The 288358-nt window shown below is 35.4% G+C and overlaps 2 protein-coding genes across 4 annotated transcripts; one reads left to right on the top strand and one right to left on the bottom strand.

The window, feature by feature from the left end:
- Window positions 1-72475: 72475 nt before the first annotated feature.
- On the top strand, window positions 72476-219199 carry TMPRSS15 (transmembrane serine protease 15; the record flags this gene model as incomplete). Its single annotated transcript, XM_079705404.1, has 25 exons — window positions 72476-72620; window positions 75520-75650; window positions 75921-75988; window positions 81819-81970; window positions 84843-84887; window positions 100584-100715; window positions 106713-106821; window positions 122051-122157; window positions 129107-129247; window positions 129947-130096; window positions 139239-139344; window positions 139655-139805; window positions 142132-142267; window positions 149683-149772; window positions 152767-152889; window positions 154862-155002; window positions 171997-172107; window positions 173453-173582; window positions 191685-191780; window positions 195660-195709; window positions 196434-196608; window positions 209887-210068; window positions 211324-211419; window positions 214600-214739; window positions 219032-219199. The coding sequence occupies 25 exons, from the start codon at window positions 72476-72478 to the stop codon at window positions 219197-219199; spliced, it is 3075 nt and encodes a 1024-aa protein (XP_079561530.1).
- A 3779-nt stretch (window positions 219200-222978) lies between these two features.
- On the bottom strand, window positions 222979-242269 carry CHODL (chondrolectin; the record flags this gene model as incomplete). Of its 3 annotated transcripts, none has more annotated exons than XM_079704792.1 (6): window positions 223013-223097; window positions 225665-225767; window positions 227617-227703; window positions 231321-231478; window positions 231618-231927; window positions 242191-242269. In XM_079704792.1, 6 exons carry the CDS (start codon window positions 242267-242269, stop codon window positions 223013-223015), a joined length of 822 nt encoding a protein of 273 aa, XP_079560918.1. The 3 variants fall into 3 exon arrangements, with proteins under 3 accessions (XP_079560920.1, XP_079560918.1, XP_079560919.1); XM_079704793.1 differs by having other exon boundaries at window positions 227617-227688; XM_079704794.1 differs by lacking the exons at window positions 225665-225767; window positions 242191-242269 and having other exon boundaries at window positions 222979-223097; window positions 231618-231883.
- Window positions 242270-288358: the final 46089 nt, after the last annotated feature.

Here is a 288358-nt window from a genome sequence, read left to right as displayed (position 1 = left end):
GACTTCCCTGGTGGTGCAGTGGTTGAGAGTCTGCCTGTTGATGCAGGGGACACAGGTTCGTGCCCCGGTCCCGGAAGATCCCAAATGCCGCAGAGCAGCTCGGTCCGTGAGCCATTGCCACTGAGCCTGCGTGTCTGGAGCCTGTGCTCTGCAACGGGAGAGGCCACAACAGTGAGAGGCCCGCGTATCGCAAAATATATATATATATATTGGAACACTCAATATTATAAAAGAGTCAATTCTTCCTAATCTGATATGCAAGCCCAATTAAAAATCTCTCATTTATGAGGAAAATGAAAATTGATTCTAAAATTTATAAATTAATGTAAAGTGCTGAAAATAGGAAAGATAATCTTGAAGAATAAGAACAAAAACAGAAACATGCACACTTGCATATATTTTACAAACTAATAGTAATTAAGACTGCATGATCATGGTGCTAGATAATTATGGTAGAAATAGATAATAAAAACAGAATATAGAATATGGAAACAGACTAACACATATATGATCACCTTACTTATGTCAACAACCTGCAGTATAGTGGGGAAAGGTAATTCTTTTCAATAAATAGTGCTGAGTCAATTGGAAATACAATTGGAAAAATATTATATCTTGATGTCTATATATATCATATTATGCATAAAAATATACCAGGTGGTTTCCATATCTAAATATATAAACCTTATGTATGTATGAATGAATGAAGAGATAAATAGACAAATATAAACATTTTTCTGCATGAGGGTAGGGTTAAAATTAAAAGCAGGTTTGTAACCTATTTTCTTGCTTCACTGGGACACTTGAGAAATGAAGAAATAATCTGATCAAATCCCCTTGCAATTATGCCATTAAACAGGTGTACTTGTAAAGTCATTGCATAAACATATCATGTTAAATCCAAACCAGAGCATGTCTAAATGCAAGAGATGAAGAGCCTTTGGGGAGTAGCACTTACAATTTTGGACCTCCCCAAAGCCTAGTCATGTCTTTTGCTACTGCCTGTATCCTCTGAATTATTAGTAATTTGGTACTGGGTAAATTTTTAAAAAAATTATATTGCATCTGATATGACAATTTGACCTTTATTGTAGGTAAAGACTTCTTAGTTCACCAAGTAGCAAATCCCTTCTAAGAATAGATAAATATGCTATGTATAGTCACACAATGGTATACTACACAGAACATGAATAAATAAGCTACAACCATATGCAACAATATAGATAAATATTACAAAGATAATTTTTTAGGAAAAAAAGAAAAGGTAAAAAGTCATATATACTATGATTCCAATTATATAAAATTCTAAATCAAGGATTAGTTAAGAAGATTAATCTTTGGGGTTAGATGTCAGAATATTGTTTATAACTGAAGATTAGCTACTGGATGTGGACACAGGAGAAGTTTTTGGCATGCTGGTAGCAGTTTCTCTATTGGATTCTGGTTACTTGGGTGTGGTCACCTTGTGAAAATCCATCAAGGTATACGTGTACGTGATGATTTGTGCATTTGGGGGGGTATAAATGTCATGCTCCAATTAAAAAAAAAAGACTTAAAAAAAACAAGATCTAGAAAAGTGAGGTGGGTTGTTAATAACCACACAATTGCTTTAAGAAAACAGGCTGAAATAATATCAGCCTGGTCTTGTCCTACCATTTTAATAATGAATAAATATGAATAACACACACCTACTATATAAATTCACAAATCTTCAAAGAAAATTTGTATATACAACTTTCTAATAATTTTGATAGGCTTGCTAACAAAAAAATATTGTGCTATATAAACACTACTAAAAGGGAAAATTTACATAGAGCACCTTAAAAGACTTGCCCAGGGTTTCAAAAATACCATGATGTAGCAAATGTTAAAACAAAAACTCTGACATTAGAACCAAAGGACTGGATCACAAGCAGTTGCTAAACATCAGAGTACAATCTATTTTAGTTGAGAAATAGCCCAAGGTACAAAGAACCTAACTGCTAACTTTGGAAAAGTAATAAATAGCAGTGACAAGTAAAGACTACCTATGCTTTCCCCTGCTTGAAAATCACATTTCATCTGGACTCTAGTGTGCTTTGAGCAAAATTATTTTTAAGAATTACAAAGGAAATTAAATGTTACAAATAAAATACTAATAAATTTGGAAGGGAATGTAGAAATTTTATGGTAACAACTCTAATGAGGTAAATCAGGAATTTCTATGATTAAAGCCTATCTGGTACTATAGATGCTAATAGTACTAACCATGGTTGTTTGGAAAGAATGAACTTTCTGCTATTTAAGTCCCAAGACTTTAGAGATAATCTAAAGGTATGGAGAAAAAAAAAAGAGATAGAAGAACATTAGGATAAAATAAATTATTAATGAGAAAGTATTTAAGTTGAATCTAGGAAAGAATTACTCCTTATAGAAAAATATTGTATATTGAGATGCCAAATTGGAATAAAGGTGTAAGTATTCTTGAAAGAAAATAAATATAATTCATAAAATTACAGGACAGATTTCAAATATTTTTTTAATATTTAAATGGGTTTGGAAATGCTTACCTAGTTTATTTATTTATTTAGCATTTGGACTTCAGAAGGATAGTAAGAGAAATGAGAAAGAAATACACTGAGGCACAAAACTTTAAACAATCTTCATTCTAGACCTTTTAAAAGAATCACATAAAATATTTTCCTCGGAGTTTAAAATTATATCCTTTGTCTTATACACATTCCAACCAAAATTGCAATTACCAAAAAAAAAAAAAAAAGGAATAAATATAAAACTGAATAAAATTAGGAGATCTGATTTGCAAATATATTCTCTCATTAGGTAGGTTATCTATTTGTTTTGCTGATGTTTTGTTTTGGGGTTTTTTTTCAGTACAGAAACTTTTTTGTTTGATGTAGTCCCATTTGTTTATTTTTGCTTTTGTATCCCTTGTCTGAAGAGACATATCCAGAAAGACATTGCTAAGACCCACGTCAAAGAGCATACTGCCTATGTTTTCTTCTAGGAGTTTTATGGTTTCAGGTCTTAACATTCAAGTCTTTAATCCATTTTGAGTTGATTTTTGTGTATGGTGTGAGATAGTGGTCTCATTTCATTCTTTTGTTTGTGGCTGTCCAGTTTCCCAGTACCATTTATTGAAGAGACTATCCTTTATTCATTGTATATTCTTTGTTATTTGCAAATCATATATCTGATAAGGGGTTAATATCCAAAATATGTAAAGAACTCATACAACTCTATAACAAAAGAGCAAACAACCCAATTAAAAAATGGAGAGAGGAGCCTAAGAGACATTTTTCCAAAGAAAACATAGAGTTAGAATGGCTATTATCAAAAAGGCAAGAAATATCAAGTGTTGAGGAAGATGTGGAGAAAAGGAAACCATTATATACTATTGGTGGGAGTGTAAATTAGTGAAGCCGCTATGGAAAGCAATATGGAGATTCCTCAAAAAATTAGGACTAGAGCTACCATATGATCCTGCTATTACACTTCTGGATATTTATCTTAAGATTACAAAAACACTGATGCAAAAAGATATATGCACCCCTATGTTGATCACAGCATTATTTACAATAGCCAAGATATAGAAACAACCTAAGTGCCCATGGACAGATGAAACGATAAAAAACAGATGTGATATATATATCTCACATATATATGTGTGTGTGTGTGTATATATATATATATATATATCTCACGTACGTGTGTGTGTGTGTGTGTATACACACACACACACACACACACAATGTAATACTACTTAGACATAAGAAAAGATGAAATCTTGCCATTTGGGACAATACAGACAGAACCTGAAGGTATTATGCTAAGTGAAATAAGTTAGGTAGAAAAAGACAAATACCATATGATTTCATTCATTTGTAGAATAGAAGAAAGAAAAAGAAAGAAAAAGAAATAAATTAACAAATCAAACCAAACAAATACAAACATAGATACAGGGAACAGAGTAGTGGTTACTAGAGGGGAAGAGTGAGGGAAGGGTCAAATGAGTAAAGGGGTCAACTGTATGGTGATGGATGGAAACTATATTTTGGTGGTGAGCATGTTGTAGTATATACAGAGGTCAAAATGTAACATTGTACATGTGAAACTTATATAATGCTATAAACCAATGTTACCTCAATAAATAAAATTAGGAGAAAACTTATGTTTTTAAGAATATATGCTTATTTGAAAACACTTTGAGATATACTGTTCTTAGAAGTGTGAAATATTGATTTAAATACATACTTTCTGAAATCAAATTTATAAGGGTGTCATCAAAATCAGTGTTCAAACTGGATAATTGTTAGTTAAACTCAGTTTATCAATTATTTACATTATGATTCAAATTCATTAATATTAATAAAAGTGAATAAATAAATTAAAATAATATCGTTTTAGTTGAAATACATTCACAAGTGTTTATATATAAAATTATTGAAATCATAGCTATCATTCATAAAATTACAACATTAATATAATTTCCAAAGCAAAATAAAATAATAATTAATTGTATTACACAAAAATTATTAGTATTCAATTATATCTGAAGAAAAACGTGTTTAACTTATGAAACAAGTTTTTTCTCAGAGTTCGCTTTCATGATTTCTCTTTTTCCCCCACTGCATTTGATTAGATATATTAAGGTTAATTCCTACTGAAACCAGATCTGCCTTGTGGTTATAAAGTCTTGAAATAGGCCCTTGATTAAATGATATTTGTATTGTTTTGTCTGCCTGTTGTTGCTATACAGGCTATACAGGCAACTTGTTGCATACAAGTTTGTGGACGGTTGTTTTAAGTTAAAATAGGAAAAAAGAATAAAAAATAATTAAGAGATTATAAAGACAGAACTGTATATAGGCCTGGAAAAATGTCAATGATTAAGGCTTGACTTTTTATTTTATCTCAAGATAAAATTTTTTATTTTCTGATCTATCTTCCTTAGTTTTGCTTTTCACAGGTTGATAATTTGAGTACAAAGTTCATGAGACAATACCCCTCACCTTGACGTCAAGCAGGAATCAGCAAAAGAAAACATCAAGGGGCAACATAGATTATCCTACAAATGAAAATTATGTGTAGCTTAATAAACTAGATCTTTCTTCTTTGATTTATTAGGATAAAACAGATTATACATAACACCTGTATAACCTAGTGAGTTCGACTAGGGACTTTATATACTTTATTTTATTTTATCCTCACAAATATAAATTGAGGATATCAAAGCCAGTATTTCATAAATGAGCAAAAGGAAGCTCAGAGCAGTCAAGAAAACAGACTGAAGTTATCTAACTGATGATCAAACAAGAGACGAACTGTTAACAATACTACTTTATACATAAAAAAACAAAGACTCAGAAAGGTGAAGTAACTTTCCAAAGGTCACAGTTATCAAATGGTAGAGCCAGGATTCAAATCCTGATATGTAATTGAGTTGGCCCTCAGTATCTGCAGATTCTGCATCCTTGGATTCAACCAACCACAGATGACGTACCATGTTTAGGTTCTGTGTTGGCTGAATCCAAGGATACAAAAGGCCAACCATGAGGCTTGAGTATCTGCAGATTTTGGTATCTGAGGATCCTGGAACCAATCCCCAGTGGATACCCAGAGACAACTGTATATCAGGTGTTACTCTGTGCTTCTTCCCATTATAGTTCTCTTGGGATTGACATGTACACACTGCTATACAGATACACGCACCCCAATGTTCATTGCAGCACTATTTACAATAGGCAGGACATGGAAGCAACCTAAATGTCCATCAACAGAGGAATGGTTAAAGAATATGTGGTACATATACACAATGGAATATTACTCAGCCATAAAAGAAGAATGAAATAATGCCATTTGCAGCAACATGAATGGTCCTAGAGATTGTCATACTGAGTGAAGTAAGTCAGACAGAGAAAGAGAAATGTATGATATTGCTTATATGTGGAATCAAAAAAAAGGTACAAATGAACTTATCTATAAAACAGAAATAGAGTTACAGATGTTGAAAATAAACTTACAGTTACCAGGGTGTAAGAGGTGGGGAGAGGGATAAATTGGAAGATTGGGATTGAAATATACACACTACTATATATAAAACAGATAACTAATAAGGACCTACTGCATAGCAAAGGGAACTCTACTCAATACTCTGTAATGGCATATATGGGGAAAAAATCTAAAAAAAAGAGTGGATATATGTATATGTATAGCAGATTCACTTTGCTGTACACCTGAAACTAACACAGCATTGTAAATCAACTATACTCCAATAAATTTTTTTTTAAATAAAATAAAATAGCTAATTAACAAGGACCTACTGTATAACACAGGAAACTCTGCTCAATACTCTGTAATAACCTAAATGGGAAAAGAATTTGAAAAAGAATAGATACATGCATATGTATAACTAAATCATTCTGCTGTACACCTGAAGCTAACACAACCTTGTTAATCAACTATACTCCAATATAAAATAAAATATTTTTTTAAATTTTTGATTCCAAGACTATAATATTCAGACCTGATTAAATTCTATTAATGGGACTATTGATGACTCATAATGTTAATTAGAATTAGTCATGTTAACTATTGTTCTTTCATTATGGTATCTTGTTAAGAGTCAGTCATTTTAGGAATAATGACTGGAAAAGTAACCTCCAACAACCCTTAATAATATAACAAGAGCGCGTGAAAATGAGGTAAGAGTTAATATTCTTTATCTTGTTCACTTGCTTTGTGTTTAGTGTTAATGAAGCAGAGTCATGAATTTAAATCCCATTTTAGTCACATAAATTTTCTAGACTTGATAGCTATCTATTGCCTCTCAGATCCAAGCTAGTCATTTTTTTCTGACAAATAAGTAAGGCTGGTCACAAAAGAGGCAAGATAAGAGCTTATAGGTGAGACCTCATCATCACACTGGCCAAAGAACTAAAGTCCATCCATCGATGTTGTTCAGTCATTTCATTTTAACTTAAAAACTAAACTTGTAGGTATCGGTAAAATTCAATTCTACTTTAAGAATATGCCATATATGCATTCAAATTTTTTATATGCATAGTTGACATGACATAACCTGGCCTGGTTAGACTGTAGAAAGCTTACTAAAATCTCCTGGAGAAGCTATTGTAAAAAGCTGTTATCAACGTAAAACGTCACTCAAAAGAGAGTCAGAAAGACAAGTAAACACCCAAGATGAACTGGACTGAGAAGTTTCTCAGGGTGTGAGAATTCCAGTGTTAAAAGCAGCATAGTCCAGCACTGACTGGGATGGCTGGCCACCATATTATTATGACGAGCAGTTGAAAGAATTGGAGAAATTTAATGTGAAATAATTCAGAAAAAAAATGATGCTGGATTAGTTTTCTCTGGTCGCCATAAAAAATTACCACAGACTGGGTGACCTAACAGAAATTTATTTTCTCACAGGTCTGGAGGCTAGAAGTCTGTGATCAAGGACTTGGAAGGTTTGTTTTTCTCTGAGGTCTCTCTCCTTGGCTTGCAGATGGCTGACTTCTCCCTGTGTCTTCACATGGCCATCTCTTTGTGAATGGTTGTCCCCCTTGTGTTCAAATTTCCTCTTATAAGGACACCAGTCATACTGGATTAGGGCCCAATGTAAAGGCCTCATTTTAACTTGATCATCTGTTTAAAAACCCTATCTTCAAGTACAGTCACATACCGAAATAATGAGGTTAAGGATTTCAATATACGAATTTGTGAGGAACACAAGTCAGCTCATAATAAAAACCTTCAAGTATTTGAAAGACTCTCATTTTAGATAGGTTTTTAAATGTTCTTTTAGGCCTCAAAAGTGAGAACTGACCATGAGAAAAAATTAGCATAAATGTATTTGTGACTCAAAATTATACAACTTAATATGCTTCCCTGTCAGTTAGTTAACAAATTTTAATCACCAGATACTTGGCAACCTGTCACAGAGCTGTCTTCTCTAAAAGGAAATTTTGACTTATTTACCAGTACTGTCATTACTTAAGAGTTAGTGAATTCTGAATAGACCACATCTGACATTAAAAGTCAGGGTATACATGTTTTGGGGTTTTTTGTATAAATGTATGTATATGCATGTGTTCAGTCATACAGAAACTTCAAATTTAAGGGCCATTGATATATGAAAGCATTATACAAAAAGAAATTATAGCTTAAGATTGAAGCTGATAAATGTAAAGATAGAGATATAGAGATAGCCATACTTTCAGAGAAGGGAGTACTGAAAGGGAAAAATAGTAATTTTACAGTGAAGAAACCTGAAAAAATTACCTTAACCAAATGAAGAAGGTTAACATCGCCAATAACTTTATGACAAAATCCTGCATTCCCTGATATTACATAATGAGATCACTTCGTATCTGTGTCATTCTTTCCAAAAACCCATAACCCCAAGTTAACCATGAGGAAAACATAAGAAAAAATGCAAATCTGGGGATATTCTATACCATCCCTGGGCAGTATTCCTCAAATCTGACAAGGAAACGAAGGAAGACTGAGAAATTCACACAGACCAGAGGAGGTTGGAGATATATAACAACTAGATGCCATGCGGTATCCTGGAGTAGATTCTGAAAGAGAAAGAAGGCATTTGTGGGAAAAGTGGTGAAACTCAAATAAAGCCTAGAGTTTAGATAAAGTCATGTACCAATGTTGATTTCTTATTTGGTAAAATGTACCATGACCAGGTAAGATGACACGGGAGGAAACTAGTTGAGGGGTACACAGTGATTTTCTATATTACCTTAGTCATTTTTCTGTTAAGTTAAAATTATCCCAAAATAAAGAGCTATTTTTAAAAATCTGATAGCCTATAAAATAGATAATGAAGGATTAAGCTTAATGAGGGGAGGGCATAGCAAAACCCAGATGAGAGATCATGGAATTGGTTTGGGGCAGTGTGGAGGGAGGGATGAAAATAATTCATTTGAAAGTTAAATGTTACAAAGGACATAACTCAGTGACACTGTGGTTTTTCTGTTTTTTGGTTGTTGTTTTTTTTAATATTTTCAAAAGCCTCATTACTTTTTCTAGCTAATATATCACATGGTTAATGTATATGGAATTTACTTTGGAAATAAATCATTAGCCTTTCCACAATCATAAATAAGAAATTTCAACATCCTCTATAGCTACAGCTGCATTTATGAACTCAAGTATAGGATCAGATATTACCCTTATGAATTCAATTCCTCATGGATAACTTTACAGATTTGAATGGATATTACTTACTTTTGCCACTCAAATCCATTCACTGTTGTCCTGGAAAGAGGACCTCTCCCAAATTATGGGTGGTTACCACATCTCCCCCATTCTTAAGCGTGGAACTAGAGTATAAATCCAGTCTAAGAATGGGCATGTAATTTAGACCTGAGCCAAGCCATCTAAAACAATACCATGGTAAAGATGATTAACTCAGAAAGGATAAGTGACCCACCTATGGCATACAATTTTAATCATACTCTTAGGAAAAGGAAAGTAAACCTTGTATTTTCTCTAGACCTGCACTTTAATAAATGAAGTCCTGGAGTTGATAGAAACCAAATGTCATGATTGAAGTCTACATGGAAAAGAACAAGTCAAGAGAGACCATCTTCAACTGTATCAGTCACGCTTCTCAAATCCTACAAGACCTGATTTACGTGATTCACTTTTCTTTCCCTTTTCTGCCCATACCAGTTCAATCTTCATGTTTGTTACTTGTGACCAAAAGCCCTAAAGGATAAATGATATCTATGATAAAGAACTCTATCATTTTTATGCACTTCGTATCTGTAGATTTGATGGCCTTTTATGACTCCTAATTGTTTATTTAGATCATGAGAAAAATGTAGAAGAGCCCAGAGATCAGTGAGAATTCTGAGATGAATGATGAGAAACCTCACTCATTCATATACAGCCTCTGAGAATGAATCATGACTGGTTTAAGTCAGTTATTTTCAGACATCAGAATACATCAAAGCTACCTAAAGATCTTGGTTACCCTCTGCAGACTCCAATGCCAGAGTCTCTGGCAGAGGATTGGTTTGGGACATGAGAATTTGGATTTGTAACAAGTTCCTAGAGATGGCACTTTGAGAACCACTGGTATAGGCATATAATTTTCATGTTGGGACTTCACTACTCTCTGTAACTCAACTAGGGGCTTTCCAGGAACTCTTTTCACTGTTTTAAGAAAGACATAGGGTAATAGAGCCCTCATTTTCAAGTTGTTTTCTTCCAGTGTTGGACCCTGTGATGAGAGAGGTAGTGCTGGGAGTTGACACAGTCACATGGGAATCAAGAGAAAAAGCCAAGGGAATTACATCTATGCAATGCCCTGACCAGCCCTGGGACTAATGTCTTTCAGAGTTCTTGTTAGGACAAGCAAATCAATGTCATTATTATTATCCAACCATTAGTCAGGCACTGTGTTACTTCTAGCTGAATGTTCTGTTTGAGATGCTTATAATGGCCTATTTGTAGGGCAAGAATAGAGATATAGACGTAGAGAATGGACATGTGGCCACAGGGGGCAAAGGGGACGAATTAGGAGATTAGGTTTGACATAAATACACAACTATGTGTAAAATAGATAGCTAGTGGGAACCTGCTGCACAGGGAGTGCAGCTCGGTGCCCTGCGATGACCTAGATGGATGGGATGTGGGATGGGAGGGAGGTCCAAGAGGGAGGGGATATAGGTATACATATAGCTGATTCACTTCATTGTACAGCAGAAACTAACACACCATTGCAAAGCAATTTTACTCCAATAAAAAAATTAAAAATAAAAAAAATTAAAAAAGGAAAGCATTCTTCTGGTTGTAAGTTATTTTAGTGCAGCAATGTTTTGCTTTAGATTCTATAAACCCACAACACACAGCACAATTTCTTTTTTTATTTTCATTTTTTTTATTAAAGTAATGCATGTTCATGGTTTGAAAAGCCAGTTAATATTGTAAGGCTCTAAGGAAACTCAGCAGGCTCTGCCTCTCTCCTCACTGCAGAGCACAATTTCTTGAACACAATAGAAGCTCAATAAATATTTGCTAATTTAATGATAAATGATAACAATAGTTTGGCTTCGGTCTAAAATAGTTTGGGGTTTTAAGCATGAAATTTCTTTATGTATTTTTTTTTCTATCCCTCCCATTAGTTACACAAACATTGCAAAAATCATTTATGTGTTTCTGATATTGTAGTTCATTCTCCCTTTTGAGAGTATTTCTCTCCCACAAAGATTTGAAATACATTTTCGTACCACATATCTAAAAATAACTTAATATGGGGAAGAATCTGGGGTTGTAGTTTGAAGTCATAAAATATTACATGCTAAAAACGTGGAGTATATGTATCTTTTCTTGTCATGGAATATTTATAAGTGTCACCTACAAAGACATCATTTCTCAGGATGTTCTAAGGCCCTAAGTCAGCTATTTAATGGAGAAGAATACTAAGAAATATGATTCAGATAAAATAGTTTTATGGTATATAATTCTTTTTTCATACATAATTTCTTAATGTTGTGTGAATGTTCCTATAATTCAGACTTACACATGTTACATCAAACTTTTTTTGGCTTCTTTGCAGCAGAGTAAGATACAATTCTCATTAATACTTAACTTACTATAATCTGCATCACCAAGCCTTTTGTAATTAATGTAGCATTTCTAGAATTCTGTCAATAAAATTAAATCTTATATTTAATAGAAGTAGATAAGGATCATAATTTTATGTGAGGAAATAAAATCTATACAAAGTCCACAAGTGATCTTGTTTTTAAAAAAAGCCAGAAGTTCAAACTAATACAAGCTACAAGTCAAAACAATTGCTCCCTTGTTTGTAGTACATGTGCTTTATCTTAAAAGTTATAGCACTTGCTGGTAGTGCCTGATAAAGTTAACAGTTTTCAGCCTAATAGCACTGCTATCATTATTCAATATAATTTATAATTTATTATCATTTATTCAAAATCAGAAGAAAAATCAGCATTTTTAAAATTAAACCTCTCCCCTTTTCCCTTCATTTTGAAGTGATTGGGAGGACAATTATATATTAAGCATAAAAAAATTGATACTAATTCACTGTTTTTACCTCTTTTTGTTTAATAATAGCAAACATTCTAAAGACAGACTTTTTTTTTTTTTTTTTGCAGTACGCGGGCCTCACGGTCCCAGCCGCTCTGCGGCATGTGGGATCTTCCCGGACCGGGGCATGAACCAGCATCCCCTGCATGGGCAGGTGGACTCTCAAACACTGCGCCACCAGGGAAGCCCCTAAAGACAGACTTTTATTTTAGCTTCCAGTTTGGAATTTTTTTAACATTTGTGTGAACAAAAATAATAATTTGGAATTGGCATTTATACATAGTTCAAATCAAATTTAAAAATGACTAATTTTTCTACTTGGCTATTACATGAGTCCATAATAATTTACAGCCTCTATTGGAAAATAAAGCAAAGCAATACATTTAGGTTTCAGCTCCCTTAGAAATAATGTTGCTATTTTAAGGGTCATTATGAGTGGGATGCTTACATGGAGACACTCTACACCATTGTCTCAGATCTTTCTAGTCCAGGTAACTGCATGGTCTCATCCTGCTCACATGAAGCAGGTATCTCTGGGGAAGCTGCTGAATTCATCATGATTTTGATTCTGTGACAGGGCATACTTGTGCCTGTGTTTGTGCCCCATGACCTTTGCTCCTCTACCACGGAAGATGAAGGTACATTTGTGTCTTAGATTAGGTTAATCTGCTTCTCCCCCCTCCATCCCATGAAATAGACAATTGGAATGGAGAATCATGGACCCAAGTAGTGCTAAAACCTAATAACATCTTTTGTTGACACTATGAAGTGTCTGTGAAAAGTTGTTTTTGGTACCTCTGGAACTTCCTTCATCCCTGACCTTTCTAGAGCTTGGCTAATTAGCTCTTCCTAGCTTCTCTGCAAAATTCCTTTCTGTTGATCACAATAGCCAGTTCACATATCACATGTCCTATCCATAGCAAAAATGTGTATCTTTCTTTATATTGTTGCCTACATACTTATCCATGTACCTCTGTTGATATATGGATAGATGGCTAGATGATAGATAGGTGATAGTTGATAGGTGACATATGGATATCTTTATATCTCTGTATATATGATATATATTGATATATATGACATTTTATATATTTCATAATACACATAGGGTTACACTGGACTTAAAAGCTGCCCCTTTAAAAGTAAAATGTCCCTGATCACATTGAATAACTTAATGGTCACTGGCTTATGACCTCTGTTTAATACCATCTATCTGTACCAAAAGACTCAATGACATGCCAATGAGGCTTTGACCAAGATAGCACAAATTGTTGATAACAACCTAGCTGGAATAGTCTAGAAAAAGTAGATAGAAAATTATATCAATAAAATCAATTTTCCTGTTCATTAATGAAAAAAAGTACATTAACAAGAAGATTGCCATTTACAAAAAATTGCCTTACTCAATAATTAGTTATAATATGCAGTCAATAAGATGGAAGAGAAAAATTAGGAATGGATATTCTCAGGGTGTGAAATGGGTGGTATAATCAGTTGTATAACCAATTTGCTTTATTAGAAAGAGTAGTTGTCTTGTCCAATTCCCTGCAGCTGCTATAAGAATCTTTCCTAGATAAAGATTGATTTATTCAAAATATTTATGTGAAGAACAGATAACTAAAAATGGATTAAAACACACAGACACACATATCCATTTATAACAGATATGAGGAAAGAAAAGATAGTGAAAAGAATACAAGATTGTTGTAAAAAAAAAAAAGTCAAAGTTGTGCCTGTATGGATACAGCCTTCAGACTTTATCAATTAATGCAAGGACAAATTTAAGGATCATAATCACAAAATGCACATTTTATAAAATAACATTCTACTAACCAACCTGACCTGAATTTTCAAATAAGCATAATATTCCTTCCGTAGTCAATGAACTCTCTTATCTTTTGCACAAAGTAACTACTCAAAGGCAGAGAGAAACGTGTGCTTTGATAAAACTGCTCAATTTTTTATTTTATTTATTTATTTTTTTTGTGGTATGTGGGCCTCTCACTGTTGTGGCCTCTCCCATTGTGGAGCACAGGCTCCGGACGCGCAGGCTCAGTGGCCATGGCTCACGGGCCTAGCCGCTCCGTGGCATGTGGGATCTTCCCGGACCAGGGCACAAACCCGTGTCCCCTGCATCAGCAGGCGGACTCTCTACCACTGCGCCACCAGGGAAGCCCAAAACTGTTCATTCTTAAAGAGCTTCTGATTTTTATGCTGCACCAAAAACTCAGCTTTAGATAAGAGTGTTTTATTTCCATTTAACTCATTTATTACCTCTCTCCCTTGGGACTTGAAAAATTAGGCTAGAACTACAACTTGGACAGATTCCTTACCTAGCCCTTAAAAGTGATTTCGATAGAATTTTATTTAGATACAAACAACATCCATCTCATAGTACTTATTACTATAATCACATGCTTTATTAAAATAGTCTTACCAAACTTATATGTTATCGTGCCCTCTTATTGAACTGCCTCTAGAATTCACATTTTCAGTGAGGTCATTCATATTCTACAGTACTTTTAGTGTAGTTTTTCTTATTGCCCCAACCTCACATATTCCCATTTATTGATCTAAATATTTATGCAATTTCTTTTTCTTTCCCCATGGAATTACTGTATGTAAAATTTTGTGTATTATTCCTATTGAATCTCTGGGCATATTTCCCCTTCCTAACTCCTACTGCTTGTCATGAGCTGCTTTATTATTGGTTTCATTTCTTGGTTGTTTTGTGAGTGTGTATGTGTGTGTGTGCTTGTGCCATTCATTTAAATTCATCTAATACTTTATTTCGGTGCTTTGTGACATAATTTTGAGCTACTTTGCTATTATGAAGCTAATAGAAACCTAGCCAATTAGATGATTAGATATGTATCACTCATTTAACTTTAAATTTTTCACATTACCCTGTTTTCTATGCTATGAGAAATATCACGCAAATAATTGACTGAGTTGAGTTCCACATATGAAAAGAAATAAGTTCACCTCTAGAACATAACCCATTTATTCATTTTCAGGCTAGTTTCTGTTAGAATATGATATATAAACTGTGAGACTTATTCATTACTTCTACCTCCAGATTTCTTTTCACTGAGAGAAAATGTTTGTTTAGTGATATGAAAATAAAATTGCAGGCAATCCCACAAAGGGCAAGCATCACTCATTCAACAATTATGTCTTAATATTTAATCTAAATTTTCTATCTTGATAGTTATTTCTCTATTGAGTGATACCCACTTCCAAGGCAACTTCTGACTGAAGCAACAATATCTTCAGAAAAAGATGAATTGTGCTGTCTCTCCCTAGGAGTTTTATTTTACTTCCCATTTTATCAGTTTGTTTCAGCCACGGTTACACAAAGGACAACTGCCCGTATTGTCTGCCCTTTGCTCTCACCCCAGCAGGCCGACCACAGTGATTGTGTTGTCTTGACCCCCATAATATTACTGGATGTATTTAATTCTCCTGTCTGTCACATGGAAAAACCTCCTTGGCTTCTGCCTTGCAGAGCGAGACCTCAAAAATCTACCCTAGCTGAAAATAGCAGCATAAATACTACAGATAGAAAAAAAGGTATAGTTAATTCATAGACATGAGATTACAAAACCACAAATAGAATACTAAATTCTTTTTTTTTTAAATATCAAAACAGCCTAACTTCTTTTAGGAGACAATGTATAAACTTGATACAGTTCTATTGAACTTCAGACTACTGAAACCCAACATTTCTTCCCTTGACAGTGAGAAAAACTGAGTTCCATCTCTTCTAGTTCACTCTGTAGTGTGTTCCACTATAGACAATCTTGTCTGGGTACCTTCTTTGGTATATCAATCATCCCTGGAAAGAGAGATTTAAGAAGTCTGAAAAACAATGACGCTAACTTTTACAAACTTTGTGACTCCTCTACTTCCAGACTAATCTTTTTAAAGATACAAAGATTGGTTTCCCAGAAAAGCATTTTGTGGGTATTTAGCACTAAAATATCTATTAGTGGAAAAGGCTTATCTTATACCAGTACATTTCAAGTTTTTGAAATAGAGGAAATAAAGCCTCTCTGGCTTTAATTTTTACAATGTTAAATACTTGAGATAAGATTATTTACCCTTTGTTTCCCCCATTCTTTCATATTCCTTTTCCTCTCTTCCAAAAGCTTACATATTAATACAATAAAGTTTATCACTATCGGTAACTGCTTCAAAAAAAAAAAAAGATAAAGAAAATAATCTGTGCAACTCAAGTGAGCCGTATGTGAAATCAATGAGTAGACCTTATCAATATAAATTTACATTATAGATGAACTTTAAGACTTTAATCTCTTCTTTTTCTGCTTGTTTTATACACGTTGATCACCTTCACAAAGAGATATAAGTCAGTATAGTCTAGGCCTAGAAGCACCACATGGTAATATTGAAATGTGTAATTCTTAGCCACTTTCTACAATATTCTTAAAATTTTACAAGAACAAGGAAGCTCTTAAAAAAGCATTCTCATTTTTGTTTTGTATATGGGAAGGGAATATATGAGACCAAGTATTGGGATCTGGAATTGTATGCAAGAAAATCATAACTAAGGATGACTTGGAGCCACAAAGAAAAGTTGGAGGGAAATAAAAGAAATAGACAGTGAGTAATACGTGTGCTTTAGTGTCACTTACTCTGGGAGAGGACAAAGGATATTCCCCAATTAATCCTCACTTGTTCCACAAAGTAGAACTATGACTCTAGTAGATTTGTTCACCTGAAAATTTACTAAAACACTCAGCTACCCTTCCTTTGTTTCAGACCCAAGTAAATAACAAAATATATTTAGGACAATTTACCCAATTTACTAAAAGCTAACAATGTTTCTAGTTCAATTTTAGTTTTCACGGTAATTGAAAATTCAGAATCATTTTATTTACTGTAACATGAAAAAAACCAAAGTTATCTTTAACTTTAATAAAGATACAGGACTATACTGCATTTGCAGAGATAGTATACAGTACTGAGTCTGAGTTAGTCCTGTGACTAAAAGAAATAAGACTGATTACTTAAAATTTTACGGCATACTTGTGTTGCCATTCCCACAGGATTACAGAACAGAGTTTATAGGAGACTCTCCAAATTAATTCTGCCCATTAATAACATTAAATTCCCACCAAAATCGGTTACAATATGTGGCTCTTGCACTATATACTTCCTCCCTTCCTTATATCAAGGTTTTAATTATTATAAAGAATATTATAATAATAATTTATGAGGAACAAAAAACAAAGACCCAGATGGAATTACACGGTGATTTACTACACAGGATCCAAGATTTTCACAAAATTTTTAAAATGCTAAGTACAAAATTTAATTTTAGTATCTCCTGACAAATAACAAATATTAATAATTTATCCAAGTGATTTTTTTTTTATGGTAAAAATGCTGCTTCAAGGCCCAGGAAGGCAAACTGAATTCCGGGGAAATTCCAGAACTTAAGGTATCAAATTAGGTAGTTAAATTGAGGTAAGAAATTATAAACAATAACCTCTCAATATATGAAGGCTATATTTAGGCATTCAAACACTTAAGAAGAAAGTGACCTCCTTCTTTTATTACAAACATTTATTTACATCCAGAAGAATTCTATAATCACCCATGTCCTCCTCCTGCCTCCGAACTGTAGTCAACAAATAAAAGGAAACTGCTGGAAATGCAACTGTAGTGAAGGCTATGTTCATTAGTCAGGTGGACCCGAGAGCCAAGGTTTTCAACAGCCAGCTGCAATTGCTTTTTCCTCTGACGTTTATGTTAAAGCATGTGATTTTCTACTTTATATACATGCAAATGTTATTAGCACCAGAATGATTTCTTTTCCATTCAGAGGAAGTCATAACTTAAGACATGCCTGAATACTCCATATTTTGTTTTGCTTTTCCAAAATGGAAGTTATTACTAGAACACATTTACTGAACCTAACAGGGTGCAGCTTGCTCTGTGAAAGGTAGAATTACATATGGTACCAACTGGAGGTCTTGAGAGGGTAAATTAAAAGGCAGGGAGCTAAGTATACATACAAAGCATATGAAATACAGTTACTCATTTATTGTAAATGAAATAAAATGAAACACTGACTGTGGGTAAAGGAAACAGTTATCCACTTATGAAGCAGGTCTTATATTTTTCAAGCTTTGCCTCATTTCTCAATGTGTAACTTAAATATGACTCATAAAAGTATATAATGAAAAAGTTCTTAGAAATAATTGATGAAGTGGGTAAAAAGTATGCAAAACTCTCATTGATTACATTTTTGATAGAAGGACTGTATGTTTCCCTGGTTTGTTCTGTTCTATATATGCACCAAAATTAAAGGTTCCAGAGAGCTTTGGAAAGGAAGCCAGTAAGAGACATTGCAGCACAATGAACAAGAGTAATATCTCCTTCATTAACCAGCAATTACATAGCAATTATATATCAATCTGAATTAGCTGGAGTATTCCCATAATGAAAATAAAGCAATTGTTTATTGTTTACAGCTTCATTGAGGTATGATTGGCAAATGATAATCATATATATTTAGGCTGTGTAACATGATGTTTTGGGGTTCTGTTAGTGTATAATGTGATGATTTCATATACCTTCCCATTGTGAAATGATTACCACAATCAAGTTAACACATCCATTAACTCACATAGTTAACTTATGTAGTGTATGTGTGTGTGTGGTGAGAATAATTGAGATTTACTCTCCTAACAAATTTCAAGTATGCAATACAGTATGATTAACTATAATCACCATGCTGAACATTATATCCCTAGAACTTACTCATCTCATAACTGAAAATTTGTACACTTTGACCAACATCTCCTAATCTCTCCCACCACCCAGCCCCTCACAACCACCATTCTAATCTCTGGTTCTAAGTTTCACTTTTTTACCTTCTATATGGAAATGACATATGAGGATATTTGTCTTTCTTTCTCTGGCTTGTTTCACTTAGCATCATGTCCTCCAGGTTCATCCGTGTTGTTACAAATGGCAGGATTTCTTTCTTTTTATGTTTGAATAATATTCAGTTGTGTGTATATATACCACAAAATGGCCAATGGGTCCATGGTAAGGTGCTCAACATCACTAATCATCAGGGAAATACAAATCAAAACTACAATGAGATATTACTTCACACCTGTAAAGATGCCTAGTGTCAGCAAGACAAGGGGTAACAAATGTTGGCAAGGGTGTGGAGAGGAGGGAATGTAAATTGGTATAGCCATTATGGAAAACAATATAGAGGTTCCTCAAGAAATTAAAAATATAAATACTATGTAATCCAGCAGTCCCACTTCTAGGTGTATATCCAAAGAAAATGAAATCCATGTGACCAAGAGTGATCTGCACTCCCACGTTCAATGCAGCATCATTCATAGTAGTCAAGATATGGAAACAACCAAGTATGGGTACCTGAATGGATAAAGTAATTGTGTATTTTGCCAATGAGTGTGATAGCCTGAAAAGAGCATAGAGGAAAAAAGCTATATCACTAAGGCTAAATCACCCACTGAAGGGATTCTGTTTTTTCATTGTTTGTAAATGAATGGGTTCGAAAAGAGAACGTCAATTATCCATATAAGCTTTCTAAATCTCTAAAGAGCTAAAAATGAAAACAAAATCTCAACGTTGTAACCACTCTGAAAATAGAAATCTGTAGAACTTGTTTGAATTACTCAAGTGTATATTCTATAATTTTGTTATTTTTATGTAAATATGGTCTCATTGTAATTCACACAATTGGCCTGAACTTTCCAATGAAACTCTAACCAGTTCCTTTTCTCTTTTTCTCCTTCCCCATCATCTCTCTCTCTCTCTCTCTCTCTCTCATCTCTTTCTCTTCTGTTTTAAGAAAACTAAAATTACAGAAACTCTGGATTCTGAAATATTTTCCTTTTTTCTGGGATTATCCAACCATAATCTTCCTTTTCTATTTACTCCCTTATCTTTTTAGCTTCATTTATTGGTAGCATCCACAGGGCAATATTATGAAATAATATCTTCATCATATTGTCATCCTTGAAACATAAATCTTACATCACGGTCTCCTGGTCCTGGTTGACCCCCATCCTCCTCTTCATACAGACACAGGACTTCTCCCTCATGATTAAACCTGTATTTCTCAGATTCAAGAACTCTACTCTGTTCCTCCTCTTTTCAACTCTACTCTAAAACATTTTCCAAGAAGAAAAAAAAAAAGACTTTTTTCAAACCCTGGTACATTAATTATTTTGTATTAAAGTAATTAAAAGTAAATTACTCTGTGTCATATTTGTATCTCAACATTGGATTCATCAAGGTTTATTACTCAACAGATTCATTGTTGTTCTCACATTTTAGCTCCACGATAGGAAAGTAGGAATTTATTTTCCTTTAACCTGAGATTTTAAGCTGTGATATTGAGGCAAGCATTGCTCTTTAACTGAAAGCTATTTCTACAATCAATTTTTCTTCTTGTTGTCACCTCTCATTTTTATTTTCCTTAGGCCAAGTTCAAGTTTGCAACATCTTAAAAGGTAATTTTTAAGTATATTCTACCTAAGTGTTTCAAAATTTTTATTTTATTTTAATAATGTGTGAGACAACAAGCAAAGACTATGGTGTTCTTTCTGTTCTTTCCTCATATGTGACCATTTACAAATACAATAGTTACTTGATTGTGTCTAACAGTGATTTTCCTCACAAAATGCATTCCTTTCTAGGTATAACATACCCCCTCAGGTGAGAGACCTGCACTAGAGACGTCATGGATAAAACAGCAATTCCAAGCAGAAATTGTGAGACTATATCATACTCTCATAGAGCAAATGTTTGTGGAAACAAACTATTAGAATTTATTGCAATTCACCACATTGTGTTTTATACTGCTATTGTACATAATCATGAATAACATTTTAATGCAACTTTTAATCTTTTAAGACTCCATTTCTCAAAAACTCAATTAACTGCAGCATTCTAAGACCTTGAGTGCTAGCAGTTTTGGCTATTTTTAGGATGGAAATGTACTTTCTTTGTGTTATCAATGCTGTAATAACATTAGTTGTGACTCTTTCCCTATCACTTGAATGTGTACAATTGCATTAGGAAGAATAAATCCAAGTCATATCAGAATTATAACCAAACACAGAACAAAACATAATGACTCTCATAAAAACTTAACTTTTAAAAACTTAATATTTGACCAAGGCAATTTTGCATAGAAAGTTTATAAAATTTTGCAAATAATTTTAATAAACAAAAATATAGAATGAAATTCCTCTTCCCAGAAAGGAAGTTTATGCCTATTTTAGAACACATGGAAGTAAATTCCAGACAACCCCAGTAGCCAAAGATAATTGATAACTTTAAAAGGGCACTGAAAATAATTCATTTTAAGTTATGACCAACATTCCATAGTAAATAGTTAAAATGAGGGGAGGGATGTCTGAAAGAAACATTATTGTAAAAGAAGAAGCTAAAAATTATGAGACAAATTTTATTTCATAAGCTATTTCATAAAATTTTGCTTAAAACAGAAAATATGTATTATTTCTGAGAGTGGAAACAGCATTAATGAAATGTTGATTTTTCCTTCCTATAAAAAGGGAAATGTTGGAGATTTTAGTTTTTCATGATGCTTAGCTATTATTAATGATACAAGCTACATAAGGTATATTAATATTCTTTTTTCTTAATTGAGGTAACATTTATAACATTATATAAGTTTCATGTGTATACAGTACAGCATGCCCACTACTGAAAGTTTAGTTTCCATCCAACTCCATACAGTTGACCCTCCTTTACCTACTTCACCCTCCCCCCCACCCTCCTTCCCCCTGGTAACCACTACTCTAGCTTGGTTTTGTTTGGTTTGATTTGTTCATTTACCTTGGGTTTTTTTTTTGTTTGTTTGCTTATATTTCACATGTGAGTGTAATAATACAGTATTTGTCTTTCTCCCTCTGACTCATTTCACTTAGGGTCATCCATGTTGCAAATGACAAGATTTCATCTTTTAATGGCTGAATATTATTCCACTGTATATATATACCACATCCTCTTTATTGATTCATCTATTCATGAACACTTAGGTTGCTTCCATATCTCAGCTAGTATAAATAATGCTGCAATGAACATATGGGTACACATATCTTTTCTAATTAATGTTTCTGTATTCTTCAGAATAATGCTCAGAGTGGAATAAACACATCATATGGTAGTTCTATTCTTAACTTTTTGAGAAATTGCCATACAGTTTTCCATAGCAGTGCAGCTATTTTGAGTTGATTTTTGTGTATGACGTGATATAGTGGTCTAGTTTCATTCTTCTGTATGTGGCTCTCCAGTTCTCCCAGCACCACTTACTGAAGAGACACTTCTTTCTTCATTGTAAGTTCTTTGCTCCTTTGTCATAAAATAATTTTCCATATACGAGTGGGTTTATTTCTGGGCTCTCAGTTCTCTCCCATTAATCGATGTTTCTGTTTTTCTGCCAATACCATGATTACTATAGCTTTGTAATATAGTTTGAAATCAGGGTGCAAGATACCTCCTGCTTTGTTCTTTTTTTCTCAAGATTGCTTTGGGTATTCAGGTCTTTTTTGGCTCTATATAAATTTTAGGATTTTTTGTTCTATTCCTGTGAAAAATGTTATTGGGATTTTGACAGGGATTGTATTGAATCTGTACATTGCTTTAGGTAATATAGAAATTTTAACAATGTTAATTCTTCCAATTCATGAGCACGGAATAGATTTCCATTTCTTTATGTCTTCTTCAATTTCTTTCAACAATGTCTTATTGTTTTCAGTGTACAGACCTTTCACTTCCTTGGTTAAATTTATTCCTAGGTATTTTATTATTTGTATTGCTATTGTAAATGGAATTGTTTTTTCTGATTTCTCTTTCTGCTAGTTCATTGTTAGTTTATAGAAATGCAACAGATTTTTGTATATTGACTTTTACCCTGCAACTTAACTGTACTCATTTATTACTTCCAAAAGTATTTTGGTGGAGTCTTTAGGATTTTCTATATATAAAATTATGTGATCAGCAAATAGTGACAGTTTTACTCCTTCTTTTCCAAGTTGAATGCCTTTTATTTCTTCTTCTTGCTTAATTGCTCTGACTAAAACTTCCAACAAAATTTTGAATAGGAGTGGCAAGAGTGAGCATCCTTGTCTTGCTGATCTTAGAGGGACAGTTTTCAGTTTTTCACCATTGTATATGATGTTAGCTGTGGGTTTGTCATATATGACCCTTATTATGCTGAGCTATGTTCATTCTATACATATTTTATTGAGAGTTTTTATAATAAATGGGTGTTGAATCTTGTCAAATGCTTTATCTGCATCTATTGAGGTAATCATGTGATTTTTTTATCCTTCATTTTGTTAATGTGGTGTATCACATTTGTTGATTTGCAGATGTTGAACCATCCTGGTATCCCTGGAATAAATCTTAATTTATCATGGCATATGATCTTTTTAGTGTTTTGTTGTATTTGGTTTGCTAATATTTCATTGAGGATTTTTGTGTCTATGTTCATCAGAGATATTGGTCAATAATATTCGTTTTTTGTGCTCTCCTTGTCTGGTTTTTGTATCAGGATAATGTTGGCCTTGTAAAATGACTTTGGAAGCATTCTCTCCTTTTCAATTTTTTGGAAGAGTTTGAGAAGGATAGGTATTAAATCTCTTTTTTTTTTTGAATGTTTGGTAGAACTTCACCTGTGAAGTCATCTGGTCCCGGACTTTTGTTTTGGGAGAGTTTTTAATTACTGTTTCAATATCCTTCCTAGTGATTAATCTATTCAAGTTTTCTATGATCCAGTCTTGGAAGTTTGTATGATCCTAAGCATTTGCCTGTTTCTTCTAGATTGTCCAATTTGTTGGCATATGATTGTTCATAATATTATCTGATAATTCTTTGTATTTCCTGGTACTCCTTGTCATTTCTCCTATTTCTTTCTGATTTTATTTATCAAAGCCTTCCTTCTTTATCTGTTAGTGAGTCTAGCTAAAGGCTTGTCAATTGTTTTTTTCCTTTGAAAGAACTAGCTCTTGGTTTCATTGACCTTTACTTTTGTCCTTTTAGTTTCCATTTATTTCCACTCTGCTCTTTATTATTTCTTTTCTTCTACTGATTTTGAGCTTCATTTGTTCTTCTCTAGTTCCTTTAGGTGTAAGATCAGATAGTTTATTTGAGATTTTTCTTGTATCTTTATATATACCTGTATTGCTATAAACTTCTCTCTTAGGATCACTTTTGATGTATCCCACAGAATTTGGAATGTGATATTTTCATTTTCATTTGTCTCCAGGGAATTTTTGCTTTCTCCTTTGATTTCTTTGTTGACCCAATAATTGTTTATTAGCATGTTGTTCATTCTCCACATATTTGTGATTTTTCCAGCTTTCTTCTTGTAGTTGAAGTCTAGTCTCATATCATTGTGATCAGAAAAATGCTTGATATGATTTCAATCTTCTTAAATTTAATGAGACTTGTTTTGTGTCCCAACATATGGTCTATCATTGAGACTATTCCATGTACAGTTGAGAAGAATACGCATTTTGCTGCATTTAGTGGAATGGTCTAAATAAATCTAACAAGTCCATCTGTCCTAATGTTTCATTTAAGGTTGCTGCTTCCTTGCTTACTTCCTGTCCAGATGATCTATTGATTGATGTAAGTGGGATGTTAAAGCCCCCTACTATTATTGTGCTGCTGTCAGTTTCTCGTGTTTGATCTGTTAATAATTGCTTTATATATATTAGATCCCCAATGTTAGGTGCATATTTATTAATAACTGATTCTGTGAGTTTGTTATCAAATTGAAGACCTCTGTTAAGCAAGAAGGCATTCTGTAGTACATAGCCTTCAGACTTGAACTGCAACATAGACTCTCTTTTGAGTTGCCAACCTGGTATCTCACCTTGCAGGTTTGGGACTTGCTGGTCTCCATAATTATGTGAACATATTCCTTAAAATAAATCTCTCAATCTCTCTCTCTCTCCTATACACACACACACACACACACACACACACACACACACACACACACACATTCTATTGGTTCCATTTTTCTGGAGAAGATGATGAATACATAGTGTAAATAAATAGTTTAATAATTTAAGTAAAATGTTATGATGCTATTACAGGGTCTTATTCAAAGTACCATTGAATTCATCATCTAAACAGAATAAAAAACAAAAATCATACATTCCTGTTGATAGAGGAAAAAATATGTAGCAAAATTCAACAATTTATTTTAAAAAAATTTAGTGAATTTAATTTGATAAATGGTATCTATGAGAAGCCTACTGTTATACCATATTTACTGGTGAAGTATTGAACTCATCATTGTTATGACTGAGAACAAAGCAAGGGTATCTTTTCTTAGAATATATTTTTCAACATTTTGTTGGTGATCAAATCCAATGCAATGAGGTAAGAAAAAGAAATATAAAACATAAATATCAGAAAGTAGTAAAACTCCTTTTGTATAGTGCATTCATAGCCATTCAGTTCTACAAGTGTTTTAATTTCTATTATGATTTTATCTATGGTCCATAGAGTTATTTAGGAGTACTTTATTTTTTCTTTCCAAACATTTTATTCTTGAATTATAATCTTTTATCCTGGACAGAGAACATGTTTTATGCATTAGCTGTTCTTTGAAGTCATTGAACTCTCTTTGGTGATATAATATGTGGTCATTAAAAGGAAAAAGAAATGTGCACTTGAAAAAAAATGTAATAAAACTATCTCTGTCCCAGATCACATGATAAAAAAAGAAATCTATCAAGAAACTACAGCAATAATAAGTAAATTTTTAAGAGTCACAGAAGAAAATGTCAAACTTTAAAAATCAATTATATTTCTTTATGCTATCAATAATGTAACTTTTAAAAATTCACATATAAATAGCATCAAACAAAATTCTTAGAAATCAATTTAACTTATTATGTGTAAGCCATCCGAACTAAAAATTACAAAACATCTCTGGGCTAATTTATGACAAATTAAATAGATGGAGAGATGCACAATATTTATAGATTAGAAAAATCAGTATGTTTAGTTGTTAATTCTCCCCTGATTGATCGATATAGTCTCACCAGAATTCCAGCAATTTTTAAATAGAAATAGGAAAGCTGATTGTAAAATTTACATAGAAATTAAAAAGACCAAAAATATTGAAAACAGAGCAATACATGGGCAGGATTTACACTATTTGATAAATATTTACTTTAAAGCTATAGTAATCAAGAGATGAGATATTAGCTTAAGGATAGACATATAGATAACTAGAACAGATTGGAATGTCCAGAAATAGATGGATACTTATAAGATACAATTGAATACAATTTTTGATAATGTACCAAATTCATCAGGAAAAAAATGCATTTCAACAAATCATACTGCAAAATGTATACCCATGTAGAAAAAAGCAAACCTGACTTTATACACACTATGTACTTCATACCACACACACATTAAAAAAAAACATATTATTGACACAAACATAAATGATAAACTGTAAAGGTACTAGAACAAAACATAGGAGACCATCCTCACCATCTGAGTTAGACAAAGAAATAAGACAAAAATTCAACAACAAAAGAAAAAAATGATGAATTTGATTTCATGAAATTTTAAATGGTACAATTTTCCATTATAAGATGTTTTCCACTACAGAAAGCTAGCATGATCAATAGGAATACTGCTCATGGTATTTTTGGCACCTGTTTCAGCCTTTATATTTCTCAGCTAAGAATTTTATTTTGAGAAAAAAATGTCATGGTCTGGTAGGATTGAGTCCCTTTTATAGATATTACAGAGATGACATTCAGAGATCACCCTTAATCCCTCCTTTGGCTATGAAATGTATAGATTTTGCAGTAGGATTTTAATTTTGAGGCTTCCTATTCTTAGAGACAGGTTCACTTCTCACCAGTTTATCTGCTGCCACATGTCAGAAATTTCCTGAACGGAAATTTTGTCCAACCACTTTCTAAAAACAGCCCCAACTCTTCTGAGTGCTACTCTGACATTTATTAAAAGATATCCAGCTACCGTTATTCAATTCCATCTATTTAGTAAGTGCCTGCGATTTTTATTTTGAAATCTCAAAGTTCTAACAGCTCTGGCTCAGTGTGCATTCAATATTCCTGAGTCAAATGTCTAAAATTTCTCAGCCTGAACATGGATGCCAAAAGTAGACTTTGTCATGCCTTCACCATGGTACCACTCTCAATTTTTGCTGGGGAATGCCCGAGCACTTCAATACCTCTAATTCTTTTTTTTTCCTCATGCAAAGATTCCAATAGCCATATCCAAATAGTGTCTGAATTAGCTAAATGACAAAATAAGAGTGGGGGAATAGCTTAATCTCAATCCTCCTTATCCTGTCATTCTAAGTGAACTACTTTAATAATATAAGGCTATTAAAAATAGGTTTATTTGCTTCTGATTAGTGAACAAAGAAAGAGGTAGCTGCACCAGCTATACTTCCATTAAACTCCTGGCTTTGGTCTCAAAGCAGTATCCTCTTTCAGTCTGAATTAAATCATTTTTAACAAAGGATATTACTTACAATATAAGGACATACTAACAATGTAAGTGGTCACTCAAACATTATAATTTCGGGGCTCCCAAACTAATTTGGTTGTTCAAAGTTTATCCAAGTGTTCAGGCTACAAAATGGTAAACAAAAAAATGGCTATATCAGTTATGGCCCCATCCATTGATAAGGATTCTTAAAAGTTGTCACCTGCTTCTTTAATATCTATCATCACTAGAAATGGAAAGCATAACCTTGTTGCCTGCTTACTATCAAGTTCTTCACATTAGAAGTGAGATCCTACTTCTTTTTAGCCCAAATGTTTTACCTTCCTTGCTGAAACTAAGTTTTGTACTTCAGGATTTTAAACTCTTGCATTATTAATGACTAGTATAAGATTTTTAGTTTCAAATATAAAACAATGCTAAGCACTGTTTTATACTCCTAAACCTCCAGGGCGAGATAATCACACAGAGAAAGTGAAGCAATCTCCTGTGCATAGAAGATACTATACCACCTAAGGTTCTTAATCAGCACCCATTCCAAATTAAGTGGAGGCATAAAAAGTTGCTTACGTGTGCATGCTCTGAGACAGAACTTTATTCCTCCCAAGGAAGTTGGGGTAAGAGAGAAACATATGTGTCTCCAATAGTGGCCTAGTTAAGGAGAAAACACTCAAATATTCTAAAGCTGACACCATCCACATTCTAACTTTCCTTCTTCATGCGTAATCCTGTACGAAAAATCATTGTGATAGTAGACCACACAGATTGAGGCACTTGGTATAAACACAGTGCTCAGCAAGTTACATGTAATTTTCCCAATGCTTTCAACAATCCTATGAAATAGTTACAATTACTTTCTACAATTCACAGTGAGGAAACTGAGGCTTAAATGAGTCAGGTGCTTTACTGAAAGGGTCACACAGTAAGGAACACAGAACAAATTCATGTGCAAATCTATCTGATTCCAGAGCCCACTTTCTTAATCACAACATGATATTTCCTAAAAGTGATGGGCTAAAATATAGAAAATTTTATTGCCTAATTCAGGCTACTTAAACATCTTATTGTGAGGAGCAATATATCTTACACTAAAGAATGTTACTTATCTTTTGTAATAACTGCGCACACCTTTTTTAAAGAGAAAAATACAAATCTCTGGGGAAATCTCTTTTAATTTTGAAGTGTGTGTATCAAGGATAATATGTTTATTCCAAGTATAAACTTTGCTGACTCTTATAAGCAGCAGTAACACTACTTACATATTAAATTATTCATTTATGATTTATATTCATGAACAATATCCAGCTCTAATTAACAATTCTAAACAGCTCTGCAGTAGGAATCTTGCTAAATATTTGTACTGTTTCTCCATGCTATTTTAAATAAAGATGATCTTAATTTAGTGATTTGAGTATCATATTGGAATTTAGAAAACTATATAGCTCTCTTCAGTTCCATTACTAAATTTCTCCTAAAATATGCAGTTGTTCAGTTTAAAAGTCCTAAACACTGAAAGATGTAGCTGGCAGAATAAGTGGACTTTATGTGCTCTATATGTTTTATTAAACTGAATTCTAAATGACATAATTTTAATTGTTAACTTTTTAAACCCTATTTGACTAATAATTTCAAGATAAAAATAAATTTGCCTAAATAGTTGCTCAATGAAACTGAGTTTGCACAATCATTCCATTTTAAGATTTGGAAGGGCTTTCCTGGTGGCACAGTGGTTGAGAGTCCGCCTGCTAATGCAGGGGACGCGGGTTCGTGCCCTGGTCCAGGAAGATTCCACATGCCATGGAGCAGCTGGGCCCGTGAGCCATGGCCACTGAGCCTGTGCGTCCAGAGCCTGTGCTGTGCAACTGGAGAGGCCACAGCAGTGAGAGGCCCGCATACCACACAAAAAAAATAAAATAAAACAAAAGATTTGGAAATAAATGCTGAAGTTCTAAGGAATCTCCTGTAAGAGAGAGTTAATCCCTGAATGCCCTGTACATATTTTACTGACTAGTTAAATTTCCTTCTGTAGGCTCTTTAAACTTATCTGTTAAATAATTCTGTAGTATCTGTTCAAAAAGTAATTGCTGTAATTTTATTACTTTGAAGAAAAATAATTATTTGACTTTTCTAATTAAAGGATTTATTTCCCATGTTAATTATATTCATTTGATTGTATTCAAGAAATTCATTTTACGTTAAATAATTTGCAAAAAGATTGGTTTATTCATTTTAGTGATCTACAAGTAGCCAGAACTTAATGCTTCTGAGGAAACCAAATCAAATTGTGTCTAGATTGTTATACAAAACTATACAAGAGGAGACATTTTACTTTTACTCCCCTTTGGTCCTGATTTCATCCTCTCAATTGCTAAAATTAGTAACAGTTATTTGTTATCTCTTGTCTCCTAAAATATTTTATTGAGTTAAATAACTATACTTCTTTCCCCCAAACTCACTGATTTTCACTGTTAATATCTGACATAAAGCCAGAGTCTCTTGCTGAGGAATTTACGGAAGTCTTCTCTCCCTGAGCACAGGACGAACGGATGAGCAGCCATTCCCTTGCAATGAGAAAATGTTCAAAAGTGAATTTTGATAAATGAATAATTTCAAGGTATAGGAAGTTTAATAGGGATTTAGAAACTGAAGTTCTGATATTTCTGGCAATTAGAGGTGATGACTTCACCAGATCAATTATTTCCTAATAGCAGATATATTTTTAAGAAACTCACATTTTGATGAGGAAATATCTAGAACATATCTAAATAGCTTTCCATGAAGGACTACAATTACACAATTCCATTGGCAATAGTGAAGCCTTATCAAAACATTAAAATTAATCTCACATGCTCCTAAGAAGAGCCATGTATTTTTATATTAAAATGGCTTTGGGGGCAAAAGAGAATATTCTACCCTAATTGAAGAATTTAATCACTTTTAATTCCAATTGAAGGAAAAAATCCCATCAGGATAAAATGGTACTACACCAACAAGGGGGAAAAAATGATGCATTCAACATCTAACCAGTTTTTCTAGAAAATGATTTTCAGAATGCCCAAATTTCAAATTAGAGTTTATTTCATAATTACGAGTATCCTCTTTGAAACTTTGTAAATTGAGTTCTTTATATGAAATTGTCTCCATTATAGAATAAAAGGCTTCAGATATTCCAATATTAAATTTCCAATACTCACATTTCTACCTTTGATAACTAAGTCTCAAGGAACAAAGGATAAGTTTGAAAATGCTTTCTGCTGGCTTAGAATATCAACTCTGTATTGAAATTTTTATCAATTAGTTCACATTTACCTGTATTCCTATTCAATAATACAGCACTCAAAATATCCTACTGAATCATAATGTTGCATAATATGCACCTTTTGTGTGTGTGTGTGTCTGTGTGTGTGTGTGTATTTGAATTGTGAGCAGAGAATAACCTAAACAAGTTATTGCTACTCCTCATACCTATGTGTGCTAATTTCAACAAACCATGCTTAGGAAATTGTAAACCCCAAAAAAAAGAATCCCGATGTATGGGGAAAGGCTTAACTAAGTTTCTAACTCATTCAGTCTCTATGTATTTGGAGCTGGCCTCACATTAATATTAGCTCATTTATGGCCAGCTGATTTCTTTCCAAGAGCCACAAAGTAGGAGATAGTTTTGCCATCCTGCACTTGTTTCCAGAAGCCCAGAGACAATTTTTTGTCTCAAGTAAAAATCATAACAAATGTTTTTTTTTTAATTCAATTGCCTCAGTTGGAAGCAAAATTCACAATGAAAGAATAAAATCACAACTAGGAGAGTAATTGCTCTGTGCATGTCATGTGTGTGAACCTTGACATTGGATTGACAGTAATGATTGCCTCTAAATTCACCTGAGCCAAAACTTATAGCCTGCTATTCTGTTTTCATCTTGAACTGCCATATGAAAACTGAACCTCTTCCTCCAGGAGAGTATACAAAACAGACTGGAAATAAAAAACAAAAGTAAATTTAATAACAAGTAAAATATGTTAGTGTCTAGAAAAGCACAAGCTCTGCTGCAAAGATTTTTTTGTAATTGCAGAAAACTGTTGCAAGGAAGACAAACCAGAGCCTAGATAGGTATATAGGACTCTGTTTGTTTGTTTGTTTAGGAGCTTTTTTTAAATTTTTATTGGAGTATAGTTGATTTACAATGTTGTATTATTTTCTGCTGTACAACAAAGTTTATCAGTTATACATATACATATTCACTCTTTTTTTTAAGATTATTTTCCCATATAGGTCATTACAGAGTACTATGTAGAGTTCCCTGTGCTATACAGCAGGTTCTTATTAGTTATCTATTTTACAAAAAGCAGTGTTGTATATTTCAATCCCAATCTCCCAATTTATCCCTACCCCTACCCCTTATCCCCTGGTAACAACATTTGTTTTCTACATCTGTGACTCTACTTCTGTTTTGTTAATAATTTCATTTGTCCCCTTTATTTTAGATTCCACATATAAGAGATATCATATATTTGTCTTTCTGTGTCTGACTTACTTCACTCGGTATGACAATCTCTAGGTCCATCCATGTTGCTGCAAATGGCATCTTTTGTTCTTTTTTATGGCTGAATAATATTCCATTGTATATATGTACCACATCTTCTTTATCCAGTCCTCTGTTGATGGACATTTAGGTTCCTTCTATGTCCTGACCATTGCAAACAGTGCTGCAATGAATATTGGGATGCATGTATCTTTTCAAATTATGGTTTTCTCCAGGTATATGCCCAGGAGTGGGATTTCTGGGTTATATGGTAGCTCCATTTTTACTTTTTTTATGGAACCTCCATACTGTTCTCCATAGTGGCTGTATCAATTTACATTGTCACCAACAGCGTAAGAGGGTTCCTTTTTCTCCGCACCTTTTCCAGCATTTACTAATTGTAGATTTTTGGACTCTTCTATACTGGAGTCCCAAGTTAGCTTGAAGACCTCAGTGTGGCATATTGGGAAACCAAGATTTATCCATCCTAATTAGAATATTGGTTTTCATTTTGAGGAGTTTACATCTAAACAAGATTATACATTTGCAGTTTTGTACAATATCATGACTTAACATCTTATAAAAGACATGTGGCAGAGAAATCCATGACCAATCCACTAAGATTAAAAATAGACATTTAATTCAGTAGGTTTTTTGGTGAACTGCTTGCAGTTAAAATAACTTCATAACTATCGGTAACCTGATAGTAGTGTTTGACACATTATTTCATCTTACCTTTTTCATTTTCATCATGGACCTTTCATTAAGAAATGCCCTTTTACATAGGTCCAAACTCCCAGGAAACGGAAGAACTGTATTATAATAAAATTCCTAACAAAATCACTGCATCAGAAATGAAAAAGAAGCATTCAGTGTTTTTTGAAAAGTAGGTCAATCATCTGCATAAATTTTATAGAACATTGCATTGTAATGTTGTGCCAGTGATTAATTGTGGATTATCTTGAAATGAGTAGGATAGAAATAATCAGCCAATTTGTAATGAATTTCACACATAACTATAGAATTTATTATACAGGTTCAAATATTAGAATGTCTCCCTGGATTTGTTATTGTTTACTGTGTATACATGGACTAAATATTTATAATCCAGGTCTGTATTTACTTCTATTTCACCTGACAGATGTAATAACTTCCAGTATTTTATTTGAAAAGGCTGGAATTTATATATACACATGACAATCGAACCCCTGAGGCTGATGCCAGAGTGTGCCAGGAGAATACTGACATTCAAGGCTGCGTGGATTTTTTTCCCAGCAGAAGGAGCATTTAAGTGGGTCATGGCCCAAAGGTATTGAACTTCCTCCCTGGCTGACAGTTATTTACCAGAGCACAGTAAAGTAAAGGAAGAGGATTAAAGAACTCCAATTGATCAGAAAATAGCATTCAAAATTGAAATCTGTCTCTACTCCCAGGACTCAGCTTTTGAAAATCTTTTAGTGAAACCATTGTCAAGGGATGGCATAATCACAGAATGAAGTAAGAAGATTTAAAATTCTTAAGCAGACAAAAATGCATCGAGAGTCTCAGTTTTAAGGGCTCGTAAGAAATAGCCTTGTGAAACTGAATCACAGGGAATAGTCATTGATCCTTTCAAGCTATGACAAAAGATTTCAGGAGAAAATAGATCCTTCCATTCCACAAACACAAATGGAATAGAATGTTAGAGAAACATGTGAAATAATGGAATATGCATTTTATTTAAGTTGAAATAATTCATACAAGCTATAAAAAAACATAAGGTTATTTTCATTATCTTGAAAATGAATATGCATTGTATATAAAAGAATGCAAAAAGTGTATATAATGAACTATGTTCTGTGGCTGTATATTCCCGTGGAGTTTCCATTCAACCAATTTCTGCCACAAGTTGAAAATGAAAGACTTAAGCGAAATGTAAGTGATGGAAACCTGAAAAGTACATGTTTTAAGAAAAAATTGGGTGGAATCTTATAAATGATATATTTCTTATTTTGTATTTTCTAAGGGTTATCATTCAATTTTGTGTGGATTTGTCTTTGTGAAGAGAAGATTGGTGAATTTCCTGGGTCACCTCAGAGTAAGATATTTCCCATTGAAGCCTGTGTAAAAAAAAAATCTGAGAGTCATTCAAAGATTTCAGTGAAAGTCTGGACATTTCTCATTGCTAAGATACTCATAATTTTGAAAGTTTGGTTTAAAAACTGAAATGACAATAATAAGTGGGAGGCATTGAGTGCTAGTCATGTACCAGGGACTTTTCTAAACACTTTACATAAACTGACTCAATTACAGTCACAAAGACCTATGGAAGGAAGTTCAATGAGTATCCCGATCTTATTCAGGAGGATACTGAAGTACATAAAAGTTCAATAATTTGACCAAAGTCAACAGTCAGTAAGTGATAATATCAGGAATTGAACTCAAGAATGTTAATTCTTGTTTATACAAGGGAAAAGGATATTGGTAGAACTTGTAGAGTGATCCTGATGTAAGAAGACACACATGCATGTAGTACTTTGACAAGTCACCCCAACTCAGAGCTACTTTTCACCTGTGAGATTGTAACTGAGTAGGGCCCTATGGGGCCTTCCTGAGACAGACCCATCCCCCATATCTTCTGCTTTAGCTTCCCTCTGAAGTACTTAGATAACAGTATCTGACGTACATTTCCTGAGCTGTTTTACAGATGCTAAAACCACCACCAAATGGAAGAAATTAACTACTTGATGACGAAGAGCACATAGAGCCCCCCTCCAGACCTACTGATGCCTAAGGATTGATAATGCTAACCCCTGTGACATCACCCTAGTACCTCACCATCAACCAATCAGAGAATTGTGCAGGGGCTGATCACACACCCTGGGACTCTCCTATCTCACCTTTCCTCTAAGAATGTTTTGCTGAAACCCATTCGGGAGTTCGGGTTTTTAGAGCATTAGCTGTCCTGCCCACACTCCTTGCTTGGTGCCTTACAATAAATGCTGCACTTTCCTTCACAACAATCTGGTATCAGTAGATTGGTTTTACTGCACGGGGGTGAGAGGACGCGCTTTGGTTCATTAACAAAATGGATTAGCAGTCTCCATCTCACAGCATTACTACATGCATGAAATAGAACCAAATACATGAAAGGTTGTTTTTTTGTGAACTGTTAAATTTTGTATTTTATATAGAAATCCTATTTTTCATATAAAAGTACATTTTCAAAAGCTCTTTGAATAAGGTCATAATTCATCTGATAAATATTAGTCTCTTCCCTTCCTTTTCCCAAATGAAGGAACAAAAGGAGCAGCAACTCCTTTCAGTGTGGCCTTTAGGTCAGAAAAGCAAATTATGTTTATATATTTTAATTACTCAAACATCTATTTTTCATTTACCAAATAGGCTCATATAACTCACCTATACAAACAGCATAATTATCAAATATATTTTGAGCCAGTTTTGTTTCAAAAAAAAAGAACAAGACATGGTTCATATATTGTAAAATATCAGGCAACTTTCAAATCATTGATAGAAATATTTTATTTATGTTAATATATGGTAGTTAATTATTATTACTATTTTTTTTTGGTTACTAAACCTAACAGCAGAAACTGTAAAGAATAGCTTATCTAAACAATAGTTTTTGACATTTATAAATAAAAATTGTAAAGCAAATTCAAATATAATGGATTCTGGGACTCTGAATATCATAATGGGACAACATTACTACATGATATTTAAAATTATATAAATATATCATGTTGTCATTATAAGGCATATACTAATAAATTTAAGTTTTATCATATTCTATGCTTAGAATTTTTATATTTTTTTCAAAAAACAACCAAGCAAAAAGAACAAAACTTTACTGATTCCTCAAAATGCATCACGAATCTTCTTAGTGTGTTGCATCTATTGCCTTATTCAAACAGCAAACAGCCTTATGCAGAAGGTGCTATTATTACCTCCATGGTGAATATGGTGGAAGTGTGGCAGGAAATTTACCTAATCCCCCAAGTTCCCAGAGCTTGTGTCAAATAAACTGAGCTGGGCAATGAGGAAATCTGGCTCCAGACTCAGCATTCTTAGTGACCCTCCTGTAGTAAAGTATATTAAGATCTAAGATCAGTTAGACACAATGTCATAATCCTTTTTGCAGATGCATAGACCACTATTCTCAAAATATACTAAGAAAACCAAAAGACTGTGGACCATGTTGGCAGACTGTGTTATAAAACATCTTCTTGGATCGCCCAGGGCCAATGGAATCAGAATCCTTGGTGATGAGTCTAGAAATATTTTTTTAACCTAACTTTAACAAAATCCCAAAATGATTCTCAAATCCATGAAACTTGAAGAAAACTGTGTGCTTTTCAAATAGGATGCAGTCTGTGTTCTCAGCCCCTAAAACAGACACAGTAGGCAAGCTCAATAAATATGTTAAATAAAATAAATTATAAAAGAATAAATGTGTATCAACAAATCCTTTTCTGCACAAATCAATAATAAATGAAAGCAAACATATTTGTCAGAGCAGACACTCCATGCATATACGTTCAAACGAGTCTTCTTGGTTTCTTTCTTCTCTCATTTTGCTTCACCTGTTCCACCACTATGACAATCACTCCAGGACACCATTCTAGGGTTGATGAAATATAAATATGAAAGACTTTGGAATTTTCTTAAATGTTGGTAACTGCCTTGAAAAACAAAAGAGAATCTCCTGTGGAGATTATATATGTCCAAAGCACCAAACTTAGTGTTTTTTAGAATTAAACATAGAGAGGGAAAATATAAATATTCTCATTTTTAAAGATAAAAATACTATAATTTTCACTGCCAACTTTCTCAAGCAACTAACTGTGTTCCTCATTTTCTTTTCATTTATCCAATAATTCCCAAAGTTGCATTTACATATACAACTAAGAATCCTGATACAAAAATGTCACATGACCATAGGTGGTAGCTCTAGGCTTCTGTGATAAAAGAACTGTTCCCTTTCCCATTAGATATTTATGTCTGTTTTATATGGATGTTTATTATGCTATATTGAAGGCCACATGTTTAAGGTTATCTGTAGCTTTCCCTAAAAGTGATTTGCTTAATCATATGTTAGATGTTGTGTGAAGACAAAGAAATACAGATTTGAAATGCCAACCATAGAAAAACTGTTTCCCTAGATAATGGGTTTGAGTATCAAAGATGATTCTGCTTGTGCCCAGATGGTATTGATTAATGACAGCCTCTGCTTACCTGGCCATGAAGATTTTCCTTTCTTGAACTGTAAGTTTAAAATAGTTGACGTAGACTGTTCAGGCTGCTACAAATAGTAAAAGACCATAGTCTGGGTGGGCTTATAAACAACAGAAACTTATTTCTCATAGTCTGCAGGCTGGACAGTTCAAGATCAAGGCACGTGCAGATTGTGTCTGGTGAGACTCCCTTCCTGGTTCAGGGATGGCTGTCTTCTCCCTGTGTTCTCACATGACAGAAGGAATCAGGGAGCTCTCTGTGATCCCTTTTACAAGGGCACTCATCCTATTCATAAGGGCTCTACCCTTATGACCTAATCACTTTCCAAAATCCCCACCTCCAAATACTGTCATGTTAGGGAATAGGTCTCAACATACGAATTTTGCGTGGACACAGCATTCAGTCTATAGCAGTAAGTTATTTAAACCAGATAATTCTCTTTGAGAAATTTTGTGTTAAGCTGCTGTTAGTGGCTATTAACTGTTATTTACAAGTTCTAGACAAGTTGTGAAATACAGTGTTAAAGAGCTGCTCCCCTTGAGGCCAGGTTTGACGATAAGAGCAGCAATTAATATTCAGAGGAAATTAGCCAAGGGAGAAGGGGACTCATGGGACAAATTGAGAATCTTCCCGCATTTTTAATAGAAGCTTTAGAACTTTATTTTAGAAAGACAGCAGTCTTGTATGTTTTTTCCCCTCTAGCTTTAGTTCTTCCTTTTGTATCTTCTCTTGTTCTGTTTCCTCATTTCTTATTTTTCTACACTTATTTAATTAGAGTTAGCTTGATGATTTATTCTTAATTGTAAATACACACAAGCAAAATGTTCATGGATAGTCTTCGGGTAATGGTCGGGGATACACAAGGCCAACATATTTGAACTTAATTCTTACCAACACACAGAGTCACCTGTTTCTCCTAACCTGTTCAATAAATTCCTTCATAATATCTTGTGGTGGCTAACTACATTTATCATCTCCAAAGTTGATTTTTTTCGGCTAAATAGAATTTATAAATTAGAAACATAATAAAATATATTCTACTTTTGCACTTATTTTATTCACTCAGAACACTGTCTTTGTGAACCCCAGAAAGAAATAGTCACAATAAACTTTTTGATGAACACTTTGATTTTAGCTTAGGAGGAATTACCATTGACCACCTGGATAGGAAAATAAACAGTAATATTTTGTATTCTTGCTCAGCTAGCTGAATAACTAGAGAGCCTCATAAGCTGTCCCAAACTCACTCTAATAAGAAATGTTATTTTCAAGGTTGTGGGTATTTGGCCTTGTGTGATGGAGGTGAGTTTCCTCTCCCAACGATGCCTAGAGAAATTGTGTCATTAAAGAAAACCTAGTACTAATGAATTTAATAATTTCTTTAAAAATTTAACTATGTTATAGCTTCATTTCCATTTGGAATAAAAGTTTGAAAGAGTGAATGAAAAATACATATGAGGAGAAAAAAGCACAGAAACATTTGTTTGTTCACATAAACAGTCATGTGATGCCAGAATGTTTTATTACTTATAGCAGATAATCTGCTAGAAAACACATCAACTGTGTCCATGCCAAGAGCTAATGATAGGGAAAGTAGGATAAATATAATTATGGGAAAGAGTTGTATTTGATGGAAATGAGGCAGGAGACAGATGGGCCCTCAGGGCAAATGGTTTAAGTTCGTCCCCTGTGGACCGAAACTCCGAGAGGAGAATAACAGGACAGTTGAGAGAGGAGGCTGAACTCTGCCCAGATAGAAGATAAGTGACCACATATTCTCGAAGTCAGGAGACCTCCCCAACTACACATGTGCAGAAAGACTCCTTGGAGGTCAAAAGGGGAGTGATGCCATATGATGCTCTCTACTCATAGGCCTCTTCGGTAGAATCCATCTTGGCTAACAGTTGCATGCGCACACATGGGAAAATCCTGATATACACCAAATATGGACTCTGAACCAGGCAAATCAAAATGATTGGTCAAAGGAAACACGGAAGAAATGCCCCATAAAAGTGATTCAAACTGCCACGAGGGCACAACTACTCTCTGAGCTCACCCATGTGTCTATCCACACGTACGGTACTTCTTTTTTCCTAATAAATACTTTACTTGTTTCACTACTTTCCATCTTTGTGGGAATTCTTCTTCTGCAAAGTCATAGGGACAGGGCCTAGTCACTGACCACTGGACTAGTGGCCAGGATTCAGTGCTCTCACCGCCTCGACCCAACCTCAATCACTGGCCAGGAACTGAAAACCTGCTTGAAGGCGCTACAGGCCGAGGCCACCCAAGATCAGAGAGAGCAGAGAAGGTGTGGGAATAATTTTTTAAATGAAATTAATGAAAATAACACTCAAGATAACTAAGAAAGAATGCTCATTGATATTAAAATTTAAGCTGTAACATTGGAGAGATAGGAATTTTAATAACAGAAAAGAAAATTGTAGTGAAGTAAGAATACAGGAAGAGGAGGATAAAATGAATAGGAGATTGGGTTAAATTAAGGAAGAATTTGCTCACTGGAGGAGGGAATTTAGTAAAATCAAGGTGTCCTAAAGCTGACAACTTCTATAATCTCACTTTTCTGCAAGTCTCCTGAATGTTCAATTGCTCAAATACTTCATCTTAACTCTTGCTTTTGGACAGTGCCCTGACCATTTTGCAACATAGAAACAGTTACCATTTAAGCAGAAAAGAGCCATATTATTATCAATCATAATAGTACACTGATTTCCTTCCTAATCAGGTCTTTAAAGAATGGAAGAGTGGCTTCCCTGGTGGTGCAGTGGTTGAGAGTCCACCTGCCGATGCAGGGGACACGGGTTCGTGCCCCGGTCCAGGAAGATCCCACATGCCGCGGAGCGGCTGGGCCCATGAGCCATGGCCGCTGAGCCTGTGCATCCGGAGCCTGTGTTCCACAACAGGAGAGGTCACAACGGTGAGAGGCCCGTGTACCGCAAAAAAAAAAAAAAAAAAAAAAGAAAGAAAAAAAAAGAATGGAAGAAAAGATATTACATGAATGCCTAGCTAACATTCATATGAACAGGTCATGACAAGAATTTAGCAAAACATTATTTGAAATTTTAAAATACACAATTATTCAAAATGCATGAATATTGGCTAATTGTTTAAAAAAAAACGAAGTGTTTTTATTACTTAACTTCAAATTTTAAAATTTTAGAATTTAAAAAATATACGCCCAGAATTCTGATATACACCAGATCTGTGAAGTTGGCAAGGAAAGGCAGGTTCCAAGTGCTCATAATCTCAATTCTTTCTCTTATCAGATTATACAAATTATTTGTATTGACCCCCATAGAAAGAAGTATCACCACAGTTTTGTCTAAGTAAATCCACATAGGTAAGATTTGTCTATAACTTTCCCTAAGCACTTTCCCTGATAACCTAGCAACCCCATGCTTTTTAATTACAGGACTTCATGATAACTCCCTGCCCCCTTCACAACTATCCTACATGCAAATATTCTGTGCCATTTAAGTCATTATCTCAGACCTCAACTCTCAGTTCTTAAGTGATTTCTGGCTTCAGATAAGCATCTCTGAAACGGGTTGCACTGCTATCCACTAAGAATATTTTACACTCTAATAGGAGATTTAAAGATGATATCGCTTCTCCCCATGCTATAATTTTCTGCCTTTAAACCTAACTAATCTGTTCTTGTCCACCTATAAATCCTACTTAATATATACTTCTCCTTAACCTGCCTTCCCGTTATTGATTGTTGCTACTTTGATCATGATGCTTTTATAACTCACCTCCTTTCAAAACCCTATTTCTCTAAGAAAATGTGATAAATACTATTTGAATTGGAAAAAATAATGCAGTAGGTGTGAAAATTCTCAGCTATATATTTTATACTCTGGTAAATCTAATACTTTAAAATTTTTTATTAAAATAAAAAATGCATTCACTCTTTTTGTCCAAAATTCTTTCAAAACTTTATTGAACATACTGAAAAAAATACTGCTTCAAAGAAAGAATGAAGACTGCTGAAAAATAAGTGTTCCTGCCTTGTTATCATCAACTAAACTATTCCCTTGCTGACTATCTCTTGGTACATCTTTTAAACCCTCCGAACTACAGTTTCTCCATCAATAACATGATCACAGAAGTCATTGCTTCCTTTTGGAGATATTAGCAGAATTACATTAATTTTTAAATGTAATGAACTATTTAAATGCAAAGCATTACAACAAAAAAAGACCATTTGCCATGGGTAAATTTGTAAAATGAAATTCAGAGATGAATATGTGTAAACCTCAAATGGCCAGCAGTAATTCCTGAAGAGCATATGAGAAATTTTATCTGGAATTGGATATAAAGGGAGAATTGACTTTTTAGAGCACATTACTTTCAACATTAACCATAAGAAAAAAGATTTATGAGAAAGAATGCAGAGCAAATTAATTAAAAGATTTCAGAGAAAACCATATGGATTTAAGGGCTTCGTGACTCTAAGAAAGAACAAATGAATGATCTACAGCATTCTTCATTAAAGCATTCTTTCGTGATGATTTGAAGTTGTTAATTAAATCTAGTTCAGTGTTCTTCTAGCGAAATTTCAACTTCCTTTAAATGGTGGCTGCAAAAAGAAACATAAGTTGATGTGCATCTATGCCTGACACAGAGGTTTTCTGCTTTAGATTTATTTTCTAGGCCAATGCTCACAGTGTGTCAGTTTTCAATACCACACCACCCAACCAAATTTCTACAAAAAAAAATGCATACATGCACGCACACTTTTTTGCATATAATTAGAGTGTGATTTGTTATTATTGTTGTTTCTGTTAAAATCCCTACTGTGACTCAGAGCTATGTTTATAGTGTTGGCAGTAATTTTTAGTATTCAGTGATATGAAGGTCCTTGAAAAAAAATAGCATAAAGCACCATACAAATGTAAAGAAATGTTTATGGTTGTTGCTTAACCACTTTTGTATCCTATAGCTTACCATGTGCTGGTATAAAGATAATCTGACAAGGAATTAGCAATTATGTTCACATTTCCTTGAATAACTGTAAGTTTTGGATTTTATTTGAGGAAAGTGGGATAAAATGATGGACAGATGTTTTCAACTGTTCAAAAGGAGAGAAAAGTTCATTACAAAATTTCTGCAAGATGCCAGAACAAATTATTAAATCACAAGGTTTTATGCAAATGTATAAAGTTAATGTCAGTGACAAGAAGGCATATCCGAATGTATTTGGCCCTTATCAAAATCAGAGGTAACTATCTTTTGGGGGAGATAGGCTAAATCTTTGTTACTTTTAAGAGAAATGATGTGGCAGAAATTCCAGAACATTAATCAAAGAGTTTCTCTTGCTCCTTTAGTTTCAACACGAGAGTGTGCAGCATTTGGATAGCATCAAACTGGTTTCATTCCACTGTTCCTGAAATCTCTTTCTGTTTTATCAGTTGGGGTGGATCAGACCACTCGTCCCCATGAGTTAGGTTATTGGACAGCACTAAAATTAAAAGGACAGATATTCCTGGCAGTGGTAAGGTCAGACAATATCTCCATTGCCCCACTGAAGGCCGGTCTAGTGGGCAAGGCACTCTTTATTATTTAATATTAATATTTTAAAGAGTAAATTTATATCCTTTATGAATTGAGGTTTTCACCAGGTTATTTTAAGTTTCATATCTTCAATTTCTTTCCAAATAAGAACTTTGTCTTCCTAAGAAAAGTACACAGAAATTTTTGTGTGACTTACTTGATAAAAATAAAGACATAAATAATTATTCCCAACTTTTTTTTAAGATAAAAACTTTTGTGATAATTGATGGGTATAAAACAATAAAAGAATCTGACTATTTCCATAATACCTAAGATATCCAGATGTATCAGTTTCCTAGAGCTGCCATAACAAAGTACCACAAAGTAGGTGGCTTAAAACAACAGAAATTGACTTTTTTTAAAATTCCATATATATGTGTTAGCATACAGTATTTGTCTTTCTCTTTCTGACTTACTTCACTCTGTATGACAGACTCTAGGTCCATCCACCTCATTACAAATAGCTCAATTTCATTTCTTTTTATGGCTGAGTAATATTCCATTGTATATATGTGCCACATCTTCTTTACCCATTCATCCGATGAAGAACCTAGGGGTAAAACGGGAATAAAGACACAGACCTACTTGAAAATGGACTTGAGGATATGGGGAGGGGGAAGGGTAAGCTGTGACAAAGCGAAAGAGAGGCATGGACATATATACACTACCAAACGTAAGGTAGATAGATAGTGGGAAGCAGCCGCAGAGCACAGCGAGATCAGCTCGGTGCTTTGTGACCGCCTGGAGGGGTGGGATGGGGAGGGTGGGAGGGAGGGAGATGCATGAGGGAAGGGATGTGGGAACAGATGTATATGTATGACTGATTCACTTTGTTATAAAGCAGAAACTAATAAAAAAAATCTTTAAAAAAAAAAACCAGAAATTTATTCTCTTCTTCTGAAGGCTAGAAGTCCAAAATCAAAGTGACAACTAAGGCTGTGCTCTCTCCAACACCTCTGAGGGGAGGATCCCTCCTTGCTTTTTCCAGCTTCTGATAGCCTCAGGCATTACTTGGCTTGTGGCAGCATAACTCCAATCTTTTTCTCTGTCTTCACATCACATCTTCCCTGTATCAGTGTCTTCGTATGTCCATCTTTCTTATAAAGACACCAGTCATATTGGATTAGGGGTCCGCCACCTCCAGCATTATCTCATTATAACTTTGCAATTTACATCTGCGATGACCTTATTTGCAAATAAGGTCAAATTCTGAGGTATTGGTGGTTAAGATTTCATATATTTTTAGAGGTGAGACAATTCAATCCAAAACATGGCACAAAACTAAGCTTACATCATTTTTATAAGGTTATTTAATATTAGATAATTAGATCAGAAGATTGATGAAGACATAATGTCTCCAACTAATAAAAGAGTTCAGAGAATTCTTATCAGAGGAGAAAATTATTGAAATATGTCTTAAATAATATATGGAGGGCTCTAGTAAGGAAAGAGGAGTGTGTCATGGTCCAACCTCTGAAAATCCATATTTCTAAATGCACTTTCAGGCGACTCCCATTGCATAGATCCATGGTTGGGCATTTGGGAGTCACTGGATCAGACTATTCCAAGATCATTCCCTAGTCTAAGCTTCCATAGCACAGGATGACAAGTGATGACTACATCCAAGTAGCAAGCACTTTGCTCAGTGCTGGGGTTCCAAAAGAAATACAGTATAACCCTGCCCTTCAGAACCTACAGATGGTGGGAAAACCAGAATATATCAATAACTTTTCTTTGAGGTAAGGGGAACTATTCAAAACTATTATTACAATGAGGGGAGGAAGACTACTGCAAAAGGAGAGTGCTCTGTTAACAGGCTGTAAGATCTGTGAGTACCTCCTAAACTGATAACTTTAATACAGTGTGAGAAGTACTGTAATAGCACATGCATAAGAAAGAGGCCTAGGACAGAGACGAGGGGGTGGTTAATTCTGCAGGTACAGAAAGGTATAGAGCAATGGGAACAAGTGAACTGGGTCTTGAGAAGTGAGAAGTCATCCTCAGAATTAACAGTGGCTTAGCATTTAATTTTTGAGAGCTTACCACACGCCCATTATGCTAATTGCTTTCCATGCATGATCTCAATTATTCCTCACCAAACTCTCGAGTCAGGTATCAATATATTTCTGCTGAATTTTGACTAAAGGATCTTCCCAGTAAAGCACAAAGATGCTGAGGCAGGAAGGTGGTAGCTTTGGGAGTAGGCAGAGGAACAGGGAGTGGGAAATGCTGAAGCTGCAGCGCAGAGGTTTCCTCATCAAGCTCTTCTTTAGCCGAGGCTTCCTGAGGAATCGGGGGCACGCTGTCAATTCATTCATGTATCTATTTGATCTTCTTCTATGTGCCAGGCATTGAACTAGGTGCAGAGACTACAACTGGTGGGCAAGAGAACATGGTTCCTACCACTGTGGAGTTTACATTTTGGTAGGGGAGACACACAGGCCAATTCAAACCCAATGTGATAAAGAGGAAAGAAAGGGTGCTGAGAGCAACTCCTGGTCTTGCAGGAGGAAGTGGGGCTTACAGGAGGACCTCGAGCTCAGGGTAGCTGAGCACCACCAGGGAGGCACAGGAGCTGACATTGTCGCCCTTCACAAAGGACACATCCACGACCCTGACCCTCTGCAGATCCGAAAAAGCGGGGTCCCATTGCCATGCTTCCATGTCCCTGTCCACAACAAGTGTCTTCAACAGGGCTTGCTCCCTGAGGGAAGAAACAGGTTCAGTGGGCTTTCCAGCCCAGATCTCCCCAACCCATGGTCCAGCTGCAGCCACCCACACATTGAGAGTCCAGGCCCGGGGGTTGGGGATCTACCTGTGGACCCTCCCGTTCTCACACCCTCCTTTCCCTGGGACCTAGATGTGTTGCCAAGAAATATCTTAAATAAACAAACTAACCTTACACCTAAAGCAATTAGAGAAAGAAGAACAAAAAAACAAAAACAAAAACAAAAGTTAGCAGAAGGAAAGAACTTATAAAGATCAGAGCAGAAATAAATAAAATAGGAACAAAGAAAACAATAGCAAAGATCAATAAAACTAAAAGCTCATTCTTTGAGAAGATAAACAAAATTGATAAACCAGACTTCATTAGCCAGACTTATGAAGAAAATAAAGAAGTCTCAAATCAATAGAATTAGAACTGAAAAAGAAGTAACAACTGACACTGCAGAAATACAAAGGATCATGAGAGATTACTACAAGAAACTCTATGCCAATAAAATGGACAACCTGGAAGAAATGGACAAATTCTTAGAAAAGCACAACCTTCTGAGACTGAAGCAGGAAGAAATAGAAAATATAAACAAGCCAATCACAAGCACTGAAATTGAGACTGTGATTTAAAATCTACCAACAAACAAAAGCCCAGGACCAGATGGCTTCACAGGTGAATTCTATCAAACATTTAGAGAAGAGCTAACACCTATCCTTCTCAAACTCTTCCAAAATATAGCAGAACACTCCCAAACTCAATCTACGAGGCCACCACCACCCTGATATCAAAACCAGACAAAGATGTCACAAAAAAAGAAAACTGCAGGCTAATACCAATGATGAACATAGATGAAAAATTCCTCAACAGAATACTAGAAAACAGAATCAAAGAGCATATTAATAGGATCATACACCATGATCAAATGGGGTTTATCCCAGGAATACAAGGATTCTTCAATATATGCAAATCAATCAAGTGATAAACCATATTAAAAAACTGAAGGAGAAAAACCATATGATCATCTCTACAGATGCAGAAAAACTTTTGACAAAATTCAACACCCATTTATGATAAAAACCCTCCAGAAAACAGGCATAGAGGGAACTTACCTCAACATAATAAAGGCCATATATGACAAACCCACAGCCAATATCGTTTGAAATAGTGTAAAACTGAAACCATTTCCTCTAACATCAGGAACAAGACAAGGTTGTCCACTCTCACCACTATTATTCAACATAGTTTTGGAAGTTTTAGCCACAGCAATCAGAGAAGAAAAGGAAATAAAAGGAATCCAAATTGGAAAAGAAGAAGTAAAGCTGTCACTGTTTGCAGCTGACATGATACTATACATAGAGAATCCTAAAAATGCTACCAGAAAACTACTAGAGCTAATCAATGAATTCGGGAAAGTAGCAGGATATAAAATTAATGCACAGAAATCTCTGGCATTCCTGTACACTAATGATGAATAATCTGAAAAAGAAATCAAGGAAACACTCCCATTTACCATTGCAACAAAATGATAAAATACCTAGGAATAAACCTACCTAAGGAAACAAAAAGACATGTATGCAGAAATCTATAAGACACTGATGAAAGATATTAAAGATGATACAAACAGATGGAGAAATATAACATGTTCTTGGATTGGAAGAATCAACATTGTGAAAATGACTCTACTACCCAAAGCAATCTGCAGATTCAAGGCAATCCCTATCAAACTACCACTGGCATTTTTCACAGAACTAGAACAAAAAATTTCACAATTTGTATGGAAACACAAAAGACCCCAAAAAGCCAAAGAAATCTTGAGAAAGAAAAATGGAGCTGGAGGAATCAGGCTCCTGGACTTCAGAATATAATACAAAGCTATAGTAATCAAGACAGTATGGTACTGGCACTAAAACAGCAATGTAGATCAATGGAACAGGATAGAAAGCCCAGAGATAAACCCATGCACATAAGGTCACCTTATTTTTGATAAATGAGGCAAGAATATACAACGAAGAAAAGACAGCCTCTTCAGTAAGTGGTGCTGGGAAAACTGGACAGGTACATGTAAAAGTATGAAATTAGAACATTCCCTAACACCATACACAAAAATAAACTCAAAATGGATTAAAGACCTAAATGGAAGGCCAGACACTATAAAACTATTAGAGGAAATCATAGGCAGAACACTCTGTGACATAAATCACAGCTATATCCTTTTTGACCCACCTCCTAGAGAAATGGAAATAAAAACAAAAATACACAAATTGGACCTAATGAAACTTAAAAGCTTTGACACAGCAAAGGAAACCATAAACAAGAAAAAAGACAACCCTCAGAATGGGAAAATACATATGCAAATGAAACAACGGACAAAGGATTAATCTCGAAAATGTACAAGCAGCTCATGATGCTCAATATCAAAAAAGAAACAACTCAGTCTAAAAGTGAGTGGAAGACCTAAATAGACATTTCTCCAAAGAAGATATACAGATTGCCAACAAACACATGAAAGTATGCTCAACATCATTAATCATTAGAGAAATGCAAATCAAAACTACAATGAGATATCATCTCACACCAGTCAGAATGGCCATCATCAAGAAATCTAGAAACAATAAATGCTGGAGAGGGTGTGGAGAAAAGGGAACCTTCTTGCACTGTTGGTAGGAATGTAAATTGATACAGCCACTATGGAGAACAGTATGGAGGTTCCTTAAAAAAATAAAAATAGAACTACCATATGACCCAGCCATCCCACTACTGGGCATATACCCTGAGAAAACCATAATTCAAAAAGAGTCATGTACCACAATGTTCATTGCAGCTCTATTTACAATACACAGGACATGGAAGCAACCTAAGTGTCCATCAACAGATGAATGGATAAAGAAGATGTGGCACATATAGACAATGGAATATCACTCAGCCATAAAAGGAAATGAAATTGAGTTATTTGTAGTGAGGTGGATCGACCTAGAGTCTGTCATACAGAGTTAAGTAAGTCAGAAAGAGAAAAACAAATACCATATGCTAACACATATATATGGAATCAAAAACAAATGGTCATGAAGAACCTAGGGGCAAGACGGGAACAAAGACACAGACCTACTAGAGAATGGACTAGAAGATATGGGGAGGGGGAAGGGTAAGCTGGGACAAAGTGAGAGAATGGCATGGATATGTATACACTACTAAACATAAAATAGATAGCTAGTGGGAAGCAGCCGCATAGCACAGGGAGGTCAGCTCAGTGCTTTGTGACCACCTAGAGGGGTGGGATAGGGAGGGTTGGAGGGAGGGAGATGCAAGAGGGAGGAGAATGGGGATGTATGTATAGGTATAGCTGATTCACTTTGTTATAAGGCAGAAACTAACACACCATTGTGAAACAATTATACTCCAATAAAGATGTTAAAATATAAATAAATAAGAGCAATAAAAAAATTTTAAAAAGAAATGGTTTGAGCAAAAAAAAAGTCTTTAAAATTCTTAATGAATATGAGAGATATCAAGAGGTTCAATGATAGTAAAGCATGTTGGATGATTTTAGGAACAAAACTGTGAAGCTGCTAGTACAGTGCAAGTGATCCCAACTCTCCAAAACTAGATTTGAAACTTGGTTCATTTAAGCAGGACCTCAACAGGGGACACACCAGTCATTTAAAAACAAGACAAAGAATTGTTACACTGGAGGAATCAATACAAATCTCCCACTACAAGATACAAGGGAAAATATTTTAAGCAGAAGATAAGAATGAGATCCCCCCTCTCCTTGACCAGTAACAGTAGTCTTGAAAAGACTCATGAGACACAGTAAATGTCTCCCAGTATCAAGTTGACTTACCTTTAAGAAAGGATCCAGGACGGGTCACACAGCATGCAGTGTGGAAGTCATGTGACTCCCAGGCACAGGTTGCAACATTTCTAAATCACTCTGCATTTGGGACATGCGTGTGCTAATAAGAGAAAAGGCTGACTGAGTACCACCTCAGCACAGGTAGGTTGTCAGCTCTGGAATCCCTTCCATCTTTATACTTTCCTCAGCACATAGCTTCCTTGGGCTGTCTAGTGCCATTCTCCAGTGTGGCTGCATCTTATCCATTACTAGTTACTCAGTGCTTACAGAGTTCTCAGTAAGAATTTTGTTGACACAAGACAGGCCCTGAATTGGCACAGATTATATTCTGCAATTTTTTCCACAGTTCATTTTGATTCTGTGAGCATTGCTTAAGTAAGTGTTGCAAGAGGCATTTCACCAGAGGAAATGTCACAGATCAAAGAGTAATTCTTTCTTTCTGGAGAAATATTGCATCATGATTTTCAATTGGATTAAATGAAAGAAAATTTTGAGACAATTAAACACTGTTTTCAGCTGAGCAACATCAGTTCCAAATTGAAAAGTTCAAAGAAGTGTATTAAATATTGAAGTCGTATAAATCAAGGACATAAAAGACCAACTGAAGAAATTGGGACATCAGAAGAAAAAGCCTGTGTGTGTGTTTACATATGAATACCTATTAAGTACTAAACATTATACGTATGAAAATACTTAAAATTTAAGAGGCATGGATACTAAAGCCAGAAGTTTTCCTATATGTGAACTGGGAATTCTAACAAGAATTACATGGATGAAGAAAAGGGAAAAATTAAATAAATGATAGACGAACAATTTCCTGATTTGAAGAACGATTTGAGCAAACACGTTTATTAGGCCAATTTCATGATAAAATGTAAATCCCCAGACACATTTTGGTGAAACTTTTTGTATTTTAAAGATCTGAGAGGGCTTCTCTGGTGGCGCAGTGGTTGAGAGTCCACCTGCCGATGCAGGGGACATGGGTTCATGCCCCGGTCCGGGAAGACCCCACATGTCGCGGAGTGGCTGGGCCCGTGAGCCATGGCCGCTGAGCCTGTGCGTCCAGAGCCTGTGCTCCACAACGGGAGAGGCCACAACAGGGAGAGGCCCGTGTACTGAAAAAAAAAAAAAAAAAGATCTGAGAGGAGAGGACGTAACCGATTAGCCATGGAAGAAGCACAGGTACAGGGAACAGTGCTTTTGTCTTGAATGTTGCCAAAATCTCCTGGATAAGACAAAGGGGTTAAATCGAGAACAGTTAGGACCTCGCATCTATGACATTTTCTTGAGGGAAAATAAGCTAGTGAATGAAAATGTGATGGGACAGCCTTTGGGGAAATAGAGCACCACTGAGTAGTTCTGCTTCTGGTAGTGAACTAGTAATAAATGACGTGACTGTAACTAAGGTCCTCTACCAGCTGTGACTAAAACAAATAGCTTTTATTCACATAGCAACATCCAAAAGGAGGGTCTGCCTGCATCAAAACAACTGCTTAATGATATAAAAAGGTAAGAATTTTCTTTTGAATCTTTAGCATATTGACTTTATTTTCTTAAATATAACAGCAAGTGAGTTGGGGAAAATAGGTAGGTTGAAGGTTAGACTAATCGCGACGCTTTGTCGAGGCGAGGTCTGCACACATTGACACCCTCATCAAACTTGGGGTTCTGTTAACAAAGAAGAAAGGAAGCAGAATTTTGGTTATGCAGCTAACACTGTCTGCCAGAGACACACACAAATGAGCAAGTGTCAGGCGGGGAGCTGAATCCAGTCTCAGAGGACTGCTGCTAGATACACCTTACCTGCTAATTTGATGCTTAGAGCCAATCACTCTCTGTAAGAACCAACTAACCAACCAGCAAAACTAAGTTACAGTGAAAGCGGTTCCAGTGGCATCATATTTTATCAAAACCTCCAGATAGGATTAATTGACTCTAAACCAGGCATGGTGGAGGATGGGAATGAGGAGGGGAGACTTTTTAAAAATTTTTATTTCATAACATTTAAGTAAACAGTTTTTTTGTTGTTCTTTTAATTCCTGTGGTAAAAAGAACTCATATTATGACAAGTGGGTAAGCTAGGAAAAACTGAAAAATATTATCGTTATACTATTAGTATAATTGGTAAACCATTTGGCAACACATTTTCCCGCCTCTTTATTTTTCAATTTTTTTTTTTTTTTTTGGCCGCACCCTTAGTTCTCCCTCCAGGGATCAAACCTGGGCCTACGGCAGTGAAAGTGCAGAGTCCTAACCACTGGACTGCCAGGGAATTCCCTATTTTTCAAATTTTATCAAGGAAAATGTACAGTGTTATAATGATAGAAATCTTTGGTAAGAAGGAAATAATATAAGCTGAGTTCAACAGACCTTAATAATGGAACACATTTTATTGAGATGGCCAATTTATCAGGAAGGATGTTTTAATAAAACCAAGAAATAGAAAGTCTTCTAATCAGAGAGCAGAAGTCATTGAATTCAACGCCTCATGGAGCACCTTGCTACACATCACAACATTGCACAATCGAGCACCTCTCTGCGGCCAGATCATCTGAATTCTGAATCTGCCACTTACTTGCTAAGCGACAATGGAAGAGTGAATTAACTTCTCTATTCCTTGGTATCTCCCTCCGTATAAAGGGAATTATATTAATTCCTACCTTATAGACTATATATGAAGATTAAATGAAGTTGTATCTGTGAAGTACAAGTACTTAGGTTATCTGTATACATAGTAGCTAAACAAGAGTTTGTAAAATAAAGCAATTGTGTGTCCTTGAAGCTAGAAAAGAAAACAAAGACCATTACAGAAAAAGGTATGCAGAGTTAAAAAAGGTTTCCTGAAAATATTTAGGGAGGGAATAAATATGCGAATGAAAAGAGATATTTTGTTAACATTTGTCACATTCATAGCATTGAGTCTGGTGCATAGCCAAAAGTCAATGTTACTGTCTTTCTCTTTTCCCACCCCAAAATATTATGCTTCATTGTTATGTTTCATTCAGGTTACTAAAGGCTTTTGACACCAAGCCTGCTTGAAGATCAGAATACTGATGTATCTGAATCATCAAAATATGTAAGAGAATTGGGAACAAGTATATTTGGAAGATATTTTTAAGCTTTTTTTCCCTGAATGTGGTATAAAGCAAAACAGTTTTCCAGTAAGATAATATTATCACAACATTTGAAACTTTGAGAAGTTTCTTCTCAAAGTTGAAGAAGTTCTTATCTGTGTATATATTTAAATTTCTTAAATGATTTACATATGTAACTACATAAGTAGTTGCTAAAGATTAAGATATATCTTATGATTCACATACCATGGAAGACAATGACAGAAACAGACACACCCCAGGAGAAACTGAAAGAAACATAGCTTCTCTAACAGCAGAAATATTTTAGGTTACTGGTGGAAGCCTTTTGCTCAATAAAGACTTACATTATGGGACTTCCTTTCTTACTATCTCTTGATTTTTAAATTAATTTTTTTAAGTGTAAGAAATATTACAATCTATGCAGATTTCCTTTAAGCTGCACTCAAAGGAAAGACAGCAGATAAGTTTTGAAAACCTACTAGCCCTAATTTTAAATTCAGATTTGACTGTGGAGTCCTAACAGGCAGATTTTCTGATTACAACAAAACGCAGATAGCTAAATCAATATGAATGAAAATTTTAATAAGAATACTTTTCTGCTGGCATGCAGCTACTTTACTGGTTTTTCTTGAAGCGATTTTAGTGTCCACATTCCAAAAATGTCTTCCTCTATTTTTGGCTTCTTTGTGAACAGATACTATTCTGTATTGTATTAGTCATGCATTGCTAGGGATTTCTTTGCCTTTAAAATCTTTGGCATCTTACTTTTTTGACATTCTATTAAGACTCATTGTTTAATTTCTTCATCCTTTCTAATGCTGTATTTACATCAAGAAAACATAAACAGCGTGCAACTTAGTAAGTGACTCTTGCTTTTCTGTACATTTTTTGTCTAGCTGTTGTATCCACAGCCCTTTTGTACCTTGTTTATAGCTTATGGGCTTAGAGCTCGTAACTTTTCACAAAGCATAATGCACTCATGTGCACAGTCCTTTGCATGAATCTGCAGAGTTGGCATTACTTAGGTCTGACTCTGAATTAAACCTATCAGGGACTTGCTTATTTTGTGCTTCTTATTTTAAGCAAAACAGCACCATGGGTTTTATGAATCAAAGGACTAATGAGCCCATCTGTCATATTTTGCAGGAATGCCTCAGTGAAGCACTTTTCTGACTTTAACTGGCACTGGGAAATTACTACATGTAAATAGACTCACTGAGATGTCAAACCAGGAGTGTAGAGTAAAGGAATAGCTGTATAGTTTCTCCACAGTGTTTGGCTGGGTTTACAGCTTTGTTAGACAATTTGGAGAAGTCTGGGCACTAGAGGATAAGTAAGAAGTTCAGTATGTGAAAGGGGTGAAAAGGAGTATGAAAGGGCTGGAAAATAGAATCTTCTCTCAAGTTAGCAGAAGTTATGAGGTTTGGAAATTATTGCTGAGCTAAAAGGAAGCCTAAAGAATCAACATGCCTCAGATAACACTATTGGTGAAGAACATTTAAAATACTTGCTTTAGAGGTCGAAAACATAATGGCTTTCCATTTGAGAACTTGTGAAGGAACACGCTTTCTATTAAAATATTTAGGCATTTCTCCAAAGAAGATATACAGATTGCCAACAAACACATGAAAGGATGCTCAACATCACTAATCATTAGAGAAATGCAAATCAAAACTACAATGAGGTATCACCACACACCGGTCCAAATGGCCATCATCAATAAATCTACAAACAATAAATGCTGGAGAGGATGTGGAGAAAAGGGAACCCTCCTACACTGTTGGTGGGAATGTAAATTGATACAGCCACTATGGTGAACAGTATGGAGGTTCCTTAAGATTACTACAAATAGAACTACCATATGACCCAGCCATCCCACTACTGGGCATATACCCTGAGAAAACTATAATTCAAAAAGAGTCATGTACCACAATGTTCATTGCAGCTCCAATTACAATAGGCAGGACATGAAAGCAACCTAAGTATCCATCAACAGATGAATGGATAAAGAAGATGTGACACATATAGACAGTGGAATATTACTTAGCCATAAAAAGATATGAAATTGAGTTATTTGTAGTGAGGTGGATAGACCTAGAGTCTGTCATACAGAATGAAGTAAGTCAGAAGGAGAAAAACAAATACCATACGCTAACACATATATATGAAAACTAAAAACAAAACAAAACAAAACAAAAGGTCTGAAGAACCTAAGGGCACGAGAAGAATAAAGATGCAGACGTAGAGAATGGACTTGAGGACATGGGGAGGGGGAAGGGTAAGCTGAGATGAAGTGAGAGAGTGACATGGACATATATACACCACCAAATGTAAAATAGGTAGCTAGTGGGAAGCAGCTGCATAGCACAGGGAGATCAGCTTGGTGCTTTGTGACCACCTAGAGGGGTAGGATAGGGAGAGTGGGAGGGAGTGAGACGCAAGAGGGAAGAGATATGGGGATATATGTATACATATAGCTGATTCACTTTGTTATACAGCAGAAACTAACACACCATTGTAAAGCAATTATACTCCAATAAAGATGTTTAAAAAAATATTTAAGCAAACTCTTGATGCCTGGTTGAAACGATTTCTTCCTTAACTGAAGGACACTTGAATCTCCCCTTTTTGATTAGCCTTGTGATAATGCTTCCATGAATTTTTAAGGAGGAAGAGGATGAAGACGAAGATGAGGATGATATGGAACATCACTAAGTGATCATAATGTCTCTGGCATTATGCTAAACACATTGAGCCATAATCGGTTAATATCAGGAAAGGCTTTCTTTTATAGATAATCAGCATTTTTGTTTTATAGAGATATGTACCAGTGATGGTTCTATTAGAGAAGGAGAACCATTGAGAAATATAGAGTAAGAAATTCATTTTGGAGATTAGATTCTCTACAATTATGAAAGAACGCACAAAAGGAAAGATTAGGGAATGTATGGTTGGAGCATCAGAGAAAAGCCACTAACAAGGAATCACAGTCCAGAGTTAGTGAAAGCTATAGAAGACTGTTGCCTCTGCATTCAGGAGGGGAAAGGCTATAGATCAGCAGGATAGGTAATTTTGAATAAAATCTGTATCTAAAATGAGAAAAATGAAAAATAAATAAGAAACCATGAGGACAAACCGAAACCCACGAGGATAAACTAAAACCCATACCTGTCATTCATTGTTTTTCTTACTGTTTCTAATGCAACATGTAACCTTAAGTGACCTGCAGAAGAAGCAGGGGTCCTTCACCTTGGCTCTGCAGAGGAGCTTGGCCCACAGCTTAAAGAACCAGAAGGAACTCTGTGCTGGCTGCAGCCCCATGCTGAGATGAGCTAGCCAATCAGCAACAATGTGAAACCCACAGTGATGCCTGGAGCCATGGCACCAGCCTCCTAGCTTACTAGCTACTGTTTCACATCCACCTTCCAAATCTCATTCATTTCTTTTGGGGCCAGCCTGGCCTAGAACCCTACAGAGAAAGGCATTTGAAAAATCAAGTTAATTTACCTAAATTGACACATGTGAAACCACTGAGTTTACTGTTTAGACCTAGACTACTTGAATCTATTTCCTGAATCTGGTGTTTATTGGCTTTAATAACTTAGGCTAGTTACTCAAATGTTCTGTGCCTCAGTTTCCACATCTCTCAAGTGGGAATAATAGTAACACCTAACCCACAATGTTATTGTAAGAATTAAATAAAATATACATGTAAAGTTCCTAGAATGACACATAGTGTAATGAATGACCATTAAATGTAAGAAATTTTCTTTATGTGTTTTATCTCATTTTACTCTATTTAAAAAATAATCACATGAAATAAAGATCTGTTCCCAAATGACATGTTTCTTCTCTGAGTTAGACCATACTGTGATTTTTAAAAATCATAATACAACAAAATATCAAGACTCCAAGGGTTTCATCTTCCCTTTATTGTCTATTAAGGGTAATACGTTGCTTTCAGCCCTCTGCCTGAAGGCAGAAACACCAATAGTGTGAGAAGTCTTTTGCTCAAAGCTGGCATTGTAATTTTCAGTGGACATAACCGAAGAGATGTGTCAACAATAATTTTTCTTAGGGCAGTGAAGGTTGAACTTAAAACATACGATGAAATGTACTTACAGTCTCCATGAGACTTAATCCATTATCTTTCTGGGCAAAATTTGATATCAGAAAAATGTTATTCAGACCTTAAATAAAGGAGCAAACTATTCCATAAATAGATTAAGGAGAAATACATTCAATAGAGTGAGAGCACAATCCCCAAAGTATGGAAATTGCACAAGTTATCTATTTTTCTTTAATGAAATTGTGTAGTTATCTTACAAGAAACGTGCTGACCTCTGGCATCCCTAAATTAAAACACTAGGTAGAATTTGATTAGAACCCTACAAAAGGGAAAATTGTTATCTGACCAGGCATAAGAATATCTGGTCTGAAAGGAGAACTTTTTCTGAAGTTTTCTCTTAATAGTTAGACAATTATTATACCCATTATATTGATGAGGAAACTGACAGGGAAATTAAGTGAAAACTATCCACAGTTTTACAGTTAGTAACAAGAAGCCAATATTTGAACTAAAGAAGGAGGACTCAAAGTCAATGTTTTTTACAAAGCAATGCCTTCCCTTCACAATCAGGATGGAGCAATGAAAACTGTGACCAAGGTCTTGGAACATAAAATTCCAGATTCTTCTACACAAAGACCAAAAGCCTATTTGAAACGTTTAATATACGGTACATTTTTATATCATTGTAGGTCACATTAATCCTACGTTAGTGCTGTTTCCCCAAATTGCTATTTATTAGTATTAATAGTCTCAATGTTCACAAGTATTAGTACGTAGCATTTCCCAATATTAGTGGTATGGTATTCAATGGTATAGTGGTCCCAAGTCAGACGTTTAAAATAACAGTTAAAAAGAGAATTTCTGAGTTTCTCACTAAGCTTATTCTTTGAAAAGTCTGTGCTTTTAGAACTTCAATGTGCATATAAGTCACCTGGGCATCTTGTTAAATTAGAGATTCTTGGTAAATTATCCTGGTGAGATTCTGCATTTCTAACAAGCTTCCAGATATTTTTCAGAGATTAAACTTTGAATGGTAAAGATATAACCTCTTCACACCCTCTCTATATACCTCTTTGGGGAGAAAGAAAGCCCACACACCAGGAAACTCTTTGATTATATATTGCTGGGACTCACTGCAGTGATGTCTCTAATGTAACTAAGACCCAGAGTGACATCTACATGGTGCATCCCACTGGCACTATCTTCCTCACTGCCCAAGCCTGGCCATGCTATTTGTACTTAACAGGAAATCAGAGATCAAAAGCTGGTTTCATACAGCAGCAAGATCAAGTGTGCTTGTTATATATTACACAGTTTAATCCAGTATGGTGTCATAAAGGATAACAATATCACTAAATCAAGTTACTAGTTGTTTTAGGTGATATATGAGTTTCAATATGTGCAAGCTACTGATAGTGATTGAGTTAGTATTCTATGCAACCACAAAGTGCCTTCCAATTACCTAATAAAAAAATAAAGAAAGGAAAGAGTTTACAGCAAAGCTAGATAATGGTATTAAGGACTAAATGTCTGTGTTCCTCCAAAATTAATATGTTGAAATCCTAGCTCCCAATGTGATATTATTAGGAGGTGGGGAGTCTTTGGGAGATGATTAGGTCATGAGGTGAAGCTCTCATGAATGGGATTAGTGCACTTAAAAAAGAGAACCCAGATTGCTCTCTTGCCTCTTCTGCCACATGAGGATACAATGAGAAAATGGCCATCTGCAACCAGAAGGGGGTCCTTAACATAACCTGATCATGCTGACACCCTGAGCTCAGACTTCAGACTCCAGAACTGTCAGAAATACATTTCTATTGTTTATAAGCCACCCAGTCTATGGTATTCTGTTGTAGCAGCCTGAAATAAGACAAATGGTGACTTTAGCAATGCTGTTTAAGGTTACTCTTACCATAGACTCAGGGATGCTAAAGCTGGCTAACATTGTCTCGTCTAAACCATTCATTGTATAAATGCAGAAGCTAAAACTCAAACAACTTACTTAAGTTGTTTAAGATAACGTTATTAGCAAAATCAAGAAGGAAACTTTAGATTTTGACTTCTAGTCTGGTGTTTAGGAAAGAAAAGCCTCCTATTTGCATGTACATACCTCCACTATTACTGTATCAGTCAGTATAGGCTAAGTTATGCTGCATTAGAAAATGACTCTCAGGTCTCAGTGACACAAAACAACCATCCATTTCTTGCCCACGTTGCATGACCATTGTTGGTCAGAGGTTGACAGAGCAGCCCTATCTGGGCACTTGCTTTTCTCATTGCACAGGGGAAAAATAATGACTTGTTTTTACTTACATTTCATTAGTCCAAAAAATCATAATGTGACAACATGTATTTTCTACTTGCAGGGAGGAGTGCAGCAAAGGTCATGGTCAATCTTGATGTCAGTGGAGCAGAGAAGGATACTTTCCTACTAGGGTAGTATAAATAATATTTTTTAAATGATACAATCCTCTACAATTACAAATGATGTGAATTCTGTTGCTTTGGCATAGATCTAGTGTTTATAGTATACACTCAATAAACAGCCTATAGTCAGTCTATTTTCTTTCCCTGGTGGTTCCAATTTCAACAATGTTTTCTAGCAGAGATTGGTCAGGTTTATTTTGAAGTACTTAAATGAGAGTATTCTCTCCTGTGAACAAGAATACAACTATATGTATTTTTTATAATTATTGAGAGGGTTCCTTTTTCTCTGTATTAACAAGAGGTCACACATATGGCAACCCCCAAGCACAGGAAGGTCGACTCGAGCTTAAAGTTATAGCATAGCCGTCTGATGTATATAGGCAGATAATTTCACTCTCACAAAGTTGTGACCACTGTCATTTCTACCTATGTGACTATAAAATCATTGAGTCTACCTCACTGGCTGCAAAATGACATCATTCCAACTGGTCACAGCAGATAAAAATAAGAGATGCAGGAAAGAGCACAGGAGGACACTTTTCAGAATAATGGACTTAACTCCCTCATGCATAATTCATAGAAGCAGGGTATCCTTTAGACCCTCTCTTTTGGATATTGTCTGCCAGCTGGTACCAAATATTAAAGAAATTAATGGATGAAATGAAACCAGAGAGGACGGTGTGTTTGGGAGAGATGGAGAGAAGGTATCATGTCTTTCCTGTTAATTGGTCATAATTGGGAGAACAAATGAATAACATGTGTAGTTACCTTTTAGCTGAATAGAGAGACCAGGATGCAAAGTGACTGTTTTTCTTAAATTGCTAGGCAAGCTCAACTTCTCCCAACAACTCTGCTAGGGTAAGGTTGGCTCTTCAATATTTTCTAATAGGTTCCTTGTGAAACGGATATAGCATTTTTGGCAATTATATTCCAATTATGTTTGTGTGTGTGGGAATATATGTGTGCTTGTTTTTGTATGAATGCGTATGCAATTCTGAGTATGTGTATGTATGTATGTGTGTATGATTGTGTGCAGGTGCATGTGTATATGTGCTTATGTGTGTGCTGTCATGTGAGTCTGGATGCACGTGTGTTTATATGTGTGTAGGCTGCAGTTCTGACTGATACATAAAGCTGCTTATGATGACAACATTCTCTTCATTATTTTCTTTTTTTAATTTTCATTGGAGTGTAGTTGATTTACAATATTGTGTTAGTTTCAGGTGTACAGCAAAGTGATTCAGTTATACATATACATCTATTCACTCTTTTTTTTTTTTTAGGTTCTTTTCTCATATAGGCCATTACAGAGTATTGAGCAGAGTTCCCTGTGCTATATGGCAGGTTCTTATTAGTTATCTATTTTATATATAGTACTGTGTATATGTCAATCCCAACCTCACAATTTATCCCTCCTCCCCCTTATCCCCTGGTAACCATAAGTTTGTTTTCTACATCTGTGACTCTATTTCTGTTTTGTAAATAGATTCATTTGTACCATTTTTTAGATTCCACATATAAATGATATCATATGATAATTTGTCTTTCTGTATCTGACTTACTTCACTCAGTATGGCAGTCTCTAGGTCCATCCATGTTGCTGTCATTATTTTCATAACATGGATCAATTCACATTGAGCAAGATTAGTTCCTGACAGTCTATTTGGATCATTACACTGAAAAGTTTATTTTATTTTCTAGATCAGAAACACCTAGAGGATACAGACATCTGAGAGGGTTGTGGTCTTTTTTTTATCACAGGGTTATTGAGTTTGAATTTAATTGAAGTGTGAACATAACAAATCTTTTTCAATGTAGATACTAATTTAGTAGTAGGAATCTTAAAATGTTTCTAAACTAACATTTTTTTTAGTAGTCGTCTCTTGAAAAGAAATGTGGTAGCTATTTTAATTGCATTCCATGCTTTAATTGCACATTTTAACTACATAACTATGTTTGGGAATCTCTCTGTAACATCTCTGTTTATTCTTTATCTTCAGAGACCTCCGTCAAGCTGTCATTGTACTTACTTATTTGCTCTGGCAGAATTTTTATATAAGGGAGACGATAGTAGGATTATGTGAGCTGTTGGAATGGTTTATTTTTCCCTTCTTATCTTCACAAAGTGGAGACTTTTTGATTGAATCTTTAATACCGTATTTTTGGTGAAAAGAGGTAAAAAATTTTAAAGCAGAAGTGTCAAATAAATGGTAATTAGGTTTACATGTCCAAAATCTTGAAACTATTTTTCAAGGCATTTTATGTAAAATTTGTCTGAAATGTTACAATCAACATGATTTTTTGATTATGGTTTATTCTACATACACTCACTTCAAACTGCTACCTCACACAAAAACATTAATCTTATAATTAATCAAAATGTAAATTGATATGATCATTTTACCATTATCTTCAAAGAGATAGAAAGTTGACTGGCATGGCTTATTTCAAATTAACCTGTTATGAGCAGGCTTTGTCTTCAGAACTAACATCTTAAAACCTCATTAAAGCAAAATAAAGATCACAGAAAATGTGTCCACAGTAGATAAGTACATTCAAGGTATCAGCAGGATATAAATGTGTATATTCTTGAATGAATGAGTTTATCATGTCCAATAGAAAGAGATAAAGTCAAAAGCTCTGGATATTTTAAAGTCAAAACTAACAAGAAGACATTTTTTAAATGCTTTAGAATATGTTGCAAATTGTTTGTGACTTTATCAAAGGATTTCACATTTTGGCTAAATATTAGAACTTCACAAACTAAAGAATACCATCTCGACTTTGTTAATGGTATAGATAAATCATAGGGATCTAATGTCCTTTAGACACCATTGCAAACCAGGGAGATGGCAAACTGAGCTCTCAAAACAAATGCCTTATGTTAACAGTACATCCACACATGTCCATTGTCCAAAAGATGTTTAGGATGATCTGAATTTTAATCTAGGATATCCTGGAAAATTGAAGGTTACAATGGAGTATAAATACTGTAAAATCATAAGAATTTAAAAAAATTTTAAAGAAACTAAGAAAAAATAGACGATATAATAATTAATATTTTAATGGCAGTCTATTAAGTTCAGAACTAATACATTCCTACACTGGAACACTTACTCATCGAAAAGAAAAATGTTATTAAAATATAGCAATTAAAGAATTTCTACTTTCAAATAAACAAGTGAGCACTTTCTAAGGATATTTTTTTAAAATCTTTTAAAAGTACATCATGAATTATATTTAAGTTCCTCATAAAAACCCATAGTTAAAGTTTACTGTAAAAGTGAAGTAAAGAAGTAATAGGTTGATTAAATAACACAGATGTTTGTTTTCCTCTCACATATTAGCACAGATATAAAGGGCCAGGGCATTCGTCTGGCTCTGCCATTCACAAGTAGCTTCCAAGACCACTACTTTTCCCCATTTTATAGACTTCAGGAAGAAAGAAAAAAATTATAACAAGGCTCCTTAAAAAGATGATCCAGAAGTTGCACATATAACTTTCTCTCATACCCCATTTTCCGTAAATTAATCACAAGACCACATCTAAACTGAAAGAAAGCTGTTGCTCATGGCTCACAGGTAAAACTCAGGGAGTTCCATCACTAAAAGGATGAGGGAGAATGAAAAGAGGGGAAGAGTGATCTCCACCTCAGTATGTCTATATAAAATTTTTCTTAGTTTTATGTAATCTCTCCAATGACTTAGTGTAAGAAATCTCAATTAATATATATGTACCCTACTTAATTCCTAATGTCTAACCAACTTCACCAAACTCATGCCTCTGTCATTCATTGAATTTGTCACCTTAAAATAATGATTTAACAACAACTTGCAGTAGCAAGTTATTTTATTTTATTTTTAAGGTCAGTAGTCCCAACTCAGCAGTAGCAGCAAGAAACATTCATTAAACACATAATTCTGGATACAGTACATTATTTAAGTAAAAGCTCACTACATACCTGGCCACTTTCATCTAGGAACTGACACTCAATAATAAAGGTGAAGTAAACAAAATTCATGTAAAGAAGCTATGCATTTACCTAGTAAACAATATTACCAAAAGGGTTTATTTGGGTGATATCTAAAAAGGCATAGGCATAAAACAAAGTGCAATATTTTATGTGGGAATTTTGACGTCTGAATCAAAGCTGAAAACTTTAGTTTCCTTAACTAGATGGTCTCTTAATCTGATCTTATCTTTATTCTTTCAGTTAGAAAAGAAAAGAGGATGAGCTTTCTGGAACTGTTTTAATGACATGACAGTGAAAACTGCTTTAGCAAGTTAATGTGGAAAATTTGTTCTGTGGAAAAAGTACATCTTGACCAAAGACTTTGGTGATGATAACAAGGCAATTAGATAAAAAAGCACTGAGAAAACTTGACAAGTAGGCTGACTCCCTTTCAATATCAAAAAATCTTTTGACCTCCAGGCACTAAGATGATTAAAGTTCAAAAGCAACATGGTGAGATGATAAATCCAGCCTGAGCTACACATGTGGCCACCACAATAATATAAAATCATGGGGGTGTGAATTGGTTAGGGTTCTGGATACATAGGGGGTTTCTTTGAAAATGACCTAAACTAGCAGGTGACAAGGAAGAACATACTGATATTTTTTCAAAGCTCCCTACGAACCAACTAAGATGCTATAAAAGGTGTGGTAACCCCTATGAGAAAAAACCAATCTCTCCCAGCCTAGCTCATTTTTCTTTCCTGAAATACAGGTCTATTTTTGAATACTGCCATGAATAGAGCTCTCTTTGGGAACAGTTAAGTGCTATGCAGTTCAGCATGTCCAGGTATAATACCCTTGATTCAAAAGTTTCATAATCCACTTTACAGACAAAAGTAGATTGGGGAGATATGCTTGGTGAGAGTGACTTTCATATGGCAAGGTAAGAAGCCACGTGTAGAGCAGGAACAAAGGATGAAGAAGGGGAAGCAGAATTTGCATTAGCAAAGGGAAAGTAAATATGATTCCACTGTAGTCAGACAAGAGAAGGATAAAAAAAAGCTGCAATGAGACTGAAAGGTCAGTGGGAGAGATGAAGGAAAAGATCTTAAGAAAATGTTTGAAAAGAACTTGTCTCGCACAGGTGATTTTTAGGTGAATCTCTGAAAGCAATCTGGGAAACAAAGACTTTTTAGTGTGAAGAGACATAAATTGTATACTTTCCTTTAGAAGGGACCATAAAAATCATAAACTCAGGAAATTTTAGAAATGAAAGTGATTTTAAGATCAATAACTTTGTCCTCCAGATGAGAAAACTGCAGCTCAATAAGAGGTTTAGTGAAATATCCCAGGTTGCATAGTCAAGGTCCATGTCTATATGTAAAGGTGGGTGTACTGTCTATAGGACTAATGCGTTTTTCATGTCACACCACCTTCTTTGAAGGACAAATACATTTTTTACTAATTCAAGAGATGCAGTTTTGCAATTTAAACAGAATATTTCAGTGTGTAACAACTATAAAGGATTTCTTTTTACTGTCAACTTAAAAGTAGTACAGGAATCCAACCCCTGTTTGATTGGACTGTTAAACGATGCAAGAGATTACTGTAAATTGAAAGGATTTTTATTCTCTTCATTTTGTTTTCATGTACGTATCCGTTAGTAAACTAGTATTCACCTGAAAACATTGTCCCTAAATGAACTAAGTAATATTGTTTACTCAAATTTTTTCAGAGCCAGGAAGCTTTGATATGACATCTAAACTAATTTTTAGGTATAGTTTAGTTGAATAAAATTGAAATAGCCTTTAGGTCAGAAATTACATTGGATGGACTTTTGGGTAAAGTCTGAATTGAAGCTGAAGTTTAAATCACCCTTCTCAAGAATCTAATTGAATGAGTTATAAACTAGGAAAAATTCACCAGCAGGGGCAAAAAAACCCAGAAACAAAACAAAGAAAAAACAACAAAGTTCATGGCAAAAACTATATTCAATAGCAAGAATATTATGAAGCTCAACATGGTTCTTTTTTCTATCAGTCATCTATAAACCCTATCCTCTCCACCAGTATTGCTGAAAAGAACTCCAAAAAAGTTCTAATTTTCATTAATATCCTGCAATTTGTAGAAAAGCAGGTCAAATTGGTGAGTCAGCAGCCTGAGAAAAGAGAAAATATCTCAGGACTAGCGACCCCTAGTAGCTAATGACGCTAGGGCATCTAAGTGGAGACAGGCAGAAAACCACAGGACCTTGTGATCTCTCAGTGCTATTCATCAATTTGTAGGAAAGAGTATGCAGCACAGTTGTACCTCACACACATTCACAAACAGAAAAAAACCCACGTTAATACAAAGGAACCTTTTGACAGGGTGTTTGGTAAAATTGCAGAAGAGAGAAAGGGATATGAGCCATCATACAAAGGGGGTATATAGCCTCCTATGGGTTTCTTCTCCTCTCTCAACACCTTCCCCCAACCCCTCAGTTTATAAAAAGTAAAAAAGCAGATCATATGCATTCCTCAAACTGTTGTTCATACAAAAGCAAAGAGAATTCACCCACTCTATGGGAAAGCCATGGGAAAGAGCCTAAGAGAACTAAGTAAAGCAGGAACCAAACAAAAAGTAATATCAAGGCAGCCATGCAAATACACCTCAGAAGGAAAGAAGGAAGGAGGGAAAGGAGAGGGGAAGAGACTAGTTTATAAAATGTTTCCCTAAACTTTGATTCTAGAAGCAAATTCAACAAAAGGAAAGTTTTCTACAGTACTATTTATTATAAAATAAGTTAATAAGAAAATAAGTTCAGGGCAATAATAAGATAATAAAACACAGAAGTGGTTAAAAGAGAAAGATTATGATTTAAAAAAAACAATTGCAATCTGAATCAGCAGCATTATACAAACTAACAATTACTTACAAACAACAGAGAACAAAAAACCCAGAGTTGAACATCGTATATAATTAAAATGTATGAGGGAGTTACAGATATGGTAACAATTAGGAGAAATGTATAAATGATATAAAGAAATAACTAAGAGAATCCAACCTAAAAAAATTGGACTCCAACCCCCAGTAAGACATCTAGTAAATTGAACAGCAAACAATTTCAAAATTTTAATAAAGGAAGGTTAATTTTTAAATGAAGTGGAAACTGAAAAAGGTACACAACATTCCAAGAAAACTCAATTCAGAATAATCAATGCCAACTTATTTTCTATTGAACCTCATGTATGAAACAAGAATTCTCTAGGCAATCAAGGAGATATAAAACATGGCACATACAGAAGTAAGATATGGAGTTAGCTTTAGACATTTTCCCAATTATGTTCTGTGTCAGAAAGACAATATTAGAAAAATATCATCAGAATTCCAAGGAAAAAAATAAACTTGTCATTTTCCCATGCATATACTCCCCAGAAAATTATCATTCAAGTATAAAAGAAAGAAGAAGTTTTCTCACATATGAATAAACTCAAGGAATATATAGAATCCATCAGCCCTAAAAATAACACACACACATAAAGAAAAACTGGCTGACAATGATGATGCACATGCAATCAGAAGATGAAAGAAAGTCATAAAAGAAGGCTAGTTCAATACTTGGTGTCAGAGAATAGCAGAGGAATACCTACAAGCTTCTGAGGGAAAAGATGATATGGCACCACAATTTTACATCCCGTCAAATTTTTCTTCAAGTGTCAAAACTATAAAAAAATAATACCTAGTGATCTGGAATTACAGTATCTAAGGATCCTCACTGACAAAGATGTCTAACAATATTTAAAGACCTACTCTTTTTTTCACCCCATAAGATGTTTATCAAAGTCCTCAGATATTTCACAAAGAATGATTACTGTCCCTTGTAACATCTAAAATATAAAGAGATTTATCAATTAGGTTTTAGAATACTGTGTCAAAATTATATGACAAGTCAAAGAAAAACACACCAGCCTTGCAGACAGGAAGATGTGTATTTCATACAGCTCTGTCATCCTTGAACCAGGAATCATAGGAGTCACCTAAGTGTTAATTGACTGACTACACTGGAGTATTTGGACACATTTTCAGAGAAAAAATCATCTGTAGAATATCCAAAAGTATTACTGATGAGTAATATTGATTTTCTTGTTTTATATTAGTTTTTTTAAAATTTAATCTTTATTCAAGAAATGTGTCCAATAACAACCCAGTCACAGGAATTTATTTAAAGATGAAAGCTATTGGGAGTTTCTCACATTTTGCTGAATAGTGGAAGAAATGTTTTATAAATGCTCAGGGCCTTAATCTTTAGAGACTGTTTGCAATTACTACAGCTACATAGAGCAGTCAGAGTATAAAATCACACTGAGCAAATGAATGGACTATGTTATGGATCATGATTCTTAACTCTCTGGTCCTTATGCTTCAATAATATCAACAAGAGCTTATACACTCTTAATTTTCTTAGTTTCCAATTCTTATCCTTTCATTCATTATAGGCTAAAATACATATAATCTCCCCTAGGAGTCTCCAAAAGTTCAATATTGGCTCTACCTATGCAATTTTTCACTATCTTCAAGTATCTTCCTACTTCATTATTCACTTAACTGGAATGTGTCATTCCCATCACTGAACTGGTCATGATTTTGATTTCCTCACTGAAAGCTTCATTAAGAGTATTAATAATGCTGAGCTATCCAGAGCTACATATTCTCTTCATTGACCATACCAGATATTTGTTCTTACTTAGTTTCTACTTTATCTAGATCATTTTAACTTATATGGTTAAGTTTTTAAATATATGTTTAAAATAAATATTTTACCCTCCTATAAATATTCAATGACTGACTTAAGGGGGGTGGTTCTGTGACTTCCACATTTCTCAAAGTAGAAAGTTCTATGCATAAAGATTTTTAAAATTTAGTTGTTATTTAATAAAGATGAAAATAATACACAGAGACATCAATCACATGCTCTCCCTTTCACTTTGTATGTATATATATATATACATACTTATAAAGTGAAGAATATATATATATATAATAGAAGAATGCAGAAAACTATTAACTCATATGTCTTAATCATCTAACTCTGTCAAGTTAACATGGTTCACTAAGTTATTTCAAAAATTTTAAGAGAACTGACACAATTCAAATACAGTTGAAGTCCCCTTGGTTGGTATTCCACTCCCATACTATCCAATCCCATCCCTACCTAGAAGTAATCATGATACTGAAGTTTTTATTTACCATTCCCATGTAATCTTTTATTACATATAACTGCATTACTCAACAAATTATTTTCTATTTTGACTTTAAATAGTGTAACACTGCATATATTCTTCTGCAACTTGTTTCTTGTTTTTTATTGAAATATAATTGACTTACAATAGTATGTTAGTTTCAGGTGTACAACACAGTAGTTGATTTCCAGTCTCATAGTACTGTGGTCAGAAAAGGTGCTTGATATGATTTCAATCTTCCTAAATTTAATGAGACTTGTTTTGTGGCCTAGCATGTGATCTATCCTGGGGAATGTTCTGTGTCACTTGAAAAGAATGTGTATTCTGCTGCTTTTGGACAGAATGCTCTATGTATCTATCCATCTATCTATCATCTATCTATCAACTATCTGATGATGGGCAGGGCCAGATCCTGGGGTACAGCTTGTTTCTTTGTGTAAAAGTTTTTTTATTATTTCCAAGCTGCTACATAGAGTTCCAGTTTGTACACTTTTAACTTGTGTATAATATTTTATTATTTAAAAAGTACAATTCATTTTCCTATTGATGGACACAAGTTTTCTCTCTATTTTGTGGGGCTTAAAATAGTGTTGTAATGAATATCATCTCATTGCATGCAAGTGTTAGAGTTTCTCTAGGATGTATAGTTAGTAGACTAATTCGGGGGTCAAATTGTATATGCATATTTAGTTTTGATAGATATTACCAAATTGCTCTTCTATATGATTATTAGAATTTTCTTTCTCACAAGCAATGAATGCCACTGCTTAGTAATGCTAATGATGTTAATTGTTGCTAGTATATTTGAGGTCAGTAATATTTCTTTTTTATTTTAATTGGAATTCCATAATTACTACTGAAGTTGACCATCTACTAAAAGTGAGAACTTATAGAAATTTGTGTGGTCATGTTTTATTTCCTTATTGTTTGTTTGGTTTGTGTTTTTGTTAATTGCCTGCTGTTTGTCTTTTATGTGTTAATTAGTAGAAATTCTCCGTGAATTATGGAAAATATTTTTCAGTTGTAAACTATAAGGGTACTTCCCACATAGGCTCTCTTCATCTCTGCAAGCTGAGGGCAGCTTTTCATGAATGTTCTACACACACACAGGGTAAGCTGAAAGTAGGACAGTTAAAGCCCCATAAGCTACTCTGTACCAGTGAGCAAAGCTTTTTGGTTAGTAAACATCCCTGCTTCCTTGCCCATTAATTGTGGTAGTCCTGAGGACTTTCCTCTCTGTCTCACGCAGTTCCCAGCAGGATTATGTTCCTGAGCCTATGGTAGTTTCCAGCTCGATTACATAATTGCATTGGCTTTATTTTCCCCACTTTTCACTTCCCAACTCATTTCACGGACTTTCCATGGATTACCTTCCAAATAAATTTCAGAAACTCATACAAAGATCTTTGCTGCACTTCTGTTTTGTTGTAGCCAAACAAAAACATACATAGTAAAAAAAGAAAAGAAAAACAAGGAAACAATCTGTTTTGTGTCTTGTTTTTACTTTCTTTTTATATATTTTGTTTAAAAATCAGTCAGTGTTATTATTGGCTAAATTTATCAGTATTTTTCTACTTAGTTCATCCTTTTATTTTTTAATAAAATAAAAAATGTTTATTCTTTTTTAAAAACTCCTTTAGTATCCCACATCAGGAGGACATCTTCCTACATTTTCTTCAAACATTTTTCTGTAGTTTTTCTGTATATTTAACCCACCTGGAATTTATTTTTCTTCATGATGTGAGATAAGGGTCTAATTTTATTTATCCTGAGATGAATAACCTGCTGATCAAGCATCATTTCTTGAATAGCCATCCTTATCTCATGTATTGGTAAGGCTATCATCTTTTTGACATGTGAAGTTTCCACATATGAATCAGGATGTTTGTGGGATCTTTACTCTATTCCACTGAGATATTTTTCTACCCCTGGACCAATACCACTCACTCCTTATCATTACAACTGTCTAATGAGTTTTGTTATATGATATGCCAAGTTCCAGTTTATTTTAGTAAATTTTTCAATTTCTGGACATATGATTTGTCATTTTTCACATTAACCTCTTTGTTTTATTTCATTCTGTCCTTTATAAATTAATGCCTTTTTAAAGGAAAGCTATTCTTCCACTCATTTATTTGAACATATTAAGTATAATCACTTAAATCATATAATTTAAGGAAATTTTTTTTTTTTTTTTTTTTTTTGCGGTACGCGGGCCTCTCACTGTTGTGGCCTCTCCCGTTGCGGAGCACAGGCTCCAGACGCACAGGCTCAGTGGCCATGGCTCACGAGCCTAGCCGCTCCGCGGCATGTGGGATCTTCCCGGACCGGGGCACGAACCCATGTCCCCTGCATCGGCAGGCAGACTCTCTACCACTGCGCCACCAGGGAAGCCCTTAAGGAAAATTTATAGTATGAATGCTGATTTCATTTCTGAACATAAGTATATAATTTTTTATTTTCAATCTTATGTTTAATATAGTATTGTCCTGTGCTTGGAGCATAGTATGTGAACTCATTTTGTTATCTTCTCCCTCCCTTATATAAAGTCAAAATAAAAATAAAAAAAGTTCTACTTGATTTTCTGAAAGCAAATATGCTGCACCTGCATCAGCTATAATGAAGAAAACAGTCATTGTACTTCCATATTCTTGGCTCCCCAAATTCAAGTGTCATTTTCCAGGCTCCCATTGTAAGGGTCTCACCTATTACTAGAACATAAGTAAGATAAAGCTCTCCCAACTCCAACAGTGGTGTCTCTCATTTCATGTGTATTTTAAAGGGATTAAGAATACAGTTAGTATTAATTCAGTTAAATAAAAAATATAAATACATCCCATGACATACCTTTATTTATTTATATTCCACTTTTTACCAGCAAGGCTTTCAGAGAGCAACATGTGGTTCTTTTCCTTCAAGAGTGAAGAAGAAACAAACGTGGCTCTTGCTTATTTTAGCCAATTATAAAATGCCACAATTCCAGCACATTAACCCCTGAGCTAGTACTTCCTTATCTCTGGCCAGTTTTACTTTCCAGAACAAGAGGTAAATTAGCTTACTTCAGAACAGGTTTGGTTTTATTTATTAATTTTTAATTCTAAACTTATTGTTATTCAAAGTGTGGAAGTTCCCATGATAAACTGTACTTTAATTATCAGAGAACAGTCCTGGTTTTCCCATAACCACAGTTATGAGTGTGGAATTCTCAACATGTCCTCTTGTTATTATTGGCATTTTTAAAAAGATAAAGTCCTGGGCAAGTGAGTAATGTCTTCCCCACCCAGAATATTTTCTTAAAATAGAAAAAAAAATGCTTAATTCCTCTCACAGCTGCTATTCCTGTTCATTGATAACTACATGAGGCCATAAAAAGTGGGCATATAAAGCCATGTTTCAGTGGACTTTCCTTTAGGTTAGATCAATACTCCCTTACACTGCATAACTTCACATGGGTGACATAATGAAGATTACAAAATTTGTGATTGTTTCAATAAGAAATATATATATATATATATATGTATACAGAGATACAGAAAAAGAGAGAGAAAGTGGGATAGAGGGAGGGTGGGAAGAGAGATTAAGTATTAATATATATGTTAGTCTATATATATATATATATATATATATATATATATATATATATACACACACACACATATATGCTTAAAATTTATCTTTAGAATGTCTGCACCTACATAAAACAGGAAAAAATGCCTTAATAATGACTTGAGTCAGAGGGTGGAAGGTTGATCTGTTAGGGACTCTTTACAAATGTCATGTGCATGTGCCCAATGATTAATTTGACTTCCATGAATTTCATATTTCTTCTACCAGTTCTCAAAATGATAAAGTATCATTTTTGTTTACAACATGCAGTTAATATCATTCACACTGACAGCTGGCCTGTTCAGGTGATTAACATTTACAACTCTAAGCTTCTCTGTACTCACTAATATCTTTTTAAACATTAACTGCACTTTTAAAGCTACTTAATGTATAGAGATATAATGTTGCCAAAGAGACATACACAACTCATTTACACTGACTAGTCAGACTAGTGTAGACTTTTTTGACAAGCCTTCTTGGAAAACTTGAGAGCTTGTGCTCTCCAGTTGGTGAAGCTTCTATGCTCTCTCAGAGCCCTTAGAGTAGCAAACCTTCAAAAACCAAACATGGGCTCAAAGCGAAGTGTACCCTCAAGGCGCCATTCTCTCAGCACCTATGAAGTTATGTTTGCAGCTCTCTTTGCCATATTGGTGGTGATCTGTGCTGGATTAATTGCAGTGACCTGGCTGTCAATCGAGGGATCAGAAAGAGGTAAGTCACATAGACTTGGCTACAGAAAAGTGCTCTCAGATGAATGTATACACTTCAATCTCCAGAATCCTGCCAGCATATTGTATGCATTGATGTGCTTTCATGGCAAGGTATTTATATTGCATCCAGATGCTTCACCGTAGTTTACTTCATAGAATTTTTTAACATGGTATATAATTTGGATTTTAATTCAGAATTCAAACATGAGACTAAGTTTTTAAAAGAAAAAATGATAATTTTCTCAGTTCCAACATATAACAAAGTAGGTTCAGAGCCTGTGGGTCTGTTCTGATAGAATTTAAGTCATAAACCTATTCAAACACTGTTGACCATAGAAGCGGATAAATAGGCCAAGTTAAAGAAAAAATATTGTTATTTCTAGATAATTATATCTTTATTCTCTTATTAGTACAACAATTTGAATTGCAACAGTATAAGGCCACTTGAATGTAATTGTGGATTTATAAAGATCTCAAGTTGCCTGAGTAGCAATCTGTCATTGACAGAAAAAGAAAAAGAAAAGGTAATTCTTATTTAGAGCTAAATTACCTGTAACAACTGCTTTTAAAAACTCTCCAATTGTATTATCTTGTTACAACAAACCTATGAGTTATTTGTTATTGTTACCCTCATTTTATAGGTGAAAAATCAGAGACAGAGAATTTAGGTAACTTACTTAAATTTGCAACACTGCCAGGTGGTGCAAACTAGACAGTCCAACTTTAGAACTTGTGCTCTTCTTTACCATTTATTCATTTCTAAGATAATTTTTTTTTAATGGCAGCATAGCAGAAACTTGAGTATTGGATTTATTTTTTCTGAGAACATTTTCACATTTTTTAAATGATGAATTATATACAGGCATATTAATTCCTTCTGAAAACTCTCAGAGCAAAACCTTTTATATGTGAGTGATTTTAGTTTTACCAAGAAAATAAAATTCTCAGCCTTTGAGTTAGTTCTTTTCCCTTAGTAAATAAGTAAATTAGAATGTAATAAATATGATTTATAGTTTTATAAAATAATTCCAGTATAATTTTTGGCTTATTTAACTACTATAGCTACATACAGGAATATACTTTAAAGAGAAAGAAGGCTTGTGATATTTTATATAATTATAAGAACAATTTAATATATTATAGAAATTCACTGAGACTTTTAGAAAAGAGACTGCTTTGGTTTTACTTAAATTCTGTGAATAACTTCAAGGATATGTAATTATTTGGAAGTCTATTGGAAGCCTTGATGCTCAATAAAAATACAAAAGTTAGTTATTTTACCAGAAAAATAAAAAATAAATATATATAAATGTTAATATGATTTAATTGTGAACAACTGAATATAAGAAGGGATTTGAGATAAGGCAATAATAGAACACTAGAGGATATAAGACATTCTACTTTCAGTACATACTTTTACTTTAATATACTTTTAACATTTTTTATTGGAAACCATTGTAGACTTTTAAAAAGTTGCAAAAATTGTGACATTCATTCAGCTTCCCCTAATGTCAATATCTAGTACACACATAGTACAATTGTCACAACCAAGAAATTAACATTGTTACAATGTTATTAACTGAACCAAACACTTTATTCAACTTTCACCAGTTTTCCCATTAATGTCTTTACCTGTTCAGGATCCAGTGCAGATTCCAACACTGGGTTTAGTTATCATGTTTCCTTAGTCTCCTCCAATCCATGACAGTTCCTCAGTCTTTCCTTGCTTTTCACTTTTAAATATGCAAATCTAAATGTTATTTTGAATGTTTAAAAAACAAATGAAATAGTATTAATAATATATTACATCAATTATGCAATGATAACTGTATAGACGAAGTGCAAGTTTATTGTTTAAAGTATTAATTCTACAGTTCCTTCTGGACTAGGAGATTTGTGTCAATATATGACAGATCTTGGGTTCTGAAGTTAGTCAATCCTTTGTCTAAATTCCAGATCTGTCACTTTTATCACATTAAGAAATTTTCTAGTAAATCTAAGCCCAAATTTCCCCATCTGGGGAAAGAAGAAATAACATCTTCTCATACCAGGTCAATGTATCATTATTATTACATTTACTAATGATTTCATCATTGTGTGAGTTTCACCTGTAGCGATTCATTTCAAATATAAATATATATGCAAAGAAAATAATCTCATAATGGGATTGTACTGGCCTTAGTGGCACATTTTATTTCCCATGTTTGTATTCAGTTTGTTAGCTTTTTTCTTATATTTTTTCATATTGAGATAATAAATTTTCTGCAGCATTCTCAATAACTTCTCCAGTAATGACAGTCTCCATCTAATGACAAAAGGTCATACATGCCAATTTTATAATTATTAGAATGAAAAAAGTAGTTTCAAAACTATGCTACAAAGTAATACACACACTGAAATCTTCACAGCAATCTACATGTAGTAAATGAGCAGTGTCCCTTGATGCTAGGTGTTCAAGAAGTATCTGAAGGCAACTACAAAACTTTTAATGGTCCACTTCTCACTATGTTTCCCTGAATCAGTTCCCATAATTGGTGGAAGGTGATCATCCCTGTATCTTCCAACAGAAATCTCAATGACAAACAAACAAAAACCAAACAAAACTTGGAAGCTTGGAGAGTTGGTTAGACTTCATAGAAAAGAAAAAAAAAACAATAATAGGATAGAGAAGAAGAAGTTTAATTTTCAATCTTTTAAAACAACTAGGTAGCTAAAAATATAAGTTAAAAAATAGCAAACAGCTGATGATGAAACACGAAGACTGCAAAGAAAAAAAGCAAGAACTCCAGGGCCAGCACATTAAGCAAGAACTTTACTTCTATGTCTTAACTGGAATGTGCATATTTTCTCTTATTCATTATTCACATTTTCAGCGTTTTGTTTCTTATTAATTTATCTAGATGCAGCATTTGGAGAAAGTCATGAAGCCAGAGGGACATTGACAATAACATCCGGAGTTACATATAATCCTAATTTGCAAGACAAACTCTCAGTGGATTTCAAAGTTCTTGCTTTTGACATTCAGCAAATGGTAGGAGACCTTCTCTCCTCAACTAGTTTAAAATTTCATAACATAGTTTCGCTAACCACTTGTCAAAAGATACATAGATCTTGTTCTCTTTGAAAAAAATTATTCAATAAATGTAATATGCTCAGGATACTTAAATGTATGAGACCCAGCATCACAGAGAAGGAAATCACCCCAATACAGTTCTAAGTAGAATATAAAGATTACTTTGTTTAAAATTTTAAACAAAATCTTAAATTTAATATGTCTTTTCTTAACCTTTTCTTTTTTTAGATAGATGATATCTTCCAATCAAGTAATCTGAAAAATGAATATAAAAACTCAAGAGTTTTACAATTTGAGTAAGTATAGCTCAAAATTTTTCTATAGATAGAAAGCACAGGATCACAAAATAGTGATCTTTTTGCTAATATTTGTAAAAGATTGTCACTATTTTTAGGAGAAAATGGAACATTTTAAATTTTCAACATTTTCCAGGAGGATTGAGAAAAGTGGCATAGTATAAACTTTTATATTTGTAACAAATAATAATAATGCTAGATAATTTATCTCATATTAACATGTTTCTCTCTCCTAAGTGCAAAATCTTTCAGAGACACATGGAGAAGGCTGAGGTTGACTTTATGCAGATGCCTAGGAGTCTTGACATTTAACCTATATCAAATAGAAGGCATATGGTACTCCAAGTCATTGGAGAATGCAGTGAGCCTCACATTATAGAAAGACTATTCTCCTATCTCAGATCAGAAATAATTGAACCTGAAAGCCTGGCACCAAAGATACTTGGTACATGGTTTTCACAAAAGTCCTGACATTAGTAAAAGAGTTCTTAGTTCTCAATAACCGAATAGAGGTAGGGAGGTCAAGTCAAAGGAAAAGAGATTATGTTTAGAAAAACAATGACAGAATTAGTTAATGGGCAGAAGGAAACTTTAGGCCTTGCCATTTCTTGTTGGAACAAAATGTATCCACTTAGTGGAAGCCATCATGAAAAAAAGCACAAAGCTTCATTTTATACCAAAAAAAAAAAAATTAGAACTCCGTTTCTTTCTTTCTCACCTACTTATCTATCTATATTTATTATTCTTTATCCCACTGCATATTCATGAAATCTTAGTCTCAGTAGCCAGTCAACCCTACCTCCATCTACTGGCTTCATTCCTATCCACAACACAGAGGTTTTGACTCCTGTTTTCCAGGGCTTATGATCTCTGATAGCCTCTTTCATGGCTTAATTTCAGGGCTATAATGACACAGGTGGACTCTCAGGAAAGGTTATTATTTTTGTTTGTTTGTTTGTGTGCTTTCCTCAAAGCGCTCTTTTAAAATATTTATTCAGTATTTATCTGTGAAGGTAAAACAATTCATGAAAGATTTTATTTCACTTTATTTCTCTGCTTTGGAATGAGTGGAACCAATTTCTCTTTTCCAGTTTTGGAGAGGATTGAGTTTGGAGATCTGCATTAAATTTTCAATTCAAATTTAGTTCTTAAAGGTTTTAGAACTAAAGCATTGCTTAAGGAGAGGTAACCCTCGTCCTTCCTCGCCTTCCTCAGGCTCTAACCAGTGAAATCCATGCAAAGCACGGTATCTAGTGCAGAGATTATTAGGATAATTTTGCAAATGGAACCCTTTGTCTTCTCTTGTTTACAACATGCTGGATAACTTTGTTTTTACTAGATTGGGAAAATTTGCTGAATATAGACTTTTATATAAGGTCTGGGGGTTTATCAAAACCCAACCATTTTCTTTGATATTTATTAAGTAAACTTATGTTTCTTTAGACAGTAAAATCACTATATGTGAAACTGTAAATTATTTGAGCTAAGGAATTATTTATTTCCCTTCCTTTAAACTACCTAGGAGACTAATATAGTTCCTAAACCTTGATACATATTTTATAACAATTCTCAAATAATACATTTCATCAGTGTAAAGAGACTTTCACCTCGTTGTAGCTGAACTACTTTTAAATCAGAAGTGAGTTTTTAAAAGATGCAATGCAAAGGAATTTCATGAAAATGTCTGTAAGATAAATTACAGGTAGGTACTTTGGGAGACAGAGAAAAAAAAGGATGAGAAAAGAAATTCAGAAGCAGGAAAGAAAGTAACAAGCAAACATTTAGGTTTACTTTAAATAATCACACTTAAAATGACATATTCCACTTATAGAAAAAATTGACAGACTCCTAATTACCTTTGTAAATTATTTTCACCTTAAACTCCAATTGATAAAATCAAGACACAGAAATAACTGACTTCTCAACTAACTAACAATAGCCACACCAACTGTTAAAAATACATCTAAAAATCCTTTAAAATGCCTATTTCCTTTTTTGTTACTGATTTTACTGAAATACACACCCCATGTATGTGTACATGGTCAAGTTATAGCACTCAGAATACTAAACTTAGTCATTAATCTATCACTTCTTCCTTTTAAAAATATTATTTAATGTCAAATCTTGCTCACCCTGCTAAGTTGTGTATGTGTGTGTGTGTGTGTGTGTGTGTGTGTGTGTGCAGAGTCACTCTACAGGACAAGCAAATGGTTTACCCTCATCTGGGAACACTTTCTATTATTCTGCTTTGTGGAAAGCGCTTTGACTCAAAGAGCATTCAGGGGTTGATTCTTCTAATAAAGTGCTGTTTACACTTTATGGCAATATGAAGCTTATTTTGCCCTTTGAGCACAGATAAGTCATTAAGTTAGGAAAGGAAAGACTTTTGTTTACTCAGCAACCCTAGAGGTTATCAGTATCATTAAGGAAAATAAGAGATAAGAAACATTTGATTTATTGCACACAGGCTCTCTGTATAATGACAGGATTTATCTGTTTAAAAAAAAAAACAGACTCAGATATTCTACTGGAACAGTACTTTGAAATGAAAATGGTCATTGTTTCTTTTTTTTTTTTTCCTAAAGGAAGAATTCGCATTACCTTAATAAATAAATTCAATTTCACAGCAGTGATAGAGATCATTACTAAACTACTAACATAACAGTTTTAGCTTTCTTATTACATGAAACACAAATGTTTATTATGGTTTTCCTGATTTCTACTGTATATCTCTCTTATCTCAACATTTACTCTGAATAAGAAACAAATTTTAAAGAATACAACTGTATGTGGATATAGGATCGGTCACTCCTGTCCTTACAAAGTATAAATTATTAAATGAAATGTATAATTCACAACTAAGAAAACACATCTTTCATACGAAGATGTTTTATGCCTAAGGATGAACTTATCAAGTTACTTTCAACTCGGTGAAAGAAAATTCCAGATTTGTATGTACTCTACCAAAATTACCTTACCTCTTTTACTCCCTAACTCAAATAAAATAAAAGCAAGTGGTCAGTCAAACTTAATATGTGAAAGTTACACAAAGAGAAAAATCCGATTTAATCAGAATTAAAGCTATCTGCTGTGCAACCAAGGAGGTAAAGATTAGAAATTGAAGACAGAGAAACTAATGGACTTTGTTCACGCTCACTTTATTTTTACCATATTGAACTCTGTCCATTTAAAAATTTTGGGGGGTGAGGTTGGTTAAGGAGACAATGAAAAGGAGGAGGCAGGGGAGGAAAAAGAGATGGAGGATGAGGGAAAACGAGAAGAAAAAGAAGAACAGGTGGCAGAGGAGGAAGAGGGAGAAAGGGAAAGGGGCAGGAAGAGGGAAGCTTCTATCTCTCAAAGTGTGGCGGCAATAAAATATCCATTCTCCCCCCAAATTCCAACTAGCTATTTTCTGCATCTTTTTAGGTATAAAGTTCTGGTAACAATGCAAGATAATAAAAACCTGGATCTGCATCTAGGCAAATGTGTTGTATTGTCTTTCCTATTGACAAATAGTTCATAATGGTGTTGATAGCAGTGGTATGTGGGGTGGGGATGGGAACTAGAGCAAAACATATCTGGGAAACAGAGGTTCTGAGTTTTATTACTCTCTCTCTCTGATATTAATAAGCTGTATAACTCTAGGCAAGGTTACCTATATTACTCTGAGTCTCATTCTCCCTATTTATAAAATTGCAATGTTGGCCAGCATCAGATGCAAAAATAGAGTCATCTCCCTTTTCTTGAGCATCTGTTTAAATAAATACAGATGAGGCCTGAGAGTTGTATGCCAGTTAAGATTTTTTTAATTGCAATTAACCAAACACGTGACTAAAAGTGCCTTAAACAACAAGAATTTATCATCTGACATCACAAGAAATTTGGAGGTTTCAGCAGAGGTTAATTCAGTGGAACAATGACAGAGACATAATCAAGAATTTAGGTGGTTTCATTGTTTTATTGTACTATCTTTAGCTTGTCAGTCATAGCTTGCCTCATGGTCCCAAGATAGATGTGACAGTTCCAGCAATCACATATAGATATAATAACATTCAACAAAGAAGAGTAGTAGTCCACTATGAACCTTTATCTGATGAAATATAGAGAAGTTTTCAAGAAGTTTACGATCAGCATCCCCTCATGTTTCATTGACCAGGGCCTCGTCATATGCCCATGAATAAAACTATCATTGACATGAGGAATGGTTGGAGAAGCCATGAGAAAATGGAGAGTTATTCTCAAACAAAATTAGAGACCAGCCAGCATGGAAAAATTAACAAGTGTGGAAGAATAGATAAAAACAGTGTCTGTGATGAAATCTATTTTTATCAAGGACAGCAGTGATTCCATGTGTGGGTAAATTTGGGGAACCTGGATCTAAATAGTTACTAAGGAGCCTTGCCATTTACAAGATTTGGATACTCTGATTTAATCAGATGATTGGAAAGTTAAACATTCTAACATTTTTAAAATAATATATTTAATAGAGGTGAAATGTGCAATTATTGATCAGAGTATCTTATTCACGTCAATCATGAAAAGCTAGCTACATAGAAAGGAATCACTTCTGCTAAACAATGAACCTGAATAATAGCACAGAAACCAAAAAGGAATATCCTACCGAGAGGAAATGCTGATCTGCTGTGATCTTTCAGGAACATTTTTATCCTGTATATAGTCTTGGAGAAAAAAAAAACTTTTATTATAGGTTTTATCAAGACATATATACATACAGATACATAAAGAACTCTTCAGGAGTTGATGAAGTCCTTCAAGAAACTCATTAACTTAAAGATATCACAAGGATATGAATGTAAATGTGTAAATTTCAGAACCAGCAAACATATCATGCAAAATTTGGTTCTCCTTAGTCTGCCTCTTAAGGGTCCAAGTAAACCCTGTGTAACCCCAGCTTACTGAGGGAGACAGAATGAAGACCAGAGCTAGAGTTTGTTTCCCTAGCAGTTGTATCCTAAAAGCACAGTAGCAAAGTAGAAATGTAGACAGAAGAGCAAAAATCTCTCCAGTATTTCTAGTGGGTCCAAAATTTATTCATTTTTATGATTCTTTAAACTGTAAACAAATCGTCAGTGAAGAAAACTTTGAAAATGCATGTTTCAGAGAAGGCAATGAAGTAAAAGAGAAGATGACTTGGGTCATGTAATTGAACTCTAATGTTATGGTCAGAGACGAGTAGGCAAGATAATCCCAACCCTTGACCATGAGACAGAAAATCCCACAAATTCTCAATAATCCACTTATGCTTGTCTTCTTTCTACCCTTCTAAATCAGGGCATATTTCATTTATTTTATATTAAGAATGTAGAAGAAAAAGTAGATATAAATTAGTTGCTATAAGCTTGCTATCAAGCCTTCATAAACTATTTAGAAAATTTTTCTCTGAAATCAGTGAAACTACTTTAGACCTATTCCTACTTAGAAGTCATCTATGAAAAATTACAAATTCACATTCTTCATTCTTTCAAACAGAAAAATGAGAATAAATGTCATGATACCATGTGATTTGGTTTAATTTGACACAAGTATCTGTGGTCTAGCCTAAGGATTAGCGTGCTAATGTGGGACTCAGAAAAATCAGATTCTAATTCTGGATATATCTTTGTGTTCTTGGAGAAACATTGTCTTTTAATTTCTCTTTCTTCCACCTGTGAAATAAAGATAATATTTGACATGACCTACTTTGTATAGGTGTAATAAGGATTAACAAGGGGATAACTGTGGAGAATTTCAAAGACACCTTACATAAATTGAACACAAATAATTTGAAGAAGGCTAACTTTTTTCTCTTATGTCATTTTTTGCTTTGCAGAAATGGCAGCATTATAGTCATATTTGACCTTCTCTTTGCCCAGTGGGTGTCAGATGAAAAGGTAAAAGAAGAAATGATTCAAGGCATTGAAGCAAATAAATCCAGCCAACTGGTCACTTTCCATATTGATGTGAACAGCATTAATATTACAGGTATCTGTATTTGATTCCTTTGAATTGTTAAGCTATGAAATTAAAATTCTAGCTATGTACCAGGGGAGCAGTGGGATGACCCTGGACTTTAGAAACCTGTCTTATTGCCTGAGATAACACATTTACATAAGAAAAATAAAATATGGAGAAACTGTTTTGGAGAAAAATATGAGTGAGAAAATATTTGTAAAATATCAAACATCAAAAAAGTTCTGAAAATATTGGCATGCCTAAATGTTTGTGGGTCTGATCACACTTTTGCCATTGGTCAAACACACCCTGACTTTCCAGGAACCCTGCATTGGAAAGTGACACATTACTTTGTGATAGTCATATAGATATTATTAGATTACATAGTCAAGTGGCAAGTCCAGTCTCTGACTGAGGACTTAAAAGAAGGAAAGGAAGTAAAAAGAGGGGATTATGAGTTTGATTCATCCCAGTTACTTATAAAAAATAAAACTTTATTTTAAAATGATAAATAATTTTAAGATAAAAATAAATCAAAGGGGAAGAGATATAGAGCATCAAAAATAATATCAAGACAATAATGTCTATCAATGTTAAGTTATTCTAAATTTTCCATTTCAGTTGTTTCCCATTCAATTTAATTCAACAAACATGTATACAGAGTCCTATTTTGGTTGAAAACAATAGTAAGTTGCCAGGCCCATCCAGATCCACAATCTCTTATCTGTAAACCTTCAGGTTAAATATGTTTTAGAATTCAGAAATTTTTAGATGTTAGAAAGCTCATCAATATATAAATATCTGGGTTTCCCTGGTGGCGCAGTGGTTCAGAGTCCGCCTGCTGATGCAGGGGACATGGGTTCGTGCCCCGGTCGGGGAAGATCCCACATGCCGCGGAGCAGCTGGGCCCGTGAGCCACGGCTGCTGAGCCTGCGTGTCCGGAGCCTGTGCTCCACAATGGGAGAGGCCACAACAGTGAGAGGCCCGCATACCGCACACACACACACACACACTATATATATATATATATATATATATATATATCCACATCAAGTGGAATAAAGGCAAACAGCCTATTGCCAGTTCAAATAGTTTTGCTTCAGAATGAGATATCAGTATAGATTTGCTCTTAAAGGAAACATAAAAAAACATGCATTTTAAAAAATTTGTTATAGTGGATACAAAATCGCAGACCTCTAGTTGCTTTTCTTTACAGCCTGGGTTCATCAAGCACAGTACTCTTCCACTAATCCCCTTACTATATCCTGCCGTGCCTGTTCAGTGAGAAGACAGCTCAAGCTCTTAAGTGCTTCTTCTACTGATGGTTTGGTCCCCTCTGGCACAGCTGCTGAAGCAGAGACTGTTTTGGATTTTTGTCTGATTCAAATGAGCTGAAAACTACTACTAACTATTATTAACTACAACAGGTGGTTTTTCTATCAACACATTAACTCCTCATACCAATCTTATTGCACAGTATCTTTACTACCCCCATTTTACAGATGAGACAACTAACATACAGAAAATTTAGCTATTTCGAGATGGATTGAGGATTCTGACCCACGGGGTCTTAGCCTAATATCTGTGCTCTTAGAGCTTATATTAGAGTTTCTTTGTAATAGTTTTGCATTTAAACAATGTTGATTATTTTTCAATAGTCAATTTTCTTCTAGAAAGGTGGTATGTTACTATCTTTATTTGAATAGACATAAGTTTCTGGAGGTCTGCTGAGGCAAATGAATTGACAGGTGTGCTGAAACTTATTTTCATGACTTCCTATGGTGGGGCTATTTAGGAGAGGGGAGTTTGTGGTTTTAAAAAATTTATTTATTCAATAAAACCATATCCTTTGAATTAACTTAGAATAAGGATCATAAATGCAATAAACTATATCACAACATCAACTCAAGAATATGATCCAGAAGTTGGAGTTACATTTAACTTGTTGAACTATATTAAAACACATTTATAAACATAATATGAAGCTTAATTTTAGGTATTTAAGTTTAATATTCACTTGCATCATGTGAATTTTCAAATTTATTACATTTTTAATTGGTTAATAATTTCACAGATACCTTTGATTTTTATATAGTATACTGTCAAACCAAACAATGAAAATTAAAATATCATCTTCTTTATGAAAATATCTTATAAAATTTATTTTATCTTCTTCACCAATAATCTACCATATATCATTTATGAAACTGCTATAGATCTTTTAGAGAGAAGACAGTGCAGTAATGAAGAAATAATGTAATAAACAATCTAGTTAGTAGAAGAGGACATACCTCTTAACCCACTTACCATAAATATTGTTTTGAATGAAAACAAATTCATTAGATCATAAGATATGCTTTGGTTTTCTTTATTTTTAATATAGTTGTCATTATATCTTTAAAAATATTAAACATGTTAATGGGTGAAGAAAATAGCTAGTTTTTATCTTTTATGTGAAAAACACTTTATACTTAAACAGTACTTTGTTCCCTGTAGGTATTATCATGTGTAAGATTATTTTTGCATCCATTTGTTTCAGTGCAAAACCATTGATTCTAGGTCTGACAAGATATGGTGTGTTATATTGTCTCTCTTAAATATAAATTTTTCTATATAATTATGATGAATAAATAGATATCTTTCTTAAATGGGTAAAATAAAGCAAATATTTTGCATAGGTAAATTTATAGAGAGAATGCATAGAGATTCTGGAAATTCATCAAATGTATCACAATCAAATTATAATTAAATAAATAAATAAGAACATTCAGGATGAGAAAGGATGAAATGGAAACTCTGGTAGATCAGATGCCCTTTGAATGAATATTCAAACTGCACTCGATGTTTTGTAATATATTTATACTCTAATCCCTAACTTAAAACCAACTTTACTTTATTCCAGCGTCTTTGGAGAATTTCTCTACGATAAGTCCTGCAACAACTTCAGGTCAGTACTTATAGCATTGCAAAATGTATAATTTGGTGATCATAAAACTTTATGACATTAGGCAAGGATTCCATTTTTTTTCTGGTGGCTCTTTCTAAATGAGATATTTAGTCTTCATATCAAAATGTATAAAGCATACATTTGGTTAGGAATAACATAGTTCATAATATTACAAAGTTCATAGTGCCTAGTTATATATACAAGGATATGAATTTCCAATGCCCCTTTCATATTTTAAATTCTATATATGTATGTATGCACATATTATGGGTGAGAGTGTGTTTGTGTGTGTGCATGTGTGTGATCTCAAAATATGGCTCTGATCATGCAGCCTTGGAAATGAAACCCTGACATTTGTAAGGTCACTATAAATGAAGGAAAGGAGTTTAAAATATAATGAAATGATAACTTTCAAAATGTATCATACTCTTTGGAAAGGACAATCTAAAGTTTAAAGTTAACTTTGCTCTATTCCAGCATTTTCTCCACCCTATGTTTCTAACTACAATTGGTCACTACCTCTTAACTTTGTCTTATCAAGATCATACTGACTATCAAAAGAGTGCTTTGAGAAATTATCAATCATTTAAAAACTAACCTGAGTTATCTTAAAATGGAAAATCATTCTGTTGTAGAAAAATTATTCAAATTGAAGTCAAAAGAATTGAACACTAATCCTGTCTGTCAACTACCAGAATCACTGGGCATTTCACCTTCTCAAAATCTGCTTCCCATAAATTGTAAATAATAAAATTTTCTAAATATTTTAGAAGTCATCACAAGTATCGAATTCATATAAAAATGATATTTAAAGTGTAAGTTGTTATAAAACTCTAACCACATTACTTTTAGTGTTATCCATAATCATGACCAATTTTATAATATTTGAAAAATCTATTTGTTTGAATTATCTACTTGGACCAGGTACCATATTTTACAAACATTATCTCATTTAATTCTCTGAATGATTCTGTAGAGAGTAATATTTTTTCTACTTAAAAATACATAAGTAATAAAGAATGTGCCCAGAGTCACACAGCTATTAATTATCAAAGTCAGGAATTCCTCTGGACTCCAGAGCCCATGTTCTAAGCATAACTCAAGCTCCTATTTCAAACAATAGCAGATTAATCTAGAACATTTTAGTCTACAGCCATTAATGAATTCTTATGTTTAGTTATTGATAATTAAAAAAACATCATCTTCATTATTTAAAAAGTAAGAACATCTAAAAACCTCTGCTCTACAGCTCTAAAAGTCAACGAAAACATAAAAGATTTATTTTTAGCTCCAGATACAAATGATATATTCTTAAGTTAATAAATATTAATAATTCATAGTAATTTTTAAAACTCTCAAGTAAAATATTAAACAGAAGGAATTCCTAATAATCAGTTTTAAAATGTAATTGTTATTTTTATGTCATTTATTTTTACTGACAAGCTAACTACCAGCAGTCCTCTGGCAACTACAGGTCAGTTTTAATATTATTTCTCTTATTTAAAAAAAAAACTTTTTGTTAATATTTTATTTTGACTCCTGAGAATTCTCTGATAACACAGCAGTTAACAGTACCCTTATTTAATAGATAAGAAAACTAGAGCATCAAACTTTATACTTTTAGCCTAATATTTTACCAAAACATAGCAATATATTTGAGGCAATCAAGGCCTGGATTATCTGATCTCACTTCAGTCCTTCGTCTATTAGAACCATGGTTAGTACCTTTTGCTAAGAATGCCACCAATAGGATCAAAATGTCTGCCAAAAAGGATGTAGGTTTCATAGGATGTGAGGGAATTTTTTCTCTAATTATTCTCTCTGCATGCAAGGGAGACGTGCTTGCTCTCTCCTCTTAACACGGTATGGTTGCCAAACCAGTACCAAAGTTGCCTTGGATTCATTCATTCAGCAATTTTTCATTAAATGCCTACCTTGTGCCAACTCCTGGTATGTATCTGTAATGTGACAATTTTTCTGGATTCCTAGTAATTGTCTACTGTGCCTTTGTCTATGTGCTGGTTAACCAAAATGTCTTCTCTTGCCCTAACTTAATCTTCATGTTAAGTGGTCTGGATGTGAACCTAATCTCTTTAGGTTAAACTCCATAAAGGCAATAATGTGTGGATCATCAGCTCCAAAAATAATACTGCCATTTTTATGTTATTAGAATTTATATCAAATGTTATATACATACAAGGAGAGAACATTTGTGAAATTATAAATGATCTCTGAGTAACACAATAATTCTTGGATAAAATGGTTGGTGTGATGTTTGAAAAGCAGAATGATATATGAATCATTAATCAAAATGCTTTATGAAACAAGTCATCCCACCTCTAAACTATAGAGGTCTTTTGTGGTAGGATAAGCCTGCCTGGAGTTGTATGTAGGTATTAACCATATAGTAGCACAACATATTAAAAAATAAAACTGCTCTTCAGCCCATAGTCCCTTATCCAATGTAGAAAACTATTTACAGCCTCTAAAATCACCTTTCAACACACTTTCAAAAAATGATTTTAGGATCTATAGTGACTAATTCCTTTAATCTAAAAATAAACTGAAAAAATAATTTTAATATATTTTGAGAAATTTGTTTCTAAAACTTTAAAAGTCAGCAACAAATATCTACTGATTTACTGATTCACTGAGTGATTCATATAACCCACAGTTATTGAGGACCTCTTAGGTATATAAAATGCCCTAAGAGAAATATGTGGAATGACTTAGGGGTGGGGGGAAAGTGTTAAAGCAAGAAATCCTTGGACTTAAATTTTCCCCCTTACTCTCCTAAAGACAAACCCACTAAAATTATAAAAAGTGGCTGAACCATATGACCAGTTCCTTGCAGGACTATGTCTTGTCCAAAAGGTCCATAAGAAATTTGTCCACACCAAAAAGGTCCTTGATAATTTGGTCCTGTCCAGAATTATTTGGCATGGACCAAATATGCTCATGGACATTTTATATAATACCAAATTTTAAGGACCTTTTGGAATGGACCAAATGTCTTATGGACCAAAATATCTCACAGGTCAAAGGTCTTGTGACATATTGGTCAGTATCAAAAGTTGGCTAACAGCCCAGTTTCTTCTGGCCAAAGGAGATGGAGAATGGGGAACAGAGAGCAAGAGGGTAATACTCAACCTGTACTTTTCTCTCCTATGGAGTGGAATAGAAATCTCCTTTCTTACATGTAAACTATAAGAATGGGATCAGTACATATTTAGTCCTATCTTTCACTCTTTATGTAAGCATTTGATAATCAAAATGAAGACCAAAAACTAACATACAATTTTCAAACATTGAAAGTGTGTGGGTGAATCCACTATAACCATTTCCACCAATTGCTGTACACGTCACTTTTGATAAGTTACCTAGTCTGCGTGAACTTTGTAGTTATTATCTGAAAGACAAAGATTTAGGTATATTTCTTAGAGTGGTCGTGAAGAAGAGAAATAATACAGATACAAATTAATGACTAGCATAAAGAGGGACACATGTTAGATCCTTTCTCCTTTCCCCCTTCAGACTTAGACCAAAAAAAAAAGCAGCTGGATACTTTTTTAAAAACACTTTTCAAAAACTAAACTAAGGTTAGGACAAGATTACTGTATTCAGTAATGCTCATTTTAATCTGATCATTTATTTGACCAAAAAAACTCCATATCCAAAGCATTCCTATTATTGGAGACTGTACTGAATTATTTTACTCAATCCTCAAAAAATTATAATAAGGTAAGTAGGTGGCAAAATATCACATTCCCTCTTTTACTGGATCCATGAGTCCCCAGTCATCCTTTCTATTTATTCCTCTCATATGTCAAGATACTATAAATCTATAGAAGGGAGAGAGACAATTAAACTTGAAAACCGCAGTTTCCAAGCAATAATTTATTATGAATATGCCTTTCAGGGATGTTAACTTTATTCTCATTTTTTATATGCCTGGAAGACAGAGTGTGAGAAAAATCAGCAAATGCATGCATCATATACCTGAGCGTTAGTAATATTATAAATTCTGCCACAGATAATTTTTATATGATAGCTGGTACAAAGTCCATGAGGATTATGTTCTATTGCTCAACTGTCTTTGTTGCCAATTACTGTAAAGTTCTACTAACCCATTTGGAAGAGTAAAGGAAGAGATGGGAACCAAGGTTGCATTATACCGATTTGATTTCTGGCTGCTACAGTGTGCCTGAGAGGGGCCCTTTTGGGCAATTGTTCATATGCTTGAAGGGTTTCTAGAATACGGCTTGTTCTAGTCTTCTGTTGCTTCCTGTGTAGGCAATGACTGCAAAAAAACAAAAGTTTCACTATCATGGGCTTTCTCAATCTCCAACAAAATGCAATTTGCCACAATTCCACTATGTGGAGGGGTTTGGGGACTGAAGAAAAGGAACTGGCTGATTAGGTGAAGAGCATAAAGTTGGGTCAAGAGAAGGTAAGGCAGAATTATACTCCTCAAATGAATTAATTGCCCCAGGACGAAGACACAGGCACTGTAACCAACACCAAATGTATTTTGACTTTAAGTATTTTTTTCTCTGCATTTGAGGAAAAAATATGCATATATTGCTAAGCACTCTCCTCTAATTTAAGACATTCCTATGCACATGATAACAGAATTAAAGTAACTTTCCACTATAATTTCATTTGAATTGACCAGTCATAGTCTTGCTAAATAGATTAAATTTGTTCTTTTAAAGTAGATGAGAATTTCTGTAAGGTGATATCTCTTTTTCTAATACAGTACAGTGAAATGAACTTGGTCTCTCAAGGCAGGCATTCATGGATTCAGGTTCTGATCCCATTACTAAGTAAGCTATTAAAGGAGACAATTACCAGGAATTGGGTTTAATTTGTTTCATCTTTGGCCACCAAGCGTTATTACCCCTATTTAAGTAACAGAGAAAATAAAAATCAAAGATTTCCAAAATGTGATATTCAAATTACTGTCTTGTGTGTAATACTTCTTATAACTGGTTTGGAAGAAAACAAATAATGGATTTCAGTCTTCTTATCCTCCACAATGCTTAGCACAGAGTCTGCACAAAGTAGGCACAAGAGATTCCTCACCCCAAATCACTGGACATTGATACGGCTGTGAATCACTCTGAAGTAAACATATTTCAGTGTGTACTGACTCCTTCATAATATAAATATAAACAGTTACTTAAAACCTTCCATTTGCAGAATTCCAAATAATACTAATTTATTGGTGGGTTTTCATAGTTTGCCAAAAAATTAATATCCAGAAGATAAAATATCATATAGATATAACAATATGTCAATCTTTTTCCCACTCAAGAAAACAGCAACTAATATTCAGACAATTTGAACAGCTTTTAATAAGTAGAACCAATTATTATTCTCTTTGTGCACATTTCCTTAAATAGAACTTCTTAACTCCTTTGCTAAAAATTCCCTCTTGAGAAGTACACTACAGATTTCCTAGAAAAGAAGAAATACTAGAACAAAAATTAAGGAATGAAATGGCAAGCTAAGGAGTACAAAAATCAAAGGACTCTAGCTTTAAGAATGGAAGGTCATTTAAAAAAACTGGCATCTGGGTAATTTCTGTAATAGTTAATGTGTTAACCAATTGTTTTCTTGGGAATTGAAATCATATATGTGTACATAAGGAGATGAGATGGAGACAGCAGACTAGGTAAAAATAAAATCTGATAAAATTCCAAAACACACTTCTTTATATAACAAAACTATATTCATATTTTCCATATTGGTTTTTATTTTTTAACATCTTTATTGGAGTATAATTACCTTACAATGTTGTGTTAGTTTCTGCTGTATAACAAAGTGAATCAGCTATATGTATACATATATCCCCATACCTCTTCCCTCTTGCATCTCCCTCCCTTCCACCCTCTCTATCCCACCCCTCTAGATGGGCAAAAAGCACCGAGCTGATTCCCCTGTGCTATGAGGCTGCTTCCCACTAGCTATCTATTTTACATTTGATAGTGTATATATATCCATGCCACACTCTCACTTCATCCCAGCTTACCCTTCGCTCTCCCCTAGTCCTCAAGTCCATTCTCTATGTCTGCATCTTTATTCCTCTCCTGCCCCTAGGTTCTTCAGAACCATTATTATTATATTTTTTAGATTCCATATACATGCGTTAGCATACAATATTTGTTTTTCTCTTTCTGACTTTCTTCATTCTGTATGACAGGCTCTTAGTACATCCACCTCACTACAAAGAACTCAATTTCATTTCTTTTTATGGCTGAGTAATATTCCATTGTATATATGTGCCACATCTTCTTTATCCATTCATCTGTCGATGGAAATTCAGGTTGCTTCCATGCCCTGGCTATTGTAAATAGAGCTGCAATGAACATTGTGGTACTTGACTATTTTTTAACTATGGTTTTCTCAGGGTATATGCCCAAGAGTGGGATTGCTGAGTTGTATGACAGTTCTATTTTTAGTTTTTTAAGGAACCTCCATGCTATTCTCCACAGTGGCTGTATCAATTTACATTCCCACCAACAGTGCAAGAGGGTCCCCTTTTCACCACACCCTCTCCAGCATTTATTGTTTGTAGATTTTTTGATGATGGCCATTCTGACTGCTGTGAGCTGATACCTCATTGTAGTTTTAATTTGCATTTCTCTAAAGATTAGTGATGTTGAGCATCCTTTCATGTGTTTGCTGGCGATCTATATATCTTCTTTGGAGAAATGTCTATTTAGGTTTTCTGCCCATTTTTGGACTGGGTTGTTTGTTTTTTGGATATTGAGCTGCATAAGCTGCTTGTAAGTTTTGGAGATTAATCCTTTGTCAGTTGCTTCAATTGCAAATATTTTTTCGCATTCTGAGAGTTGTCTTTCCATCTTGTTTATGGTTTCCTTTGCTGTGCAAAAGCTTTTTAGTTTCATTAGGTCCCATTTGTTTATTTTTTATTTTATTTCCATTTGTCTAGAGGGTGGGTCAAAGAGATTCTTGCTGTGATTTATGCCATAGAACGTTCTGCCTATGATTTCCTCTAAGAGTTTTATAGTGTCTGGCCTTACATTTGGGTCTTCAATCCATTTTGAGTTAATTTTTGTGTACAGGGTTAGGGAGTGTTCTAATTTCATTCTTCTACATGTGGCTGTCCAGTTTTCCCAGCATCACTTATTGAAGAGGCTGTCGTTTCTCCATTGTATATTCTTGCCTCATTTATCAAAAATAATGTGACCATATGTGCATGGGTTTATCTCTGGGCTTTCTATCCTGTTCCATTGATCTATATTTCTGTTTTTGTGCCAGTACCATATTGTCTTGATTACTGTAGCTTTGTAGTATTGTCTGAAGTCCAGGAGCCTGATTCCTCAAGCTTGGGTTTCCTTTCTCAAGATTGCTTTGGCTATTCGTGGTCTTTTGTGTCTCCATACACATTGTGAAATTTTTTGTTCTAGTTTGGTGGAAAATGGCATTGGTAGTTTGATAGTGATTGCATTGAATATGTAGATTGCTTTGGGTAGTAGAGTCATTTTCACAATATTGATTCTTCCAATCCAGGAACATGGTATATCTCTCCATCTATTTGTATCATCTTTAATTTCTTTCATCAGTGTCTTGTATTTTTCTGCATACAGGTCTTTTGTCTCCTTAGGTAGGTTTATTTCTAGGTATTTTATTCTTTTGGTTGCAATGGTAAATAGGAGTGCTTCCTTAATTTCTCTTTCAGAATTTTCATCATTAGTGTATAGGAATGCAAGAGATTTCTGTGCATTCATTTTGTATCCTGCTACTTTACCAAATTCATTGATTAGCTCTCGTAGTTTTCTGGTAGCATCTTTAGGATTCTTTATGTATAGTATCATGTCGTCTGCAAACAGTGACAGTTTTACTTCTTCTTTTCTGATTTGGATTCCTTTTATTTCTTTTTCTTCTCTGATTTCTGTGGCAAAACTTCCAAAACTATGTTGAATAATATTGGTGAGAGTGGCAACCTTGTCTTGTTCCTGATCTTAGAGGAAATGCTTTCAGTTTTTCACCATTGAAAATGATGTTGACTGTGGGTTTGTTATATATGGCCTTTATTATGTTGAGGTAAGTTCCCTCTATGCCTACTTTCTGGAGAGTTTTTATCATAAATGTGTGTTGAATTTTGTTGAAAGCTTTTTCTAAATCTGTAGAGATGATCATATGGTTTTTATCCTTTAGTTTATTAATCTGGTTTATCACATTGATTGATTTGCATATAATGAAGAATCCTTGCATTCCTGGGATAAACCCCACCTGATCATGGTGTATGATCCTTTTAATATGCTGTTGGAGTCTGTTTGCTAGTATTTTGTTGAGGATTTTTGCATCTATGTTCATCAGTGATATTGGCCTGTAGTTTTCTTTCTTTGTGACATTTTTATCTGGTTTTGGTATCAGGTTGATGGTGGCCTTGTAGAATGAGTTTGGGAGTGTTCCTCCCTCTGCTATATTTTGAAAGAGTTGAGAAGGATAGGTGTTAGTGCTTCCTTAAATGTTTGATAGAATTCGCCTGTGAAGCCATCTGGTCCTGGGCTTTTGTTTGTTGGAAGATATTTAATCACAGTCTCAATTTCAGTGCTTGTGATTGGTTTGTTTATATATTCTATTTCTTCCTGATTCAGTCTCGGAAGGTTGTGCTTTTCTAAGAATTTGTCCATTTCTTCCAGGTTGTCCATTTTATTGGCATATAATTCCTTGTAGTAATCTCTCATGATCCTTTGTATTTCTGCAGTGTCAGTTGTTACTTCTCCTTTTTCATTTCTAATTCTATTAATTTGAGTCTTCTCCCTCTCTTTCTTGATGAGTCTGGCTAAAGGTTTATCAATTTTGTTTATCTTTTCAAAGAACCAGCTTTCAGTTGTACTGATCTTTGATATTGTTTTCTTCATTTGTTTTTCATTTATTTCTGATCTGGTCTTTATGATTTCTTTCCTTCTGCTAACTTTGGGTTTTTTTTTTTGTTGTTGTTGTTATTTCTCTAATTTCTTTAAGTGTAAGGTTAGGTTGTTTCTTTGAGATGTTTCTTGTTTCTTGAGATAGGATTGTATTGCTATAAACTTCCCTCTTAGATCTGTTTTGCTGCATTCCATAGGTATTGGGTCATCGTGTTTTCTTTGTCATTTGTTTCTAGGTATTCTTTGATTTCCTCTTTGATTTCTTCAGTGATCTCTTGGTCATTAAGTAGTGTATTGTTTAGCCTCCTTGTGTTAGTATTTTTTACACGTTTTCCTGTAATTGATATCTTGTCTCATAGTGTTCTGGTTGGAAAAGATACTTGTTATGATTTCAAATTTCTTAAATCTACCAAAGCGTGATTTGTGACCCAAGATATGATCTATCCTGGAGAATGCTCCATGAGTACTTGGGAAGAAAGTGTATAATTTTATTTTTGGTTGGAATATCCTATAAATATGAATTAAGTCCACCTTGTTTAATGTATCATTTAAAGCTTGTGTTTCCTTATTTATTTTCATTTTGGATGATCTGTCCATTTGTGAAAGTGGGGTGTTAATGTCCCCTATAATTATTGTGTTACTGTTGATTTCCCCTTTTATGGCTGTTAGCATTTTCCGTATGTATAGAGGTGCTCCTATGTTGAGTGAATAAATATTTATAATTGTTATAGTTTCTTCTTGGATTGATCCCTTGATCATTATGTAGTTTCTTTCTTGGTCTCTTGTAATAGTCTTTATTTTAAAGTCTATTTTGTCTGATATGAGAATTGTTATCCCAGCTTTTTTTGATTTCCATTTGCATTGAATATCTTTTTCCATCCACTCACTTTCAGTCTGTATGTGTTCCTAGGTCTGAAGTGGGGGTCTTATAGACAGCATATATACAGGTCTTGTTTTTGTATCCATTCAGGCAGTCTATGTCTTTTGGTTGGAGCATTTAGTCCATTTACATGTAAGGTAGTTATCAATATGTATGTTCCTGTTACTATATTCTTAATTGTTTGGGGTTTGTTATTGTAGGTCTTTTCCTGCCTAGAGAAGTTCCTTTAGCATTTGTTGTAAAGCTGGTTTGGTGGTGCTGAATTCTCTTAGCTTTTACTTGTCTGTAAAGGTTTTAATTTTTCCATCAAATTTGAATGAGCTCCTTGCTGGGGAGAGTAATCTTTGTTGTAGGTTTTTCTCTTTCATTACTTTAAATATGTCTTGCCACTCCCTTCTGGCTTGCAGAGTTTCTCCTGAAAGTTCAGCTGTTAACCTTATGGGGATTCCCTTATATGTTATTTCTTGTCTTTCCCTTGCTGCTTTTAATATTTTTTCTTTGTATTTACTTTTTCATAGTTTGATTAATATGTGTCTTGGCATGTTTCCCCTTGGGTTTATACTGTAAAGGACTCTCTGCGCTTCCTGGACTTGATTGACTATATCCTTTCCCAAGCTAGGGAAGTTTTCAACTATAATCTCTTCAAATATTTTCTCAGTCCCTTTCTTTTTTTCTTCCTGTTCTGGGACCCCTATAATTTGAATGTTGGTGCATTTAATATTGTCTCAGATGTCTCTAAGACTGTCCTCAATTCTTTTCATTCTTTTTTCTTTATTCTGTTCTGCTGTAGTTATTTCCACTATTTTATCTTTCAGGTCACTTATCCGTTTTTGTGCCTGTTATTCTGCTATTGATCACTCCTAGAGAATTTTAAATTTCATTTATTGTGTTGTTCATCACGTTTGTTTGCTCTTTAATTCTTCTAGGTCCTTGTTAAACATTTCTTATATTTTCTCCATTCTATTTCCAAGATTTTGGATCACCTTTACTATCATTACTCTGGATTCTTTTTCAGATAAACTGCCTATTTCCTCTTCATTTGTTTGGCCTGGTGAGTTTTCACCTTGCCCCTTCATTTTCTGTGTGTTTTCCTGTCTTCTCATTTTACTTAACTTACTGTGTTTGGGGTCTCCTTTTAGTAGGCTGCAGGTTCATAGTTCCTGTTGTTTTTGGTGTCTGCCCCCAGTAGCTAAGGTTGATTCAATGGGTTGGGTAGGTTTACTGGTGGAGGGGACTGGTGCCTGTGTTCTGGTGGATGAGACTGGATCTTGTCTTTCTGGTGGGTAGGACCATGTCAGGTGGTGTGTTTTGTGGTGTCTGTGACCTTTTTATGATTTTAGGCAGCCTCTCTGCTAATAGGTGTGATTGTGTTCTTGTCTTGCTAGTTGTTTGGCATAGGGTGTCCAGCACTGTAGCTTTCTGGTCGTTGAGTGGAGCTGGGTCTTAGCCTTGACCAGGAGATCTCTGGAAGAGCTTTCACCATTTTATTTTATGTGGAATCAGGAGGTCCCTTGTGGACCAGTGCCCTGAACTTGGCTCTCCCACCTCAGAGGCACTGGCCTGACACCCGTCCAGAGCACCAAGACCCTGTCAGCCACACGGCTCAGAAGAAAAGGGAGAAAAGAAGAAAAAATGAAAGAAAAAAATAAAATAAAGTTATTAAAATAAAAAAATTGTTAAAAATAAAAAAATTAAAAAGTAATAAAAATAAAGGAAAGAAATAAAGACGAGAGCAATCAAACCAAAAAACAAATTCACTAATGATAACAAGCGTTAAAAACTAAAAGAAAAACAATATGTGGACAGACAGAACCCTAGGATAAAGGTAAAAGCAAAGCTATACAGACAAAATCACCCAAAGAAGCATACAGATGCACACTCACAAAATGAGAAAAAAGAAATATATAGATATATATAAAGGAAGAGAGCTACCAAATCAATAAACAAATCTACCAATGATAATAAACTCTAAATACTAAACTAAGACAAACATAAAACCAGAAACAAATTAGATGCAGAAAGCAAACCCCAAGTCTACAGTTGCTCCCAAAGTCCACTGCCTCAATTTTGGGATGATTCGTTGTCTATTCAGGTATTCCAGAGATGCAGGGTACATCAAGTTGATTGTGGAGATTTAATCCGCTGCTCCTGAGGCTGCTGGGAGAAATTTCCTTTTCTCTTCTTTGTTCACACATTTCCTGGGGTTCAGCTTTGGATTTGTCTCCACCTCTGCCTGTAGGTTGTCTGAGGGCATCTGTTCTTTGCCCAGACAGGATGGGGTTAAAGGAGGAGCTGATTCGGGGGCTCTGGCTCACTCAGGTTGGGGGGAGGGATGGGTACGGATGCGGGGCGAGCCTGCGGCGGAGGGTGACCTGATGTTGCAACAGCCTGAGGCGCGCCATGTGTTCTCCTGGGAAAGTTGTCCCTGGATCACGGGACCCTGGCAGTGGCGGGCTGCACAGGCTCCCGGTAGGGGAGGTGTGCATAGTGACCTGTGTTTGCACACAGTCTTCTTGGTGGCTGGAGCAGCAGCCTTCGCATCTCATGCCCGTCTCTGGGGTCCACACTGATGGCTGCAGCTCGCGCCCGTCTCTGGAGCTCCTTTAAGCAGCGCTCTGAATCCCCTCTTCTCTCGCACCAGGAAACAAAGAGGCAAGAAAAAGTCTCTTGCCTCTTCGGCAGCTCCAGACTTTTTCCCGGACTCCCTCCCGGCCAGCCGTGGTGCACTAACCCCTTCAGGCTGTGTTCACTCCGCCAACCCCAGTCCTCTCCCTGCGCTCCGACCGAAGCCCGAGTCTCAGCTCCCAGCCCCGCCCGCCCCGGCGGGTGAGCAGACAAGCCTCTCGGGCTGGTGAGTGCTGGTCGGCACCGATCCTCTGCGCTGGAATCTCTCCGCTTTGCCCTTTGCACCCCTGTTGCTGCGCTGTCCTCTGTGGCTCTGGTGCTTCCCCCCTACCCACCCACCATCTTTGCCAGTAAAGGGGCTTCCTAGTGTGTGGAAACCTTTCTTCCTTCACAGCTCCTTCCCAGAGGTGCAGGTCACTTCCCTAGTCTTTGTCTCTGTTTATTCCTGTTTCTTTTGCCCTACCCAGGTACGTGGGGAGTTTCTTGCCTTTTGGGAGGTCTGAGGTCTTCTGCCAGCGTTCTGTAGGTGTTCTGTAGGAGCTGTTCCACATGTACTTGTATTTCTGATGTGTTTGTGGGGAGGAAGGTGATCTCCACGTCCTACTCCTCTGCTATCTTGAAGGTCTCCCCCCCATATTGGTTTTGATATGAGGAACTTCTCTTTATTCATGGACCAAGACAGCTGAAGAGTGTTTATACACTGGAATCTGGAGATATACAGAGTACAGTCTTCACATAATATCATATTTCCACTTTCAAATCAAAATATTTCAAACTAGAGTCATTTTCTAATCCCACCAGCTGTTTCTCTTATAATCACTAACTTGACTAATGACCGTTGGTAATTCAACTGGCCACTCCAGAAGTGTACGTACCATCCTTAACATCCCCTTAGCCACTGCTCTCTGGTCAGGGGCACATCTGGTTGCTAAAGCTCATCAATTCTACTTGTAAAATAACAATTGGAATGTGCCCCATCTCTTCTGTGAGTGCAAGAGTTGAGTTCCAAACCTCATCAACTTTCACCTTGACCATTGAAACAGTTTCTCAATTGCTCTCTGAAGAGATTCCTTACTTGGCCCTGGAATTGTCTTTATGAAATATGGACTGGTCATATCACATATATATGTAAACATTTTCAATTCCATTGCTTATAGAAAAATATTTTAATATGTTAAAAGATTTTTTAAAAGTCCCCCAGAATTTGGCACTAAACTCCCTTCCTGACATGGCTTCAATTAACATCCCAACATCTAGATACAGTCCTCTGTTCTGCATATATTAATATGCTCTTTTCATATCACTATGTATACATTTCACATACCTCTCTTCCTTGTGCATTTCTAAGCATCCTCCAAAATTTAGTTTATGTGAAGATGCTTTCAATCCCTGCCTCAGAAGGAAAATAATCCATGATTTATCCCAGTCTTTGATGTTCCCATATCACTTTTTTCTGCATCATTTAAAAAATTTATTAGTTAATGAACCAGTCCCCAACTAAACTCCAAGCTCCATGAGAATAGTCTCTGCCTTACTCATCCTTTTATCTCTATCCCTTAAAAATCCATGACACAAATAAGTAGAAATAAATACTTGTAGAGTGAATGAGTGATCATTAATGAGATCAAAAGATCCCAAGGGGTGTCACTTGCCAGTGTAGTTTTGAAATTCACTCTATAAAGTTCAATAAGCAACAGACAAAATATGAAACATCAGGAAGTGAAGTTCCCATGAGAAGCATTAGATCAGACAAAATTATAATTTTCCTAGTTATATCCCCAAATCTAATTTTATAGATGCTGAACACTTAGAATTCTATTAACTACTGTTAAAGTGAGACATAGAATTTATAGAATAATGCCCTTTTTCTCATTTATTTATTTATCAAGCATTTATGGAATACTATCAACACTATGCCTTTCATGGATTAGGGACTCAACAATTAAGGACTCTCTTGATGAGTATCTCATATATATCTCATAATATGCATATGTGTTTATTCAATACCATTTTTATCATTTTTTTATTCCCTTAAGTGGGAGTATTTTGTCATTTGGGAATGGCTCTGGTTTTTATCCTTTCCTATTTTAGATGTTAGGTGATCCTTGAATTTCCCAATAGTTTATATCCACGTTAACTACAGACAATTACAAAAGTTCAATTTAGTTGTATATATACTCAGCAACCCTGTCCATAATGTTCCTAATTAAGTATTACCTTAACAGATTTATTGACAGAAACACTTTTCTTTCTCCAATTAATTTCTTGGAGTATAAGGAGAAATTTCAGAATCAAATATATGTTTAAAGCCCAGCAGATGGCAGGGCAATGCTGGTTTTAAGATTAAGAACAATAACAAAAAAATGTTATTGAGCTTAAAGATTTTCCAAAAACTTTAAACTGTCGTTGTTATTCTAATCATAGACAAAAAATATTCAAATTCTCACATTGCTTAGAAAAATAAAAACATATGTGTTTATCTAGTGGGCATGCAAATATATTTTTAGAATTACACCTAAAATTTCCAAGTCAATTTCTAGAAGTAAAATGTGTTTCTCAGTCCACCTTTATATCTAGAAATGTGGAAGAGGAGAAGGGGAAGGAAAGGACAGGTTGAGAGGTGCAAATTGATCAGATCATGGCCAGAGTATGGCATGGAGTCCTTCAGGGCCATGTTTGCACCTTTCCCCCTAAGAACCTCTGATCCAAGAAGCAAGGAGATATTGCAAAGAAATAACCTTTGGGTTTCTCATGCTCAATGCGCTGGGAATTTTAAGCGTTTTATTTTACTATAAAATAGCTTTCTTTGACAAATTTTGCTCTGCAGGATGCAAACCTTGTCTTCAGCCACTATATTTTCAAATGATAAGTTTATAAGTAAACGAAGTGGCTACTAGATACTGCAGATGATGTGATACATATTCCAATAAATTGCTCCACATTACACATTACAATCCTAGGAGGTGTAAATATTGGTGACTAAATGTTCAAACTGTAGTACTGATTTGTCGAGGTTAAAAACCAACAAAATAAACATCATATTTGACATCTATGAAGAAATATGTATCATTTCTTCAAAATTTAAAACTCTAAGTTTTTACAAAGGATCAATTCATTAAATGAAATAAATATTTCTTTTGGAAATTGAAATACATGCTTATAAATAAGCATATACTTACCCAAATGACAAAAAATACATAATAACCATCCAGACATTGTACATATCTCATTAGTTTGAAATTAAATCTACTATGTGGGAGACTTATAAATCCAATCTTTTTTTAAAAGGAAATGTCTCAGTAGAGTGCCCACCTGATTCAAGGTTGTGTGCTGATGCTCTAAAGTGTATAGCAATTGATTTATTTTGTGATGGAGAATTGAACTGTCCAGATGGCTCTGATGAAGACAATAAAATTTGTGGTAAGTGATGACCTTCCCTCCCTCTTCCCCCTTCTTTTCCATCCTCCCTCACTATGTACTCACACACATACACACACACCCTTCAAGTACCAAAAACTACTGGAGAATGAGGTATCCCAATAGCCATGTTTATAATTTACTACAAAAATCTAAAAAAAATAATTATATTAATATTTCTTAAACTTTATTTCAACTTTATGACATTAAGCATATTAATTAAACAGAATTCGATTTGACAAGTGTAGAAAGAATGCTGTGGTTAATGTCTGGGGGAGGAGATTGGCATTATTTTTCATCCCAGATTAAGCTACTACAAACTATAATGAATTTGAACACTTTTTCACCATCTTATCATAATATTGGTCATTTTATTTTTGCCATTTTAACAGTTTCTAACTCTGTAATCACTACCCCTTAATTTTGATTGTTGCCTTTATTTACCTTTTGGTAAAGAAACAAAATATATATTAAAAACTGTACTTGAGTTGTAGTTCTGTGAATAAGGGAAATCAGCTACAAATAAGATCTTCATGTTTGATCAATAAAATATCTGTGTTTCTTTTGGTAAATTTTGGCATTTGTTTTGAGTGCTAATAATTTTTTAAATCATTATTATTATTATTATTATTATTATTATTATTATTATTATTATTATTATTTAACATTTAAGTAGTACTTACTAAATGCCAAACATGGCTCTAAGTGATATAAACAGATTTCTTCTTTGGCTTATTTCATCATTTTATCACTGGGTAATATACACATGAAAGATTAGCACATAAATGTACATACAGATTGGTAAAGAATGTGAGGAACTATCTAAACGATTCTAACCTATAATTTGTTCTTGAAAAATTAAACGTCAGGAATTGGACAATTTTTTGGTGTGGTTTACAATCAGTTTAAAAATTGACCATGAGCACCATTAGTTCCCGAAATGTGAAGAGGCTTTAGTTACAATTTGCTACCCTGTGTTCTTCTATTATTTGTTACACTTTGCTCTTCTTGCTTGATGTTAATTGAAGATGAATGCTCCATTGCCAACTCAAGTTCTAAAAATTACCTATACCCTCAATATATACTTGAAAAGACAGGCAGTTTTTCTGTTTCCCAGAACCAACTCAAAAACTGGCAACTGAAGAGTCTTCTACTGAGCAATCCTAATTCAAATGTTCTTGGATAAAATTCAAACTTCAGAGTTTAGCTACATACTTTGAAGTGCACTCAGAGCATATTGGAAGAAAGTGTAGGCTACAAAATATTTTTTAATCTATTTTATATAACTAAGTTACTCAAAGAAAAAGAAAGCAACATCCTATTTTGCTATGGTTTTCAGGTAGTTTTCAAAGCCTTTCCACAGAGAATGTGATACAAGTGTGCCATCATGAGGTAATAAAGGTGATGCTGATTTATATTTCAAAAATAATGTGTATCAAAGTGAGATACATACCGTTAAGCCTGTATAATGATGATCGATAAATTTAAATGGGGAAAAATATATAAGATGAATAAGCAGAAAATGAACTACACCTATTATGTGCTCTTTACTGTCATGGAGGTTATAATTTTCATAATAAATTAGTATCCATGCTTATCTAGAAATATCCGATGTGTGGCAACTTGTCCTAAAACAAGTTATAAGGCCATGAATTATTTTTCTTAGTCATTCTAAACTCATGACATGAACCTCACTATTAGAACTGAATTATCTAAATTTGCCTGAAAGACATCATCAAACTTTATTATTATTTTTCAATATCATGGAGGTTTTATGTTAATTTAAACAGTATCAATTCACCATCGATGTCACTAACTTTCTTAAGCCTCTGAATCCTCGTTTGCCATTTTTTCTCGATTATCTTATTTATTTGTGTTTTAAAGTTAGCATTATATCTATTTTTGAAAAACAATTTAAAGTTTTTATGGAAAAAGTGGACAGATCAATTACTCTACCCATCTAGGATTTTCAAGCATATATAAGTTGTTTTATTTATTATTTAATCATGAATGATTGTGAGTTCTTCACCTCAGCACCACCTCGAACTTCTATAGCATAATTTCTACATGAAAGCCCCGTCCATCAATCTACGTTCACTGAAAGATTATTTTAAGAGAATTCTCTATGTGAAACTGACCTTTGCTCTATCTCTTTTTTCTCCTCCAGCTGTGGGCTCTAATTCTAGTTTGTGTTATTAATAGAGTCATAATAATGTTGACTTGCTAAACAGCTTCTTTTTTAGTCTTTAGTTGTTTAGGTTTTCACAACTTATAGCTGACTATAGCAGAACCAAGATTTATTTAAATTGTTTTTTCTTCTGATGAAAATTGCATCAGCAGGGAAGTTCACTTTTTAGCTGACCTATGAGAAGAAGAGGTGCTGACTCACAGTGTTTAGGCTAATGTTCAGGCCTGTTTGGAATTTGGCAAGTGTCTCCATAGATTGTTTGCATGCACAATGTACGTGCATGCCTTATAGTTATGTGCACAATAGATGGGCAGAGACCATGTTTGATTTACGTTCCTGGAGAATTCAAAGCCCTGAGAAAACACACAACTAATAAACATTGAGCCAGCAGAGGGCGCTCTCCGTGGGTCCTAAGAACACACCCATAGGAATCCCATTCCATTACAGGCAATTTCAGATAGTGCAATAGAATAGCTGATATTATTTGACAGGCTCATTGATCTCTCACTGAGAATTTTTTCTGATGCTACACTTAAAAGCACTTCGTAGTCAAAAATTATAATCCTGAATACCCAGTAGTCCTACTCAGCCATGGCTGGGTTATATCTGTTTTGCCAAAAGTCTGTCCTGCTTCATAACGTGTAACATTAGGTTCTCCAGAAATATCCTGAAATTAAATGAAAGAATGTATGAGAAAGTCCTTAGCACAAGCCCATATCTTGAAATGATCATATTTTGGCATTCTGAATTTTGCTATGATAAGTAGTTCAATATTATTGTAATTTTATTTTAAATGTGTTCAGGAATATTCTTAATCTTTACTTAAGTGCAGGAATTCTCAGAGGCCCTTTAGAGCAGAACTAGACCTGTAGATTATCCATTTCCACAAAAACTCAGCAACTTCATAAAAAAGTGAACAGGCAAACTGATCATATTCTTAAGGGCAAGCTAAATATTATGATAAACAATCTTAGCAATGTAAGACAATTACAGTTTATTTATCACTTACGTTATATTCCAAGAAAGATGGCAAGAGGCTGTGCTCTGCAGACATTCAAGATGCCGGTTCCTCCACCATCCCTTCTGTGCCAAGTTCTCCCCTGGATCCTTTGCAACCTGCTGAGAGAAAATGGAAAAATGTTATAGAAGATCTTTTTAGAAATCATATCTGGAGATAAACACAATTACTTTCACTATAGTTTATTAACCGGACTCTGTCACGTGACCCATTTTAGGGTATACAGTCTAGTCACGTACCTAGAAAGGGATTGAATAAGGGTATGGCAAACATACAACAATCTCTGCCACCAGGGTCATCACTCAGCTTTTTGGAAATTTACGACCCCCATTGTACAGCCCAAAGCTGTGGATATCTTCCTCCCGAATATATAGTGAGTGGACGTGAAGAATTACTAAAGTGTTACCAGCTTTGCAAATAGATTTTACAAATTCTAAAACCCGTCTTGTTTTTTTTCCTTTTTCACTCTATCTTTTTTTCCTCCCTCTTGTTTGTTGTGAAGTGCTGTTGCAAACGTGATCTATATTCTAATTTTAAAAACACTGGACATGACGAAATTCTTTTAATTTTCTGTTTTTTCTTTCATTTAAAATTTCTCTCTCTCTCTCTCTCTCTCTCTCTCTCTCTCTCTCTCTCTCTCTCTCTCACACACACACACACACACACACACATCCTGCTTTTCAACGACTGAGTTATGTCACCCTGATAGCTCTATATATTGCAGTATTAGGCTAATATCAGATATTGCCTGGCTTTGAATCAACCCTTGTAAGCTGGAAGAACTTATGTTAGTTAACTTAGACGCTCTGTACCTCAGCTTCCCCACCTAAAACTTCATAAATTTGTGATGAAGGGGACATTAATACTTATATAATGACCTTAGAGCAATGCTGGCACATAATAAACATTCCACCAATGCTAACAGTTGTATTTTAGGGTTGGTAGGCTTGATTGCTCTTCCTTACTGTGTTCCTAAGTGTCATAGTTTAAATATAAACTATTTATAATAGTAGTGGATTTTCTTGCACTGCCTATACTCTTGGAGCCCACATGTTTCTTGACAAACTGTGACTAAAAAGCTCCATATATCACTAAAAATACAAGCAGACACTATTCTTACTTTTATGGTCATTGAAGCTAAGGGATTAATTGTCTCATTTATTTGGCATGGTTTGTGATGTGCAGAGAGTTAAGAGTTAAGAAGGAGACTTTTTTTTACAACTAGAAAATGATTTAGCTCTGCATTAAACAGATATATATTTTACTGTTTATCTTCAAATCATACAAATTAGCCTTAATTGTTCTTTTTGCTCCAGCAAGTATGACACATAAAGTGATTCAGTTCTCTCAACAAGTCACAATTTTTTCTCTTTAATTTCTTGAAGTCTATGAGATTGGGTTATTATCTTTTCTGTTCTTAATTTGTTCTTTTTTTTCTTGGGAATTAGGCTATAATAATTCAATGCATAATCCAATGCAATTAATTCCTAGGACATTATTCTTAAACAGATTCTGAATCTTAAAATTTATTAACTTTTTCTTATGCCTCTACCATATATGCCTTTTAAAAATATACACCAAAAGTAGCAAAAAGCCAACCAAAACGTGAGATTTTTACCAAGATTTCTATGTGCTTTTCAATTTCTTTCTTCTGTTCATATAAAATATTTGATGTCATATAATAGCTTGTGTTTTATAACTTGGCAGAATTACTGTGTAATGTTACAGTGGGTTTTTCCATTTATCAATTTAGGATTACTTTATTCTGCACTCAGATTCCAAGGGCAGCAATTTAATTTTGATAAATTTCCTTGATTTCCCTTCCCTCTATCAACACTTCTGACATACGAGGAATAAACAAAATACCAAAAGAAAAAGGACACATTCCAGGAGTCATTATTTTAGAATTATGGTGTCAACAGTAGTAAGAATATAGAAAATAACCTAAGAAAAACTAAAGATTGTGAAAATCAAATCAGTTTTATTTTTAATGCATACTATACATAACAAGTATAAAATAAAAAGCTACAAATTATGACTCCTGGTTCATGCTTTCAAGATTTTAATCTAGTAGGAAATGACTCAGATATAAATTAAGACAACTAGTAATTCATGACATTAAGATGTAAGATGTAAGAGAAGTACATGAAGTAAACGTGCTACAAGAATTGAAAGAGGAAAATGAGTTGTCATGGGAAAGAAAAACACACTCAGGAATATTGAATGAAAATACTGAGCTAGATTGTGAGTCCATACAAAAGGAGCAAAAGTGATGAAGGTTAAAAGTTGTGTGCAGTAGATTGAATGGAAGAATCTCTTCAGGCCCCTTGCACCATATGTATCATTTGCCTGACCATTTTCTGATCATTCTCAGGAAGACGTATCACTTAGTGAGCATAGATGAAGTTCACCCTAGCTCCAATTTAATAGGGAAAATAAAACAAAAAATAGTATTTGCTTCTTTAAAATGGAAGTTTACAATTCAGATATATTTGTTTTCTTACAAATATAAAAGAATATACTAAAAATGCAACTTAACTCTGGGTATTTAGAAATAGAATGGTTTTCTAAAGGATCTATAATGGGGTGTGTAAAAGTATTTGAAAATAGCTAATAGATTTAAAACACAAAATCTGATCTATTACTATTCGATCATTTTAGTTTTGTGAAATGGCCTCGTATAGATTTAGTCATGAATATTCTATGAAAGTTCGTTAGGCAATTTGAATCCCATTTCGTTTGAGAAACCCTTCCAAGATTGTTTTGTCTAACATTAATTGCCATTTTTTCACAGCCACAGCTTGTGATGGAAGATTTTTGTTGACTGGATCTTCTGGGTCCTTTGAAGCTGCCCATTATCCAAAGCCTTCTAATCCAAGTGTTGTTTGTCGGTGGATTATACGGTAATATACCTTCTTATATTCCCTGTTCTTAAGTCATAAAGTCTCTCTCTGATGCAGTTAGTCTTACCATCTTTAGTAATGTATTTATTTTTTGGACAATTTTTTTCATTAACTACGAAGCAAAACCTTCCCAACTGATATCCTGTCCAAGAAATTTCTCTCTCATTCTTAAACTTTTAAAAAGGATTTTTGCCCTATGAACAATAAATGGGGCCATCTCATTGGGCTTTGTAGAAAGTTTTATTCCATATAGTTGGCACAAATCAAAGGCTGCCAAAATTAACAGCATGCCTGTATGTCTGTGTACTGCAAGAAAATGTATTTCACTTAGCTGCATCTTAGCTACAGAGTAGTTCCTTTGCTATTAGGCTTGCATCCATGTGAAATCTCCGATAGTGTGATTTGGTCATGGCAGATCAAGAGCTGGGAAACCCATTATACTCATCCTTTTTGTTGTATCTTGAATAACACTTAGTTCACTTACTATATATTTGACCTCCAAGTCTTAATTCAATTGACGAATCCAATCATTATGAAGATCAAAATAATCAAACTGCTGATAGCTGGTCTACTTTAATATTTGCCTAAACATTTTTCACAGAGGAGTAGTACCTAATGTTTCTCTCAGATATTTCAAGGTAAAATCATTTGTACTAGAATAAATATAAGGAGCTCTGAAATAAACTCATTACAATTTTTTTAAGTACAAGACTTCTCATAGCCTTAAATAAGTTAAGATGCAAGTAAATTTCCCCCAAAATATACAGTTGACCCTTGACAACAGAAGGCTTAGGAGCGGCAACAGCCCATGCAGTCAAAATCTCCATATAACATTACAGTTGACCCTCTGTTCTATGGTCCCCCATGGTTTGTGTAGTGTTGTAGTATGCATTTATTGAAAAAATCCACATATAAGTGGACCCACACACTTCAAGCCAGTATTGTTCAAGAGTCAACTGTATATATATTTTCTATTAAGCCACTGAACATTTTTCCCCACAGAGCATTCAGCACAAGTCCTCTGTAGAATTCACTTTGAGAAATGCATTCTAGTTCGTTCATTTCTCTGAACAGCTGGATGGGATTATGGTTTCCCAATCCGAGCTACTATATATTTATTTTAATCATTGTGATAACTCACTAGAAAATGGGAAATCAAGATAACAGCTGGTTAAAGAAGGCTAAAAGACAGAGCTTTGGGTTCTTGCCAAACAAATGATAGGAAATGACCCCATAAAGACTCACAAGAGTTGTTTTCCTGAGTAGACATATTCCAGAGATGAGATGAGGTATGAAGGCAAGATTGTTCTAAACACATTTACTTGGCATTATTCAGGAAACCAATAACATCTTGTTCTGCTTAAATAATTTCTATTTTGGAGCTCAGCCTCACGTAAGTCATGTGATATAACTAAGAACACAATTTCCTTTTTTTCATGCTCTAAACAACATGTTGCTTGTGTGCCAAAGATAAGATTTTGTATTTAAAATGGCAGTTCTAGGTAATTCTTGTCAAGTGAAAACTTAAAAATTTAGAGGACATCGTTTCTAATATAATCACATCATATTTAAAGAGAAGCATTTATAAATGGCTATTAGCATTGTTCATAAAAAAATGAAAAATATTCAATTCTTTACCTAAAATGTCAGCAGAAAAGCTTAGAAAAATCTTAAATTACTTCCTTTGAAAATGGAAAGAAAATGAATTCTAACTGATCTACATTCCTAACTACACAGTGATTTCTTCATGTGATCTTTGGAATTTTATTAATACTAAATAATGATAATTTAATTGTTCAATCCACTTCTTAGTAGAGCTAGGTCAAAACTACAGGGAGGCCTTATAAGCAGATCACAATAAACTTTTGCTATAATAGTACATAATATCATTTATGTAATAATACACTATGTTTATTTTTTCCTTTTTTTTTTTTATTAGTTTCTGCTTTATAACAAAGTGAATCAGTCATACATACACATCTGTTCCCACATCCCTTCCCTATTGCGTCTCCCTCCCTCCCACCCTCCCTATCCCACCCCTCCAGGCGGTCACAAAGCACCGAGCTGATCTCCCTGTGCTCTGCGGCTGCTTCCCACTATCTATCTACCTTACGTTTGGTAGTGTATATATGTCCATGCCTCTCTTTCGCTTTGTCACAGCTTACCCTTCACACTCCCCATATCCTCAAGTCCGTTCTCAAGTAGGTCTGTGTCTTTATTCCAGTTTTACCCCTAGGTTCTTCATGACATTTTTTTTTTTTTAATTCCATATATATGTGTTAGCATACGGTATTTGTCTTTCTCTTTCTGACTTACTTCACTCTGTATGACAGACTCTAGGTCTATCCACCTCATTACAAATAGCTCAGTTTCGTTCCTTTTTATGGCTGAGTAATATTCCATTGTATATATGTGCCACATCTTCTTTATCCATTCATCCGATGATGGACACTTAGGTTGTTTCCAGCTCCGGGCTATTGTGAATAGAGCTGCAATGAACATTTTGGTACATGTCTCTTTTTGAATTATGGTTTTCTCAGGGTATATGCCTAGTAGTGGTATTGCTGGGTCATATGGTAGTTCTATTTTTAGTTTTTTAAGGAACCTCCATACTGTTCTCCATAGTGGCTGTACCAATTCACATTCCCACCAGCAGTGCAAGAGTGTTCCCTTTTCTCCACACCCTCTCCAGCATTTATTGTTTCTAGATTTCTTGATGATGGCCATTCTGACTGGTGTGAGATGATATCTCATTGTAGTTTTGATTTGCATTTCTCTAATGATTAATGATGTTGAGCATTCTTTCATGTGTTTGTTGGCAGTCTGTATATCTTCTTTGGAGAAATGCCTATTTAAGTCTTATGCCCATTTTTGGATTGGGTTGTTTGTTTTTTTGCTATTGAGCTGCATGAGCTGTTTATAAATTTTGGAGATTAATCCTTTGTCAGTTGCTTCATTTGCAAATATTTTCTCCCATTCTGAGGGTTGTCTTTTGGTCTTGTTTATGGTTTCCTTTGCTGTGCAAAAGCTTTGAAGTTTCATTAGGTCCCATTTGTTTATCTTTGTTTTTAGTTCCATTTCTCTAGGAGGTGGGTCCAAAAGGATCTTGCTGTGATTTATGTCATAGAGTGTTCTACCTATGTTTTCCTCTAAGAGTTTGATAGTTTCTGGCCTTACATTTAGGTCTTTAATCCATTTTGAGCTTATTTTTGTGTATGGTGTTAGGGAATGATCTAATCTCATACTTTTACATGTCCCTGTCCAGTTTTCCCAGCACCACTTATTGAAGAGGCTGTCCTTTCTCCACTGTACATTCCTGCCTCCTTTATCAAAGATAAGTTGGCCATATGTGCGTGGGTTTATCTCTGGGCTTTCTATCCTGATCCACTGATCTATCTTTCTGTTTTTATGCCAGTACCACACTGTCTTAATTACTGTAGCTTTGTAGTATAGTCTGAAGTCAGGCAGCCTGATTCCTCCAGCTCCGTTTTTCGTTCTCAAGATTGCTTTGGCTATTCGGGGTCTTTTGTTTTTCCAAACAAATTTTGAAATTTTTTGTTCTAGTTCTGTGAAAAATGCCAGTGGTAGTTTGATAGGGATTGCATTGAATCTGTAGATTGCTTTGGGTAGTAGAGTCATTTTCACAATATTGATTCTTCCAATCCAGGAGCATGGTATATCTCTCCATCTATTTGTATCCTCTTTAATTTCTTTCATCAGTGTCTTATAATTTTCTGCATACAGGTCTTTTGTCTCCTTAGGTAGGTTTATTCCTAGATATTTTATTCTTTTTGTTGCAATGGTAAATGGGAGTGTTTTCTTGATTTCATTTTCAGATTTTTCATCATTAGTGTACAGGAATGCCAGAGATTTCTGTGCATTAATTTTGTATCCTGCTACTTTACCAAATTCACTGATTAGATCTAGTAGTTTTTCGGTAGCATCTTTAGGATTCTCTATGTATAGTATCATGTCATCTGCAAACAGTGACAGCTTTACTTCTTCTTTTCCAATTTGGATTCCTTTTATTTACTTTTCTTCTCTGATTGCTGTGGCTAAAGCTTCCAAAACTAGGTTGAATAAGAGTGGTGAGAGTGGGCAGCCTTGTCTTGTTCCTGATCTTAGTGGAAATGGTTTCAGTTTTTCACCATTGAGAACAATGTTGGCTGTGGGTTTGTCATATATGGCCTTTATTATGTTGAGGAAAGTTCCCTCTATGCCTACTTTCTGCAGGGTTTTTATCATAAATGGGTGTTGAATTTTGTCGAAAGTTTTCTCTGCATCTATTGAGATGATCATATGGTTTTTCTCCTTCAACTTGTTAATATGGTGTATCACATTGATTGATTTGCGTATATTGAAAAATCCTTGCATTCCTGGAATAAACCCCACTTGATCATGGTGTATGATCCTTTTAATGTGCTGTTGGATTCTGTTTGCTAGTATTTTGTTAAGGATTTTTGCATCTATGTTCATCAGTGATATTGGCCTGTAGTTTTCTTTCTTTGTGACATCCTTGCCTGGTTTTGGTATCAAGGTGATGGTGGCCTCGTAGAATGAGTTTGGGAGTGTTCCTTCCTCTGATATTGTTTGGAAGAGTTTGAGAAGGATGGGTGTTAGCTCTTCTCTAAATGTTTGATAGAATTCGCCTGTGAAGCCATCTGGTCCTGGGCTTTTGTTTGATGGAAGATTTCTAATCACAGTTTCAATTTCAGTGCTTGTGATTGGTCTGTTCATATTTTCTATTTCTTCCTGAGTCAGTCTTGGTAGGTTGTGCATTTCTAAGAATTTGTCCATTTCTTCCAGGTTGTCCATTTTATTGGCATAGAGTTACTTATAGTAATCTCTCATGATCTTTTGTATTTCTGCAGTGTCAGTTGTTACTTCTCCTTTTTCATTTCTAATTCTATTGATTTGAGTCTTCTCCCTTCTTTTCTTGATGAGTCTGGCTAATGGTTTGTCAATTTTGTTTATCTTCTCAAAGAACCAGCTTTTAGTTTTATTGATCTTTGCTATTGTTTCCTTCATTTCTTTTTCATTTATTTCTGAACTGATCTTTATGATTTCTTTCCTTCTGCTAACTTTGGGGGTTTTTTGTTCTTCTTTCTCTAATTGCTTTAGGTGCAGTGTCAGGTTGTTTATTCGAAATGTTTCCTGTTTCTTAAGGTGGGATTGTATTGCTATAAACTTCCCCCTTAGAACTGCTTTTGCTGCGTCCCATAGGTTTTGGGTCATCGTGTCTCCATTGTCATTTGTTTCTAGGTATTTTTTAATTTCCTCTTTGATTTCTTCAGTGATCACTTCGTTATTGAGTAGTGTATTGTTTAGCCTCCATGTGTTTGTATTTTTTACAGATCTTTTCCTGTAATTGATGTCTAGTCTCATAGCATTGTGGTCGGAAAAGATACTTGATACAATTTCAATTTTCTTAAATTTACCAAGGCTTGATTTGTGACCCAAGATATGATCTATCCTGGAGAATGTTCCATGAGCACTTGAGAAAAATGTGTATTCTGTTGTTTTTGGATGGAATGTCCTATAAATATCAATTAAGTCCATCTTGTTTAATGTATCATTTAAAGCTTGTGTTTCCTTATTTATTTTCATTTTGGATGATCTGTCCATAGGTGAAAGTGGGGTGTTAAAGTCCCCTACTATGAGTGTGTTACTGTCGATTTCCCCTTTTATGGCTGTTAGTATTTGCCTTATGTATTGTGGTGCTCCTTTCTTGGGTGCATAAATATTTACAATTGTTATATCTTCTTCTTGGATCGATCCCTTTATCGTTATGTAGTGTCCTTCTTTGTCTCTTCTAATAGTCTTTATTTTAAAGTCTATTTTTTCTGATATAAGAATTGCTACTCCAGCTTTCTTTTGATTTCCATTTGCATGGAATATCTTTTTCCATCCCCTTACTTTCAATCTGTATGTGTCTCTAGGTCTGAAGTGGGTCTCTTGTAGGCAGCATATATATGGGTCTTGTTTTTGTATCCATTCAGCCACTCTGTGTCTTTTGGTGGGAGCATTTAGTCCATTTACATTTAAGGTAATTATTGATATGTATGTTTCTATTCCCATTTCCTTAATTGCTTTGGGTTCGTTATTGTAGGTATATTCCTTCTGTTGTGTTTCTTGCCTAGAGAAGTTCCTTTAGCATTTGTTGTAAAGCTGGTTTGGTGGTGCTGAACTCTCTCAGCTTTTGCTTGTCTGTAAAGGTTTTAATTTCTCCATCAAATCTGAATGAGATCCTTGCTGGGTAGAGTAATCTTGGTTGCAGGTTTCTCTCCTTCATCACTTTAATTATGTCCTGCCACTCCCTTCTGGCTTGTAGAGTTTCTGCTGAGAGATCAGCTGTTAACCTGATGGGGATTCCCTTGTGTGTTATTTGTTGTTTTTCCCTTGCTGCTTTTAATATGATTTCTTTGTGTTTAATTTTTGACAATTTGATTAATATGTGTCTTGGCGTATTTCTCCTTGGATTTATTCTGTATGGGACTCTCTGTGCCTCCTGGACTTGATTAACTATTTCCTTTCCCATATTAGGGAAGTTTTCAACTATAATCTCTTCAAATATTTTCTCAGTCCCTTTCTTTTTCTCTTCTTCTTCTGGAACCCCTATAATTCGAATGTTGGTGGGTTTAATGTTGTCCCAGAGGTCTCTGAGACTGTCCTCTATTCTTTTCATTCTTTTTTCTTTATTTTGCTCTGCATCTGTTATTTCCACTATTTTATCTTCCACCTCACTTATCCGTTCTTCTGCCTCAGTTATTCTGCTATTGATCCCATCTAGAGTATTTTTCATTTCATTTATTGTGTTTTTAATCGATGCTTGATTCATCTTTAGTTCTTCTAGGTCCTTGTTAACTGTTTCTTGCATTTTGTGTATCCTATTTCCAAGATTTTGGATCATCTTTACTATCATTATTCTGAATTCTTTTTCAGGTAGACTGCCTATTACCTCTTCATTTGTTAGGTCTGGTACGTTTTTATCTTGCTCCTTCACCTGCTGTGTGTTTTTCTGCTTTCTCATTTTGCTTATGTTACTGTGTTTGGGGTCTCCTTTTTGCAGGCTGCAGATTCGTAGTTCCCGTTGTTTTTGGTGTCTGTCCCCCGTGGCTAAGGTTGTTTCAGTAGGTTGTGTAGGCTTCCTGGTGGGGGGGACTAATGCCTGTGCTCTGGTGGTTGAGGCTCGATCTTGTCTTTCTGGTGGACAGGTCCACGTCTGGTGGTGTGTTTTGGGGTGCCTCTGGCCTTATTATGTTTTTAGGTAGCCTCTCTGCTAATGGGTGGGGTTGTGTTCCTGCCTTGGTAGTTGCTTGGCATAGGGTGACCAGCACTGTAGCTTGCTGGTCGTTGACTGAAGCTGGGTGCTGGTGTTGAGATGGAGATCCCTGGGAGATTTTCGCTGCTTCATATTATGTGGAGCTGGGAGGTCTCTTGTGGACCCGTGTCCTGAGGTTTGCTCTCCCACTTCAGAGGCACAGCACTGACTCCTGGCTGCAGCACCAAGAGCCTTTCATCCACCCGGCTCAGAATAATAGTGAGAAAAAGTAGAAAGAAATAATTAGTAGAAGAAACAAAGAGAGAGGGAAAGAAAGGAAGAAGGGAAGAAAGGAAGGAAGGAAGGAAGAAAGAAAGAAAGGAGGGAGGGAGGGAGGGAGGATGGAAAGAAAGAAGGAAAGAAAGGAGGGAGGGAGGGAGGAATGAAAGCAAAAGGAAGAGTGAATGGAAGAAGGGAGGGAGGGAGGGAGGAAGGAAAGAAAGAAAGAAAGACAGGAGGGAGGGAGGGAGGAAGGAAATAAAAAGAAAGTGGAAAGAAGAAGGGTGGGAGGGAGGGAGGGAGGAAAGAAAAAGAAAGAAGGAAAGGAGGAGCGGAGGGAGGGAGGGAGGAAGGGAAGGTAGGAAAAAAAGAAAGAGCAGGTAAAGTAAAATAGAATAAAGTATGAAATATAGTAGCGTTATTAAAATTAAAAAGTAATTATTGAAAAAAAAAAAAACACGGACCGATAGAACCCTGGGACATATGGTGGAAGCAAAGCTATACAGAGAGAATCTTACACAGAAGATTACACACACACATTCACAAAAAGAGAGCAGAGGGAAAAATCAAAAATCTTGCTCTCCAAGTCCACCTCCTCGATTTGGGATAATTCGTTGTAAAAAGAGGAAAAGGGCGAGAAGTCTGAAATCTTGCTAAGTCCACCTCCTTAATTTGGGATAATTCGTTGTAAAAAGGGGGGAAAGTCTTAAATCTTGTCCTCAAAGTCCACTTCCTCAATTTGGGATGATTCGCTGTCTATTCATACACTCCACAGACGCAGGGCACATCAAATGGACCGTGGAGCTTTAATCCACTGCCTCCGAGGCTGCACAGAGAGATTTCCCTGCCTCTGCTCTCACAACTCCCGGGTCTCAGCCTTGGACCTGGCCCCGCCTCTGCGCGTAGGTCGCCGGAGGGCGTCCGTTCTTCGCTCAGACAGGACGGGTTTAAAGGAGCCGCTGATTCGGGGGCTCTGGCTCACTCAGGCAGAGAGGAGGGAGGGGAATGCCCTCTCCTCGCGCACCAGGCAACAAAAGGGAAAAAAGTCTCTTGCCTCTCCAGTAGCTCCAGACCCTTTCCCCGGACTCCCTCCGGGCTAGCACTAACCCCTTCAGGGTCTCTTCCTGCCGCCAGCCCCAGTCCTCTCCCTGCACTCCGACTGAAAGCCGATACCCGAGCCTCAGCTCCCAGCCCCGCCCGCCCCGGTGGCCGAGCAGACAAGCCTCTCGGGCTGGTGTGTGCCTGAGGGCACCGATCCTCTGTGCCAAAATCTCTCCGCTTTGCCCTCCGCACCCCTGTTGCTGTGCTCTCCTCCGCTACTCCGAAGCTTTCCCCCTCCGCCACCTGCAGTCTCCGCCCACGAAGGGGCTTGTAGTGTGTAGAAACCTTCCCTCCTTCACGGCTCCCTCCCACTGGTGTAGGTCCCGTCCATATCCTATTGTCTCTGTTTATTCTTTTTTTCTTTTGACCTACCCAGGTATGTGGGGAGTCTCTTGCCTTTTGGGGGGTCTGAGGTCTTCTGTCAGCCTTCAGTAGGTGTTCTGTTGGAGTTGTTCCACGTGTAGATGAATTTCTGATGTATCTGTGGGGAGGAAGGTGATCTTCGCGTCTTACTCTTCCGCCATCTTCCTCCGGCTCCCTACACTATGTTAATTAAAGATTTGTATGGTTCTATTCTTTTTACTTCCTTTTCCATCACTTAATTTTTAAAACTATTTTAAGAAATCCACCATTAATCTAGGCATGATTTTTAAAACCTATAGAATCTAAAATAAGTAAATACTGTACTTCATGACAAAATTATGATTTGAAATTATATAAATAATGTAAGTGTATTTTCTTCTCAAAACTGATTACTACATTATAGGTGCATTAGACCTGATGGTTTGTTTTTCCTAATGGTGATCAAAATGGGGTAAAGGCAATAATGTTTCTTACAAGCTTGGAAGACCAAATAACTAGTGGAGAAATGGTTAAGATGCAATTAAGCTATATTTGGGGATTATATTAAGACCACATGTAGCAGAGTGTCAGTGTTGGAGAATGTGAGCACTGGAGACTGTCTGCATGGGTTTCAAATCTGGCTTCTTCAGATTCAAGATATTTGATCTCAGACAAATAACTAAATTTCTTAGACTCAAAATCTCTACATCTATAGAGTTCAATATCTCTAACTACAGGGGTCAAAGTCATTATGAAAAGCGATATTGAATGTAAAACACTTAGCACTCTATTATATGCTCAGTAAAAATGGGCTCTAAAAAGCTTAGCTATTGATACAAAAATGTAAAATATAAAAATTAAGTTTAGGAAATTATCCCTTCCTTCAAAAATCCAGAAGGTAACTGTGGTTAATATTATAAAAACATCAGATATGATATTCTCCAATTAATCTCACCTTTATAAATGCCTTTGTTTTATTGCAAATAAGTTGGCTTTTCTGAAACAGAAGAAAGTAGAAAACAGTATGCACTCATTTCTCTCCTCTACCTTCAGTTATCTACTTTGAAAAAGTAAACAGCTTCTGAACACAAAGTTTCCTAAGAAGCTCCTCTTGAATCCTTAATTTCTTGAAAACAACATCACTTGTTTAAAAAATGAACAAACAAAACAAACAAGGAAACAACAACAACCAGAAAAACCTCACTGTTTTCTTGCCTGGAGACACTAAAACTTTCATTAAAATAAGAGAAATCATCCCTGAAGGCAGCTTATTTCTTCTTCCTCTGTCTTCTTCAGTTTTGATGCTGGATTTCCTAAAGTTCTCACTAGCAGGCTCACTTTCTGCATGGCTGAAGAGAATTAACAGAGGTAGAATTTTTTTAAACAGCTGCCATCATCTGCTTTTCTCTCCTTCTCTCAGTCTGGGCTGGGAGTATCTCCTGCTCCCTTACATTGATCTCCTTCCACCCCTGTCAACCTCCTGTGGTTACTAAATACATCTGAGGGTAGCCCATGAGCGTGGCATCTTCTGCATCTGCCTATCTTCCTCAAGTGACCCTCAAACCTGAGAGTACATCACAATTGTTCCTGGTGTATTTAAAACTGTACATCCCCAAATCCATTCCAGAACCATGGAATCTGATATCCAGGGTTGAGGTCCCTGTGTCAGTATTTTTTAAAAACAACCCACCATTGTTCTAACCTCACCTTCCTGGCAGCAAACACTGGTCAGATCCAAAAACCTGGGTTACTGCTTACATGTCTTTTAATCCCCCCCTGTTAGTCGCTGCCATTGCAGTGTTGTCAACCTCACTCCTTGAAGACTAAACCTTAGCCCTGCCTCCAGCCCCTCATCAGGAATCTAATACGTTTGCCAAACCTCAGGTCTTGCCCCAAATGGACATTTCACAGCCATGAAACTTAGATTTTCAAAATTAACTACATTTGTGATCAATGTCCCCAGTTTACCAACTGATCAAGGTACTACTGATAACTTACCAAAAATCCAAACTTGCCATGCCCCTGGGCAGGAGCCATGATTCAATCAGCAGCCTCTACAGTCAGCCTCTGAAGCCAAGTATCTTCTCAGTCTCCTTCTTGGCTTTGGAGACTAGATCGATCCCTATTATCCACCCTTTAAATATTCAGCCAGCTTCAACATTATCCATACTCTGCTTTAATTGTTTGACCTTCCTCCTTTTTGCAGAGTTCGGGGGAAGCTTGTACCTCCAAAACACTAAAGGATTATTCCCATTTCTGATCCTACACTTCAGGGAGACAGTAGAGTTATAAATAGGCATTGCCCTAGACACCTTTTCCCCAAACTAAAAATTAAAATTTGAACATTTTTCCCCACAGAGCATTCAGCATAAGGTAGATCGGCCATTGGCAATTTGATTATTTTCATCATCATAATGATTGGATTAGTCAACCAAATTGAGAGCTTGGAGATCAAATATATAGTGACTGATCCAAATTTTATTCAAGATTTAGCACAAAGGATGTATATAGAAGGTATTCTCAGCTTTTAATCTGCCGTGACTAAGCCACACCGTAGGAGATTTTCATACAGATGCTGGCATAATGAGATGGGAATTATTCTGTAGCCAAGAAGCCTCAGTTTTTGTTCCCCCACAGATATGTCGATTTAACAGTGAAATGTGAACCAAAAGTCGTTTATGAGAATTCCAGAATTCAGTTAAGAAGTTTCATACCTCAGGTGAACACAAAGCCAAGGACAGCTGCACTGAAATGGACATGAAGGTCAAGTTCATTTTATCCTCCATCAACTCCTTCCCCAACACAGCACAGCTCAGCACAAATCTTGACTCACTACTTCTTCCTTGGAAGGAAAAAGAAGGATGAAACATGCATCCAGTGTCCCAGCTTTTCCAAGAGCTGCTTAAGGGACTAGTTTCTGTCTCACTTCATGTGGATAAGTGATGGAACTGGTATTGTTTGGATGCCTGAGAGATACTGAGGACAAAGAGAATTGGATAAAGCTTGTTATGGCCAGCAGGGCTTGATACAATTGGGAGAAAGTGCGCAATTCAAAGCTTCTCCCTAAAGATGGAAAGAAAGAAGTGCAGCATGCTTCCAACATTCTGTTTCAAGAGTTTCCCCAGCAACGGGTATATGTCTTGCATGAATGAGGAGCTGGTGAGCCAGCACAATTTGCATGGTCTGTGGCTGCAGAGAACAAGGTATAGTTGGGTGACTTGCTTTGGTAGGATCAGAGAATGTGCAGCGCCACATACAGAAACCAGAGAGAGCAAAAAATTAGACACCACTGAAAAAGAAACTTGCAAGGTTCTAATTGCTCTTGAACAGTCAATGAATCTCATACTAAATCAAAAAGGAAATTAAAAAATATCTTGAAACAAATGAAAAAAAAACACAACAGCAACATACCAAATCTTATGGGATAGAGAAAAAGAAGTGCTAAGTGGAATAACCTAGAAGAAAAGGATAAATCCCTAGAAACTTACAATCTACTAAGACTGAATCATAAAGAAATACAATCTGAACAGATCATTTACTAGTAAGAAGATTGAATCAGTAACCAAAGACCTCCCAACAAAAGAACCATGACTCACTGGTTTTACTGGTGAATTCTACCAAATATTTACAGATGAGTTAATACTAATCTTTTTCAGACTCTTCCAAAAATTGGAAAAGAAGGAACACTCACTTTGATACCAAAGCCAGACAAAGTCACCACAAGAAAAGAAAACTACAGTCCTGATAATATAACACTGATAATATAAATGCCCAAATCCTTAAGCAAAATACTAGCAAACCAAATTCGATGGAAAATTAAAAGGATTATACACCATCACCAAGTGAGATTCATCTCTGGGATGCAAGTATGTTTCAATACATAAAAATCAATCAATTTGATACACCACATTAATGGAATGAAGGCTAAAAACAACAGAATCTTCTCAACAGATTCAGAAAAAGTTTTTGACAAAATTCAACACTCTTTCATCATAAAAAAAAACACTCATCAAAATAGGGATAGAAGGAAATTACCTAAATCTAATAAAGGTCATACAAGAAAAGTCCAGAGTAAATATCATACTCAATGATGAAAAAGTAAACGCTTTTCCTCTAAGATCAGGAACAAGCAAGGATGCCCCCTCTCACCACTCTTATTCAACTTAGTACTGGAAGTCCTAGCCAGAGCAATTAAGCAAGAAAAAAAATACAATGTATCCAAACAAGAAAGGAAGAAGTAAAATTATCTGTTCACAGGTGGCAATATCTTATATATAGAAAACTGTAAATTCCACAAAAAAAACCTGTTGGAAATAATAAAATAATTCAACAAAGTTACAGGATACAAAATCCACATAGAAAGATCACTTGTGTTTCAATACACTAATCATCCAGAAAGGAAATTAAGAAAACAGTCCCATTTACAACAGCAGTAAAAAGAATAAAGTACTTAGGAATAAACTTAATCAAGGAGGTAAAAGACACAGTGAAAATAATAAAACATTACTGACTGAATTTAAAGACAAATAAATGGAAAGACATCTCATGTTCATGGATTTGAAGACTTAATATTGTTAAAATATAATAATGTAATATAATAATGTCCATACTACTGAAAATGATCTATAGATTCATCACAATCTATCAAAATCCCAATGATTTTAAAAGAAAAAACAATCCTAAAATTCATATGGAACCACAAAGGACCCCAAATAGCCAAAACAATCTTGAGAAAGAGAACAAAGCCTCATGCTTCCTGATTTAAAAATATATTACAAAGCTACAGCAATCAGTACCAGTATAGTACCAGCATAAAAATAGACATACAGACCAATGAAACAGAATAGAAAGGTCACAAATAAGCCCACACATATATGGTCAAATTATCTTTGACAAGGATGTCAAAACTACACAACGGGGAAACAATATAGTCTCTTCAACAAATGGTGTTGGTAAAACTAGATATTCAGATGCAGAGCAAAATTGGACCTTTACGTTACACCATACACAAGAAATAAACTCAAAATGAATTAAAGACTTAAACATAAGACCTGAAATCATAAAACCCCTAGAATAAAACATAAAAGGAAAGCTTCATAACATTGGTCTTCACAATGATTTCCTGGATTTGAAAACAAAAGCACAGGCAACAGAAGCCAAAATCAACAAGTGGCAGTATATCTCATTAAAAACTTTCTATACAACAAAGGAAACAACAGAAAACAACAGAATGAAAAGGCAACCTAAGGAATGGAAGCAAATATTTGCAAACCATATACCTAATAAGGGGTTAATATCCAAAATATATAAGGAGCTCCTACAAAACTCAATAGCAAAATAAACCGAATAAAGAGTGGGCAAAAGACTCAAATAGATATTGCTCAAAAAAAAAAAAAAAAAAGGCATACAAATGGCTAAAGGGCATCGCTCAACACAGTAATCATCAGGGAAATGCAAATCAAAATCATAATTGCCATTACCAAAAAAACAGAACATTATAAATGTTGGTGAGGATGTGGGGAAATTGGAGCCCTTGTGTGCTGTTGTTTGGAATGCAAAATGGTGTAGTCAGTACGGAAAACAGTATGAAAGCTCCCTAAAGGCATAAGAAATAGAACTACCATATGATCTAGCAATCCAATTTCTTGGTATTTATCCCAAAGAATTGAAGTCAAGATCTCTAAAAGATACACACTCCTATGTTCGTTGCAGCATTATTCACAATAGCTAAGAGGTGGAAACAAACTAAATGTTCATTGACAGATGAATAGATAAAGAAAGTGTGGTGTATATATGCAGTGGAATATTATTCAGTCATTAAAAAAGGAAATCCTATCATAGGCAACAACATGGTTGCACCTTGAGGACATTATGCTAAATGAAATAAGCCAGTCATAGGAGGACAACTCCTGCATGATTTCACTTATATGAAGCATGTAAAATATTCAAACTCGGAGTCAAAAAGTACAATGGTTGTCAGAGGCTGGGAGAGAAAAAAATGGGGAGTTACTGTTCAGTGGGTATAGAGTTTCAGTCATGCAACTTGAAAGAGGTCAAGAGAGCTGCAGTACAATACTGTGCTTATAGTTAAAAATACTGTTCCATATATTTAAAAAATTGTTAAGGGAGTCTATCCCATGTTACATATTCTTTATCACAATTAGAAAAGTACATTCAAATTCTGGAATACATTGAGTTGTGCCAACTGTTAAGAGTGTAACAGTCTATTTTTTGCTTTTAATTTAGTGTAAACCAAGGACTTTCCATTCAACTGAACTTTGATTATTTTAATACATATTATACAGCTGTATTAAATATTTATGAAGGTTTGGGTTCAAGCAAGATTTTAAGAGGTAAGTTAAAACAAATATACAGTCCATTATCAAAATGAAAATATGTGGAAAACTTTTTGGAGTGATGCACTTTCCCTTTGATTTTTTTTTTTTTGAGGTTGTATATCTGGCTTTATTTTCTTCCAGATATGTAGCAATATGATTTGTGAAATAACCCATTTTCTTATCGATGCAAGAGGATTTTTTTTTATTGGAGTGTAATAGCTTTACAATGTTGTGTTAGTTTCTGCTGTACAACAAAGTAAATCAGCTATATGTATGCATATATCCCCTCCTTCTTGGACCTCCCTCCCATCCACCACCAACCCACCTATCTAGGTGATCACAGAGAACTGAGCTGAGCTCCCTGTGCTATACTGAAGGTTCCCACTAGCTATCTATTTTACACATGGTAGTGTATTTAGGTCAAACCTAATCTCCCAATTCATCCTGCCCTCTCCTTCCCCTCCATGTCCACACATCTGTTCTGTACATCTGTGTCTCTATTCCTGTCCTGGAAGTAAGCTCATCTGTACTATTTTTTTAGATTCCACATATATGTATTAATATATGATATTTGTTTTTCTCTTTCTGACTTACTTCACTCTATATGACAGACTGTAAGTCCATCCACATCTCTGCAAATGACCTAATTTTGTTCCTTTATATGGCTGAGTAATATTCCACTGTATATATGTACCACATCTTCTTTATCCATTCATCTGTCGATGGACACATCTAGGTTGTTTCCATGACCTGGCTATTGCAAATAGTGCTGCAAGGAACACTGGGGTCCATGTGTCATTTTGAATTATGTTTTTCTCAGGGTATATGCCCAGTAGTGGGATTGCTGTGTCATATGGTAGCTCTAATTTTAGTTTTTTAAGGAACCTCCATACTATTCTCCACAGTGGTTGTATCAATTTACATTCCCACAAACAGTGTAATAGGGTTCCCTTTTCTCCACACCCTCTCCAGCATTTATTGTTTGTAGATTTTTTGATGATGGCCATTCTGACCACTGGGCGTTGATACTTCATTGTAGTTTTGATTTGCGTTTCTCTAATATTTAGTGATGTTGAGCATCTTTTCATGTGCCTCTTGACAATCTGTATGTCTTCTTTGGAGAAATGTCTATTTAGGTCTTACACCCATTTTTTGATTTTGAACTGAATATGAGCTTGTACTTTAAGTTACTGAAAGAAAAAAGAAAAACTGGTCCTGATTATAAAAATTAATAATTTAGTGATCTGTGTAATCAAACTTCTTAGTAATAAAGGATGTACTATTTCACATGATTCTCTTCTAATTGCTGTTTTAAAAATCATGTGGAATTCTACTGTACTGTAAGTGTTGCTCCCCATTCAGCAAAATTCAAACAAACCCTAAAAACAGCTATTTTTTCTTCAACAATGAATCTCTCTTTTTTTCTATTTTTATTATGCACTCTGCTTCTCAGTCTCTTGAAGGACTATTACTAATAAAGTTGGTAAAACAATGAGTAGATCAGGATGTAGTCTCACTAAATGGAAAGTGTGGATGGTATTGTTATTATGTAGCCGTTTGTCATTATGGACATAGACACTGATGGGAGCTGAGAAAGGGCAGGGAATGCTCTAATAATACGTGTATGACCACCCCACTTTATTCCATCTGGTCCCCAAATGAATGGACCTATTCATGGTAGCCAACAAAAGTAGGAGTGAAATTCCAGGAGGAAATAAAATAAGGATGAAGAAAAGAATGTGGCAGCGGAGTCCAGGGAATAACTAGTTTTCCTCACACTTTTGAGGAATAGTCAATAGTCATCTTAGCAGAGTTAAGATAATGTTACAAGTGATATCTCTTATTAACATGTATATAAAGCTGCATTTATTTTAATAATTTTGGATTTTAAATTGCACTTGTGAATAATGAAAAATAGATCCTATAGAATAAATATTTTGATTGACTCATTGATTTGAGAAATATTTAAGCATATGATAATAATAAGTCCTTTTTATTGGGTGCTTTTAATATGACACACATCATACTGAGTGCTCTATGTGGATATCCTTATTTAATATTTTCAACAAATCTACAAAGTATGCATTACAGGAGAAGAAAATGAGATCTAAGAAGTTAAATGACCACAAGTCCACAAAGCTAGTTAGTGTTGGAGATAGAAACCAGACCCAGACCCTCCGACTTCAAACACAATGCATTTATTCATTGTGCTTTAAAAGCCCCAAGTACAAGTATAATCATGAGTATACATAAAACAGAAGAACTCATGGTAAGTCACATTTGGCTTAAATAAATGGACCAGCCATTTCATAATCTACTTATTTCTGTAGTTGATAAATCTAGTTCCTTAAAATTATGTCAACATAAATATTTACAAAGGTGGACAAATAAGCCAGTTCATATAAATTTCTCCAAGGGCTAATGTGATATTAATAATAAATTTTAGCATACTTTGATCACTTGCAATATGCAAAGTAGTGTTCTCAGCACTTTAACTCAAAAAAAAAAAAATTCTCCCCTAAACCATATTACATAGGTGCTATTACAATCTTTATTTTACAGATAAAAACTAAATTCATAGAGGTTAACTGCCCAAAAATGATAGGTGTAAATTACCCTCATGTTCCCTTCTCTTCAGATACCATTTGCCTGAATGCTATTTTTACGTATTTTCACATGCTTAGATCATCAGAAATACATAACTAAATCTTAGAATCATTATATATAGTGATGTCAATAATGAATACATAATTATCATAAAAATGCAATAAACTAAATATACAAATAGAAAAACATCTAAGAAAATAAATTTAAATTATAACAAATAGGTAGTTGTTTAATTTTTAAGGTCTTTTTGAAATATAAATGTATTTCAAAGTTTTTTAAATTAAATATTTTAATTTAACTTGAAAAATATGAGAAATGGCATTAGCTGTTAAAATTACATTTTAAATTTAAAAATAATACCTTTTTTAAAGATATGTAAAAATGTCTTAACTCCAGCATCTAACCCATGCCTGATATATTGTAAAAATTTAGTATTTGTTGATTTAAATTTAAACCAGCAAGTTTATATATCATGGTATCATAGTAGTTAATTAATGGAGATCAATAACATTTCTTATAACTCTAAAGTTATTTTGTTTTGTAACAATGTTGATACTTTCTTGATTCAAAATCCTATCTTTTTTTCTAAATATTTTATCGTTTCTTATTGTGAGAGATGTATACACAATTACTTTTATTAAATTACATTTCAGAATAAAGATAATTATCTTTATCACGTGGAAAATATATAGATATTTTAATTAAATCAAGGAAAATAAGATTATGTAAAGGAATTATAAGAAAATAAAAGTATCCAGTACCATAAAATAGCTCTTATATACTTGATTAGGGGTAAGTTAGTATGAACAAATTTTAAAGGCAATTTTCAGTCATTTTTATATACAGTCATGATGTAAAAGTTCTCTGACTGGTAAAAAATTTCAGAGGAAGATGAGAATTTCATACAGATAGATGATATAGAATGCAATAGAGTCTTTTCCAAATAAGTGTGGAAATCAGGGTAAATCAGAATAGATTAACAGAATAGTAGTCAAAAATGTTTTCTTTAAACTGAGTGATGATGGTAAAATATTCAATTCATTGGTGGTAATAATTAACAGTACTGGGTATGGAAGTGGCTCCATTAATGCTTTATTCAAAAAATACATAGATATATTTATGTATCCTCAAAGAAAGACAACAAAAACAGCCTGTATGAGCATGCTGAAACCAATTTCAAGTTGACAAGCCAGGAAAATTCATTTCTGTGTGTGTAGTTGTTAACACCATTCTTTATATCCGAAGTGCTTAGCTGTTCTTCTGTTCCCAAAGGACTGTTAATAGCATATCCCCAATATTGGAGCTTAGTAGTTTAAGGACATGTTTTTAAAACTGAATCACACAAAAGTGGGCATAGATATAGATAAAGTTATGTAATAAACATAGTGGGTTTTCCTGAATTGTCAACTTATCCTACAACAAAAATAATTGTATTGTGGACACAGAATTAAATAATATATACAAACATTTTTCACAGTAAAGCGCTTTTATTAAAATGTCTGCTTTTATTAGAACACTTTCATGTAGTGTTAGAAGTACCCACTCATTCACTTCTGTTGATAGGGGTATGTTATATGGAAAAGTTTAACAAGCACTGGCTTAAGGTGTTGGTCTTCCCAGAGGCTTTTGAAGATTCCTCAGTGATAGTGCCTGGAAAAATTAAGAACTACTTCCTCAGTATTCCCATGGAGTTTCTCTCATATCTATCAATTCCAAAGTAATTTTTTTATAATTCATTAACCTGAACTTTTCTAATAGACTAAGAGGGGAACTTGGTTATTTCTTCTCCAGCATTTAGCACCATACCAAATTCATAGTGAGCACTCAATACAATGTGTTGTCTATATTAGAAATCCTTTATAACACACAAAGAAGCTAATCTAATTGCAGAATTTCTTCTCTTATGAATAGGATAAAATAAACAGTTTTGAGCTAAATCTGTTGAATTATATACTCTGTAGAAAGTCTGTTATCCTTGCCCATTGCCCTCATCCCAAATTCCTCTGAATTTTAATTATGCTTCCCAGCTTTCCTCTTTTGCAAAACTTATTCACCAGAGCCTTTATTGTTAGAAGACAAATGAGTTAATTCACACAAGTGTGGCTGCTTGGTAAGTTTAATATCCATAGCAATATTGTTTTTCAGTAAAAGATACTGGATTTTCTTAAGGAATTATTGCCTAAAAGTTTCTTGTGTCAGGTAGAGAAAAATCCAGGCTTTAGAAATTATTAGGAAATTGTTTTTTTCTTTCAACTCCTGCCCTGATTCTTTTATGTAGGCAAACTCTATTGCTATATTTACTCACATCTTAATTCATGCATGCAAAAATTGATTAAAAGTTTCCCATGCTCTGACACAATGGCAGAGGCTCAGAAAGCGTTAAGTATAGTCTCTGCGTTTTCAGGGCTTACAATCCAGTTGAGCAGATCAAGGAATAATAGCTAGCATTCACTGAGCACTTACTATATACCAGTCACTCTATCATGTGGAAATTACTTATTTACTCACAAATGTTTATGGAAGGTGTTATACCACAACAGAGGAAACTGAAGCACTGAGAAGTCTCATAATACATGGAGCCAGAAATGAATCTCATGCTGACTCTGGAGCCTCTGTTTTTAACCACTGTTTTCTACTACCTTTGTGGATGCATAAGCTAATATTCTCTCCGCTGCATCTGTGGCTCTGGGACTCTTTCTAGTCACAACTTTAAGAATCTTATAAAAGATTTACAAAGCCTCGATAGATAAAAATGTTCTACACCATTTCTAGAAATTTATATGTAACTCTGAAGCGTATTAGTGAATCTCAGGACATAAACCCCAGACTAGCTAGACTAGTGCAATAACATTAGACAACATGGGAATCCAACACATCACAACAATGAAGGGTGCCATTGAACCAGTAGCCACATTCAGGTCCTACCAGAAGCCATGCACCCCCACAAAAAAACTCCATTGCTATAGAAAAGAAAGAAAGAAAGAGAGGCAGATAGGTTTGAAACAAAGTTTCTAGAATATTCACATGCTTTAAGCAACTAGACAGTTATGGACTACAAAGATTTTAAATATGACAACCATTTGGGTTACACAGTTACATATGCTTGTAGAAGGAATCTAAATAACCAATGTAGTCCTTTATGAGAAAATACTGAAAGAATGAAATACAACTTTATTGGGGAAAAGAGTAAGATATAAATCAATGCTTATTCATGGTTTTCTTTCCATTAGATTTTACTGAAATTATCATGCATGTAATCACATTTTTTCACTAATTTCTACATGATAAACACAGAATTTTTCAATAGTTTATGAAAGTATCTTTCTTCAGAACTCAATAATTAACAGTGGTGCTTTGTCTTCAATCTGCAAGCGTGATACCTTTCATAAACTTGAATCTGATACCCAGTTCAAACTGTCGAACTAAAATGCTAAGCCATTGCTTCTTATCCTTTTTTTCATTATCACCCCCAGTAAGAAACTTTTAGACCTTTACTCCCCTAATTTCTCCCCATGAAATTTTAATATTTCAGATATTCTCTATACTTGTTTATGTACTGTATGGCTATCTTGGGCTTTATAAATTTAAAAACTAAGAATTTTTCTGTCCCTGAAAACAAATTTTTACCATGTAGGGGGCAATATCACCCCTTTGAGAATGTATGTGCTACATAATAAATTTCTATAAAAGTAAATTTTATATAACAATGCTTTTTTTGTAAAGCATCATGTGAGTACTTCTTATTTCTCAAGCACTATATTAACCCTTGAAAATAAAAAATCTAGAAAGATAATATCTTTTGTAGCTAGAATTAAAATGGAAAAGAGATAAGATCAATATCTGTAGAAACAATCCTTAAATTGTCTAGGAATATTTTGAGGCCCTACAGCTATATGGGTAGAAAGCCAAAGAAATACCCTTATTTCTACTATTGTGATCGAGTTTAGCCTCTGTTAGTGTGGCATGGGAAATACCTGATAGAATCAAACTCATGTTTTGTTTTATAACTGTTTAACTTGTATGTTTCTTAGAGGAATTTTTTCCATAAAAGAATGGATCTTTTTTTATATGTGTTTACAGTGTATGTAACTAACAATTAAAAATGAAAATATAATATATCAAACCACATATATGTAATAATTTGAAACATTATTATTATAGGACAAGAGATATTTATTTTAAATAAATTAATTATAGGACTAATGCTTTTAGTTAACAGTAGGATCAGATAAAAAGATTGATAGATCAATTGATAGATCAATAGATTGATGAATGGATAGATGGATGGATGGACAAATCAATAGATAAGTGAATAGATATATATGTACATATAACAGTCATTCATTTTCTTTTGTAGCTTCTCTCTGGTCAAATAATCCTGGCACAATTAGGATTTTTTCCAATCAAGTTACTGCCACTTTTCTTATACAATCTGCTGAAAATGATTATATTGGCTTTAATGCAACATACACTGCATTTAACAGCAAAATGCTTAATAGTAAGTACTGTTTATTCCTTAGCTTTTGAATCTTCAGGTGCTTTAATACTGTAATGGAATTTTAAAAGTAGCAGGACCTAATATTTTAGAACAGGGTCATTATCTGTTTCATTATGCAAGTTATTTAATGAGTATCTCTTAAGTATACTTTTCTCCATTTGATACTTGCAAAGAAATGAGAAATTAGAAAATAGCTCACATTCTTCAAAACAATCAAATAATCAATTTGAAAAAAAATTATAAATCAATAGGAAAATTAAACTTTTATATACTGCAAGTATTCAAAGCTTAAAAAATTAGCATAAAACTAATTCTGAGAATGTTCCACATCAACCTAATTTTGACCAGAGTATTAAATTTAGTAAATAAATAAGGGGAGCAAAAAATTTGAGACAAAGTTTATGTGGGTAAGCCAACAGAGGTAAGATATAAAAATTAAAGAACAATAAGAACAAGATGCTTGTCTTTGCTGAAGCCCTAATGGGGTATAAGAAACATAAGAACACAGTTGGCAACAAAATGATGTGGGTTTTTTTAACTAAATGGAATTAAACAGTTAAAATGAATTTAAAAAATGATTTTGTGCATGCAACTTAATTATAAACTGTGTGAGTTTATGTTATTTTCAATTCAATCTATTATAATTAATCATATTGTTGACTACATTTGAAATATTTTATTATTTTTTTAAATTTACAGATTATGAGAAAATCAACTGTAATTTTGAAGATGGCTTTTGTTTCTGGATCCAGGATCTAAATGATGACAATGAATGGGAAAGGATTCAGGGAAGCACCTTTCCTCCCTCTACTGGTCCAAATTTTGACCACACTTTTGGCAATGATTCAGGTATAATTCATATTTAATTCATAAACTAAAAGAAAAGTGTCATGTGCTGTTCTATAGTTCAAAGTGAGCAGTATTAAATGTAAGACAGTCTTTTCAGATTTTCTTTTTTTTTGATCATGGACTAATAAATGAATTTAAATGAAAATGGTAATCAAGTAGGCAAGTAAGAGTATTTCAAGAAATATATTTTTTACCCTATATATTCATGAAATATTGAAAAGTACACAGAGGCCGTTAGAGACAAAGAAACTTGGGTTGTCACCCTAGATTTGCCACTTATTATTAACTAAGGGAACTTGTGGGAGGTAAATAACTGTTCTGAACTTTGGTCTACTCTGCCTTAATTTCCATTTTCTGATTGTTCATTGCTAGTGTATAGAAATACAATTGATTTTGTATGTTGATCTTGTACCCTGCAGCCTTGCTGAAACTGTTTATTAACTCTATTAGTTTTTTAAGAATTCTTTAGAATTTTTAATAGGTCAAGATCATACCATTTTGAAATACAGATAAAAAGGCAGGTTTACTTCTTCTGATAAACTTTCTTAGTCCGTCAGCGCTGCCATAACTAAATACCACAGACTGGTTATCCTAAACAATCAATATTTATTTTTCACAGTTCTGGAGACTAGAAGTCTGAGGTCAGGGTGAGAGCACGGTATGATACCGATGAGAGCCCTCCTTTGGTTCACGGACACCAGCCTCCTTACTGTACCCTCACATAACAGAGAGAGAGAACATAAGAGAGAGCTCTCTCCTGTCTCTTCTTATAAGATCACTTATATTGACACTCTCATAAGGGCTCCACATTCATGACCTAATTACATCCCAAAGGACCTATCTCCAATATCATCACATTGGGGTTTATGATTTCAGTGGGGGTGGGGTGGGGGGACAACCATTCAGTCCATAGCAGAAAAACTATGGAAGTGCTGATTCTAAAGCATGGTCCCAAGGGAAAAGTGGTGTTTTGTAGGTATATTTTTCACATGAGTGAGATATTAGAACTGGATTTCAGGTGGAGACATTAATATTGAGGCAATAAAATTTGAGAAGACCAGAAATTATTGGGAATTATCAGGAGATAAGGAACTCATAGTGAGAAGACCAACCATGTAAACCTTGGAAGCATGTATTCATCATACTAAATACAATCTAATTACAAATCTAGAAGTAATATGGATCTTACAAAGTAAGGAAAAGGACAGAATAGAAATTCATGCATGTAGATAATTTTCTTAGACAAAATCTATCCTTTAGTATCTCTTTTTACCAATGAGAATTCAATTCAATTCAAAGAACACATATTAAAACCTCTTTCTAACCAGGTATGGGTCTAGGCATTGAGGACACAGATCACACATCACCATTTCTACAAAGTCTTCTGGAACCTCCAAGTTAAAATCTTCCTTTCCGTTAAACACTAAAGCACCTCTTTTGTTTTTCCTATCACATGGCCTTATATCTGCTTACTTATTTGTTTCTTTCCAACACAGTGTCCTCTTCAGAAACAAGAACCTTGTCTTTTTCATCTTTGAATTGCTAGTGTATTCTCAGTGCCTGAATCTAACTAACATGTAAAATTATTTTTAAATACATGAATGAATGTCTACAACTTTTACTCAGTAAGTCATTTCTAAATAAGTGATTGACTACATGAAATTGCTTATAACATAGTAATAGCCTGAGCACATGTGCATTGTAACTTATTATTAATAGCCCCTTATATTACAAAGATCAATATCCTTGTTTTTATAACCTGAAAAGTAAATGGCTTGAGTTAATGTCAATTGTGAATGACATCTAGTAAGAGTACATTAAAAAGTTATTTTTTTCATGGTAGAAATGTATCTGAGTAATCCTGATTCCTTAGAAAATACATCCCCAGAATAATAAAATACAGTTCATCATACTACTTCAAATTGAAAGTATTTCTTAATAAAATGTGAATAATTTTAATCTATTTCCCTACGAAATCATTGAAAGTTCCTCTCAATGTGTTTATTCACTCCTTTATTTAAGAAGTATTTTTTGAATGCAGGCCTTATTCAAGGCCTCAGAATGTATCTGTGAATATAAAAGAGATTTTCTCCTCTCGTGGAACACATATTTTAGCAAAGAAAAACAGAAAATAAGCAATATGCATGACAAGTCATTACATTTTGGGGGTCTGTTTAATGTGAATGAGTACTCTGGGAAAATACAGAGCTTAGTAAGTTCAGTGAGGAGGGCAGGTGTTAAGGTGCTTTTGCAAATTAAAATAGAGTCATCAGTTCAGGTCTCATTGAAACAATAAGTGACATTTGAATCAAAACTTCCAAGAAATGGAAGGAATTAGCCATATAGATTATTTCAGACAGAGGAAACAAGCAGAGTAAAGGCTCTAAAGGGAGCATGCCTGACCTGCTTGAAGAAAGGCCAGGAAACCAGCATGGCTGAAATGGAATCAATAGGGACAGTAGCGCCTAGATAATAACAGGTCTTCCATGGTTTTGGCTTTTTCCCCAGTGAAATTAGGAGCTATTGAAGTTTAAGTGTAGGAATGAGAGAGTTCACACTGACTGGTAGAATATTTTATGGCAGGGCAAGGTGTTGTCAGAGAGACCAGTGAAAGGCTACCACCTAATCCAGAAAAGAGGCCATGGAACTCTCAGATATAGTGAGAAGAGGTCAGATTCTGGATATAATCTGAAAGTAAAGTTAACAAGATCCTGCTAAACTAGTTACTATTGTGGACCTATAGACAAAAAAAGGTGCACTGCATAGATGGCCAATCTCATTAGACCTACATGCTTAATACTGAAAATTATGACATGCATCATCTCATACATAATTTATCTCTTTTGAATAAGTGATTTCCAGAACCTGATCCTCTGTGGATAAATTAGTAATCTCCACACCTGAAGACTAACCCCAAGTGATAATCACCCAACCCTCTAAAGAATCCTGACCTAAAACAGTCAAATAATTTGACCAATTTTTTTTCTTAACTGTAATAAAAAAAAATGTCTCTACCACACTTGGACAAGGATAGTTAGAGGAAAGTGCAGAAAGCATTTATATCTACTGACTATGGCAGATAGCTTTTACGTAGCTGAAATCTTTGATGTTCAAATTATCATTTTCTCCTTTTATGTCATCATAATAAGAGATAAAAATAATTCCACTGATATTTGAAGACTATAAGTACGTTACAGGAGAAAAATGGTTTCAGCTTGCCAACAGATTAAATAACGAAAGTAATAAAATGAAACTGACCAAAGTGAAAGAGGTTGAATGTCAGGTGGAGGTTTTAAATAGTTGGGTTGGAAATGGAGTCTCAGGAGAAAGTCGTGTAGCAGGAGTTATTTAAAATGAGATGAGTTAGAGCAGTTCAGAGCCCACCAGAGGCAGCAGTGTAATGAGAACGGATGAGAGGCCTTAATAGGTCCTTTCCAACTCTCATACCAGTGATTTCATAACCTACCAGTCATTTCCCCCCAAGGGGCATTTTTCTTCCAGCCTGCTTTTTTATGTGTCAGAACATTCTGTCTCTGAGATGGAAGGGAATTAAATCTCTCCCGCTGTTCCTCTTACCCATGCAGGATTTTTTGGTTTTTTACCTTCACTTTAAATGACAGGAAAGTCTATATGAAACAGATAAACTTTGAATTAACATTGCTTTAGGGAAGAACATCTAAGTCCCTTAAATTTCTGAGTCCTTCTGAAGAAGTTTCTCCTAGTGGAGCACCGGCTCCTGAATCTCTGTTTTGTCAATGCTCAGTTTCTCTGTACTTCTCAGAAACAAAGGGAATTGGTGGAGACGGTGGCCCTGATACAGGGCAGCATCTTAGTGTGCTCAGCAGTGGTCCGTTTTTTTCAGAACGTTCAGGGAAAATGAGGTTAGTAACATGTGAAAACTTAAGAAATGGAGGAGTCACAAAAGAGCTAGCAGAGTCAAAGAAAGCATTTTTTGTTGGCCTTTCTCAGTGAAATCATAATTGTTCTAACACCTGGGGGCTAGCATAGTGTAGTAGTAAAGATTATTAAAATAGAGACCCTGAAATCATAGCTAGGTTTAAATTTAAGCTCTGCCATTTAGACAAGTTATCTATCTACTATCTCAGTTCCTTCATCTGGAAAGTGGGTCAATGATAATAGAACCTGACTTTGGAGGCATGTTATGAACATTAAATTAGTATGTTGGAAAAAAACTTAGGAAAATACCTGGCATATGAAAAATGTTTTATAAATGTTAGGTATTAAAACTACTTTCTTTTCATACCACAGATGTATTCAACAGAAACAAATTAGCTGTGATATTTTTCTAAATACTACTGTTCAGTTTTCAAAAGTATATTGTCTTTTGGATATCTGCATTTTATTTAGCTTATAAACTTATTCTAAAATAAGTAGAATTTTAGTGTTTCAAAGTAAAATTGTCCTTATTTCCTTACCTTTCCTGTGATGTTGAATTTCAGAAAATAATATAACTCTAATATTGATAGAATTTGACTGAATTTGCACCATTCTACAATCTAAACATTTCAATATTTATCTACCAGTTGCAATTAACTTTATATGCACCCACAAACTCACAAAGTGATTTATATAAGCTTGTTTTCCTCTTGAGAGGGACCTCCAAGTTTCCAGAAGTTTCTGCCATCTCTGCAGTTTCTGCTGTCTCTACATCAGCATCAGCACATGTCCAGCACTTCTTTTTATTTGGGCTGTTGGAGGCAGAGGTTAAGTTCAGTTCATAGAGAAATAAGCAGAAAAAGGGATAGGTAGAAGTTGTAAGAGAAACCATATGGCTCACAGCGAAGGCTCACTGAATGCTTAAATTACAAAATATTCTGGGTTTGAAGCTGACTCTGAGATTAATTCCAAGAGCTCTCAAAGATATTTCAAGAAAGCTGATGGATTTTAAAAGAAATTATCATTTAACCATATAATTCCCCATATGGTTATGGAAAATATCTATTTAATCATTTATTTTGTGCAGTACTTTAATAAATTTAAAAATTAAAAAAGCCAGTTGAATGAGTGTAACAAGAATATATTAAACAGTATTCAGCTAATCCGTATAGAGAACTCAAAAATGTACCTTGTCTTTCTTTTTTCCAAATTTCTAGCAAGTTTTAAAAGTCACATGTGACCATAAATACAATACACAAAGGAATACATTATGTGACATCAGGGAAGTAGAAGTGCAACTGAGAATTCCAAAGGAGGGGTTATATCTAGTTGGAAAGACCAAGAAGGGTTTTCTGAAGGAGATGTTAATTTGATTTAAATGACCTCAAAAAATTTGTAGGATATTGACAGGTACAATTGTAAGGAGAATTAAAAGGACAGGAAAACAGAAAAAAAGACCCCAAGAGTTATAAAATTTCTCAGTGTTGGAAAAATTAAAATAATCTAATTTTGTAGAAGTGTTGCATGTCAATATTAATACATGAATTTTAAGAACTATGGCTAGAAAAGGATAGTGAAGTCATAGCACAGAGGCCTCAAACATCACAGTTAATTTGTTGTTTTAGTAGGAAACAAAGAGATGGTGAAAGATGTTGAATAGGGACAGATTAGATTGTACAGAAGGAAGCATTATTAAACAACGATGTAAGTGATGAAGAATTCTCACGGGGAGTCAGAGTACTACGAGACACACTTGGAAATAGATCGTGACTATTATGCAATGACTTAAGTCTTAGTCCCAAGTTTTATGATGTTCCTACTCCTCCACCTGGTGAAACACTCCAGCAGAAATATTGTGTGGACTTCTAGTTTCCATACTCTGAGTTGGTTCTGAGTAGAACTAACTGGATGTACAACTATTGAGAACTTATCAGATGAAGAAGCAAACTGAAATTGCGCCACATTAAAATCATTGAAGGGAAAAAGGACTGATAATCTTGAGAAGTCCAAGAGAGTCATAATAGTGGCCTTTACATATTTGTAGAGCTATCATAAATTCATCTTATCCTAATGAGCCCAGGAGGCAAAATTAGAAATGATAGGTGCACAATAACTTATTCTTAAAAAAGAAATGAATTTTCTAATCATTTTGAAATGGAATGGGCTGCCTTGAAATGCAATGATTCCTGCTGCATCTGATATATGTTAAACAAAGGTCAAGTGACCCCCATAGGCAAAATGTTGTGGATGAAATTTAAGGACAGTGAGTACCTGGACTAAGTAAATTTTTATGTCAACTATAATTCTATACTTTTGAAATTCATAATTTTATGAAGAATTTCCTTCCTCTTCTAATCTGCTGACTAAAGAATTTAGCTCATTTCATAGGAATAATAATTTAATGTATCATTTTACTTTATTCCAAAATGCACAATTCTATCTGATATTTAGTGTATTATGTTTTTTAAATTTATTTATGCAAAATTCATAAGGTATTACAGTCCACATAATTAATTTTTTATCTAAACCGTAATACAAAACTCATAACATCATGATACCTTAATTGGACTGAAACCCCCAAGTTTATTACTGTTTACTGGGTAAACAATAAATTCAAAATATTTCTAATTATAACTAATTGATTGTGAACGTGGCCAAACATAAATAGGAGCATGATGTGTGTTTAAGTTATATAATTGCTGCTAACTAGAAATATTTCTGAATAGGGTAGCCATTTCAGTACTTATTCATGACAGTCAGTGGCATTTTAATTATTTCCTCTAGAACTATACTCTAAGCAACTCAAAAAGGACTTGGAGTTGGGCATTTAGACAGTCGATTCTGGAATATGTCTTCTGTATCTATACTACTTTTTATTGGGCTGAATAATTGAACACTAACTACATGGCTAAAATAAGTACTCATGAAATATCACAACACTATACAAAGTATAAGTAGTATGTTAATACTATAAAATATTAAATACACATTCATTTCTATTTTACCTTTTGTAATCTAAATCCAATGATGTGCATATATTACATTTAGTAAGATATTTGATGATGATTTCACCTTGATTAAATACTCATTCTAAATAATTTTTGCCTCATTGATCTAAATATGCATTGATATATCTATTGGCAGTTCTACTAGCATTTTTCTTTGTGTCTTGTCCTTACTCTGCATGACACAAATAAACGGGTCTGAATTTTATACATAGCATTGACTATAAAAAGTTCTATATAAAAGGTTTGGGTTCAAAGGATACCATCAGAAAAATTTTAAAATAACCCACAGAATGGGATAAACTATTTGAAAATTTTATGTTTTGATCAAATATTTGAAAATCATATTCCCTGGTGAGGGAATTTTATCCAGAATATAGAAAGAATTCTCAAAACTGAATAATAGAGACAAATAATGGCCAAAGAAGATATATATAATTTATCAATATATATATATTGATAAATTCTCAAAACTCAATAATAGAGACAAATAATGGCCAAAGAAGATATATAAAATTTATAAATATATATAATTTATCTCCAAATATATTTGGAGAAGAAGATATATATATATCTTCTTCTCCAAAGAAGGTATATGAATAGCCAATGACATAAAAGGATTCTGAACATCATTAAATTAAACATCATTAAATTATTCATTAGGTACATACAAATCAAAACTACAATTCATTACTTTTCACATCTACTAACATGGCTATAATCAAAAAAACAGACAATAACAAGGGTTAGCTTATATTCATATATTGCTGGTGGGAATGTAAAATGGTGTGGTCACTCTGGAAAACAGTCTTGTAGTTCCTTGAAAGGTTAAACATAGAGTTTAACATGATTAATACAGTTAAATACATGACCCTGTAATTCTACTCCCCGGTACATACTCAAGAGAAATGAAAATGAGCATCCTCATAAAAACAAGTTGATAACAGCATTACTCAAAATATCCAAAAAAGCAGAAACAACTTAAATGTCCTCCACCTGGTGAATGGATAAACTTTAAAACGTGATATATGCCTACAATGGAATATTATCCTGCCATAAAAGGTAATGAAGCACTAGTACATTACAACCTGGAGGAAGCTTGAAAACACTAACTAAATAAAAGAAGTCATTCACAAAAGACCATATGTTGCATGGTTTCATTTACACGAACTATTCAGAATAGGCAAGTCTACAGGTTTAAAGTAGATTAGTGGCTGCAAGAGGCTGGAAGAAGGGTGACAGGAATGGGGAGTGCCTGCAATTGGGCATGGGTTTCTTTTTGGAATTATGAAAATGTCCTAAAAAAAAAACACTTCTGTTTGAAAGCACAAGAGAGAAGATGATTGCTTTCAAATAATCACTAAATTTCAGCATTTCATTAAAAATTACATTCCAATAAAATTAAATTTATCCAATATTTCATTTGCTTTACATCATATTTGGTTTCATGATTCCTGCTTTCTGTCATAATACATGAGCTGCAGACTAAAAATAAAAAAAATTAAATCTGCCTAAGAAAACGTTCAAGAGGTCTCATCCCAAAAACTTTTCCCACACTTCAGATGACTCGAATAATTGGCTGCAAGAATGAATTACAGACCAGAAAGCACTTTTTATGCAGTGGCTTGAGCTATTTAGAAAGATTTTATGTGGATTAGCATGTTTCCTGCTCCTCTGTGATCTGACTAGTTATCATTCAAAGGAATATGGAAGATAAGACCGTTGTAAAATCAGGTCACTTCTTATTTAGAGAAACACAGTATAGGCAATGGAATAAAAAACTGACCATGTTTGAAACACTTAACTTTGCCTTCGAATTTTTATTTAACTACTTGCCTATATCATGCATTAGTCCACTAGCATAACTTAATATCTTAATGGACTGATTGTCTCTAAAGGAGTGAATTAATCAAAACATCTAATAAATTGGAATTAAAGTGGTATTTGGACATAATAATATGATGAAACAGTCATGTGGACTCATAGTAACTCAGACTTTGATATATCCTTCCAATTCAAGGCTATTGAGAAGTCCAGAGTTGAGAAGTGATTTTCTTAAATAACAATTGGTTATGGAAGCTGTCTTCTGGCTTCCAGTCCATTGTCCTTTCCACTGTACCTAAATACATTTCCTTATATTTTCATCTTAAAGTTGTGCTTTCCTGCTTATGAATGATATAGTTCACACAACGAAAATGCTAATAGTTAAGTGAAGTAAACAATTTTTGTTGTTTTTACAGGATTTTACATTTCCACCCCGACTGGACCAGGAGGGAGACGAGAAAGAGTAGGACTTTTAAGTCTCCTTTTAGACCCCACTTTTGAACCAGTCTGCCTTAGTTTCTGGTATGTTATAGACACATGTTAAGTAACATCTTATTTAATGAGTAACGTTGCCAGGCTCAAATTTTACTAAGGTGTTGTCCCAAGTTTTAGTGTATTAGTCATTACTTTTCCAGCTGATATAGTAGCAAAATACTGAGAAACTCCTTCCTTTTCTCTAGCAACTCCCTCACCCAAGATAAAAGGGGGTATTTGAGTTTATGAGGGATTAGAAGAACCCTAATATATATATATATATTATATATATATATATATATATATATTTTTTCTAATGTTGTAGGAATCCATTCATTTTTGCTTGCTTCCAATCTAGGTATTATATGTATGGTGAAAATGTCTATAGCCTAAGCATTAATATCAGCAGTGACAAAAACACGGAGAAGACAATTTTCCAAAAGGAAGGAAATTATGGAAAAAATTGGAACTATGGACAAGTAACATTAAATGAAACAATGGAATTTAAGGTGGGCAAAATGCTTTATAATCATGTATTTGTATTATAAAAATGGTGGTACAATTACAGTTTATGGTGAAAAAATTAATTTACTTTCTGGGTATAGCCAAGTCACCTTACTCTCCTAATCTTCCTCCTTTATTATCTTTGAGTGTCTCTATTTTCAATTATTCATTGACTTATTAAAAACCATTAACTGAGGAACAATTTACTACATGAAAGTACTACTTATAATGAGCCATAAAAGTCATAGAAACCTTGAAGGATATTTCAGCTTTCTTCAGCAACTTTCTAGCACAAGCCAACCGTGTTTTCCTATGTCCACTGCCTAACTAGGTCTTGCAACTTTTCACATACACCACCTAGATTAGCCCTGCACTTTTCTAGGGAATCATCTTTTCCTGTTAGAACATCCACACCCACCAGAATCCATCCACCCTGCCCCACTCTGACTTAATCGCATATCTTTCCTTTAGAAACAAATTCTATGAACCTTCTCATTGGGAAGTCTCTGATCATTTATTTTACATTAGCGTGAATTAATTTTTCATATAACAGCTTCTCGTGTTCTTTTCCTAAGGGTGTTTGCAAGTAAAATGTAGGATAGGGGCTTCCCTGGTGGTGCAGTGGTTCAGAATCTGCCTGCCAATGCAGGAGACATGGGTTCAAGCCCTGATCTGGGAAGATCCCACATGCCCCGGAGCAATTAAGCCCATGCACTACAACTACAGAGCCTGCACTCTAGAGCCTGCAAGCCACAACTACTGAAGCCCACACGCCTAGAGCCTGTGCTCCGCAACAAGAGAAGCCACTGCAATGAAAAGCCCATGCATCACAAGGAAGAGTAGCCCCCGCTCGCCATAACTACAGAAAGTCTGTGTGCAGGAATGAAGACCCAATGCAGCCCAAAATTAATAAATTAATTTAAAAAAATAAAATGTAGGCTAATACAGGCTAATTGTTTGACCAAATTAACAATGTTTTAATCGGGTAATTTCAGACAAGAGAATATAACTTTCAGAAGATGTATATTTGGACAGACACCATCATCAGCGAAGGAAGCTTCAGTGCTTTCCTGTGACTTGATAAAAGGCAGGCGATAATCAATGACCCTCATCTGTATTCCTCCCATCTTTCTTTTTCTTTCTTCCTTTCCTTTTTCCTTATCCTCTTTCTTCTGATTCTATACTTCTGTGACGTTTTCTTCTCCACCTTTGTTTTCTGATAATTCAAGGAAGGGTAAAGGAAAATGGAACATGAAGGAACAAAGAGATGGCAGAATCAGGGAGCTAAGTATTGTAGTGACCAAATCTGGCTGAACTCACCAAGCGTTTCTTAAAAGTAATAAAACTGCATTCACTTTTTCAAAGTGAGCTCATCAGGCAGTGTGAGTGCACCGAATTCTACAGATATTTGCACCTTGGCTTTGCCACTTTCTTGTGAAATCTTGAACAAGTTACTTTAGTATCTTTGACGTTCTGCTTGTGCATACATGAAAGGGAGAGGACAATTATTTGAAACAGTGTCTATCGTGAAGTAGGTGGAATGAATGAACAAATGAGTGAATGGATTACTGTACATTAGTGTTGGGAAAAGTAAATGAGATAATGTATACAATGTGCCTTGAACAGTAATTAGCATATCAGGTATTCAGTTTATGTCTTACCTTTCCCAGACAGGAGAGGATTCAGGAAAGTCCAGTTAAAAATATGCACTATTCTTAAGAACCTAATATGTTTCATCTGACCACTGGACATTTCTCCCAAGTCTGGGTTGTTGTCCTCTGAGCATCACCCTCACAATATATCCCACACCATCTTCCTGCGTGAACTATGGCCAGTACCAGCTGGCCCTGAACAACTATATCATACTCATATTTTCTCTTGTTTCCTTCTTCTCTCATTTAAATTATCTAATCAGTGTGTCTTCTCTTCAAGGTTGTATGCTCTAAGAAGGCAGACAGCTACCTGGATTTTTAATATTGTTGGGGAAAGAACCTAGAATAAGATTGTTCTCCCCTGCCAGATGATGTGTATATGTGACAGAGTGCAATGGAGTATGACAATATCATGAAAGAAAGAGCTAGAGACAGAAACTGTGACAATGTTGCCTAACAAGGAAAGAAGACACTAGTAAAAATTTAGACTAGTATGAGCACATAATAGGAAGCTGGGCTCAGCTGAAGGACACTGAAAAGCAGTATTTCACTTTGTGATAACTTGTCTACATTTACTTGGGTATGGCAGTATTGATTCTCCAGAGAATACTGGGCCACAAGAAGAATCAATCAGAAAAGATTAAAGTGGAATTGTTTTATGTGCCTCTATGAATTACAGGTTGCTTTTAATGCATTTAAAAACCAGTTCCTGAGTGATATAGCATTGGATGACATTAGCCTAACATATGGGATTTGCAATGTGAGTCTTTATCCAGAACCAACTTTGGTCCCAACTCCTCTGCCAGAACTTACTAGTAAGTAACCTTAACATGCATTTTTCCTAATTAAGTTATTACTATTTTCAGGTAGATCTCTCTCTGACTTATTTTTTATTATCTTTCCCTAGTATTATTTTTTTCACTGAAAATCAAAACCTTTAAAATATAAGTAAAATGGAAACTAGTAAAGTATTACATATTATATAAAAATTCACAATGAAATTACTTTGTTATGCATGTTTATGATAATTTTACTAAATTTTCATTTTTGATAATCAAAGTGCTGATTTCTATTTTTTTTCAACTTAATACGAACTAATATCATATTAGCCATGTAGCATGGCCTATAGTCTTTTGGGAAGAAGCCTTAAGATTCTCGTAGCCTTCTTATGAGAGTGAAGTTTCTCAAGAGGAGTTTACTTAAGCCTGAAACCCACCAAGCCTATTTTCAGAATAATTTAATAATAATGATTCGGTCTGGATTTTGAATATACCTAGATCACACAAAAGATTTTTGTCCTGTCATGGTGTCTTTGTAAGGCCTTGCAAGAGCAATGAACTGCATTTCCAATGTTCTATGGAATCTTTTATCTCAAAGGAACAAAACGGAGCCTGTATCTACCTGTGCTCTTAACTCAAATTTGAAACATGACATTTCAGAAGCAAAAGGTACATTATCGACCATCTTATTATGTCAAAGGAGACAATAACTTCATACCATTTTCAGACTGTGGGATCTGACCAAAATAAACAAACAAGCGAAATGTGTGTGTGTGTGTAATGACAAATGATATGAAACATCCATTACCTATTGTCCCTCTATTGGGATGTTTTCACTACATTGTAGTTTTGATGCAAAAACATCCCTTTTGTTTTTGGATTATGGTGGTAGGAAGCTCATCTAGCTGTACTGCTTTGCTTGTGTTGAACCTCATAGATGTTTTTGTTTTATCATGAAACACAGCAGTTTTTCCATTTCCCCTTTTGTGCCAAGCACACTTGAAATTCTGCTCATATTCACATCAGCAAATCAGTTGGCAACCTATCCAAATTTGATTTTACTTCAAAAATTATATATTTGTATGCTTCTAATCTTTAAGTTAAATAAAAACTGACTTTTCAGATGAGTGTCTTTAATAACTCAAAAGCTTTAAAGACAAATGACTGGTATTTGAGAATGTATGACAAATGAGCAGCCATTAAGAGGAAGAGAGTAATCACATTGTCATACTTGTCCCATGCCGTCATATTGAATGTGCACTTACATCCCACCAAAAGGCTAATTTATACTTACCATCATGTGTATTAACATGTTTAGATGCATGTATGGGTTATACACATATTCCTCAATATTTCAAGCATTCATTCAAATTTTATAAATATCTGCTACATACAAAGCACTGCACAAGAAATGTAAGTTGTAGCAATAACCATTGATACATGAAACAATATATAATATTAATGAATTAACAAACTAATAAATATTAAAAGCAATATATAACTATGTGCCCCTAAAAGTAGTAAATGAGAGGATTAAGTGATAAAAGGCTTTGGAGAAGAGACTGTGATCTGGAAAAACCTTCAAGGAAGCATTCAGTTTAAGAGATAGAATGACACTCAAAATTTAAACAAAAACAGGAAATTACCATGCAATCCCATGTAATAGTATTGGCCACAGAATTGTGACAAGAAGTTTTCTTGACACCAAACTCTGGATCTAATTCACCTTTGCTTCACTGGTGTCTGACTGATTCTTAACATTGCATAAATAGATCATCAACAAATACTATTAGGTATAAACGTATCCTCTCTCTCTTTATTTCTCTCTCTGTCTCTCTCTCTATTTTGGCTGTATGTTCTAAACGTTGTTGCCAAACAAAATTCTGATACCAGAACTAAAGCTTGGAAATAATGGTGGGGCTAGCGATGGATAAAACATCACATGAACACAATAATTTGGGCTTCACAGTGTTGTTTAAAAATAATTGTCTCACTTCATTTTGTATGTGTCCCACTCCCTTCCTGTCTGTTATATGAAACATTTTCATGCAAAACAATATTATAATCATTAAAATCACTGCTGGTTTGATAAATAATTGCTATAGATACCAAATATTAGCAACATCTTGCTATTTTGATATTGCAATCATTTAATAAAACAGATTGTCTTCATAATCCTTTCTGCCAGCATGTTGTTCTATTCATCAATAAGTGGTCAAGAAGAAAAAATTTTACGGGTGAAAGTAACATAGTTTCATAGGCTCAATATTTTAAAAGTAGCAAAATCTCATCACTATATAAAATAGAAAATTTGATAACTTTCATATGTAAAGTCATACATATATAAATAAAACTTTAAATATGATTTTTCATATTAGAAATGTATCTGTCTAACCCACACAGTCCTCTTATCTATTCCAATCAGAAAGAGAAAAAGATAATACCTCAATGTCAAGGAAGCATGATATGCCTGCATATTTTTACAATAGGTAAATTATAATTGTAGAATAACCCATCTGATTTTAAAATATAAACTTTAGAATTTTCGCAGAGTGTATTTGTTCCAGGTTCCAAATGGTTCACTTCAGGGCAATATTTAGCACAGCAGAAAATGCTAATTACCGTCAAATGCATTCTGAACAATTTCATTCTAATGCCCTTTGCAATTGGTTCAGCGAAACTCTTATCTGAGCAAAGCTTTTCTGGTTCCAGATCACTGATTTGTTTAAGCAGAAACAAAGGGAAACCATGGTTGACTGGCTAATAGGCTTTTCTTTGGTTCTTATAGAGCATTTAAATAAGAAAATAATCAAGTACCTGACTAGCTAAGGCCACTATCCTCTGCTGTTCCTAGGGATCCAGATTGTGCCTTGTTTGGGGAAATGTAAGTTCAGTTTTCATAACTGCAGGGATTTTTCCATCATGTGATTTTAATCACTTGCTGCTGCATTAGCTCTATGATTTTTGCCCTGTGACGTTGGCACAAATAATTTAAATGTGGGGATTGTATTGAGAACATTTTTAAAAAGTAAACATTCCATTACACAAATATAATGCCAATTTGCAACACAATTGGAATGATTCATGACAAGTACCTACTAAATAGAATAGGTATATACCAAAAGAAATCAACATTTCAGCACCTGGCTTATTTCTGGGTTGTTAAAATTAGTTAAGGAAAAAAAAAAAAAGGACAAGCTAGTTTTAACTATTGTAATAGTCTCTCTATTTCTATAGTTTCATTCCATTTGGCCATTATTAGGCCACTTTCCATCTCCAAAAGCAAAATAAAAATTAATCTGGAAAGTTTCATAGGTTTGATATTATACTTAGAGCTAAATGATATTTAACTTTAGTTATTCATGTAAAAATGAATCAGTACCAATTTAACTCTCATGTAATTCATGGTCATGTAGAGCTGCTTGCCTTTTATATCATTAGTATGATTTGATACCCTTAGCAAATTCCAAATTAACTGCCCTCATATGCTCCTACCTCAGTATGTTTTTGGCTACTCTTGTTTTCATCTTTTTACCTTCAAAACAGCCTATTTATTAGATATATTATTGGCTAGATGGCTAATAATTATAAATAAAATGTAAACCACAGGGAATATAAATTTGAACTTTATTGCCACAAATTTAATAAAAACATTTGTATCGTGGCTGGTCACTATAACCTGTTACTGAAAATATAAATTTTGACAAGCTGAACCCCAAAATTTCTTTTTATATTATCACCTAAGCTTTTAAAATTGTTGTGTCTGTGATACTTTAGGACTTGTTATCTATTATTATGATTATTTTTTTTAAAAATGCTGACTTTGAAAATTAGCCACTTTTAACATATTCAAACATCAATGTGCGGTAGTATTTCTTAAACTGCACCTATTATTTCCCTCACATAAGAGTAGCAATCAGGCACTTCCCTGGCGGTCCAGTGGTTGAGACTTCGCCTTCCAATGCAGGGGAGTGTGGAAGACTCAATAAAGACTTTAAAATTGGTCCACATTAAAAAAAAATCTTAAAATATAAAAGTAGCAAAAAGAAACCTGCTTTTATCATCCTTATTTCTTGCTTTAAATATCTTGTCATAAATAACTTTAATTTGAACCCTTTTACTGTAAGTGAAAGCTGAACTCTCCTTCTTTTCACCCTACAGTAAATGCCTCCACATTGACACATATATCATTTATGTCAGAGGTTTAAGCATGGATTAAAAATGACATGCCTCGAGGAAAATATCTATCCCTGACAACCATTTTGCAAGTTACTGCATATTATTTACATATTGCATGTCATGAAGATTCCTACTGGCATAGTAAGAAATTAATCAAAATACAAATCTTTGAGAGAACAGTTCCAAGAAAAAGAAAAATGGTAGAATTTAACAACTATAATTGAAGAGTTCCCTGTATCAGGAAAACTATTTAACTCTCACTCTCTGGATGGAGATGGTTTATTAAATGACACAGCAGGACTGTGCTCTCCAGAATTACATTTCATGAGTCTTTGGATCCTCTAAGAAGTACATGCTACATCTCTGCTATAGCAACACCACCGTTAAAATAAATTGTCATCATATTTAGAGTGGCTGAAAGTGCTTTTGCCAATTCCTTACAGTCGTTTATATACAGAGAGTAACTGATATCAATCTTAGAAGACCAAGGATCAGAGATACTTACTGATCATTTATTTGACAGAAAATTATATTTGAAATGTAAATGCTTCTTAAATATTTTATTACTTTTTTAAGTATTTTTTGTTGAATTTCTAAGATTTCTATTCAGACGAGAAATGCTAAGTCAACTGCCTGCCTTGACAGACTTAACAATCACACTTGACAACATTTTAGTTCTGGTTTTGTGTTTATTTAAGTCCTACCTACTCATCTGCATATAATATAATGTACCATCAAGTGTTCAGAGAAGTGAACACTCAATACATTCTCCAAATTGTTGGCTATTTCCTATATGAGGAGTATACGATTTAGAAATTTTTTTTCCTTGAAGAGCAATGAGAAAGATGCTTAAACAACAGCACTCCCACTGGCCACACTGGCCATGGCTAAATTTAAGAAGAGCTGGCTTTCCCCCTCGCCAATCAGCAGTGTTATTTTTGTCCCTGCAGTTACACTCTCCCCTCCTCATTAGTTTTCTTGAGGATTGAAGAAAGCGTTTCAAGGCACTTTAGAGTTACTAAAGTTAGGTGAGTTGTGTGTATGTGGGAGTTGAGGGGTTGTAGTGGATGCTTCTTCAGAAATCTTGTCAAGACAATAAGTCCCACAATCGAGGAAAGGATTCTCTTTGGAGGAAATGTTGCTGTAGAAGCACACAGTTCCCTCAGCCTTTCCCAGTGGAGAACCTGCCCTCGTTCCGAATTATCACTCTTTCTTTGGTTCCAATGTCTTCTTCAGCACCCTGTGTACACTGCTTTCTTCCTTCTAGGTCTGTCCGTCATTGACCTTACTTGTTAGTGCTCTCATCCACGTTCCCTTCAGTCCTCCTCCTTGTCACATACCCACCAAGTGCCACTTACTGAGACTCAGCCTAACCCTGCCTGTAGCTCAGACCAGATGGTTGAAATGATTCTGTTTAATCAACCCAGTAACAGACAGTAACATACTGTGAGATGAGTTTGAGGTTAACTGAGTTGAAGCCTGACTTTGACACTAAGTGGTTATGCTCGGCATTAGCAAGTAACAGAACACCTCCGATGCCCGAATTGTCTGTGAGCAGCTCGGTGCTTTGTGACCACCTAGAGGGGTGGGATAGGGAGGGTGGGAGGGAGACGCAAGAGGGAGGAGATATGGGGATGTATGTATATGTATAACTGATGGACTTTGTTATAAAGCAGAAACTAACACACAATTGTAAAGCAACTGTACTCCAATAAAGATGTTAAAAAAGAAAATTGAAATAGTCATAGTAATTACCTAATTCACAAGAATGCACTGACAACCAGGACTGAGCGTGCCAGGTAATGTGTAGGCACTTTTCATAAATTATGTCTGATTTTTACAACCTTGAAAATCTCTAATATATATCTAGTTTGTATATGAGAAGACCCAGTCTCAAAAAGACAAGTAACTAATTCAGAACGATAGTTTTAATCCACCAACTCCAACACATCTTTCCTTTATACACAACCTTCTCTCTCCAGATAAGAAAATGTGCATGGAAACTTTGCAAACAGTAAGGTTTTTAAAAAAGATTATATTATTCTTGCTAAGTTCAGCTGGTTCTGGACAAGCCAGTCCCAGGAGGGCATATAAGGTAGACCAAGCCCTTACAGAACCAAACCTTACAAAGCAGGATATGTTGGCAATGATACTAGTTTGAGCCACAGAAACTGCCTCTCTCTGTCCCACTGTACATATAATAAAACCCCAATCTAAGAAGATTATTACATACAAACTTGAACGGTGTGCATGAATTGAAAGGATCTACATAAATGAGGCAGATGACATGTAAAAGAGGGATCAAACAAGAGGGTCTGATGGAAATCACTGCCGTAGATGTAGAGACATTTAATTTTTCCCTCCTCTAATCTGATTTCTGTGTTATTGGGAGGAACTAATACCATTATCATCTGCCTTTAATAATAGAAAAAATATCTACTTATCTCAGTTTTATATATTCTTCTAATTAGATTACTTTTATTCTTTTGATCTTAAGTATAACATGGTAATAAAAAACAAGATAGAACAAAGTAGTTGATGAAGTTTTACATTACTTTAGAATGTTTTTCTAATAAGCAAGATAAATAAAGTAGATTAAGAATTTCATAAAGTTAGTTTACCCACTTGAAGCATCATAATCTTAACTGGAAGATCTGTGCTCTATTTTTTCTAATAAATTTGCATTAAGTTCAGTTCCAACTTGACTCCTGAACAGTCTAGGCCAATTATTTAGAAGGTAGAGTTTTTATCCCCCTTTCCTGACAGTCAAATGCCTCAATACAATATTCAGGACAGTGACGCTTTTTCTCTACTAAAAAAAAAAAAAAAAAAAGCAGGAAAAAAGAAGAAAAAACAAGAAATGGTAGGATTAGTAATTTACTAGCCCTTCTCATAAGAGAGTGACATATGTAAGATGTTTCTATTATGAAGATTCATCTTTTTTTCTACAGCAGAGCATTGATACCTTATTTCATGAAGCCTATTTATAAAAGATGCTTTCAAAATTGTTTTCTTGCCTAAATAATTTTGGGAAATTCTGAATACTCTTATGCCTTCTTGGAAAATCACAAAGAACATAAGAATATTTAAGGTTTTGAGAAATTCTTCAGTAAAGAGACCTGTTAACCTATATTTTTCCCTTACACAAACTCTAAAATGTATCTGTCAAAACCAGTATTCCAAGAAATATAATTGGAAATTTATGGGCATATAGTATTATGTCCGAAATAAACAATATGTTACTAATGATTTTTCATTTCTTTCCTTTTCAGCGGACTGTGGAGGACCTTTTGAACTGTGGGAGCCAAATACAACATTCATGTCTATGAACTTTCCAAACAAATACCCTAATCAGGCTTTCTGTGAGTCATTTCTTTTCCAGGCCATGAGAAATAAATGTATATATCAAAGTTAGATTCTCCCCTTGACACAGCAAAGTAATTATAAATTTACTGTATCTGAATACAACAACCACATCTGTGAGATTGCTTAATAGAATGATAACAAGAATAACAATAATTAGTTACTAACTTTTTGCATTTATTTTATGCCAGTCACTGCACTAATGCTTTATATACCTTATTTTAGACAGTTCTCACAATAATTCTTTAAAACAGATGATATTATTATATTTCTCAAATTTAAAAGTTGAATAAAACCAGTAGGTGAAATAGGCAGCCTTACCCCAGACACCACTCCCCTTGATTATGCATATAATGTTTATGGTGTGTATAACAAGGTTGCAATTCCATAGAATAAGGTCAGTGGAAAGTATAAAAAGCAAAGAGCCAGCTGTGACATACACACCCTTTATAAATATAGACTAAGGTCAATAAAGCAGGCAGTTATAGTAATGTGATTAGATTCCCAATATAAAAGATGAACTAATAAAGAGGATCACTAAAATATTCTAGAGCCAGCTGTGACATACACACCCTTTATAAATATAGACTAAGGTCAATAAAGCAGGCAGTTATAGTAATGTGATTATATTCCCAATATAAAAGATGAACTAATAAAGAGGATCACTAAAATATTCTAAGTCTAGAGAGAAGAATAGACCAGTATGCTAAAACCATAAAAAGTTTGTCTCTAGGTCATTAGTCCTAAATAGAGAAGCTCATAAGGCTGCTTAGAGATTGTCTGTGTTAAAGATGCAGATTCCCAGGCCCGTCCTACAATGATTCCACTCCAGTAGTTCTGGAAAACAGACATGTTCTTCCCTTGCCTTCCACAGCCACCCATAACACCACCTACCTAAATGTAAAATTCTACCAGTGAAAAAAATGTTCCAATCATAGTGAAAAATGTGTTATTAGAAAATGTAATTTCTTCCTTCAAATGATCCAGAGATAAGTATCATTTTGATAGGATAATAGAGTCACTATTATAGGGAGATATCTGATTCAAAAAAATAAACAGCCATTCATCTAATTTGACTTGTATGGGGAACCAGAGATGATCATCTCTACTTCACATTGGAAATATCTTTTAAACATGTCATTTGTACAAAGTAATGATTTAAAAATATCTGAAAATAAGCAGAACATTGAAAGAACAATTTGGAGAAATTTATTGATTTATTCAACAAATATTTATTGAATGCTTCATCTGTTAGGCACTGAAGTAAGTGAAGAAGAAACAAACATAATTCAGTCTACATAAGGATTCAGATAAATTGTCAGGCATCACAAAATTCTAAGGTACTGTTTGTAATAAGTGCAAAGGCAGGAGACTGTGGAGGGACATGAGAGGTACTTAACATACAAAAAGTTCAGAGGTAGAAGACCTTGATTTTTTTTTCTTGAATCTTCAAACAAAGTTAAGTAATAATAAATGAAATTGAATTGTGAAGGTATTTCACACCACATTAAGCAGTTTGGATTTTATTCTGAGAGCACTGAGGAAACTTTAAATGGTTTAGAGGAAAATAGTGATGAAATCATGTTTGCATCTTCAATGGATCCGTCTGGCTGTAGAATCAGAGATAGGTGGTAAGGGAGCCATCAGCATCAACAATTAGGAGATGAAAAATAAAGGTGACTTAGGGCTTCCTTGGTGGTGCAGTGGTTGAGAATCTGCCTGCTAATGCAGGGGACACGGGTTCAAGCCCTGGTCTGGGAGATCCCACATCTCACGGAGCAACTAGGCCCGTGAGCCACAACTACTGAGCCTGCACGTCTAGAGCCTGTGCTCTGCAACAAGAGAGGCCATGATAGTGAGAGACCCGTGCACCATGATGAAGAGTGACCCCCTCTTGCCACAACTAGAGAAAGCCCTCGCACAGAAACAAAGACTCAACACAGCAAAAATAAATTAATTACTTAATAAACTCCTACCCCCAACACCTTAAAAAAATAAAATAAAATAAATAAACGTGACTTGAACTCAGATAATGGCAGTGGAGACTGAGAAGGAAATGGGATTCCAGGGATATAGGAGGTAGTACTGACAGCCTTGGTGATTGATTGGATGCAGTAGGAGAGAGGAGGTCAAGGGAGATGCAGAGGTTCCTGGTATAGACAACTATGAGTAGATGATTAGTGGTGCTATTCACCGAGATAGGAAAAATGAAAAAAGGAATGAGTTGGGGAAAGAGATAATTGAGTGTTCCCTGTATTACACATTGAATTTGAGATACGTACATGTAGATCTGTACACAGTAAATAATTGAATAAATGGATCTACTTCTCAAAAAAATGTGTAGAAAATAAAGACTTAGATGTCATTACTATGTTGATGAAATGATTTCCTTAAGAGTGAATGAGAACACTCACGCAGAATGAGGAAAGAGCCTAGAACAAAATGTAAAGACTAAATCTTTTAAGGAATCAATAAAGAAAGAGGAGTGTTTATTGTTATAAGGCTGGTAATTTTGTTTTGTTTTGTTCCAAAAGGAACTACCATCATATGACACATATAAATAATGGGAACAATTACTTAAAGAAATATTAAGTTTAGCTGCCCTACAAATTGCATTTTCATCACCTTGTTTTCCTCTGCATTTAGTCATGGAAATAAAATAAATGGAAATAGAAAATTCACATCTTTGACATTTATAAATTTTAGACTGTAGGAGTAAAACACTATTGGTAAGCTTTGATTAAGATATTCCATTTTATATGAAATAAAGTAAATTGAATTGCAGTAAATTATTTCATATTTAGTTGAAATTTTACTACAAATATTCTGGAATAGACAAAATGTTTCTTCACACACAGAAACAGCTTGGAATGTTGGTTTATATAAAATGAAATAAATCTTTGAAAGTAATTTGAAGTTCTCAAGAGATTGAAGTTTTGAAGAGAAATCAAAAGAACTATGTTTAAACTATGTTGTTATTTATTACTTTTAAGGTGTTTGGAATTTAAATGCACAAAAGGGAAAAAATATTCAGCTTCACTTTCAAGCATTTGACTTAGAAAATATTGCAGATGTTGTTGAAATCAGAGATGGTGAAGATGATTCCTTGCTCTTAGGTAAGTCTCCAGTTTAAATATTGTGAAGGTTGAATGGCTCAAGACACTGGGCTGATGGAGAGAACATTTCTCAATAAATGTAGTCACTCTTTTACAACTAGCAAAGTGAAATTACAGCAGTAGAGTAACATGTCAAACTGTATGTCATGCTTCCAATATGGGGAGTGTTTACAATGATGACAGAATGGTATATTTCTGAAACAATCTTGGCAAACGAGGATTCATAGTTTTGAGTCAGCAGTTCCTACCAGCTGATATTAATTTACTACAATAAGCATTACACTTTAGAGACTAAAAGCTAAGAACATCCATTATGCAGTTTTCTATGTATTATGTGTACATCGTATTTCCAAAGACAGCTATTATATTATGTTTTATTTCACTTCAAACTAGAGGGAAAATTGTGTTTGTTATGCAAAATTTTTAAATGCTTTTTACTTTGTGTTTCACTATTACTTTGATTGGCTCTGTCTCTAGTATTAGCTGCTTCTATATAAGTATCTGAGAATGAGTCAAAAGTTGAGCAAGTTGATTTTTCCCTAACATCTGTTGATCATTAATTTTTTTAAATAGACATAGGGGGAAAGTGTTCTATTCTAGAGGAAATTATTATACCTAGATCATAGAATGCATGTTAATATAATAAAAATCCATCAAGTATAATGGCTAATATCTTACTCAATTACTACCAATTTTTAAGAAAGAAGTGTCTCTTGATAAGTCATGAACTGAACTATGAAAATACATGAAATGTCAACTGGAATGCAGAAACAGCACACTTTACAAGTAAAAATGTTTTATCTAACTGTGCTTTAGACCTGTATTAATTATTTCCTATAAAATCTGGCCAGATAGCTATGCAATCACATGAACACTGCAACCAGTGGATGAAGGCTCCAGAGGGCATGCTGTATAGCAATGAAGGAGCAGAGTGGTGGAGAGGGTTTCCCAGCCATACTAATCTGTCACCATAATGTAGGCTCTTCAGAAAAATCCCACAAAGTTCTAAAGTACAAGTTTCCTGGGAGAGGATTTTGAGAGCCACACACAGAACAAATAACAATGAAAGTCTCGGTGGGGTGAGGAGTCTTGTGCTAGCAAGAACTGAGGAACTTCAAATTTGATTTTCAATATAGTTATAAACACATTTTGAGTAGTTTTTCCATTTTCAGTTTATTCTGTCTTTCTAATAAAAACTTCAGTGTTCTCATGATCTAAGAAAAATCGACTTTTATCATTTCACCTCTTAGTATTTCCGTCAATCACAGAAAAGTAAATATGAATTCCAAAAGGATCTCAGAATCATCCTTTTCAAATATGTAGGTGAGAAGTTCTTTTGATACAGAATCATTTCCAAGGATTCCAATATATAAAATATTTAATAAGATGAATATATTTTTAAATTAACTGAAGCCTTTAGTTTTTAATAAAGAGTATTTTATTGTTTATGAAACCCTCAAAGCCCAGGGATTAGAGGGAAAAATATAGAAAACCATCATTTAGGTTTATATTATCTGTCTCTAATTAATTCATATTTCAGATTAGATTAGTGATTCAATTTATTTAAAATATCAAATAAATTTAGACAAAAATTTATTAAAGGAGACTATAAGCTCTGTTATTTTAAAAGGGTCTTTAAAAACAGGCAAACAATTATTTTTCTGTGATAACATGAGCTTTGAATAGTAGTGATGCAAAGCCAGACAATATTATGAGTAATTCATCATTAAATTATAGAGCTGCAGAAACCTTAAGTAATACTGGAAAAGATCAGTAGAGGAGTTGGCTTTCCTAGAAGCAGTGCCTAAAATGTAAGAGAATGTATGCATTTACTTACATGTGGTGCTTCCTGAGCAAGCCAGGCTGCATGTTGCATACCTCTGGGAGACAGACTGAGAAAAAGGGTATATTCCTTCTAGAGTCAAAAGATCATCTCACTGATTATTCTTTTTTTTTTTTTTTTTTTGAGCAGCAGTGTACACAGGACCTGGTCCAGTAAAGGACGTGTTCTCAACCACCAACAGAATGACTGTGCTTTTTATCACTGATTATGGGTTGGCAAAAGGGGGATTTAAAGCAAATTTCACTACTGGCTATTACTTGGGGATTCCAGGTAAGTGTACTCGGGATTACATGCTGCCTTGTAACTTTTGGAGCAAAACAGTAGTAACATACAGGAGGGGAGATTTGTTCAAGATGGCAGAGTAGAAGGATGTGCACTCACTCCCTCTTGAAAGAGCACCAGAATCACAGCTAACTGCTGAACAATCACTAAAAGGAAGACACTGGACCTCACTAAAAACAATACCCCACATCCAAAGACAAAGGAGAAACCGCAATGAGACAGTAGGAGGGGTGCAATCACAAAATCAAATCCCATAACTGCTGAGTGGGTGACTCACAAACTGGAGAACAATTATACCACAGGAGTCCACCCACTGAAGTGATGGCTCTGAGCCCTTGCCAGGCTTCCCAATCTGGGGGTCTGGCAATGGGAGGAGGAATTCCCATAGAAACGGACTTTGAAGGCTAGCAGAATTTAATTGCAGGACTTCAACAGGACTGAGGTAAACAGAGACTCCACTCTTGGAGGGCACACACAAAGTAGTGTATGCATCAGGACCCAAGGGGAAGGAGCAGTGACCCCATAAGAGAATGAACCAGACCTACCTACTAGTGTTGGAGGGTCTCCTGAAGAGAAAGTGGGTGGCTGTGGCTCACCATGGGGACAAGGACCCAGGCAGCAGAACTTCTGGGAAGTACTCCTTGGCATGAGCCCTCCCAGAGTCTATTAGCCCCACTAAAGAGCCTGTAGCCTCCAGTGCTGGGTCACCTCAGGCCAAACAACCAACAAGGAGGAAACTCAGCCCCACCCATCAATAGACAAGCAGATTAAAGTTTTACTGAGCTCTGCCCACCAGAGCAACAGCCAGCTCTACATACCACCAGTCCCTCCCATCAGGAAGACTGAACAAGCCCCTTAGATAGCATCAGCCACCAGCGGGCAGACAACAGAAGCAAGAAGAACTATAATCCTGCAGCCTGTGGAACAAAAACCACATTCACAGAAAGATAGACAAAATTAAAAGGCACAGGACTAGGTACCAGAAGAAGGAGCAAGATAAAACAGAGAAAAACAATTAAATGAAGGGAGATAGGCAACCTTCCAGAAAAAGAATGCAGAATAATGATAGGAAAGATGATCCAGGACCTCGGAAATAGAATGGAGGCAAAAATCGAGAAGATGAAAGAAATGTTTAATAAAGACGTAGAAGAATTAAAGAATAAACAAACAGAGATGAACAATACAATAACTGAAATGAAAAATACACTAGAAGGAATCAATAGCAGAATAACTGAAGCAGAATGGATAAGTGACCTGGAAGACAGAATGGTGGAATTCACTGCTGTGAAACAAAATAAAAAAAAAAGAAAACGAATGAAAAGAAATGAAGACCGCCTAAAAGACATCTGGGACAACATAAAACTCACCAACATTCACATTACAGGGGTCCCAGAAGGCGAAGAGAGAGAAAGGACCTGAGAAAATATTTGAAGAGATTATAGTTGAAAACATCCATAACATATGAAAGAAAATAGCCACCTAAGTCTAGGAACCACAGAGAGTCCCAGGCAGGATAAACCAAAGGAGAAACATGCCGAGACACATAGTAATCAAATTGGCAAATATTAGAGACAAAGAAAAATTATTAAAAGCAACAAGGGAAAAACGACCAATAACATACAAGGGAACTCCCATAAGGTTAACAGCTGATTTCACAGCAGAAAACCTACAAGCCAGAAGGGAGTGGCAATATATATTTAAAGTGATGAAAGGGAAGAACCTACAACCAAGATTACTCTACCCAGCAAGGATCTCATTCAGATTAGATGGAGATATCAAAAGATTTACAGACAAGCAAAAGCTAAGAGAATTCAGCACCACCAAACCAGCTCTACAACAAATGCTAAAGGAACTTCTCTAAGTGGGAAACACAAGAGAAGAAAAGGACATACAAAAACAAACCTAAAACAATTAAGAAAATAGTAATAGGAACATACATATCGATAATTACCTTAAATGTAAATGGATTAAATGCTCCAACCAAAAGACACAGGCTCACTGAATGGATACAAAAACAAGACTGTATATATGCTGTCTACAGGAGACCCACTTCAGACCTAGGGACACATACAGACTGAAAGTGAGGGGATGGAAAAAGATATTCCATGCAAATGGAAATCAAAAGAAAGCTGGAGTAGCAATATTCATATCAGATAAAATAGACTTTTTTTTTTTTTTTGCTGTACGTGGGCCTCTCACTGTTGTGGCCTCTCCCATTGCAGAGCACAGGCTCTGGACACACAGGCTTATGGGCCTATTTGCTCCATGGCATGTGGGATCTTCCTGGACTGGTGCACGAACCCATGTCCCCTGCATAGGCAGGTGGACTCCCAACAACTGCACCACTAGGGAAGCCCTAAAATAGACTTTAAAATAAAGAATGTTACAAGAGACAAGGAAAGACACTACATAATGAACAAGGGATCAATACAAGAAGAAGATATAACATTATAAATATTTATGCACCTAACATAGGAGCACCTCAATACACAAGGTAAATGCTAACAGCTATAAAAGAGGAAATCAACAGTAACACAATAATAGTGGGGGATTTTAACACCTCACTTACACCAATGGACAGATCATCCAGACAGAAAATTAATAAGGAAACACAAGCTTTAAATGACACAACAGACCAGATAGATTTAACTGATATTTATAGGACATTACGTTCAAAAACAACAGAATAAACTTTCTTCTCAATTGCACATAGAACATTCTACAGGGTAGATCACATCTTGGGTCACATCAAGCCTCAGTAATTTAAAAAAATTGAAATCATATCAAACATCTTTTTGGACCACACTGCTATGAGATTAGAAATCAGTTACAGGGAAAAAAACATAAAAAACACAAACACATGGATGCTAAACAATATATTACTAAATAATCAAGAGATCACTGAAGAAATCAAAGAGAAAATCAAAAAGTACCTAGAGACAAATGACAAGGAAAACATGACGAACCAAAACCTATGGGATGCAGCAAAAGCAGTTTTAAGAGGGAAGTTTACAGCAATACAATCTTACTTCTGGAGACAAAAAAAAAAAAAGTCACAAATAAACAATCTAACCTTACACCTAAAGGAACTAGAGAAAGAAGAACAAACAAAACCCAAAGTTAGTAGAAGGAAAGAAATTATAAAGACAAGATCAGAAATAAATGAAAGAGAAATATAGAAAAAAATAGCAAAGATCAATAAAACTAAAAGCTGGTTCTTTGAGGAGATAAACAAAATGGATAAACCTTTGGCCAGAGTCATCAAGAAAAAAATGGAGATGACTCAAATCAATAAAATTAGAAATGAAAAAGGAGAAGTTACAATGGACGCCACAGAAATAAAAAGCATCCTAAGAGACTACTACAAGCAACTCTATCCCAATAAAATGGACAACCTGGAAGAAATGGACAAATTCTTAGAAAGGTATAACCTTCCAAGACTGAACCAAGACGAAATAGAATTTATGAACAGACCAACCACAAGTAATGAAATTGATACTGTAATTAAAAGTCTTCCAACAAACAAAAGTCCAGCACCAAATGGCTTCACAGGTGAATTCTATTAAACATTTAGAGAAGAGCTAACACCCATCCTTCTCAAACTCTCCCAAAAAATTACAGAGGAAGGAACACTCCCAAACTCATTCTACTAGGCCACCATCAGCCTGATACCAAAACCAGACAAAGATATTACAAAAAGAAAATTACAGACCAATATCACTGATAAATATGGATTCAAAAATCCACAACAAAATGTTAGCAAACAGAATCCAACAACACATTAAAAGGATCATACACCATGATAAAGTGGGATTTATCCCAGGGATGCAAGTATTCTTCAATATATGCAAATCAATCAATGTGATACACCATATTAACAAACTGAAGGATAAAAACCACATGATCATATCAATAGATGCAGAAAAAGCTTTTGACAAAATTCAACACCCATTTCTGATTTAAAACTCTCCAGAAAGTGGGCATAGAGGGAACCTACCTCAACATAATAAAGACCAAATACGACAAACCCACAGCAAACATCATTCTCAATGGTGAAAAACTGAAAGCATTTCCTCTAAGATCAGGAACAAGACAACGATGCCCACTCTTGCCACTGTTATTCAACATAGTTTTGGAAGTCCTGGACATGGCAATCAGAGAAGAAAAAGGAATTAAAAGAATATAAATTGGAAAAGAAGTAAAACTGTCATTGTTTGCAGATGACATGATACTATACAGAGAAAATCCTAATGATACCACCAGAAAACAACCAGAGCTAATCAATGAACTTGGTAAAGTTGCAGGATACAAAATTAATGCACAGAAATCTCTTGCATATCTATACAATAGCAATGAAAGATCAGAAAGAGATATTAAGGAAACAATCCCATTCACCACTGCAACAAAAAGAATAAAATACCTGAGAATAAACTTATCTAAAGAGGTAAAAGACCTGTACTCAGAAAACTATAAGACACTGATAAAAGAAATCAAAGATGATACAAACAGATGTAGAGATATACCATGTTCTTGGATTGGAAGAATAAATATTGTGAAAATGACTATACTACCTAAAGCAGTCTACAGGTTCAACACAATCTCTATCAATCTACCAATGGCATTTTTCACACAACTAGAACAAAAATCTTAAAATTTGTGTGGAGACAAAAAATACCCCAAATAACAAAAGCAATCTTGAGGGAAAAAAGCAGAGCTGGAGGAATCAGACTTCCTGACCTCAGACTATACTACAAAGCTACAGTAATCAAGACAATATGGTACTGGCACAAAAAGAGAAATATAGTTCAATGGAACAGGATAGAAAGCCCAGAGATAAACCCACGCACCTACGGTTAACTAATCTATGAAAAAGGAGGCAAGGATATACAATGGAGAAAAGACAGTCTCTTCAGTAAATGGTGCTGGGCTACCAAATGTAAAACTGATAGCTAGTGGGAAGCAGCTGCATAGCACAGGGAGATCAGCTCAGTGTTTGTGACCACCTAGATGTGTGGGATAGGGAGGGTGGGAGGGAGGGAAATGTAAGAGGGAAGAGATATGGGGATATATCTATATGTATAGGTGATTCACTTTGTTATAAAGCAGAAACTAACCACCATTGTAAAGCAATTATACTCCAATAAAGATGTTTAAAAAGTATAAAATAAAAATTAAAAATAAGTGCTGTGGGAAAAACTGGACAGGTACATGTAAAAGAATGAAATTAGAACACTCCCTAACGCCATACACAAAAATAAACTCAAAATGGATTAAAGACCTAGATGTAATGCCAGAAACTATAAAGCTCTTAGAGGAAAACATAAGAAGAAACTCTATGACATAAATCACAGCAAGATCCTTTTTGACCCACCTCCTAGAGTAAGGGAAATAAAAACAAAAATAAACAAATGGACCTAATGAAACTTCAAAGCTTTTGCACAGCAAAGGAAATAATAAACAAGACAAAAAGACAACACTCAGAATGGGAGAAAATATTTGCAAACAAATCAATAGACAAAGGATTAATCTCCAAAATATCTAAACAGCTCATGCAGCTCAATATTAAAAAACAAGCAACCCAATCAAAAAATGGGCAGAAGACCTAAATAGACATTTCTCCAGAGAAGACATACAGATGGCCAAGGGGCACATGGAAAGCTGCTCAACATCACTAATTATTAGAGAAATGCAAATCAAAACTACAATGAGGTATTACCTCACACCAGTTAGAATGGGCATCATCAGGAAATCTACAAACAACAAATGCTGGAGAGGGTGTGGAGAAAAGGGAACCCTCTTGTACTGTTGGTGAGAATGTAAATTGATATAGTCACTATGGAGAACAGTATGGAGGTTCCTTAAAAAAAACTAAAAATAGAATTACCATATGACCCTGCAATCCCACTACTGGGCATATACCCAGAGAAAACCATAATTCAACACATACATGTACCACAATGTTCATTGCAGCACTATTTACAATAGCCAGGACATGGAAGCAACCTGAGTGTCCATCGACAGATGAATGGATAAAGAAGATGTGGTATATATATATAGTGGAATATTACTCAGCCATAAAAAGGAACGAAATTAGGTCTTTTGTAGAGACATGGATGAACCTAGAGACTGTCATACAGAGTGAAGTAAGTCAGAAAGAGAAAAACAAATGTCGTATGCTAACACATATATGTGGAATCTAGAAAAATTGTACAGATGACCAGTTTGCAAGGCAGAAATAGAGACACAGATGTAGAGAACAAACGTATGGACACTAAGGGGGGAAAGCAGGGATGGTGGTGAGGGTGGATGAATTGGGAGATTGGGATTGACATATATACAATAATATGTATAAAATTGATAACTAATAAGAACTTTCTGTATCATGGATATATATAGATATAGATGTAGATGTAGATATATAGATATAGATATAAATATTTTCATTCATATATGTAAAATATAACTCTGCATTCAACAGTCTATAGAGAATTTTTATAGCTTGCTTCTCCACTTGTACTATGATTTTTTAAAATACTTCTGTCCCACAACTTAGTAGTTCTCTCTAGATGCAAATATGTCAGGAAAACAGAATACACATTCCTTCCTACATTTATCCTTCCCTTCCATAAGACATTGTGGTCAGTTGGTCTTTAATTAAAATGTCTAGAAAAGAGGCAGTGTTGGAGCATTGTTCATCATCTGGCCTATTATCTGATCCTAGAATCATCTGTACAAATCTCTGCTCCTCTACTTACAACTGGCCTAAAGCTTAGACTCCATGCTAGAAAGTTGTATGCTTTCAGCATTACTACAAATATGAAAATTGACCTGTAGCTTATATACCCTCTGACCCTGAAAATAAGTCATAACAATTGTTACTACCCAAGCTACTTAGGTGAAAGTAAGCGGTAGCACAGCCAACTATCCTGTTCTTCAGAAGAATTTCGTGATGTTTTAGAAGCAGCTACTTATGATTTATAAGCAACATTGACATGAATCAATAAAAAAATCCATTGGTGAAATAAACAAAAAAATCAATCAAACAAAAGATCAACTAGGGAAGTAAACAAACAAAAATATTAAGGCCTATGAATGAACATACAACACCAAAGGAAAACAATAAAGACTTTTAGATCAACAGAAAATTGGAATTTATCTTAAAATAGAGTACATGAAAAAGGAGAAAAATATAGAAAGTGATATGATTTATAATTATTTTAATTTATAAATGAGATTACTTATTTATTTTTTAATTATACTTATAATTATTTTTCAAAATAGCAAAAAAGAAAATATATTGACATGAAAATATAGTTATGTGTATAAATATATAATGTATAAATTATATATTATACATTATGTATAAATATAATGTATAAGATATATAGAGATAGAGAGAGAGAGAGAGATAATATATAAAAATCAGAAATTAACTTAGAGGAGAAGTAAATTACTGCCTTGGAAAATATTAATCAAGACAATTTCAAACTACCGTTATGAATTGTCACTATTTTATCCCTATGGCCACCTTTGGGCAGAGGAATTTCTTGTTGAAACTCTACCACAACCAGATTATTATCTCTGACTTGATCAGAGGTTTTTGTTAATGGTGTGAACTGCACAGTTTATTTTGCACACCTATTCAAAAACTCTGGCACCAAAATACCACATTGTCACAAAAGTGCAGCACAAAAGCATGATCAAGTAAGCAAAAACAATAGGTAAAGAGATGGAAAAATGTGGGAGTCTGTGACAGGCAAACAGGAAAAAGACCAACCCGCAAGTTGAAAATAATAGAACCAGTTAAAACTAACACTGAAAGGTGTAATGCGAAAAAATTATATACTTTCTAGATCTGATCAAAGTGACTGAAAAATCATGAAGTCTTATTGCTTACTGTAAAAAATTTATAAGCAGAAATCAGTGTTGTAACATTTCCTGTTTAAAATTTTTAATTTCAAGAGGAAAATTTTTCAGCGCATTTTTTAAGGAGAATAAACAGAATCATTTTTCAAAGATGTCAAAAATCAGTTCAGCTTTATATTTTAGTCACTTTATGGTGAATATTTTAAAACAGCGGAGTGACATTTCTAAATTTTTGAGGAGAAATTCTGCAATAAAAAATGTATAGACATCAATATCACTTGTATTTGAATTCAATAGAATTAAATGCTCAGTTCTATAAAGTATTTTAAAATAGAGCAAGAAAATTGTTCTCTTGGAGGGGAGGGCCTCCCAACTTTTTTCCAAGGATGTCATGGAAGGAACTTTTGAGAAATACTATATATTTTTAAAATGTATTATAATTATATTTATTTATTTGTTATTACAATAAAATTTATCTTTCAACATTTATTTCTAGTAAGTATAAAAACAAAAAAAACTAAAATCTTGTAGCACATTATATTAACTGCAACTATAATTAATTATTAGCTGTTTAACATTGTCCCATATCTATTCACCAAATTAAAATGAACTGCAAACATAAACTTTATTTTTTTTACTTTCTTTTTTTATTGAAGTATAGTTGATTTATTATACTGTGTTAGCTTCAGGTGTACAGCACAGTGATTCAGTTATATATAATATATATATATATATATATATATATATATATATATATATATATATATATATATATATATATATATATATATAATTTCTTTTAAGTTTATTTTTCCTTATAGGTTATTACAAAATATTGAGTATAGTTCCCTGTGCTATACAGTAGGTCCTTGTTGGTTATCTATATATTTTACATATAGTAGTGTGTATATGTTAATCCCAACCTCCTAATTTATCCCTCCCCACAACCCCCTTCCCCCTTTGGTAAACATAAATTTGTTTTCTATGTCTGTGAGTCTCTTTCTGTTTTGTAAATAATTTCATTTGTATCATTTTTTAATTTTTTAAAGTTTTTACTGCAGTAAGGGTGATTTACAATGCTCTGTTAGTTACATAGAAAATTCTAAAGTTGCCATCAGAGAACTACTGGAGCTCATGGATGAATTTGGTAAAGTTGCAGGATACAAAATTAACACACAGAAATCCTTTGCATTCCTATACATTAACAACAAAAGATCAGAAAGAGAAGTTAAGAAAACAATCCCATTCACCATTGCACCAAAAACAATAAACTTATGTATCATGTTTTTAGATTCCACATATAAGCAATATCATATGATATTGGTCTTTGGCTGAGAAGTACTATATTTTTAAAGAAATGAAGATGAATAGTAAAACCAACTGAACTAATGAGATAAGAAAACTAATAGCTCTAACCAATAAGGGAGTGAATTTATTTACAGATCCACACAACTGAAATAATTATTGAGCATTCTGCCATCTGCAAAAGTGAAAGCATCTTGAAATTTTAGAGAAATAGTAGGTCTTTAAAGCCAAATTTTAAATTGTAAGGGAAAAGGGAGGAAAGAAGTGGAAAGAGAATAGGTTGGGAAAAGGAAGGCAGCAACATCTCTTCTATTAAAAATATTACAGTTACTAGCTTTTATTAGAGTCTTATAATAAGATAAATACATTAGGATTTTGAAAAATAGTACAAGAAGTTTCCCTTCAAGATAAAAGCCAAAAGAACATAATCTATGGCTTCCAACAAAAAAATAGATTGGAGATTTATGGCATAGGTGTTGCTTATATTTGTTTGCCTTTTCACTAGATTTCAGTTACTATGATTATGTTATTGAGGTCGTAAATCATTTAGAGAAATTGAAGCTAAAATGGAGTCTTCCATGACCATCACTGTGTGCTGAATACGCTGGGAATGTGGTTTCACATCCCTCTTGGCTACAGGACAGATGCTGCTGGAGAGTAGAAAATGGAGGGATTGAGTCATCATCAGCACAATCTTCTCCCAGAGAGATTTTTACACCAAAAGGCTGAAAAGCAATTACAGAAACAGGGAATTGGCAGTGGCAGATAATCACGCTGGTAGTGGAAAGAGAGATTAGGCACACATATCTGTTTATATTGGTGCTCTGCTTTGCTAGTCATTTTAGGAAAAAGAGATGAAAGGAATATCATAAATTTGCAGCATGTATGTGCTTCATTTATCTTCTGAGATATTTTAGGGATACCTTCCAAAGCATTCAATTGATGAATAAAACAATTATATTACATATTTTTCTATCTCCTTTCTTTATCTTAGTTTTCACATTTTACTTACATTAAACTAGAGTCTATGAAATATAGATTTATTAAGATCACTCTCCTCTGAATGTCCCTTCATTGCTCTTTTCTGAATATCAGAATCTTAATTTGGAATTCAATAGTGCTTATCTGGCAACTGTGGAAGTGGCAGCTGATTACATTTAGGGGTTTAGAGCCCTCCCCAGCTTGTGTGTCATGTGCCTTAGAGATCAATTCAGTTCCATTAAAACCAAGCATATGTTGACTAAATGAGGCAGGGCTAATGGAGACTTCATAAAAAAGAGATGGGAAAACTCAGTTCTTAGCAATATTTTTTTCTCTCTCTCACTATGGGCATAAAATGATCAGAAATAAGACATCAGAGGCCACAGAGAGTTAAACTTTTGGATTAAAGACTTCTTAATGAAGCCGAACTGTTATATGTTGCAAAGAATCAGAATTCAGTTCATGCACATAAAGGGAAATTTTGAAAGAGTTTATTTACACTTCTCCTCAGAATTTGTCATTCTTTTCAGTTCATCAGCAATAGATTGTTTTGCTCCATACAGCATTTTTTCATCCAATATATTCATCTTATAGAAATAGGTTAATTTTTCTTTGTTCATATAGTATAACCCTAACAGCTTTGGCTAGAGCACAAAAATAAATTACAATTTTCAGATATTTATACATGTTTTCATTTATACTTTTATTCAGATATTTAAATTTTCATTCAATGGATATGTGTTTTCCAATTAAATATAGCCTGGCTATACTAGTAAAAGAGTAAAATTATTAATAAATTATCTATTATTAGAGTATTGATATTGAAAACTCATTTTTACATAATGGTTTTAACAAACTATGAAAACAAAGTAATGGGGTAATATAAAAATAACTAGCTGTGACTAACATTCATATTATGATATTTGATTATGGGTACATATTTAGGCCATCAGGTTTTAAAATAAATAAAAATATATTAAGTATAGATTTAAAATACAATATATAAATTCAAAAACATATATATCTAGCTTTAAGTATTCCTGTTTGCTAACAAAATTAACACTAGAAAGATTAAAATATAAATTCAGTTAAAACATTAATGCTTGCCTATAAAGTAAGTAGTTGTCTTTGCCCATTTATCATCTCACTAACCTGGTTTAAAAATAGGTGTTTGTGAAATAAATTGATAATTACATTTACAAGAACCTCCCTAATAGTATTATACTTGATATATGTAACCTACTCTCATTGGATAAAGATTTGTAGAAACAACCAGCCTAGTCATGCCTTCCTTAAAGTATTTTTTATTAAAGTAACTTAAATTTGGATTGAAAAAATATAGACTTCATCAAAGTTTAAAATAACCTATACAAATAGCTCCAATTATTGTTGTGAGATACCCAGAGGAAAGGATTATGTGTGACTTCTTGCATTATCTGGAGGGGAAAGTCACACAATCAGAACATAAAGTAAGAATAGTAACTTAAAAATATCAATGAAAAGGACGATTTCTAAATGTTACTATCAATACTTTGCTGTTAAGGATAAAATTTATTCTGCATTCAATGTATTCATATTGGTATACTAAATGCATTTAATTTTTAAAAAATTTACTCTCATGATATACCTAAGACATAAGTAGTATTTATCCTATTTGACAGTAAAGGAAACTGAGTTTCTGAAAGACTAATGTATTTGCTCAGGGTCAAAAATAAATAAAAAGGAAGTGGCTAGTATGGTACTGGCACAAAAACAGAAACATAGATCAATGGAACAGGATAGAAAGCCCAGAGATAAAGCCACGCACCTATGGTCACCTTATCTTTGATAAAGGAGGCAAGAATATACAATGGAGAAAAGACAGCATCTTCAATAAGTGGTGCTGGAAAAACTGGACAGCTCCATGTAAAAGAATGAAATTAGAACACCATACACAAAAATAAACTCAAAATGGATTAAAGACCTAAATGTATGGCCAGACACTATAAAACTCTTAGAGGAAAACATAGGCAGAACACTCTATGACATAAATCACAGCAAGATCCTTTTTGACCCACCTCCTAGAGAAATGGAAATAAAAACAAAAATAAAGAAATGGGACCTAATGAAACTTAAAAGCTTTTGCACAGCTAAGGAAACCATAAACAAGATGAAAAGACGGCCCTCAGAATGGGAGAAAATATTTGCAAATGAAGCAACTGACAAAGGATTAATCTCCAAAATATACAAGCAGCTCATACAGCTCGATATCAAAAAAAAAGAAACAACCCAATCAAAAAATGGGCAAAAGACCTAAATAGACATTTCTCCAAAGAAGATATACAGATTGCCAACAAACACATGAAAGAACTCTCAAGATCATTAATCATTAGAGCAATGCAAATCAAAACTACAATGAGCTATCACTTCACACTAGTCAGAATGGCCATGATTTAAAAATCTACAAACAATAACTGCTGGGGAGGATGTGGAGAAAAGGGGACCCTCTTGCACTGTTGGTGGGAATGTAAATTGATACAGCCACTATGGAGAACAGTATGGAGGTTCCTTAAAAAACTAAAAATAGAACTACCATACGACCCAGCAATCCTACTACTTGGCATATACCCTGAGAAAACCATAATTCAAAAAGAGTCATGTACCATAATGTTCATTGCAACTCTAGTTACAATAGCCAAACCATGGAAGCAACCTAAGTGTCCATCAACAGATGAATGGATAAAGAAGATGTGGCACATATACACAATGGAATATTACTCAGCCATAAAAAGAAACGAAATTTAGTTATTTGTAGTGAGGTGGATGGACCTAGAGTCTGTCATACAGAGTGAAATAAGTCAAAAAGAGAAAAGCATATACCGTATGCTAACACATATATATGGAATCTAAAAAAAAAAAAAAAAGGTCATGCAGAACCTAGGGGAAGGAGGGGAATAAAGACGCAGACCTACTAGAGAATGGACTTGAGGATATGGGGAGGGGGAAGGGTAAGCTAGGACAAAGTGAGAGAGTGGCATGGACTTATATACACTACCAAATGTAAAACCAATAGCTAGTGGGAAGCAGCCGCATAGCACAGGCAGATCAGCTCGGTGCTTTGTGACCATCTAGAGGGGTGGGAGAGAGAGGGTAGAAGGGAGGGAGATGCAAGAGGGAAGAGATATGGGGATATATGTATACATATAGCTGATTCACTTTGTTATAAAGCAGAAACTAACACACCATTGTAAAGCAACTATACTCCAATAAAGATGTTAAAAAAAAAAGGAAATGGCTAAGCTGCAGATCAAGCCAGTCACATGATTCCAGAGCTTATGTTTTAACCACTGCTCAAATCAGTAAATTTTATCTTCATAATTCATAGAATCAATTTTTATTTTTCAAATCAATAGTTACCATCAGCAAATCAACTGCCTAATTTTTAAATTTTTTTTTGAAATCATATTTTTAAAGATTTCTTTGTATTTCGTCAACTCTGTTACTAAGGTTCATACTGATTTTTGAGGCATATCACTCATTTAACATAAATTAATTCACTTAACATTTAACAAATATCTACGGATTTCCTACTTTGTTCCAGTCATTTTGTCAAGTCCTAAGCATAAAAAATGAAGAAACAAGGCATAAGTGTATTACAGATAGTACATTGTACATTCAATTTAAAGAACGGACCTAATGAGAATATAAACAGATAAAACTTTATTTTTCTCTACTTACTTTATTTCAAATCTCTCTTTTTATTCTGGGATATTTCAGGCAGATCTCTTCATTTTTCCAGCTACTTTAGGTACGCAATTTTCTTAACTGGGTAATTAAACCTCACTTTTAGGTATTAAAATGTACAGTCAAATACAACATCAAAACTTTAATATCATCTAAGTCACAGCTCTTTTTTTTTTTAATCTCCCGACTCAGGCACAAATATTGGCCCAATAACTTAAAGTAGAAGAAGGTGGAAATATTGTCTTTAACTTATTTCCCACTTTCTTTCCCTTCCATCTTCCTATAGCTCCAGTGTTGGAAGAGAAGCAGAAAAAGATAATCTTCCACCGCTGTAGTTTTCTTTCAGCTAACAGTAGCTCCTGGACAAATGCTAACTCTTTTGTAGAACAGAGTTGTGGGTTCTTTGGTGTGTTCCTCTCCCCCCTCCCCAGGGCCACTGCACAGTAAGCATGGGTAGTACACTACTTACCCTTGTGATCTCTTATAACCCTGCTTTGCTCCTAATCCCCACCAGCCAGGCTTCATTCCCGCACGTATTTGTGCTAGAACCAGCTTGTCCTGACAGGCAGCTGTCACTCAATTATCTTTCTAAGTGTCCATGTGGCCAAAAGAAAACTCATGCACTGCCCTGCACATGGAGAAAATGCAGGTTTTTTCTACTGCCACCCTCTCTCTTACACCTAACTATCATCAAGGAAAGTTCCAGCCAAATATCTGGCTTCTAAATTCATTATGCAGGAAGTGAATACTAATCTTTATTTATATAGCTATCTACCCACAAAATTTAGGACACTAAAGTTACCATCTCCCATGAAATTTTTCACTATACTTCAGTTTATTCTGGTATTTTTCAAAAAGTGTATCATGAAATCAATTTATTGAGTTTTGGCCAGCATTCTTTGCTATGGAGCAAAATGGATGGAATAGAATAGAATAGAACAGAATGGAATGAATAGAATGGAATGGGATGGGATGGGATGGGATGGGATGGGATGGAATGGAATAGAATAGAATAGAAATAACAGAACAAAGTAAGAGTAAATTTTAATTTAGTTACATGCACACACACTCATACACACACATATATACATTGGGGTGTGTCCTAGAGTATGTTTTAAAATATGTATTTTTACTGTGGTCCCAGCTGAAAAAAAGTATCTGAAAGTCCCTGCACTAGTCCTGTGTAAGCCCTGGCCCTGTCTAAGCACTAGCCCTTATGACTCTGCAGTGTAATAAACTTTCAGCTGGGGAGTGAGATGGCCTCTCTTCTTTAAGGCAACCCAGTATGAATTGGTTCTCTTGGGGCATCCTTCACTTGGTTTGCTGTATGGCAACTTCCTCTCATCTTGCATGTGAAAACACTCTTCCTTAAGACCCTTATTTAGTCTTTTTCTAGAAAAAAGCTCGAACCCTCCTTTTCATAGCTGGAAATAGGTGATAGCTAGAAATTTATAGTCACTGGACTAGTTTTGGTAATTTTTAAAGTATTAGTATGGCTACATTTAGTACCTCTCTGTAGAACATAACAGTATTTGTCAATGCTCACAGATTTGGGGCTACAACCTAGATTCTAAAGCAACAGAAATTATTCCTTTCAGTTGTCATTACATTTGGTCAGCATAAATTGAGATAGTCTCTATGGAGACCAGTACCATTTGTTTTTGAAACCATTTTAACATGAATCGTGTATCTATGAAAGCAGTACAGTATAGTAGTCAATGATTAATATTCACTAATAGCTTTTAAAATACAGGTTTCCCTGTTCCTTTTTTTTTTCAAGTGCTTTTTCTTACCCATTATTATTGTTCATGCACTACTAGGGGAAGAAACTTCAGGCTTCTCCATACCCAACTACTATTTCCTTTCTCAGAGGGTCCAAATCCCGTGTGGCCCCAACAGAGATCCTAATATCAGGATGTAGCTACCCCTCCCAAGTCATAATCAGAAAACAACTTGAGGAAAGCAAACCCCTCTTTTCCAGTGAGACGAAGACTCTCCCAGGGCAAAAGTCCTTAAGATTTAAACAAACATTTACAGGAAATATAGTTCTCACTCCTTTTAAACAATGAGTATTTCAAGTAGACATCTTTCTGCACAACTCAAATTCTGGAAAAAAAACTACCGGATCTACTCAGCTCCTTCCTTGTCCAGCCTCTTCATTTTCCTTCTGTTTCTTAATGTCCAAGCACATTCCCATGACTCCAACCCTGCTTTTCTTGTTTGGCTCTCCATTCCTACCTCCCTTCAAATTCCTACTATTGCAGGTTCCATTTCTTTAGATGACGTTTTCCCATCTCATCACGTTTTCATCAAGCTCACTGCTTCCAGCCTGGTCCAACTTTGATCCCACCAAAAGGCCCCTTCCACATTTCTATATAATAAAGGTTTGGAGGTGTCATTTGGATGGTAAAACCAAGAGATCTCTCTATGCTAGTGTAACATGCCAGTGGTTGTTACTTGTATTGTGTTGGCCAAAAAGTTTGTTCGGGTTTTCCCATAACAGCTTATGAACGAACTTTTTGGCCAGCCCAATATGTTCATTTGGGTTTGAAGAATGTGAGACTCACAGAGATGGTGCCGGAGAGGTATGTCCAAAACCTCTAGGCCATCTCTTGGAACTGCCCTGCCCTCTGCTGCAGAGGAGATGCTTAAGGTTTTATACACGCTCTTTTTGTTTTGTTTTGTTTTATTTTGCGGTATGCGGGCCTCTCATTGTTGTGGCCTCTCCTGTCGCGGAGCACAGGCTCTGGACGTGCAGGTTCAGGGGCCATGGCTCACGGGACCAGCCGCTCGGTGGCATGCGGGACCCACCCCCGGACCGGGGCACGAACCCGCGTCCCCTGCATCGGCAGGTGGACTCTCAACCACTGCGCCACCAGGGAAGCCCCTATACAAGCTCTTCTTAAGCCATGCCTCTGGCTTTGACAGAACTATTGCAGAAACATTCTGAGCAGTAAGTGTGTAGTCATAGTAAATACCAAAGCCAGCTTTAACTATGCACAGTGGCAAATAACAGGATGTTTAAAGGGGCAGACATGGGATTGGTACTCTAGAACTGTCTATTTATCATTTCTTTATCCTATAGAGTACATATTTTTTCCCCACAGAGCCCTGCAAGGAAGACAATTTTCAGTGTAAGAATGGAGAGTGTGTCCCGCTGGTGAATCTCTGTGACAGTTTTCCACACTGTAAGGATGGCTCAGATGAAGCACATTGTGGTACGTTTTATTTTTAGGGAAATACTTTTTATCAGCTTAACCTCTACATTTGGATTCTACAGATGTGAAAGGATGATTATGACTATATTTATTAGGACATATTTTGGTCCTCTGAGGTTATGGTTATGATCTCCCAGTGATTTCAGCACCACTGTCACCACTCTGGTTAGAACAAAAGCTAACATGCAAACTCTGTTTCTGTTTGTTTGTTTAAACTTGGCTACATTCAATAACTTTAAGCCTAGGACAGCCCATCTTCAGGTAAAAAGCATAAAATACCACAGAGAGACAACAGCCCACAACAGGCACTCTAGCATCACTCTTATTAACTGTTATACTCTGTACATTGCCTACACACAGAGGCACCCTCATGCTCATTTATAACTATCTTTCTTAGACTTGTTCCTTCACATGCTTGATTCTTCAGTATCTACTACTCCTCCTGCCTGTGACTCCTGTCCAGCCCCACTCCAGATCTCTATCACATTAGGAGTAATGGCTACTTTTACTCTGTCTTTCTTTTACTTCAGAGCACATACTTAATGCTAGTTATGATGTGCCAGGCACTGTAACTAAGTGCTGTAAAACGATCTTAACGTAATTAGAATTCACTCTATTTCAGTCATGAGAAAGCTGAGGCTTGGAGGAGTTAAGGGGCTGCCAAAGATCACACACCTAGCAAGGGCTAGAGCTGTGTTTCCAGCCTAAGTCTGTCTAATTCTAAAGTCCATACTGTTATTCTTTTTATAATAGGGAAAAAATGTAAACATAACATTCACTTACCGAATTACAATATGGTGTCTGTGGGTAAAACTATGATGGGTGATATTTTATCTGTTTGATAAACTAGCTTAGCTTAACCCAATCCCCACGTAGCCACTAATGACCTTAACACTCTATCCAAAATGGTTGTAAGATGGAGGGGAAGATGATGGAAACCAAACAGCAAAAGAATAAGGGCAAAGAAAATAGCTTCTGGAGAAAGACGTAGGAAAAAAAAATGCTTACAGTTATTCCTGAACTTGAGTTTTCCTTCTTTTAGAGAACACATTTGTAAGATATTCTCTTCAAAAAGCTTTATTTTCTGTTTATTTGCTGTACTGGTATGCAGTGAACTTGCATATCTCTGCCCTTTCCCTTTTTATAGTCATATGAAAGAGCAAAATTAAGTCTACCGAATTTATCTTTTTCAACTTAAGACTTCCAGCATACTGTTACGAAAAATTACATACTATCAATCCCTAAACTCTAAATGTTAAGAACATTGCATGTTTAGTTTAGAGTCCATCATTTTCTTTTATCAACTTAGGTCACAATGACCCTATGTATGATCTAATCTCTTTAGTGCGTCTCTTCAATGGCACGACAAACCGTGGTTTGGTGCAGTTCAGAATCCAGAGCATATGGCATGTAGCTTGTGCTGAGAACTGGACGACCCAGATTTCAAATGATGTTTGTCAGCTGCTGGGACTAGGGTAAGTAATTCTACCCAGCTCTCTCTTAAATTATTCTCAAGCTTTTTTATGGGTTTCAAATTGGGTTTATTAAGAAATTTAAAATTTATGGAAATTATGAATTTAGAAAATATACATGATCAAAAGGAAAAAATCAAAATCTTGCCTAACCCCGTTTTCAAACAACAACCACAGTTAATAACCTTTTAATAAATATTACATAAATATAAGTATATAGAAATAGTATAGCACAAAGTCATACAAAATACCATATCATGCTCTGTCTTGTAGCCTACTTACACATGAACATTTCTCATGTCATTAAATATTTTCTGTAGATTATTATTTTTAAGAAAAGGAAATATTCCATTTTATGCTATATTATAATGTATATAAGTAATCACAAGAGTAATGCAGAGAACATGCTTTTGCTGTATCTTTGCGACATGTTCATAATAGTTCTTTCAGAAGATTTGTATCAGTATAATTATTGTGAGAAAGAATATGCAAAATTACAAGACTTAATTCACGTGACAATTCCATATTAATGATTCACCAAAAATTTACTTTACATCCCAGTTTAATATCATAATATATTACATCAAATATATAAGTTCACCATATTCATTTTTTACCTTCCCATCAGTCTCAAAAGTGATGAGGTGAAAAATGGTGGGTGATAAATAGTAATAATTTACTTCATTTAAGCTGTATAATCTGTCAACTCTAATTCACCATTCTGATCCTTTGGTATTCATGATTTGAGAGATTTAACCATATTGGGTCACATATGGTTATTTACCACTCATAGCACTATATTATTTACCGGGTTGGCCTGTAAACTAAGAAGTCTATAAATATAAGACCCATATCTATTTTATCCATTGTTGCATTGCTAATATCTAGACTTATCCTTGTTTCAAAATACACGTGCTAAAAAATATTTGTTGAAGCAATAAGTTATTCTTTATATATAAGTATATATGTAAATATAAATATAAATATTTCTAGCTAAATAAATGTATGCCAGAAGTGTACATTTGCCAGTTATAAATCATTATAATTTCCTTTCTGCCTTGAACTGCAGAATTGTTTTCTAATTTATTTTAGAAGATTACACAAAGTTACAAAGGAAAATAATTTAAGTCCACATCCACCTATACTCCCAGCATTTCCAAGTTATCTCAGCTATTTCTAGTTCATCAAAATCAAAGGTTATTGATTACTTTCCTCTTAAGGGACCCTTCTTTCTGATTAATAATTCATAGAGTCATCATGCTATACACAGATTTTTGAAATTTATTTCAAAATGTTTATTTTTTAACCCAAAACATATTTTCCACTAGAAATAATGTTAGTGCAGTGTTTAATTTCTAGTAGACTTGGAGAGTTATATTGATTACCAGTGCCAAAAATAGCACCTAACCACCACATAGAGATATTTTACAGTAGGAAAATGTGTTGAGGTCCCAGTCAGAGTGTCAGAAATGCTCTATAACTTCTTGGATACTAGAAGTTGGATAACTACTAGTTGGATTGAGAGCTTTCAGCTCCTTTTACCTCCTGAAATGCTGTTCCTTCAGAATGGGAACTCCCCAGCTCCAAGTCTCATGCAAGTGATGTCATCCTCATCAGGAAGGCAGTTCCTATCAAATTCAAATGGAGGAAGAGAGTTTTACCATCCATCATGTAAATAATCATCAATTTGGTTTATGGGTATTATTTGGAAACCTTGCAATTTATATATATGTATCCCTTTTATTATATATTATAGTTTATGTTCTAACAAAAACCCTTTTAACCTGGGGAGCTTTGAGACATAAAGAGTCTTGGAGGAGGGTAGGTTAGGGGAAATAATGTTTTTTGATGAAGAATCAACAAAACACTGAAACGGACCATTGTTTATCCCCACTTCAAGTAAAGCACTGGATAAGTGGCGCTGACTCCAGGTTCCTACTTTAGTGTTGATTGTAGTTCAATAGCAAGCTCATGCAGGTGAGACCCTAGGAAGTCCTTTGCTTCCACTACTAAACTTGCCAGTAATACTGAGGAGCTATTTTATAGACTCAGAATCTTCATAAAATTTAGGCTGAGGAGATGGGTTACTTGACCTTGTGTCCACTATTGATGAATCTAAATTCTCTGGATGATTGGGCTTTTACTACACAGGAGCTTGAGTCCCAATTCATCACCTAAGCATCACTATATGCTTATAAACACAGGTGTTCTTTCCACTGTGGTTTGTGAATCTTAACTGAATTGTTTCGTCGAGGATAGATCGGGGTTAAGGTGAATCATTTACAAAGATCAAAGTGATTGATATCTTCTTTGGCAGAAATATTTTGAATGCATTTGAATAAAATTTGTTGGGTGATTACATAATGCTGATTCCTTCAGCTGTATGAGAGAACATATTGGAAAGGAAACATTTATCTTTATTATTTTTTAATAGTTGTCAATATAAATATATTATTTTATTTACTCCCAGATCGGAAATCTAAGCATTGGTAATGATATTGGTGCCTGGTCTTCAGATGAATGAGACATAGTTTTTGCTTTAAATGCTTATGTGCTGGAGATAGACACATAAATAACCTGATTCACTTTGTTATAAAGCAGAAACTAACACACCATTGTAAAGCAATTATACTCCAATAAAGATGTTTAAAAAAAAAGAATTATAAGATAATGTGATAAATACAATATGCTATAGGAGAACCTATACTCAATTTGGGCATGTCAGGAAAGGCTTTCTAGAAAATGCCTGAGCTGTGTGGATGACAGCCAATTCCACACAACTATCTATTTACATGTTTTTCCCCCAAACCAGATTTACTCTCTAGTTCACTGACCTCATTTCTAATGACTCACAGTCCTTCCAGATGGAGACAGGGACAGAAAACTAGATTTTTTTAGTGTGTGAAAAGCGAGTAGTACATCCCACTCTTGGATACAATATTTTTCGTGAAGGTCAGGCGTTTGTTTTCTTCAGAAATGAGTCAGGTAATCTCTGCAAAGACTTTAATCTTTGGACCTGCACTTATTAAATAGTCTCCATAGTGCTCTAGTAATTGAAAGAAAGTTAGAGCCTTAATGAGAATTTGTCTAGAGTGGTGCACGGTAATGAAAGAAAACTTGGCGAGTTTAAAATGATGTATTTGGTACAGTGGGAAGTAATTTAGGAGTCAATGTATTAAAAAGGCACTGTAGTCTCTCAAGATTATTTATTCAGATAGGGTACAAAATGCAATTCCCCACAGATTCTAGTAAATCATATGAGGCAGATTTCATCAGCCTTTCCTTTTCTAAATGAAACATTTTCATTCCCTGCCATTGATAGCTGCATAAGTAAAAAGTACTTTGAACAACATTTTCATGTCTCTGATCAAAGTATGAAGGAAAACATTTTATACTGATGCAAGAATAAATGTTAAGGAAAGTTAGAGTAGTGATTTTTAAAATAGTATTTCTTAGGAAAGCACACTACCCTGTTACTAACCCAGTAAATGAACTATGCAGGTGTTTTGCCCTGCTAAGCAATTAAAAATGAGAAGTCATCAGGTTTGTACAGCTCTACAAAATTCAGGAAATACTAATGCTTTAAAAATAGAGTTAGTTATATGTATCCCCATGAGGCAGCCCTATGAGGATCTGGTGTTACTTTTTAAATCACATAATAGTCCTGGTTAGATACCTTCAGTTCAAATATCAAAAACATCAAGTTGAGCCTCTCATTCTGAAACCCCAAATAAGAAACGGAATTACTTCAATGTTCTTCCATTTCAGAGGGGTTTCAAAAATTTGACAGGGGGGTGGTGAGGGGTAAAAATTTTTTAAGTTAACCTGCCAAATAAATAGAGAGCATGATTATTTAATTTCCTTTGTAAGCACTACAGCAAATTTGTATTCACAATTTAGCACTAAAAATAGGTTCCTGGAAAACTGAAAATAGAACCTGTGTTTCCTATTAATTTAAGAAATTGGTAGAAAAATAATGTTCCTCTTCTTGACTATATTTTCTGTCAGTGTTCCCAAATTTTCAACTATGTGGGAAAAAGCCTTAACATAGAACAACAACAAAGATTAGATATAAGAATTAATAGAAAAAATATAACTAATACATTCAACTTTCAATGATTTCTTTTTATTTGCTAACTTGACACAAAAATAATTAATGTTTTCTGTTATTTATAAATTTTAATTTACAAGTCCAACAACAAAGGAAATTTTAATTTTAGTCTTAGCTATGTCCCTAGCATGGGATGAGTGAGGCAGTGAGCTGGTCAGGTAGGGGCACTGCGGGGAGGGGTTGAAAAGAAATTTTATTTTATTTAGTTTAACTGACCTAGCTAAAAAGCTCATCATTTACCAGAATTGCAATTTATAACTCTGAAGGGTTTTTTTCCTGTTTTAGAATTAGAAATGCATTAATTAAAAATAACTAAAGGGAAAATAATAGCAAACTACTGTAACTGTGTAACTTCCTAAGATTCGTCTTAAGCTTATTATCTAACAGGAATGGGGAAAACACAGTGGCTAGGTAATTACATCTGCTATGGGCAAGGGCATGAAAGCAAGCGTACCACCGAACCACTGATTTGTAATCCAGAAGCTAGATCAGCAGCTCCCAAACCTGGTGATGAGTTACAGGCACCTGGTCATGGTCCCAGACATTCAGATTCAGGGTGGTCTAGGTCAGTGTTTCTCAGTGTGATTTTAGAAGCACATTAGTAACTGAATCACTTTGCTGTACAGCAGAAATTAACACAATACTGTAAATCAACTATACTTCAATAAAATGAATTTTTTTAAAAAAGAAGCAAATTAGCAGCATCTGCAACACCTTGGATGCATGTATACAGATGCATACATATTCTGGAACGGCCACCTCAGACCCACTCATCTGAAAGTCTAGAGCAGGGTACAGCAATCTGTGTATGAATAGCTCTTCAGGTGATTCTGCTGTTCACTGAAGTTTGAGAACCACTATCTAGGGTAGGTGTCCTTAATCTTCTTTTGCGTGTGTCATGGGCATTTTTGGCAGTCTGGTGAAACTTGCCAACCTCTTCTTAAGCTCATATTTTTGCATAAAGTAAAATACACATAATTACAAAATAAATTTATTACATTGAAAAAAATTATCAAAGTATTAAAAATACAGTGTGGTATTATATATTTATTTATTAACATAGTAAATAAGATATATTGGTGATTCCAATGATTATTGTACTATCAAATATGAGCATAGGAGCTGGGGAAGATGGCGGAAGAGTAAGACATGGAGATCACCTTCCTCCCCACAGATACATCAGAAATTCATCTACACGTGGAACAACCCCTACAGAACACCTACTGAACGCTGACAGAAGACCTCAGACCCCCCAAAAGGCAAGAAACTCCCCCACGTAACTGGGTAGGGCAAAAGTAAAAAGAATAAACAGAGACAAAAGGATAGGGATGGGACCTGCACCAGTGGGAGGGAGCCGTGAAGGAGGAAAGGTTTCCACACACTAGGAAGCCCCTTCGCGGGCGGAGACTGCGGGTGACGGAGGGGGAAGCTTCGGAGCCACGGAGGAGAGCGCAGCAACAGGGGTGTGGAGGGCAAAGCGGAGAGATTCCCGCACAGAGGATCGGTGCCCTCAGGCACTCACCAGCCCAAGAGGCTTGTCTGCTTGGCCGCCGGGGCAGGTGGGGCTGGGAGCTGAGGCTCGGGTATCGGGTTTCAGTCTGAGCGCAGGGAGAGGACTGGGGTTGGCGACCTGAACACAGCCTGAAGGGGTTAGTGCACCACGGCTGAATGGGAGGGAGTCCGGGAAAAAGTCTGGAGCTGCCGAAGAGGCAAGAGACTTTTTCTTCCCTCTTTGTTTCCTGGTGCGCGAGGAGGGGGGATTGAGAGCACTGCTTAAAGGAGCTCCAGAGACGAGCGCAAGCCGCGGCTAAAAGCGCGGACCCCAGAGACGGGTGTGGGACGCTGGGGCTGCTGCTGCCACCGCCAAGAGGCCTGTGTGCGAGTGCAGGTCACTCTCCATGCCCCCTTTCCGGGGAGCCTGTGCAGCCCGTCACAGCCGGCGTCCCGGGACCCAGGGACGGCTTCCCCGGGAGAGCGCACGGCACGCCTCGGGCTGGTGCATCGTCACACCGGCCTCTGCCGCTGCAGGCTCGCCCCGCACTCCGTACCCCTCCCTGCCTCCCCCCGGCCTGAGTGAGCCAGAGCCCCCGAAGCAGATGCTCCTTTAACCCCGTCCTGTCTGAGCAAAGAACAGACCTCCTCCAGCGACCTACACATAGAGGCGGGGCCAAATCCAAAGCTGAGACCCGGGAGCTGTGAGAATAAAGAAGAGAAAGGGAAGTCTCTCCCAGAAGCCTCAGAAGCAGTGGATTAAAGCTCCACAATCAACTTGATGTACCCTGCATCTGTGGAATACATGAATAGACAACGAATCATCCCAAATTGAGGAGGTGGACTTTGAGAACAAGATTTAAGAGTTTTTCCCCTTTTCCTCTTTTTACAATGAATTATCCCAAATTGAGGAGGTGGACTTTGAGAGCAATATTTACGATTTTTTTCCCCTTGTTCTCTTTTTGTGAATGTGTATGTGTATGCTTCTGTGTGAGATTTTCTCTGTATAGCTTTGCTTCCACCATTTGTCTCAGGGTTCTCTCCGTCTGTTTTTTCTTTTTCATTTTTTAATAATTACTTTTTTATTTTAATAATGCTATCATATTTTATCATACTTTATTCTATTTTACTTTATTTTCTTTCTCTTTTTCCTACCTTCCCTCCATCCTCCCTCTCTCCCCCTCCCCACTTTCTTTCTTTCTTTCATTCCTTCCATCCTCCCTCCCTCCTTCCCTCCCCTTCCTATCTTTCTTTCTTTCTTTCTTTCTTTCTTTCTTTCTTTCTTTCTTTCCTTCCTCCCTCCCTCCCTCCCTTCTTTCTTTCTTTCCTTCTTTCTTTCCTTCTTTCTCTCTCTCTTTCTTTATTCTACTAATTCTTTCTTTCTAATTTTTCTCCCTTTTATTCCGAGCCGTGTGGATGAAAGGCTCTTGGTGCTGCAGCCAGGAGTCAGTGCTGTGCCTCTGAAGTGGGAGAGCCAACTTCAGGACACTGGTCCACAAGAGGCCTCCCAGATCCACATAATATCAAACACCAAAGATCTCCCAGAGATCTCCATCTCAAAACCAGCACCCAGCTTCACTCAACGACCAGCAAGCTACAGTGCTGATCACCCTATGCAAAGCAACTAGTAAGACAGGAACACAACCCCACCCATTAGCAGAGAGGCTACCTAAAAACATAATAAGGCCACGGACACCCCAAAACACACCACCAGACGTGGACATGTCCACCAGAAATATAAGATCGAGGCTCAACCACCAGAACACAGGCACTAGTACCCCCACCAGGAAGCCTACACAACCCACTGAACCAACCTTAGCCACGGGGGACAGACACCAAAAACAACGGGAAATACAAACCAGCAGCCTGCAAAAAGGAGACCCCAAACACAGTAAGATGAGCAAAATGAGAAGACAGACAAACACACAGCAGGTGAAGGAGCAAGATAAAAACCCACCACACATAACAAATGAAGAGGAAATAGGCAGTCTACCTGAAAAAGAATTCAGAATAATGATAGTAAACATGATCCAAAATCTTGGAAATAGAATAGACAAAATGCAAGAAACAGTTAACAAGGACCTAGAAGAACTAAAGATGAATCAAGCAATGATTAGAAACACAATAAATGAAATGAAAAATACTCTAGAGGGGATCAATAGCAGAATACAGAGGCAGAAGAATGGATAAGTGACGTGGAAGATAAAAGAGTGGAAATAACTGCCGCAGAGCAGAACAAAGAAAAAAGAATGAAAAGAACTGAGGACATTCTCAGAGACCTCTTGGACAACATTAAACACACCAACATTTGAATTATAAGGGTTCCAGAAGAAGAAGACAAAAAGAAAGGGACTCAGAATATATTTGAAAAGATTATAGTTGAAAACTTCCCTAATATGGGAAAGGAAAGAGTTAATCAAGTCCAGGAGGCACAGAGAGTCCCATACAGAATAAATCCAAGGAGAAATACGCCAAGACACATATTAATCAAACTGTCAAAATTAAACACAAAGAAAACATATTAAAAGCAGCAAGGGAAAAACAACAAATAACACACAAGGGAATCCCCATCAGGTTAACAGCTGATCTCTCAGCAGAAACTCTACAAGCCAGAAGGGAGTAGCAGGACATATTTAAAGTGATGAAGGAGAAAAACCTGCAACCAAGATTACTCTACCCAGCAAGGATCTCATTCAGATTTGATGGAGAAACTAAAACGTTTACAGACAAGCAAAAGCTGAGAGAGTTCAGCACCACCAAACCAGCTTTACAACAAATACTAAAGGAACTTCTCGAGGCAAGAAACACAACAGAAGGAAAAGACCTACAATAACAAACCCAAAACAATTAAGAAAATGGGAATAGGAACATACATATCGATAATTACCTTAAATGAAAATGGACTAAATGCTCCCACCAAAAGACACAGATTGGCAGAATGGATACAAAAGCAAGACCCATATATATGCTGTCTACAAGAGACCCACTTCAGACCTAGAGACACATACAGACTGAAAATAAGGGGATGGAAAAAGATATTCCATGCAAATGGAAGTCAAAAGAAAGCTGGAGTAGCAATTCTTAAATGAGACCAAATAGACTTTAAAATAAAGACTATCAGAAGAGACAAAGAAGGACACTACATAATGATCAAGGGATCAATCCAAGAAGAAGATATAAATATTGTAAATATTTATGCACCCAACATAGGATCACCTCAATACATAAGGCAAATACTCACAGCCATAAAAGGGGAAATCGACAGTAACACACTCATAGTAGGGGACTTCAAGACCCCACTTTCACCAATGGACAGATCATCCAAAATGAAATAAATAAGGAAACACAAGCTTTAAATGATACATTAAACAAGATGGACTTAATTGATATTTATAGGACATTCTATCCAAAAACAACAGAATACACATTTTTCTCAAGTGCTCATGGAACATTCTCCAGAATAGATCATATCTTGGGTCACAAATCAAGCCTTGGTAAATTTAAGAAATTTGAAATTGTATCAAGTATCTTTTCCAACCACAACACTATGAGACAAGATATCAATTACAGGAAAATATCTGTAAAACATACAAACACATGGATGCTAAACAATACACTACTTGATAAAGAAGTGATCACTGAAGAAATCAAAGAGGAAATTAAAAAATACCTAGAAACAAATGACAATGGAGACACGATGACCCAAAACCTATGGGACGCAGCAAAAGCACTTCTAAGGGGAAAGTTTATAGCAACACAATCCCACCTTAAGAAACAGGAAATATCTCGAGTAAACAACCTGACCCTGCACCTAAAGCAATTAGAGAAAGAAGAACAAAAAAACCCCAAAGTTAGCAGAAGGAAAGAAATCATAAAGATCAGATCAGAAATAAATGAAAAAGAAATGAAGGAAATGATAGCAAAGATCAATAAAACTAAAAGCTGGTTCTTCAAGAAGATAAACAAAATTGATAAACCATTAGCCAGACTCATCAAGAAAAAAAGGGAGGAGACTCAAATCAATAGAATTAGAAATGAAATAGGAGTAACAACTGACACAGCAGAAATACAAAAGATCATGAGAGATTACTACAAGCAACTCTATGCCAATAAAATGAACAACCTGGAAGAAATGGACAAATTCTTAGAAATGCACAACCTGCCAAGACTGAATCAGGAAGAAAGAGAAAATATCAATACACCAATCACAAGCACTGAAATTGAAACTGTGATTTAAAATCTTCCAACAAACAAAAGCACAGGACCAGATGGCTTCACAGGCGAATTCTATCAAACATTTAGAGAGGAGCTAACACCCGTCCTTCTCAAACTCTTCCAAAATATAGCAGCGGGAGGAACACTCCCAAACTCATTCTACGATGCCACCATCACCTTGATACCAAAACCAGGCAAGGATGTCACAAAGAAAGAAAACTACAGGCCAATATCACTGATGAACATAGATGCAAAAATCCTCAACAAAATACTAGCAAACAGAATCCAACAGCACATTAAAAGGATCTTAAAATATGATCAAGTTGGATATATACCAGGAATGCAAGGATTCTTCAGTATATGCAAGTCAGTCAATGTGATACACCATATTAACAAATTGAAGGAGAAAAACCATATGATCATCTCAATAGATGACGAGAAAGCTTTTGACAAAATTCAACACCCATTTATGATAAAAACCCTGCAGAAAGTAGGCATAGAGGGAACTTTCCTCAACATGAAAAAGGCCATATATGACAAACCCACAGCAAACATCGTCCTCAATGGTGAAAAACTGAAACCATTTCCACTAAGATCAGGAACAAGACAAGGCTGCCCACTCTCACCCTCTTATTCAACTTAGTTTTGGAAGTTTTAGCCACAGCAATCAGAGAAGAAAAGGAAATAAAAGGAATCCAAATTGGAAAAGAAGAAGTAAATCTGTCACTGTTTGTAGATGACATGATACTATACACAGAGAATCCTAAAGATGCTACCAGAAAACTACTAGAGCTCATCAATGAATTTGGTAAAGTAGCAGGATACAAAATTAATGCACAGAAATCTCTGGCATTCCTGTACACTAATGATGAAAAATCTGAAAGTGAAATCAAGAAAACACTCCCATTTACCACGGCAACAAAAAGAATAAAATACGTAGGAATAAACCTACCTAAGGAGGCAAAAGACCTGTATGCAGAAAATTATAAGACACTGATGAAAGAAATTAAAGTTGATACAAATAGATTCAGAGATATACCATGTTCCTGGATTGGAAGAATCAATATTTTGAAAATGACTCTACTACCTAAAGCAATCTACCATTTCAATGCAATCCCTATCAAACTACCACTGGCATTTTTCACAGAACTAGAACAAAAATTTCAAAATTTGTTTGGAAAAACAGAAGACCCTGAATACGAAAAGCAATCTTGAGAACTAAAAACAGAGCTGGAGGAATCAGACTCCCTGACTTCAGACTATACTACAAAGCTACAGTAATCAAGACAGTATTGTACTGGCACAAAAATAGAAATATAGATCAATGGAACAAGATAGAAAGCCCAGAGATAAACGCACGCACATATGGTCAACTTATCTTTGATAAAGGAGGCAGGAATGTACAGTGGAGAAAGGACAGCCTCTTCAATAAGTGTTGCTGGGAAAACTGGACAGGAACATGTAAACGTATGAGATTAGATCATTCCCTAACACCATACACAAAAATAAGCTCAAAATGGAATAAAGACCGAAATGTAGGGCCAGAAACTATCAAACTCTTAGAGAAAAACATAGGCAGAACACTCTATGACATAAATCACAGCAACATCCTTTTTGACCCACCTCCTGGAGAAATGGAAATAAAAACAAAAATAAACAAATGGGACCTAATGAAACTTCAAAGCTTTTGCACAGCAAAGGAAACCATAAAAAGACCAAAAGACAACCCTCAGAATGGGAGAAAATATTTGCAAATGAATCAACTGACAAAGGATTAATCTCCAAAATTTATAAGCAGTTCATGCAGCTCAATAGCAAAAAAGCAAACAACCCAATCCATAAATGGGCAGAAGACTTAAACAGACATTTCTCCAAAGAAGATATACAGACTGCCAGCAAACACATGATAGAATGCTCAACATCATTAATCATTAGAGAAATGCAAATCAAAACTACAATGAGATATCATCTCACACCAGTCAGAATGGCCATCATCAAGAAATCTAGAAACAGTAAATGCTGGAGAGGGTGTGGAGAAAAGGGAACACTCTTGCACTGCTGGTGGGAATGTGAATTGGTACAGCCACTATGGAGAACAGTATGGAATTTCCTTAAAAAACTAAAAATAGAACTACCATATGACCCAGCAATCCCACTACTAGGCATATACCCTGGGAGAACCATAATTCAAAAACAGGCATGTACCAAAATGTTCATTTCAGCTCTATTCACAATAGCCTGGAGATGGAAACAACCTAAGTGTCCATCATCGGATGAATGTGTAAAGAAGATGTGGCACATATATACAATGGAATATTACTCAGCCACAAAAAGAAACGAAATTGAGCTATTTGTAATGAGGTGGATAGACCTAGAGTCTGTCATACAGAGTGAAGTAAGTCAGAAAGAGAAAGACAAATACCGTATGCTAACACATATATATGGAATTTAAGAAAAAAAAATGTCATGAAGAACCTAGGGGTAAAACAGGAATAAAGACACAGACCTACTTGAGAATGGACTTGAGGATATGGAGAGGGGGAAGGGTAAGCTGTGACAAATCGAGAGAGAGGCATGGACACATATACACTGCCAAATGTAAGGTAGATAGCTAGTGGGAAGCAGCCGCATAGCACAGGGAGATCAGTTCGGTGCCTTGTGACCGCCTGGAGCTGTGGGATAGGGAGGGTGGGAGGGAGGGAGACGCAAGAGGGGAGAGATATAGGAACAGATGTATATGTATGACTGATTCACTTTGTTATAAAGCAGAAAGTAATTAAAAATTGAGCATAAATGATATTTTTATAGTTATACAGTAACTGCAGTGTGATCTGAAGATATCTACAATTTGTTTTGGTGGCAAAAGTATATAGGTGTTTCTAATAATATTGTGGTTAGTCACCTGAATTTGTATCAGAAGAAAAGACTATATTTCAATTAGAGGTTAGTAAAAATAAAGATGTCATTATTTCTCCTCCAAATATAAGCCCCCTACAGGTTACCATGAACTACTAGGGCCTCCATAGAACCCAGGCTGGAATTTTGGCTTGAATGAGGCCCAGATGTCTTGGTTCTTTAAAGAAGCCCCCGTGATTCTGATAAGTAAGTCCTCTCATTTCAAAGGAACCCATGGAACTTTGTGTACTTGTTTCAGTAGAAAACATAGAAATTGTACAAAACATCTCCAAAGTTTGGCAGTTTGATTTCATCTGGTGTTAAAAACAAAGTTAAAACAAACAAACAAACTTTTTTTTTCCTACTGCAACCAGGTTTAAATACCCTATGAGGGTCATCTCTGACTTAATCCAGGGGATTCCTCAGTGTGTCATTCCAACACTAGCCTATTTTAACTTCTCTGGAAAACATTTTCCCCCAGTAGATCAAAACAAAATTAGAGAGTTTTAAAAGACCACTATAAGTAGGACATAATTAAAAGGGTAAAAAAAAAAAATTCATGGCTAAGTTTTCAACAAACACAGGTTTGTATTATTGCTTGCTTGGAAAATATTCATTCCTGATTTATCCCACTAAGTATTTGAAAACATATTATTGGGAATTAAGGTACTCTTTTATGTGAAATGTCACTTATTTTTATTAATACAATTTAAGGAGATATCTCTTTGTCTTTTCCTTTTATTTTGACTTACACTCAAATAGGTATTTTGTAACCCAGAGAGATTTATGTGGCAAGGAAATTACTGAGAATATAATTATACACATAACAGTTAAGAAAATCTCTTTTGGTCAGTTGTGAATCATCTACCAATAAATTTTCTGCAACATAGTTGTTTAGTCTATAAAAGTCTGTTAACAGAGTTGGATATTTTGTTTGTTTTTGTTTTTGTTTTTTACTCAAAGCCTTTTTTTTTCACTTAAAGTTTGTTACATAAAAACAACAAGATATTATGGTTTTTCCCAAACCAAAATATCTTCACCATTCCCTTAAGTCCTGTTGTTTGGGGAGGGGGAGGGAGGCTTCTATATTCTAACATATAAACAGATAAGGACAGGAGAAAACTATCATCCCTTGAGTATATTCTCAACCGTTCAATTTTTCAGTTCTGAGATTTTGTTTCTAAATAATAAATGGTGACTTAACATATCGTTGCTAACCTTTTATTTTGCCAAGAATATTTTAAATATTGAATATATCTTTATCGTCTCCATCATTTCTTAAAATAAAAAATAGTTTGTCGCAAACTTCTGCTGCTTATATTCTGTTTACTATGAATACAAACTGGAATAAATTGTGTTCAGTCTGAAAAAGGTGAGCTTGATTTGGAAGGATTTGAAATGCAGGTACTCTGTCTCCAATTAAATTCCAACTTTTAACATCCAGCACTGACACCTGGAAATATCTGTATGAACTGATGGCCTCTATACACCACTCTTAGGCTGCTGATACCAATATTTACAACAAAAAAATTAATTATGGGAATACTTTAGAAGTTTTTTTCCAAAAGAATGTTTTTTCCAGTTGTTCTGAATACCCCAAAACAATATATCTACACCATTAACTGCAGTCTTTTCTCATATAACGTTTGAGGCTGCATATATAGAACATGATCTTAGAATACAAGCTTTATGTGTGTCATTTTTTCCACGTGTATACATAATTTCTATTTTTCTCAGCCAGATAGTGAAAACATCACTTTGGAACAGCACTTCAGAATCCCTGGGTAGCAATTTAGTGTTTACTAAATAGTCTATTATTAAAGCTTTGCCTCTAGTCTTTCTTCTAGAATAGGCATGTGTTAAAAATTTAACTGCCAATCCCATCAGTGCAATGCCAGTGGTAGGTGTGTAATAAATAGATACTAGATTAAAAACTGGTTTATAAATAATTTTTCAATTTTTTTTCAATTTAATTTTGTTTTGCGTGTCCAGAGAAATTAATGCTTCCCCTCAGGATCTGTCTTTAAAAAGACAGCTAAGCAATAGACTAAAAACAGCTAGAGATAATAGAAGGCTTAAATCCACAACTCTGATGTATATTTTTAATGAATTACTCTCCTAGATGTCCCCCCACGTAGTCATGAGTGCTGTCAAATGACAAAACTAAAACAATTTAATAACGAGTTTGATGTCCTTTATTCAAGAGTAAACAGCCTCTAGATTGGGGGTACAGTGCCTCACAAGCAGTGGAGCACTATTCCTGAGGGATTTTGGGCAACAGCGAGTTTTATGGAACATTAGAATGGGCAATGAAGGTCAGGGATTTCCTTACAGACATATAGACTACCAGGTACTATTTTCTAGGGTAAGGTGAGCTAGCTAAACCTGAATTGGAAGACTGTGACTAGTGTTACATTTTCTTTCTACATTTCAGGAAGTGAAGCACTTCCTGTAAGTGTAGGTTGACTTAGGTTTAGAGTTGTGACGTGGACCAGGCCCCTGGGTGACCACCATTTTTTGGGTCCTGATATATGAATTAACTTTATCAGTGGCTTAAACAGATTGCTTATAGTAAGATTACGATAGGTAACTAGAAGTCACTTTGGAGGCCAATGAGCAGACCCCTGAACAAGTAAAGAATTAGATATCTTATTTGACTATGATAGTGGTTTGTGACTAGGAAGCATCAGAATCACCTGTAAGGTTTGTTAAAAGACTCATCCCTGTACGTCACCCCCAGAGTTTCAAAATTGTGGGTGGATCTGGGATAGAGCTGGGCGATTTGCAACTAGCCCCTAGTGAAGCTAATGCTGCTTATCTGGATTACACACCTGGAAAATCTTTCATCATGGAGAGCCGGGAACATAGAAAACTACCTAGAAGAATATCCAACACACATAGGCATTCAGCAGAATAAGTATACTGAGAACATGAACCAAAAGTGGTAAAAGAAGACAGACATCTAAAAGGGAGATTGGAGAGTAACTAGGATCCACAAACTTGTCCCTCCCAGTGAAGAGGTACACTAACCAACCAATTCCAATGATGTTTCTGGAGCCTTCATGCAAAGTCAACACAACTAGAGCCTCTTCAAATTGGACAGACATTCCTTGATATTCCTAAAAGTCAAGATTAGTGTTGATGAATTGTACCAGAAGCTGTATCGATGGTAAAATTCAGTCGTCTAAAATCTATTTTGATCCATATCCTGTCTTCCCTAAATGTGTGAGTCCTTAACTAAAAGATTCCTGCAGTGGTAAAGTCCTTCCTGATCTAGAGCATTCCTGACCTTCTACACCCTCTGCTGCCGTTTGAGATTTTTTTTTTTAACTGCAGTATAGTTAACTTACAATATTATATTAATTTCAGGTGTAAAACCTATTGGATATTTTTATAGATTACACACTGTCAGGGAGGAAGAAATTTTCCTCTACCGTTCTATAATTTCTTCTGGCCGGTCTAAATTAAATTGATATGAGACAGATTAATAAGAAGTTTCTACCTCTTAATCTACCTCTTTGTCTCTCCTTCCACCCATTTCCCCTCTGGCAACCCCTGTTTGTTCTTTGTATCTGTGAACAAACACCTATTTGTTCTTTGCATCTGTGAGTCTGTTTCTACTTTGTTATATTTGTTCACTTGTTTTGTTTTTTAGAAAACATCCAGTATTTGTCTTTCTCTGTCTGACTTATTTTGCTTAGCATAATACCCTCTAGGTCCATCCATTTTGTCATAAATGGCAAGATTTCATTCTTTTTTTATGGCTGAGTAATATTCCAGCGTGTGTGTGTGTGTGGGTGTGTGTGTGGATGTGTGTGTGTGTGTATACCACATCTTATTTATCCATTCATCTGTCGATGGGCACATAGGTTGTTTCCATATCTTGGCTATTGTAAATAATGCTGCTATGAGCTTTGGGGTGCATGTATCTTTTCAGATTAGTGTTTTCCTTTTCTTTGGATGTCTTTATGCCTGTTTTGTTTTCTGAGCTATAAAAAATATATTTTATATAAGTCCTTAAATAAGATGATTCTTCTTCCCACATGGAAGGAATATCTTAATCTTTAGCAATAATAGTATCAACACTCACTTTCCCTTTGGTAAATCCATTTCAGATTTTATTAAAGGAATGGTGATTGATTTGTGTGCTTAAGTTATGTTTATCTGCTTATAAAATGAAAGTGCAAGATGATAAATTCTGGGGCATTAAATACAAGCTCCATTGTTCCAGTTCTCTGTTCAGTGAATGAAAGGTATCAGACACTTTCAGTTTCTTTAAGGTGTTGTCTTACATGAAAGAGAAAGGAAACACCCTCTACTTCATTCTTTTCCTCTTACTGATCATAACAGCCATGAGTGTTCCTTGGAAACTTCCTCTATGCGCACAGACAGAAAAGGGTTAGCGTTGACTATAGCCTGGGAAAAACACTGGACCTTCTTTTGAAGAGGGAGTGGATGGGTCCTTCAATATACTCCAAAAGATAGGAACCACATCATCTCCCTGCCATCCCAGAGAAGATAGCAGGAATCAAGATGTTTCCAGCCTAAAGGCATATTTTTATATGAAGATTAAAATCTGGAATAAATAAAAGGCAAGATAAAGGTAAGAAAGTGAGAAGCTAAAAGTTTCCAGTTAAGCCTAGGGAAGAGTGGATAATTAAAAGAAATCTTCAGAGAAAGTTCACAGTTGAGAGCATGGCTGTAACAGGTTTTCAGGGATAAGAAAGACCAGTAACTTAATGTCTTTTGTCACATGGAGGTGTCTTTTTATCCCATTCTGGTTCACCATTTGACACTTGGAGGTACAGGCTGCATACTCCCTCTTTTAGAGCAAAAACATAGCTTCCGATTTTAAATTAGGGCTGTTAGGCTTTGATTTGAATGAAATATCAAGAACAAAGCAACAAAGGTAAACACTGAGGTCTCCTTTTTCTATGTTGTTCTTAGGCAATGTGCATTTTTTTAAAAGATGAATTACACTCAACAGGAAAATAAAAGATTAATAAATTATGTTGCGGCAATTCTTTGAAGTTGTCATTATAATTGACCATTATAGAAATTGTTGGACAACATAGAAAAGTCGAATGAAACAAATCAGATGCTCAAATGACATATGCACTGATTTTAACTCTGTTAAATAACATATATGAGCAGGCAAACAAGAACAAGAAGTATTATGCAAAATTTAAAATTACATTTTATGTCATTACGAATAATTCTACTGAGTTTTACCATCTTTTAGACATCAAAACATTTGAAGCTTAATATTAAAATGTTAATCTCTTTGCCTGGAATTTCATAATTTATTTCAATATCCACAGCATTAAATAACTAGAAGTTTCATTTATGACTTTTTTTGTGTGTTTTTGTTTTGTCCGCGTGCTTTTCCCTAGGAGTGGAAACTCATCCACGCCAATCTTTTCTACTAGACATGGACCGTTTGTACAACTAAACACAGCACCTAATGGCAGTTTAATATTAACACCAAGGTGGGTCTCAAAATGTGTTCTTTGACTAGTTGTACATGGACAGGAAAGAAGGTAGATTTTGAAGTCAGTCAGATTTTAATACCGCCATATATGCCACATAATCTTGAAAGTTGTTATTTAATTTTTTTATTATTCAGGTAATCTCAAACAGTATCTAATCGATCCTATCCGATAACATTGCCTAATCCTCATATACATATGGTAAGTAACAGGGTCAAATGAAGTATTACAGTGTAATTAGAGAGCACACTGATAGAGATTCAATAAGTTTTACTTCCACATTCTTTTTATCCATACTCTTGGATTTATAAACAAGTAAACCCCATAGAAAGAAATGGTGAGAGTTGGAATAAATAGGTCCAATGTTGATCAGACTAAAAAGAGTGACACAATTAATTATCATCAAAAGAGAAGAAAGGGACAAAAAAGTCATGGTATTCTTTTCTCTAGCAAATAGAATATGGTTATTAAGTGAAAGAGTACAGACTTTAAGTTGTGCCTGCATTTTCTCCTTTGCTCTTTACAATTAGATTCACTTTTACAGCTTTTACTGATGTTTCAAAAAGCAGCATCCTTCCTGTATTCAAAGATCTGCTTTAGCTTAGATTATGTCATTTCTGTTGATAGGGAATTAATGATAGCTTCGGTTGGAATTGGCTTCTGAATTTTACAGTTCCATTAAAGGCCAGCTTGGATGGGAAGAAAGTAACTTCAAGAAGAAGCTGTAACAACAGACAAGGATTTAAGATATCTTTGCTGGTGCATTAGCTTGAAGTTTTTTGTTGAATACCCTTAATGGTGAAAAGTGAAATTATATAATTACTCAGCTCTTCATGAAAAGTTGCCATTTCCGTGAGCTCAACCAATAAAACAGATTGTTAAAGGAGTATTCTTAGTACCAAAGTACTTTGCAGTTGAATATTTTATATGAATATTTGCAGGGCCTTGACTGATTTTATTAGCCTCATCGAGGGTGAAGCAAAGAACCTGCAAGTGAGAAAGTGGCCTACTAGATTTCCTTTCTATAAAGCATGTCTAAATTTGCATTACCATTATAGATCTTGAACAGTGTGTATGCTGAGAATGTCTCTTATTTATATTTTATAGACATTTAAGAATCAGTTAGAGAAAAAGGAAAAAGTACAGAATATTTTATATTAATTATATGCATATTTAAAATAAGAACTAGTTTATTCCATGCTTATCAACAAAATGCCAGTGTCATTATACATTGATGTCTTTATTGTATGTATGTTCATGTTATTTGAAAGAGACACCATTTACACACAAAGATACTTGAAACTTTTATCACATCAATAATCCAGAACGTTCTTAGTCTCTTCCTTAATTAGCAACCTTATACTGGGTTCACAGGAAATCAGACATATATGCACTTAGTTAGTATGTATGTATGTATGTATATATGTATGTATTTATTACAGAAATACATTTATTGCCCCATGAAATCTGGTGTTTTTGAAAACACCCTTTCACTAGTGGTCATAATAAAAAAATTAGGAAAGGAAGAGGATATCAAAGAAAATGATTCTTCCAACTATGAAGATGGACTTAGATCCCCATTTTTTTCTCCTATTATGAGGCATATGCATGACTAGACTACTATTTTCCCACCACTGAGAGAAGGCCATTCAACATGGTACCAGCAATTGACCTGATATAACTGGAAATGTACAATTCATGCTGCTGCCAGTATTGGGTTTCCCTTTCCTCCAATTCTTTGTCTAGTAGTCCTAGATAACAAAAAAAAAAATTTGACTTAATATATATTGATTGACAATGTGTTCTAAGCATGGAGCTAGGTACAGGATATAGAGTGCTTATCAACAGTTTATTGAATGCCTGTCCTGTGACAGATGCTGTGGCAGAAACATTGCAATGTTACAGAGGTTATTTCTAGTCTCTTTGACTTAAGTAGCGTGGCTCCACTGTAAGGATGAGGAGAAAAGCCTGGTGTTGATAAGTGACTTGGACTCGTTCACAAAGCTGGAGGCAACATGAGATTCTAACCCAGGTTTATCTGGCTTCAAAGTCCTCCACTTTCCATTCTACTCTGCTACTTCTCAACTCTCCAAGGCAGCATATCACTTTAAATAACAGTTCTGGAAAGAAAAAGAAAGAAAAAAGGCCACCTGTTGGGCATATATAGGGAGAGAAATCAGTTCATTTTGTCAACACAGTAGATAAAAACCCATCCATTTGTATCCCAATATTGTCCCACTGGGCTGAAAGCAAGACACAGGATCATGGCACTGACTTTTTTCCCATACAGAAGGCTGACCTAATTCTGACTCCAGGACCAAAGGCCAGGAAAGTTATTCTATTTTTCTCTAATCTCTATAACGTACCTGGACAAATGTACTCACTGCTCACTCTGACCAGAGGTGAAGCAACTTACTGCTGTATACTGAGACCCTACATGTGTGTTTGTGTATGAAAATTTTGATTAACCAAAACACTTGAAGAATGAGGTGTTAAGCTCAGTTTAATTCTCTGGTAACCATTAAGTTAACCAAAAACTTTTCTGTGCTTGCTGAAAAGAAATTCATCCATTTTTTACAGGCCACAGAGTCTTAAACTTGTTTAACACCTAAAAATGATGAACCATTTTGAATATGAGTTTTCATTGATGGATATTGTAGATGTAGAAAGTTTGAATGAAACTTGACAGTATGCTGGGGCACATCCTAAAAATGACTTCTCTCCTAACCATGGGTGGATAACAGAAGAAGTGTTAACTGAGACTTGTTCTTTGGGTAATTATGAATGCATATTGATATATCTATATCTAGATAGATATACCTACATGCACATTGCTTATTAATAAAATGCATAGTTACTTATATCTCAATTGGCTATGTCTGCTCTCGGGGATTTGTCAGACAACATGAATGCATGTAATGTCAAGTAATCCTTATCATGTATGTTCCAGACACACTGAATTGTTTTATTGTACTTAATGATCTCATATGCATCTTGGGTCATGTTTTGTGTTTTTTGACTTGTTCTTCCCTAAAATTTCAAGCACCGAAGAAACATGCACAATAGGTGTTGTTAAATATGTAAATAGAAACCGTTAAAATTATATGTGTGTGTTTTAATGCAAACGACAGCTACAGTAGCTGCCATCAGGGAAAGGTGTGGGCAAGTACTTTAATTCCTTGTGTTATACTGATCTCTAGTGGTTAGTAAGTATAACACATTTAAAATTTTTTCTTTGTTTTAATTTTTCTTTAGAATTCTTGGCTTTGAAAAAAGTTGGTATCCAAATATTTAAATGGGTACTGAGTTTTTAATTATTTATGCCTGCCCTTTATTTTATATTTACATGTCTGCCTCCCTTGAAAGCAGGACTCATGATTCATTCATCCTTGAATTCCCTGAATAAAGTAAACAGACTCACACACAGTTTGGGGCCCTGAATAGTTGTCTTGATAGCAATACTGAAACATATTCTGTATTATAGAACGGTGAAATCCAAGGTTGGTTCACAGAAACTAACAGTAGCTACCGTTCATCAAGTATTCATTGTGTGTAATGCACAATAATAATTCCATTGCAAATATTTATTTACATCTCACAAAACTCCAATAAAGTACTATTGCCCCTGTTTTATGGATGTTAAAACTGAGTCTTGGGGATATTGAGCAACTTATCCAAAATCACATGAGGAGTAAGCAGTAGAGTTAAAGATACGAACTCAGCTTTATTTGACTTTGAGTATTTTCTGCTGTGCATTTTATGTATGACACATTTAAAAGTTCATTTTACTAAAGAGAAAAAAATAGGACAACTTACACTATGTTTTGCTTTAAATTTTGTGTGCACCATTTTTGAAATACAGTTGTTCTTCTATTACAGTAAAGAGTGCTTAGAGGATTCACTGATTCTGTTACAATGTAACCATAAATGTAAGTAAATATTTCCTCCTGTTCTCTTTCAAGCCTTCAGTTTAAAATTCTGTTTATTTTTTTAAATTTATTGATACACCCAAAAGGATGTGCACAAAATTTCATTAATAGTAGATAACACAGACAGAGGTGGCAGAATTTTAAAAAGGCATTTAAGAAGTAAGGTATTATACTTCACAAATTTCCATGTCCTTTGAAGTCTTGAAAAAGATTATTTTTTATGAGTCAATTTTAAATTTCCCCGTGATATGTGAAAATTTTAAAAACGTACACTTAATACTTATGGGAGTACTGTAATGAAGCCTTGAAATTACACCACCCTGAGCTTCTCTGTGTAATAATACCTCCATCATTCAAGCTCCTGAGATTTACTCCAATGGCAACAATGAAAACTGTCAACATGCCTGCGTACAGTTTTCTCCAATATCACCCTGTATGTCACTTTGAAACTTGAGTCTTCTCAGCCTGTTGTTGTGATCTACAGGGAGTGTCAATTGCAGCACATCAGTAAGGAATCTCCATACATTATGAAGACTGTCTTTTGGTTTTACTGAAGATGGTGGCAGAAGCAGTGGCATCAGTGTTTCCTATTCAGTCATCACAATCATTCTGTTTAGAGTCACTAAGTCACCTAAAGTTATTTTGCAGTGATCCATTCAATTTTCATGACCAGAGGAAATCCACCAAAATTAACTAGAAGCTCTTTCTTCAATTATCTTAATAGCGTGTGGAAAAAAACTGGTGGCTCAGGAAATTAGCCCAAAGATCGTTGGAGGAAGCAATTCCCGAGAAGGAGCCTGGCCTTGGATCGTTGCTCTGTATTATAACGACCAGCTGCGCTGTGGGGCTTCTCTGGTCAGCAGTGACTGGCTGGTGTCGGCCGCCCACTGCGTGTATGGGTGAGTGTGATATCACAGCTGGCCCCTCCCCAACGAGGTGACCCCAGCAGACACTTGTGCATCCCATTTCAGGCAGCCTCCCCAAACCCTCCCATCAGGGAAATGTTCCTGCTGTTTATAACATTATAAACTTTCCAATCATTTTCCCATTAAAATCATGTATAAAAATAGAGAAAGTATAATTAAAATTTATTCTTCATTAGACCCTTGGATCAAGTATTATAGTTCATACACACATAAAAATTGAAATTTCCACCTATTTACAAGGTAAGCATTTTTTAAGGTATAAAATTAGTTTTCACTATATAAATTGTGCTGGTTATCAGCCAATTAGGACAACATTTATTATCAGCAAAGTGTCAATGTCAAAAAAAGCATGCATAGATAGCCTTCAAGTTACAAATTAAAAGGTGTGCCCTTTGAAATTCATGTGTAAGCACGTTGCTCTGAATTAGCATAAAAATGTTTCCTTACTTCTCAAGTCAGATCTATTTTGATGCTAACTGTAACTAAACCTTAGAACTAACATCAACCATGTCGAATTCTTTTTTTGATATGACAAAATACATGCTGAATTTTAGAATTTATCTTCTCCCTCTAGAGCAGCCATTCTAGACCCTCTCAATGGACGTAGCTCTGTACATACAAATATGAACTCATAAGGATAGCTCTAATTCAAATAATATACCATAGGGTACCTCCTAGTCTTTTTTCCTTCTATATTTGTAGCTCTTATCTTACTTGTGCTGTCCACAAAATATCTATGGATTTGCTCGAGCTTAGAATGGAAAAGTAGTTTGAAAATTGTGAACCCATACCACTGTGTAAAGCAAACCTACCAACTGGAGTTTAATGCTTGTTTTCATTTTTTCCCACTGATATATAGCAAAAAAATGCATAATCTTAAGTATCTAACTTGATGAGTTTTGAAAATGCATCAGCCTGTATAACCCACACTCCTATCAAGACATAAAACATTTCTATCACCTAGAAATTCCTCTCATACCCCTTCCCAGTCATCACCATCCCTGAAGTGGACCCCAGAAGGGACCACTATTCAGTCACCATGGTGGGTGGGCTGGTCATTTATAGATTTCCAGTCTGGATCACATCTATTGAATAGACATATATCAATGATGAAATTACCCATAGAGAAGCTTCTTGCCAATCTTCCATTCTTTAACTTGCTCTTCAGAGAAGACCAAATGCACCATATGGATTACCTCATTTCTTATTAAAATGATTTCTTGAAATAGGTGTTAACATTTCTGAAGTAGATGATTTCATAATGAGGTGTTTGGGGGTATGGCAAGAAATACAGACTACTATTTATACTCTATTTAGTGCTAAATTAATTTAACTGCACTAATAAAACTCTGAAAACCAACTTTTTAATCAGTATTGACTATAAAATAACATCACCTAATTAACTGATAGTGAAATTACAATTTAAAATTTGGATTCTTTTTAATGCCTCAAACATACTAAATAGGTCTAGGATACAGAATCTACCCAAATATAATATTTTAAAAATTATTTCATTTCTACTTAAACCTACTCTAAAAAATAAACATCATGGGTTTAGTTAATTTCTCTATTTATCTACCTATTTTTATGGCTTTAGGAGATCAGCTAATAAATTGTCTTCTTCAGGTTGCAGAAATACTATAATACTTTTTCAAGATTATAGTAATTTTTACAGATCAAAAAAGGAAGAACATTTTCCTAGGCGAGTAGAGATTTCAAGATTAGATTAGTGACTTATTGGTTTTTGGTTATAGCATAGATCTTGACTCCTTTTCCAATGAATTTCAAGCTTGAGTTGCTATTCATATTTTTATATATATATATAAATTTATTTATTTATTTCTGGCTGTGTTGGGTCTTCGTTTCTGTGCGAGGACTTTCTCCAGTTGTGGAGAAAGGAGGCCACTCTTCATCGCGGTGCGCGGGCCTCTCACTGTCACGGCCTCTCCCGTTGCGGAGCACAGGCTCCAGACGCGCAGGCTCAGTAGTTGTGGCTCACGGGCTTTGTTGCTCCGCGGCATGTGGGATCTTCCCAGACCAGGGCTCGAACCCGTGTCCCCTGCATTGGCAGGCAGATTCTCAAACACTGCACCACCAGGGAAGCCCTGCTATTCATATTTTTGATAATTAAAAATTTCTTACTGCTTCACTAGAACCTTTTAATTTTTGCCTTTCTCATAGGTTTTACCAATTTGCAAACTGGTGTCATCTCCTTAAAATTATGCATTCTTCAAGTCACCCACGGCCCATATTATATAACCCATTTCCTTGACATTATTCTGTTAACACTGTTTTTAATAACACACTTCTTGTTAGCAGGTATCTTATTATAATTATTAGTCTACCCAGAAGTTTTATTTCCTAGAAGTTCCAGCATCAGATCTCTGGAGCTAGTTCTACTTTGAGAAATAATTCATCATCTTGGATCACATTACTGTGCCCTCTTTTTCCTTATTTATTTCATGTAACTACTTGTGCTGATATGGCTTTATTTACAACTCCCCTCTCTTTACCTGGCTGTTATGTGTGACCACTGGTTGTGCTCAATTTTTCTGGCTCCTGGATTGCTTCTTGTTTTTCATATATCTATTCAGTCATTGAGCACTTATCTTGTGCCAAGCATTGTTCTAAGTTTTGGAGATAATAGTGCTGTACGGTCGAACAAAGTATTTGCCCTAATAATGCTTATATTACAGTCTAGGGCAGGAAAACAGAAACCTTGAGAAGCCCAACTACCACAGTTGATCAGGAAGTGACTGACAGTGGGGTAGGAACAAGATTGGAGATGTAGGCAAGACCAGATCCTAAGCCCTGGTGAGGATTCAGTTGGCCATGGTAAATGGGAAGTGAGACAATTTAGAAGGCAGAAGAGTGACATTATCTAATTAGGCATCTGTGTGGTGATTAGACTGCTGAGAGGAGCAAGGATAAAATTGGGGGGACCAGTTAAAACGAAACAGTGGTGGCCCTAAGATTATGGCTGAGGAAGCTGGACAAATGTCTGGATCTCATTAGTAAGTTCAGATGCTTAGAGCTATCTAAACTCGCTAGTGATCACAGATAGATAAGGAGAAGAACCAAGGATTTGGGTCTGAGCAACAGGATGAGTGTTGATATCATTTATTGAGATGAGCAAAATGGGAAGAAACAGGATTAGAAAGGGAATAAAAGTTCTGATTTCTATATATTAAACTTGAGACTTCCTACCAGAGTCCAAGTGGTGTTTACTGGCCAATTGGCACATAGGTACGCGAATCTAAAGTTCAGAGGAGAAGTCAAGAATTAAAACACAAATTTGGAAGTTTTCAGCATATTTCTGGTATTTAAAGTCATGGCATTGGATGAGATCATCTATGGAATTACTGTTAATGAAGAAGAGAAGAAGGTGGAAGGCAGAATTGTAGAGTATTCTAAATATTTAGATTTTTGAGAAGAAAAGAGCTGGGAAAGAAAAACTAAGGAAAATCAAAGAGTGAAATGAAAGGACAATCACAAGTGCGTGGATAGTCCTGGCTGGGAGTCAAGTGAAGAAACGAGCTCAAAGGTGATTCCTTAAATTTCTAGAAATAATCCACCATGTCAAATAATGCTGAGGATTATTTGGCTTACTCCTGGTTCCCTGTACTTACTTCTCTTTTATTACACTTAAACAAATAAATGCATACCTTTATTTTAAAAACATGCTTCTACTTAATGAAATAAAAATACTCACATGTATGACAATCTTGTCCCTACTCAAAATAAAGACTAATAATTGAACACATCCTCCCTGTCCACCCTCCTTTCACAATACAACTGCCTTTTACACACTTTGCTTTTTTGCTTTTGAGTTTCTTTATGGACCCATGGGCCTTCATTAACAGTGTATGTTATTAATTAGGATAATTATTATGATTATTATATGATGCCCAAATTGTTGAAGCTAGCTAGTTTTATCCCATTTAATGTGGCTCCTTTATTCTTTAAAAATTACCTCTGATATTCTTGAAAATTTTCTTGCTCTCTGACAATACCACCACATTTCAGGGGCATTCTAAATTTTACTTGCCTTTAAAAAACGGAGTTGGCTATTCTCTCAGGAATCCTTTCCCATTCATTGGAGAATGATTAATAGAGACCAAAAGCTCTGTGCTGTGGGTAAAGATTGGGATTGGTGGTAAGCAAACTTGCTGAGGTTGCTTTATGCCACCACTAGTAATGGTAGAATATAAAAAATTTTCAATTTATAGTATCGGGTCCCATTGATCTTTTTTTTTCCTTTTAGCATATTATGTTGCTCTATCATAATTATCTTACCACATTTACTTCCCACCACAATGAAAATTCCATGTACAAATGGACAGTCTTATGCTCAGAGTAGTGAAGTTATTTACAACCCAGCACAGAGCAATATAGAGTGGGGCAGCGCTAGTTCATCCTATCCGGTGCAACATCTATGGAGCATCTACTGTGTGACAAGGAGTATGCTAGGCTTTGAGGTTACAGAAGTCAGGAACATGTCTTTCTGTTTCCTATCAAACTGTACCTTTCTTTCCCTTGCTACTGAGAAAAACACTCTGGACAGAACAGGCAAAGGTGAAATGTAGCAGAAATTCAGCCAATTTTCTCTATCTAAAGGTAAGCTATTTCTGCCATCTTTAGCCTCAGCTGAATTGGGGTCTGCCTATCCAATGGGATTATGTCCTGTTCCTATCCCCACCTGTCTTCTGTCTTATAGCTTCTCCTTGCTTTTTTGGAATGTAGATGCTTTGAAACAAGAATATTTTGAAATATAATTAAGTCCCTTTTCTTCACCTGCAATGATTTCTCGGAAGGCTTTCTTCCCCCATTTCTTGGTTTTGGATGAATGGAAAAGCTAGAAGGATTTTATATTGCTCAGTATCCCAACAGTGATTACAAAGTATGGATTCTTGGGTCCCATGCCAACTTTCCAAATTAGAATCTCCAGAGCTAGAAACTAGGAATCTGAATTTTTAGCAAATTTCTCAGTTGCTTCATAAAATTTAAGTAACATTGGCTATGACTTCTGTATTCTCAAGTCTTTGTCCTCAGAGAAAGAAGCTCAGAGACGGGATAGCGGGGAGATTTCACCCTACCCCTTCTTCCTGAACAGATCAAAGCGGGCAGGGGAGTCCCAAAGGACAGTGGAAGTGGGTGCTGTCAGAGCATCTGAAATTATCATTATGTCCAACTTGGCCAAAGTACTGATTCCTCTGACCTGGAAAAGGGAAAGTGAGAAGAACTTTGATAATCAAACAGGGCCTCTGCAGCACATAATGCCCTCCTGGCCCAGCACCTGGAGAGTTAAGGAGCTGCCACCAATCACTAGGAGCAGAGACATCCTCCCCTACCTGAGCCCAGGTAACCAACGGCAGCGGGAATGTCTCCCTCTCCTGCCTCCCAACCTGCTCCTCATGTTCTCAGTCCCTCCCACAGAACCTGCCCATAGCTACATGAGGCTCCCCAGTATCCTGGTGCAAGGGAAGCCCCTAAAATCAGATCGTCCCACATAAAGTCTCTGCCCTACCATTTTATTTATTTATTTTATTTATTTATTTATTTTAGCACCATGACTTTGTTTTATTTTGAATGTGTATTTCATACCAGTATAGACTATAAAACTTACATACAAAGACATCCCAGGAACAGTGAGCACCCCAGTGCCAGATTTCCATATCCAATCCCCCATTCAAAGGCACAGCTGGAAGGGGAGGAAGCTTTCCCAGACTGGTGGAGTATGGCAGAAGCCCCCAAACCCAGGTCGAAGAGAGCCTACAGGCCCCAAACACGCCACTCTGAGCATTTAAAGAATGTGTCTACAATTGATGGAATAACCTTAACCAAATATCAGTTGTGCTCAAACACAGAGAGGCTTTCTCTGTCCCTCCATAAAATACACACAACTCATTTGTCACCACTGGGAGTGCTGGTGCTCCAGTTTTCTACTTTGAAAGTTGGAAATTAAGGGAAAGAATTAAGTTTATTCTTGCTTTCCTAAACAAACTATATTTCAGGAAAACTTATAATCGATGGGGGAAAGCTTTTATATAGTGTTTTCTTTTCTTTCTATTTTTTTAAACATCTTTATTGGAGTATGATTGCTTTACAATGTTGTGTTAGTTTCTGTTGTATAACAAAGTGAATCAGCATACATATACATATATCCCCATATCTCTTCCCTCTTGCGACTCCCTCCCTCCTACCTTCCCTATCCCACCCCTCTAGGAGGTCACAAAGCACTGAGCTGATCTCCCGGGGCTGTGTGGCTTCTTCCCACTAGCTATCTATTTTACATTTGGTAGTGTATATATGTCCATGCCACTCTCCCACTTCATCCCAGCTTACCTTCCCCCTCCCTGTGTCCTCAATTCCATTCTCTATGTCTGTGTCTTTATTTCCGTCCTGCCCCCAGGTTCTTCAGAACCTTTTTTTTTTTTTTTAGATTCCATATATATGTGTTAGCATATGGGATTTGTTTTTCTCTTTCTGATTTACTTCACTCTGTATGACAGAATCTAGGTCAATCCACCTCTCCACAAATAACTCAATGTCGTTTCTTTTTATGACTGAGTAATATTCCATTGTACTTATGTGCCACATCTTTATCCATTCATCTGTCAATAGACATTTAGGTTGCTTCCATGTCCTGGCTATTGTAAGTAGTGCTGCAATGAACACTGTGGTACATGTCTCTTTTTCAATTATGGTTTCTCAGGGTATATGCCCAGTAGTGGGATTGCTGGGTCATATGGTAGTTTTATTTTTAGTTTTTTAAGGAACCTCCATACTGGTCTCCATAGTGGCTGTATCAATTTACTTTCCCACCAACAGTGCAAGAGGGTTCCCTTTGCTCCACACCCTCTCTGGCATTTATTGTTTGTAGAATTTTTGATGATGGTCAGTCTGACTGGTGTGAGGTGATACCTCATTGTGGTTTTGAGTTGCATTTCTCTAATGATTAGTGATGTTGAGCATCCTTTCATATGTTTGTTGGCAATCTGTATATCTTCTTTAGAGAAATGTCTATTTAGATCTTCTGCCCCTTTTTGGATTGGGTTGTTTCTTTTTTTGATATTGAGCTGCATGAGCTGCTTGTATATTTTGGAGATTAATCCTTGTCAGTTGCTTCATTTGCAAATATTTTCTCCCATTCTGAGGGTTGTTTTTTCATTTTATTTATGGTTTCCTTTGCCGTGAAAAAACTTTTAAGTTTCATTAGCTCCCATTTGTTTATTCTTGTTTTTGTCTCTGTTTCTCTTGGAAGTGGGTCAAAAAGGATCTTGCTGTGATTTATGTCATAGAGTGTTCTGCCTCTGTTTTCCTCTAAGAGTTTTATAGTGTCTGGACTTACATTTAGGTCTTTAATCCATTTTGAGTTTATTTTTGTGTATGATGTTAGGAAATGTTCTAATTTAATTCTTTTATGTGTAGCTGTCCAGTTTACCCAGCATCACTTATTGAAGAGGCTGTCTTTTCTCCATTGTATATTCTTGCCTCCTTTATCAAAGATAAGTTGACCATATGGGCGTGGGTTTTTCTCTAGGCTTTCCATCCTGTTCCACTGATCTATATTTCCGTTTTTGTGCCAGTACCATACTGTTTTGATTACTGTAGCTTTGTAGTATATTCTGAAGTCAGAGAGACTGATTCCTCCAGCATATTTTTTGTTCTCAAGATTGCTTTGGCTATTTGTGGTCTTTTGTGTTTCCATGCAAATTGTGAAATTTTTTGTTCTAGTTCTGTGAAAACTGCCATTGGTAGTTTGATAGGGATTGCATTGAATCTGTAGATTGCTTTGGGTAGTATAGTTATTTTCACAATGTTGATTCTTCTAATCCAAGAACGTGGTATATCTCTCCATCTGTTTGTATTGTCTTTAATTTCTTTCATCAATGTCTTATAGTTTTCTGCATACAGCTTCTTTGTCTCCTTAGGTAGGTTTATTCCTAGGTATTTTATTATTTTTGTTGCAGTGGTAAATGGGAGTGTTTCCTTAATTTCTCTTTCAGATTGTTCATTATTAGAGTATAGGAATGTAAGAGATTTCTGTGCATTAGTTTTGTATCCTGCTACTTTAACTAATTCATTGATTAGCTCTCGTAGTTTTCTGGTAACATCTTTAGGATTCTCTATGTATAGTATCATGTCATCTGCAAACAGTGACAGGTTTACTTCTTCTTTTCCGATTTGGATTCCTCTTATTTATTTTTCTTCTATGATTGTCATGGCTAAAACTTCCAAAACTATGTTGAATAATAGTGGTGAGAGTGGGCAACCTTGTCTTGTTCCTGATCTTAGTGAAAATGGTTTCAGTTTTTCACAATTGAGAATGATGTTGGCTGTGGGTTTGTCATATATGGCCTTGCATATATTGAAGAATCCTTGCATTCCTGGGATAAACTCCACTTGATCATGGTGTATGATCTTTTTAATGTGCTGTTTGACTCTGTTTGCTAGTATTTTGTTAAGGATTTTTGCATCTATGTTCATTGGTGATATTAGTCTGTAGTTTTCTTTTTTTGTGACATCTTTGTCTGCTTTTGGTGTCAGGGTGTTGGTGGCCTCGTAGAATGAGTTTGGGAGTGTTCTTCCCTCTGCTATATTTTGGAAGAGTTTGAGAAGGATAGGTGTTATCTCTTCTCTAAATTTTTGATAGAATTCGCCTGTGAAGCCATCAGATCCTGGGTTTTTGTTTGTTGGAAGATTTTTCGTCACAGTTTCAATCTCAGTGCTTGTGAATGGTCTATTTATATTTTATATTTCTTCCTGGTTCAGTCTTGGAAGGTTGTACTTAAGAATTTGTCCATTTCTTTCAGGTTCTCCATTTTATTGACATATAGTTGCTTGTAGTAATCTGTCATGATCCTTTGTATTTCTGTAGTGTCAGTTGTTACTTCTCCTTTTTTGTTCTAATTCTGTTGATTTGAGTCTTCTCCCTTTTTTTTTTAATGAGTCTGGCTAATGGTTTATCAATTTTGTTTATGTTCTCAAAGAACCAGCTTTTGTTTTTATGGATGTTTGCTATTGTTTCCTTCATTTCTTTTTCATTTATTTCTGATCTGATCTTTATGATTTCTTCCCTTCTGCTAAATTTGGGGGGTTTTTTGTTCTCTCTCTAATTGCTTTAGGGGTAAGATTAGTTTTTTTATTTGAGATTTTTCTTGTTTCTTGAGGTAAGATTGTATTGCTATAAACTTCCTTCTTAGAACTGCTTTTGCTGCATCCCATAGGTTTGGGGTATTTGTGTTTTCACTGTCATTTGTTTCTACGTATTTTTTGATTTCCTCTTTTATTTCTTCAGTGATCTCTTAGTTATTTAGTCACATACTGTTTAGCCTCCATGTGTTTGTATTTTTTACAATTTTTTCCTGTAATTGATATCTAGTCTCATAGTGTTGTAGTCAGAAAAGGCACTTGATACATTTTCAGTTTTCTTAAATTTACCAAGGCTTGATAATCTCTTCAAATATTTTCTCAGGTCCTTTCTCTCTCTCTTCTCCTTCTGGAACCCCTATAATTCAAAGGTTGGTGTGTCTCTGAGACTGTCCTTAATTCTTTTCATTCTTTTTTCTTTATTCTGCTCTGTGGCAGTTATTTCCAATATTCTATCTTCCAGGTCACTTACCCGTTCTTTTGCATGAGTTATTCTGCTATTGATTCCTTCTAGAGTATTTTTAATTTCATTTATTGTGTTGTTCATCATTGTTTGTTTGCTCTTTATTTCTTCTAAGTCTTTGTTAAATGTTCCTTGTATTTTTTCCAAGATTTGGATCATCTTTCCTATCATTAGTCTGCATTCTTTTTCAGGTAGACTATTTCCTCTTCACTTTTTTCGTCTGGAGGGTTTTTACCTTGCTCCTTCATCTGCTGCATATATCTCTGTGTTTTCATTTTGTTTACTGTGTTTGGGATCTACTTTTCACAGGCTGCAGGTTTGTAGTTCCTGTTATTTTTGGTGTCTGCCCACTATGGATGAGGTTGGTTCAGTGTCTTGTGTAGGCTTCCTGGTGGAGAGGGACACATGCCTGTGTTCTGTGGGTTGGGGCTGGATTTTGTCCTTCTGTTGGGCAGGGCCATGTCCGGTGGTGTGTTTTGGGGTGTCTGTGGACTTAGTATGACATTAGGCAGCTTCTCTGCTAATGGGTGGGGTTGTGTTCTTCTCTTATTAGTTGTTTGTCATAGGGCGTCCAGCACTGGAGTTTGCTGGCCGTTGGGTGGAGCTGGGTTTTAGTGCTGAGATGGAGATCTCTGGGAGAGCTCTCACTGATTAATATTATGTGGGGCTGGGGGGTCTCTTTTGGTCCAATATCCTTGCCTCAGTTCTCCCACCTCAGAGGCTCAGGCCTGACAGTAGGCCGGAGCACCAAGACCCTGCCAGCTGCATGACTCAGAAAGAAAAGAAGAACAAAAAAAACAAACAGACAGAACCTCAAAACAAATGGTAAAAGCAAAACTAAACAGACGAAGTCACACAAAGAAACATACACACACACAGTCATAAAAAGAAAGAAAGAAACAAAACACAACAACAACAAAAAACAGACAGAACTCAAGGACAAATGGTAAAGCAAACCTAAATAGACAGAATCACACAAAGAAACATGCACACATGCAGTGATAAAAACAAACAAACAAAAATACGAACAGAGAGGACCATAAGACAAATGGTAAAAGCAAATCTAAACAGACAAAATCACACAAAGAAACATAGACAAACACTCACAAAATAAAATAAAAAAGGAAGAGAGCAACCAAACCAATAAACAAATCCACCAATGATAACAAGCACTAAAAGCTAAACTAAGATAAATATAAGACCAAAAACAAATCAGACCCAGAAAGCAAACCCCAAGTCTGCAGTTGCTCCCAAAGTCCACCACCTCAATTTTGGGAACATTTGTTGTCTATTCAGATATTCCTCAGATACAGAGTTTATCAAGTTGATTGCAGGGATTTAATCTGCTGTTCCTGAGGCTGCACAGAGAAATTTCCCTTTCTCTTCTTTGTTCGCACAGCTCCTGGGGTTCAGCTTTTGTTTTGACCCCAACTCTGCATGTAGGCCACCCTCAGGCCTATGTTCCCTGCCCAGACAGGAGGGGGTTAAAGCAGCAGCCGAATAGGTGGTCTTGCTCATTCAGGCCAGGGAGACGGAGGGGTACAGTAGTCATAATTGGAATGCAGGGTGAGCCTGAGGTGGCAGAGGCCGGCCTGACGTTGCACCAGCCTGAGGCTTGCCATGTGTTCTCCCGGGAAAGTTGCTCCTGGATCATGGGACACTGGCATTGGTGGGTTGCACAGGCTCCCAGGGTGGTGTGGGTAGTGGCCTGTGCTTGCACACAGGATTCTTGGTTACAGCAGCAACAGCATTAGCGGTCTGTGCCCGTCTGTGGGCACAGATGATAGCCGCAGCTCACGCCCATCTCTGGAGCTCACTTAGGCGGTGCTCTGCCTTCTGTGAGCTCACAGAACAGAAATTCCCTCTCCTTGTGCACCCTGAAACAACTATCTCTTGCCTCTCCAGCAGGTCCAGACTTTTCCCCAGGCTCCCTCCCTGTTAGCCGTGGCGCAGTAGCCCCCTTTAGTCTGTCTTCACACAGCCAACCCCAGTCCTCTCTCTGTGGTCTGACCTCCAAAGCCCGAGCCTCAGCTCCCAGCCCCTACCTGCGCCAGCGGGTGAGCAGACAAGCATCTCAGGCTGGTGAGTGCTGGTCAGCACCGATCCTCTCTACCCTACCATTTTAAACTGTTAGCACCCAGTTTGTTCTAATTGTAAAATTCATAGAACTGTGTTAAAGGTGAAATGAGATGATGCAAAGTGTTTGGCACTACACTTGGCACAAAACAGCTTCTCCATAAATGGGAGTCATTTTACTGCTCTAAAGCACTTAGCAAGTTTCCTCAGATTTTAAGGCAGTGCGGTTATCAGCAGGTGCTTACTGGATGCTTGGGCATTCATTGGCTTTACTGAAGACTGCTACTTGATCAAACATAATCCTTTAGGAAATATAACAATGTAATGTATAGATAGATAAAAAGATAAACAGATGGACTTGAAATAACTTCATGCTCTTTATATATTTATATATTTGTAAGTGACTTGTATTTTAACATTTGAAATACCATGTTAAACTAAGCATTTGAAACTCTTGAGAATTAAATCACTAGCTCTGCTCTAATTGCAGTTACTGAATTTTTTTTTCTCTCACTGTTGTGGCCTCTCCCATTGTGGAGCACAGGCTCTGGATGCGCAGGCTCAGTGGCCATGGCTCACAGGCCCAGCCGCTCCACGGCATGTGGGATCTTCCCAGACTGGGGCACGAACCCACGTCCCCTGCATCGGCAGGCAGACTCTCAACCACTGCGCCACCAGGGAAGCCTGCAGTTATTGAATTTTGACTTCATTGTGAATATGGCTCAGTTGGCTTAATTCCAACTGTTCACTGGTAATTTCTTGGCGTGAAGATGTTGCAGGCCAGTAGCACATTTAGGAGTCCCTGTACACTTTCAGATTCTAATATACTCTCCAATTTAATCTGCCTATAACACAAATGTTACCTTTTACCACTACATTATCAATGGTCAACATTGTGTATGAAAAATTTTTCAAGTTCATTATGTGTGGAAATTACTCAAGCTCATGTATTAGCTTATAAACATCATAATAGGTTTTACTGTTTATGTGAACTCTGTGTGAATTCAGTGACCTCCTAAACAGGAGATGCTGCTGAACCTCCTTCCATTGTTACCATAGCTACTGTGGTTGCTAAGGGAAACCCTGGACAAAGATGCAGTCTCCACACTGGAATATGATCTAAAGCAGCGTTTCTCAAACCTGGCTATGCATTACCATCAACATGGAGATTTAATTGAAAAATGAATTTTTAAAATTCCCCTCTCCATCCCAGACTCATTAAACCAGAGATGGAGAAGGGGGAGCAGGTAACAGTGTTATGTAAAAGCATTCCAGGTGATTCTAATGGGAAACGGAAGTTGAAAACCACAAGCTAGAACCAGAGATTAAGAGATGACTTAAGAGAAGTTATAGACATTAGCACAAATTAACGCTTCCTCTATGATCTGATCAGAAAAAAATTGAAATTAAGGAAATATTTTTAAAGAAGAATTCTTCAAAGAAATTCAAGAATATTTGAGGATGGGAACACATAATTCTGAAATACCTACTGTGAAGATCTCTAGAAAGTAACTGTGGTGGATGGAGAGTTTCTTATTCTTCTTTTTCATAAACTTTAGGAGAAATTTAGAGCCATCTAAGTGGAAAGCAGTCCTAGCCCTGCATATGACATTGAATTTGACTTCTCCTCAAATAGAAACTCGGTTGATAGACCAAATTGTCATTAATCCACACTACAATATACGGAGAAAGGACAGTGACATTGCCATGATTCATCTTGAATCGAAAGTGAATTACACAGGTAAGAGAAATCAGTTTTAGTCATCTTATCTGCCCAAATTAATTCAAAATTAGATTTGAAATATCAGTACCAGTGCATTAATAGTCCATAAAAGTTGGATAATTTGTTATAGAAATCACTATAATTTAAATGGAATTGGGGAATGTAGAGAAACACATTAAATTACCTTCATCACGGTGCTTAAATCCAACTTTCTAGAAAATTGAACAGTAAAATACAACTCTCAGAGCCCTTTATATCAGTAAACTCCAAGGAGCAGCCCAGAGATAATAGGTCATGCTCTATTGCGTGCCGTCTATGTTTCTCTGGGAAAGAAAGATAGGTCCATCTGCCACAAAGGCCGGAGTAGGACAAAGTGAGAAACAAGCATATATTCAAAGAGCGAAGTGAGTAAGAATGGTCATTCATAAAGGAGATTCAATAATATTAATAAAATGGCAGATGGAGGATTTCCTCCAAATACCTAGAGAAGGTGCAAGAAATCACCTGAGGGAGTGAAATTTATCCTGAAGGGCTCTGCTCAGCTCCAACCTTTACTCTGAAGACTTTCCCAGGGCCCAGTCAAGAGAGAGTGCATCCCTGTGCTCCTCTGGAATTCTGTCTCCGCATGCATGAGAGCTCTTAACAAAGGCAGATGATTGCTGTAGTTCGTTGTATTAGCCCTATCCTTTTATTCACTTTTGTGTCTGCCTTCGGTTTTACATGTCATGGATGTTGAATGAAAGTTAGGAGGCTTGCAAACCGTTGGAGAAAGGCTGAAAAAGTCAGCCACCAATGCTAATGCCTCCATAAGTACCCTATAAAACAATTGCCTAAAAGCTTTTTGAATGTGGAGGTAATTGGGGAAAATTTTAAAAAACCTCAGAACATTTGCCCAAGTTTCTCTTCACTGACCCTGAAAAAAACAGCCTTACCAAGATTTTCATAGAACTGGAACCACATTCTATTAAGTACTGTGATTATTTAAAAATCAAATGTAAATGACTAATTCCAGAACTAGGATGTTGTGTACTTAATAACAGAGTCATAGAGACAATGGAGAGGATCCTAAAAGGCCACCAGTGGTACCTAATCCACTGTCAAAGAAGTGCTTCTCTGAAATGTTTCTTTCCCCTAAGATTGATGTCTAAAATATGTCCAGGCAGGGTAAAATGAAAATGCAAGGGTTTTTTTAGATGAAATGTTGAAAATGATTGATTTTTAAAACTTTTGGAAATGAATGTGTGTCTGTTCTTGTTTTCTTTCATGTTTACAGATTATATACAACCTATTTGCTTACCCGAAGAAAATCAAGTTTTTCCTCCTGGAAGAATTTGTTCTATTGCTGGCTGGGGAACACTTGTATATCAAGGTAAATTATCAGACTCAATAGGAAACGCCTATTAGCAAAAAGCATGCTGTTGCTCTATCCTGTGAATATTTTCAACATTTTAAAAAACTCTTATACTCTAACAATTTTCTGCAGTATCTCTTAAAATCACTGTCTGGCTTATATTCATATGTTGCATATTTGTATAGTTAAATTTTTTTTTCCAAATTGCATGGAGCATATTATAAAACTATAATTCTTATTAGAGGGAAATTCAAGCATTCCCTAAACTCAATATCTGAATTTAGTATTATAAACTCTCTGATGAAAATATATACCTATTGAAATGATATAACCAAAGGCTACAAAAATGTATTTTTATAAAGCATATGGATAAAGTCTCATCAAAAGCCAAATTATTAACTGTTACATTTTCCAAATCAATAAAACTATTTGTATTTATCATATAAATGTTTCACACTCACATTCCCTAAGATGAGAAGGGAATCAGTTTCAAGGTGCTAATTCCGCCTACTGACAAGAAGACTCAGATATGGCATGAATCTTACATTGAAGACTATAAATTAATAAACCATTGACTCACCAGCATTATTTAATAGCATATTTTCCAAACAAAGAATATCAAATTACGCTGTACACCTGAAAATAATATAATGTTGTATGTCAATGATACCTCGATAAATTTTTTTTCAATATCCTTGCAATATTTCATCAACTCTAAGATGTACGTTTTTTCACATTAAACTATGTAAAATAAAAAAATGCCACAGTTAAATTGGGAAATTTATTTTCTTTCTTCATGGCAAATAAAGCGGGTCTTACAATGGAAAACAAATAACCACACTTTTTTTTTTAAAGCATTCTAGTATTTCAAACCCTCTAAACGTAACTGCAAGGTTCATTGGTTTCAAAACTCCTAATAGGAGTTACTCCATCTAGGCTCGAGTTTGACCACTCACTAATAGTTAAGCAACAAGGAACAACACTATTGTTGGGTGGAAAAACCTGGTCTCTAGAGTTACAACAGGTCATATCCATGATATTTAAAAATCCTAATTGCATTTAAGATGAAAAGGCACAAAATCTTGTGGGGAGGTGCATGTCCCAGAAGCAAAGGATTCACAGCTAAAATATCCTTACTTCTTGTAAAAGAGAGCATAAAATCTAAGTCAAACCCTTGCCTGATGATTCTGACAAAGGTTCTCCACTGCAATTACGTTATGTTGTTGAAATGCTTCATTTCTGCTGCCCATAAAGTATGTTGAAGTCAAAGTCTGTATATTATTATATTTCCTCCACTTGAAAAATGTCATGACTTATTAAATTTGAAATCTAAAGAGTAAAAATGATTCTTAGATAGATATTTTCTCTATCAGACTTCAAGCTAAAAGACATTTATGACCACAATGTACTCTTCAAAAGCAAATTATCTACTAACAAAATTTAAGACTCTTTATTCCATAGGAAATTATTATTGTTTTAAGAGTTGAGTAAACTTGCTCACATTTGCTTATTGTTACTAAAGCTATGCATTTAATTGACTTAGGAAAAGTCTCTAGGAGTGGTATGGAGCCAAGAAAAACATCTGCATCTGAGATCAATTTCATTTAGGAATAAACAGATCACTTTTAAATACTTCTTGGGTGTGGCAATTTTAACAAATTTTATGAACTTTTTCTTAGGGTTTCCAACTACTTCTAAACCCCCAGTTTTTCCCCTTTGAGTATATTACACTAATTAATTTTTTAAGGTCATGAACATGTTGCTTAGTAAGAGAGAAAGAAGTATTATTTGATTAAATTAAGGCAACTAGTAAACTTAAATAACTTCACTGACATTTTTATGTGGGTTATTTGGTATGAATACGTATATTTGCAATTATCCTTATGGTAACCCATGTTGACAAGTATAAAATGTAAGAACACTGCTCAAATTTTTTTCTACCAAAAAGTTTTATCATATATCCAATTTTTTCTTCCTTGACAAGCAGCAAAAGTTTCTTTGATTTTTATTCTAAAACTAATTCTACCAGCCCATCCTCAGTCTTCATAGAACAAATGACAGTGAGATGTTTAAAGTTCTCCCCCATCTTAACCTCTCTAAGTCACCTTTTAAAATTAAAGTTCATTGTCAAACTTTAAAAGTCATCCAGCCTCTGAAGTCACTGGCACCAGCTGGTATCAGCTCCCAACTTCATGCTCGCTGTCATACCTGTACTTTGAAATGTTTGGAGTGTTTACAACAGGCAATTTGGCAGACAATACACAGTGGGGCTTTGTTTTTATTTCTTGAAAAATCAGTTATTAAACATTTACCAACACACCACTGATTACGCATACATTGCTTTGCACCTCTGTGCGCGTGCGCATTTGTTTCTTGTCTTTTTAGTGTGGTGATAAAACTTAGCTAGAAATGAGGGCACATACATTTTTGCAACAACACTGGCTGTCAAATGTACTAGCTTATTTTCAACTTTCTGCCTTTCTTGAGAAAGCAAATAGAATTGCTAATTATTAGAAAGTGCTTATCATGTACCTTTTCTTGGCGCACTAGACACCTGCTTTTTTCACATCCCTCTTGGGATTAGTATTTCGGTAAACAGAGATTCATGCTTCCAGTAGATGAGTCATTTTGTGAAAAGCATGGAAGTATACTCTGCTACTAAATGCCTCCTTTCTCTTCCCCTGCATGTGGATGACAAGCTGATTGCCCTGAGACCAGGGCACAGTTCCTCTGAGCTTCGTCTCCTGTTCAGTATGCACCTGTTTGCTCATACAGCCCCACGAAGGAGCTGAATGCCATTATAAGGGAGCACCTCTTCAGGTGCCAAATGAAAAGCACTGCTGGATTTCTGAGACTTTGCTGATTTCCATGAATGAAACTTTTTGTGTTGGCGGGCTTTTTTCCCCCATAAGCAATGCTGTAACCATTTGAAATTACTGAAAATACCTAAAGACCGTCTAGTCCAATCCACCATCCCTGCTAACCCTTGGGAACTAAAGAAGTGCTTTACTGTTACCCACTTGGCAAAATCTGCAGATGGGCTTTATTATGTGCTTTTAGCATTTAGTTCCATTATGTATACACACAGTACTCGGTAATGAGAGTGAACTGTTGAAATAAAAAAGACTGATGGTGGCTCCTTCAATGATGCATGTTGATCACTTCTGACTGGCTGGCTGCATTATCCATTTTGAACAGGTCCTTCTGCAGACATACTGCAAGAAGCTGATGTTCCCCTTCTATCAAATGAGAAATGCCAACAAGAGATGCCAGAGTATGACATTACAGAAAATATGGTGTGTGCAGGCTACGAAGAAGGAGGTGTAGATTCTTGTCAGGTAAATATGTAAAACTGCTCACCCAATATTTCCAGAAAGCATTGCTACATGATGAGTTCATCACTCAACAATGATTAGGGAGTGCAGAAATCATCAGGGTCTTAATTTCATTTCCTCATTTACAAAACTGTGATTTTTCACTTTTATTTGTGGCTTATTTGCATAGTAGTCCTGGGTGGACCTGAGCATTAGAAACAGAACTAATTTTTATCAACAAAGGTTACAAATCAGATGTCTTTAGAGACTAGGCATAACATGTGGATGTGTCTGACTGCCAGGAAAAATATGCAGTAGTGGGCCTGGGGGTGAGCTGGAGAGTATGTACCTTAGCTAGAATCATTTATTTTCAAATTTCAAATTCTTTAAAACCCTATTCAAACAAATCAAAGAAAAACAGGTCTGTGGGCCAAATTGGCCTGTACTCCTCTAATTCTCAACCCTGATTTAGAGTCTAGTCCAGGTGTCCAGTGACCCAGAATAATTTCTGGATGAAAGCCAACCTGGAGAGCCTGCAATATGTTTGAAGTATCACTAGGTTTTTTTTGTTTTGTTTTGTTTTTTACAGAATAAAAAAATGATTTATTTAAAAATACAAATACTTTTAGAATAACATTAAAATAAGTAAATAGAAGCACTAATAAGTTGGCATCCAGTGTCCTAAAGAGGTTTTCAATTGGAACTTTTTAGAGAGGTGTGATTTTTTGCTCATTCTTTTGACTAGTGTGGCTTTCAAAGAAAACTCTTACCCACAAACTAACTCTCTTGGAAGATAAAACTTTTTTTTTTTGCTTTTGCTTTTATTTTTATTTTTTGAATTTTTGAATTTTATTTATTTTTTTATTCAGCAGGTTCTTATTAGTTATCTATTTTATACAGATTAGTGTGTATATGTCAATCCCACTCTCCCAATTCATCACACCACCACCATCCCTGCCACTTTCCCACCTTGATGTCCATACGTTTGTTCTCTACATCTGTGTCTCTATTTCCACCTAGAAATAATGTAGACATCTATCAGCTCCATGAAATCTATATACATTCAACAAATAAAAAGTAAATTCTGCTAGATTTTAGATTTATAATTAAATTTTAGGTGCAGTATGAACTAGCCACGAAAGCATGGATTCTGTGCTCAAACTACTTTTTTGACCCTTGCTTTAACACTTACCAGTGAGTCTGGGCAAGTCACTTAGGTATTATTGAGAGGTTTAAAAGAGATAACACGTGTAAGGCATTAAGTACTTGCACAAAAATATTAACAATTTTTATTATGAGATTTTGGAAATAAATTTTGGAGCATATTTTCTATATTTGAAAATTAATAAAATATTAATGCACGAACATCTACTGGATTAGATTAAACCTGATAGCAATACTGAGCAAATGAATAATCTACAAATGCAGATTAGCAATCTATACTGTGAGGAAATGGCTTCACTTGTTAGTGTAAACAACTTGTTATCTATATGAACACATACTAATACATATGTCATAATAATTGGACTGAATACAAGACTTTCTTAACAGACAGTTACACAGGTGGATCTGAATATGTGTTCTCTAGTGAAGCCAATGTCTCATGTCATCTTAAATGTTCAGCTTAGTTTTACATTTATTCTGCTTTGATGACAGTTGCATATTCAAGACGAATAGGATAGCATTCTTGTTTACAATTTTTCTCTTATACTTTCCTTTTAAAATGAAAAGTGTACTAAAGGTAAGATATATTGCCACTTAGAGGGAGATTTATAGAATTATTGTTCAGAAGGGAAATCAGCTGTATAACTTCAATTAGAGTTAATGGGGGTTGTGTGGCAGACACTTCATGCACTAGGTAGAAAATATGACTGCTGATGTTATCGATGCTTGGTTTACATTAAGCCAGCAACTCATGCCAGATCTCTGAAATCTCATATTTGGTTCCAATTTCTAGATAGTTTTAGTACGTTATTCATTAGCAAGTAAGAAAGCTCCCACACAAGGCAATACCTTGTGTAATATAATGTTATCATGATTGAGTAATTGATTGTCTAGAGAGTTACATGATTTTCTTTGTTCATCTTTAATATTGTGTTAAAAAGGAGGACTGATTACATAAGGATACATTATTTTAAATTATGCATATGTTACTATTGATATATCACTTGAATAAGTTCTTCAAAGCATTATTTTTTCCCTAGAGTGGTGAAGAATTTGCCTTATTAGTCATTCACATGTTCTTGAATATCTTCTGGCTTCCCAAAGGCTTGTGCTTGCTAGGCAGCTGTTTGGATTTTAAGGCACCATGAATGTCTGTCATAAGTCCTCTCTCTATAAAACTAAGTGAGTGACACAAAGAGCAAACCCATTCTGCTGACTATTCTGAGACTTGTTCTATACACTACTGGTTTTCGAAGTGTGGCCTCCAATCCAGGAGATCAGCATCACGTGAAATCTGGTTATAGGTGCAAATTCTTGGCCTTGCCAGAGAGTCACTGAATCAGAAACTCTAGAGGTGGAGGCCCAGCAATGTCTGTGTGAGCAAGCCCTCAGGTGATTCTGATGCAATCCAAGGTTTAAGAACCACTACCCTAAATAAAAATGGTCTCCAACCCTTATACTCAGATGTTCAGTCAAAGAAGTTAATGATTTTTGTTTTTCTTTATAAATATAGCATCTCCATAGAAACATAAATTTTAGGTTAATACTTTATGGTCTGGACATTCACTCATATTTTTGAAGTACTTACACATCTCTGAGATAATGGAAGGAAATAACTTCATTGAACAAATCAGAAAATGAAGGCAAGGAGAAGTAACACAGTAGAACTGAAATGGTGTATGTAGTTAGATGATGGGAAGTGATAGACCCAGACAGAACACTCAGCTGTTTGGCCTCAGGCCTGCTGGTGGATTCTTTGAATAACAGCCACTGAGCCAATATGTGCTGGGTAATTTAAAATCCTTGTTCAAGTAATCAACGTCTGGATTCTACTGTCTTTTAAAAAATATGAAATTATTTTTGAAAATATGAAGCAAACAAAATGACTCCTTTTTAAAATACCCAAACATTTGAGGTTTATTTTTACTAACTTCTAAGTCACGTATCACTTTGAGTCAGTATTTATTCTTACCTTGAATTGACACTGTTCCGTAAATATTTCTGAACCATATTATGAACTAAGGGCTTAGGATGCAGAAGTACAATCACAATCCCCGCCTTCAAACAGCTTGAACGCATTTGTTACATCTAGAAAAGGAGTAACCCATGGTTGCCAATGAGATTTATGCTCCTCTTCCTCAGGAGAGAAAGGGTGATTTTCTAGACCACATTTTTTTCCCTTAAATATAAGTCCCAAAGGTGATAAAGAATCAGGCAAAATGTCTCTCAGGATAGTTTTTTACATAAGCTTAGCTGAAATATTCTATTGTACCAGTGATTTACCAAAGTACACAAGGCTTTAAGTTCCTTCATAAATATAAAAAAGAAAAGATTAATTTAAAATGCTTTCACAATTAATGTGGGAAAATATTTGTCAATTCTCTATCATTAAATAACGGTACTATACATTTGCATTATATTCATTTGCATTACACAGGAATAATCCTGTGGAAATAAAATCCATGTAATTAACTAACTAGGAATTGCTATAATTAACATTTATGAAAATTAAAAGCATTTCATCAAGATAGATGAAAATGTGTGCCTCTCACTAGAAATTATATCATAAATGTGCCTATTTCAGTTGAAATATTTTTTTTCAAATCTGACTGTGCTTGTCTAATGCCAAAAAATTAATGCTGCCCAAGAGAACTAAAATCAACTTTATGTGTGAGTTATTAGTTATCCTAAAGCACATAATGTGGAATATTGTCTTACCACAAAGCCCCCATAATACTTAGGACATATCTTCTTTAATAAAAGGATTAGCTTTTAACATGTATTTTGGTTGGGATGTTCTCAGAGTTGTGCCTTAGAAAATTTCTTGGTACCCATTAAAATGCCATACTTAAAGCAAGGAAATGCTTTCTATAAGAGTGAATCATAAAAAATTGCATATAAATTTTGTTTTAGTTGCCAGAGTTTCTCTGTGTACTTACTGAGCAGAGAAAGTTTCTAATTCTTGACCTAGAGTGATGGTGAGAATATTTACAGATGACTTGCAATGGCAATTAAACCATATTTTTGATCTTCAGTTTTGAACTTATTTGCTTAATATATATATATATATATATATATATATATATATATATATATATATATATATCAATTGATCACACATCTACAATTTTCTTTTGCAATTTACTCTTTAGGGGGATTCAGGAGGACCACTCACGTGCCAAGAAAACAACAGATGGTTCCTGGTTGGTGTGACGTCATTTGGATACCAGTGTGCACTGCCTAATCGCCCAGGGGTATACTCCCGGGTCCCGAGGTTCACAGAATGGATACAAAGTTTTCTACATTGGAGTGTTTCCTAAAGCAAAGATGAAAATCAGGCAGTTTTCCCATTCCACTTTAAGAAGCATGGAAATTGAGAGTTTTGAAAATATCATTTCTAAAAGCCTTGATTCTTTACCTAAGCCACCGAAATGCTGGGGGAGAAAACAAAAACTAATCTCTACAATACAAAGTAACTTTAAAATAATAAAGTTTGATTTTATTGTGAACAGTTATTCTTTCACAGATATTACTTCCTTTGTTCTTAATCATTATTTTTATCATATTCTCTTATTTAAAGGAATGTTATTTTAAAGCATATACTATTACACTTAAAGTTTAAGCAAAATTAGGAGAAGCAAAATAAACTCTTTGCACAAAGTATGTTATTGTTTAAAATAGACTGCTGTAAATTATCTAATTCCAGCTTAGATCACTATTATAAGAACCTCAATCATTCTCCTGCTTTTCTATCCAAATGCATTTCTAATCCAACTTGAGCACATCCTTAATATTTTCCCCACTTATCAAAAATATTTATTGTAAGCTCATGTCATAGACCTGAACTAAATTGATTGCACAATTCTCTCAAATAAGATAATTAAACAGCAAAATAGCACAAGTCCATATATTGCCCTTGTATCAAAATTAAAGCTAAATTAACTAATATTGTCATACTTTCATTGGATCATTTTTTCCCTGGATTATTCATATGGTCTGTTTATTTCAAGCTAGTGTTTTTTAGGTTTCCAAAAATTATCAGACATATCAAAGAAATAAAACTATTACAAATGTGGTTTTTCTCTGATAGATGAGTTACGGTGGATATTTCTAACATGTGCAAAACTTATTTAGACACAGCTGAATTGCCCACTGGAAGGCCAAAAATGTGGAATAAATGAATTTGCTCCACTGCTTTAATCTCTTGGATCATTTCCAGAGTAAGTGCAAACTTCAATTTAGCTTACCACACAAAATCTACTGATTTATTCAGGAAGACAAAATTCATACAAATTAATACAAATGTAAACACACACACACACACACACACACACACACACACACACACATTCTTGCATGGGTCTATATGGTCCAAAGTAATAGAAGAGAGAGAGTAAGGTTTCAAGCAGTTGAAAGAAGGGATCAATCAGTTGATATTGGCCTTATGGAAGAAAAGAGACTTGGGCTACACCTGAGAGGAATAGTTGTTACTGACGTACTGAAGAAGCAGTGGGGACCACCATGTAGGTGGGAGTGTTCCTGAAATTTCAGGGAGAAGGGACAGTAAATAATCATGAGTTGTCCTAGCAAAAGACTCTCTCTCTGGGCAATGGTCAGAGAAAGGGAAAACAATACCATATAAAGAAGGTGACATGTATACACTGCTATATATAAAACAGATAACCAACAAGGACCTACTGTATAGCACAGGGAACTCTACTCAATACTCTGTAATGATCTATATGGGAAAAGAATCTAAAAGGGTGGATATACGTATATGTATAACTGATTGACTTTGCTGTACACCTGAAACTAATGCAACATTGTACATCAACTATACTCCAGTAAAAATTTTAAAAAGAAAAAAAGAAAAGGTGTATCCAGATGATTGAGGATTACAAATTCCTGGTAAACAATCACAGCATTTATTTTTAGGACAAAAATTGGGAGTCCCTGAACACACTACTCTTTTTTAAAACCTTTCCAATGACCTGGTCCTAATAGGAAGGATGGAACAGCAAGGGCAGGGTCTGCTGTTTGATTTTATTTCCTGAATATTCTTCTGCAATCCACCTGCATTTCACAACACTTATTAGAAGTATGCTCTGAAAATACAAATACAACACCTATTCCTTTTTATTTTTCAAAGGTCAGCTTAAGGAACCCTTAGGACAGTCTCTCTACCATCTTCCAATAAGAGAGAAGTTCATTATCCCAACTCTAGGAACGTATGCATTTAGTAATTGACACTGGAAGAGTAATCCAGCTCTGGATCAAGATAAAAGGCAAAACCAAGTCCCTTCCCCATTGCTTTGCCTCTCCTGCCCTGCAGCTGTTGCAGTTGTGGGTGGCACAGACGATGGGGAAAGCCTAGTCTCCCTCCACCAAGTCCTGACTAACGGAAGAAATGCCTGGTGGGAGCTTGGAGGGAAGAGGTAGATCCCAGCAGCTGGCCTCCTACTCTGCCCAGAAAGATGGGTCGCCAAGAAAAGAAAAAGAAGAGCTAAATGTGGGCAGATCTAAGCTTAGAACGCAGCTGCCTATTTCCTCAGTCTCTGAGCAGCTGAAAAAGGACCAATGCCCCCTAATTTCTATTTTGCCTCTTAATTTTGCCAACCAACTGGAGTTGTGAATTGCTTTAGTGAAAGCTCTTCATTATCTAACTGAAAAGATGAGCTTTAAAAGAGTCTACAACCATAACTTCCATTCTTACCACACTTTAACAGTCATTTGTTCCCCTAGATTATTGCAAACATATCTGTACTTTGTTCACTTAAGATATTGAGACAACACCAATGATCATTCTTCAGAAACAAGGATTTTTTATTTGGTTAAAAGGAGCACAGAGACATTTGAAGACCAGATAGTTACAACTCTCTCTTGAGAAGAAGGAGCCACAAGCATTGAAGAAACTAGAAGATACGACGGAGGCACCCCAGTTTACTCTCTCAGCCAAACATGGACAGTGAACACGTGATCATTGATGCCCTCCAACCCATTTTTATACTAATTCAGTTTCTTTCCTTGTGGAAATGTCAGTGTGCTGTGCTTAACTGCACACTAGTGGTGACCACTCAACTAGTCCCAACTGTAAAACTGCCTTATATGCTGACAGAGGCTAAACGGAGCTAGGAAAAACCTTAGGCAAACTCTGTAGGTATCGGCCTCCAGGGTCAATCCCAGAACCCAAACAACCATCTTTGCTTTGTTGGCAAGGTAGGGGCTAAATCGATTCCAGAACCCTCAGAGAGCTACTTGTGGTTACACAGGCAACACGTGAAGACATATGATTTATATCGTGTATGCCACTTTTGTTGCTCTAGATCGAGTATATTATTGTTTATACAGCTATTAACAAAGTTATTACAAAATCTGTTGAATTTTAAATGCAAAATAATTGTAAGGCACATGTCTTGCACAACTGAAATTAGACAATTCTTGCCTCCAAGTAAAATATTTGACTAGATTTATACCACGGTTAATGAAATAACTTCTTATTTCTGAAGAGATTTCCTAAACATACTCTGACCCAAAGCAGAGAAACTAAAAGAAGATGAGCCATTTCTAGAAAAGAAACTTTTTCTATGGTAATATATTTATGTGTGTGTGAATTCAGTTGACAACAGTGATACATTTCTTTAATCAAAACAGCATGTATTGAAAAATGAAACACTGTAAAAATAAATACAAGAACAGTCCATTTTTATCTAACACTTATGTAAAGGAAAAATATTTTGCACACTGTAAATTTCAATGCAATTTACACTACATTAACTAGATTACAACTTATAAAGGTGAAAGAGACAAAAATAACTGCTTCCAATGCACATACTTCTCTGATGTGTTCATAGCAATTTAATCTGCATGGTCCATCCCATTTACTTGAAGTTTTGGTGCATCCTTTAGCAAAATAAGCATGTCCCACTCCATTATTAGCACAGCGTTATTTTATAAATGAAATAATAAACATATAAAAATTATTTTAATATTTGCCTCAAGGGGGAGCTTACAGTTCATCTTGTACATCCTTTGAGATTTCAAGCCATTCCAAGCTAATGTTCTGATGCCATTCCTTATACAGATCCCGAATTACAAAACTCTATTTTCTTTTCTGGAGCCAAGTCAATGAATTATTATACTTCCATGCCACTTTCTTTCCTGGTGCTTTTTGAAATCCACAGTGTGGACTGGTGTGGGCTAGTTTTTGTTCTTCCTTTACTGAAAAACAGAAGAAGTAATAAGTTCAATGTCTGAGACTTCTTATCAAACTAGACATGTCTTGGTCCAAATGGAGATATGTCAGACCCTTATTATGAAAGCACCTTTCTTCTCTCACCAGCATACTTTTTCATTCCTACAAAAAAATCTAGATTATTCCAGTATGTGAAGATGGTAATCAGTCTGTCTATCACACGTTGCAGAATTCCTTCAAAGAAAGAAATGAAGTCTTCCTAAACAAGCCTGAGTCATACAATTTTATAATATTACTTAACCGACTTCAATTTAACTGTGAATTTGTTACTAATAAATTACTATATCTAAATGATATGTTTTAGAGATTTGCACCCAATTAAGTAAGATCAATACAACTCTATCTATGAAGTCATCTAACATGAATGGAAAATATGCCAAGCAAAGTCTATGAAAAACATGAAAGTTTCCTAAATGGTTAAAACAAAAGGGTGGTTAAGTTATTAATGTGGCTTTTGTGTAGCATTAGTATTTCTTTTATTTAAGAGTTATTATGAGTTAAGGAAACAAGACTTCTTATTTTGAACATGACATGGAATGATAGAAGCCATCATGTGTACCAGATTGGAATTTAAACTTTCTGCAAGGCATTCAGATGACAATGGAGTTGAGTCTTTGATGAAGTTTCTCCTTGCTTTCCTGGAAGAAAGGAAAAGGGGAGGATCTAAGAGAGAATGAATTAAGCACTAACAGCTTAATCTCAGAGGTAGTCTATGTTGATTTATTTTCTCACTCTGAGAATTTCAAACAAGTGAAAACTCCACAGGTCTTCAAAGTATAAAAACCTGGAAGACTTGAGAATGAGCAGAATCTCCACAACAACACGCTATTTGGAAGAAGCAAAACGAACTTGAGAGAAAACTCCAAAAACTGGCACTTTAGTAACATTAATTTTAGAAATGAGAACGTCTACATAATTATTTTCAAATCCTTTTTTTCACACTGATTTGTTATTTACAGCTCTTCTGTAACAGGTTGGCTGGGTTATGGGGGATTTATATCAAATCCTTGCTCTACTTCATTGTTTTTCATAATCATAAATTTTCTTTCCATCTATAGCCTTAGGAATTAAGGGTAGAAATTAGATATTTACTATTGTCTTTATTCTGCATAAAATATTGAAAAATAATTTTAAGTGTGTTTTATATATATATATATATATATATATATATATATATCTGTGTGTGTGTGTGTGTGTGTATATATATATATATATATATATATATATATGAAAGTCAAGATGACAAAATATGTCACAATAGGTAGTATTAATTTTCCAGGCTTTATTTATCATTATTCAAAATGTCTTCTTTAAACAGCCAGTAAATCACAGGTTGGATTCTTTAAAAAATTTATGTGAACAATTTAGAGTTTATATCTATTTAATTTTTTTTCTGGGGCTTTTTTACTTAGCAATTCTTTAGGGTTCATTTCAGGAAAAGAAGATGAAGTAAAGTCAAAAGAGAAAAATGACTTATTTGCAGGTCCTTCACTGAAGAAAGCATTCTCTTAATCAGTTGTTATTTAAAACACTTTGACAAAGATGTCTAATTTATTCTAGCAAGCACACACTAATTAAAATCCACATCTTTTCCTTTGATACATATTTATATTTCATACATTAATGTTTTAGTTTAATTGCCAAACTGACACATATGAAAAAATTTCACCTGTAACTCAAGGGTATGTGTAAACAGATATAAAAGAATACTCTCAAGAATCTTGCTGTTAAGACATATCACTTTATTTCAAGATGCCTACTAAAAAGTAACCCATTTTTACCATTATACTATAGTTCCTATACTTAAAAGATCCTTTGGAAATAAAACAGAAGGCTGTGACTTGAAATTTTGAAAAGGTACTACAAAGTTCACTTACAAAACTCAAGTCTTTCATACAACTTGAGGTCAGGATTGAAAGCTTTATCATTAATGCTTATATTTAATAAAAAGAGACAGTGTACTATAGTTGCATATGTTGTGAGCTTATAAGCATTCACATTTCAGGTCCATCACACACATTAGCTATGAGACCCAAGGCAAACTGTGTGACTCATCTAAGCCACCATCTTCTCAACTGAAAAATAGAAACAGAAGGATACCTACTTCATATGGCTTGTGAGGATTAAATGAGATAATTCATAATCCTATAATCAAGGCATATTTTATTAGATTATGTATACTGGGTATGTACTGACAGACATGAAAACCAGAACTTTCTTAAGGCAACTTAAAAATATAATCTTATGCTAATTTTTTTTTTTTTTCCAGTACGCGGACCTCTCACTGCTGTGGCCTCTCCCGTTGCAGAGCACAGGCTCCGGACGTGCAGGCTCAGCGGCCATGGCTCACGGGCCCAGCCACTCCGCGGCCTGTGGGATCCTCCAGGACCGGGGCACGAACCCGTGTCCCCTGCATCAGCAGGCCTTCTCCCAACCACTGTGCCACCAGGGATGCCCTATGCTAAATTTTTAAAGAGTCCTGAAAACCTGTTTAAAGCTTTTCAAGTTGTCTCTGCATATATGAATTATTTACCTTTTCTGCAACATCTGGAAACAGCAGGTTCCGAAAGCAACCAGTATCAGTAAGAGCAATGGGATCGTTGGTATAACAACATAGATTAGATTGGGAATTATTCCTACAAAAATAAAACAGTCTTAACGTAAAGAGATAGTTGAGGCAGGATTCTGACATTAAAGTTGTATAAAAACTTTCCAAAAAGTTAAGGCAAAGTATAATTATTATCAATAAGATTCCAAGTAACGTTCTTCCCAGAATACTGAATAATCTAATGAAATAATGTATTCATGTTTTATTAGAAATTAAAAACAAAATATACTGCATGGTTGCCATGCTCCACTTAAATGTCCATATTTCCAAAACTATTATTAAATCTTCAATTAAGATAGGGACTGGTTTTCACAACATATTAATAATCTTAGTTATCTCGCTTCATTAATCCTTCTCAGTTATTACTTTGAGAAACAAGTACTGATTATTAAAGAATAATCATGATTAAAATAATTGTTGATTTATTGGATATGTAATTATACTAACTAATAAGCCCAGTGCCATGATGATATGCATGACTCTCTGAGATTAAACCAAAATATGTAAATATTAAATGATGATAGAGTCATAACCTAGAGACATAAGACTACAGAGGCATAAACACTTGATCTTCATTAAATTCTAAAATGAATCATCTTTTAATCCTGTTCTATCACATTTGATAATGTTAGGTATTCTTGGTAAAATAAAAAAGTGACACACTGATGGCCCATACAGCTTTAAATGACTTTATTAAACAGTTGTTCAATGTCATAGGAGGGTAAATATTCCTAATGTAATTATTTACTGATCTATTTAATTAGATTTACATGTTCTGAATGGTTTTAAAATCAGACACCTGCAAGTGAAAAGCGCTAAAGTTTAATATCATGTCCATACAAGAAAAGCAAATTGGAAAACTATGCATTGAGCCAGCAAATTGAAAGCCATCATCATAATTAATCTAAATAATTCTGGTCAAAGTGGACAGGACTTAGATCAAACTCTCCATTTAACTGCACATCATTTCCTTTGTTAAGAGAAGAAAAATTAACTGAGGTCCAGTGATGGGGTATTTTGGGGGTAATCTGCTGTTTTCATCCACCCTTGAGCCTGTTAAAGTGACTGCAAGCATTTTAAGTATTCAAGACACATTTCCTTTCCTTTTCAAAAGACCATCATGATCCTTTACATATAAGAGTAAAGAAAAAAGAAAGTATTTCCTACTTTTTCATGGATTTTGCATCACCTGTGGAAAGATTTTGAGACTTTGGGTCTTTGGCTCAATCTTTACAAAGTAACTAGTATAAATAAATATTCTTGTCCAATTGGCATAGGGCCATGCTAAAACAAGCCCCTAAAGGATCCTAAGAGCAGTTTTTGACTAATTTTGTGTCTTTTGCAGACAGTGGTGTGCTGGAGACACGGAGCTGAAAGCTCATTGGATGCCTACTACCCAACCTACTCTTCAGTGATGTCACTTGGTAGCTTGAAACTGACGAGGGTGGGAGTATCCACACCACAGAAAACTCAAAGTCTACAAATAAGGCTTTTTTAAGTCCAGCCTACCCCAGCCAATCCCTAAACATTTAACAGTACCCAAATGTTTACAGGCCACTGAATGCACCCATTTACATCATAACACCTACATACTGGGGAAGATCCTTGTGGATCCACGTTTTGGTGTAGGATATACTTAGTTTAGTACTAGATACATCCACTTAAGTGAAAATAGAAAGAAAAAAAATAGGCTTTTCTATTCAAAAACTAGCTTAGCATCATTTGTTCTACCCTAGTCCTAAAGTAAATTTCCATAGGTCTATATTTAGTGCACTATTTCACAAAGCAACAAGAAAAGTTGGGACCAATGCGAAGCAAAGTGTAAAAGTATATTTTCTTCTCTTGATAGGTGAGTTAGAGACATGTGAACTAATTACCTGCCTCAGTAACAACCACGTTTTGATGAGTGTCTCCAGGTTGATTTGTAAAATAAGTCTTTTCTACCGGAGCTGTTGGATTAATCTCTGTAAATAATAAGTATAGTTGTCATACATAATGATAAACAAGACAAATACAAATGCAGATGAAAATAAAAGTTTATTATAAAACAAAATAAACATTGATTTCTGAAAAACTTCCAGCTAATTCTATTCTGAATTTAAATTTATATGAAATGATCTAACTATAAATTCAACATTTAATTATCTCTGAATAAAGATCTGGTGAGTCTTTGCAACTTGGATCTACTGGGTGAACCCCTGTAACCCCAAACTTCATTTAGCAATCCAGAGCATCTATGCTGATGATAACCTACTACAGGTAATAATGACAAAGTAGGTACAAAAGTAGGAAAAGATAGTCAAGAATTGGTGAGCATAACATGAGACACTAACTGCAATTCAAAGACCAGCAGGATTATTTCTATACTATTATTGGTGTCTAATTTAGATTTCTCCTTGCAATAATAAGCAGCAGATAACTGCATATGGACTGCACCTGGAATTGATGATTCAAGTAAAAATGTTCTAAAGCACATTTCTCTCCCCTACAAAATATGTCACCTTAGATTTGCTTTCCAATAGTGTCTACTTCTTTAAAAAATAATCATAAATTAAGGCTTGCAAGCTGTTTCTTTCCCTGGTTTTATGAGGCAAGATTTCTTCAATTGTCACACACTTGAAAACTGTTGAAATTTCTTACAATGATCTGGTACAGCTCTCTTGCCTAATTTTTTTTCCCCTAGGGCATTATTCATTAAATTAATAGTTCAGAGAAAATAAATTGAATTACTAAGAAAATAACCTGTAAATTTGTTTTCATTTGTTCCAAAAATATAATTCTCTGTTTATTTTTGTCAATTAATGGAAAAGAAAAAAACACATGCGGCATCTTACATTAGTTTTAGAATATTAAATCATTTTAATGTCATGTTTACTCTAATTTGGCCACATAGTCTCTATTCATTAGAAGCTTAATCATACACCATCCTATAATAATATTTATTATTCTTATACACGTATATTACACTGATACTTTGCCCAACACAGTCCTATCCTACACAGAATTTAGGCACTCTATGCCCCTAGGTGCTCAACTGGTATTTGCTGAACAAATAATACAGATATTATGCAATTTATCAACATAGAACTGGTTATCTTTAAAATATTTTAACAAACTTTAATGCAACTGCAGATTAAGTAACAAAATTTTAGAAACATAATCTCCTACATACTATTTTTTTTTTTTTTTTTTTTTTTTTTTTTTGCGTTACGCGGGCTTCTCACTGCTGTGGCCTCTCCCATTGCGGAGCACAGGCTCCTGGATGCGCAGGCTCAGCGGCCATGGCGCACGGACCCAGCCGCTCCGCGGCATGTGGGATCCTCCCAGACCGGGGCACGAACCCGCATCCCCTGCATCGGCAGGCGGACTCTCAACCACTGCGCCACCAGGGAAGCCCCCTACATACTATTTTTAATGTCTAAGAGTAAGAGTACTTAATGTAATTTTAATAAATATAAAAATCAGATTCAGAAGTATCCCCTTAAAATGTCTTTGGATAACATTGATAGACCCAAAGAATAGATATTCAACTCACAGAACAGTAACCAAAAAAAATAGGTGAAGAAGAGAGTGAGAAAACTCAGAAGTGAATTATTCAGTTTCTGTGTAGCTATGTTAATTTTTTTCCACTTTGGATATCAGTAGCCATGCTATTAGACGGCATGCAGGAACAGAAGCAGGAGACTAAGTTCCTTTTGGTACTTAGTTCCTTTGGTATTTTTGGTATAGTTGGAGAAAAAAGTTCAAAATAATCAGTGTTATAATCTGTAACTTGTAATTAGTCTCACTACTTGATCCTCCAATCCCTTCACCACTAAGAAGTTAACTACTTACCATCAAGAAAGCACTGACTATATAAGCAAGGAATTTAATCAAACCAACATCCTTCATAAATAAGACACTAAGCTCAAAGAAAGAAGGTTAACTACATAGAAAATACATAAAAATGAAAAGATTTAAAGTAAAACAAAGTAGAAAAATTCTATACATTAATAATTCTAAGTACTTTTACACTGTAGAAGTGTACATGTGCTTCAAAAACAAAAAAATACATGAAAGAATCTTGTTAAAAAACTATAGGTATTTGAAGATTTAGGTAGAATATAGAAGATATATGAAAAACTGATTTTATGTCTAAAATGCTCTTCCATGAGTAATATAAACCTAGACTACCTAATACAAAACAAGAGGATTCTGGGGAATAGTGACCTGAATAATGTGGTAAATATGATATAAAATAAAATAAAATACAAAGGGTCACCTAAAAGCTCAAAGAATGAAGATAATATTGTATTAAGAAAATGCTGTAATGTACTGTTTCATTTAATAGTTTCAAGCACACAGTGTCACAAATTTAAAATATCAAAGAATTTCAACTTCATATTTTTCTAGGAAAAATATTAAGACAAAGAACCTAAGTGTGTAACAGATATAGATTTGCAAAGGCTTCTAGGAGGGCAATGATGCATTTAAGAGCCTAGAGTTTTAAAGACTAAACTCACCAGGGGTAAAGAAAGTAGGCTAATATACTCAAGAACAGGATAAATATAAGAGAAGCATAAATCTAATCCAAATAATCCCTTGCACTTTACAGTCTTATGAGAAAAAGAAGACTCATGTAATTTCAACAGAATAATGGAAATAGCAGTACTTGATTGTAATTGCCTTCCACAAACACATGTTATGAGGTCAAGCAGCCAGCCCTTGGAAGAGTTCAAATGAAACTTCCAAACACTGAGAAGAGGAAAACAGAAAAAAAAAAAAAAAAATCCTCATAGCCTAAATATCTAATTTGACTTTCTTTGAGGATTAAAACGATGAGTTTACATCGTTCTGATTGGTCTCTCTTTTGGTCAGATATCAATTCAGTTGAGTTGTTCTAGTCAAAGTAACTCAAATTTACTATTTCAGCAGGAAACCGCACTAGTGTAGCTCAGGTCAATGCGATCTTCCCACGTGCTCCATACGGCAAGAAGTTGGAGACGTCAAACAAAAGCGAACTGCCGAGGCATATTCCAAAGAATGAGGATCACGAGGAGAACGCGGCACACGCCCCTACTTTTCCGCGCCGTGGTTCTCTCACTTTCTTTCACTGAGGAGCACAAACCAAGTATCACGTCATGAAATGATAAGCTAATGTCCCAGGAGAATGCTGCTTGCTTCCCTTAAATTCACCAGAAAATCTAAAGAACTACTGATCAGATGTGTAAACCTACAGGTGCTTTGGTGTCTTACACCTACTTCACACACACTATACTAAATTTTGAAATATTTTTAAATAGATATTTATTCTTCATAAAATCTGTTTACAAAAACACAGTTTGGCCTTAATATTAGAAATAACTATTTTCTCTTAAAAAAACCCTCTGGATGTTTTCTAGTTGCTCCCTTCTATTGAACTCATAGGGCAGTTTTCTTTATAACCTAGTGTGCTTCAATACTTTGTCATCAAACTGCAAAGTAATTCCATGTTTCACAGCAGAAAAACAAAATTAGCCAAAGGTAGTGAAGGTTAAAGATAAAACTTAATATAAGCAAATATGCACAAAATCTGCTCCTACGGACATACAATGCTTCCTACCTGGTTCATACTTGCAGATGTAATTGTGCTTCATGTTGCACCTGTCGTCATTCCACTGGTAAAGGTAGGGACCCCCAAGGCCAGGATTGGCTGTTGGCTGATGATACATCACAACACACTTTTCACTTCCACAGGAAGGTTCATCAGTATACCAGTTTCTGCCAAGTACAGAGCAGCAGGAACACTTCTCAGTGACTTCGCCTGTTCTATTCTGACATCCTCTACAGATAACAGAAATCTCCCTTTGTCCTCTGCCCTCTGAGTAGCCCCCTTTGCGTCCTCAGGATCCCTACTCACCGGTACTGGGAACTGCTTCCATCGGACCACTGGTAGAGATCTGGGCAGGCACCAGATGTTTGCCCCTCTCCATTTCTCCAAAGCCCTATCCAGAAATCACCATCAGAAATCCCGGTTCCTGGCTTTGTCAGGTTTTGCAACATGCTCTCTATTAACTTCTGTTCTGCTTCATTCTCAAGGCTGAGAAGGACTCCCCCTTCGCTCTCACAAGCCAGGCGTGCCTCCTGAAAGCTCACTCGGCTGGATAGTTCATGGAAGTAGGCCATCTTGTAGCAGGGATGTTTGAAATCAGCAAAACATACCTTTTGGCCTGAACAAAAAAGATGCCCATGTATTGATTATCTGAACTATATTCATAATGCTACTTACTACAAATTAAAATGAAAGAACCAATCAAAACAGAAACAATCTGCCAAGAATGCTTCTCCCATTGAACCATTGCACAACGTTTATTTTCTAGATTCTTATTTCAATTTACAAAAGCAAATTGATTCCCTAATAAACTTGTAACATAAACTTTTAAACACAGTATATCATGGAAATTTTTGTAAAGGGAAGTCATAATTCTCCTGGTTTAGATTTTGTAAACTGACACCATAGCGAGTGAAAGTAGCTAAAAAAAAATGTCAGGTATACACAGTAAAGGAAGCTAAAAGGTCAAAATTATGAAATAAGAATCATAATTCATAAAGGAATTATTAAAAACAAGTAAAAAAAGCAAATTTACATAAGGTATCATGAAGTGAACACATTTAAATAATTGAAATTTAAATAAAGTGGCAAATTTAAGGTGTAAATATTTGTTTTTATTGTATATATCAGAGAGCAAATACATTAAAATTGAAAGTTATTAGAAGTCAGAATGAAGGTAACGCTAATAATAAACAATTTATTGGGGACTTCCCTGGTGGCACAGTGGTTAAGAATCTGCCTGCCAATGCTGGGACACGGGTTCGAGCCCTGGTCCAGGAAGATCCCATGTGCCGTGGAGCAACTAAGCCCATGTGCCACAACTACTGAGGCCACATGCCACAACTACTGAAGCCCATGTGCCTAGAGCCTGTGCTCCATAACAATAGAAGCCACCACAATGAGAAGCCCGTGCACTGCAATGAAAAGCCCTCGAACGCAGCAACTAGAAAAAGCCCATGCACAGCAATGAAGACCCAACACAGCCAAAAATAAATAAATTAAAAAAAATTTATTAATATAATATTGTATTAGAAGTGACAGGTTAACCTCCTAGAGTACTTATAGAATACTCAGAATTTGGAGGTGAAATTGAAAATGTAATTTTTATTTTCACTGGTATTTTAAAGGTTTTTATAAGTTACAGCACTCAGTTTAACCATCTATCCTGATATTTATTAATGATTTTAGAAGTCACTATATAGAGAATATAAACTTGTATCAAGATATTAAACGGAACAACAAGTGAAGCTTAAAATACTTCTTGAGACCTCTTAATGAAATATCACCTTTTATTATCAAACTTCATTGCTGTGACATCATTATACTTCTGCTCAAACTACATCAGTAAAGACTTAAATACATAGGCAATGAAAGTTTGACTTAAAAGAGCTCTTAAAATTGAATTTCACATACCTCTAGGAATTGAGCACAATGAATATTCCTAATTACTTAGTGACATACAAATATGAATGATCATATTGGGTCATAATACAGCCATATATATAACAGGGATATTACAGTGTACAGGATTTAGCAGTGGAATTCCTATTGGTCTACTGCTTACACCTGCCTCTTTTTACCACCAAATACGTATGCCAAGATTACAGACGCAATCTCCAGAACAGTCACGCTGTTTTGTTTTGTTTTTCATTAGCTTCCTTGGTTCACCTCTGATCTCTGCTGTCAACTTTAAAAACTGCCATGGATCCCTCTCTGTCACTATTCCTTAACCCCAGCCTGCTGTCCACAGCTTCCACTACCCTTTTAGTCCCTCTGATTTCAGCTTGAGGTTTGACCTTGGAAAATAGACTATCTAGTATTTTATGTAAAATTAAGGCAAATTACTTCATGCTAAGAAATCAAGGCATAGGTTCACTGCTTACAATTCTTGTTGGGATTGAAGGCTTTTTTCACTATTATTTAATTTTGTAGCCGATCAAGAAAATTTGACAGTAGTGGAGGGCTGGGTGGGGGGGCGTGTGTATTATATTTAAACATTGGCAAAACAAAATAAAGCATTCAAGCTTTGTACTCTTAATTACAGTACATCACACTGAGCCAGTGTCGCTATCACAACCATTCTCCCCCAGAATCAGCAATTAATGACCGGTGATGACACTTAGAGGCAGGAGGGAGCAAAATCAGTGGAAGGCCATTAACCTCACAACAGTGTTTGAGTAATAGGCATTCAATAAGTTGACACTGCTGAGAACAGCCAACTAATAACATAGCAGTTCCAGCAATACAAGCAAGACAGCCAGTTGTCCTCTTTGTCTCATTAACTGTGGTCTGGACCCAGGAGCAACACACTGAATAATAAGAACAAATTAAGAGACTGCTCCAACTACTTGTTAATGAAAAATAACAGGCTCGTATGAATGACCATGGGGAAACTGGAATTAAAGTGACATCAAGAGGACAAATCAGTCTGAAACAAATAATCCTCGAGAGATGACCATGGAAGTCCAAATGGTTGATCCTAATACAATTATTTTTTTTTTAATTTCTCCTAATTATTAGGGTTTGTGATGTCTTCATTGTTTAAAATGGTTGTTCCTGGAAATACTCTAGCAATGCCATTAAGCCTAGTGATTTTTATGCCTGTATTTTTAAAGCAAGTTCTGTTTCCATTTTTATCTTCTACATCTTTTTCATATTTCTAAGTCTCAAAATATATCTGGACTACATTCCCTTGAGTTTTCAGTTTGTTCAGTTTTTTACTCCAAGAACTCTTAGACTTCAATTTGATTCCAGCACTTGTGAAATATTAAGTTGTCCAATGAGATTGTTTTGCAAGATAACAGAAAGAAGCCAAATTAAAAAAAAAAAAACAGATTAGCCAGAAGTTTTAATGAGTAAAAATTATTTATGTAACAAAGCCAGCACAAGTTCGGAAAATGCCTAGGTATGACATATATGCTAAAAGTGTCTTCTCATTATCTTTGACGTACTGAAAAACAAATGCAGCAGAGATTTATTATTTATGGTGAGAATACAAGAATGATGATGAAAATTACCTTATTTATAAAATTAAAACAGCTCTTCTATTTAAATACATAAGCGAGCTTTAAGTGGCTTGTAGAAATTCCTAATACCACTATTAGGTACTAGGAATGTCAATCTGTAGATAAATGTTAGTCTGTAGAGAAATAATAATAACAATAATAATTAAAGAAAAATCTATACACAGGGATTATATTTAAAATAATTAAGAACTGATACTGCACAAGCCCTGGATCATAGCCAGCCTTGGCACTCTCTATGCTGGGCATACTCTCTTTTTCTGTGGATGATGGAGTGGTCCAGAGGTCTTAGATGAGGGGATGCAGACTGTGGTGGCTGTATAGCAGGGGGAATCTCAGAGGATCAGGACAGTGGCCAATTACCAACTACAGACAGATATTAACTCCAAAGTGCATTAATTGAATACCAGCTGTGTCCGCAAATTTTAAACTGAAAAGTCACTAGCAGTTCAGATCTAGCAAAGCGGTTTTAAGGAAATTATAGATACACTGTAGTTTTTATAGTATCCATACATAAAATCAGTTAAAGCTGACACTGGGAATTTCTTCATATCCAATTCTCTTTTACTACTTATTTCCACCTTATGGTGCAAATTTGGTCCAAGTTGCAGCAAAATCAGCAGAAGCAGCAGCTACTGAACTGCTCACCACCATTTCAGCTGATCACACTTGGCTGGAATAGCAGTGGAACTCCCAACAGCTGGGAAACAAATGTTGTCCTAATTCCCAGAAAAGTCCCATTAATATGGATCTTCTCGAAGCAACTTTCCCACTTCAGTAAAGGCTAATCTTCTTAAGGAACCCTTATAATTAGCTCCTTTCTCATTCTGTGAGATCACATGGAGAATTTCCTTTTCTCTTACTTTTAAATATTATATTCAGATAAAATCCTCCATCGACTTTTTTTTTCTTTTTTTTTTTTTTGAGGTACGTGGGCCTCTCACTGTTGTGGCCTCTCACATTGCGGAGCACAGCCTCCAGACGCACAGGCTCAGCGGCCATGGCTCACGGACCCAGCCACTCCACGCCATGTGGGATCCTCCCGGACCAGGGCACGAACCCGTGTCCCCTACATCGGCAGGCAGACTCTCAACCACTGCGCCACCAGGGAAGCCCCTATCGACTATTTTCACCAGTAGAAAGCTAGCCTTCCATCTACTACCCTACCACCCATAAAATATTCAGATAAATATTCAGATAACCATATAGTAGTTTTTATCACACTAAGGCTACCGTGATACTGTCTAACAATAATTTACTAAATGTTACCTAACACCTGTAGTGGGAAACCTCCCTTGATTGTTGGCTTATGTGCAAGAAAGACCTTTCACCCAGGATTCTACACATCCTGGTTTCATACATACACACACACATGCACACACGCACACTCACACACAACTACATACATACACATGCACTTTAATTTAGAGATAATTTTCAGTATCGCCTACTAAAATAAACATTCCTATCATTATCACAGCTAAGATTCTGCTACTATTTCCACGCATAGATCATTCTGTCCTTTTTCTCAGTCATGAAAATTCCTTTAGAGCTAAATATTGGCAGAGTTTTCAACGCTTTTAGCAACAATGTAAAAGCAGGGCCAAACTCATAAAGTCATGGCAGTTTACTTTTTTCTTCCTGAATAGAAAGGATCTGTGACTTGGTTTTGTTTTGCTTATAGTTATCAATTTTCTGGAAGTTGAGTCTTCATTTAGTTATGAAAGTAAGAACATTTTTCTTATACCTCACACCATAATCATATATTGTCAACATTAAATAAGCATTGAATTTATATCATATTTTTCAGTAAAAACATGGAAGATTTATTATGAATTCCTATTGTTCAGTTATGATCTACCTTTAGTTGTCAAGAAAAAAACAAGTTGTACAAAAGAGGACTTACATGATAAATCTTCCCCAAAGCAGACTGACCAGACTTTGGACATTTTACTAGAATACCACAGAATAATTTGTTTTTCATAATTCTTTCTTACTCTACTCAAAATCAAAGGAATCAATATGCTGCATCTACAACATACAATGTGACATGACCTCCAATAGTAAAACTTTCAAACTAAAAAAGGGAATGATCTCAATCATAAGTATTCTGCTTTCAGTGTTCAATATTACACCTACTTTTTAAGACTTTTTCATTATAAAAATGTTTTGTTATAATAAATTTTATTTTTGCAGGAGATTTTATAAAGCAATTAATTGCATAGCACACTATTAAGATTGTGCTGGAATCCGTTTTCCTATATTGATAAACAACCAAAACTGTAGTCTTGGTCATTGTTTGCATGATGGTGGCATCTGCAAGCCCTACATCTCCACCTGGGAAATATCACAAACTTTCTGAGAAGGGGATGAAATTTATTTTTTTAATCCAGTATTTGAAATCAAGATCTAGATAATAAATTGTAAACCAAGTAGATAAATTGTAAACTGCGTGAGTGAAGAATTCAAGCATTCAATCACTAAGAGCTGGCTTGGAATCCCAGAACTGTACTGGAACTGTGGGGACGTTGGGGACATTATTTAAACTTTCCTGACTTCAGTTTTCTCACCTAAAAAGTGAGAGTGGTTAGGAGTTTTAAAGAAATAATGACAATAATAATAGCCTGACAGGGGACTTCCCTGGTTGTCCAGTGGTTAAGACTCCGGGTTTCCACTGCAGGGGGCATGGGTTCAATCCCTGGTCAGGGAACTAAGTCCCACATGCCATGCGGCATGGCCAAAAGAAAAGAAAAGAAAAAAAAAGCCTGACATTTATCAATAGTTTAGTGTGCAGGGCCTCACTGTTAGCACAATCCACACCTTTGGTTAAATTAGGAAAGATGATCTCTCCTGGTGATACAGGCTGCTCAGCTTGAAAAAGTTATGCTCTCCTCCACGTTGCCTCAGCTGCAGGCACGGGGACTGCCGCGTTGAGCGCCCTCTCACAACTTCCTGGACGGCAGCTGTGTCCATGAAACAACCTGTACTACTGTGTCTGAACCCCTTTAACCCTGCAACAACTCTGTGATGAAGGTGCTTTCATCCCATTTTAAAAATGAGGCAAGGGAGGCATAGAAAAGCTAAATAATTTGCCTAACTCACATGACTCATAAATGGTAAAGGGTTTAGAACCAAGCAGACTGGCTCCACAGTTCATACATGTCCCCAGATTTCTATGCTGCCTCCATGGAGGTCTCAGATATATTTTTCTAAGGTGAAGAATTTCATGAATAAAGGGATTGATTAATATATACATTATTACTATGACCTATGTTACCATGTTCAGCATTGGTCTGTTATTGATACCGGATCGCTAACATATACTAGGGGTTGTACATTGAGGGTTTGTTTCTAAGCAGAATGTAGAGTTTCTTTTACTGAACATTTAGACACAGGATCCATATTGGAACATCTATCTCAGATTTTCAGACCCTTTATGTCCTTAGTGATTTTTTTTTTTTTTGCGGTACGGGGGCCTCTCACTGTTGTGGCCTCTCCCGTTGTGGAGCACAGGCTCCGGACGCGTAGGCTCAGCAGTCATGGTTCACGGGCCTAGCCGCTCTTTGGCATGTGGGATCTTCCCGGACCGGGGCACGAACTCGTGTCCCCTGCATCGGCAGGCGGACTCTCAACCACCGCGCCACCAGGGATGCCCCCTTAATGATTTTTTTATCTAGCCCTTCTATTTTCCAAGTAAAACAAACAAGGTCCAAACTGAACTTTTTCCCAATCACAAGGAGTATAACTTTAGTCAAATTGTCAGGCTGTGTTACATTATCAGTAATATGTTAAAACAGTGAAAGAAACAATCTTGTGTACATCCGTCCACCTGTGTGCAAAGTACTTAACAGAAGAGAGAGGGTTAGAGAAAGTAAAACTGCTAGTGAGACCATCAGCTGAATTTCCACTTTGGACACCTTTATACAACACTGTCCACTTTCTAATGTTAATGTAACAGATATTGCCATCTTCCAGAAAAAGAATTACAAAAACAAAACCATAAAATGATGAAAAATAGCCGTTAAGGATTAATGGCTATGGTGAATGTGTAGTTTATTACATGACTGGTAATAAGATTAATTTGTTCCTTTCTTGCCCAAGAGATACTTAAAGTAATTGCATCTCTGAAAACTGCACTGTCATCACTTTATGCTTTTGATGATGTCATGGAAAATAGTACCATAGGCTGGAATACGCTCAGCAGTTTTTTCTTTTTAATTTTAAAAAGTTTTTGTGTCTCCCTTGCTATCATATTGATCTAGGTTACTGGTCACCACCCATGATTTTGCAATATTTGGTGGCACTTGCATGATCAAAACGGAAGTCTCTAAATCGCTCAGTCTTCTAAATAAAATGTTTGCCAATTTAAATAATTTCAAATTAATACATATTAAACTCCTCTGCAGAAATGTGGAGGCACCATGAAATACCCTTAATGCTTTTTGCAGCATAAACAGGTTGATGGTTCACTGCTGTGTGCACTAAAAAGAGAAAGTAAAAACAAACACACACACATTACTTCAAAACACGTCAAATGCTTAAGAATATGCATGTGCCCTTCAAACATATCCTCCCATCTCAGAGGCCTGAATTTTGAACACTTCTTTTTCATATGTATCCTTATACCCAAAAGTAAAATCCTCTTACCTTTGTTCTAAAGAAGGTGTCATTACACACCAGTCACTTCACAGATTTAAATGCTGGCAGACCCCAGAGATATCCTCTACACATCTGTGTGTACAACAAATCAGTACAGGTCCAAGACCTTAAAAGTAGTTCCCAAGTTAGAATCACAAATTCACTAAAAAATCTTTGATCATTATCCTTATAGTTTATATTTTTATTGTATAGCTATGAATCAAAATAAGCATAGCCTGTAATCTACACAAATACTTTTCTATTACTGCTAGCTGCTATTAAATCTTATGGGGCAGATTATGATGATGTTTGAAATGTTATTTCTCATTTAAATATTTTCACTTCATTTATAAATAATGCTCTCGACTTTAAAAAGTGTGGTGTATTTGAAAGTATCTTATTGAATAAAGTACTAAAATGAGAATTGCTATAAAGCATTATTTTGTGAGTTCCTGTCTTTTTTTCTGCAGTAATTATTTTGGTACACTGAATAGAAATTATAAATGGTTGTGCTGATATTCAATAATTAGAAAATGTATTCCATATATTGTAAGTATGCTCCTAATAATGGCCCCAAAGAGTTTGTTTCACTTGACAGACAGCTGAGTAGAATTTTGGTAAATCGCCCCTAATGGCATGAAAAAGTTTATGTACTTCTCAAAGCTTAACATCAACCAGGGAGACATTAGACCTACTTCTTCCAAAATGTCAGGCTTTAAACTCCTCTGTACTCATGCCATTATGGCTGAAATACATATTGTAAAAAATTAGTCTTCAAAGGATAAAATCACAAATCAAGTTCTAATGGTTAGATTTCAATGTGAGTTTGTAAGGCCAAAGACAATTTAATTATTCATAAGAAAAACATAACTGTTTTAATATCAAGTAAACATCATCATTTATGTTAAATCAAATAGATCATGTTCAGTTAATTAGAAATTTTCCAGATGGCACCTACAAGATGCCTATAAATACTTAATAGGAAAACAGAGGAAAAGGTTTGCAGCAATTTATGCAATAATAGAACACAAAATAAACTTTTCATCAACAATTTTTTCAAGTTCTTTCTTTTTTTTTTTAACTTTATGTATTCTTTTTCTCCCTTTGCAAAGTTTAAGACATACAATAAGAATATACCTAGTGGATACTATTTAAGTCAACGAAGTGTTTCTATGTGTTTAAGAAACACCTTATGCTCAAAGTCTGATCTCTGCTGTTAATTCATTTGCAAGGATAAATCTGACAGAGACAAGGGCAGTCAGATATGTAATTTACACATTCAGATGAGTTTTATGGTGAACTTATTTTTAAGCTAAAATAGGGGGAATGGGATCTAATGCTATGGTTTTTGTAACCTCCTTGTTTGATACTGTAAAGTTTTCATTTTATAAATGAAGAATAATAACAGCCTGAAAAAAATGTAAGCAACACGCACTTCCAAGCGACATTTCACAATGTATTTAATTCCAGTGTCTCCTGAGGGCCAGAAAGTTAGTGGAGAGTGATTGATGACCAGACATTGAAGGATTCTATTCAGAAGATGTAGAACATCACATTGCTGAGGGAAGATCAGCACCGATTAAGCTTAATATGCCAGTTTCTAAAGGTCTAGTTTCACTACTGATTAAGTTGCTGTTAGCTGTCATCTACCTCTACCTCTAGTGACACCTGTTACACAGATGCACAGAACGTGAAAAGGAACTCAGGCTTTTTACATTAAAAAACTTCCCACACTTAAAATACATGCCCACATACATTCAACAGATATTTATTGCAACACTTTAATTAGCATCACAAGAGATTTCAATAAGGATAGCCATGTTCAATTTTCCTGTAAGGTCTATTCATTCATCCTAGGCTTTTGAGAATCTTTATGTTTTTTTAAGAGACCTTCCCCAAAAGTAAGGGAGAATGAATGCGACACGAATCGCTCAACAATAGGACAATGAAAGTGGAAGGAAAAGAAAAATCAAAGCCAGCTCCGGGAAGCTTGCCAATTCCGATCCATTTCCCTTGCACTGACTCGACCGACCTAATTGGGCACCTACTGTGTGCACAAACCTGCCTCGATGACCACGTACACCTCAACCCAACTCGAGCAGACTTCATGTTCTGAGAAGTCCCCAACTTGGAATGAGGTGTGTAAGGGCGTCCTCACACAATGACCAGTCCCCTGGTCTTTGTCAGCCCTCCTGAGAACAAAGGCTGCATGCCCCTGGGTCTGTGAGCCCCACACGGCGAACAGGTCTGGTCTCGGAAATCATCTGAGTGAACCCTGTGCGGGCGAGGACTGAAGTCGAGCCAGGACGACAGGGGGTGGCATTTCTGCAGCGGTTCCTCTGTCTCTGGGCTCCCTCTGCCTACGCCGTACCCCACCCCTTCTACAGGTACCAGCCCTGCCCTGCGGCCAACTCTCTTACAAAGAAAGTCGACATTAGTCCTAGACAGCTCTGTACTGCTCAGGATGAAGCGGGGCTCGCTTCGCAGCTACTGAACCTGGCGCTTCCAAAATAGTTAAACTTTTCTGTGTGTTTAGGGAGGCTGGGGAGAAAGCAAAATACAATCAATTCCCCCCCGCCTCCTCCGGCCCCCTACCTACCCCGCACGGGTTTCCAACCCCTTGGAGAGCCTCCATCCCAGGACAGGCCGGCCCGCACCGCCCTCGCGCCCCGCCGCCCCCTCTCCCGGCTCGTGCGCTCGGCGGACGGCCCCGGACTCACCGCTGACCACACGGCGGCAGAAGGCCCCGTGGCCGCAGAGCAGTGCGGCGCCCAGCAACAGCGAGACCACGCGGCTCATCGCGGCGCGGCGCGACGGCGGCGGCAGCAGGTGTGGCGTGGAGCGAAGGGGCTTCCGCCCGCCGCGCAGCCGGGGCTCTAACCCCGCTGCCTCCCTGCCTCCCCGCGGGGCTCTACTCCGGCCGCCCGAACCCGGCTGCCCGGCCCCCTGCACGCATCGCCTCTGGCCAGACCTGGCGCCGGGCGCTCTGGTGCCGCGCGCGACTGTGCCGGGCTAGAGCGCACGACCCTGCGGGTGCGCGTCTCGGGAGACGCAACAGAAGTTAGGGGGTCCCGTGTCTATCCCAGAGGTGAGGCAGGAGCCCCGATTTGGACCCCACCGCGCCCTTGGCGCCTCTCCTCGGCCTCTGGCAAGTGAGGGGCTGGGCCCATGCGCCCTCCTGGTCGCGGCTCCCGCAGCAGCAAAGCAGCAGCTCTGCGCTGGAGGCGCCGTCTTATATACCCACATGCCGAGGTTCCAGCCCCTCGCGAGTAATAATTTTTAACTACTTCGTCTCTCCTGTCATGCGGAGCATCCTGGCCCCTCCCCTAAAAACTGGAGCCACTTTGCAAGCAGTCCAGTCAGCGGCCCCACCTCCTCTCCTCCGCTCCTCCCGGTTTCCTGTTTCCATTCGCTAGCCGACTGGATACTCATTTGTGTAAAATGTGACAGCTTTGCTATTAAACTCTGGCGAAAGTTGGCTCCATTTGATTTTCTCAAAGATTAATGTCCACGGGGATGCCAAGTTGTGGGGCTTTTTTTTTAATCTGTGCTCAATTGTTTGCTCATATGTATTGCTAGATGCAAGGCACTAGCCACTATTTAAAATGGATTGGCGGAGTGGGAGCCAAAACACGCTCCGTGAATTATACAGTGTGGCAGGTTTTTCTCCACCTAGGTTCTGCAAGTAGATTACTTCCAAGCAGGCTGTTTGACTAAGTTGCCAAGGAGTAAATTAAAGAGAATATTTGAAACAGTTTTCCCAACTGATTTCAATCTCTGTCTTTGTAGCTCTAGGGAAAACCATCAACATAAAATAAATTTTCTGAATACTTGGGAATTTCCTGGACGTAAAGGTATGTATTTCTTTGTAATCATCTATCAGTGACCTGGGGTCTACATCAGAAGTAAACCATTCGAAAACCTACAAAGGCAATTTTCCATAACATGACTTGGTCTTTATTGTAATAACAGTCCACCCAAGGATGCTGCATTTTCCTGGAGTACTGAAAAACAGTTCATGAGAGTTTTATCTATATCTAGTCCATGTTAGGAACCCTGAGGATGCTCTCATAGTGGGCTTCAGTAGAACTGGTATTTTGCCATTACGTTGCTTTAAATGCACCAGGATTTGTTAAATGAAATCCTTTGGTTTTAATGATTTTGAAATCCTTTGGTATTTTTTGTTGTTGTTGTTGTTTTTCTTTTTTGCGGTATGCGGGCCTCTCACCTCTGTGGCCTCTCCCGTTGCGGAGCACAGGCTCCAGACGCGCAAGCTCAGTGGCCATGGCTCACGGGCCCAGCCGCTCTGCGGCATGTGGGATCCTCCCGGACCGGGGCACAAACCTGTGTCCCCTGCATCGGCAGGTGGACTCTCAACCACTGCGCCACCTGGGAAGCCCGAAATCCTTTGGTTTTTACAGCACCTCCCTGTTTTTTGTTTTCATAAGCCACAAGTACACTCAACACTTGTTGGACTGTTTTCTTAGGGAAAAAATGTCAATCTTTCTATAGTAAAGACAAGTCATATAGAATAAGAAATTTTAACACTTGGAAAGATCTTAAGGATTATTAAATCCATCCTACTCAAGAAAGCAGAATTCCAAAATAATTATAATATTGTCTATTACTTTATTTTCCTTATACAACTATTAAAGGTAATTTATTCCAGGGCCATGGGCAATTGGTAAATCATGTAAAGGATATGGATTTTGTGAGTTTCTCCACTAGCTAAAGGTCCAAAAGGAACAGGTATTGCTGAGATCTTGAATGGAAAATGAAAAACATTAAGTCCTCAAAGCAATTGGAGGTATATGTAAGCTCAGCCCTGTAAATCATTTCAAAGAGTGTCACTGGGTATGACTGTAGCCAGAAAGTTGCTCCAGGTGCCTTCAGAGTCCAGTGTGGAGGAAGAAATGTAATAATGACTGTGTGTATAAAGGCTATAGTGGAAGAAGTGTGAATGAGTATCATGGTTAGCCTGGAGGAATGAGGAATTAGGGATTTTTGCAGGAATTCTCTAGCCACCTTCAGGTTCAGTGTGATGATCCTCATTGGCTGATGACCTGGATGACTGCTCCAGGTGCCTGAAGAACTAGGTAGGGTTCTGAATGGGATCTCCTTTCATGCCATCCTACTCCCAGATAATCACGTGGCTCAGAGCTATCATGGAAGAGTCCCTGTTTGGGAAGGAATGCCAGTGGATTACAATAGAAGCACTGGGTGTAATTTTCTACATATGGATAAACCCCCAAATGTCTCTAATGCCTAAAAAGCCGGCAAGTCCTTGAAGCCATTATTGGCAAGGGGGAACCCCATGGTTTTTGTACTTCAGAAAATCCAAATTAATAACTATATCCTGAATATGGTTGCACAGGCTTCCTAGTATAGTTTCTTATCTTTAGGCTATGATTATATCGGTTCAGGGTGGCCACACCCATTAATTAGGGCTACTCAGCAGTTATTCTGGTAGCTGTTTGACTTATCAGAATAAATCATTAAAGGCTCTTTTCAGATATGATGTTTTTAAGGAGACCAGCTGACAAGACCAGGTTCTTTGTTTCTCCATCACTAGAAAACATCTGGATGGATCATCATTAAATTCATAAAGCACATTTTGGGTAGTCATAAGTATAGAATATTAGTGGTATTTGATATTCTCTTTGAAGAGCATGGGGCGGAGGGTGTCTATCTTAATTTTTTTTTTAATATAGCACATAGTAGGAGACAAAATTGTCAGCAAAATTCCTTTTCAAAAATACAAAGTTATGGAAAGTTAGGGGAAAGCAACAAATGTTAATTAATTAATTTTTTTTAATATATTTTTTTTTTTTTGCAGTACACGCGCCTCTCACTGTTGTGGCCTCTCCTGTTGTGGGGCACAGGCTCCGGACGCTCAGGCTCAGCGGCCATGGCTCACGGGCCCAGCCGCTCCGCAGCATGTGGGATCTTCCCGGACCAGGGCACGAACCCGGGTCCCCTGCATCGGCAGGCGGACTCTCAACCACTGCGCCACCAGGGAAGCCCAAATGTTAATTTTTTAAGCAAATGACTTTCATTGTTTTTTCCTGTGAATATGCACAAGGTATCACAGGAGACAAATGACTTTCTCATAGCAAACATCTTTTAGTCCCAGAAGTTTAACTGCTTTTGGATCAATCAGGAGATGAGGGCTCCCACAAGAGTAACCAAGAGGACCTGAAGTTACATGAAGAATGTTTGTGCGTGTGTAGAGCTGGGTTTTCACATTCCCTGAAACCAAGGTGTGACAAGACCATGTGACTGGTGACTGGCAAATCAGGAGAGAGGTCTGTTGCAAGTCAAGATTCTTTGCCCAGTTTAAAAAAAAAAAAAACTCAAATGAGAACTTCAAACTGATTAGGCTAAGGAGTTCCACATTGATTCAACAACCTAAAACATTACTCTTCAAGGCCCAGAACAGAAGGTGATCTCAACAAGAGTGATCCCAAAGAAATCTCAGGCAGAGTCAACCACTGCATCTCCAGAATCTATGAAATATCAATTGAGCAACAATATCTGGAATCCAAAATCTTGAAAAGTGACATCAGGGCCCTTAATAAAACACTATGGAATCTGTATGCCCTGAATATACAACCTCCTCCTTCATTCTCCCTATTCCTTTTCAAACGTCTGCAATTCTCAGTGAGCATCTGTTTTGTGTGTCCATTAATAAGCCTCAGGAACAGTCTGAATTACAGGTACTGATTTGCACTCAGTGGCTTCTCACTTGGGCAACTCTGTACAGTGGCTTCAGCCTCAGCCACAGCTGGGTTCACTCATATGTGTTCCAGAGCAAAAAGTGACAAATGTAGTTGTCTTACTCAGTTTGGGCTGCTGTAACAAAGTACCATAGACGGGTAGCTGACAAACAACAGAAATTTGTTTCTCACAGTTCTTGAGACTGGAAATTGGAGACCACCATACTGGCATGGCTGGGTTCTAAAGAGGGCACTCTTCTGGGTTTCAGACTGCCAACTTCTGGTTAGGTCTTCACATGCAGGAAAGACAGCTAAAGAGCTCTCTGGGGTCTCTTTTATAAGGGCACTAGTCACATTTATGAGAGCTCCACCCTCATGACCTAATTACTGCCCAAAGGCCCCACCTACTAATGCTATCTCATTGGGCGGTAGGATTTCGACATGAGAATATGGAGGGGAAGACAAACATTCAGTCCATTGCAATGGGCTACAAAGGGGATTTGTTATATTTAAAATTATTACAACTTTATACTAATATATTTGAAATGTTATTGGAATCCAATAGTAACTAGTTTATTCATTCTGTTACACTTTAAAGATGGTAAATGATTCTCCTGTGCACTGTCAATAACACTGCCAAGACGTAATAAATATTTGAAAGTGAAAAATAAACCTATTACAATATAACCACTTCAGCAGTAAGCAAAAACTGTTTCTTTTTTTTTCTACATAATGGTTAGCTGTCACTTCCAGGAAGAGACCATTGAATCCAAGGTTTCTCCTCCCAATTCTTCAGAGGTGACACCTTGGCATTTGTGCAGTCCTGTGACGGCCTTGAATGCAAGGATGAGCAGTTGGTCAAATTCCCCACAGATTTACTTGTTCTTTTCAAACCATGCCTGTGCTGTGGAATACATGACCTGCCTCATTCAAGAGCCAGTTCAACTCTTCCTCATAATCCCAGGAGAAGCCTTAGTCTTTATAGGGCTATCTTAGGGAGCTTCACTGTTCATAATGATGTTTGAAATTTAATGGAGAATTATATACACTACAAAAAACTACCTTCTTATCATTTAAAAGTTTAAATTTAGGAACTATTGAGTCTGTTACATGTTTTGAACATTCAGGTGATGGGTTAAAAATATTTACGGAACTCAATTACTAGAAATATGTTATCAGATCTGAAGAATCATATGAATTTATGTGAATGTGTAATTAAATATCAAATCAGTAAATTAAAATTTCCTTTTAGTGCTTCTTTATTAACTGAAAGCAATGCAATCAGTACCACTGTTATCAATTTACCATGAGCCAATACTTTTTATTCTAATCTTGGCTGAAATACTAAATCTGTTCTTAACATACATTAATACAAACAAGCAAAATTGAGGTAATTAAGCCAAAAAAAAAACCTATAAGCTAAAGTCACCCTTACTTCAAGTATCCAGTCTGAATTACCTAGGTATGTAATTGACAAATTCCTTATTGAGTACTGTAATATGGAAAAATTATTTGGCTAGCAGAATCATTAATCTAAATTTTTAGTTAATATGACCTTGGGCAAGTTTCTTCATTTCTTTTGGTTTTCACTTTTAAAATATAAAAAAAAGAATGATTTGAAGAAGTTCTGTGCTTCCTGACTGAGTGGCATTCGGCCCCAGAAATATTTCACAAATTTTTCAAATCTTAATCTTTTTGTGCACTAAGAATCATCCCCAGCCAGGATGTCATTATATATATAAATACATACACACTAATTTCCCAGATGTATACAGATGCAAGTTTAATTTTTAAATGTCAATAAATTCATAAAACTTTTTTCCACGTTTTTTATCAATATTTACTGAAAGAACAATTGTTATTATGTGGGGTCATGGAAAAACGTGTTTGTTAAAAATAGAGCATCATAGTCAAAGAGGTAGGGAATCACTGAAGTGGATTATTTCTAAAGTCCTTTTCACCTTTATAATTCTCTCACTCTAAAGTTAGGAAAATCTAACACTTCTTTCCCTTCCTTCATTTTTTTCTTTTCTTTCTCCTTCCCTCCCTCCTTCTCTCTCTTTCTTCCTTTGAAAACAGACAGTGTCAGTTTATAACTAATGGGTCCACTCCTTTATTCGATTTCCAAGTTAATCAGAAAATAGGCGTCCTGGAAAATTGTCCTATGATCCTTTGAGTAACAGATCGATATATCGCAGATGCCACATAAATGTAAAATCCAAACAAAGCAAAATAAAACTGAGTGCCAGGTTGAGTGAAAGAAAATACAACTAAGAGACCATAAACCTATAAATAAATATTTGATGAACCCATATTTCCTCCTATAAAAGTGCTCCATTTTATTCAGAAGGAACTTGTATAGGAAGAGGAATAGCTAAAGATCTAGAAAATATAAAATATGCCTTTGTTGTATGCACAAATATTCAGTGTTTCTCCAAATATATCAAGTGACTAGAAAACAATGGTGTCAGAGCAGCCATAATAGCAGTAAAATGGGTTATGTGGAATGACATGTAAAGCTAGAGAATTTGGGGGAAAAAACAAAGGTTTTAGGACAAAAAAATCAATTTAAATATCCTTCTGGAGGTACATCTGTCACTTCAGTATTTGTTCATACACTGTTTCTCAGGGTAAAGGCTTATGTGCTAAATGCATGTGTACACTGCAGCACAGCAAAATGGAAATTTTAGAAAAAGCAAGGAACACAACTGTCAGGTAACTGGTAGCTACTGGCATCCATAAAAGTCTCTATCCTCTAGACTATGCTTTTTAAAAATATATATACAAGTTATCATTTACGTGTAATAAAGTCTAAATATTCTGCATTGTAAAGAAGCCCTTTTAAAATAAACCTGAACACAAACGGGGAAAAAACAGCAAAAGTTAGTGCATTTCTATCATCAAATCTCTTATATCAGGAAAAATAAACTGACAATATTACATAAGGAGTTGATGCTATAATATTTCTCTCCAAAGAGTGGACACATAAGATTTATAAGACAGCCTTAATTTTCAAGAGCTTTCAAGAACAGAGAGGCAAGAAATCATCATGAATCTGTTAGCTAAGTACCTCCTATCTTTCCTAACAGGTAGGAGTCATTTACTCTGATACTAAACAAAAAAAATGGTTTAGATTTTTGAATATTTGTGCAGTCTAATAATACAACAGTTGCAAAAAGATATAAAGTTCTTAATATAAAACTGGGATGATCATTGTGGATTCAGGTTCATTTCCACTGGGGCTCATTAGCATGTAACCTAATGAGTTTTGAAAAAAATAACACATATTGGGAACAAAATGGGGGACAGAGGTGGGCCTGGATATCTTCATCCCCAACTCATTCCCTGACCCATCTACATCAACCCCTCCTAAACAGATTCCTTCACCCGGCTTACTCTCATATGTTGAGGGCCACTAGAAGGCTGGAGTCTTCTCCCAGACTGCACATTGATTTCTCTAACCCAACTTCAGAGTTCAGGGTGCTAAGAAGCTCTTTACGATTGCTCATAAAGGAAATGAAGACGCCGTCCTTCTCTTTCTGCCTAGATCTGCAGAAAGACCTTCCCTGACCACATAACCCAAGTCCACCCCTGCTTATCTCTCTCCCAGTTTATTTCTATGACTGCATGTTACTCATTCAACAAACATTGAAGGAGCACATATTGTACTTTTTTTCTGTTAAAATTGAGGGTATACTTGTTTGGTCGTTTAACATTTGTCTGTCCCCCCTAGATTATAAATTCTGAGCTGGTTTTATTTTCCACCAGTAGGTGCCTGACAAATATTTATCAAGTAAATAAGTGTAAGAATGAACGAGTCTCTGAATTAAGTTTTTCACCTTCACCTGAAGCCAGATTTTGGCACTTCTCCCTTTTCCTTTTCTGCTTACAGGAATGAGGGTGGGGGGGGTGGGGGAGGGACCTTGGATACGGCATCCAGCACAGGAAGGACAGTCTCCTCTCCTCCATATCTCCTCCATTCCCTGGCAGGGATGAAAGGTGGCTTCCACAAGTCTGAAGAACCCTCCAAAACCTTACTTTTCTTTACTGATACTGACAGATGTTAATCTTGCAAAGGGAGAGGTTTTCAAGAAAAATTCACATCACTTGCATTCAAGAATCTTAGTTTAAACCTTTCCTTCCTATTCTGCAGAAATTGTAGAGTCACCCACATTTTAGCTAAAGATATTTTTTGTAAGAGAGAATGAACATGAATCCAAGATTCAAATGTACATTCCTTGATGAGAATGTTAGAGACTCTAAATCTTGTTTTTCTATCTCCACAAAGCTACATACTTGCATCAGTAATGTCTTCCATGAATACGGTGACCATACATCCTGATTTGCCTGGCAAAGTTCTACTTTGCGCAGAACAATGCCTGTCCACAACTTTTTGATTGACTGTTACCTCCTATATGAAGCTTATTTTTTAATTTCCAGAAAAAAAATTTTCCTGCTCTGATTTTTTAAAATGGTATACTATATTTCTTCTCCAATAGTTACTTAGGTATATTATGTCTCTTTATGTAAACACACCAATTTCCTTCAGGGCAGATTAAATAATGTCATGTTATAAATATCCTGTATCCCAGTGCCTAGGAATTCAATTAATTGTTTTCAAAATCCTACAAATAGAAATTACACAATAAATTTTACCTATCTGAATGTTAATATAAAATTTCACTACCTGTATGTATTCTTATAATGTTTGCTATCTGAATGTAAGATACTGAGGATATCTTATAACTATAAATAGAAAATGTGCATTTATTGTTCAGATGGTTATCCAAAATTCATGCCAAAATTATTAGGATGCAAAATATTACATTTTTATCAAATTGCTGCAAACATTTTGAATTATGAAACTACCTACTCCTTTGCTGAGCCCCACAACTACAATTCCTAGCGTGGCACTGAGGTAAAATCTAAAAGAAACAGAAAGCACCTAAACCAAGTGGCCATGATGACCATGCTTCCTTCCAAAGAAACCTTAGATATATTTTGTGGAACACTTAGGATTCATAAAACACATTTTGAAAACCAGAGTTTCAATCAGTAAATAGCTATCATATCCTGAGCTAAGGATCAAAATGTTCAGAATCTACCAAAAGCAATCAAAGCTCAAATAGATGAAAAAAGTTTTTGAGATTCAGAAAAAAATAAAGGATAATTGAGTCATTTAAAAACCAGCAGATGATGCAAAAATAGCTGGACAATCTAAATCTATATGCTTTTAAAGGGGGAAACTTCATTTTTGAACACTTGAGAATTTCAAATTTCTCCCTGGATTTACAAAACTCAAAAAGGATTACCATTTAGCTAAATATGAACTATTTGTCTGTCTTTTCTGTCTCACCTTTAATGTTCTAGTTTCCAATTGCTGTTCTAGGTTGTCATAGCAACAAAATGCAATTTTCAACAAGTTTTGGTGGAAAACCTGTGTAGAACTCCTAATTTAGCATAAGTGAAATATATTCAGCTGGTTGCATGTATGACAGAATTTTACATTTTTTAAAGAATTATTTGATTGTATTATTCCTGATGACTACTGCTTCTTAAAGCTTTTATGACATAAAATAACTCTTACAGTTCATAGACAATAACAGGAATAACTTCAGTGCATACATACCTGTAGTCACTCCGAAGAGTTGACTGGGATTTAGGTTTTAGCTTCCACCAGCCCCAGTACATCCAATTATTCTACATAGTTTGTCTGAAATATAGATTTCTCCTATATTCATTATTTTAATTTCTTAATTTGCTCCTGCTGTCAACATAAATATACTTGTAGAAAACATAAGACAAATATTTTAGAAGGAAAATTTATGCATAGTGCCACCACCAAAAGCTCCTATTAAAACACACACACAAAGGTTTTCACGTATTTTATTGCTCAAAAGCTTTCAATTACATTCTGGCTGATAGAATAAAATTTGAATTCCTTCGTCCTGCATCCAAAGCCCTCCAAAATTTGACCCTCTTTACCTTTCTAGATTTATTTCCATTTCCTGCTTTCATAAATCAGCCAGCACCACCAACCAGGTGACTGACAGTCTATGTTTTCTCACCACGATGCACACTGCTACAATTTTCCCCACCTTTCCATGCCTGTCTCTTTCACTATGCCTATCATAAACATTGGCCCCTTTTTTCTCAAAAAAAGTCACCTCAGATCACTCTCTCACCTTTCTTAAATGAAAAAAACACTTATTTTTCCTTGAATAAAATCTACCTTATAGAATGTTTTGGACTATCAATTTCACAAGTTACTTAGCTGCTTACATGCATATATCTTACCTTCTCAAATGGAAGGTGAGTTAGTTGAAAAACAGAACCATGTTTGGTTGTCTTTTTTCCAACCCAGCAACAGTGTTGTCTATTTTATTTAATAGAAGAGCCTTCAGAGTAGAAGTGGTATTCCAGATCCTTCCTGCCTTCCAGTGATGAACTTTGATAACTCACTTTGCACCCATACATTATCAGACATATGGGAACAGTGTTGGGGATTAAAGGTGAAGGGATGTATTGTTCCCTCTCTCTCCTTTTAATTGCGTTATCTTCTTTTATCCCAGATATTGCATGACTGTTACAAACAACCACTTACTTCATGAGTTACCTATCAAAGGGGACCTTAGCATACACTCAAAATGTATCGATACATAAGGAAATCTGTAAAAATAGGTTAAGAGCTAGGAAACAATATCAGAAACAGTGGTGTTTCTTTTCTGCTTAACTACCAGCCAGGTAGTTGAGCCAGGTTTCATGACAAGACAGGAGAAATAAAATATCCTGTACTCTGCTTTCCTTTTCCTACACACATAAGGAAGTCACCTGATATCCTTTCAGAAACATGATCATCTAAGCAACTATCCCCCGTGGAGAATAGTCTACAGTCATCTGGCTAACACCCACTTTCCACTCACAGAGCAACTCTGACAGCAATCAGAGAGTACAAGTAGAGCATTTGAATGAGGATATATTAGTTTTCACACAAAGTAGCTTATTTATTGTCATCAAAGTGAAAAATAATAAAATGTGATTTGCTTCTTGCACTTATGTTAATGTGCACAGTTAACCAAGGGCCTTGGGCATGGCAAATTTCTTTATCTTAGCACTTTTAAAAGTTAAGCTTTATTGATTCATTTTATGAATAATACAATTTGGAATATCATTCCTCGATATATCACTAAAGAATTAAAATATCATGCCTTCTGTATTATGTGTTTTTTGAAAGTTGTGGTCAGACTCCAGACTGTATTTTATGGACTTAAACTTTTAAACCTTGATAGAATATTTTAAGTCACAGTGTAAATTAATAAATACAATTTTGAATATGAAATCTTTTCATTGGCACTTTAGAAGGGCAGAAAAGGGAATGCATAAAGTCTTACCAGAAGCCTAACAATTATGAACTAAGGCCAAATGATCTTAGTAAAAAAATACGTATATGTGTATTCCAAAATATTTGGTTTGGTGTTTTAGTAAAATATTAGCTGGACTGTTAAAGCTAAACTCAGGTCTTCATACCATATCATGTTATAGGAGACTATGAGTCTTTCTTTATTAGGAGAAGAATAGCAATAATAATATCAGTTTATAGTTACATTCAGAACAGGCACTGTTCTGAAAGGTTTACATATGTTAACCCACTGCATCCTCACAAAATTCTTATGACACTCCTGTTATCCCCATTTCTAAAGATAAACTGAAGCACAAGAATGCTAAGTCACTTGCCCAAGGCTACACATGGCTAAAAGATGATAGCTGGGATTTGAACCCAGGCAGGCAGGCTCTAGAATCTGTGCTCTTAACACAATATCAAACCACCTCTCAAGAGGAAGCCCTCCTGAGCAATAGACACGGAAAGACTGGAGCCTCCACTAGCCACTGTTTCCCAGGACAGACTTTTTCCCATTCCACATACCTACTCCTCCATCCATCATACTGCCATTTGCCAATTCTAATCAAAAGTAAGTCAGTGTTTCCCAGAGATGATCTAGAGGGTTTTAGGTGAAATATTTTGAAAACGTTAATAGTTATATATTTACTCTTATGTGTATTAAGAAATCAACATAATTAGCACATCAAAAACATGATCTTACATATATTACTGCTTGAACTAGACTGAGTGACTAATTTGGATCATTTTCAAGAAAAAATATTAAGCAAATAATAGGACAAATGGGGCAGAAATATTGAAGATGGCACATGACCAATGGAAATTTGCTGAACATTAACCTCAGCAGTGCTTTTTTTCTGAGAGCTCGATTTCCAGATAAACCAGTCCTGGAGTATCTCAGTTAAACTCAGGCAGGATTACTGTAGCTGTGTCTCCTTTGCCACCCTTTCCTTATATAAAACTAGAAGCTTTCTCCTGTCACAAACACCCAGGGCCACTAAGGCAGTCATACCCATTATTCAGTTCTGGTCTTTCCAAAGAGAAGCCTATTTAGAACCCAGCAAGGCTCATGTCTCTTTTGTTCTCAGAACACCTAGCCAGGCCCTTTGTAGAGGCCCAAGCAGCAAACAAGGGTAAACATGAAAAGAGATGGAAAGGAAAAGGGAATGGTGTGACACCTGGGAGACCAAAAAGGGAAAGCACCTGCTCTGTGCTGAGTGGTGTCTTAAGCACTGTACTGACTAGCTAGTTCACTCTTCCAAATAACTGAGCTGAAGACATCGTTGTCCCTCTTTTATAGATAAGGACACCAAAACCCACAAAGCAAGCAGAGTGTACACCAGGCTCTTTGATTCTGAAGCTGGAGGACTTCTACTGTACTGAGCAGTAGAGACTGAAGAAGGGAAGCAATACATAGAGGATGAAATGAAGTTGAAAGAGACCCTGAAAAGATATATCTCAAATCCTCTTTTTTTAATAGGTTAAAAATTAAAGTAAGGCAGAGTCAAATGATCATGCACCCAGACCTACAACATGGATATTCAAATGGCCAGTTCAGGGCTCTTTCTAGCACCCTTTTTGGAAAGGTTCAGGTACTGGCTGGAAGGTAGGGCTGAAGAAGATGCTTAAATTAAGTCAGATGGAAGGAAGCACTGCTATGCCAAGTCACAGAGCTAGGATACGCCCAATGGCCGGAAGCCATGGAAACAATTTCTGCTAAACGGGTTATAGAATAAATAGGCAACTGCACGGAACTTTTCAAGCAGTGTCATTTCATGATATTGGAACAAAAAGTACTGAGCACTTCAGTGGACTGGCAGGGAGAGGAGCTGACAGTTACCTCATCAAAATCTTTATTAGAAGTCCTGCTTCTTTACTGTAACATTGATGAGTACTTTTTAAAAAAAATTTTAAAAGCTGAGCAAATTTGTTTCTGCAAAGACAAACTGCAACAGACATTCTCCCCAGTGAACTATAATATCACCAACTAAAGAGCCATTTTCGTCCTTATATCCCCACAGCATCTTGTCCATGGTTGGGGACATAAGGTTTGTTGAATTGAATCCAACACATTATAAAGTTGAAACACCTGTGCAGGAATAAATGAAGCTCTTCTAAGTGTAAGTGAAAGAAAAATCATAAAATAGAAAAGCATTTGTACCTCTAGCAGTTTGTATTTATCTTCTTTTAAAGCTATCTTTTGAGAAAGTCATGATCACAAAAATAATTTTGGTCAATTATGACATAAATTATGCTAAAATTATAACTTTGCTATGCAACGATTCATAGTCATATTTTACCTTTTTCATTGGTGTTTTAATGCATAGTGCTGCTGTTAAGAGGCATATTAACCCACCTTGTAACTCCAGACAATCCTCTTTAATGAAACTTTTTATTTATAAAATGATACTAGATATAAATTTTCTATTATGTTAATTACTTTGCATTTGTATTTACCCCACTTTGTCTGTCTTTTAGTATTTTATAATAAATGATAAAGCCATATTATATGGAGTCAATGAGCATTAGAGATAGTGAAATTCAAGTAATTTCAAGCCTAAAACCTTGAAATGCTATTTAGTTTTTATTTCCCTTTTCCTTTTCTAGTGATGACAGCAGTGTAAAGCTATTTCATTTAAAAGGTCACATTTCACAAGGAACTAGTAGTGCCAATTCTGTAACCCTGAAACGCATGATTCCCTCATTGAAAACAAGCTTTTCAAGGTAAGAAAAAAACATCTGTGGCCTACGATTTGAGTGACTTTTGTTTTGCTGTTTTTGTATGGTTCCACTTCTTCCCAGCTCTTTTCTCTACGAGGAATGTTCTAGCAAAGCGAGTTTTGTGTGGAACTAGAACGGTGAAGACTCTGACTGGCATTGAGAAAATTGCCCAAGGAAACAAAGGAGGATACTGTAAAGGTAATAGCTTCCTCTCAGGGTAAGTTTTGAAACTTTTTCCCCCTAAAGTCCAAAACTATATTTTATTTGGCTACTACCCACTTAATCATTTGAGATAGGGTGTACTACTTTCACAAATATTTACTCCCCCTTCACACCTTTTAAGGGAGGAGTAAAATTCATATTCAGTTTATTGATTTTGTCCACGTGACTGACTGGCCAACAGAACATAAGGATGTGACATAAGCCATATCCAAGCAAACACTTAAAATGTGCGTGGGTGATTTCTCTTGTTCTTTTGCACTTTAGATCTTTCCACAAGGAAAGAGCTCTCCCAGGTGGCAACTGCTCCTTCAGCCTGCAGGATGACGGACATGTGACACCAAGCCGATCCTCAGTGACAGCTTAGAGCTCAGCCTCTGCAGCCAACCCACAGGACCATTTTTGGAAATTAACTGTATGTTGTTGTAAGTTACTGGCATGCTTCAATCCATTCTTATGTACCATTAGTACAACAAAAACAAACTAATACAGAAATTGATACCAGAAGCGGGATGCCTGAAGGAAAACGTAAAATTAATGACATTGGCTTTGGGGCCAGATGTGGGTGGCAGGAAACGACACATTTTTAGAGATTATCCTGTCCTGTTCCACCACTGAATGTTGGGTGGGGGGTCGGGGGAGGGGCAGCTGTGCTGTAGAGATTATCACAAGATTTTGAACTTCAAGTCTGATACCATAAGAGCATAAAACTTTGAGGGGAGGAAGGGGTCTTTACTGGCATAAGGGTGAATATTTTTGTGGCTGGAAGAAAGGAAAGTTATTATTTGTCATCCAAAGAACAAATTATGAGTAGATTGAATAATTATACCACAAATATTTGTTCTCCTTACCCCATCGCTGAAGAAGTACGTGTTTCCACGCTATTGATGTTTGCCTTGACTATGTACTTTGCCTTGACCAAAGGAATATGATAGGATATGACATACAACCTACTCAGTCAGAGGCCCTAAAGGCGCTTATGTGTTTTGGTTTGGCCTCTTATCTCTTCCTTTCTGCCATCAGAAGAATATGCCCTAGTTAGCTAATGTTTATTCAACCTGCATCTCAGAATGACAGATATATTGAACACACCTAAATGTGCCTGGAGCCTAGAGAAGAGATGCCTCAGCCATCTAGCAGACTTATGAGTAAGGAATAAATGTTTTTTGATATGATCCATGGAAGTATTGGTGTTATGTGACATTATCACAGAAAATCTGATGAATATACAATTTCACAATGGGTCAGTAATCTATACACATAAGAAAACAAAAGTGATATTTCACCTGATCTTGCTTTCTCCCATTTTCATATTTTATATGTGTAATTTTTACAGTTTTATTTGTAGTTCTGCTTCATCGTCATACAAAAGCACACTTTTGTAGGTGTTTGTTGTTTTAACCCATACATCCCTAGAACATCCAAGGGACTTTAGGAGATTCACAAATTGTTGAGCTCATGAGGTCAATCTTGCTATTCCCCAAAATAAAGTTTATAGAACCTTAATCTGAGGGGATTTGTCTTTTTATGGTAAATTAGAAAAGTGTTGCATTAGACAGAACTTTCATTTGGTGGGCTAAAACACAACAACAAAACCTTTGTGACGTATCTAATGGTAACCTCATTAATTACTACCCTACATGTGTTTTATCTCATTATATCAATGTTTTTAGTTGAAATGAAGCATCTTCTGTTTTATAATAATCCTAAATCTCACTGATCAAAGCTAAAGAGAAAAAAATCTTTGACAAACCAGCCAATTTAAACGAAAGAAGTATACCAGGGTAGATATCAGGGTTTTAAGATTTGAGTCCTCTTCTAGCTGCCCGCAGAATTAACAAGAGGATTAGGTTGGCTCATGAGCACCTTCTCATGCCAAAGTAGACACCAGAGAGCTGAAAACACAGCTGGGATGCTTAGATTATGTGTGTGACAAACCCTCGAGGAACTGCCAACCAGATGCCCACAGGAAAGCCAGCATTCCTTGTGCAGCACAGATATGAAACTAATGATGCATTCCATGATTCAGCCATTGAGATAAAACCATCTTTTGGTTTATTCACCCACCATTTTGTCACTACAGATGAGCATTAAGAAAAAACATGGCACGAAAAGCAATTTACATGGGGAGGTTTCTGGTGTGTAGATACGCCCTAATGACTACACACATCCCTAAATTTGAAACTGTCTATTACAGCACTATCTTATGTTGCACCATCCACATAGTGTGTATGTGACCACAGCAGATTGAAAAATTAAACTACTGGCTTCAGTAAACTGTTAGATTAATTAATTTATGAGGATAAAATGTAAGATGTAAGAAGCCTTGAGAAAAGTCAATCAGGTTAATATTACTAGTTTTTAAAAATTGTGAACAAATGGCATTGTCATACAAAATGGCTAAGTTTGTTCCTATCAAATGAAAAGATGCAAAACTGAAAAATTAGTAGTCCAACCATAGCCAACTTATTATTCTGAGTGCTTATATAGTAGTAATACTCATAATAGTGACATCGACACGAAAGGCTTGGTTTTTTAGAAAGCTAGAACTTTTTATTGGAAAGCAATATTTTAATTCAGATGGCGTCACTCACTGTCTTTTGTTTTGCAATTGTATCTACCCAAAAAAGCCTTGTGGAGACTTGTAACTTTTCCAGTCAATCTATGCTATAAGCAAGTGAATAATAACATTTTATGGATCATTAAGATTTAGAAAATATTTTTATACAATTTTACCGGCATACCTCAGAGATATTGCAGGTTTGTTTCCAGACCACCACAATAAAGCAAATTTCGCAATAAAGCAAGTCACATTAATCTTTTGGTTTCCCTGTGCATATAAAAATTATATTTATACTACACTGTAGTCTATTAAGTGTGCAACAGTATTATGTCTCAAAAACCAATGTACATACCTTAATTTGAAAATACTTTGTTGCTGAAATTAAAAAATGCTAACCATCATCTGAGCTTTCAGCAAGTCATAGTATTAACAAAGGTCACTGACAACAGATCACCATAACAAACACAATAATGAAAAAGTTTGAAATATTGTGAGAACTGCCAAAATGTGACACAGAGACATGAAGTGAGCAAATGCTGTTGGAAAAATGGTGCTGATAGGCTTGCTCAACAGTGTTACCATGAGCCCTCAATTTGTAAAAAACACAGTATCTGTGAAGCACAATAAAGCAAGGTATGCCTGTTTGTTTGATTCCATTAACCACCCAGTATGTTAGTTACTATCATCTGCATTTAACCATGAGACTCCTGAGCATGGGAGAGAGACACAGCCCCGTCCTCCTGCCCCATCACAGAACGGGTAATAAGAAGAGTTTAGACTTGAACCTAGATTTTCTAAATCCAAATCAAGTTGAATTTCCAATAAGTGAACAGATTTTTCTATTTACTAGTTAAATTAACATGTTTTCCCTCTTCATATAAGTATTGCATTGACAAAAGTTAAATACCCACTACATACCTACAAGTATGCTGTAAAATTTTAAACAATATTTTTAAATGTAAATAGACACGGGAAATCTTGACAATTTTCATGTTAAGAACCTTAATTTCATATCAAAATTATTTGGCACTTACCACCATTAGAAATTTTTATATTATTTAGGACAATTATTTTCCTTACAATCTGTTTGGCTAGAAGATGCAGAAAACTAAAATTGGCTAACCTAAGATTTTAGAAGCTTTAAGTATACAAGGGCTGAACATTTTCTCTGGGATGTAACCGTTATTTGTTTTTCTCTCTCTCTGTCCCCAGAAAAAAAATTAAAAACAACTTTTACTGCTTTAAAATAGACTTTGAACAACTACTTTAAATATATGAATCCATATATTTATTTTATTATAAATGACAGGAAACATGAAAAGTTCCAGAGGACTATAATAAAAAATCAATTTATATAAAAAACAAGATATTATAACAACACTTCAATGAGTATTGCTAAGAGACAGGAAGAGTATCTTCTATCTAGGACAGAAAATGCAAAGCATTTTCTTTCGATCACAACTCATTTTATCTATAACTTAAAATAATGAATCCATCCCTTGGAACTCTGGGAGAAATAAGTAATTCATTTCCCAAGCATGAAGAGGAAGAACCCTTGTGAAAATGATGTACCTCAGGTCTTCCCCAAAGTTGGCAGCCCTCAGAGTCATTAAAAGACATACTTACAAGTCAGCAGCTTTTACCTTTGGCTCCTGTCCCACATCTTTTAGATCCCTCTGCCCTCCCCTCTCTTCCTGCCTTTGCTTCCGATGTGCTAGAGCCTCTTGCCAACAGTATCATCCCTCCAGATGGAGTGTATTGTCTGTCTGTGTCCGTTTATTTTATATGGGTCTTGAGGATAAGTACCCCTAAAATCTAAAGAATTACTATTTTAAGACAGTTATTGTGTACTTATAGGTTATTTAATTTTGAGTATGCAATCTATACGTTTTCATTAACTTGAAATCAAAGATATTTACTGTAAAGTATCATCTTGTTTCAACTGTTTTCCCAATTTTCCTGGTTTCCATCCATTCCACTAAAAAAAGTCACTTATATTAGTCTCAAGTGTTCTTTCACCTATATTTTCAGCATATATGAGAAAAATATATAGTCTGTATTCTTTCCCACTAGAATTTTTTACTCAAATAATTGAATAACATACAAATGTTTATGTTGCCTTTTTTTAAAATTCACAATATATTCTGAAGATTTTGCATTCAACTACATAAGAGATTCTTCTTTTAAATTGTTAAAATATGCTTCATTTATATTAACACTATAAGAAGGCCTGTATGTCTCTAAAAAGCAGTTTAAATGTTAAACAGAATAATACCTAATCAGAGAAACGCAACTTAAAACTACAATGAGGTATCACTGCACACCAGTCAAAATGGTCATCATCAAAAAGTCTACAAGTAATAAATGTTGGAGGGGGGTGTGGAGAAAAGAGAACCCTCCTAACATGTTGGTGGAAATGTAAATTAATGCAGCCACTCTGGGAAACAGTATGGAGGTTTCTTAAGAAACTGAAAATGGAGTTACCATATGATCCAGCAATCCTACTCCTGGGCATATATCTGGAAGATGAAAGCTCATTTGAAAAGATGCATACACCCAATGTTCCTAGTGGCAGTATTTATAATAAGCAAAACATAGAATCAACCTAAGTGTCCATCAGCAGAAGAATGGATAAAGATGTGGTGTGTATACATATATATATATATATATATGTGTGTGTGTGTGTGTGTGTATATGAGTGTGTGTATATATATATATATATATATATACACACACACATGCATACATAATATACATACATATAATGGAACATTAGCCATAAGAAAGAATGAAATAATGCCATTTGTAGCAACATGGATGGACCTACAGATTATCATAGTAAGTGAAGTAAGTCAAAGACAAATATATCACTTATATGTGGAATCTAGAAAAATGATACAAATGAACTTATCTACAACACAGATATAGACTCACAGACACAGAAAACTAACTTATGGTTACCAAAGGGGAAGGGGGGAAGGGATAAATTGGGGATTAACAGATGAATACTACCATATATAAAATAAACAGCAAAGGAACTGTATAGCACAGGGAACTGTATCTTGTGATAAACTATAATGGAATAAAATCAAATAAACAATATATATATATACATATATGTATAACTGAATTACTTTTCTGTATACCTGAAACTAACACAATGATATAAATCAACTACACTTCAATTTTAAAAAAAGAATAATACCTAATCAAGTTGTATAATTCGTTTAACAGAATTTTTTCCACCTGTGGGCAAACTGAGTCTATAAGGTGACATCTACAGGGAATAAGCAATTGCCCTTCAATACAAGACCAAATACAGTAGATACACACTCAGGAGTAAACAAAAGAGCTAGTTACCTTTTTAAGAATGACAATATTTTAAGTGAACATATGTGTGTTTAACTCAAATGAAATACATCACCTCTTAATAATTGCATACTTAGGATTATTACCTAAGTAAAAACTATTTTATGTAATACCACAAATCATAAAATTAACATGTGTGTGGGTGTATAAAACTTTTCCAGTCTAGCAGAAAAATCTGTAATGTAAAGAACACTAAACTGCACTTCCATTCAAGCCTTTTTAAATGTAAAATTCACAAAGTATAACATGCGTTCAAAAAATTACACAAACCATGAATGTCCAGTCTACAAATTTTCACAAAGCGAACATACCTGTATAACAAGCATCCTAATAAAGAAATGGAGTATTTACCAGCACCCTGAAGATGCTCACATGAAAAGAACAGCCAGAGGTACTATCTTGACTGAAGAAAGAACAAGTACCTTTTATGAGAAGTTGAAGAAAAATTATTAAAATTCTGAAACTGTTAACTCGAATACTTCACTCCCTCTCTATATAAGAAGTCTATAACCTCCTACCCTCTCAGCTTTTCTACAAAATGCTATAAATATAGTTCATGCTTGAAATCACAGGAATGTGAAGGTTTGAAGAATGGGGCCTATTCAAGAAGGGTACAAAAGTCCAAGTTCTCAATCCCAAGGGAATATAACAAATTCCGTACTAATTTGTGTCTGGAATTTAAATCTCAGCGATTAGATCTAAACCTCCAAGATGGAGAACCAGAAAGTGTCAGGGCTTCTAGTGAGTACCAGCTCTCAGCATCTTTTGAACATCGTGCAATTACAACTAATTAACTGTTAATTACAACAATTGACAATAAGGAGGGCTAACCATGACTGAGTGTTTTGCCATGACATAAGCTCTTCTAGACAATTTATAGGATTATCTCATTTAATCTTCATATCAACTTTATAAGGTTAAGTACAAGTATTATCCCTATTTTAAAGATGAGCTAAGTAAGGTAGAGAAGGACTAAAGTGATTAAAAAAAAAAAAAACTATTTGGAATGGGTCATCCAGCTTGGAAGTGGTGGAGGCAGCATTTTAAAGCCAGGTAGTCTGATTTCCACTACAGGAGGGGCTCACAACAAGTTTCTGACAGAAGTCAGAGCGTTCTAAGAGTCAGTTTGGCAAGAAGTAATGGAGCATATGAGGGACCTCAGTTAATCAGGCAGCAGAGTACAATAGGGCTCCAGGCACAGGAACTCAGGAAACTGGAGTCCAACTCAGTATTCAGAGTCCCAAGGGGATTTAGCATGGTCAGTGTTGGGGTTCTCATCGCCCATTCCACTGGGACTCCCTGGTGATAGTTTAGAGGGTCTCCAAAATTGAGGCAATTTTCCTCCAGCAGATGGTATTCTCTCAGTCAGCCTCTAACACTGGCCTCTTGGTAATGATAGGCTTCTTTTAGTTTAATGATCCTTTCCATGGAAGTATCACAAGGCTCACAGATATATTCTTTCTTGAGAAGAGAATTCCCTGACTTCTTGTGTTAAAAATATACATATATGTTGATGGGGCTTCCCTGGTGGCGCAGAGGTTGAGAGTCCGCCTGCCGATGCAGGGGACGCGGGTTCGTGCCCCGGTCTGGGAGGATCCCACGTGCCGCGGAGCGGCTGGGCCCGTGAGCTATGGCCGCTGAGCCTGCGCGTCCGGAGCCTGTGCTCCGCAACGGGAAAGGCCACAACAGTGAGAGGCCCACATACCACAAAAAAAAAAAAAATATATACATATATGTTGATATGTATATTTCAATGGCATTAGACAGCAAAAGTTTATTTTGTGATCATGGAATCCCATGTGGGTAGATTTTATTTTTTAGTTATGCCATCTAGCACTGGTGATTGCGATGGAAAACTGATAGAAAAATGGCAAAAGCACACCTACTGAGAACTGCCTCAGCCTGTAAGTCCTAACTGCAGAGGAGTCTGAGTAACAGAGCAGCACACGTGGTATCTGGTGAGCCCTATGTGCCCACCACACACAGCTTACTCTTTCCGAAGTTGGAGAAATTCCTGTTGCCTTTCTTTGTTCTGGATTATCGATCCTGGCATTCTGTTTGGTCAATTGTGAGTCTCAAATTTCATTGGCCATTTCTCCAGGGAGGCCTCCAAGACCCTTATACGAATTGTATTTCTTGTAGGGAATGTTGTAATATACTAGTGTGGATATGAACCTCTTTAAAAAAATGTATTAATGTAATTTGAATTAATTTGTAACTCAAGGAAACAATTCCTATGATTTTCTCTTGGTGCCAGTGACAGCACTTTATAGATATTGGAGATAAAACATTCTAGAAAATATACTGATTGAGCTATTTGGACCAATAGCTTTGGTTCTCAATTTCCATGACTTTTACTGATTATCACTCTTCAATTTATGATCATTTCTCCCACTTATGTGATTAAAAACCTTCTAGTCGGGCTTCCCTGGTGGTGCAGTGGTTGAGAGTCCGCCCGCCGATGCAGGGGACACGGGTTTGTGCCCCGGTCCAGGAAGATCCCACATGCTGCAGAGCAGCTGGGCCCGTGAGCCATGGCCGCTAAGCCTGTGCATCCGGAGCCTGTGCTCCGCAACGGGAGAGGCCACGGCAGTGAGAGGCCCGCGTACCGCAAAAAAAAAAAAAAAAAAAAAAAAAAAACCTTCTAGTCGTTGTCTCTTTTTACTTTTTAATATTTTTTCTATTCAATTCCTCTTCACATGAAATATTATAATAGTTTCATATCAATAATATAGAACTTTACTGGCAGTGAGGCTCTTTGCATCCCTGTATTTATGGTGCTCTTAGAAGTTTTATCTTGCCTGGTTGTACTCAAAATTCATTGTTTGACTCCATTTCCAAAGCTGAATAATAATAATATCTCTTTGTTAATTATTTAAATCAAGGTTAACAATTGCACACAGATGAAAATACTACTCCATCCTCCCCATGCAGAAACCAATCTAACTGAGACTTGAAAAGATGTTTCCAGGTATAGAAGCATATAGAAATAGTAAGTTTTTCAGATGTATGCTTCTGCAGGATTTTTCTTTTCCAGATAGTCTCCAGAGTGCTTTATTGAGGTCCATGTAGTCTTGATCCAGAGAATTCCTGATAAACAAATGTTTGATAATTGTAAGGGCTCCAAGATTCCAGGACCAATCAAATTCTTGGGTTTAACTTTTAGAGGGAAACCTAAACCAGATGGTAAATTCAAGAATTAAATTGGCCTCTGAATCACAGATGACTTGAAGCCAAACAAACTAAATATGCTAAATATTAGACTAATAAGAACATGGATTCTTTCAGATGTAAGTGAAATATACATATACATTTATACACTACATATACATACACACACCCACACACAAAGGTACATATATAAAAACCAACTCAAACTAGCTAAAGCAAAGAATGGGAAGTCAAGGACTTGAAATTTGAGCATGACTGGATGAAGGGACCCAAAGGATATCAAGACCTTGTCACTTTGCTCTGCTTGGTCTCATTCTTAGACATTTCCCTCCACATGCAGCTGATGCTTGCAATCCTGATTGCTCCTGCAATCATGGTTGTGAAGATCAATTGCCCAATCTCCCAAGGTGGGGTTGGTGGATAGGAGGGTTTGTCCCACCCCAGCTGAACAAGTTTATTTTGGAGTGATAGAAGTTTCCCATTGGAGGTGATTCAGAGAACAATATTTTTCCTCATAATGGTGGAAATTAAAGGATATAAGCCTGAGCTCTCTTTCCCATTAGTGAATAACCTAGCAAGAGCCTAAGCCTGGAGAGAATGAGGCAAGCTGCCTCCAGATCATGGACAGCAACCTCAAACCATAGCACCTTCTTTACCAAAATTATGTTTAATGTTTTAGGATGATCGTGGTTGTTTTATCATGACTATCTTTGCTTATATTTTTCTGTTTAGTATTTTAATTTACCACCTTTACTCTTTTGGACTCTACTTTTTATCTCTTATTGTTCATATGTTACTAATTTTATATTCTTGTTATTTCCGTACTCTTCTTTTTTAAAAGTATCAGCCAAACAATAAAAGTATCAGCCAAACATCATAACAGGGGCAGATATGAGGTTGATCTATGCTGTAAATCAGGGATATTAGGTCGCTGTCTCATGTGTGATACTGGACAAAGTTCAAATACTGTCTGCACTGAGCTGGCCCAAGAGAGATTCCTCTAGCAACTAATGATGCTCAAAAGAGTGCCTGGCAAATTTTAGATGTTCAATAAATATGTACTGAGTCAATAACTGTCTTCCCCATTTCATCCTTATTTGGATTCCTTAACTATAAAATTAATCTACAGTGAGAATAAATTGCCCCCCTTCAATTTACAAATGAAGAACAGAGGGCAAAATAGGCTAAGTAACCTGAGAACAATAAGTGATTCATTGAGTCAGGCTTAGAATTTGTGTAAATATCATGTAACTTGATTGAATAGATGTTAATTAATGATTGCTATATGCAAACCACTTTGCTAGATGATAGGGAGATAGATAATTAAGATGTTATTCCTATCCATCCTAAGCATACAATCTAATTAGAAAAATATAGAATCTGAACCATAGCATGAAATAAGTACTACTTTAAAGAAGCAGGAAGTCCAGAGGAAGGTGTGATTCATTATGATGAATAGACCTGGTAAAGATTTAAAAATGAGGTGACTTAACTTTCCCTTACTGGATAAGACTTTAAAAGGTAAAGAAGGGAGAATGCTGGGCTAATGTAATAATACAAGTCATAATTTAAATCAATGAAAGTTGAAGGAAATTGGATATCCAAAGTGATAAAGTATAGGTAGTGATAAAGTTAGCATTACAAATTTATTAGAGTCCATGGATAGGAAAAAATAATTTCAGAGACCGTAGCCTCATTGAAATTTTTGAGGAGAAACTTGTCATCGTTCCCCATTTATTTTAGAATTTCTAGCTTGAACCCTTCCAGTAGAGCAAGAGTAAACTAGCTAACTCAGTAACCAAGGATCTCTCCACTCAGCTTTATCAATCTGTTCACTGTTTACAGTGGTGAGAATACTGCCCTGCCTAAACCCTGACAACTGGTGAATAAACTCATTTTGACCTAACCCATTGGCTGGGCTCGGTCCTTGTCCCAGTGCCTCAGTTTTACAGATAAAAATCCTTATAGTGGCATAGTTAATTGAAATCTGCATTGGCCTATGCTAAGTGGCTTTTAAGATGCACACCCAAAATTAGATCAGATGCCCCCAGCTTCTTAGCCTCTAGTCTTGTTTACCTTACCCTTGTTCAAACTTATACTTAGTCTCAGCTGGGTTCCCTTCACACCCAAGGTCTACTTCCAGCATTTCCATTTCTTCTATATTCCTACTAATTTCTTCTACCTCTAGGTTCAGTCCACCAAATGACTGGTACCATGCTAATATATCTAAACCCTGTTGGTTGGAATAAGAGAGAAATGCTCTCTGTGTCCCAACACAGGCAAAAATGAGAATTGGACAATAATAGCATGTGTTGTTTGACTGGTGTATACTAAATAAGACAAAACGATCAGTCACTGTGGACATTTTGTTTGAATCCTAGATCAGAAAAGATTGCTTCCTGCCTCCTTAGAAGTTACAGGCATTTTGGTCATGCTAATAATCATTTCATAAACAATAAGTAGTCTGTACTGTTACAAGCCTTATAGATATTAAAGGCTGAAAATGTACAAATAGCAATCTAAAGCTGGCTATTTGTAGCTAAATTATAAGAGAGTCTCAAAAGATGTACCTTCGATCAGAACATTACTCACAATTGCAGTAATATATGCCAAAAGAAAAATTTTTCATGTATCAGAAATTGGACCCAGGTAATTTGCTTGACATCACCTAACAACTTAGAAAACAAACAAATCATTGCATCTCTGTTAGTGTTTCCTGAATGATGAATGCAATCAATATAAGTGATTGCTCTTTAAATGAGAGCAGCATCACTTCTTCCAAATAATGTGATGGTCTTAGGCCTTTTGCTTCCATCTTAGTTTGCATGTCTAGCTAAGATAAACATGGTATTTACACATCTCACTGCAGGATCATTAGCAATTTTCCTTTGGAGATAAATATTTTAATATGCGATACTGTCATAAGCGAATCTCAACATATAATTTATGTATAAATAAAGAATAAAAGAAAGGAATGAATGAAAACTATTCTCATTTCAATACTTACAGAAATCTTTCTATAAATTTGTTTCTTTCTTTTTTTTTTTTCTTTTGCGGTACACGGGCCTCTCACTGTTGTGGCCTCTCCCGTTGCAGAGCACAGGCTCCAGACACGCAGGCTCAGTGGCCATGGCTCACGGGCCCAGCCACTCCGTGGCATGTGGGATCCTCCCAGACCGGGGCACAAACCCATGTCCCCTGCATCGGCAGGCGGACTCTCAACCACTGCGCCACCAGGAAAACCCTAAATTTGTTTCTTGATCAAGTTTTTTATTAAAGTCCAAAATATTTATCTCAGTATATTTTGATAATTTACTATTTTAACTATAGTTTATGTAAGTTTTAAATTTATTTAGAACATGATTATTTAGCTCTGGCTTTATGAATTCTTTTAGTTTAATACTTATTTCCAATAAAAACATGCAAAGACTCATTAAATTTAAATAATAAAACTGTAGATGCCTGTTTGCACTGCTTTAAGTCTAAATTTACAGATCTTAAAAATAAAAATTCTCTCGTTTCTATCTAGGTCTCAAACTAATTTTTTTAAACATCTTTACTGGAGTATAATTGCTTTACAATGTTGTGTTAATTTCTGCTGTATAACAAAGTGAATCAGCTATATGTATACATATATCCCCATATCCCCTCCTCAAACTAATTTTAAATGTGTCTAGAGTGTCATGATCAAAAGCAACTTTTTCAAAATGTGATGTATTGCTCAATACTCATATCTAAAACCAAAAAGACTTTCTTATTGATCTATTGACTTCTGAGGGCAATTATGGTGGTTTCAGACATTAAAATTGCTATTAACTACGATATTGTTTGGGCAGTGGCAAAGCCATGCTATTAGTTAACGTTCAAACTGATATTGATTGGCTTTTTTTGACAATAAATATAAACTTGCTAGACATCAGTGTTCAACTATTTCTTTTCTGACAGTTATGGAACTAGCAAAAAGAGATTCAAAATGGTGTTGCATGACCATTCCCATACCTGAGACAAAATTACTGCTTTATTTATGTCCATATAGCACTCTGTATATGCCTCTAGTGGAACATTTACTGCGTAGTATTTATTGTTTACTTTTGTACATGAATTCTAAGTTCTTTAAATTCCAGTGGCCCACTTAATTGGAAGGGTCTCATAAATTCATCATTGAATAAATATTTTCAAATGAATGAACTTACAATAGATAAATTTCAATCAGCAACAATAAGTCTAGAGAGGCATGACCAATAAGGTGCTGGGTGACAATTGAAATGTTTTAGGTGAATGCTATTCAATACAGGAAGCACTAACCACATGTGACCATCACACACTTGATATGTGGCTGCTACCACTGAATTTTAAATTTTATTTTGCTTTAAAGTGAAATTAAAATATAAATATATACAGTTAGCGGTTATTGTGCTGGACAGCACATTTCTAGATGTTCTTTAAGGAATAAACTTTGGCAATCTTCCAAAAGTATAGATAATTTTCTTCCATAACTGTCAGGAAATCCAAAAGCTGAAATGGGAATTCAACTATAGATCTCCCTATAGCTATGAGACAGCTGTCATAGTCAAGTTTTCATTGATAATGACCAAAAAACACTGAATTGCTAAATAAAAAGTGAGAAGATATTCCACAACCAGATCTAAAGACTCCAAAATTGTTGCCTTTTGCTGTCATGATTATTTACTGAGCCCCAGAGCCAAAATCAACTGAAGCAGATGAACAGACCGAAAAAAGGAAATTAAGTGCAAAAGACGGTGATGGCCAATAGAGTTGGCTACTAAAAAAGCAGTGAATATTATCAGTGTTCATTCATCTTGAAACATAAAGGTCTCAGACATGAATTTCCAGAATGTAATAGGCAAACTCACAATGCACCAAGACCATGTGCCATGCCACCAAAATTTCCCCAGACTTGTTTAGACTATGATGATAACCTTCCCTTTGGACTCACTGTTTGGCCACTGATTGCTTTTAATTTGACTTACACTCCTCTAACTAAAGTAATTCATTCATTCAATAGTTATTGGGTATCGCCCTACATGCTGTTTAGTGTCCCAGGCACTGGGGCACAGATCTGAACAAGGCTGACCAAAATCCTTGCTTCCTAGAGCTTAGAGTAGGGCAATACAGGACATAAACAAACTACACAATTAAAAGACATCATGTGCTAGTGGATGACAAGTGCTATGGAACAAAATCAAGCAAGAATAGGGAGAGGGAGAGGGAGAGAGAGAGAGAGAGTGAGTGAGTGTGAGTGTGTGTGTGTGTGTGTGTGTGTGTGTGTGTGTAGGATGCAAGGCAGCAAGCCATGTGATTATTTAATGAAAGAGTGTTTCAATCAAGGGGTAAGAAGAGGGGTGGGGGACGGGAATCTTTGAGGTAGAGCAAGAGAACTGTGTAGCTCGAACAGAATGCAATAGAAGAGTAGAAGGAGGCAAATCAGATAGGTAATAAGGGCTAAAGAGTGTAGACTTTGAAGACTATTTTAAGGACTTTAACTTTTACTCTGAATGATATGGAAAAATTTTGGAGAAGTAACATTAACCTTTGATAGGGCTAGTCTGACACTCTGACTACTGTGTTAAGACTGCAAGGGAAGAGAAAAGCAAAGAAATCAGGTTCAGGAGCTCAGGATTAAGAGACTTTGCAGTTGCTCAGGTAAGAAATGAGGGTTGCTTGAACCAAGGTGATAGCTACTGAGGCGGTGAGAAATGATCAATTTCTAGATATGGTTTTAAGGTACATCTAAGGCTGTACCATTGGATGGACTGGATGGATCTATTGTAGATGTGAGAAAGAGGAGTCAAGATGTTTAACCTGAATAAGTGAATGACTGGAGTGGTACTTACTGAAATGAAGGCAACTGGAAAGTAGGGATTTGGGAAGAGAAAATCTGGAGCTAAATTCTGAATTTGGTTGATTTGAGATGTTTCTTAGACATCTGTGTGTAGTCACAGATTTTAAAAATTGTAGAGTCTGAAGAAAAGTGTGGAACTACAGATATAAATTTGGGACTCATCAACATTTAAACTCTGTGTGAAACCCAGAGACATCATGGAAGACTACCAAGAGCAGAGAGGGATACAAATGTTTGCAGCAAATGCAGAAGTGTCCATGATGAAGGTGAGGTGAAAGGCATCTCCTAGAAAAGCCATGAATCCTAAGGGCAAGAACAAGAGAAAATGATGTTGCTTACTGACACCTGGGAGTTTCAGAGTACAATAAGTAAAGATCATAAGGATGACCCTGAATTCCTCAGAGAGGAAAAACATTGCCTAATGTTTAAAGTATATGTTCATTTAAAGGAAAAATCTGAATTACATTTTTAAAAGTGTTCTACTATAAAGGTTTGCATATAAACATTAGTAAATTTTTTTAACTTTCAGTAATTTGGAAAATCTATTCTGGGACGTACCCTTACCATTCCAAAAACTGAAGTGTTACTACTGTCTCCACCTGTGATATGTGGGACAATTAAGAAAATTTCAGACTATAGTTAATATGGAATTATGTGTTTGAAAGTTGCCAAGGCACTAGATCTTAGAAGTTCTCACCACAAGGAGAAAATGTGTAACTACATGAGGTGATGTATGTTAATTTATTGTGATAATCATTTTGCTCCACGTCCATAAATCATTATGTTATATAAACTAACGCAATATTATATGTCAATTATATCACAATAAAACTGGGGGAGGGTACTCAGAAAAGAGAGTAAACTTGTTTCTTGTTCTTTATTTTATTCTTCTCCCCCATATGCTTATTGAGCTTCTAGAAAGTTCAGAATTATACATTACTAACGGACTCTATTCTTTGGACCTATCATCTGTATCCTGAAGAAATTATTCTTTTGGAAGTGTATTAAAAAAAAAAACCCAAGTGACACCTATTAAGTAAACTAGACCCTTGCTAGAAAATTTAAGTTTCACTGGAATTAAGCAATTTGCTATTCTCAATGGAGATCTTAACTCAGGGGAGTTTTGTGAATGTATAAATAGGGGTGAGCAGACTGTTCTCTTTCTAGAGGTTATAGTCTCATTGTGACCACAGAAAAATCGTTTCCAAGAGTTCCTTTGTTTGTACCCATCAGGAAAGGGAGGAAAGAAAATACTTCAATAGTTCTATGTACTTTGTTAAAAGGAAAGGCTATCACTGTTATTATATAAAGCAGTCTAAACTCCAGAGGTTCATGTTTGGAAATATACTCAGGGATGCTGAGTGTTTTTTCAGGTACTGTGTCTCAGAAGTAATAAACTGCAATGGGAAAAAATACCCTATGTTTTACGTTAAAAAATAAACTAAACGTCGTGGAATGTCAGAATCTGACCTTTAACATAGTTGCAATATGTCTGGAAGTATGAGTATTATTACCATAATTTATTTACTTATTCCCCAGATAACCACAGTACTCATTTTAAAACAATCTTATAGGACCATGGTATGATTTAGAATCAAGAATCCATATGATGTCTTAATAGTTTCTGGTAAATTTCCAGTTTCTATGAGTTTCTCTTCCACTTCAATAGCTACAACATTTTTTAAAGTACACAGAATCTTAATTGGTAAACTGCAGAGATGCCTTGAGATTTTTATACTAAAATTTTAAAAATTTCTAAACAGAGCACAAAGAAGAGGCAAAGTTTATTTTTTTTCAATGAGCTGATACTTTTTAGGATTATTCTTTCAGTCACTGACTTCTCCCAGTTACCACTCTAAAGAGTATTAAAAATGCACAATAATTTCATTCGTTTACATGTAGCTGTCCAGTTTTCCCAGCACCACTTACTGAAGAGGCTGTCTTTTCTCCATTTTATATTCTTGCCTCCTTTATCAAAGATAAGTTGACTATGTGTGCATGGGTTTATCTGTGGGCTTTCTATTCTGTTCCATTGATCTATATTTCTGTTTTTGTGCCAGTACCATACTGTCTTGATTACTGTAGCTTTGTGGTATAGTATGAAGCCAGGAAACCTGACTCCTCCAGCTCTGTTTTCTTTTTTTTTTTCTCAAGATTGCTTTGGCTATTCGGGGTCTTTTGTGTTTTCATACAAATTGTGAAATTTTTTGTTCTAGCGCTGTAAAAAGTGCCACTGGTAGTTTGACAGGGATTGCATTGAATCTGTAGATAGCTTTGGGTAGTATAGTCATTTTCACAAAGTTGGTTCTTCCAATTCAAGAACATGGTATATCTCTCCATCTGTTTGTATTGTCTTTAATTTATTTCAGCAGTGTCTTACAGTTTTCTACATACAGGTCATCTATCTCTTTAGGTAGGTTTATTCCTAGGTATTTTATTCTTTTTATTGCAGTGGTAAATGGGAGTGAATCTGTAGATTTCTTTGGGCAGTCAGAACACTTCCTAACACCATGCACAAAAATAAACTCAAAATATATTAAAGACCTAAATGTAAGGGCAGACGCTATCAAACTCTTAGAGGAAAACATAGGCAGAACACTCTATGACATAAATCACAGCAAGATCCTTTTTGACCCACCTCCTAGAGAAATGGAAATAAAAACAAAAATAAACAAATGGGACCTAATGAAACTTAAAATCTTTTGTACAGCAAAAGAAACCATAAACAAGATGAAGAGACAACCCTCAAAACGGGAGAAAATATTTGCAAACAAAGCAACTGACAAAGGATTAATCTCAAAAATATACAAGCAGCTCATGCAGCTCAATTCAAAAAAACAACCCAATACAAAACTGGGGAGAAGATCTAAATAGACATTTCTCCAAAGAAGATATACAGATTACCAACAAAAACATGAAAGGATGCTCAACATCACTAATCATTAGAGAAATGTAAATCAAAACTACAATGAGGTATCACCTCACACTGGTCAGAATGGCCATCATCAAAAAATCTACAAACAATAAATGCTGGAGAGGATGTGGAGAAAAGGGAACCCTCTGGCACTGTTGGTAGGAATGTAAATTGATACAGCCACTATGGAGAACAGTATGGAGGTTCCTTAAAAACTAAAAATAGAACTACCATACGACCCAGTAATCCCACTACTGGGCATATACCCTGAGAAAACCATAATTCAAAGGAGTCATGTACCACAATGTTCGCTGCAGCACTGTTTACAATAGCCAGGACATGGAAGCAACCTAAGTGTCCATCGACAGATGAATGGATAAAGAAGATGTGGCACATATGTAGAATGGAATGCTACTCAGCCATAAAAAGAAACAAAACTGAGTTATTTGTAGTGAGGTGGATGGACCTAAAGTCTTTCATACAGAGTGAAGTAAGTCAGAAAGAGAAAAACAAATATCGTATGCTAACACATATATATGAAATGTAAAAAAAAAAAAAAAAGAAAAAAAAAGAAAAAATGGTTCTGATGAACCTAGAGGCAGGACAGGAATAAAGATGCAGACATAGAGAATGGACTTGAGGACACAGGGAGGCGGAAGGGTAAGCTGGTATGAAGTGAGACAGTAGCACTGACATATATACACTACTAGATGTAAAATAGATAGCTAGTAGGAAGCAGGTGCATCACACCAGGAGATCAGCTCAGTGCTTTGTGAACACCTAGAGGGGTGGGTTAGGGAGGGTGCAAGGGAGACGCAAGAGGGAGGGGATATGGGGATATATGTATACATATAGCTGATTCACTTTGTTATACAGCAGAAACTAACACAACACTGTGAATCAACTATACCTCAATAAAAAATGTGTAAGAGTAGACTTTAATTTGTTACTTTTAATTGAAACATTTCTACTGAGTCCATTTCTCAAATCCTATAATGGCTTTTGAGTGGAAATAGGATATTAAATAACACCATTCAATTTTGGCATACATTGCATGCAAATAGAACTCTAAGATTTATATCAGTTGTCTTCAAGATGCTATTTTTCCATGAGGGAATCTATGAAGATAAGAATGGTGGCCACAAATTAATATTTCATAAGTATCAATCACAGTCATACCTTTGCTGTGCATCAAACTGCCCAGGTTGCCTAAAATACTAGACTGTCTTTAACCGAAATTATATCAACTTATGGGCTAAACTGAGTATCTCATGCTGAGCAGAGCACAGTAATACATGCCTTTCATTAATATAAAATTAGTTATGCATTATTTTCTAAATACTATTTGGTGATCGAAACCTTCCAAAATATGTGATAAGTGAGAGAAAGTAATTTTTAAAATTTTTATTGGAGTATACTTGATTTACAATGTTGTGTTAGTTTCTGCTATACAACAAAGTGAATCATTTATACATATATATATATATACACCTTTTTTTTAGAATCTTTTCCCATATAGGTCATTACAGAGCACTGAGAAGAGTTCCCTGTGCTATACAGTAAGACCTTATAAGTTATCTATTTTATACATAGTAGTGTGTATATGTTAATCCCAATCTCCCAATTTACCCCTACTCCCCGACCCCTCCCCCCCATGCTTCCCCCCCCATAACCATAAGTTTGTTTTCTACATCTGTGACTCTATTTCTGTTTTGTAAATAAGTTCATTTGTACCATATTTTTTAGGTTCCACATATAAGTGATATCATATGATATTTGTCTTAGAGAGAGAAAGTAATTTTAAAAGATCCTTAAATGAAAAACTTGGGAATGGTAGAGTTTTATGAATCCATGATTAAAGACCACAAATTAATATAATTGAAAATTTCTTTATAATTTCACTTATAACAAGAAGTACAATCTTATCTAGAAATGAAACTTAAAATTATAAATCCATAATGATCTGCCAATTTAAATGCAACTTAGAAGCAAGAGTATTTGAAATTTTATGTGAACTTTTTTTTTTTTTTTTTTTTTTTTGTGGTTTTTTTTTTTTTTTTTTTGTGTGTGTGGTACACAGGCCTCTCACTGTTGTGGCCTCTCCCGTTGCGGAGCACAGGCTCCGGACGCGCAGGCTCAATGGCCATGGCTCACGGGCCCAGCCGCTCCGTGGCATGTGGGATCTTCCCGGACCGGGGCACGAACCCGCGTCCCCTGCATCGGCAGGCGGACTCTCAACCACTGCGCCACCAGGGAAGCCCAGTATTTGAAATTTTAAAGCAAACTGTATGCTTGCTCTCATGTATGTGTACATTTTTACTTATAAATTGTTAGGCAATCACTTGAGAATATTGCAGCACTTCATTCAAAATTTGAAAAGAAAGATATATCAGCTGTCTCAGTTGACATTTCCCTCATATGTCAAAAACTAATGTATACCCAGATGGCTCTTAAACTTTGCTTCTATCTCCACTCTTTCCCTCATGATCACAAAAATAATTCAGTGAAGATCCTCTCAGATTTATGCAAAACAAATTTCTTGTGAACCCAAAGATTAAATAATATAATTGAATAATTTTGATAATTTTAAAACTGATTTGATCTGCACATCCAAAACTCATTGAATTTAAAACTCAGAGTTTAATGACTGGATTAATCTTTACCATCTAAAGTGTTATATTTGATTTATATTGGCTGACATTCTCTAACAATGATTTTTCAAGATTAACTTTCCTTTTAAATTATTCAAGTTAATCACTGACATTGAATGATAAGCTAGCATTAGCAGATGTAGATACATGCAGAGTATTTACTGCCTATGTTAAATTCTGCAGGATATTATACTTTTAAGGACCAAGATGGACAAAGATGAAAATCTAGTCTCATTCTGTTGAAAACCTAGTGACTTTTCTATTAGCATCAGTCCATTTTGTCAAAAGTGAGAAGATTTACATAAAATTACTAAGAAACATGGAACATTCAATTAAGGACTAATTCTGTGGTTGTATGCTTTCCATTTTTCATCTACATTATCAGTGAATCATTTTAACTTAAAATGTATTAAATAAAACTATTTTATAATCTAACCTTCTACTCTCTCAGAAATTATTAGAATAAAAAGTAACTTTTTAACAATTAAAAAGTTTTACAAACTTTAATAAAAATTGTTTATAAAATATAAACTGCATCAAAATGTGCTTTTGCCTCTCTCTATGTGAAAGGAGGTGGGAGAAAATCTTTGGATGCAATGTGACCAACAAGGGATTGATTAATTCACAAAATATACAAACAGCTCATATAGCTCAATATCAAAAAACAACCCAATCAAAAATTTGGCAGAAGACCTGAATAGGTATTTCTCCAAAGAAGACATACAGATGGCCAAAAGGTATATGAAAAGATGCTCAACATTGCTAATTATTAGAGAAATACAAACCAAAACTACAATGAGATATCACTTCACACCAGTCAGAATGGACACCACCAAAAAGTCTAAAAATAATAAATGCTGGAGAGGGTGTAGAGAAAAGAGAACCCTCCTACACTGTTGGTGGGAATGTAAATTTGTGCAGCCACGCTGTAGAACAGTATGGACGTTCCTTAAAAACCTAAAAATAGAGCTACCACATGATCCTACAATCCCACTCCTGGGCATATATCGAGAGAAAACCATAATTCGTAAAGATACATGCACCTTAATGTTCATTGCAGCACTATTTACAATGGCCAAGACATAGAAGCAACCTAAATGTCCATCGACAGATGAATAGATAAAGATGTGGTGCATATACACAATGGAATATTACTCAGCCATAAAAAAGAATGAAATAATGCCATTTGCAGCAACATAGATGGACCTAGAGATTATCATACTAAGTAAGCCAGAGAAAGACAAATATCATATGATATCGCTTATATGTGGAATCTAAAAGAAAAAAAGAAAAGACAAATGAAGTTATTTCCAAAAACAGAAAGAGACTCACAGACATAGAAAACAAATGTATGGTTAACAAAGGGGAAAGGGGGTGGGGGGTGGGATAAATTAAGAGGCTGGGATTAACTTATACATACTACTGTGTATAAAATAGATAACCAACAAGGACCTATTGTATAGCACAGGGAACTATACTCAATATTATTTAATAACCTATAAGGGAAAGAATATGTATATATATATACACACATATATAAAATATATACATACCTATATGTATATATGTATAACAGAATTGCTGTACTATACACCTGATACTTACATGATATTGTAAATCAACTATACTTCAAAAAAATTTTTAAAAAGATAAAAGCAACAGATAATTTAAGAAAGTGGTTATAAATAGACCCTTAAATGAAAAACTTGAGAATGGGCACAGTCTCTAAATTCCAAATGATGTTCTGCATTTAAAGGATGGAGCTTTTAGGAAATGGATTAAGTCAAACAATTTATTATATTAGTTGTTCACTATTGAATTAGAAACGGTTCCTGTCCTAGTTCAATACATCAAGGAAAGAAAAGACTTTTCAAAATAAATGTCTATGAAATGCTTGATTGTTCATATCCTTAGCCAAGGAAGTTCACTAAGTCAGCTTATCTTCTGGCCTTCAAATTAGAAGACTTCTCTGTTATTAGCAACAAATTAGCAACAAATTAATAAGCAAATTACCCTTTGGCAACTGGGTTCAAATACAATAAAGCTAAATTTTGATTACCTTTCCCAAATCAAGTAAATGATTTTGTACCATAAGAATTTATTGAAATAAAAATGTATGTGAACATTTTAGCAATTCCCTATTTATTAAATCCAAGCATTGCAATTTTTAAGCATTAACATGCTTACAGTAGTGAAATAAAGAATGATTGCCAGCACAAAAAGATCAGTGACCTTATTTATAGTTAAGGTCTAAATTTGGCTTCATTAAACTGATAGCCTGGTTCTTTATATCATTGTGTTACTGAGAATGAGATATTAACCAGATATTACTCAGGTATTAAAAACACTCTGCATTTGTTTGCTAAGGCTGTCTTAAACTACCACATATTACGTGACTTAAAGCAATAGAAATTTATCCTCCCACAGTTCTGGAGACTAGAATCCTGAAATCAAAATTTTGGCAGGGCCATGTTCCCTCTGAAGGCTGTAGGAAGAAGTCTTGCTTGCTTCTCCATAGCTTCTGATGGCTCCCAGCCACCCCTGGCATTCTTTGGCTTATAGCTGCATCACTCCAAGCACTGCCTCTGTCTTTCCATGGCCTTCTCCTCGTCTGTGTGTGTGAATGTGTCCTCTCCTATTCTTATAAGAACACTAGTCATTGGATTTAGGGTCCACCTCAAGGTCCTTAATTAAAACTACAAAGACACTTTTCAAATACAATCATATTTACAGATAATAGGAGTTAGAATTTGAACATATCTTTTTAGGTTACAATTCAATGGACTGCAGCCTCTAAGTCGTTAGACTAAAAATATCAATTTGATTCAATCCCTTTTCTATTCTAAGAAATGTTAAGATTTTGCTAAATACATCAAATGCCTAAGGTATGTGAGAAATGAGATGAGGGATATAAAGAGGAAAACTAGTTATCTTATGATCATCTTACAACTAATTTCAGAGAGTATTTTTAATAGGATAAAAAGAAAAAGTGTCTGACCCCCACTGATAAAAGTACATTCCTCATGAAAGAAACAAGAAGAGCAGGTAGAAATATTCTGTGGTAAGGGAATTACCTTAAGATAAACAGCTTACTTGGAAGTTCAATTTAATAGACTATTAAAATAATTTATATCCTAATTTTATACATTTTCTCAGTGTAATTCTTTAGATACAATTATATCTACCATTTTTTGTTATATGAATTTTATTGTCTTAATGGTATTATGACTATGAATATTGAAAATATTTTTTTTCAGATGTCCTCAATCAATACTAAGCCAAAATCTCTAATGGCTAAAATCCCAAAAGCTGGCAGTACCAAATGCTAGCAAGAATGCAGAGCAAGAGGAAATGTCGTTCATTGCTGGTAGGAATGCAAAATTGTACAGCCACTTTGCAAGACAGTTTGGCAGTTTCCTACAAGAATTTTATCATAAGATCCAGCAATCTAGCTCCTATATACTTACCCAAACAAGCTGAAAACTTACATCCACACAAAAATCTGCATATGAGTTATAGAAGCTTTGTTCATAATTGCCCAAAACTGGAAGCAACTAAGATATCCTTTAAAAGTGAATGGGTAAAAAAAAAAAAAAAAAAAAAAAAGTGAATGGGTCAACTGTGGTACATCTGTACAATGGTATATTATTCCACAATAAAAAGATATGAGCTATCAAGTCATGAAAAGACGTGGAGAAAAAAAAAAGATACTGCTAAGAAAAAAAAAACCTGAAAGGGCTGCATACTATGATTCCAAATATATGACACTGCAGAAAAGGCAAAACTATGTTGACAGTATTAAAAAAAAAAACAGTGATTACCAGAGGTTCAGGGTAGGAGAATGAATAGGTAGAGCACAGAGGATTTAAGTCAATGAAACTACACTGTATAACACCGTAATGGTGAGTACACATTATACATTTGTCAAAAACCATAGGGCTTCCCTGGTGGTGGGCGCAGTGGTTGAGAGTCTGCCTGCCAATGCAGGGGACAGGGGTTCGAGCCCCGGTCCGGGAAGATCCCACATTTCATGGAGTGGCTAGACCCCTGAGCCATGGCCACTGAGCCTGCACGTCCAGAGCCTGTGCTCCACAACGGGAGAGGCCACGACACTGAGAGGCCCGCATACCACAAAAAACAACAACAACAACATAGAACTACAAATACAGAATGAACTGTAATGTAAGAAATATAATTTAGTTAATAATGTATCAATATTAGTTTATTAATTGTAAGAAATGTACCACACTCATCAAGATGTTAATATGAGAAACTGGGGGGAGAAGGAGTATATGGGAAAGAAACTCTCTGCACTGTATTTTCTGAATATCTATAACTGTTTTAAAAATTAAAGTTTATTAATAAAAAATTATGTTTCTTCTTATCTTAAATCAAGTTTGATTGAACCAATGCAGCCCTTGAGAGTTATGTAGGATTACCCTTGTGACCCATGATGCTTAGTGTATGAGCAATCATTCTATTTTCCTCTTCTGTATATTTTCTGGAGCTCTGTTACAATAAAGTTTAAAAGCCAAGACATAAATCAAATCTGTATTTGAGAACTAAATCTCTAAATATAAATTTATTAGCATTTTAGATTCTCTATCCAGCAGGAAATTACTTAATCAATTTATTTTAATTTTTTGGTCTGTAGGATCTCTCTCAAAATCTTTAAAATCATATTAGACAGGGGCTGAAATTTTCATTTTTTAAAAAAATTGCCATTTCCTATTAATTTTATAATATCTTATATTCCAGGAACAATTATATGTGTTAAATGATAGTGCCAATATTCTAATATGTGCTTAATTTTTTCATTTCCTCTGTCTCTTTGGGCATCCATTGGGGCAGAGCTATCCAATGCCACAGAATGTACCTTTTCCCTTTTGGTACTATTATTACTCCCCTTATTTGAAGTTTTCCACATTTGTGTAATAATACATGACATTAATATAAGGAGCACATCTTGGAGTCACACATAAAAATAAAGAATTCTCACTTCAAAAGTATGTTGTTTATCACTACCACAAACACCAAAATTTTTAAAGTATAAAACATGGAGAAAATCTGCTCTTTGGAGTTTGGAGATATTGTTTTCTTTTGTATGGGGACAAATTATGCCAAACAACAATGTCAAATCATATTGACTAAACTTATTATGGTTTCTGTGAAGTTATATTATTTTAAAAACTATAATACTGTCTTCTGCTTTTAGTTTAAACATTTTATAATAAAACTTTATAAAGTATATGGAAGAATTTGAGTTATAAAGGGGGAAATAGTACAAATAGTTCATTGAAATAGTCTATTTTATCCTTGTTCAAACACTTGTTATCTTCTGTAGAATGAAGCATATAATTTGCTTTTGATTTTCCATTTCCCCAAGATTATTTGAATGTACAGCCTCCATAAACTATTATATCTACCTAGGGAATATGGGAGTTCTTTGTATAATGTACTACATAGCATTGAACTGAAAAATCTAATTAATGTACATGGTAGAGGAATCTACGTGCGTTCAATTGTCTGTGTTATCTGCTGACCTGTAGATAACTTTCAGCTTACTATTTTCAAATAAGTAATAAAGTCCACTAATAACAATGGCTTTTTGTTAACAACACGCCCTCTGATTGTCAACTCAACTGTGTGCCTCTCTCCTTAATGGGGATCCAAAATGCTTAGGTCAGTTTAAACTATCATGAAATATTTATTTGGTTGCATTTGCAAATTATACAGTACTCATGTGAATAATTGTGAAGTAGACAAAGCTTCTATGTTTGCTTTTCCTTCCTCCCATTTGATGGTCCTTTGCCCAGGTGCCTTTTGCCTCCATCACCATTTTCTTGGCCTCAGAACTCGTATCATGGCAATTCTATATGGCATCCAGTGTGTTATAACGTTGGATATTTTCCCAAGACTCTTTGGCAAGGGCATGAACTGTCAGCAAGCACCGGTGGCCCCCGAGGTGTAGGCTGCTGCAGCCTTAAACAACATAAACCTAGTTGTGCTAAGCAGGCATGGTTGAAGCAAAGATTATAAACGAAAAAAAAACAGGTTACAGGAAATTATTGTTATGGTTAGATAGGAAACATAAACACAGTATCCCAACTAAGCTACTTCTTATGATGTCTTGATCTATCTGTCTTTGAGGCCAAGGAATGAACTTTGGAGGAGCTAAATTTGGATTCCTATTGTTTGTCCATAAGCTCAAAGATCACTACGCCACATGGTCTCACTTTGCCTCTAAACAGTCTTAGTATATATGAGAAAGTAGACTTCCCATGGATGCAGCATTATCAGACTTAAGTGATTCCTTGGAAAGAGGTAGTAGAAAGAGCCAGTGTACACAGGTCTAAAAATGTCTGCTTGTAAGAGGTCACCAAAGCTTTAGTCTTAGATTCAACCCACACTCAGTTCAGTACTGGGGTGCCAAAAACAAAGTTTTTAAGCAATAACTTAAATTATGAGGTTTTTTTTTTAACACACTAAATGAGAAACAAAGGAACCTCAAATAAGACCTGTTTTGGGGGTTTCCAGTATTGTACATTTAAAATTTTGCAAGAAGACCACATTTTTTCCAAACACCCTTTTCTCGGGGAGAAGGTAATATTCACAGGTGGGCAATGGCCATAATCCAAATATGGTAGATCCACAGTGCCAAAATTAACTTGTCCCAGTAGGGTTCCAGTTCATTTTCAATGTTCAGGTAAGGACAATTGGCAGCAATTGCTACCCTGGCGAAAACAACACTGAGATAATATCCTCAGTACTACCGAGTCCCTGTTACTCTCCTTGGCAAAAGATACTGGGTTCTGAAAGCATAAATTGGCCTGAGGTAACTGCTCAGGAAGATGGAAATTTGCTTGTTGTTTTTAACTTAGTGTGACTGAGGCAAGTGCTGTGATAATCTACGTCTTATTAAGTCTTTGGTCTCCTTAAAAAGTCAAGCATGTCATAAATCATACCAATGTTTTCTTAGATTCCTCTCCCAAGGCAATAGAAATAAAAACAAAAATAAACAGATGGGAGCTAATCAAACCTTCAAGCTTTTGCACAGCAAAGGAAACCAAAAATAAGATGAAAAGATGACCTACAGAATGGGAGAAAACACTTGCAAACAATGAGACCAACAAGGGGTTAATTTCCAAAATATACAAACGGCTCACACAACTCAACAACAAACAAACAAACCAAAAAAAAAAAAAAAAAAGGGCAGAAGATCTAAATAAACATTTCTCCAAAGAAGACATACAGATGGCCAACAGGCACATGAAAAGATGCTCACCATCACTAATTATTAGAGAAATGCGAATCAAAACTACAATGAGCTACCACCTCACACCAGTCAGAATGGCCATCATTTAAGTCTATAAATAACAAATGCTGAAGAGGGTGTGGAGAAAAGGGACTCCTCCTACACCATTGGTGGAAATGTGAGTTGGTGCAGCCACTGTGGAAAACAGTACTAAGGTCCCTCAAAAAACTAAAATAGAGTTTCCATATGATCCTGCAATCCCACTCCTGGGCATATATCCAGACAAAACTATAATTCAAAAAGATACATGCACCCCTATGTGCGTAGCAGCACTATTCACAACAGGTAAGACATGGAAACAACCTAAATAACCATCGACAGATGAATGGATAAAGAATCTGTGGTACATACCTATAATAGAATACTATTCAGCCATTAAAAAAATGAAATAATGCCATTTGCAGCAACATGGATGGACCTAGAGATTATCATACTAAGTATCAATAAGTCAGAAAGACAAACACCATATATCATTTATATGTGGAATCTAAAATCTGACACAAATGAACTTATCTGCAAAACAGAAACAGACTCAAAGACATAGAGAACAGACTTGTGGTTGCCAAGGGGGAGGAGTTGGGGGAGGGATGGAGTAGGAGTTTGGGGTTAGCAGATGTAAACTAGTGTATACAGAATGTATAAATGTATATATATGAATCACTTTGCTGTATGGCAGAAATTAACACAACATTGTAAGTCAACTATACTTCAATTAAAAAACGGTCAAGCATGTCAAAGTTGGTTTTGAGAATATGGAAGCTACTGGGTAACTGAACCTACTCCAGACAGACACAGATCCCACTGAGGCTGCTGATGCAGCCCAGCTCTCTATGCATTGAGAACATCTCTAATTGAGACTTGGAGAAAGACAGGAGAGAAGGCTTTGGACTTTTCACTCACAAAGGAGGGAAGAATTTTGGATTTCAATCATTTGTCCACTGTACTTTAACTTGCAAAGGGAATATCTGAATATTAATTTTCCCATTAAATTGATGAGGTAGCCATATTCAAATTTATATTCCTATGTTGTTAACATTTTGTTACTGAACTATGAACATTTTTCTTGAAACATCTTTATGCTATATTTATTGAAGTATAAAGAACTTCTGATGCAACTGGATAGTTTTAGGTAAATAAAAGAATGAATTTTCAGTGTTAGTTGCATAGCGATCATGAATTCAGTATCATTATTGTCTCGTTCTGACCATTTTAAGAGTCTTGTTCCCAGAAAGATACTCAGATGCAGTGGCTAGGATCAGGGGAGTGACCATGTGAAGGTGACAGCTGGAGACAGATTTGGCTTATCTCTCTGAGGGCTATATCCACACATGACAGACAAGATAATTTTGGCACTGTGGACCTACCATCTCTGGATAGTATGTATAGGTGGGTTATTAGCTCCTCTCCAAGAGAAGGGTGCTGGGGGAAAAAATGCTGTCTTCTTTCAAAGTTTAACAGAGAAAAAGGTTTTGGAAAATTTTAAGAGAAAATGACTGTTTCCTTCCACGTGGAAATTGATCAGAAAGCGTAATATTCCCAACCTCTCTCCATGCCCTTTACCTACTCTGCCCAAAGGGAGATGCAGTGACTTTTCTAATTTTAAATGTGATAATGATATAATGGGCTTGCTGAGCTCTTGTTTTCTCTCAGGAGCTGCTTTTTGCCTGTAGGATGGAGACCTTCTCTGTTTCTACAGCAAGACTTTGACTTAACAGTAAGAGCCTCCTTCTGGTCCTGTTTTGCCATAATTGAATAGGTACACATGTCTAATTCTAGGTTTCATTTCCCAGGCCCATTTGGCGGTTACATTAAGCTACATACTCCAACTTCTAGTAGCAATAAAGTTGATATTTCTGCTTTACATTTTCCTTACTCTTTTCTTTTTGGATTTATCATTTTTTTAGATGCCACTGAGGAAAAAAACACAGTGTTTGATAACCTCAAAGATCCTAACACTTGTGCTCAGTCTAGTATCTGGAAACACATCTCTAACAGTTGTATTTTAATTGGAGTAGTTATGAATTTATTCTCCCAAAACATATGACTATTGCTAACCAACGCTACCACAAATTATCATAGGAATCATACCTCACATATCATCATCTTTCTGGGAAATGTTTTCCTGATGAATGTCTATTTTAGCATTCAAATTTTATAGAATGTACATTTTTCTCAATACAATGTTGATTAGCTGATGTTTACACAACAGTAGTTTATAACTCTGTCTCCAAAACTCAAACAAGATGATATGCAGGGAAAGTCTTGGATCACAACCCAGATGCGATTAAGAGGACATCATCAGAATTACATATAGACATTTTAAGGATGCCAAATGTTAATATTGGGCAGGTATGTCTGAGATATCACTAGAGCTGAAGGAGGCATCAATGCCTAAGAGGTCACAAAGATGCTAGAATAGACATCCTTGAGAGTGACAGTGATATGATGAAGAGCTACTCTTTTTGAAAGTTTCTTGTTTCTTTATGAAACATAGTCACAGAAAAAAGGAAAGTCCATTTTTCAGTTTTTTCATTCTTATTCATTGACAACCTCCACTGAAAGTATGAAAAAGCCATCAAGGGAGGGAAATCTATAGCATCACCTCCAAAAGTGTTTTAAAAAACTGTTTCCTGCTTTGGTATTTGTTTGATGTTGTTGCTTTTCATTCCAGCCCAACCATATCATGACTTCTTTTGTGTTTTTTCTTTTACAGCAATGGGCAGCCACATAACCTAGACCTGGCCAATGAAATGTAAATGGAAGTCTGTGTGGCAGTGTTTGTTATTATTATTATATAAGTTTCAGGTATATAGAATTATAGCTCAATATCTGTAAACACTATAGAATGACTGACCACCATCATAAGTCTAGTTACCATCCATCACCATACAGTTGACCCTCTTCACCCATATTGTCCATCTTAATGCCCTTCTATCACAAAAAAATGACATTTTCAACGATCCAACTTATTTCTTAATTTTGTTCAAGTTTCAATTTTCAACTTTACTTTGTTGAAAACATTCATTATGTGACATTTTCCAGTTGTTTCATTGTATACGTTTGTCTGCTTTTAAAGATAAATTTATTTAATGTCAGGCATTACTTACCATGTTCTAGATACAGTATTTGTGACTTTATTAACTTTACATGCTAATGCACAGAAAGTAACTTTTAAACTATCTAGTGACCATAAAATGATGCTCTAAGCGTTTCACACCTGTACATATATATGTGTGTGTTACACACACACACACACACACACATATATATATATGGTTTTCCCATTTTAAAAAATTGGAACCAGGAATAAGCTCCTATTTAGCACTGTCACCCCAAACATCTGATTTTCAGGAATAGATTGGTGTTAAAATGCTTTACCTTCTAGAAAGCACTTCTCAAATGATACAATGTTAGCCCACACATGCACGCCCACACACACACACAGTACTAATTTAAAATAAACTTGCTAGTTGGAGCTGCATGCATAAGTTCTCAATTGCTTTCAATTCCCAGTATGACTCCTTTAGAATTAACAGAATTTAGACAGAAATAATCACTTTTATGACTATTGGTAAAAATGAATTATTGGTATATGATGCAAGCAAACTACAGACTTTAACAATGGTACATTCAGGGAACTATATTCAATATCCTGTGATAAACCATAATGCAAAAGAATATGAAAAATAATGCAAATATATATGTATAACTGAATCACTTTGCTGTAAAGCAGAAATTAACACTGTAAATCAGCTATACTTCAAAAGTATTTTTTAAAACAGCTAAAATAAAATTTAAAAAGAGATAAATGATAAACAATGGTTCATTTTTTATTTAGGGATTCAGATATCTGAACCTTTTTTTTTTAATAGATCTTTATTGGAGTATAATTGCTTCACAATACTGTGTTAGTTTCCATGGTACACCAAAGTGAATCAACCACATGCATACATATGTCCCCAAATACCCTCCCTCCCATACTTCCCA

The sequence above is a fragment of the Hyperoodon ampullatus genome (assembly GCF_949752795.1).
Source record: "Hyperoodon ampullatus genome assembly, chromosome: 5".
NCBI lineage: Eukaryota > Metazoa > Chordata > Mammalia > Artiodactyla > Ziphiidae > Hyperoodon > Hyperoodon ampullatus.
The sequence above is the reverse complement of the archived record's forward strand: the minus strand, read 5'-3'. Positions and strand labels throughout refer to the sequence as shown.